The sequence below is a fragment of the Lissotriton vulgaris genome, chromosome 5 (genome assembly GCF_964263255.1).
Source record: "Lissotriton vulgaris chromosome 5, aLisVul1.2, whole genome shotgun sequence".
In the NCBI taxonomy this organism is placed as follows: Eukaryota; Metazoa; Chordata; class Amphibia; order Caudata; family Salamandridae; genus Lissotriton; species Lissotriton vulgaris.
Window position 1 is genome coordinate 60991776 of NC_141693.1, and position 219862 is coordinate 61211637.

At 49.4% G+C, this 219862-nt stretch overlaps 1 pseudogene across 1 annotated transcript; it reads right to left on the minus strand.

The window, feature by feature from the left end:
* Positions 1-48217: 48217 nt before the first annotated feature.
* On the minus strand, positions 48218-189290 carry LOC147710160 (E3 ubiquitin-protein ligase TRIM39-like; annotated as a pseudogene). The gene is made up of 6 exons (XR_015295851.1): positions 188877-189290; positions 149531-149626; positions 103787-104017; positions 99579-99601; positions 69728-69780; positions 48218-48727 (listed from the first exon to the last, which is right to left on the minus strand). The product of XR_015295851.1 is annotated as an E3 ubiquitin-protein ligase TRIM39-like (transcript).
* Positions 189291-219862: the final 30572 nt, after the last annotated feature.

Below are 219862 nucleotides of genomic sequence, written 5' to 3' on the forward strand. Positions count from 1 at the left end.
TCCATCATGTACAAACTTGTCATCCACCAACTCCCCCACCATTCATTCCTTCCCTCCATCTGTGCCCCATCCACATCCAAACCCCTTCAACCACTTGCAAACCCATCCACCATCCATCCCTCCACCCATCATCTCACCCATCCATCCCTCCATCCACCCCCTCACCCATCCATCCATCATCCATCCATCCCTTCACCCAATCCATCCCCTCACCAATCCATCCACTCTTCCACCCATCAATCCACCCACTCATCCATCCAACCACTCACCCCTTCACCCAAGCTATCCTACCACTCATCCACCCACTCCTCCATTCATCCATCCACTCTTCCACCCATCCATCCACTCCTTCACCCATCCATCCACTCACTCATCCATCCAACCACCCACCCTCTCACCCATCCAGCCATCCCCCCACCCACTCATCCATCCACCCAGTCACTCATCCGTCCACCCACTCAACCCCCCACTCATCCATCCACCCACCCATCCATCCCTCCCGCTCTCCACCCTCCCCCCACTCATGCATGCACTCTCTGACCCATCCATCTCCATGCTCCTCTCCTCACCCATCTATGCACACACCTGCCCATCCACTCTGCCAATCATTCATCCATGTCCTCACTCATCCATCCATCCATCCTCCCCCTCTCTCTCCATTCCCCCTCACCCAGCCACCCATCCCTCCATCCACCCTTCACCCATCCACCCACTCATCCATCCACTCATCCACTCATGAATCCATCCATTGACCTCTCACCCACCCCTTCACTCCTCCATCCATCCCACTGTCCATCCACCCTCCTCAATCACCCATCCATCCCCACATCCACCCCTTCACTCATACATCCATCCATTCATTCATTCACCCCTTCACCCATCAATACATCAATCCATCCATCCATCACCTCTCTCATCCATCCACCCACCGACTCGTCCACCATCCACCCCCCCCATCGATCCATCCACCATTTCACTGATCCATCCATCCCTCCACCCATCCATCTACCCTTCCAACCATACACACATCCATCCACTCCCATCCATCCCTCCACTCATGCATCCATCCTCTCTCCCATCATCCATCCACCCCCCACCCATACATCCACCATGTCACCCACACATCCACCATTCCACCCATCACTCCACCCATACATCCACCACTCAACCCATACATCTATTCACCCACATGGCAACATAACGGACGTCTGGTGGCCGGCTCCACCGGACATCCCTCACACATTTGATGATTCAAATTCGAATCTGCAGACCAACATCCCTGAACACAGACACTTCAGTGCCCCACACAAAGATCCTCATGAGTTGATGACCGCAGAGCCGAGCCCACCATCCCGATTCATGGCCCAAACCCGGATTGCAACCTCTCCATCCCTTCCCAAAATAACTGAAGGACTCCCGCCCCCACCCCCTCCCCCTCACTCCCACCCCCCTTGAAAGGCTGGGGCCCTGGGCCAGAGCCCACCCCGCCCGTGCCTCAAACCCTCTAGGGAAACCTTCTCTCCCTTCTGGGAAGAGCTAACTCTCCCAGGAGGGGGCCAATTCACGGAGTCGACAGCTTCAGCTGCAGTGGGAGGCAAGGGGTCTCCTCTGCTAAAGCTGAAAGCGTGTCTGTTTGTTTGCTTTCGTTTTTAGCATAGGAGACTCCTTGCCTGCACTGCAGCCGAAGCTGTTGACTCCATGAATTGGCCCCTCCTGGGAGAATCACCCAGACAAAAGAACGAGCACAAAGGGAAGATCGGAGTGGAGCACGCGCCCCCCCTGGGATGGTGCCGCACCCCCCCCCCCCCCCCCCCCCCCCCCCCAGGGGGGTGCGCCCCACAGTTTGAAGAACCCTGCTTTAAAGCTTAGGGAAAAGGTACCAAGATCCCATTTCAAGAAAGCAGGGATCGCTGATGCAAAACAAGACTTCAGAGAGATAAAGCCCAACAGAGAGACAGCGATCTGTTTAATATTGAATACACCTCGACATTCATTTCTGGGACAGGAAATAAAATTAACAAGAACACCTGGTTGTGGCATGGGTCTGTGTGCATGCACCTCCACGGAGAAGGCTCGCTCTCAGGAGCGTGCCTGAGCTGAGGCTCATGTTCTGCCACTTACCTGCACTTCTGGCACTCACGACTCACCCCTGTCACCTCCGCACGTCAGTGACTTACCCCGGGCTTTAAGTGCGCCGGATCTCACGGCGCTGAGGGGGCCTCGAAACGGGTCTCTATCGGGCTCTGTTGTGTGTCCTGGCACAGGCAGGCTGCAGTGACAGCAGGCACTTCGATGTGCACAAGCTCACACTGCTCACTTCTCACTAGTGGAGAAGTTACGGCATGACGTCATGCCAGGTGAGCCTTGTCGGGGAAAGGAAATCCTCCAAAGAGAGTCATTTTCTCTCTGGATTTCCCTTCTCTTTTTGAAATGAAGGAGCAGCATCATTGTGGTGGTGTCACCAGGGCTTTAAGTGGAAGTTTTTTCAATATGATAATATACAAGCCATAGTTGCTGTTCATTTATCTTATGCAAACTAACAACCATTGACAAAGCCAATAGTCCTAACTTGTTGTAGGTATGATGTTATTTGTTGTATCATATATCTAGATCCAATGTCAGAAACAGTAAAATACCAGTCGGGCAGCACACTATGCTAAGCACAGATTTTTAGTTTACGTGTGTTTAAGCCACGCCCTTAATTACATTGGCCATGCCTCTTTGAGAGACACCCCCAGTTTTTTCACCCCAATTAAAACCCTGGACTTACCTAGGTTAACCCCGCAGGCCAGGAGAGCGTAGGCGGATGTGGTCTGCTTGAGGAGCAGGTAGGACAGGCGGACATTGAAGATGTTGCTGAGACAGCGGCTGGGCCCATGGTGTAGTAGGTGACCCCCAGGTGCATGAGGCAGAGGTTGTTGGAGGTGATCACGTCGCTGAAGAGCAGCGAGAGGGGCGGGATGCTGCGCAGCACCTTGGGGTGCACCGAGATCACAGTGGGTGTCACTGTTCATCATTTTGCCATGCTTGTCACATCATCACTTGACCTCATTAGCCTCTCATAGCTGCTCCACATTGCTTGTTCACTTCTTGCTGTGGCCTGTTGTCCCTTGTCAGTACTTAATGCTTGTCATCGTTTCCCTGTGCTTGTCACTAGTCCCCACCTGCTCTCTCTTGTAGTCGCTCTTTACTGCATGTTGCTGCTTGTTATGTCTTGCCGGTGGTTGTCACCACTTGCTGGTGGCTGGCATCACTTGCCTTTCGTTGACACTTGTCATTACATGTCGATGAATGCCAGTTCTTTTCCCTTGCATTCCTCGGCCATGCTCTGAGAGTGTACCAAGCTGTGCCTGTGAGGAATGCAACTTGATCTGATGGTACGCTACCAACCAATCCAATGTCGTAAACACACTACCTTCTCCAATGGTGGATAACATTTCCCAGATGTTCAGTTGCTGTGCCACCCAAATTGCTGTATTAATAGATCCCTTAGGTCAATGCACTCTGGGATTGTTCCATCCGGCTTCTTGACCAGGACAATGGGACTCGCCCATTGGGCAAACTGAACCTGCTCTATTATGCCTAGTTTTTCCCACTATTAGTTATTTATGCAGTGATCTTATTGAGAATGGAACACTCCTTGGCTTACGCATCACCTGTATTACTTCATCTATCACAATAATATTGTGGCAAAAGCCCTTCAGTAAAATGTAACCTCTCTGCAAAAAACATCAGGAAATTAATGTTTGTAGCATATGTGGCCCTAGATACATGTGTTGTGCATACTTCTGCAATCTAGTGTTGGGCTCAGACATTTGCTACTTGTTTTGTTTTTTAAGTTAAGTTACGTGTTATGGTGAATTAGTTTGTAATGTGCATGTGCATCAGTCCTATTGTTTTCTTCTAGCTGGTGAGCATACTGATGGAGCTTCTCGGGTTACCTTCGGTGCGCAATCCACTTACCCTCAACCGTATTGTTTTCGATCGCATATCCTATTTGGCATATTGTGTCGGATACATTAAAATCCGCTGTTTCGATTGGGAAATTTGTGAAAGACCATCGGGCCTACCCGCGTGGGTCCACCTCACAGTCAATGGAACAGACTCCGTTTAAATTCTGCCCTCAGTGCCACACGAAGTTTCCACGCACCGACTCATATGAAGTGTGTAACTTGTGCTTATCTCCGGACCACAACTAACAAGACTGCGACACGTGTAAATATTTCCGCTCGAAGAAATTAGTCTGCGACCGTCAGGCTCGAAGTCGCGACATGCAGAGCCAAAACATTCGATCCATTCCCAACCTCTTCGGAGAAGATTCCGAGCAAGAGACCGGTGATGCATTAGGGGCCGAGTGATATCCTATATCCTTCATAGATTCCGGCTCCAATTTGGACAAAGAGATTCCACAAGGTCACCTTATCGTGAGTACCGATCCTCCCTTTCCCCAAAGTCCTAGTCCTATTCAGCCCAAGAAAAAGGCTCCGGTCCCACCTCTGCCTTTGGCCCATGGACGGCACCGACAAAATGTCCTTCCGGCTCGGCACCAGAACACACAATAAAGCCTACCGGCTCGGGATCGAGTCGGCCACACTCAGGCACTGAGCCAAAGCCTTCGAGTTTGAAACCAAAACCTGTCTCAGATCCAACTCCATCAATACCGAAACAGTCTTCAGATTCGAAATCTCCGGCACCAAAGACACCAGCACCGAACAAAGATGCTCCGCTACAACCACAGGAGCCCTGTTTCGATTTTCGCCTTCAAAACCAGACCCGAAACAAAAAGACTTTATATTAATCCTAAAACTAGACATATCTCAACCGAATTTCCACATAAACGGAAATCTGCTTATTGCATTCCAAGGAAACATGTTGGAACTAACCCTTCTCCTCCTCCTTCATCACCTCCTTCCCCACAACCTCAGCCTTTACTAATTTCGCCTGCTAATTTGCCACAACAACAAACACCTGATGATCAGGATGATGGGGATGGGTACAATGCTCCGTTACCTACAGACCCTTGGGAGGATTATGATGCTGACTCCCCCACAGATAATGATCCTGACCTTTACCCTACTAAGCCTTCCCCACCAGATGACAATGTAGGTTATATAGAGCTGTTAAGTAGAGCTGCTGAATACCATTGGGCACAATTACAAAGGAATCACACACTTCCTATGCTCAAAGGCATATTAAGACATGTGGACGACATATTTAAAGACCCTGTTCCTCCACGTATTCTCACCCCCAGAATAGATAAAAATTATAAACCTACACCATCAGATCCACTTTACATTAAAGGCCAGTTACCTTTAGATTCTCTAGTGGTTTCTAATACCCGTAAACGGGCCAATTCACAAACGTCAGGGTTTTCCCCTCCTCCAAACAAAGAGTCTAAACTCATAGCCGCTTCTGGCAAAAGAGTAGACTCCCAAGCTGCACATTTCTGGTGTATTGCTAACACTCAGGCCCTTTTAGTCAGGTACGATAGAGCTCATTGGGACGGAATGGAGCAATTACTCCAATTTCTGCCAAATGAGCATAAATCGAAAGCTCAAGACTTGATTCAAGAGGGGAAGCTCACCTCTAATTCTTCAATTTGGTGTGCTTTAGATGCCGTTGACACTGCAGCTAGTCTAGTCAATACCAGTGTTTTACTAAGAAGACGCCTGTTTAAGAGTTTCTGGATTTAAAAAACAAAGTCCAGGCTTCCAGTCTCAATATACTGTTCGACAAACACCATCTCTTTGGTTCTGTGGTAGACACATCCCTAGAGAAAATGAAAAGGGACACAGACATATCAAAGTCTATGGGAGCCCTACAGTCCTGTTCCAAATTGGTGCCTTTCGGCTCACCTTCTATTGTGGGGGTCCACGTATATCCATATACAAGCAACAATTAGTCCTCTATCTCAAAAGGCTTCTTTAGAGGAGGGTACAGAGGCAACAATGGCAAAGGTAGAGGTCCACAACACGCACCCCTCCCTCAAATAACAAACAGTGACTTGCCCATACTTCCCCCAGATCATTCAACACCTGTCGGGGGACGTCTTTCACAATTCCTCCCTGTCTGGCAATCAAAACCACAGACAAATGGATGCTAGGAATTATCCAATCTGGTTATTACCTGGAGCTTACCGCCCATCCTCCAAACATTCCCCCACGTTCACACAAAATGGCACCAGACCATCTACACCTCCTCAAACAAGAGGTTCAGTCTCTCCTTTTAAAAGGAGCTATACATCCCGTACCACTACAATATCAAGCGTTGGGCGTATACTCCCAGTACTTTCTAATATCCAAAAAGGACGGCTCTCTCAGACCCATTTTAAACCTCAGAGAAACTCATTACATACAATCAGATAATTTTCACATGGTGATACTTCAACAAGTGCTCCCACTTCTACAGCAAGGCAACTTTATGTCTACTCTAGACTTAAAGGATGCATATTTTCACATTCCAATACATCACGCTCATCGCAAATACCTCAGATTCGTGATAGCGGGCGCATTACCAGTTCAAAGTGCTTCCATTTGGAGTCACCACTGCTCCCAGGGTATTTGCCAAATGCCTGACAGTAGTCGCTGCTCACCTGCAAAGCCTTGGACGATTGGCTCATCAAAGCCAACACTTACCTCAAGTGTGTCCAACACACACACATAACACTACAGTTACTGCACCAACTGGGATTTACAGTCAATGTGTTAAAGTCTCATCTCCAACCTTCCAACACACAAACCAATCTAGGAGCCACTCTGGATACCCAAATGGCTCTGGCTTTTCCCAATGCAGCCAGAATGTGCAATATGCAGGCTATAATCGCTCAGTTCCAGCCCACTCTCTCACTACCAGCTCGAGTGCATATGCAACTGCTAGGAACGATGGCCTTGTGCATTATAATTGTCCCCCATGCAAGGCTTCACATGCGTCCCCTTCAGGAAAGCGAGTCAGTGGAGTCAGTCACAGGGTCATTTAACCGATCTAGTGTTGGTAAACGGCCGCACCCATCACTCTCTGCAGTGGTGGAACCCACAGAATGTATCAAAAGGGCGGCCCTTCATAGACCCTGTCCCACAGGGAGTTCTAACAGCAGACGCGTCGCTCACTGGTTGGGAGCTCATCTCCAGAATCACACAATTCAAGGCTTGTGGAGTCAACAGCAAAAGGCTCTCCACATAAATCATCTAGAGCTTCTAGAAGTGTTTCTAGCGCTCAAAGCTTTTCAGGTTCACCTTCTAGACAAAGCTGTCCTAGTCCACACCGACAACATGACAGCTATGTACTATATACAAAAACAGGGGCGGACACACTCTCTCCAAGTGACATGCCTGGCTCAAGCCATTTGGAAATGGGCCACACACCACAAAATGTATCTCCTGGCAGAACACCTTCCAGGAGTGAACAATCAGATTGCCGACCTTCTCAGCAGACAGTGGCAGCCAGGGTCGGCTGAAGGGCGGCACGATCGGTGCCACCGCACTGGGCGCCGACTTGGGATGGGGGCGTCGTTTTTACAAGTATATTATCATTTTAAAAGCATGCGTTCCTGGCCTCCTGCAACTTTCAGGCATCAATTAAAATGTCAAGATAACTCTGGTGATGAATTGTCTTCCTGGAAGAGACTGGAGGTTTGTCTAGTGGAAGTTTTGACTCATCCTAAGATAGCACAGTGGGTTAAAATGCCTGCTGCTAAGAACGTGTACTATGCAGATAACAAAGTGTATATAATGTAAATAGGTCAGTAGATTACTGCTTCTGAAGAGAGGCACTTTTTGTAACTTGTCTTTTATAAGTCGCAATCCTAATATAGAACAATGAGCTATTAACTGTCATCAAAGAGCTGTGTGTAAACTGCAAGCATTATGTTACAGCTATATGTATTTTTTGCCCAGTCTTTCATTATCCTAATCTTGCCAATCCACGAGTGGGAACGTTACCCTCAATTTCTCTTCCCGTACCTTCAAAATTGGAGGTTCCCTCAAATAGATATTTTTGCCACACACCAAAACGCAAAATGCCCAAGCTTCTCCTCCAGGTTTCCTCACCCACTCTCCAAAAGCACAATGCACTACGGATGAACTGGTCAGGGGTATTTGCCTATGCTTTTCCGCCTCTCCCACTCCTCCCACTGGTGGTTCGGAAACTCAGGCAAACATCCCTCGCACTAATCCTAATAGCTCCCAGATAGGATCGTCAACCTTGGTTCACAACCCTGCTGCAGCTGTCAATAGGTACACATCAAAAGCTGCATCTCACATTCAGTCTCCTCACACAGAGCCCTGGAGGAATCAGGCACCCAGATCCCAAAGAACTGAACCTAGCCATTGAGCTCCTGAAGTCATAGAGTTTGGTTATCTCAATCTTCCACCAGACTGTATGAACATTATTAAAGAGGCCAGAAGGCCTACTACAAGAGCTTGTTATGCAGCTAAATGGAAACGATTCGTTCTATATTGAAATAATAACAATATCAATCCTTTGGATGCTTCCATGCAACATATCATCTGTTATTCATTACACTTGCAGCGGTCTCAATTAGCTTACACATCCATTCGCTTACATCTCTCTGCGATAGCTACGTACCTACAAAATAGACAGCACTTGTCTTTGTTTAGAGTACCAGTTATCAAAGCATTTATGGAAGGACTCCAAAGGGTTATTCCATCAAGACTTCCACCTTCCCCAGTGTTGAATCTTAACATAGTCCTTACACGATTATTGGGTCCACCTTTTGAACCAATGCATAAATATGAACTACAATTTCTCTACTGGAAAATCTCTTCACTATGCAGAGAAGTGAGCTGCAGGCACTAACCATTGAAGAACCTTTTTTCCAGCTACGCAAGGACAAAATAGTCCTTTGTACCAACCCTAGATTTCTACCTAAAGTAGTTTCTGCCTTTCACATCAATCAATCGGTTGAATTACCTGTGTGCTTTCCTCCACTAGATTCAGTGGCAGAATGAGATCTACAGACTTTAGATGTTAGAAGAGCTTTATTATATTACATAGAAAGAACGAAACCGTTTCGTAAGACAAAACAACTTTTTGTTGCTTTTGCTCCACCTCACAAAGGCAATCCTATATTCAAATCAGAGATCGGATTTCAAATGACACAAGCGGCTACTTTCAAACCATGGTCCTAACTGGAAATCATAATCAGATACTAATGGAGCACAATGCATGGTACTTCATTACGGACATTGACAATAATCATAACAATTAAATCAGGAGTTATTTTGTTTTTGCTTCCTTTATTTATCTGTTTTTACCTTAGTCAATCTGATAAAACCTATAATCATCTGTTCTAACTGTAACGTATATTTAAACTTTTTAACAAATGTATTGGTACATGTGACCTAATTTTTAATGTACGATTTTGCAAAGATGTTAATTAATCATGCAATAAAGATTTACTACTACTATATCCAAATCAGGTATTGCTAGGGGGGACAAGCTGCACAGAGCCTTACCTGCCACGACGGAAAGCTGCTCCTGGGTGGGGAACGCTGTAAGTCTCGCTGCCGCTGCTCCATCCTCGCGGCTGGAGACTACAGCTCCCAGTGAGCTTTGCGAGCACTTCCTGCCTCGCGCACTCTTCGCGCCCGGAGGCGCTACAAAGACCGGACACTCCCTCCGCGTCGCGGGACGCGCGCGGGCGACGCCGGGCGGAGCCCGGGCAGAGGGCGGCCGTCTGTGGCCGTCCGGGGCCGACGAGGGACGGGGCGTGCCATCCCCCTTACGCCCAGGATCCAGGATACAAGAACAAAATGGGCACGAGAAAGTTACCCTCCCCTACTGCTGGTGGGACCCCAAAGGTGAAAGCACCCAGGAAATCTAACAGTATTCTCTCCTTTCTTACTACGGAGGTGAGGAAATTGACTACAGAAATTGCTAGAACTGAACGCAAACTGGGATTAGAACCATCGCTGATTAGCAAGGAGGGCACAACCCAACCGCAAATTGGTATTACAACTATCCCCCTCGAACCAAGGATTGTTATTGCCCCGCCAAAGGAGACAGTGATACCCCCCACCATTGCTACCGTTGAGACCATTGGGGTGACTCCTAACCTTTCTTGTGCTGCCGGAGTAAACACAGTTGCACGCTCAAAGCAAGCGAAAAGACAGTACAAGAAAAAGAACACGAATAAACCTAAGGGCACAGTGGGTTCACTGGAAAATGCAATTAGAGACATGGTGGAAAAAGCAATCACTGAAAAGATAGAGTCCACACTAACAAAAATCGCCTCAGACATCATTGACGTTTTACACCAGTGTGTTGATGGTATCTTAAGGAAATGTGAGCGCTTGAATGTGTGTTTAAAAACTGTTGAACCCGCTACGTTTGTCTTTAAAGGGAACACGCCGGTGGCACCAGGACCCTCATGCACTCAACTAACTAGTGGTTGTAAAAGACCTAGGGAAGAATCCCCAGTAGCTAAGAGTGCGGTAGCCACTTCTCCCAGTGGCCCAGCAATCACCCGGGCAGACGCTTCAAAATCAGCAGGAGGAAATAATATGTCTTCTAAATATGTGACTCCAGGACAACAGAAGTCATCTAACTTGCCTCAACCTGTACGTCAACCCATAATTAATCTGCCCCCCGAGGCTGCGCCTTTTGTAGCTATTCTGGTCAATGTTCCTCCACTTAAGCCAGGAGAGTATGAACAATCGCCCCAACTGCTAGCCAGGGCAAAGTCATGGTCAAACACGACTTGCTCGGGAGACAATGACATTCCAAGTGCGCTTCTCTCAGCCCGGCGGGTGGGTTGGATAGGGAGAACAACCAAATCAGTAGAGGGTGACTGTGTGATAATAAACTTCAATAATCCTGGGGAGGCTCGCAGATTATTATGGGATGCTTCGCCTCTGGAGGGATTAGATGCTGGACCCCGTGCTGTACCTTTGGGCTTCTTTTACCCTACCACTAAAACTCACTTAACTTTGAAAAAGGGTCATGCCCAAGGAAAGGGACACGATAGGACACCTACCCTGCCTATTCAACCTGCCTACACTCTACAGGAACCTGACTATAGCTGGACTATGAGTAATAGGCCGACTAACTTTAGCTCTGGTACATATACACCATCAACCTCAAACAGACCCATGCCTTTGCACAATAGATTCATGCCTCTGGTTTGGGCAGCTGAGCATAATTGACGCCCAGCTATTAACGATTCTTTGCTCACTCTACCCATAGCGGACAATCCCCTCCCAGGAAATCTTAGTAGAAGGCCTAAAATTATAAGTTGGAACATAGCCGGCCTTCGATCAAAAAGGGAGGACAGTGCATGGCTGAATCTCTTAAACCAATATGATATTATAGCCTTGCAAGAAACCTGGGACTGCAATAGCAATTTCTGGGTTCCTGGGTACACATCATATTTTGTCCCAGCTATTACATCCCCTATTGGTAGGGACAAAGGGGGCCTTATGATCCTGATTACTGTTCATCTGGCGGGAACCGCTAAACAAATAACCACCTGTGCCCCCTACTTTTTATGTTTAGAGATCAGTTTAGCTAACGGCCTCAAATTTATTCTTATTAATTTTTATAACTCCGTATTAGACGGAGACTCAACTGATCACCTTCGCTCCTTAGAGCTTTTTTTGATTAATCACACAGAACGTCAAACTACCTTTACACATACCATAGTCATGGGGGATTTTAATACTCATCTCTGTGGGCTCTCTTGCCATATTGAAGATACTGATTGCCCTACTTCAGCTCACTACCAACATTTTGAGCACAGCCCAAAAGGTTATGCCCTAGAAAATCTACTATCTAGTGTTGATCTTTATGAACCTGGGTTTAATGATACTAGCGATCGCGTCATGACATATAGCGCTAGAAACTCTGAATCCATAATAGATTATATTTTTGTTTCCCCTGGTTTATTAAGCATGGTTTTCTTTTATAACGCAGTTGTGGCTGCGTTTAGTGACCATAACCCAGTCATCCTTGAGCTGGCTAACTCCGTTGGTCTCAAGGAAGGAATTAATAAAACGATAGTGCCGGCTGTGCGGTCTACAGACCAAGGTAGAAGGGTGAAGTGGTCTAAAGTAGTTCCTGCAGACTTTTTTAATAATATAACATGTAAAGCCCGCAAAGAAATCGATATCTGTCAAGATAACTCAAAATAGGGGGAGGAAGTGATCACCGCTTTTGCTACCATGTGTGCTCTAATCTCTGAAGAACTAACTGTCAAATCCAGAAAGAACGCACAGCCACATAAGGGTTGGTTTGACAGAGCCTGCTCAAAAGCACACAGTTGCCTCCTGGTAGAACTGAAAAAATCACCAAGGGATAAGGGGGAAGTGGCCCGATTAAGAAAAGAATACAAAAATACTATCCGTGCACGCAAAGATACACTTAACAAGCATTTACAATGCAATAGGTCTCGCATTTGCGAGAGTTTATGCTATTGGCATTGTAAATGGCAATGCCTTTTATTTATTTGTTTAAAAAACCAACACATTAATAAAAGGCATTGTAATCTACAATGCCAATAACTCAAACTCTAGTAAATGCGACACCTGTAGCATTGCAAATGCTTGTTTAATTTGCTGGTAATTTTGGCGAGGCTTGACAAAGCAACAGAAACCCTGGCAGACAATTTGGTTTTGCACTGTAGCCACTATTAAAACCATGCTCAACCTTGTCTTGTCTTAAAATTTAGTTTTTTTCAGGAAATGTCATTGATTTCTAAGGATGTATGTTGGATCTTATGGTACTGGTTTGATAACTATCAAGTGTCCTGAAATCCATTGCCCCTAAATTTCGAAGACGGTGACAGTACCTCAAAGCATTGTAGGCCAAGAAGGACCAGGACAGCTAAACATGCTCCAGCACCCTATTCAGAAGCAGAGGGGGTGCTACTGCAGCTATCACAAGGACCCTTCACCTCATTTGGTTTTCAATGTGGTATAGAGGACAACTGCCCCGGTGCCCAGTTCACAATTGCAAACGTTGCTGCAGGACAGCAAGTACCCACTGAAAATGTGGGGGAAAATAAATGTACCTCACTGCCTTTGAGCACAGCGGTGGACTAACCCATAACACCACTGCCCTTGGAAAGGACCATGTCTACCCTACCCCCTCCTCCTTTTAGGAGCAGATAGCACTGAAGAGGCTACACAGTTATGGAAGTTGCTTGAATACATGGGTTTTCAACTCCGGAGAAGGTTGGATCCTGGTGATCTGGGCTTGGATTCGAGTCCTGAGTCTGCATATCATAACTATGCAGGCAGTGATCAAACATCTACATCTGCTACTCCAGGAACTCAGCATGAGCAATAACACAAATGCCATTAATAATTACGCGAGCTGTGAAGTGCCAATACCAAGTATTTTTTTCTGTACAACATACCTGCCTTCCTTTATTCTTTACCACCCACACGTCTACTTCTCCCTCAAATTCTAGCAAGCACCCCAACCTGCCTTCACTTTCCTCCCACTCTGCTCATTCTTAATATCCTTTCCCAAACTTTTGTCCTAGATTTCTGTTTTTCTGCCCCCTGTTCTTCATTTGAACTTGCACAAAGCTCACTGGTGGCTTCTTTGAAGATTACACCGTTTCAAGCGCTACAGGACATCCATAATGGTTTGGAGTTTACTGCGCTTTGAATCCTCTCATTCCAATCAATCTGCCTCGTTTCCCGGGCTTCTCTATTTCAATCACGCCCCTCCATTTTCTCCACATTAAGTTTGTCGAGTCCAGGCCTTCATTCCCGCAAGATGGTCTTAAGGGCACCCTGGGGGCGCTGGGCATAATTTGGGTTGGGGGTGATTGTCCCTCCTCAGATGACACTGCGCAGCGCGGCTCTAGGCGCTGCTTAGGTGAGGGCAGTTCTCTGGCTATTTTCTTTTCCTGACTACAATCACAAGCCGCCAGAGGGAGCTGTAATGTTTGTAATGTTGGTTTGGAGGGCCCTAGGCCCGCATGGCAGGAGAGCAGATATGATGGACACAGACACCAGATGAGGGTAGTAGGAATGGTCTCGAGCACGTGCGCTCGGCCCCATTTATTGGCAGCGTCATGTGACACCATGACGTCTGTGGTGGGTGGGTGTAAAGTATGTTACATCACACCTGAACACTAGAGCGTGTCCATGCTAAGACACTACATCTCTCCCCTTTTTACCCATTGCAAAGACCCACATTCGGCAATCACAGGTGGGGAAAATAACATGTCTCAGGATGCAGTACAGTGTTCAGCTTCCGCCGTGTCTTTCTATCCGCCGCTGCTTGGAATGACAGATGGAGTTAAATCTGTTACGGGGAACTTTAGTCCACAGTGGCACCGGTTAGTGGTGCTCGATGGAAACAGTCTGTTGACGACTGGGCAGTCCACTTGTCCTCGCAGTCTTTCTGTTGTTGACTTCCGTGGCAACGGGTGCGGTTAGAGTTCCTGTTGTTCGCCATGGAATGATGTTCCCGTACCAGTCTCGGCCTAGGATTCACTGTGGGGACGTGCTATGCACTGACTTCTCCTTCCACTCTTGATTGTGGCAACGGGCCACGTGGATATACTTCCTTCCCTTCTTGACTGTGGCAACGGGCCACGTGGATATACTTCTTTCCCTTCTTGACTGTGGCAACGGGCCACGTGGATATACTTCCTTCTCTTTCTAGCAGTGGCAGACGTGCCACTCTGGTCTCTCCTTTTCTTCCTTTCATTTCACGGTGGCAGACGTGCCATTCATATCTATCCTTTTCTTCCTTCCAGTTCTCGGTGGCAGACGTGCCACTCAGATCTCTCCTATTCTTCCTTTCTTTTCACAGTGGCAAGCGTGCCACTCAGCTCTCTCCTTTTCTTCCTTTCTTTTCACAGTGGCAAGCGTGCCACTCAGATCTCTCCTTTTCTTCCTTTCTTTTCACAGTGGCAAACGTGCCACTCAGATCTCTCCTTTTCTTCCTTTCTTTCACAGTGGCAAACGTGCCACTCAGATCTCTCCTTTTTCTTCCTTCCTGTTTCACGACATCACTTGGTCCGATCTTGCATCTTCCCTCCTGACCTGGCTCCTCCATGCAGGGCGCGCCCGCTGCATGTGTACTCCTGGTCTTGTCCCCATCAGGGACGCTTCCTCCTTCTTCCTCAGCAGCCAGAGTGGTGTTGCAAACCCTCTCCTCTTGATTCTTGTTGGTGACGTTCGTGGAATGATGTTCATAGACCTTGTCTATGTTGAACGTCCTGAACCGTATGGTGGTCCACTTCTGCCGCTGTCTGGCAGGTATCTTCGGTCGTCCTGTCGGACTTTGTGCTTTAACACTTTTCTTGAGTTTGGAGACCCGTTGCGGGTCCGTACTCGGTAGGCGATCATTCTGTGGATCGGCTTCTGGGATGCGCCACGTTTTGTGGTCGTCCGCGATAACTGTTCTGCACGGTGGCGCTACCTGCGCTCTTCTTTCTCCATGCGGTGGCTGTGCGTTGCCACGTGGCGCGTTATATGCGCACTTACTGTTCCGGGCTCTTGGACACCTGTTGCGTGTCGTTGAGTACTTGCTGCTTTGGCTGTCGTCGGGTACTTGCTGCTTTGGCTGACGTTGGTTACTTGCTGCTTTGGCTGACGTCGGGTACTTGTTGCTTTGACTGACGTCAGGTACTTGCTGCTTTGGACCGTTGGCGGGAGTAGTTGATGCTGCGGTGAACACCTGTGGCCACTAGGAGTCACTGCTCTCTCCGTCTTCTGATCGCGGCAGTCTTTTCCCTGGACGTTCCTCCAGTACTTTGCAGTCGTTTTCTCCAGACGTTAAGTCCGTGCTTGGATGCTTAGTGAGGCGTTTGTGCCTCTTCCCACGTCACACTGGAGGTGGCATCAGCCTACTCCTTGCTGGTGCGTGTGGTTGTTTCGTGCATGGTTGCACACTTATTTTCTGCGTGAGATTGGATTCTCCCTGTGGGCGTTACTCAGTCCGTTGCCCCTTGCTGCTGCTGATTTGCCTGGTATTGTGCGATGCTTGTTTCTTCCTTATTGATGCAGTGCACTTTTCCCTCCTTGGCCACCAGATGGCGGTAGACTTCGATTTGGCGGGCGCCTGCCTGGTGGCTCTTGTCTTCCTCGTTTTGTGTGCTCTATTGTTTGTCCCTCACTCTCAATGCACCGGGAGCTGGAGCTGCTGCTGGAATCTGCTTCAATTTACTTCTTCCCAGTGAATCTCTTTCCGCGTCTCTTTTGGGGGCAGAAATGTACCGGCGCATGCTCCCAGGCCTACCAGGTTCGTTCAGGAATCACATGCAACGGCACTGTTAATTCCTTTTGATGTTATGCAGTTTTGTTGCTGGGGGGCAAAAGTTCAGAGTCTTTCCGGGTGCACCGGTACTTTCCTTTGATCAGTGTTCCGGTGGGGCTCATTTAATCTTTGGCGGCGCTGACCGCTTACCGGCACTCCGCTCCTCGGCTGGGGAGCTCAGGCGGTGGGGGCGTGCACCTATTGCCGGCAGCCGCCCTGCCTGTCTCCTCGCTTCCCCAGGCAGACCTGTAGCTCTCCCCTGCTGTCCCCTCCCAGCCCGCGGCAGCCTCGGCAGTCCTTACGCGGGCGGAGGTTGATGCTTCCTTCAGGCGGGGGAGCGCGTCGCTCCGGTCACTCCTCCCTGGGCGGGGGGGGCGCTCGAGGCAGGCCGCGGTTGGGCTCCGCTGGCTCTGTCTATTTGAATGTACCTAGTTCTCTGGCCTTGCAGGCTCCACTTTCGCCGGTCTCTCGCCGCAGCAGCTTCAACTAGCACACGCTGCGCGGCGGAGACCTGCCATGCTTCTCGCAGGCCGCGGTTGGGCTCCGCTGGCTCTGCAGTGTCCTTCCTCGCTGGGGGTGCCGCCGGTGCTGCTGAGTCTTTCTCGCTGGGGCGCTACCGGCGGGCCGCGGGTGGACTCCGCTGGCCCGGACCACGTTGCAAGGGGGGTCGGGAGGCGGTTAGCTACTCCGCTCCCGCCCCCTCGTTGTTTATGTTAATTGCGGGTCCGGCCGCACTTTCCCTCACGCCGTCGCTTGTCTCTGGGCCCCGCCGCTTCCAGTCACACACGCGGCGGGGGCAGGGGATGACTCTGGCAGGCCGCGGGTGAGCTCCGCTGGTCCTGCTTATAGTTGGCCATTGGATTTAATGTCTATAGCGGGTGGGCTCCGCTTCGGGGCATAGTCTTCCGGGGGAGTCACCTCCCGCTCCCGGCTCACCTTCGGCCGACGGGCCAGATCTTGGGCTGCGTCTTGGCGGGTGACCTCCACCCGGCTGGTGCACCTCTCCGGTGGAGGTCTCTGCTTCGCGGCCTTCTCAGGTGGCACTGGGCGGTCCGCTCTTCCTGGTGGCACTGGATGGTGGCGGCCGACGCGGGTGTCTCCGGTCGGCTCGTCTTCCTAGGCTGGTGCGGTGGGCTTCGCAGTCGCTGCCGGCTGGGGAGCTCAGACGTGCCCACCGGCTTCTCGGCGATTGCGCCTTGCTGCAGGGGTTGCCCTTCAGGCGGGTATCTCACTTCCCCTTTTTCTCCTTGTTGTGCTGTGGGTAGTGGCACGCATGGGCTGCACTACCGACCTTGTCGCCATTGTAATGTTTGTAATGTTGGTTTGGCGGGCCCTAGGCCCGCATGGCAGGAGAGCAGATATGATGGACACAGACACCAGATGAGGGTAGTAGGAATGGTCTCGAGCACGTGCGCTCGGCCCAATTTATTGGCAGCGTCATGTGACACCATGACGTCTGTGGTGGGTGGGTGTAAAGTATGTTACATCACACCTGAACACTAGAGCGTGTCCATGCTAAGACACTACAGGAGCTCCGATGCGATTAGCCCAGCAGTCAATAGATTCATCTAAACCCACGAGTCACTAGATTAATCTCACCATAAGTGAGGTTAAAATGGCCGGCCCTCATATGACTGAGGAAGGTGCCCAGTGAGTCCCGAGAATTTCACTTCGACCTGCTGAAGGAAAAGAAAATCTATTAACACAATCACACAACTACTGTTGTAGCACTGAGTCCCGACAACTTCACTTCGACCTGCTGAAGGAAAAGAAAATCTATTAACACAATCACACAACTACTGTTGTACCTGTGAAAAATACAGAGAACTGCCTCCCAGTCAATCACTGGCCTCAAACTGTCATCGGAACAGCAGTCTGCAGAGAACTGCCCTCACCCAAGCAGCGCCTAGAGCCGCGCTGCGCAGTGTCATCTGTAAGGAGCTAGACTTCCAACCATACGAAAGAGACAGGGCAGGAGGGCGCGCAGCTGCCCTCAAAGAGAGCCCTGCCCCTTCAGGAGACTGAGGAGGGACAATCACCCCACACCCAAATTATGCCCAGCGCCCCCCAGGGTGCCCTTGAGACCATCTTGCAGGAACTGGAGATGTTGTATTCTGTGATTAAAGTCGTAAGAGATGTGGCGCTAGCCCTGCAGACTGTGTGCTCTGTTGGCAGGCATCTCTTTGAAATTTACAGATGGGGGCAGCAATGAGCTTCAGAGGGTCTGCTGGTCGGCAACACAGAACAGATCACACCCACCTTCTTGCCGCGACTGAGGCCCTACATTTCTGTGATTAAAGCCCTAGCAGGTGGGGTGCAAGCACTCTGGACCCTGTACAGAGTCACAGGCTCTGCTTGCTGGAAACGTTGTGAAATATACAGATCGTGGCCACAATAAACATCAGTGGTGTCTGCTGGCTGGCTATAAAGTGCGCCCCGTACAGCAGCACTGGCCTTTGACAAACTACTTTTTTGTGTCATAATTTTTAAGCACTTCAATGTTAACTTTCATCTCGGGGATGGGTCAAGGTGAATGAATTCCAGCGGATCACGTCTACTTATGAAAACCGAACAGAATGTAATTTTGACACTGAATTGTATTTTGCACCAGTCCTGAATATCTCAAAGAAAGTGTGCGCGACTTATTTAACTGTCTTTGAATAAACGCGAGATTCACTGCAAAATTGTCTTTTTTTTCCCACGAGACTAGAAATGTTGCCTTCAATTTTTACAGGTCGCATACTGCAATGTGGAGAAAGCAGCCGTTCCTGGGCTCATTTGCATACCCATAATGCCATGGTGTGCAACTGCTACTTTGGGCTGGGTTATTCTGTTTAATTGTGCTCCTGCTCGTGCAGTGATATGTTTGTAAGTTGGGGATGGAAAGCAGAGTCCACGGATAGTCGGCCTTTCTCTGCAAAGTCACCCTTGGTGTAAAATATTTCCACATGAGACCTTCATTTAGCGCGTCGTAGTGAAAACTTTTAGTTCGCCAGCATTGCATTATAGCGTCTAGAGTTTCCTCTCGCAGGTGTCCAGGGACAACACTGCGCGACTCGAGGCTGCCGCAGCATCTGAAGGGGGCTCCTTCAGAGCAACAGTGAAGGGCGCCGGCCGATAGAGGGAGCTCAGTCGCCTTCTACACTACAATCACAAGCCGCCAGAGGGAGCTCCGATGCGATTAGCCCAGCAGTCAATAGATTCATCTACACCCACCAGTCACTAGATTAATCTCACCATAAGTGAGGTTAAAATGGCCGGCCCTCATATGACTGAGGAAGGTGCCCAGTGAGTCCCGAGAACTTCACATCGAGTGTTTCCGAGCAAACAGTAAACCTTCATTTCAGTCCACCTCACGGTCAGTCTGTACAAGAAATAAAGATTATTTCAAAGTTACCTTGGCTGGGCTTGCTTGTGTGCTTCCCAGAGAGACAGGAGATTGGGAAACGTGCGTGCGGCCGGCGCCGATCGCTTTCCAGAGCATGCGCGTGACATCTCCTGTCTCCTGGGAAGCAGACCCGGCAACAATAGTATCGCGCCTGCCCGATAGCATATGGCTTTGCCATATGCATCGCAGGCACGAGACCTAAAAAGGACGCTTGGGCTGCACTAATGGAAAAGGCAACATTAAGAGACAGTGCTAGCTTCTGGGCCATAATAAATAATCCCCTTTTCTCCGGTGAGGTTAATGACAACTTGGAGGCCAATATTAGTGAGGAAGACTGGTTAGTACATTTTAAAATCATCTATGGGAGCGATCACGTATGTGAAACTCCCACTCTTCTTACAACTAACTTCCCCAAGTCGGCACTTTCCTTCTCCGTGGAAGAAGTCGAAAAGGCCATAATTAACACCAAAGGGAAAAAAGCCCCAGGAACGGATGGTGTCCCAGCTGATATGTACAAGGCCAACACCTCCTTTTGGGCCAATATCTTGACTAATGTTTTTAACGTCGCCATTAATCACAGTTTGCCTGCTTCCTGGTCACATGCAACCATTATACCTATTTTTAAGAAAGGCCAAAGGGGAGACCCGAGGTGTTACCGCCCCATCTCACTCATTGATTCTTCCTTTAAAATTCTGGGGAAAGTGATATTGGCACGAATCGATGAGTGGGCTGCAAACAACAATATTCTATCAAATGCCCAATATGGGTTCAGAAGGGGAAGAGGGACTGAGGATCAGTGCCTCAACCTACACCTGATCCTAGGAAAATATACAGTGACTTCTAGTGGATCAATCTACCTAGGGTTCATGGATTTGTCCACAGCCTTCGACCTGGTCAATAGGTCTAGGCTGTGGGAAATTCTTTTGGACCTGGGGATGGACCATTCCTTGGTACATTTTCTGGCTGAAGCGCACCGGGACCTGGAAGCCTCTATCAGGATGACACAGGGGGGAGCTTGCACCGCTGGTTTCAAGTCCACCAGAGGGGTGCGACAGGGGTGCATCCTCGCCCCAGTGTTATTTACACTATATATATAAACCATCTCGAATCCACACTGGATCTGGCGACATTAGACGTCCGCCGTTTTGGAGGGCTGGCCACCCCGGTCCTCCTTTATGCGGATGACGCCGTGCTTGTGGCACGTACTCCCCTTGGACTACAAAGATTATTGGCGGCCTTTGACGCCTTTATGACCTTCCTTGACCTAAAAATTAACACAGACAAGTCACACGTTATGTCAGTGGGCGGGAGAAAGAACAAAAACGTAAAGTCATTTTTTGTGCCAATACAACAATTTCCAGTGTAAAAACTTTTACCTATTTAGGGGTGGTTTACGACGAAAATGGCACCTGGGTACTCCAAATAACGGTAAAAGTTAATGCCATGAAAAGATCTGCAGCTGCTATCGCCGGTTTTGCAAAACGACTGGGCGGCAAACCTACGGAAGCAATGCTAGCTATTTATAGAGCTAAATCTATTGCAGTAGCAAGGTACGGGGCGTCCATTTGGGGCTACACCAACAACGCAGTAGCGATCCAGGTAGAAGAAAATAGATTTCTACGTATGCTCTTAGGTTTGCCACAATCCACGGCTACCTTCTCCGTTCATACGGAATTAGGCCAGGGGTACATAAGTGACATTATTAAACAGTCCCCAATTCTGATGTGGCTAAGAACGTGGTTGAACCCCAACTTAACCCTGAATCATACAATCTTAAGGGACTGCTTAAGTATGGACAATATGAAAAACATCCTGTGGCTAGCATACATTAAAAATAGCCTAAGCTCCTTGGGCCGCCCTGATCTATTCTGCAAACCGGAATGTATCGTTAGAGCTGACCTGGAATGGTTTAAAACGACTTTTATTAAATATAGAGAATTAGAGCGGGAGAGCAGCGAGCTTGTGAAACCCACAGTGAGGGAGCACTATATTTCCAAGACAACCATAGCCATTGAACCTTATTTAACGGTTGTGTCAATCCCGCTACACCGCTGGTTACTAACTAAATTAAGACTTAACCAGATTCATCTTCTGTTAAATGATTCTAAGGTGTGGGCTAAGCCTGAGGATTTACCCGTCTGTAATTGCGATAGTTATTCCTTGCAGCATACTTTACATTTTATGTTTTTTTGTAGTATTTATGCCTTGCCTAGGAAAAAATATATTATTCCGTTGCTTAAAAACAAGGGGTTTGTCCAAGCCAAACCAGCTCTCCTTTACCTAAAAAGGCTGGATTCCCCACTAATAATGTTTAGTGTTGCAAATTTTTTGGTGGCTGCTTTTCGCCTTAAAAAACGTACCGGGAACAGACAACATAACATCACTGGCGATAACCTATGAAATCATTGAAAAAACTGTCTTTACTTTTTAAAAATTTGTAAATATTTTAATTGTTCAATTTTAATAGTGACATCAATTCAATGTAATTGTATTCCCCTGATTGTGTATTTATGTCTGTGTGCTTTTTATGCTTTGTTATTAATCGAAATAAAGTTGTTTTGAACTTGAACTTGAACTATATCCAAATCAGGTATTGCTAGATGGGTTGTTAAATGTATTCAAATATGTTATGCGAAAGCAAAGAGAACTTTACCCATAGAGCAAATTCCACTCCACTCGCAAAATAAGGGCTACTATGGCTTTCTTAGGAAACATCCCTGTAGTTGACAGCTATAAAGCATAAAGCTGTAAAGCTGTAAAACATAGTCTACACCACAGACATTCACCAAGCACTATCGTGTAGATGTGTTAGTTAGACAGCAAGCTAATGTAGGCCAGGCAGTACTTAGAACACTCTTTCAGACAACTGCAACAGCTACAGGTTAGCCACTGCTTTGGGAGAATACTGCTGTGTAGTCTATGCAAAGCATATGATCTAAAGCTCGAACGGATAATGTTACTGAGTATCTGTGTAAGTGAAGTGGACAAGCAACGATATTTTGAACATTGGGTTAAGGAGGGTTCAAGAGTTTTCCAATGTAGTCACTGACCCACCTTTTCCAGTTAGCAGCATAACAGACGCACGTAGTGAGCCTGCATGCTTCCTTGAGGATATCCTTCCATTCTTGTGGGAGACTGAGATAACCAAACTCTAAGACCCCAGGAGCCAAATTGCTTTATTGACCTGCTTTGGGTCTGGGTGTCTGATTTTGCCCTGACCCAGCCAGTTGGGGAGCTTTTTGTGGGGTCAACAGACATCACGAAAAGGATTCGCACCCCGAGCTGTCTCACCCATGTGAGAGCCACCATGATGAAGGAAGTTTGCCAAACCTTCTTGACCACATGCATAAGGAGCATATGCAAATATCCCTGATCAGTTCCTCAATAGATCCAATTATCCAATGACTGAGGATGTGGAAACCTGCCGGTGAAGTTTTGACATTTTGCGTTAGCATAGTGGGAAAGAGGTCAAACTTGGGGCCCCAAACCTCACACATCCAAGACAAAATTATGGCAATTGGACTTGTGGGTAGAGTTTCTACTTGTGGATTTGTTGCTGCAACCTTCTAAGTAGGTATGCAAAGTCGTTATCCACTCCTAGGAGGTACTCCTCCAGCAGGTGTATCCAATAGTGAATTACCCAAAGCCAGATACCCGCAACTAGCCCACCAGGTACCTCCAGTATGCGTCACAGAGCTGCGTTGGTGCTTGGGTGGAGCTGGCTCTATGGCACTGATGAGGATGAGCCCCTGAACCACCCTTGAAATGTCTGGCTGATGTGTATTTTGTGGGGTAAGGTGCTGGGTGAGGTTGAGGTAAGCTCAAGGCACTACCCGCACTCTATGATGGAGAGAACCCACCGCACGGAGGTGATCTCTTCCCAGTAGGCTCATGCTTTTTCTACATCGTGGTGTGACAAACCAGGATTTCACTGGCTCCAGGACAGTCTTAATAATCAAATTTGATTGTATTTATATTTTCCAGTCCAAGCATCCACTGCGATGCAATTGTTAATACTAACATCTCTGGGTCACATGAACATATAGAGTAGTAATCCCAAACAACTTGTTCTTACGTCGGTATCCCATGGTACTCCCTCCACCTCCCCCATATTTTGTCAGTTGACGGAGGCATGTGTGTGGCCTGAGAGTTTGAGAAACTTCACCGCTACCACGGGACTCGTGATACTGTTCACAACCCGGCGGCCATTTCATAGTGGTATTGGAATGGGAAACTTAGTGTTTTGTATAAGGGCCAGTATACACGGCCGATCCTGATGTCAAGGTGCGGGGCATTGTACATCTGACTTCAGGCGAGAACCATGTCGACCCAGTCTTCAACTAGGATAGTCTTGCATTAGGATACTTAACTTCCCGACAAGTCGATTCCTTATCCAATTTTAATTGGAGCCAAGGGCCCTCTAGAATAAACTTGATCCTGGCACCCTTGACTTCATTTTAACCGCCTCCACATCTACAGTTACCTGGCCCCACACCCGCACTTCACCCATACGGCAGTTGGAAAAAAAAGATCTCCACCAAAGAGCCCCTCTATGAGGTGTTGCCCGTTGTGTATTGCACCGCCGACCCAACGAGGAGCATTGCCGATGATGAAGCATGACATCCGCAAGGGTGTGTGAGGCCATTACATCCAACAAAATGGATGCCCCTCGGTAGGCTCCCCCGATGTCCTACTGCATCTATAACCTGTGACTACCCAAATAGCACGCACCCAGGAACGGCCCGGTACCCCTTTGTTTTTGACATAGAAATATTATGCTACATTGCCGTCATATAATATATTATTTGTGTTTCTCGGGTGCTGTGCCAATTTTGTGCTTTTGTTAGTGGAGGTACTTGTACCGCCTAAATTGGGGTGCATGTGGGCCACACCTCCGACCAAATGCACCGAGGTTTGAAAGGAATTAGAGGCTGTCGCACTCAATAAGTGTCTGGTGCTCGATCTTAATGGTCTGACCCTCTTCTTTGTCTAAATATTCATTTCACTCTATACCACATGACCTCAGGGTCCGACTCGACCATTTCCTTTGCTCCCCTCCCATCATTTCTATGGTCTAGGACACCGAATACATTTGCAGGATCAGGTTCAGGGCTGTTTCCCTTGCGCTGCGTGCCTGGTCTTGGACCTGGAAAAGGCCTTCGATACACAGTCATGGCCATACCTATTTGAAGCGCTCCGTTGGATTGGAGTGGGACCCCGTTTACAAGCATACTCTAAACTCATATACACTAGACCAACATCCAGGATTAGGTTTGGGCTGCATGTATCACACTCATTTCCGGTGTTGAGAGGCACAAGGCAGGGCTGCCCACTGTCCCCGCTGCTCTTCACCCTGGCAATGGAACCGTTGGCGATCCGTCTTTGAAAAGAGGGCGAGCAATGCGGTATACCACTGGCAGGAACTATACATAGTATATCACTGTATGCGGATGCTCTGCTCCTCTATGTCCAGGATATTACATCAGACCTTACTCCGATCTTTGCCACCCTGACAGACTTTAAGACTGCAGCTGGTCTAAAGGTCAATTCGGTTAAATCTACAATATACCCATTGTCGGCTGACCTCCCTCCACAACAGGTGCATGCTGGAGGAATCGACTTTGTGTGGAGTATGCGAGCAACGCAATATTTAGGCGTGTGCCTGTATCACTCCCTGTGAGAAGTTGGCCCGATATGCAACGTTCGCTATTCTAGCGACCGCTATGTATCGTTCCAACGACCCTTATGGTGTTTGGTTGTAAGTCAACCTATAGACCAGCTATCCTAGTAGCGTGAATACGAGCAGTCTAAGGCTAAAGACTCGAGAGGGCGCGTTAAGCCAGCTGTTTACCACACATGTACCCCTTGAACACCCAGTGAAAGGACACCACACAAGTGTTATGAAAATAAGCAGGATATTTATTAAGATTCACAACAGCCCTGGACTCTTTATGAGGACAGGGTACTAAGCACAAACCAAATCTCTTAGGAAAATACTTCAAGTGCACAATTAAAACAAGTGTCCGAGGACACGGAAAGTTTAAGGTCTCGGGCGGACCCGATAAGGCAAGTCGGAAGCGAGGGACTCGGGACCCTAGAGTAAAGAGGCTATGCAGGCACCGAAATGCCGATTTACCTAGCCACGAGGGCTGCGGCTGCACAAGTCTTACAGGCGTCGGGGTCTTCGCTGACGAGCCAGGAGCCGGAAGAAAAGGATTTGCTGGCCGGCGACCAGTGATGAATAGTTCGTAGAGATCCAAGCCTGGATCAGAGATTGTTGAAACCTGAAAGCAGAGGGGACCAAGTTCGTACTACTAGCCAGTAGTCAGAGGGTACCAGGAGGGCACCGGTTGGCCGTCACCTCGACCAGGTGAGTGGGCGACGCTAGGCTCTGCAGTCTCACGGACCAGGAGGCGTTGTCGGCGACCACGGTGGAGGTGCGAGCTGTCCCACGAAGGATGATGCTGTCGGCGTCGCTGGGCCCAGGATGGGGCAACAAGCCTTGGCAGATCTCAGGGCCACGTGGTGGGCCTAAGATGGCGTCTTGAGTGGACCAGGAGGGTCCGGGGTGCTTCTCGCAAAGATGGAAGCAAGGGCCAGTCTGGAGCAACCAGACCAGCAGAGTGATTTGTCGGTCGTCGTCAAGGAAGGGCACAAGCCAGCAGCTAGTGACCAGACAACGTGCTGAGCAGCGAGCAGAAGGGCCCCACGCAGATCGTGGAGATGCTGGGGGGCTGCACTTCGGTGCTGGAGCGGCTCAGGGTCGGGGCTCCTCGGACCCCAGAGCACTCACCAGGGAATTGCTTCGAAGGTCGTGCTGGTTAAGAGCGTGCAGGTTCTGATGATGGCCGGTCCCTCGAGGTCTCGTCGCACCCACAGATCACAGCTGAGCTGATGACGTGGGTAGAGGTCAGAGGTGCCAGGGAAGCCGGTTCTCGTCGAGCTGGGCCGTCGGATTCCTGGAGGAAGGACTTACAGCAAACCGCAGAGTTCTTAGATGGTGCCCGCTGATGCAGGGTGACTACTCCTTAGTCACAAGGGAGAAATCTTGAGAAGAGTCTTGAGTGTCCTTTCGTAGAAAGTAGTTCTTGATTCAAAGATGATCTAATTTGGAAGGGTCCCCGCTCCGACCTTTATCCTAAAGAAAGGGGTGGGTACATGACTAGGTCCTGCCCTAAGGGTGGGACCAGGAAGGGGGGTAGTTACACCCCTCTCCCCTGCCGGACTTTCCCCAGGCCAGGGCTGGCGCCCCTGGAACTGGTTCTGACCGGCAGATGCGTAGTGAGCACCGGGGTGCCACTCCGCAGTCACCTTCGCAAAAGCCCTACCTACCCAGAATACACAAACCCTGTCTGGGACGGTGCGAACACCGCCCTTGACAGGAAACCCTTTGTCCAAGCGCTCCTCGCTGGAAGGACTCCCAGCAGCAGGAGGTCAGACTCGTGTCTGTGGTGGCAGCATCCATTTTGTGGAGCTGAGGCTTTAGTTAACTTTAACCGGGGTTCACAGTTACGTACATGTCGTGCCCCTCTAGAAGGGCGGAATGCTAACCTCGTCGCCAGAGTTGGTGAGAGGGCAGCATCCCGATTCGTATGACACCTTACTCGACATGTCTTGATAACGCGACACCGAAGTTACCGATGTGGTACGCGTTACCATGGAACAGCCATTGGATCTTGGTTCCGCAAGCTGCAACCGGGCTCGGCTCGGGCCAGAGCCTAGTTCACACGAGCCCATGCACTCTGCCTTCAGGATTGTCAAGGCCTGCCATAGGAGTGACTGATAGGAACTCGAGTGTCCATTGTATGGTTAGATATAGGGCTACTACATCTAAAGCAAAGTGTGATTACACGACTTCGCCCCAGCTGTCATGCAGCCAGTTGTGTCAAATTTAGGAGGCCAGCCAGGGGTGGCATAATACATGCTGCAGCTCCTGGCGGCCCTGGGTACACCTATGCCCTGAGTTACAGGGTCTGATAAGGTGGCCCAGTACCAATTGGTAAATGCACCTAGGGTACATGTCGTAATTTAGTAAGAGAACAGCCAGGCTGTGGGTCTGATTAGCAGGCCCACAGCCAGAGGAAGTCGTAAACCAGTGAAACAAAAGCAAAAAATCTGGGTGATCATAGGATTGCAGACCCTACTCTCCTACACTCCCCACAAGATATCTACAAGGGTAACCACCAGAAAGTACTAACAGGCATTCGTTCCTCTCTCAATTTCTGGTAATCCTTCCCCTTGGCCCCCATCGGGAAAGTAGCAGTGCCCAAAATCATCCTCGTCCCACGACTGCTCTACTACTTTGCTAATCTCCCGGTAGTCCCTTCCCGCTCCTTCTTCCGGGAACTAGATACTCTTCTAAGCACTCTAATATAGGGGGAGGGTCGTAGACGGGTAGCCTTGGCCAAACTGCAGCTGCCAGTGAACCAGGGCAGACTCGGAGCACCCTCATTTGAAGCATACTTCCCAGCAGCTCAATTACAGTGGATATCACAGTGGACGGCGGGACGTGCGTTAGGGGAGACCCACACAAGCACTGGGCCAATATATGCCTCTGTGATTCGATGCATGCTGCTACCAGGGGTCCAGCCCACGTCAACGTGTCCATTACAAGTGATAGTGGCGCTCACCTGCATGAAACTCGTATACCGGATGTCACGGACAATCCCCAGTCTATTTCCCACTTCTGCCGCTAGTGGGCCTTCCCAGAGGTCGCGATCACTACACAACATGAACCCTGCAAACATGGACAGAACATTCCCTCACGGAGGCAGGTTTACTGTTCGCAAGTGGACACCAGCTTTCATTTCCAGAACTGACAGTCGACACCGACCTTCCTAGAGGACAGTTTCTTAAGTATGGACGGCTGGTGGCAGACTGCCGCCGAACCTGGCACATGACCGATACCAAGCCAGCTACACACCCCGTCCTTCATGCTATCCTGCAGATGGGCCCCGGCTGTCACATAGTGACTTGGATATAAATAGGCTGTCTGCAAATCAGGTAAACCTGATTGTGCCCGACAGTACCCTACTGTGTGAAAATCAGCTGCCCCGGTTTAAATCAAGCCACGTTGTTTTTTCACATTTGTTGCACTGCTTGGCCACTTGAGGGAGCCAAAGCCCTACAAAACAAAGCTGAGAGTGCGTCACGGCCATCCCGGGTTGATGCAATGGGTTTTATGGTGGCCAATCAGTGCTGTAGCAGTGGCCCCACCTCCCAGCAGACAGGAGTCCAAAGCGGGCCTCTAAAATGTGGAGGCAACACATTCTCCTACCTTGTCCTTTTGACCAGTTCACTGATATTTCATCAAGGGATAATGCTGGCAAATTCACCTACATGTTTCTTCCTCATCGCAGGACTTCAGCAGGTGATTTCATCTAATAACACATTTAAATCAGATTCCTAAATCTTCATTAGAAGTCTTGCCCGTTGGTCACTGTTGTCTTTAAGGCCAGCACTGCTGTGAACCAACAGGGTTTGTCTTAACATGGCCAGTGGCCACAAAGGCTCACATTTCGATCAAACAGTGTGGATGGTAGTGGCACTTTTGGTAGCTATAATTTTTTTCCTTTATTTTCCTATTTTAACCAGGGCACAAGTCCTAAAAAAAGTGGGGAGACTAACCTAGCTAATCAGAATGCAAGTGGCATCAAAACGTGTGACATCACGGCGTGTGACATCAGGGCGTGTGACATCTTGGCGCGTGACATCACAGGGAGTGGCATCATAAGAAGTGATATCAGATCTTAAGACCTCACATGTATGTTTAGAAAGTCTATCATTTCGAGTACACAGGGAAACCCTCCTGATTTAGGCAGATGATACACACATGCTGCCTTTTGTCAGCGTAAACTTCCTCTACCCATAGTGCTTTACAAGAAAAATTAATTATTTCAATGCCTCCTCAGGGGTAGTAAGCACTATATAAGTTACATATATTTCGTGTAAATACAGGGAAAGACCAACGCATCTGCCATTCTTACAGTGCATGCGTATCTCTTACACAGGGACTGAACAAAGTGAAAAGCTGCCTCTCTTAAGTATGTGTGAAGTGCTAACAAGGTGTGAGCCTTTGATTCGCCTCCGCTTCATTGGCATCTAGGGTTAAGGCTCCTGACTGCTCCCAGCTAAGAGACTGAACAAAAGGAGGCTGATGACCCCTCAGATTAGCCCTTTGTTATGGCCCCAGCAGGAGTCCGAACTAAGGGGCTCAATATGATGGCGGGAGGATCGCCCGCCCAGCGGTGGCGATGCTCCCGCCATCATAATGTGATTCACTCAGCGCCAAATTAGGATGGTGGGGGGAATCACATTGGTTCCGCGGCAGACGTAAAGTCCATCCACCATGGTCCCGCCTGCCTTGAGTAACCCGGAACCAGGGCATCATTGCGGCGGTGCCGTGCAGGCACCGCCATAGTGATTAGGATGAGCCCTTCTGCCTGTCGTTTTGCAGCAGATATCCCGCCACAAAAAAGACAGGCGGAGACTGGCTTTGGGGGAATGTTGAGGGCCCTCTCTGTGGGGAGGGGGTGCACTGGGAGGTACCCATGCTACCCCCTACATTTACATGCAAAAGGTGGCAGGCACGCCGTGGTGCCTGCCACGTAGTGCATGGAAATGCACATCGTGGCATTTTCACATTGCGGACGGTGCTGCAGCCACAGCACCTTTCGCAATGTGAAAAGGCCAGGATGCCAGTGTGGCGGGCGCATCCTTATTGGGCTGGTGGGACCGCCGCACGTCTGGCAGGCGGTCCCATCACCGTTATGTTGGCGTGCGGAATGATGTCCGCCCGCCATCATAATGAGCCCCACAGAAAGCCCCCTCCCAGACTGCACGTTGTTGCGATCGAAAACAGACAACAACGTGCAGGCGCTGCTGAATGTATTCAGGTGTTTGCAAGTTACACCGTGATGAATTCAGCCCATTTTTCAGTGGGGCTCAACTTCTTGGCAGGGTGGACAGCGTCCACCCTGTGAAAAAAGTGGGTCAACGCCGTCCACCCACGTGTACCCCAGACTCGTGCTCTGATTTTAATACACATTAGTATGATAAGAGCAACTATTTTACTGTTTTAGTACTTGCTTAACTCCGTAGAACAGCAAGCAATAACTGAAATGTGCACAACCTTCTGCCCTGTGCAAAGGATCTACCACTATGCGGCACCACTTTTGAAGCGTTTAAAAATCAAATGAAAATAGAACAATAGAACATTTGTTAAAAACTGCAAATTATAATGCAGCAGATGCGAATTTATATGGCAAATGCCGTATATTAAATAGGTGAAAACCGGCGCAGCAGCAGGGTCACATATTTACAGGGTCCCTCACTATCCAGTCCTATTTCTGACATGGGCCTTTTTTTTGCATCATCTGAAAGGCACTAGTGGTCTCATTTGAGAAGTGCCCACAGGGGCGGCCCTTGCTCCACTCGCCCCCTTGCGTGAACAACCATGCGGCTCTTGCTGATGAAAATGCGTCAGCGCGTCCTAATCACAGGTCAGGGGCTGCAGAGGGTGAGGGGTCACTGGGAGGACAAGAGAGGGGCTGAATGGGTGCGAAAAATGCATCGATTGCAGCACGTTAAGAACATGAAAGCACTTTAAACAAAACCGCTCGAGCCAAGGGAGGGGCTGAATGGGTGGTAAAAATACATTGATTGCAGCACGTTAAGAACGGTTGAAAGCACTTTAAACAAAACCGCTCGAGCCAAGGGAGGGGCTGAATGGGTGCGAAAAATGCATCGATTGCAGCACGTTAAGAACATGAAAGCACTTTAAACAAAACCGCTCGAGCCAAGGGAGGGGCTGAATGGGTGCGAAAAATACATCGATTGCAGCACGTTAAGAACGGTTGAAAGCACTTTAAACAAAACCGCTCGAGCCAAGGGAGGGGCTGAATGGGTGCGAAAAATACATCGATTGCAGCACGTTAAGAAAACCACTCGAGCCGAGGTAAAGGGCGTTGCTGGACCTTCATGCAAATAGTTCTGTTTGCCCCTCTAAAGATGGGCGCCTCGGCCCAGCTCGCCCATGCCATGCCAAGAGCCAGTCCTGGGTCCAAATGTGAAGAATTGTACAGAGATGATTTCTGTGCCCATCTTTTCACTTTGTGCGCATTACAGGATGATTAGAAATAGCTTTCACTGATTGATGACTTTTGCACACGCTTTTCACACTAGGTCCTACCTCTAGGGAATTGTGATGACAGAAGAGTGCTCTGGGAGAGGCAAAAAGCCTGTTTTTGTGCTTGGTTCACCGTTATCACTGAAGGACTACTGAGGGGCGAAAACTGACCTGCTATGGTGTGCAGACGGTATTACAGCCATCAGTACCTCCAAACTGGGATCAGAGCTGCAGACTGGGTTCACTTTGTGACGGCACCGGAATAATACGCTTGATAAACGTGGTTTACAAAAAAGGAAATCCCAGGAATGGATCCATGTTTAGGGAATGAGGAGTGATCTGGATACCTTCAATGTGAAATATGTTTGTGGCAGTGATGCAGTTTCTGAATGGTACTGCTACATGTCTATTATTACAGCAAAGATGTCAAAGATGGCATGGGCATTCAGAATACACGCTACTGACAGAGGCCAATAATTGAATGGGCATGCAGGGCACTTTGCATTGTTACCTGGGGTAATCATTCAAACGTGAGCAAGGGTTGGATAGGCAAGGAACAATTAATTATTATTCATTCAGTGGAAGTGATTTCTCTGTTGAGAGGCCAAGGAATGTATCAGTCTTGCTTCCGTTTTATTCCTTCCACTTCGAATATTTTCCCATCGGCCACTAAATACCAAGAGAACGTGGAGCCTGAATCTTCCTTGAACAAGTTATGCATCAATCCCGCTCAGCCCAGCCCTCTATGATGATGTATTACTGTTAGAAACATGAAATATGGCAGTAGATAAAGGGCTCCTACTCCCATCGTGGCCGCTCATTGTCTCCCTGTACTTCTCAGAGGCCCAGAGATGTACCTTTGCTTTCGTAATACTATTGGTGTCAAATGTATTAATAGAAACCTGTTGTGAAATAATTCAATTTACAGTTTTCTAAAGGATGCTCAAATAGGTATTTGTCTTTAGCTTTTGGCAAGCGCTGTATTACCGGAAGGCATCATTGTCCTAAGAGGTAAAAAAAATGTGCTTCTCTTAAAAAGGTAAAGCAAGTCCTTTTGTGCTTCAGGAAAGTTCAGAAACTTGGTCTCACACCAGTGGGTGGTTCCCATCACCGAGAAGGCCCAGCCACCTAGCACGGCTAGCCTCACCTTTGAGATTTGAAGGATACAGGGATTTCATGACTTGAGAGCTTGAGGGTGCTGGTACCGGGTTACCCACAATCAGAGGGGAGCGTGCAAAAAACATTTAAGGTTTTATGTACCAAGAATAAGGGGTTTGAAAATCATTCATTGCTTAACAGGGAGCTAGTGGAGTGAAGATAAGGCAGGAGTCGCATGGTCCTGTCGGGCCGAACCGAACACCATTCTGGCCCCAGAGGTTTGGACCAGCTGCACAGAATGAAGGCAACAATCTTTAAGACAGAGATACCGAGCCCCTGCAGTGGCCCAGCTGCGAAGAGATAAAAGGGTTCATGATCTGAACTTAATGAAAGGAGAAGAGCAAAGAATTAAAAAAAGAGCTGGCTATTACTTTCATTTGTGTACTGGCTGTTAAAGCGTTGCCCTTCTCAAGTGCCAATGTTCAGAGGGCCTTTTCACACATAAAAGTTTACATGGGCCAAGCTCACGCTCCCTTGGTATGATGGAGGCATTGCGCTTCCGGATATCAAGCGTTATTATTGGGCCTCTCAGCTGAGTGCGATTAACCATGCAACGTACGCACCTGGTCCTAACCCGGCATTTGAGATGGACAAATACTTGCTACCGGGTGGGAATTACAACAGGGCGCTTTATTCTAAGGTGATCGGGAGGAAACTGTCTGGACCTACTAAAATTGCTGTGCGGGTTGGGCATGATGCGAATGTGGCTTTGGGATGGAGAGACAGATTGACTCGTGCAACCCCGTTATACGCATCTGAAAGATTGGGATGTCTATGGAAAACGAAAGGTTTCGAGAAATTAGACATGATTGGCATTAGCAGGGTGAGCGACCTTTGGGCCAAGGGAAACATTAAAACCTTTGAAGCATTGAAGACGGAGTATGAGCGGAGCGATAGGGAATTCTTCAGATACGCGCAGGTTCGCCATGCCTTGACGTCAGTTTTTGCTGCGGGCACTGATATTCCTGAGTCTTCTCCGCTCGAGGACCGTGTGCTGGACGGCCACGTGCCTGACAGCACGATCTCACTAATATATAAGAAGTTGATCAACAATCGGGCTGATCTACTCGTGCGTCTCAGGGAGGTTTGGACTAGTGACGGTTTGGAGCTGGACGACGAGGACTGGCAATCTGCGTTGTCCTCGCCCAAGGAGGTTGCTATACCTGCCCGTCTTCGGCTTGTCCAGCTCAAGATCCTCCATCGGGTATATGTCACTGGTCCGAGTTTGATTCGAATGGGTTATTCTCCTGATGGGTTATGTAAGCGTGGCTGCGGTATGATTGGAACCTTCCTCCATATAATATGGGAATGCCCGGAGGTGGTTGCATTTTGGAATCGTGTGCATGTAGTGATGGAAAGGGTCACCGGGGTGCCGTTATAGCCTGAAGCCAGGCGCTGCTTGCTGAATGTGTGGGAACCGAACGATTATAATGTTGCTCAGACCCAGTGGGCGACCCTTGGGAACATGATAGCTATGAGAGACATCGCACAGTTGTGGGGTTCCCAGCGGTCGCCCACGGTATCGGTATGGAAGGAAAATATGGATTGGTGCATGTTTAGAGAGAAGACAGTTTATTTGGCATGGGGTAGACCTAGAAAATGGAACAAAGTCCGGTCCCAGTGGAATGCCTATTGTGGGAATATATGTACTCCCCCTCTTGATTTCATCCCAGATGTTTCGCTGTCTCCCTGAGCGACATTCCATGTACTGTTTACCATATGTAATCATTTAACTGCTTCCCCACTGACCCCCCTACTCCTTGCTTCAAATGTATGCCTTATAACAATTTACTCAGGGTTTCATCCTATAAGGACACATGATTGTAACCATTATGACTATTGCCTTGTTTTATGTTTCTGTTTTCTTGTTTATCAATAAAAATAAAAAAATAAAAAGTTTACATGGGAAAGAAAGAGCGAGCACGCATGACCAAAGACTCACTGAAGAAGTATTGTATGGTGTACTACATTAAGTGTGATTTCTAAAACTGCACTTTGACCTCATATACACAGTACATTCATTGTCTATATACCATGCACTATCAGTGCAGAAAGCCAGGAATAATAAAAACAAAACATTCCATAAACACTGGAAAAACACTGTTTCGGTTATTTTTAATGGTGCGACAATTGGTAACCACCGATAACTACTGTTTTTTATGGTATTAAAATCACTGGAAACACTGAAAAAACCCCACCAGAATTTACCAAAAATAGAAACTGAAAACAGGAAAGCCTAGATATATAAGGCAATCTGAAAATGTAATGCAATAACACTCACCCCCCCCCCCCCCTCCCCCCTCTGGGTAAAATGGTGGACTGAGCTTCAGAGGCCACTCCATGACCAGGAATGGGAACAGGTTTTAGAGCATCCCAAAAGAGTATCCCGAAATAACAGATTCAAAAATATACAACACTTTATTTTACATCGGGCGTATCTGACGCCAGAAAATCTCCAGCTATATTTCCCGAACACACTATACTTATGCCCGAGATGCCAAGAACCTAGCGCAACCTTTCTCCACATGTTCTGGAGCTATCTGACACTAATCTTATCGGAACACAATACACACCACACTGCGCTCAGTGACAGGGCTCGTAGATGCTGTAACATGGGAAGCCAGTGCGTTAGGCATATTCAATCACCGTAAACTACACAAAGTAGAAAAGCGATTTGCGGCTCTGGCTATCCTGCTAGCCCTAACAGAGCGTCGCCATGCACTGGAGAACCACAGCGGGACCTCCTCTGGCTGCCTGGAGGGGAGCAGTTATAAAGTGGGGAGCATCAAAGGAAGATGCGTTACGATGTGAGGAAGTCCGAGGCATTCGGAAACGCCACATCTCTATGCAGTGGACAACAGTGTTACACACCTTCAAGCATACCGCGCCACACTCTTGAGTCCCCTCAGTTAACACCAAACTCCCCGCAAACCCCTTGGGAGGAATCTCATTCAGGGTGCGAGCGGGATGGCCATCTCATCACGCATAGCACGCAGGGCACGGATACAGGGCATATATGAGCACCAGGGCTAAAACCTTACCAATTCACACACTCTTGAGGCCTGTTTCATAGTAACAATAAACTAAAACTCTAAGCAATGCTCGTCTACATCTAGCACCGTACATTTCTTCATACACAGTGTAACCCCAGTTTTGTTCCACTCCCCAGTTGTGTTATACTCCCCATTGCAGAATTGAGTCTTACACTCATCAATGTCAAATACTGCTGTAATATTTACGGTGAAGCGACATCCTTTATCATAGACTAAAACAAGATCAACTTTTTGGAGCAATATGGAAGACTAGAACAATGTCCACAGCTGACATGATGTATCCAAATGCATGTACAAGCTTCTATGTAAATTTCAATTGGTAACGATGTTGTCCTATCACATGTATGCAATAAAAACCAAATATAAAGAATATAATAAAAAAAAGAGCGTCAGTTTGTGTCACCAATCCTGTGACACTTTATGATGGGCCCTCAGCATGGATCTTAGGAATTGTCTGGTCTGTCCGCTCCTTGTCTGGTGTGTTGTGCAGCTCCTCTGGGGACATATGATCATCAATTTCTGGTACCTTCATCTCAGGCATTGTTGGTGCAGCTCTGCATGTTGTTTCATTGATACATTCAGGGCATCCGGTCACAGTCTGTGGTCCAGTCCACTTAGAAGTAAGAGAAACATCTTTTATTTTTTCTCACCATGACCATGATTCCAGAGTTTCTTTTGCAGTTCTTCCTCTCCCCAGGCCTGAACCTTGGGGGTGGTATGGGGCATGCAGTTTCCACTCGGTTCCCAAACAGTCACATATCTTTTGCATAACTGCAGCCAAAAAGTCACCCCTCTATTGCTATTTATGCCCTAGTGGACCCCAAAACTTAGAGTGATGGCTATCATGAAGTGTACCACGATCGTGGCTGGTTCTCTTCCTTGTGGGAACTCCCCCACGTATTCTGGAAACACATCCACACACAACAGCAAAACTCAAAGTCATTCAATGGGAAGCAACATGTATCTGTGCCTTCACCCCACTCCCCCTTGTGCAATAATCAGTGGGTCTATGCTCAAGTCTTGTAAAGGAAGGGTACATACTGCCTGGGGCCACAGGCCTCTCATCCCGGTATACCCACAATCCCTCATCATTCTGTTCACATCCAGCATCAATCCACGCTCTCTGCTCTTCTGCTGTAGCAGACCATTGTGCTTCCTTCACATCAGCTAGCAACAATTGTCTCTCAATGAGCTGAATTTTTGGAATGTTTTTATTCATTAGAGGCACCATCTGTACTGTTTGTAGCATGCCCTCTCTTGCTGCAGTGTCAGCCCTGGCGCTACCTCTGGCTATCATGGTATTAACTCCTGAGTGGGCTTCACATTTTCATTACGGCTATCCTGTTGGGTAGTAGTATCACTTATAACAAGTGCTTTATTAAAGGGCCATTTTGAATGAAACGCCCGACTGCTGTTATGAAACCCCGATACTGCTACAGCTGGCCAAATTCATCGACAATTCCAAAGGCAATAACGCAAACGGCACCGGGAACCTCAAGAGGGAGCACAACACGAACAAGGTGTACCCGCCTTTGTGAAAGCAGAGCTTCACGTTTCAGAATATTTTCGACTCCTCCCGGTTACAGCTCATATTACTACTGAGCAAGATCCATCAATTACGCAGACAGCGTTTTCACGGATTCTTTGATTACCCAGAAACTAACTAACCGAAGCACCGCCCCAAAACGGGTATATCCAGCAAGAATTTCACATGTTTTCATGAGGCCCTGAAGATTCGCAGTGTGTTCCCTGCGATGAAACACGTGTTGGCATAACTAAAGGAACAATAAACAGACACTTCACACCAAGAACAGAACGTCTTTTTTGAACTTTTATACCTCGATTTGGATGATTGATTCTCTTAAAGTCACTCCGAAAGTGTGGATGTATACAAACCAATTATCTCTTTAAACACTAACATTACCAAGAATGTTCTAATTTTGTATAGTGCAGGGGCATTGTTGTTTGAGTGTACGTCTCATAGTCTGCCTTTTCTAATGCTGTCTGCTGTAGATCTGGTCTTGGTGAGGTGCAATTCTCTTCAATCTCAACACAGACATGCTTAGGGGTCTCATCAGAATAACCTATTGCAGGTAGCACTGTTGCCAAATTAACAGATGTGCATTTTTTAAAGATGATCTTAGCTTTAAAAAACAAGTTGACCTCATAACCTGTGTGCCTGCCAGCAGAAAAATGTTGTGTCGCTCCAGATGACAACCACAGTACCTAATATGGCACCTACACAATACAAGTATAGGCCGAAACAATAGTAGCCGTCTTCGCCCCCATCACAGCTGCCGACGCCCAGTCACTGCTAAAGGCAAAGTCACATTGTAGTATCCCACAGGTCTTTTAAGCTGTGCCGGCACACCACTTGCAATGTCATTTTGCTCTGACACAGAGATGGAAGGACAGTTTGTAGTCAGGCAGCCCCAATGCTGGTACAGTACATAATGTCTCTTTCAGTTTCTTGAACAGTTTGCAAGTTTGTTAGTCCATACAATGTTGTTGGGTGCATCTGTTAGCATACTCTGTCTTAAGATGGCATCATAGCATCTGCATTCAGGGATCCACTGGCGGCAGTAGTTCATCATCCCCATTGAAGGAAGTGACCCGCTCAGGGCCACCGGGGTCACCACAGACCACCTCTCAGCCTTCCATACCAAATGAAGAGTCGGAGAAACAATGGAGAATATACACCAATAACCATTTATTTGTATACGCTCAGAGCGGGGCTCCGTTTGCACAGTCTCGTAAGAATACTACAGAGTGAACTGAAGAACAGTAGAAAGCATAAAGATACATTATGTACACTGAATGGTTAGTTAAGAACATGCCCACAGTAGAATTTTCCAAGCAGATGTGGATGGACAGCTAAAAAAAAAGAAAGGTTTCTTCTCTCGTATCTTGCACAACACAGAACATATCAAGGCCGTTTCACCTCGGGCTGCGATCAAACTGCTAGACAGGTGGGAGAGGCCTTTATCTAGTGAGAAAGCTATGCACTGGCACTAACACTTCTTTGTTGCAGAAACGAAACTGAGAAAAGGGTATTTCTCGGAACTGGAAAAGATTAGTTTCATTATACATGGCATTACGTGAGCATCAACAAGCCTCATCTAACACCATGAAGGACATCAATCCTTTCTTGGTGGACGGGGGCTGCATGCCCTGAATCAATGTTAATCTGTCAGGTGACCTGCTGCTTGTACCATGGGAAATCACTTAACTCTGGCAAATAACCAGTTTTTAGGCAGCAGCTCTGGAATGCTGACCATGAGTCTTTTGTGTTCTCTCCCAGAGGTTGTTCAGGAGGGCTACAATATCTTTTTCACAGGCCGCAAGTGCTGGATATGTCACAACAGTGTACTGCAAGACAACGCTACCTCCTTCCAGGTATAGGTGGTCCAAGTCTCTCTTTAGTGCCTGGGTATTCACCTTGGGAATCTCAGTGAAGGAAGTGTACTGGGTATCTTTTAGGGTGAAGGCAAAGAGGTCCTCGCTTGTGGATGGACTTTAATGCTGAAAAAACACAGAGGAGAGAAAAATACTCAACCTCTAGTCTACGGGTATAGATCAGGGTTGTCCAATATCTGTCCAAGAGGGCTTGATCCATGCCAGATTTTTAGCATATCCACATTTAGATAACTGAGAGGATCTTATAAATCTGGCTTGGATCCGGCCCTCCAGGACCGACATTGGTGAACCCTGGCATATATGGTAATGTTGTATTGGTGTCGGGCACAACAGGCTCTAAGACATCCACAAGTTCTTAAGGTAACTCTGTTATGCAGACACATGTTTTCAACAATCCACTCTTATTTTTTAAGTATCACTTTATGGAAAGGGCATTTATTCATCAACCCAGCCTCCTTTTTGTGTTTTTCCCAAACCTCTCAGTTCGCTAGTTCTAGAACCTTGTTTGGGAGGGAGAGGGAATGTGAGAGACAGGAGGGAGAGGGACGATGAGAGATTGGAGGGAGAGGGACGCTGATAGATGGGAGGGAGAGTGATGATGAGAGATGAGAGGGACGAAGAGAGATGGGAGTGAGAGAGACGGTGAGAGGTGGGAGGGAGAGCGATGATGAGAGGGACGATGGGAGGGAGAGGGACTGTGAGGGTGGGAGAGGGAGAGGGACGGTGAGAGATGGGAGGCAAAGGGACGATGAGGGACGGGAGGGAGAGGGACTGTGAGGGTGGGAGAGGGAGAGGGACGGTGAGAGATGGGAGGTAGAGGGATGATGAGGGACGGGAGGGAGAGGGACTGTTGGAGATGAGTGGGGGAGGGACAGTATGAGAGATGGGAGGGAGAGGCAAGTTGTAAGAAAAAGTCGTTATTCCATTCAAAATAGCTGTGGTACAGGGTATATTGAAGTAATTCTAGAAGATTTTTAGCTCTTGCTTAATGTTATGGTTGATTAAAAATGATTCTATTGCTTTTATACCTCTGTTGTGTGGAATTGATGTGTAAAGGGCACATACACGTCGATGGTACAATGCCGTACACAATGCCGAACTATACATGAAAATACCTCAGGACCCAACAGGAGAGTTTGCTAAATCGTGTCAACAAAGGGATCCATTCATGAACCAACGGGAAAGTATATAGACGCTGTTGCTCTCTTTGTTTTGCGCGCTGTCTCTCTTTGTGTTCCTCTCGCTCTCTCTTTGTGTCGCTCTCTCTTTGTTTCGCTCTTGCTCTGGCACTCTCGCTCTCTCTTTGTGTCACTATCGCTCTCTCTTTGTGTTGCTCTCGCTTCTCTCTGTGTATCTCTCCTTGTCGCTCCAGCTCTTTGTGTTGCTTTCGCTCTCTCTTTGTGTTGCTCTCATTCTCTCTTTGTGTTGCTCTCTCTGTGTTGCTCTCCCTCTCTGTGTCGCTCTTGTTCTTTGTGTTGCTCTCGCTCTCTCTTTGTGTCGCTCTCGCGCTCTCTTTGTCGCTCTCGCTCTGTTGCTCTCGCTCTCTTTATTTTGCTCACGCTCTCTTTCTGTTGCTCTCTCTCTCTCTTTGTATTGTTCTCTCTTTGTGTTTCTCCCTCTCTCTGTTTGTGTTGCTCTCGCTCTCTCTTCCTATCCTCCTCCACATTTCCCTTTTGATAGACAGCCGCGTCTGCACAGTTGGCTCCCCTCCCACCTCCGGGTGAGCGCCTGCACTTCTTTATCCCCATTTAAAGTGCTGAAACCTTTATTTGACAGATATAGTGACCCTCTTTACAGTAAAGTAAACGTGCTCATGCAGGATGATTCCTTGTGTGTGCGCACCTGACACATGTCACAAAGATGCATTTTCATACTTCCCCTCAGTGTGAGGCGAGGGTACAAATCCTGTGAGTTTACATTTCCTCCTGAGGGCTGCGACCGTAGACAGACGGTTGAGGGGCTCTGTCTGGAGGTTTGGCATCAGCTGTGCAGATGTTTAAGGCTGCATTTATTTTACCTTCATCCTGGGAATCTGTACACAGTTTAATGATGTCACTGACATCATGGGATATGGATAATGGTGGCAAGACACATATTTGCCCCTCCTCCTTTAGTTGTGACTGATATGTTCATATGACCCATGCCTTAAAAAACAGATAGCCCTACTCCCTCGAATGTACCTCTCACAACGCCTGGACCGTCATCTCTCAACCCTCTTTATGTCCTCAGTCTGAAGTCCTAACCTCGTATGTACCTCTCACGACGCCTGGACCGTCGTCTCTCAATCCTCTTTATGTGCTCAGTTTGAAGTCCTAACCTCGTATGTACCTCTCACGACGCCTGGACCGTCATCTCTCAACCCTCTTTATGTCCTCAGTTTGAAGTCCTAACCTCGTATGTACCTCTCACGACGCCTGGACCGTCATCTCTCAACCCTCTTTATGTCCTCAGTTTGAAGTCCTAACCTCGTATGTACCTCTCACGACGCCTGGACCGTCATCTCTCAACCCTCTTTATGTCCTCAGTTTGAAGTCCTAACCTCGTACGTACCTCTCACGACGCCTGGACCGTCATCTCTCAACCCTCTTTATGTCCTCAGTTTGAAGTCCTAACCTCGTATGTACCTCTCACGACGCCTGGACCGTCATCTCTCAACCCTCTTTATGCCCTCAGTCTGAAGTCCTAACCTCGTATGTACCTCTCACGATGCCTGGACCGTCATCTCTCAATCCTCTTTATGTCCTCAGTCTGAAGACCTTGCTGCCTCAGATGCAGCATCAGTCTGTAAACAGCCCACTCCAAAGTCCTTCGCATTCAATCCCAAGTAAACCAATGATTTTCTCAATATTCCCAAAAGATTGGCCGCAGTCACTCTCTCACTGTCAGTAGGGTAAACAACCTCATCTCCCAAACACACCTGGGAACTGTAAAATGTGTCAAAAGTCCACCTGCCTCTGTGACAAGCCCAGTCTTCAACACACCCCATTTGCTGAGCCCTCTCTGATCTGTTTTGCAATACCTCAGCCATATTTTCAGAAACATATCTTCCACCCCCACCTCTTGTCTTTTTACACCTGGGCTATTCCTTGAGCCCACAATTCAGACACCATAAAAATATCCATAACAGGTAAAGGCTAAAAGATTTCAACTTCAAAATAGTTATAACAGCAAAACCCCAACACCCAGAGTAACCTCGTCAACAAGTGAAATGGAATCGATTCCCATAGAATGGATTTCCTTCCATTCACTTTTGACTAACCCGCTAGTACTCGCCTCATCAGTTCCCCAGCCGCCGGGTCATAACCCTAAAATAACTTCACATATAGTGACAAACCTCCCTGGTTCCCAGCAATGTTAAGAGCTGATACGCTCCTGTCAATCAAAGATAATCAAAAATGCATGATGTCCTCGTTACTCAGTTTCAGACTTTATCACCCCCTTTCTTTCCACCTCAACCATATTTAAACTCCCACCAAGCCTTTCAGTGGGATCATCTAGTAGTTACTGATACAGAATGTTTGGCAAGTTCCAGCGTGCTCATTGCCCCAGTGACCAGATGTCCTGTGACAACTTGGTTGTCCTCTCTTCCATTTCTAGGGCGAAACTTCGAAAACTCTTCCACTGCTAACAAGATGAAGTATCAGCAATGTCATTGCTCGTTCCAGGAATATGATTTGCTCTAAAAGCAATATTGAAATACAGACAACGCTACAACCATTCCACAAGAGCCGCGAAACCCTCAGGTCCTCGCCTTCTGTTAAACAACTCAACCCCTGATATGTTATCCACGTTGAACGTTACTCTTCTGTTCATCAGTTTCACACAACCAACCACCAAAGCAACCGCCAGTGAAAAAGTCATTGTTCTGCACACCGCCATCCATCCCAGATCAAGCCACAACCAAGGGACTCTCTGCAAAAAACATGCTTACTCTGTTTAAATTCTCAATAACATGCATGCATACATGCAGATATGACTGAGGAGAACCTACCATTCACCCTCTATGGTGCAGTAAATCCACCCCTGACATGGCAAAGCCCAACCTTGTGTAAAACATTCTGCCAGCTCTGACCACTCTGCATGCAAAATTGAGAAGCTCCAACAAACATTTAACCTTATGGAGCGCCAACTTCCGCTCTTTGCACACCTCTTCTACCAATAAAATAATCTCTCGCACTTTGTCTCCTGGCAATCTCGCCTGCATCTTCTTTGTGACAATTCTGGAAAAAATCAATATAGTACTCAGTCCCTCTGTCTTTCCGGTGCTAAGGGCACCCAAAGAGCAACCCTCCTGGATAAAACTATCATCATCCTCTCACTCTGCTGCAAGAGACTGGCCCTGGTGGCAGCATCTCTGCTTGTGCCCCTTGTTAAATTTTCATTACTGCAGTAGGGTGGGGGTGGGGTAGGGTTCCTACACCAGCCTCAGCTTTGCTGCTGTGTCCTTGGGGGGTGTGGGGTGTGGAGGGGACAGCTACTCTCATCTGGTGCATTTTAACTGGGCTGCCATGATCCTCAGGCCGGGGCACCTTGGCGGTAGATTACACACCTGTTCTTCCTTAGGGTCTAGCTGGGCAGGTCAGAAGAATGGTGTCCTCTTAATGCAGATCCCAAGGGCCCGGGTCACTTCAGTCCATCACAGGTGGTGGGAGCCGGACAACCCTCAGACGAGCAGCTCCTTCATCTGAGCAGACACTCGTCTTGTAGACTGACTGCTGGCAGTCTCTCTCTGTTTCCCACCACCCACCCTCTTTCTCTATCTCATTCTTTCTCCACTCTCTACCTCCTCCTCTTGTCTCTCTTACACTCCTCGATCTCTCGCTTTCTCTCTCCACTTCTTTCCTATCTCCCCCTTTCTTTCTCTCCACATCAGTGTATCTCACTCCCTTCTCTCTCTCTTTCTCCCTCTCCTTTCACTTTTACCACTTTCTCTCTACTCTCCTATTCCCCTCCAATGTCACCAATCTCTCGCTCCCTCTCTACCCATCACTTCCGCCACTTTCTCTCTCTCCCTCACCCTCACCTGAACTGGAGACATGCGTCTGGGCACCAACGGGGATAAATGCTCAAGGTAGGGCCAAGGTAGAGTCAGCCTGGCTGCCTCAGGAGCTGTGTGTGAGCGCGTTCACTATTGGAGTGGTGCCCCCTGACGAGTCCAGTGAGAAAACCCTCTAGTGAACTAGAATTAAGTCACAGTGTGAACTGAGACCTTGTACGAAGGGACCACCACAGACACTGGCACCATTACAGCTCCATAACTGGCACAGCCCATTCCAGAAGGAAAGGGGGGTTAACTACAGACCCAGAGAGAGCGGCGAGAGCCTGAGGACCAAGTCCTATTCAACCTTCTGTCCTATTGTAGAACTGTCCTACTGGATAACTGTCCTCATTCACAACTGTCCTACACAGGGCCGGACTGGGAACCAAAACCGGCCCTGGCAAAGTGCTCGGCCGCCCCCCCCCCCCCCCCGGGGGGGGTTGGAGCCGCCACCGAGCGCTTTGCTAGGGCCGGTTTTCTGCCGATTTTGTTGCAGGGCCGATCGCCCTGTAACAAAATCGGCCCCCAGTGGCTCAAAACCGGCCCCCACCCTTGCGGCGCACCAGGGGATTGCCCGGTGCCCGCTATGGCCAGTCCGGGCCTGGTCCTACAGCACCTTCGTTGCGCCAGCACGATACTGTTATATGCTTGGATTAGGCCCATGTTGCGAAGCTGCTCGTTTCCTACATTGTCCTATTTTTCACAAACATTTCTGCCTGACCTTCTGCACATATTTGCGTGCACGGCAATGTTGGACTAGTTTCTCTGAAACTGCTCTGTTTACATATCTAGTTTCAAACAACATTAACACGATGCCTCAAACATCATGTACAAGACCCTTCTACGCACTAAGTACCAATGTCGTTCTATCATCATCCACGGGGCAACAGGGCTATCTACATGATGGTCCCTATGGACCACCCCCCAACCTCCAGAGTATCACTAGGTGCATCAGTTTGACCCCTCTATTTTTTGTGTATGGTCCTGAGTTGTGTGTTGGTGATTAAAGCACCTTTCATTTTTCGAGTAAAAGCACTGGCTGCACAATCATTTAACTGTATTCTGCTTTAGAGAGTTCTTGGTTTCTAACCCGCACCTTCTCCTTGAGTAAGTCTCGGACAGCTCGACTTCACTCCTCTGAGAGTCCAGGGGTGAGGGGTTCACTTAGTGCTCAGTCTTGGACCCCACAGTAAGGTGAAGCCCCAGGAAACCAGTGGTAACAGGTCCACTTTGTTATAGTTTGAGTCCAGTTACCCCAGATTGACACAGAGCTCCTGAAAAAAGTCAGACAATTGCAAGCATCGGAAATTGATCTGTTTAGTATGTTTTTGTAAATGTTTTGGTGGTAATATTAATTTATCACCAGTAAAAATTATTTTTAATCTGATATTGTTAATATTTGTACTAAAGTAAACCAAAACTACAAGCCCAGAATTCATAAGGATCTTAAATGAATGTCTGGGGCTCGGAGGTCCATTTCTCAGTGACGTCAGCTGCAGCCATTGGTGGCAGCATGAAGGTTTATATAAATGATACAATACTGTGCAACCATTAGAAAGTCTGAGAAGCCCCTGCCAGGAGTCTAACCTGGGACGTCTGGATCATGGGTCTCGCAGATGTGCCTCAACCTACTGAGCTACCTTATAAAAGGACGTCATGACACTAATGCTGAAAGAGAACATACTCAGCCCACGTCTTACTCAAGAGACAAGAATTACATCCATTCTCCATGAAGCAAAGACGAGGATATTAAGAAGCAGAAACCCCTGAAGGGATGAAGAGGTGACAAGTGTTACACAATATTCCTGTCGTACAGGAAGCATTTAAAACTCAGCAAAATCATTCTGCTTTGCTTGACCTGGTGTCAAAATCTCACTCTAAGTGACCCCTCCAACCTCTGACATTTTGTATCAACAGCACTTTGCATTTTGGGACTTGTAGTTTGACGTTTTCTATTAAGATCCTCGTTATCTCAGTCCCAGCATGCACTGGCGTCGGCTTGAAAGGCAGATTTACTTCTCAGTGTCACACATCTAGCTGATATTCTTTAACTTTCATGATAAAAATAGATTCTATTTTTAATACAGGATGGCCTGTAAATACACAATAACGTCTGGAAGAAATGTTGCAGACAAGTTAATTCTACCGAATATGTTTGCAGGACCTGGAAATGTTTGTGGAGTCATGAAATCCCTGCAGGAGGCTATTGTGTTGTATTTGTGCTGCTGAAATGTAACATTATTGCACATTGTTCACAGAATCTGCATATCTTTGCACAATACACATTTCATAAATTACAATAGTGGCTTGTGCAGCAGGGCAGATGTTTCACAAGTAAACAACTTATACACGATGGTCTGTAAATGTGATGGAATATTTGCAGTTTAGGAACTGCAATATTTTAAAATAGTTCTGTATTGTGATATATCTTCACTGGCCTCGTCATGCTCACGTTACAAAAACACTGTCCTCAGAAAGAAGTTTTAAACCCTTGCAAAGAAATATCAGCTTAATTCACAGGTGATGGATCACAAAAGCATTAACATTTAAGGTAAAAAGGAGAGACAAATAGATACCCATTTAGTAGGTAATTTGTCCAAAGGGAAACTAGAACACCTGGTTTAATTGCGGCTTCACAGCGTAACCAAATTTTGTGATCCTAAACAAATATTTGACTTCACCGATGGTCCAATTTCTTCCCTATCACATATGAAAGCACCTCCAAAACCGTGAGTTTAGAATACCAGCGCTACAAAAACCTATTGCGTTTGAATTAATGGATCTAAAAGAATCTGGGCAGAGCCGGCTTTAGAATTAGAGGCGCCAGGTGTGACAATATTTATTTGCACCCCTCCGCCCATGACACCATTTCCAAATATTCCCTCACCCCCACCTTCCAACAGTGGCACGCATCTCTGTAGCGTCCCTCTCTCATACGCATGTCTTTTGTTTTATAGCGCTACTCATGCCAACTCTTGGGTGTCGGAGCACTTTACAACAAACACACATTAACAGAGGCAATGAATCTTATATGTGTAAATCAATCTATAGGAAATGTTACACAGACCAATGAGGATTAACGTTCTGTGTTCTGCATGTACACGCTCTTTGCAGCCGGCATATTAACCCTCTGCGCTACTTAATGATGAGTCGAAACTGTGACAAGACAAAACTTCGATCTCTCTCCAGCAGAAACATTAATCACCTGTGTTATCTTGACATTTTTATTGTTGCCTGAAACCTGCTGGACACACAAGGAAGCAGCAGGTGCTTTTAAAACCCAAAGTTATTTCTGAACACAGTGCCTCTCCCAGGTTAGCGCAGGTGCGGCTGCACCGGTCGCACTGTCCTAAAGCCGCCCTGAATCTGGGTTACATACAGGGTTCACGTGACAACTGTCTTGCGTCTGAGGTATTTAATAATATCCCTGTTATTGGGCGGGGCAGGACTGGTTTCTAGGGTCATGTTTAAAAACAATCACTTTCAATAAGTACTTCATAGCGCAGCGCTATAATGTGCATATTAATGTCAAAGCTCCACGTGTCAAAGAAATACACATTTTTGAAGTTTAAAGAGACTTTATCATATGTTACATGATGTCTGGTGCATAATTCACACAACAAACATTTCCTGCCCTTCTTTTAAAAAATGTACAAGGAAAAGAGATATGAAGCAGTCAGTTTCACGTGAGGCTTCTGGGTGTCATGGCAACATGTGGGAAGATTCTTTGGAATGTTGGTGTTTGAAGATTCTTTGAACTGTAGATGACAGTTGGGGGGGAGAGGGGGGGGGGGTCACTCTCACACCAGCCTCAGCTCCGCTCCACAGAGCCAGAAAAGCGGGAAGAGCCTCTGTGTGAAGGGGGCCTGCGGGAAGGAGTAGAGAAGCTCCATGGAGTCAGCATTGTACAGGGACAGCCGCCCCCCCTCGTAGTCCAGATACACCCCCAGCTTCAGGGGCTCCTCACGAGGGGACAGAGGGGTCTCTGGGGAGGTGAGAGCCTTGTAGTGACCCCCCCCACCCCGACACAGCCCAGACTCCCCCCTCAGGTGACCATGTGAACCCTCCCTTCCTGTCCACAGACTCTGCTGCGACCCCCACCTCCCACCCTCCCCCCTCCTGCAGCGGCTGCACCTCCCAGTAATGTCTGCCGGAGGTGAACCCCTCGCTCCCCAGCACACAGCACCAGGAGGTGAATCTCTTGGGGGTGTCTGGCAGGGACTGTGCTGTGTCCGTACGTCTCACTCGTCTCCCCCCCTCAGACAGGAGGAGCTCAGGATGAGCCGTGTCAGGATCCAGAGTCACCATCACTGCAGAGAAGAGATTCAGAATTAGAGATTTAATGACACAAAGAAAGGCTGTAATTACTGCTTCTGTTGTACATATGATTAATTTACACCACATCTGGAAGGAGCACGCGGCGCTAGAGAGCGCGGCACTAGACTGCTCACTACACTAAAGTGCGAGGTATGAGACTGCTCACTACACTAAAGCACGCAGAGCTAGACTGCTCACTACACTAAAGCATGCAGAGCTAAACTGATCACTACACTAAAGCGAGCGGCACTAGACCGCTGACTACACTAAAGTGTGCAGCACTAGACTGCTCACTACACTAAAGCACGTGGCACTAGACTGCTCACTACACTAAAGCGCGCAGCGCTAGACCGCTCACTACACTAAAGCACTCAGCGCTAGACCGCTCACTACACTAAAGCGATCAGCACTAGACTGCTCACTACAATAAAGCATGCAGCACTAGACTGCTCGGATGTATGACGTTAAAACGCGAACTTTTACAACGCATACCATTACAACGCGAATTTTACAACACAGGATCCTTTACAACGACTGCCTTTACAACGCATGTCATTACATCGCAGATGCTATTACAACGCATGCCATTACAACGTAAGTATAGGTAAGTATATCATTTTTTTAAAAATTGTAAGTAATATTAATTTAATTAATTTAATGTATTTATTTTATTAAATTTATTTAAGTAATTAATTAAAAGTAATATTAAAAAAAACGGAACCCTTAAAATACCCCTGTACCCCAAAACCCAAACCTAGCCCTGAAACCTAAAAATACCCCTGTACCCCAAAACCCAAACCTAGCCCTGAAACCTAAAAATACCCCTGTACCCCAAAACCCAAACCTATCTCTGAAACCTAAAAATACCCCTGTACCCCAAAACCCAAACATAGCCCTGAACCCTAAAAATACCCCTGTACCCCAAACCCAAACCTAGCCCTGAACCCTAAAAATACCCCTGTACCCCAAAACCCAAACCTAGCCCTGAAACCTAAAAATACCCCTGTACCCCAAAACCCAAACCTATCCCTGAAACCTAAAAATACCCCTGTACCCCAAAACCCAAACCTAGCCCTGAACCCTAAAAATACCCCTGTACCCCAAAACCCAAACCTATTCCTGAAACCTAAAAATACCCCTGTACCCCTAAACCCAAACCTAGCCCTGAACCCTAAAAATACCCCTGTACCCCAAAACCCAAACCTATCCCTGAAACCTAAAAATACCCATGTACCCCAAAACCCAAACCTAGCCCTGAAACCTAAAAATACCCCTGTACCCCAAAACCCAAACCTATCCCTGAACCCTAAAAATACCCCTGTACCCCAAAACCCAAACCTAGCCCTGAAACCTAAAAATACCCCTGTACCCCAAAACCCAAACCTATCCCTGAAACCTAAAAATACCCCGGTACCCCAAAACCCAAACCTAGCCCTGAACCCTAAAAATACCCCTGTACCCAAATTAAATTAAAGTTAAAAAAAAAGATAAACTAACCTATACTTACGTAGTAATGGCATGCGTTGTAATAGTATCTGCTATGTAATGTCATGCGTTGTAAAGGCAGTTGTTGTAAAGGATCCTGCGTTGTAATAGTTGCGTTGTAAAAGTAGTCCATGGTAACAGTTGCGTTGTAACTGTTGTTTACACTAAAGCGCGCAGCACTAGACCGCTCACTACACTAAAGCGCACATTCATCTAGAGCACACACTACACTGAACATCACACTGCACTACATAGACAAGGCATACTACTACACACCGCACCTCGCAGCACATACTACACCACACTACCACACAGTAACAGATACAAGAAGAGTACTGTACTAGTCAGTACTCTATATTACAAGGTATAGAGGAAGAGAGCTACTAGAAGGAATACAGTACTAGTCATAACCAATGTTCCCTCTAATTTTTTCCTCTGTGTGCGGTAGTGTAAGGTCTTTGTGCGCTGCAACTAAGGCAATGTGCGCCAGTAACCAGACCACGCGTGTGGGTATAGCGCCAAATATCACTCCAAACTTTTGCTTAAAAAAGCGAAAAGACGGTGCATTTCCTCCCATACAAATCCACGTGAACGGTGTTAAGGCCTGTTTGAAACAGTCCCACATAGCAATTTGAAAACTTGGCAGCTATGTTGCTGCATTTCTTTTCTTAATTGAGCTGGGCTGTGGGGTGATTGTGTGCATTTGTTCAAGTTTTCATGTTAATTTCAGTTAATGATGGGCGTTGCGATTAACATGAAAACTTTAACAAATGTACGATAAATACAATTATAATAAAGTTGTTCTTATAATTTTACTTTTCGCAGTTTCAGGGGTGGGTTAGGGTAGGGCCGCATCAAGCTTTCAACTAACGCATCACCAAATTAAAATGCATTAGTCACGTATTCCAGTGACCCCCCTGACAATACTGTAATTGAGGCATACTGCTAAGAAGGCAGAACCAGCACACTAAAATTGTCTAACATATATGAGCATGCAACTGCGCCTTCAAATTTGAAATTCTATGCGTCAGAGACAGAATATTCATGAATAGCACTGAGCAGGCAGGCCAGAAATTAACAGATCAATTAGCCGTGCCCCAATCAGCCTTCCTGCGAGTCTACTCTGGGGGTACCAGCAAACACGTGGGTGATCCATGGAGCGGGTCTTGCCTGCTGTTTTCCCACAATCACACTACCCTTTTGGTGACCAGAAGCACACACATGCTTCGAAGATTGGACACACCGGCAGGTGGCGGCTTGATTTTGCCTTCCTGCACTCTCCAACAGAGAAGTCACATTACCTGAACCTCTTGCGCAGGATGTTATAGTTTACAGCCTGCTGGACCCATTCCCTCCTAAGCCCCTGAATCTGCCTGGACAGAGATTGTTGACAAAACAGTCAACTTCTCAGCCCCTGACGTGCCCTTCGAACATGTGTACTTTCATGAACCGAAGGCACAGTATTGGTCTTGTCACTTGATCCCAAGACTTGATTGTCATCACAAGTGTTTAAGTGCGACCAGCAGAGGTAGGAGGCGTTTTTAAAAAACAGCTTATAAAACTTATTTTCAGACATTCTGTTTGTATGATCTGGGTTTAAAGCAATAGTCGCTTATATACTTCAAAACACTTTGCTTTGGAAATATTCTGCTTTGCCACACTTTTCCAATCATCGTTGTTTAACTAGACTCACCGTCAATAAACCTTGCTTTACCTCTAAAAAAACAAATGATTTTGGGAAAAAAAGTGGACTTTGGGAGATTCCGGTCATTACCCAACCCTTACCTCAGCTACCACCTTCTCCACAAGGATGGGCGCGCCGCAGTCTTACTGCTTTGTCACACGGTTGCTGCTGTTGAGAGCACATCAGTTCAGGGGTCAAGAAATAGGTTTCCAGGGAAAGGGAATGGGATTGGTAATTCTAAGTGTTCGTGATTCATGACCCCAAGAGTAAAAAGTAGAGCTTTCATTAGAATACTCTGCATGCTGCACAGAGAAGGGAATTAAACATCTTTCAGCAATAGAATGAACATGCAGCTCTGCTGGGGTTTTCTCCCCTTACTGGCAAACAAACTATGTTCATCCTATTCCTCTTCTTTTTTGTAGTGACTCTGTCCATTCATGTTGATTCACCTCATGAACTCTAGCTTAGCCATTCTAGTAGCAAGACGAGTATTAACCCTTAAAGTAGTCTACTTGCTGCCTATAAGCACCACACATGCAGTGGTCGAAGTGGGAGGGATTGGCAGGGCACGGCTGCCTCTACTTCTTTAATTTGAAAGGTTCCGTTCCCCGTTTTTTTATTTTAAACATGCGTCACAGGATGGCAGAAATAGCCAAGCACACAGATCCGGATCGGCATTCATGACAGTTCGGGGGGGGGGCGGGGCGGGGTGGGGCGGGTAGAGAAGGAAGAGGACTGTCTCTTCCTTGTTGCCCAGAGAAGACCAGGACAGTGTCCACTTCTGCTTTGCCACTGGGAAAAGCACTCACTGATTTCTGAATAAATTAATGTAAAAGTGTTAAGGTAACCATGTGATTCCTACTTACATTTCACATGCTTTACTTAAACTTGCATTACCTATGAGTCTTTGCTTTGTCCATGATTTTGTTATTTTTTTTCTTAGGCAGCACATTACTCTTGTCTAATGCGTAATTTATTTGTCTCACATGCAGAAGTTTATAGCGGGGCACAATTGGGTTGTAGCTGAAGGCAGCGCACATTTCTCTCAATGGGGCAGTATGGTGTTCAGTGGAGGAGATGATGTGGCACTATGGTCAGAGCTGGCGAATTTGGAACTGGGGAACCAGGTTCAGCCTTCATGACCAGTCCACTAGACCACTCTCCTGAGGAAGCACATTGCCTTGCTAGAACTTAGAAGCCCTGGTGTCTTAGCACCAGCATGTGGACCCTAACAGTGGCAAATGTGGGTTAACCTTAAAGGCCTGTCATCCACAATCCATACTGAAGTTCACCGCCAGTCTTGCAGGCATGCCTATGGAGCAGCACACACTAGCGCGACAGTCACCGAGGTCACAGGACCCTTGAGCAAGGTGGCTCTTGGGCTGTGTGTTCGCACCGGGAGCTGACTTCGGGTGGGGTGACATGCTTGCAAATATATTGTTTCTAAAAGCACTTGCTTCCTCCTTCCTGGCCTCCAGCAATTTTAGGCAACAATAAAAATGACATGATAACTCCGGTGATTAATGTACTAGAGAGAGATGGAGTTTTGTCAAGTGGAAGTTTTGACTCATTGAAAGGTAGCGCAGAGGGCTAATTTGCCTACTGCACAGAACATGTACCAACCAGATCACAAAGAGCACATAATGTAAATTAAAAAAACACAAGTGGTTTCAGCTGAAGCAGCGCATTTCCAGCCTGCAGTAAGAGAAACTCAATTAAGTATATAGTGCTTACAGACAAAATAACAGGTTCCATGTAACAACCAAAGTAAATGGGCCAGTATCCATGAAGGTTACAAATGAAGACAAAGCTGTACTAAGGAGGGACAAACAAGCCTATTAATGAATCTGAAGGCAGCATTTAGGAAAGACAATGACACAAGCCAATGAAAAATATGGGCGGAGAGTGGGACGCTGCTTCTCTGTCATACTCTACTACAGTAGTCTTGCATGCGCGCTGCCTCTAGGCTCGACCTAAGAAGGTATAATAGGCCTTAAAGTGCGCATTAAGGGCTAATGGTCATATAACAGAATGTAATGCACTCTATGGGTTGTTTTTATGATTGTACTTGACTGGTTTAAAAGTCAATAACAAGCATTGGACATGCAACCGGTCTCGCAATTGGCTGAGTTAAAGTTATTGGCGCTGTAAATGACAATGTGTTTTACCCATGTGTTATGGAGTGTATGTATGTATGTAGTGTGTAGTAGGATTATGTGGGTTGGATTGGAATTGATAGTTGTGAAATTGTGTGGCGTGCAATATTGGGGTGTAGAGTGGGCTTGTGTACTGGAATTATGTGGCTATTCATTGTGGGGTATTCAGTGTACTGAAATAATGTGGAGAGGGACTGTGTGTTACGGAGTGTATATATATATATATATATATATATGTATATATATATATATGGATTTTTTTTGTGTTGTGGAGTGGCATGTAGTGGAGTTTAATTATGTGGTGTGCTGCGGAATTTTGTGGCACGATGTGGAATTTTGTGGTGGGGATTTGATGTATGTGCTGTGTTGTGTGTTGTGTTGTTGAGTTAAATTATGTGATTTGGTGTTTTTGTCCAAGGGTAAATATATTGTTTTGCCAGTGATTAATACTTTTTTTTGGTTGTAAATTGTAGTTTGGTGAGCAGTCGTTCCATATAAGTTACTGACACTTTGTGCCAATAACCAAAGTAAATGAACATAAAATGCAGGATAGAGTTGGCGCAGGGAGATCTATAGTTTTGTCTTCAATCAAATGCTCTCTACCTCTTAGTATGTTGCCCACACAGGAGGCAATCAGAATACGTCCATCAGTCATTTCATTCCTATAGCTCATTTGCTGTGTCACCGGATACCAACAGCATCCATTGATGTGTGACAAGGCCCTTCTTATAGTCAGTGCCTTCCCACATACTAGTAGTAACTAAATAAATAGCTTTAGGTACAAAGTCCCGAATATACAAAGGCATGTAGATTTTAATGCCATAACCATTAAAATCTCAAGTTTATCTCTACTACAGCGGGCAAAAATGTCATTGGCGCTTTCACAGGGTATCATTAATAATCACTTGAAATAACTAGGGCCCCAGTACTGAGACACGTGAAATTGAGGCCTCTGTGGATGCTGGAGTTCACTTTAAAATTTCTGCATATACTTCTTGGGGAAAATGTGTCGCTATATAACAATTGATCATGTTAGAGTTACAGTACAGATGCAGAACAGCTGCTTGAAGATGTAGAGTGCGCTACCTTGGCAGCATTTTTTAATTTTTGAGAAATTAAATTACTGCTCCCGGGCTGCTAAATATATACCACTTTGCACTGACAGAGCTAACTCTGTCTGAACAGGACAGCACAAAAACACAGGAATAAATCTGTGCAAACAGCTTACAGGCACCTACAAATGCCGCGTTAGTAGGCTTGCTTCATTTCTTCTCTTATTAGAGCGCAGCTGCGGCCTTTCTTAACATTTTCATGTTAATGGCAGCGCCCTTCATGAGCTGCAATTAACATGAACACTTTAAAAAAGGCACACAATCACCCGGCAACTCAGCTCTGTTAAGAGAAGAAATGCAGCAAGTCTAGAAACACAGCTACAAGATCGTCCGGAGGGACCGCAACGCCAACCAGATGGGAGGAGGCATCGCCATCATCCACAGGAACACCATCCGTCTCACGACCAGCACCGACAACACCCTGACCAGCGCCGAACACCTGCATTTCCAGATCCACACCAACCCGAACACCACCCTCAGAGGCACCCTGATCTACCGACCACCTGGACCACGCACACAATTCAGCGAGGACATCGCCGACTTCATCAGCCCGCATGCCCTCCCCTCCGCTGACTACATCCTCCTGGGAGACCTCAACTTCCATCTGGAGAACAACAACGACCACAGCACCAGCACCCTGCTCGACAACCTCGCCAACCTGGGACTCAAGCAACTAGTGTCCACCCCCACCCACCTCGCCGGACACACACTCGACGCCGTCTTCTCATCCAGCACAGACATCGACTTCAGCCACGCCACAGAGCTTCAATGGACGGACCACAGCTGCGTCCACTTCACCTTCAAGAGAACGACGACCCACCAACACCAGCAACACACCGCCCGCAGAAGCTGGAACAAGATCACAGCAGACCAGCTCGCCACCTCCCTGAGCCAACACCCTCCTGCCAGCTCAGCGAACCCCAGCCAGGCCGCCGAGAACATCACGAAGTGGATCAGCGACTGCGCGGACGAACTCGCCCCGCTGAGGACCCCGCCTAGCAGACCCGGCAGCAAGAAGGCCCCATGGTTCACCGACGAACTCAAGAGCTCCAAGAAGAACTGCCGAGCCCTCGAGAAAGTCTGGAAAAGGGAACCGACACCAGACAACAGGACCTCCTACAAACTTGCCACCCGGAAACACCACCAGCTGATCCGCGCCGCCAAGAGAACAGCATACAAGGACCGGTTGGACAACAACGCACACAACAGCAAGGAACTCTTCAACATCGTGAAAGAGCTCTCCAACCCCAGCGCAGGAAACAACGACATCACCCCATCGCAAGACCTCTGCAACTCCCTCGCCTCATACTTCCACAACAAGATCACGGACATACACAGCAGTTTCAACAACCAACCAACGCACACCACGACCGACCAGCCACCCCCCCCCCACCACCACCCTCCACGCCTGGACCCCGATCAGCACCGAAGACACCATCCGCACGATGAACTCCATCCACTCCGGATCACCGACCGACCCCTGCCCTCACCACGTCTTCAACAAGGCCGACACTGTCATCGCACCCCACCTGCGAGAAATCATCAACACATCCTTCGACACCGCCATCTTCCCCGAAAGCTGGAAACACGCCGAACTCAGCGCTCTACTCAAGAAACCACCAGCGGACCCCACCGACCTCAAGAATTACCGCCCCATCTCGCTTCTCCCGTTTCCAGCCAAAGTCATCGAGAAGACCGTCAACAAGCAGATGGCCGCCTTCCTCGAGACGAACGGATCCCTCGACCCCTCACAGTCCGGCTTCCGAGCCAAACACAGCACCGAGACCGCCCTCATCGCCGGCACCGATGACATCCGAGCCCTGATGGACAAGGGAGAAACAGCGGCCCTCATCCTCCTAGACCTCTCCGCGGCATTCGACACGGTCTGCCACCGCACCCTAATACAGCGCCTCAGCAACATCGGAATCCAGGACAAGGCGCTGGAATGGATCATCTCCTTCCTCGACGGAAGAACACAGCGAGTCCGCCTACCACCGTACAAGTCAGAGGCCTCCGAAGTCATCTGCGGCGTCCCCCAAGGATCATCCCTGAGCCCAACCCTCTTCAACGTCTACATGAGCCCCCTCGCGGCCATCGTACGCAAACACCACCTCAGCATCATCTCCTACGCCGACGACACCCAGCTGATCCTCTCCCTGACCAACGACCCCGCCGCCGCCAGAGCCAACCTGCACGAAGGGATGAGAGAGGTAGCCGAGTGGATGACGACCAGCCGCCTGAAACTGAACTCGGACAAGACGGAGGTCCTCATCCTGGGCTCCTCACCCTCCGCCTGGGACGACTCCTGGTGGCCTCCCGCCCTGGGCACCGCACCCAAACCGACAGACCATGCACGAAACCTGGGCTTCATCCTGGACTCCTCCCTCTCCATGACCAGGCAAGTCAACAGCGTCTCCTCGGCGTGCTTCAACATCCTACGCATGCTACGAAAGATCTTCTGGTGGATCCCCACAGAGACCAGGAAGACCGTCACCCAGGCCCTCGTCACCAGCCGACTGGACTACGGCAACGCCCTCTACGCCGGGACCACCGCCAAGCTCCAGAAGAGACTCCAGCGGATCCAAAACGCCTCAGCCAGACTCATCCTCGACATCCCACGATCCAGCCACATCTCCGGACATCTGAGAGACCTTCACTGGCTCCCTATCAACAAGAGAATCACCTTCCGCCTCCTCACCCACGCACACAAAGCCCTACACGACCAAGGCCCGAGCTACCTCAACAGCCGAGTCAACTTCTACGCTCCCAAACGCCACCTCCGATCAGCCAACCACGCCCTCGCCGCCGTCCCCCGCATCCGAAGAGCGACTACAGGAGGAAGGTCCTTCTCCTACCTGGCCGCCAAGACCTGGAACTCCCTCCCGTCCGACCTGCGCCTGACCCAAGACCACCTCTCCTTCAGGAAGAAGCTGAAGACCTGGCTGTTCGAGCAGTAGCGGCACCCCCCCCCCCCCCCCAAGCGCCTTGAGACCCTACGGGTATGTAGCGCGCTTTACAAGTGTCACTGATTGATTGATTGATTGATTGAGCGTGTGCTTTTAGGTGATTCTAAAGCACACGCTGTGTTTGGTGTTGCATTTCTTTTGTTTTCTAGAGTGCGACTGTGGGGCTCATTGTTTGCTTTTTTTTAAAGCCTTCATGTTAATCGCAGCTCCCGATGGGCTCTGCCATTAACACGAATACTTAAACAAAAGAAAACAATGAGCCCCACAGTCGCACTCTAGTAAACAAAAAAATTTAGCAAGTGCTCCCTCCTTGGAAGGGAGCACTTGCTAAATTCCTCTTCCTCTGAAAAGTTTGAAATGCCCGTTTTTTGCACTGCAGTGACATCGCCAATGCTCTCGGGATGTGTGTGCGTGCCACTCATACAGCACTGCGCGCTCGGGGGCATTGATGTGCGCGTGCGCTCAGGCGCGCACGTTCGTGGGAACACTGTTCAGGACACTGTATTAGATGGTGCCGAGTGAGAGAGCCACTAGGAGGTATAGAGTACTAGTCAGTACACTGCATTAGATCGCACTTAGTAACAGTGGTACTAAAAGTGTACTGCACAAGGCAGTACACTGCACTTGATGGTACAGTGTGGCAAAGCTACTCCAAGGCATACAGTACTAGTCAGTACACTGCGTTCCCTGGCACAGAGTAACAGAGCTACTCCAGGATACCCAGTACTAATCAGTAAACTGCACTGGATGGTACTGAGTGATAGAGCTATTGGAAGGTACACTGTACTAGTCAGTACACTGCATTAGATGGCCAAGAAGGAAATACACACTCCAAGGTCTACAGTACTACCCATTACACTGCCTTCGATGGTAGTATATAATATATGGTACAGAGTGGGAGAGCTACTAGAAGGTATACAGTACTAGTCAGTACAGTACATTTGAGGGTAAAGAGTGTCAGATCTACTCGAAGGTGTACTGTACTAGTCAGTACACTGCATTAGATGGTATAGAGTGACAGAGCTACTGTAAGGTAAACTGTACTAGCCAGTACACCAGATTAGTTGGTACAGAGCAACAGAGCTACTCCAAGGTAGACAGTACTAGTTAGCACACTGCATTAGTTGTGACAGAGCTATTCCAAAACGTACTGTACTAGTCAGTAATATATAATATATGGTACAGAGCAACAGAGTAAACGGTACTAGTCAGTACACTGCATCGTATGATAGAGTAAGAGAGCTACTAGAAGGTGTACGGTGTTAGTCCATACACTGCATAAAAAGGTTAGAGTGACAGAGCGATTAGAAGGTAAACTGTTGTAGTCAGTACATTAAATTAGATGGCACAGAGTGACAGACCTACTCCATGGTGTACTGTACTAGTCAGTGCTATATAATATATGGTACAGAGTAGGAGAGCTACTAGAAGGTATACAGTACTAGTCAGTACAGTGCATTAGATGGCAAAGAGTCAGAGAGCTACTCCAAAGGTATGGTGCAGAGTAGTAGAGCTACTAGAAGGTATACAATACTAGTCAGTGCACTGTATTAGACGGTAATGAGTGACACGAGTGATACGAGGACGCACCGCAATCCCAGGAGCGGATCGGAGAGGCTCAGCTCCTTTGAGCCTTCGGCCGTTACTCCGGTCTGGGTGCATTGCTGGAGCTCAGAGCTTGTACCATCGTGCACTGGCACCCCCACGGCTCCGCTCCGAAGAGGAAGTTGCCTGTGTGGACCCAGCGGTCCCTTGGCAGAGAGGTCTCAGCAGAAGGGCTCCAGCAGCAAGACACTGGCGTGGGCGGCAGTGGCGGTAGTGTGGCCCTGCGTGGGACATTTACCACGCTCAGGCTCGCTCCGCTCAGCATCAGCCCCTTTGCAGCTGGGATATTCAGGATAATTCAAGAAGTGTGGCTGGTGAACCGGCGAGGACATGGGGGCAACAAGAAGTGAGTGACACTGGAAGCAACTAGAGCTGGGGATTATACTTAAGAACCCAGGAGGCAGGTGGTTGCAGGCAGTGGCATAACAAAGGGCCTACGCAGCCCCTGTGGTGCAAGGGGAACCTGGGCTGCAGGGGGTCCCTCAGCACAGTACTCAGGCCTGAGAGCTCCGGATTAAATGCGGAATGTGTCCCCTCCATGTAACTTTCAGGGCGGCACCCTCAACTTTCGTTACGCCACTGGTTGCCGGTAAGGCCAGTGCTGCAGTAATCTCCGAGAGGTGCGGGAACGGCTGGCACAAGACCGGTGCGGGTTGCTCCTTCGGATGTCCGCACCTGTAGGTGACCATCTAACATGCCAGTGCCACAGTGAAAAAAAAACCTCCTACTAGTAGCCTTGCTGGGGCAAAGACTTGTGTCTTACTTTGCGTGTTGAAGTAACCATCTTGTGGTTATGTAGGATGAGCAGTGTAATCTTTAAACCCCTGACAGCGCATAAAGAGGAAAACCCATGAAGGTACTCACCACATGACGGCTATTATATTTACTGCGTCAATTTAGATACTCAGTATAGCGTGGTTGATAGGCCCACTATGAGCTCAGGAAGAACAGGAGGGGCGCCAATAACTACTCGGCGTAGACAAAAGTGTTCCAATTGGTTGATATAAAAAAAAATGAAACTCACGCAAGCATAGGCTACAGCAAAACAAGAAGGGGGTGCCTTTTATGGTTTACTTTTGTGAAACCGAATAAAGTTTATTTGATTGATTGATTGATTGAACAAGCAGGGGATTTCCTTAAATTATAGCAGAGGTTCCACTACCAGCCAAATAATACAGGGGAAATGCAGACGAAATTTGTTTTTTTTAAAGAATCCAGTAACTGCTTTACTTACATATCACAACGAGGCAAGTGGATTACAAGCCTGCTACGTGCATTTTAACCTGGTTTTTCCGAAATAGCACCCAAAACTCTGAAGATATCTTTAAAATCTGTTACCTCCGCAGAAATTAAAACTAAAAAATCTGCCTTCTAGTGGGAGGACTGGGCAAAAAGGAGCTTCCGAGCCATGGAGAGAAGCCAAACTCAGGTGTTCAGCTCATTGAAGTCAGAATGACTTAGAGATTTTGCAGTCTGAGCTGGATAAAGTTCCTGAGGGACTGGTTCTTAATTCCAATGGGCCACTGGCGGCTAAATGTATAACAGAGCCAAACACTGTCCAGACAAAGAGCAACGTTAGGCAAGTGATCGTTGAGGTGCACCAACCATTTAATTCCAACGGGAACAGTTTTAAGCCTCAACTTTCAGGCTTGGATGGTAAGGATCCTGTCCAGGGAACAAAACAGTAAATTACCAATGGGAAGAAGACTCGATTGGATGAGACCTTTTACACCCCCACCCGCCAACTTCAATCATCCAATCAAGCCCTCGCCGCAATTCCACGCATCCAAAGATCCACCATGGGAGGAAGATCCTTCTCCTACTTAGCGGCCAAGATCTGGAATTCTCTGCCCACCCACCTCCGCCTTACACAGAACCACCTCTCCTTCACAAAACAACTAAAAACTTGGATATTTGATAAATAAAGCTCCCCCCCCTCCCTCAAGCGCCTTGAGACCCTCTGGGTGAGTAGTGCGCTATACAAATTTATACTTGACTTGACTTGACTCACAGGTGGAGCCACAGGCAAAGCCTGTGTTGATACAGGGAGAAGGAATACCTCTGGCTGCCCCCCCTTATCACTGTCTCCAGACATCTCCCTACAGGCTGAAGTACTGGACCGCCACTTCCCTTGTTGGGGAGGAAACGACAACAATACATGGGATATTTTGCTTAGTTCATTTCAAACTGTCATCGAAGCCTTACCGTACCAGTCTAGTAAGTCAGACATCTAGGTGGACTTATTCAATACAAAAGCTCTCTATATTCCAGAGGGCACAAGTTGACACACAATATGTTCCTGCTTGTGTCTGCAGTCCAGTTTTAGATAAACTGGCATCGCTCCCAAGATTTGTAGACTCTGTTTTGGACGACATTAAGCTGCAGTTAAAGACCACTCCAAGAACAGTGGACATTACCACAACAACCAATTCTGACAATTGTGCTTCAAAAAAGAAAGTTATTTGCCAAAAAAACAACACAATTAGGAAAGGTTACAGTGGAGCAGAGTGAAGTAATTTCGGAACAGCGGCGTCGTGGAGCCCAAAGGTCGTTAACTAGCAGGTGCCACAGGAGAACTGAAAGCAGTGGTTTCACTCTGCTTTGTCCACCTCACAAAACTAGTATAGATCTGGGAGAACCCGTAACCCATATTACCCATACTTTATTAAGGTGCGACCCACTTGAAGACCTCACACAACCGACTAAAAGACAGCGTCAGAGGCTTAGGAAAGCACATAGCAAAAAGTCACATTTTGGGAAAGAGTGGATCGCATGCTAGTCAGTCTGGTCAAGTCTACCCAATTTTAAAAAGAAGCATTGGAATAGCCAATAGGTCTCGCCTTTGGGACCTTATAAGTGTTTAGCGAGCGCTATTGCCATTTCTGTTAGCTTATATATAATTAGGATTATATTATGTATAATTGAACACCTGTATTAAAAAAGAAATGACAAAAAATGTTGCAACTCATGTCTACTATGAAGACGAACCTTGTGGGATGTTTCCGGGTTATGTGCACTTTTGTCAGTGCTGGGGCACCTTGAAATCAATCAGAGTACTTGTAGAGCGCGCTACTTACCCGTGAGGGTCTCAAGACGCTGAGGGGGAGGGGGGGCTCCTCCTGCTCGAAGAGCCAGGTCTTGAGGAGTCTTCTGAAGGCGAGTAGGTCTTGGGTCTGCCGTATGTGGGTAGGGAGGGTGTTCCAGGTCTTGGTGGCGAGGTAGGAGAAGAATCTGCCGCCGGAGGTCATTCGTTGGATGCGGGGGATAGCGGCGAGGGCGAGGCTGGCGGAACTGAGCTGGCGGGTGGGGGTGTAGAAGCTGAGTCTGCTGTTAAGGTAGGCTGGTCCGGCGTTGTGGAGTGCTTTGTGTGCGTGAAAGCAAATGGCAGTGATGATATACTCAAGCTTTAAGTCCCTTACATGTGAATAACAAAGAAGCTCCCATTAGGAGAATATACCATGCGCTATCGAGAAACAGAAAAGGGCCTTGTGTGACATCGTGTCACTGCCGTTATATTATTTATATGAAATACTGATAGAGATATCAAAATAAAAAAGATTGTTGTTTGGGCCTTTAAATTCACGATGGGTAAACCCGCATTACAAGCCGTGCTGTCACTGAATTAGTAAATGTCTTTAGGGATCCATCCCAAACTGAATTTGTTTTTGCATCGACCACAAAGGGGTTCATTTTTGCACAAATATTATGAGCAGTAACGATCGAATAAAAACAAAGCTGCTCTTGTTATGTAGCTGTATATTCATTCATTCATCTTACAGGGAAAATCCAATACAAGCATTGGAAATGCAATAGGTCTCGCGTTTGTTTGGGTTAGAGCTAGTGGCATTGTAAATGTGGGTTGGATTGTAATTTTTAGTTGCAGAATTATGTCGAGTGGATTAGTGTAGTGGAATAATGTGGGTTGGATTGTAATTTTTAGTTGCGGAATTGTATCGAGTGGATTTGTGTAGTGGAATTATGTGGCATGGTGTGCAGTGGAATTATGCAGATAGTAATTATGTGGTATTGCGTGTACTGGAACTATGTGGAGTGAGATTGTGTGTTATGAGTGTAATTATGTGGAATGGTATTTTGTGTTGAATGATGGGATATTTACTTTTATTTTAATATCTTTTCTTTCAAACACAAATACAGTGATGAACAGTAAAAACTGTACCTCAACAGAAAATGTTCCCTTCAGTGTTGTTAAACATGGGGCAGTAGTGTGAAAACACGATCAGTAGCAAGTCTTAGGCTGACTAGAAAATGCCCTGTTTATTCCCTTATTCAAGATCAGTGTTTAAGGCAGCTTGGAAAACAATCAAAACATTGTATTGCTGCAGTGAACGATAAAGCCTGAGCAAAAAAGCCTGTTTTGTACTCGTCAATTAAAGTCACTCATAACCAATATCCTGACTGATTAAAGATAATGCTTGATGTCTTTGAAACTCCACCAATACACATAATCAGACATTAAAATGGGCGAGAAGGTTGAACTACCAAAACATGTAGATGTCCCTGCAATGGTCACTCAATTAAACAGCAATATTCCCACTGTCAGCAAACATGATTTTAGTGAAATCATCAAAAATGTTGATAGTGATGTAATATCACCATTAAGATCATCTGTGACCATGCGCGAGGCCTTGAGCAGGGCTCTCTGGGCCCAGGGTCACCGCTCAGTAGATCTCTCTTCCAAGTGACCGACTCCAGGCGTTTCTTGTGCAAGAGATCCGGGTAACAAGTCTCCTGATGGGTGCTGTACATGATTCGGAAGGTTGCTCACTGATGTGTGGTAGGGATACACTCAAAACGACGAGCAGCCCCATGAATCGGCCAAGACAACGACTAGTAGCAGCCGATCAAACCACGCAGAGAACGATTACCAGCTTTTCCTGTGTAAATCTATGTCGTTTACATGGCTAGCCTAACTAGTACCACATGTATGTGTGAGTAGATCTTAATTAAATGATGGGAGTAGCACACCACCGTTGGGAAGAGTCCTGTATTTATTTAGACCCTACAGTTATCAGCAGGGTTTACTAGTCGTCAGAACTGATATCCGTCCTTTTCCTACCTGTTTCCTCTACTGCTCTCCTATCTCTCATTCTCCCTCCCTCCAGAAACCAATGGAACGCCAAGTGTTTGCATCTTGAGTGAAATCACCTATCCTTCCATGGAGCAGGAAGGCTGGAGTACACCTTCGTTTGACTAAGACACTTCCTGAAGAATGAAGAATTGTGGACATTGGCATGATCAGAGTTGCACACCCACACAAAGAGATGGGTTTGCAAGTCAATTTCCTGCATTATGTACTGCATGAACAAAGGAACCAAGTTCCTTGAAAGAGTACTCTGTGTTTTTTTGTCCTTTCACCATTTTCATGTTCTCAATTATCACAGCTGGAGACTGCCACATCACTGTTTCCCTGGACATGATGCTGAATTAGCATGGAGGACCATGAGCCGTGCCACTATTCAAAATGCCTTGGAGTCAGTAGTAGTCATAGGCGTCCCCTAATGTGATGTCATTAAGGTCAAAGGATGTGTGATGTCACTTCCGGTACACCTGCCATTTTGGTGTATTGATGTCAAGATTCTGCCCATAGCCGAATCTGTGAACAGCAACAGGTCAGTGTGAGCTTGCATAACTTGCAAAAGGTGCCAATGCCTGGTAGTCAAATCATTGCAATCAAACCTATTGATCAACAGAATGGACTGCCGGGATTCGAACCTGTATCCCTTCTGAACAAGTCTTTCATTATGATCCCTAAACCAACATTCGCAGGCACTCAGGGGTCACTTGTGTGTGGTAAAATGAATCAGTCTATCTTGGCAACTAATAAAGCTGTGGAAATTGCTGCAAAGTGACTTCCGCACTTAAGGGAGTACCACGTCATCTGTCCATTCAGAACAACCTTCCTGTCAAGAAGCTCCCGACTTTGATGCTAAAGTGTCCCAGAAACTGAGACAATAAACAAGCAGCTGTGCATCACCTAGAGTGACTCTTTGTCTTGAACTCGGTCTAGTACATGAACGTAATAACTGTTTAATACCTTGCGCCGTGACACAAGCAAATAGAAAGTCACATATATAAATATTGCCTGATGTCCACAGAACTACCGCTGCATATGCCAATCAGTCACAATTAGAGAATCCTAATCAAGTTAATGGACATCTCGTATTTTGGTTGGTGCGTCTGCGGGGTATGAGGAACGTGTATATTGTATTCAACTTGAAAATGCCTCCCTGACCAAGCCTGTTTGGCAGATCCGCTACGGCCACAGGAAAGGGGAAGGTACGCTAATGGCAGAAGGGATGAACAACATAAGAGGAGAAAAAAGCGGGGGGTGGTAATTAGACGAAGGGACACGTAGCACAAGAGGAGGGAGGAAAGATGCAGAGCGGCATGCACAAAAAGTGGGCGGGCGCACAGTAGTGGTTGTGAAAAGTGACTTTACAATAAACAGTTGCGCTTGTGAAAGGCGCTCATAAATAAATTCCAAATAGTCCCAAACTCTGCCAAAGTAGTACAACGCCATTGTATACTTGGTCAAGATGCTGTGGGACAGCACCGCTACTCTTCGGATGCTCACACACAACACAAGCAAGGGTGCAAATGTTTCACCTGGGAGTGCAGGCGGTGTATTCGGTTGCCCAGCAACCCGCCGTCAGAGGCTGGAGGTGATTGAGTATGCCGCCTCATGTTTCCAAGCCGCTCTCCGCTTGCTCACGCTGCCTGGTGGTAAATCTATACACACACTTTTCTCTGCTTATAGCGAAAGCAACTAGCAGAACAAGCCCGGGAGTTGTGCGTGTGTGCGCGCGCATTCTTCACTTTTCAAGCACTGCACTTTTGCTTGTGGCACGTCGCTGCTCGATCCCGCAAGGTCGATGCCACCACAAGCACGAGTGCAGCGCTTGAAAAGTGAAGACCGATGGTTAAAGGCCCTCCTAGGACAGCGCATGCGAGCTGCCGAGGCGAGACCTAAAAAATAGCCGCTAACAGGAACAGAATCAGTTAACACGTTGGGAGAAGAGCTGGACCGAATTCAGGCGGCAGATACTCACAGTGATCAAAAAGGACACCAGTCGAATAAATAGTGACATGATAAGCAAACCATAATTACAATTAGATCCAACCTTACTACTGGAAGTTTCCCCACTACTGGAAAATAAGAGTCAAAGCAGCAAAGTTAGAGCAGAAGCAAGAAGTAGGAGGAAAGAAAAGGCTCACAAGTGGTGAAGCTGCTTCTCAAAAATAAATCAGGCTTTGACAGCTGTCCTTCAGGTAGAAAAGGATGAGAAATCTTGGGGCAAATGTTCTGCAGCTGGGGTGCATCTCAGAGGTGCTAGAAAGTGATCTGTACTAGTCAGTACACTCTATTAGAAGTCACAGCCCTCATCCTCCTGGACCTCTCCGCGGCGTTCAACAAGGTCTGCCACCGCACCCTAGTGCAGCGCCTCAACAACATTGGCATCCAGGAGAAGGCACTGGAGTGGATCATCTCCTTCCTCGCCGGAAGAATACAGAGAGTCCGCCTCCCCCCGTTCAGATCCGAGGATACCGAAGTCATCTGCGGCGTACCACAAGGATCATCACTCAGCCCCACGCTGTTCAACATCTACATGAGCCCCCTCGCGGCCATCACACACCAACACAACCTCAACATCATCTCCTACGCCGACGACACCCAGCTGATCCTCTCCCTCACCAACGATCCCACCACCGCCAGAACCAACCTACACGAAGGGATGAAAGACGTAGCCGAGTGGATGATGAACAGCCGCCTGAAACTGAACTCAGATAAGACGCAAGTCCTCATCCTGGGATCCTCGCCCTCCGCCTGGGACGACTCCTGGTGGCCCCCTGCCGTGGGCAGCGCACCCAAACCCACAGACCACGCACGCAACCTGGGCTTCATCCTGGACCAGACAAGTCAACGCCGTCTCTGTGTCGTGCTTCGACATCCTACGCATGCTACGTAAGATCTTCCGGTGGATCCCCACCGAAAGCAGGAAGACGGTCACCCAGGCCCTTGTCACCAGCCGACTGGATTACGGCAACTCCCTCTACGCCGGAACCACAGCCACACTTCACAAAAAGCTCCAGCGCATTCAGAACGCCTCAGCACGCCTCCTCCTGGACATCCCCCGACACGGACACATCTCCGAACACCTGAGAAACCTGCACTGGCTCCCCGTCAGCAAGAGAATCACGTTCAGACTCCCCACCCATGCACACAAAGCTCTCCACAACCAAGGCCCAAGATACCTCAACGACCCCCGGACCTTCTACACTTCCACCCGCCAGCTACGATGGACCAGCCACGCCCTCGCCGCCGTCCCCCGCATCCGACGAGCCACAACGGGAGGAAGATCTTTCTCCTACCTGGCTGCCAAGACGTGGAACTCCCTCCCCATCCACCTCCGCCTGACCCAAGACCACCTCTCCTTCAGGAAGCAACTCAAGGCCTGGCTGTTCGAGCAGTAGCGGACCCCCCTCCCCCAAGCGCCTTAAGACCCTCCGGGTGAGGAGTTCGCTATGCAAATGTTTTGATTGATTGATTGACAGAGTGACAACGCTACTTCAAATACTTCAAAGGTATACAGTAGTAATCAGTACACCGCAATGGATGCTGCAGGGAAGGAAAGCTACTAGAAGGTATACAGTACTAGTCAGTACACTGCCTTAGATGGGACAGAGCGAGAGAGTTATTAGAAAGTATACAGTACTAGTCAGTACACTGCATTACATGGTACAGAGTTATTAGAAGGTATACAGTACTAGTCAGAACACTGCATTAGATGGTGAAGAGTGACAGAGCTACCCCAAAGGCATAGAGTAGAAGCTAGTAATCCGCATAAGATGGCAAACTACTCCAAGGTACACAGTACTACTCAGTACACTGCATTAGACGTTAAAGAGTGAGAGAGCCACTCCAAGGAGTACAGTACTAGTCAGTACACTGCATTAGATGGTACAGAAAACAGGATTTATCCAAGACATACTGTACTAGTTAGTACTCTATATTAGATGATACAGAGCAAGAGAGCTACTCGAAGGAATACAGTACTAGTCAGTACACTGCATTTGATGGTACAGAATGACAGATCGACTCCAAGGTATACAGTACCAGTCATATACTACACTTCATTGTAGGTGGATGCACTACACCAGTGTAGATATATGCGCTAGGTTAGTGTAGGTGCATGCGCTAGGCCAGCGTGGGTGCATGTGCTAGGTCAGTGTAGGTTCATACACTAAGTCACTATAGGTGCATACGTTAGATCAGAGTAGAAGTATGCGCTAGGTCAGTGTAGGTGCATGGGGTAGCTCAGGCTAAGTGCATGAACTACGACATTGTAGGTACATGAGCTAGGTCAGTGTAGATGCCTGTGTTAGGTCAGTGTAGGTGCATGCCCTAGGTCAGTATGTGCTGGGTCATTGTAGAAGCATGTGTTAGGTCACTGTTGGAGCTAGAACTCTGGAACACAGAATGTGTTATGCAGTACATGCCAAATTCTGAGGTGCAATTCCATGCCATCCCATATTATACTATGATCCCACCCCATATCACATCACACCATCCAATCATAACGTTCCATACCATACCGCCATAACATACCATTCCATAAAACTCCAATCCACACCATCCAATTGCATCTAATCCCTTCCTACCCCATACCATACCACCATAACATTCCATGCCATACCATTCCATAGCACACCACACAAATCCACACCACACCATCCCATCATACCATATTACACCATAATACCAACCCATAGCACACCACACCACACCATCCCATCCACTCGTAACGTTCCAAATCATACAATACCATACCATACACAATCTCATCCCTTCCTATCCCATACCATACGAACATAACATTCCATACCATACCACACAAAACCATACCATACCACATCATTTTCATGAACCATAACATACAGAGCTAATCGTCACAATGATATTTACCTTTATAACTCTTCACCACCATCTCTGGGCTCTGAATCTTCACATTATTACACCTGTAATAACACACACATCATCTTTGTATTAAAGAGCAATCACAGCTACAGGAACAAAGAAAGAACATCACATAAGATCTGTACTTGAAATAAGATTCAGTATTAAGAGCAGCGCCTGCGGACTAGAGCTCAGTGTGAGTTACTGTTCATACACAACAGTCAAAGCTCTAACGATATCCAAAAGTACCTTTAACATCTTATGACAGGATGTGGGTGTTCTAAGGCAGATAGCTCAGTGAGACCAGTGTGCTTCATGTGAGTCCACGGAGAGCCTCAGATTGGGTCGTCTATGAGCGGTGGTTAGCTCAGTGAGAGGGGGGGGGGCTGACTAACAGGTTACATCTGCTTCTGGTGGAGTCTTGTGTATATAAAGTACGCACAGCCGGAGATTGGCCCCAATAATGCACATGGCTGGAGGGGTTACACGTGCTCTGAAAACACCATAAATTCAGATGCCACATTAGTTAGGAGCATATAGCCAATCAGGTAATGAACAAGTGGTCCGTGACTGCTTTAGAGAAAAGTAATTTATAGCTTATCATGTGTGTGTTGCTTAATTAAGTCAAACACCGGTAAGACATACCAACAATGAACACAACAACATACCCTGCTATCTAAGATAGCATTTTTCAAAACGTACAGTCAATGTAAAACAAGAAAGCGTCAAAGAATTGTTTAAGTCCAGTATATTTAATTGTATATACTTGAAACTGATCAAAAGTTAATTTAGACAAAAGGAAGGTACAAAGGTTGCTCAAGGAACGGGAGAAGAATCCGTGTGCTCGTGATGGGTAGGACAAGGTGAATGGTCACTAATATTCAGAGTTTATACATTTTTAATGCTTAGGCAATGGACTGGTAAAGAGACCAATACAGAAAGGCCTGCCCCAAAAAGATTATTTATAAAAAATGTTTTTTGTAAATGCATAAATGCAACATGAAGCGAAGGGGATGGGATGAGATACAGGCTGTTGATGGGTGGAGTGCGTCGACGTTTCGACTCAACTTGTGCATAGAGGGTGACTTATACCTCTTCAGGACGAAAGGGCGGGCAACCTAGGGGTGTAAGATCAACTGTGCGTTAATTGGCGCCTATTACCCAATCCGGGAGAGAACTGAGTGACGGTACAGTACTTACCTAATCCTGGATCCACACAGGCATCTCAGTTAAACCACTGGAGGTTGAGTAGTTAATGGCTCAGTCAGGATTGGGTAATAGGTGCCAGTTAACCGACTGTTGATCTTTCGCCCCTAGGTTGCCCCCTGCCCCCCTTTCGTCCTGAAGAAGACTCACAGTGGAGGTATAAGTCACCCCCTATGCACAAGCTGAGTCGAAACGTCGACGCACCCCGCTTGATGTTGCATTTATGCATTTGCAAAAAACCTGTAAAAAATGTTCTAAATAATCTGTTTGGGACAGGCCTTTCTGTACTGGTCTCTTTACTAGTTCATTGCCTAAGCATTAAAAATGTATAAACTCTGAATATTAGTGACTATTCACTTTTCCCGACCCATCACTAGCACACCCATTCTTCTCCCGTCCCTTGATCAATCTTTGTACCTTCCTTTTGTATAAATTACCTTTTGATCTGTTTCAAGTATATGAAATTAAATATACTAGACAAACAATTCTTTTGCGCTTTTGTGTTTTACATTGACTGTACGTTTTGAAAAATGCTATCTTAGATAGCAGGGTATGTTGTTGTGTTCATTGTTGGTATGTCTTACCAGTGTTTGACTTAATTAAGCAACACACACATGATAAGCTATAAATTATTCTTCTCTAAAGCAGTCCCCGGCCACTTGTTCATTACCTCATTGTACCCAGATCTTCTGGCAATTATTGGATTACCCCATTTTGTAATGGGCATATAGCCAATCAGAACACAGCAATCGGGCGCTCCCCATGCGAGACATCTGGACACGTTACCCACTGGCCGCATTGTGTCCATGCAAGGTCGAGGCCCACCTGGATTATCCATTTAAAATAATTTATGACTCCAGAGGCAGCAACTTATATTCCTCAGCATACAAGGATCGCCAGAATAATTTTCCTGCTAATAATGAACTTTATATAAGAGTGCTACAGAGTGATTGAAATTTGACCCTGTGCCTGTAACTGTTCTTCCGGCCGCTATGTTTAATCGAACTAACTGTTCCTGTTTTGCCAAGTGCCTCTTGTCTCTTGTTTGACAAAGATCTTTCGTGTTCAAACAACACCATTATAGAGATGCTCTCCTTCAAAGGTGGGAAAATCTGCCCCTCAGTATCTACGGAGAGTGAAAATCATTAAGAGGCTGGTTCTTCCTAAGGTGATCTTCTTGTTTAACACTAAACCACTTCCTTTCCCCAAAACGCTTTTGCAGAAATTGCAAGGTCGGAAGCTGTATCCAGGGGAGCCGGGAGCTCATGAATGAAGCACAGGAGGAGACTGAAGCAAGGAAGGGACAGAAGCTTTATATGGGCATCCGAGGGAGCCAGGATCTCATGAAAGAAGCAAGGAGGAGACTGAAGCAAGGAAGGGACAGAAGCTTTATATGGGCATCCAGGGGAGCCGGGATCTCATGAAAACAGCTCTGGATGAGACTGTTATGCTTTCCAGTTCAAGAATTCCCGGCTCTTGGCTGGAGAGCTAGATAATTCTTACATGAGTCAATTGTATGAAGTTATGTTGAAGCATTTAGGCCTCAATATGTTTTTTGTTTAAGTTTGGGGTTCCAAAGTTTTTAGGCAAGTTAAGTTGAAGGTACTCTTAACAGCCCTGAGGGTGTGGGTCTTCTTTAGGAAAATTCTCGGGATAGACTACAAAGCAGAACCAGCACAATTTAGGGCTCTCCTTGAACCCCCGAGTAGCTTAAAGATAAACTTAGTTATCTTCCCCAGCATGGCAACTTTTCCACTTGGGGAGACTTCAGGGAGGGTGATGCCCTCATCACATAACAACAGATATCTGACATGTTTGGGGGGGAGGGCTTTCTAAATGTAATTACCTGCAGCTGTGTTTTTGTCGGTCATCCAAAAAAGTTGTCAGAGGTGAGCTGTTCAGTGCAGGATTTTCTCGAGTGGGTGAGAGCTAAGCAACAACCTAAGAAACAGCTTTTCCAGTGGTATTGGATATTTATTTTTACAGCAGATGAGAAAATGGGAGGACCATCCCTGCACTGGGAAAAGGATCTTCCAGAGCTGGCTACAGAGCAATTATGGTGAGTATCTTTAAATCTGTTATACACTCTGGTCAAACCAGCACCACTTAAAAAGATTCATTTGTTGACTCTCCATAGAGCTTATTGGTCATCAGCGAAGTTAGTTAAGAAAGACCATGTTGGAACCATCAAAACCTAAGAAGTGCGGTGACACAGAGGCGGACAGTATACGAATGGCATGTTTGTGGATTGCCGTTATTGGCCTTCTTCCGGGGGAATGTACCTCAGATGTTTCAAGAACTTATTGGCTGAAAAACATAAGGTACGGTAAGCTCCTGCCTTATCCTTTTTTAAATGGACTTGTGCCCTTACTGGCACGAGTTAAACTTGGATATTTATATATATATATAACCATGTATATTGTTTCTGATATTTTAGCAAGAAAGGAAATCTGTAAGAAATGGATTATGCCCGACCCGCCAAAGGTATCAGAAAGGCTAAGATCTGTAAGAGATGTCAGTGGACTGGACTTGGACTGCAAGTCGGCCTCAGTAGAGAAAAGATGGCGTCCCTTTGTGATATGGCAAAGTAAATCGTAACATCCTATGATTATACTTCTATCTTGCTGAGAAATGGGAAGTTCTCCTTCCTACAAAAGGGCAAAACTATAAGAAATATTCAGCATGCATGTACGCTGGAAACTCCGGGTGGAGGCGTCTTGGCTCACAGCTCACTTAGCTGGATGGGGATATGAGGACAAGAATATATAAACCATCCCTCTACTACCTTGGAAGGATTAGCACACACCTTCTGTTACTGCAAACTCCATCATCACTGATCTAGAACTTTAGAGTACAAACTCCTCTAAAAATATATCCTCAAGTTTACAAGAGGGCTCAGGGAGGTAAGTGCTCACTGCCAGCATCTGTCTGACCTGTAAGACATATCTGTGAAATCCAGCAAGGTAAACTCATCCTTTCATCCTTCTCAGGTTGTTACGCTGCACACAGTGGGTAATGGAAATATTGTTATCAGCAATGATGAATGCTTAAAAGCTCCAGTACTTTGGGAGATCTCTGCCCACATACCATCACTACAGAGGGAGACAGGCACATAATCCCTGCAAGTGTAATCACCATAATCTAAGCTCTAGAACCTTGGTGGGGTTAACACGCAATACCTACATCTTTAAACCCCTTCATCGCTGCTCTAGAACCTTGGATCAATAAACACACAATCCCGGCCCCTGCAAACCCCGTCTTCCCTGTTCAGAACGTTTAATGGTACCTCTGGAGAGAGAAGAATTCATGTCACTATATGCTGTAACCTCGAGGCACTCTTACTAATTAGGATTCTTCCTTTCATCTTTGGCTGAACTGGTCTGTGCCATCCATAGGATCTATCTGTGATTTATCCTATGGGGGATCCATAGGGTCGGAATGGGCATTCATTTTATTATTGATATATAATATTACCATCTTGACTCCTTCTTTGTGTACAGCTGTGTAGAACGAGATGTCTTAAATAAGAACCCATTGTGCACTGGAAGCCCCCACGTGCACGAGGATGTGCATCCAAAGCCCTTTATTCAATCCCAGTCTGGGGTCATTTACACCTACAATGCATCCATCAGATGACCTTTAATGGGTCAAATGTGGGATGCAATGAATTCTGCAGTCAAAGCCTCCCAGCTCCCACTGATTCTCCCTTAAAAACATATTGGCGTTGGTTTACACCCTTCCAGACACTGAGCAAAGGATGTAAGGGGGAAGGGCCTTCCTGATAGGATGGCTGGGGAGAAGCTGGACCCCACCCTAATTACACTTCTAAAGATTCACACAAGGAAACTGACATCAGGCCTGGCCTTGCCTTTGTCACCCTGGACAGTTTAAAGACAAGACCAGGGGATGGGGAAGAACTGACCAGAACCAGTGTTGGGGTTGGTTGGGGAACTTCCCCACAAAAAGCTGCCACCAGTATGAAATGAGGACCTTCAGAACATTCCATCAGAACACTCCTGGACATGTGGAAGATTCAGAAGAAGGACTGTCCTGCTGCTGGAAGGACTGCCCTGCTGCTGGAAGGACTGCCCTGCTGCTGGAAGGAATGCCCTGCTGCTGGAAAGGAATGCCCTGCTACTGGAAGGACTGCCCCGCTGCTGGAAGGACTGCCCTGCTTGTGGAAGGACTGCCCTGCTTGTGGAAGGACTGCCCTGCTGCTGGAAGGACTGCCCTGCTGCTGGAAGGACTGCCCTGCTGCTGGAAAGGAATGCCCTGCTGCTGGAAGGACTGCCCCGCTGCTGGAAGGACTGCCCCGCTGCTGGAAGGACTGCCCTGCTGCTGGAAGGACTGCCCTGCTGCTGGATGCACTGCCCTGCTGCTGCAAGGACTGCCCTGCTGCTGGGAGGACTGCCCCGCTGCTGGAAGGACTGCCCTGCTGCTGGGAGGACTTCCTCGCTCCTGGAAGGACAGCCCTGCTGCTGGAAAGACTGCCCTGCTGCTGCAAGGACTGCCCTGCTGCTGGAAGGACCGCCCAGCTGCTGGATGGACTGCCCTGCTGCTGGAAGGACTGCCCTGCTGCTGGGAGGACTGCCCTGCTGCTGGAAGGACTGCCCTACTGCTGGAAGGACCGCCCTACTGCTGGAAGGACTGCCTCGCTGCTGGAAGGACTGCCCCGCTGCTGCAAGGACTGCCCTGCTGCTGGAAAGACTGCCCTGCTGCTGCAAGGACTGCCCTGCTGCTGGAAGGACCGCCCAGCTGCTGGATGGACTGCCCTGCTGCTGCAAGGACTGCCCTGCTGCTGGAAGGACCGCCCAGCTGCTGGATGGACTGCCCTGCTGCTGGAAGGACTGCCCTGCTGCTGGAAGGACTGCCCTCCTGCTGGAAGGACTGCCTCGCTGCTGGAAGGACTTCCCTGCTGCTGGAAGGACTGCCCTCCTGCTGGAAGGACTGCCCTCCTGCTGGAAGGACTGCCCTCCTGCTGGAAGGACTGCCTCGCTGCTGGAAGGACTGCCCTGCTGCTTGAAGGACTGCCCTGCTGCTGCAAGGACTGCCCTGCTGCTGCAAGGACTGCCCCGCTGCTGGAAGGACTGCCCCGCTGCTGGAAGGACTGCCCTGCTGCTGGAAGGACTGCCCTGCTGCTGGAAGGACTGCCCTGCTGCTGGAAAGACTTCCCTGCTGCTGGAAGGACTGCCCTGCTGCTAGAAAGACTGCCCTGCTGCTGGAAGGACCGCCCAGCTGCTGGATGGACTGCCCTGCTGCTGGAAGGACTGCCCTGCTGCTGGAAGGACTGCCCTCCTGCTGGAAGGACTGCCCTCCTGCTGGAAGGACTGCCCTCCTGCTGGAAGGACTGCCTCGCTGCTGGAAGGACTGCCTCGCTGCTGGAAGGACTTCCCTGCTGCTGGAAGGAATGCCCCGCTGCTGGAAGGAATGCCCAGCTGCTGGAAGGACTGCCCAGCTGCTGGAAGGACTGCCCCGCTGCTGGAAGGACTGCCCTGCTGCTGGAAGGACTGCCCCGCTGCTGGAAGGACTGCTCTGCTGCTGGAAGGACTGCCCTGCTGCTGGAAGGACTGCCCTGCTGCTGGAAGGAATGCCCCGCTGCTGGAAGGACTGCCCCGCTGCTGGAAGGACTGCCCTGCTGCTGGAAGGACTGCTCTGCTGCTGGAAGGACTGCCCTGCTGCTGCAAGGACTGCCCTGCTGCTGGAAGGACTGCCCCGCTGCTGGAAGGACTGCCCTGCTGCTGGAGGGACTGCCCTGCTGCTGGAAGAACTGCCCTGCTGCTGGAACGACTGCCCTGCTGCTGGGAGGACTGCCCTGCTGCTGGAGGGACTGCCCTGCTGCTGGAAGGACTGCCCTGCTGCTGGAAGGACTGCCCCGCTGCTGCAAGGACTGCCGTGCTGCTGGAAGGACTGCTCTGCTGCTGGAAGGACTGCCGTGCTGCTGGAAGGACTGCTCTGCTGCTGGAAGGACTGCCGTGCTGCTGGAAGGACTGCCCTGCTGCTGGAAGGACTGCTCTGCTGCTGGAAGGACTGCTCTGCTGCTGGAAGGACTGCCCAGCTGCTGGAAGGACTGCCCCGCTGCTAGAAGGACTGCCCTGCTGCTGGAAGGACTGCCCTGCTGCTGAAAGGACTGCCCTGCTGCTGGAAGGACTGCCCCGCTGCTGGAAGGACTGCCCCACTGCTAGAAGGACTGCCCTGCTGCTGGAAGGACTGCCCTGCTGCTGGAAGGACTGCCCTGCTGCTGGAAGGGCTGCCCTGCTGCGGGAAGGACTGCCCGCTGCTGGAAGGACTACCCTGCTGCTGCAAGGACTGCCCTGCTGCTGCAAGGACTGCCCTGCTGCTGGAATGACTGCATTGCTGTCTGAAGAGAAAGGGTTGGACCTGCTTGCCTAGGTCACAGGCTACCCAGAGTGGCTCTAAGGGTTAGTCGACTGATCTCCTGTGTGAGAGACATTGACACCACAAGCTTCTAGAGACCTCCCTGCAATTGCCCTGCTGACCAGTACCAACTTGACCTGCCTGGACCTGCCCGAGCCTGCTGTTGGCCTGTAGGCATTATAGACTGTGCACTCTTGTGATACAACGCAGGGATCCTGATATCGTATAGCCTTACAGAGCGTTGACTCTTGTAATATGACGCCTAGCTGATGACATGATGTATCCTTACAAAGTATAGTGTCCTGTAATATGACACCTGGCTCCTGACATGGTGTAACCTTACAGAGTGTACACCCCTGTATTACGATGCATAGATGCTTACATGGTAAAGGCGTACACAGTGTAGACCCTTGTAATAGGATGCCTGGTTTCTGACAAGTTATAGGCTTACAGATTGTAGACTCCTGTACGACAATGTCTGGACCACAATATGGTATAGGCGTACGGAGTGTAGGCACCTGTAATACGATGCCGATTCCTGACATGGCACAGGCTGTAGACTCTTGTAATATGTCGCCTGGCTCCTGACATGGGATAGGTGTACAAAGTGCAGACCAGTAATACAATGCCTGGATTCTGACATTTTAGGTTTAAAGTATTTTATTGAAGCAGGGTAAGGAAGGAAACAACAAGGACATGAAAAAGAAAAACCACAGGTGCCCCACAGTCAATGCGTACAGTACATTAGATACATCAAAGCATTTCTGTCACCTCGGAGGGCACCATCCAGCATGGAAACACAGCTTGCGCGCTTGTGGTTGAAGACAAAAAACGGGGGAGGGGGGGAGGGGAAGAGGGAAGGGGGGGGGGAGGGGAAAAAAGGGGGAGGGGAAAGGGGGGGGAAAGGGCGGGGAAAACAACCCTGCTCCATATCCTACCCATACAACAAACCGCCCAACTCCTGCACCCCAACCCACCCCCTGTACCGTGCCAATGTTCATCTGCTCTCCCCTCATAGCGACCCTCCGGTGGACTCCGCTACTAGACGCCGTTTCCGACCAATCAAACAGGCGGATCCGGTGGCGGTGTCAGCCGTAACAGCCTGAGATACCTAGGGCAGGTGATCTCCCTGAACTCAGAACACAACAGGCTATGGAAAGGCGCCCACAGCTCCTCAAAAGCATCCGTATCCCCCAGTGCCACCAATGACATTTTTTCCATGCCCAGAACATGCCACAATCTATGCAGCCAGCCGACAACGGTGGGGAGCGTGGTGGAGCGCCAATGTATGAGAATGTTTTGCACCGCTGACCCCAGAGCTATCACAATCTGTCTACCCCTTCTAGACCTGAGGGGGTACATCAGCCCATTCGGCAATCCCAGTAGGACGTAGGCAGGGAACCGTGGCAGCTCTATCTCAAAACACTTGTCAACCTCGCCAAGGACCTCCGCCCAGTAAGAGGCCAAAAGGGGACAATCCCACAAAATATGTGTAAGCGTGCCAATTTGGCCACAGTCACGCCTGCACGTCCCAGGTATGGACCTATCCATCTCATGTAATTTCTCAGGAGTGCGATACCAATAGGTCGAAATTTTTGTGAAGGTCTCCGTGAGCCCCGTGTGATAGGCAGAGTGGCGTGAGCGGTAGGAGATGTGACCCCATTCTGTATGACTCAGCACACGTCCGAGCTCCCGTTCCCAGCGCTCCCGACCCGGGTTGTGAATGTGAAAGGGGGGGGGGCTGCAGCATCTTGTACAAGTCGGAGATAAGCTTAGTGTCCGACGTGCGAGTGACTAGCCAGCGCTCGTACCCCGTGATCTCCCGGTCCGCCTTTACGCGCACTTGGGGCTGTAGCGCCCAATGGCGCGCCTGCATATACCGCATGCGCTCCGTCTCAGGGAGGCCATAATCCCGCCGTAAGTCCTGGAAGGGGACGACACCCTCCGGTCCATACAGGTGATACAGAGCGCAACAGCGGGCCGCCCGCCAGCAGTCGTAAGCGCCAGGCTCCGTTCCCGGACCAAAGTCCGGATTGCCAATCAGCGTCGTGAAGGGAGTGGGGAAGGTAGTGAGGTCATGCCTGGTGGCCACTGAGTCCCATACTCGAAGTGGGACACGCGTCACAAAAGAGGCGTAGAGGTTAGGGGGTCGATGAGCCCGTCTCATGAATGGCACCTCCTGTAGCGTTCTGCCTGCTACCGCCTGATCCTGAAACAGCCAGTGTTTATCTGACTCCCACCGGCTCCACTCCACCAGATAGCGCAGTTGGGCGGCCTGGAAGTATTTCCGTAAATCTGGTATCCCTAACCCTCCAGATTCAGGCGCAAGCGTAGCTATGTTCCTTTTAATCCGTGGCCTACGGCCCTGCCACACAAAACATGCAATGGCCGACTGAGTCTCCGCGAGCCACCCTGTGGGGGGCTGTAGCGGAAGCGCCCTAAACAGGTAGAGTACCTGAGGTAGAAGGGTCATCTTCACTGCGGCCACCCTACCCAGCAGCGATAACGTGCCCTTATCCCACCGACCCAGTTCCTCTCTGATTTTCGTACTCAAAGCCGCATAATTGGCCGTAACCATCTCCGGGAGGGAGGGTGCCAACAGGATCCCCAGATACGGAATCCGGTCCCTAGACCAGCTGAGAGGGAAAAGCCTCTGCAGTTCCGCCCTGGTGGCACCGGTCAGCGAAATATCGAGGGCAGCAGACTTCCCGAGGTTCACCTTAAAGCCCGCCACCTCGGCGAAGAGGTCCAGTTCCGCGATACAAGCCGGCAGCGACTTCCGTGGGTCATCGAGCGTCAAAATTACGTCATCCGCATAGAGGCTGATCGCGTGGTGGAATCCTTCCATCTTGACCCCAATGATATCGGGGTTCTGACGAACCCTTTGAGCAAACGGCTCCATATAAAGAGCAAAGAGCAAAGGGGACAGTGGACATCCCTGCCGTGTACCCTGTTCTATAGGAAAAGGCCGGGAGCTGCCCCCATTTACTCGGACCTCCGCGGACGGAAACCGGTAGCAGTTGAAGATCAGGTGCCGGAACTTCTCACCTACCCCGAACTTGCCCAGGACCTTCTCTAGGTAGGGCCAGTGCACTCTGTCAAAGGCCTTCTCCGCGTCTATCGAGAGGAGCATTCGTTCACCGGGGATCCTGGAGGCCTTCTCAAGAATATGAGTCACCCTCTTCGTGTTGTCCACCGTCTGCCTGCCAGGCACAAAGCCGGCTTGATCGGAGTCGACCATGCCGGGGAGATGAAGTGCTAAACGTGCCGCCAGAATGCTAGTAAACACTTTCAGGTCCGTGTTCAGTAGCGAAATAGGACGGTAGGATCCACAGGCAGTCCGGTCGTTGCCCGGTTTCGGGATCACGGAGACCGTGGCCTGGAGAAATTCGGGGGGAATGGCGCCCGGCTCCGAGAAAGTGTTGAAGAGGCGGGTCAACAGAGGCGCCAGTTCCTGACAGAAGGTCTTATAAAAAAGAGGGATGAAGCCATCCGGGCCCGGGGCCTTGCCCGGCTTAAGCCGGGAAATCGCCGTGACCACCTCCTCGATACGGATCTCCCGCTCCAGATACTGGGCCTGTTCCGACGTCAACGACGGGAGTGGCACCGAGTCCAGATAGTCCTCCTCCGCCCGGGCGGAGGGGGCCTCGCCAGTGTAGAGGTCAGCGTAAAAACTACGGAAAACATCCGCAATTTGCCCAACATCCGTGACTGAACCTCCGGCAGGGGTGACCAGCTCCTTCACCCGGTGCTGTTGGTGCTGCACCCTAAGCTTGTTGGCCAAGAGCCGTCCACACCTGTCGCCACCCGTGTAGTACTTGTGCTTCAGACGGAGCATTGCGTACTCAGCTCGGTCCATATCAAGGGCAGACAAGAGTTTCCTGGCGGCTTTCAGTTGTCTCCAGACTCTGGGGGCTCCCGTTCTATGATGGACCTGCTCCAGCTCACGCACCTGCTGGGTCAGCTCATCCCTCTTGAGCTGGCGATCCTTGTTCTCCGCCGAGGAGATAGCGATAAATTCGCCCCGGAGCACAGCCTTCAGGGCGGCCCACTGCGTCGCGCGGGAGGTGTCATCATTATCGTTTATGCGCAGGAAGTCAGCAATGGCCGTGCGGATCTGTTGCACCTTCGCCCGTCTGTACAGCAATGTGTCCCGGAGTCGCCAGACCCCTCTCGGTCGAGCCGCCGGGGGTAAATTGAAGGTACCCTCCACCGGCGCGTGGTCAGAGAGAGAGAGGACCCCCATGTCGGCATTTGAGGCCATGGCGAGCATCGGGCCAGTCACAAGGAGATGGTCCAATCGCACGTAGGACTTGTGTGCGTGTGAGAAATAAGAGTACGCGCGGGTCGCAGGGTGAAGGCGGCGCCACATGTCATGCATGTCCAGCTCCTCAAGTCGGGTGCGAACCGAGCCCGAAAGCTCTCCCAACTGGTGGCGCCGTTGCACAGACCTGTCCAGAGCCGCGTCAAAGACCAGATTCAAATCTCCCCCTAACACCATGTGCCTATCAGAGGTGGACGCAACGTCTTCCAGTGCCCTGTGCAAAAACTGATCTTGACGGTCATTAGGGCCATAGATAGAGCCTACAGTCATTACCGTGCCCCCACCCGAATCCTATATGCTAAGAGCCTCCCTTTTTGCTCCGCCACCATTTGTAAAATCTCCCCCCTGAACCCCTTGGAGAACAGAAGTGCCACCCCTGCCGTTTTAGAAGCACTGGAGGAGAAAAGCTGCGTGGGGAACTTGGGGGTACGCAGTCTGGGACAATCTTTGGCCAACAAATGGGTCTCCTGCAGTAGGCAGATGTCAGCCTGAGAGTTCTCTAACAGAGACAGCACTGCCCGCCTTTTAACCGGGTTATTCAGCCCTTTCACATTCAAAGTAACCACTTTAAGAGCCATCAGGGAGAGGAACCCTTGACACGCACATGATGGTGGGCAAAGCCCAGCAGGCAAACATAGAGGCCACCTCACGAAACCTCAGCGCACAACCGACGCAAACATCCCTTCGGCACGGTACAGTCCCCAAACCCCAAAACCCCCCAACTAGGTGGACCCCCCCTTCCCCTGGAACTTCACACACCCAACCCCACACTGCTCCCAACTCCCCGTCTCCCTGCAAAACCCCTAAACTCAAAACACCCCCCTGCAATTCCCATTCCCATTCCCCGCTCCTCAAGTCATTCAAAGAAGTCATTGTCCCAGTCCGGTCCTTATCGGACAAGGCCGTGGAAAGTCAATCTAGTGGACGTCCAGCCACCACCACTTGCACTCGCCTTCCCTCCCCCCCCCCTCCCAGAACCCCCGCACCTGCGATAGTGAAAGGCTAGTGTAGACTCCCCCCGGAGTAAGTTCAGGCCGTCAAGGCCACCTCGCCGTTCGCTGTCGCTCTGGAGGCCTCCTGGATGGCGGCCGACATGTCCGCCCGAATCGTGGGCGAGTCAGGCCGCTCCGGTGGCGGGGAGCGCCTCTCCCTAGCCCGCTGCCATCCATCTCGGGTGCTTCGTCTACGTCGCGGCGCCGGGGTGTCTGCATCCGATGCCGTGATGCCCAATACTGCACAGACATCCTGGAGGGACCGGAGTTGATGCAAAGTTCCGTTCCAACGGAAGATCAGGCGGAAGGGGTGCCCCCAAGAGTACTGCGTTCCATGCTCCCGGAGAAAGTCCGTAGCGATTTTAAAAGATTTTCTCTTCTGCAGTGTGACCGTGGATAAGTCCTGATAGAGGGCCACCGGGTGGTCTCTGAAGCGGAAAGGCTGCTGCCGCCGCGCCTCGCGGAGGATCCGCTCCTTCAGGGGGAAGTCCGGTAGGAAAGCCAAAATGTCCGGGGGGGGGGCGCCGTAGCTCTGCGAGGGCGGCCCACTCGGTGCGCCCTGTCGATGCGGACCTGAAAATCCTCCGACTCCCCCAAAATTGCACGGAAGAGGGCCTCTAGGAAGGCGGTCACGTCTTCACCCTCCTCGCCGGACGGATCGCCCCGGACCCTGATGTTGTTTCGCCTGGACCGGTTTTCGAGGTCTTTGGCGTGGGCCTGCAGCTCAATCTGCTGCTCCCGCAGCCGCAGGACCTCCTGCTGCAGGTGGGTGATCTCCTCGTCCCTGGAATGACCAGCTTCCTCCACAGTGTTGACTCGCTCCCCCAGGGAGTCCACTTCTCTCCGTACCTCACGGACCTCCCCGGCCACCTCCTGCTTCAAAGTCTGAAAATCCTCCCGTAAGGAGCTGAACAGCGACTCCAGGAACGATCGTGTCACTGGTGGCTCTCCGCCTTCAGCGCCTCTAGCAGGGGCCGGGGAGGTCGGGGCGGCCTGGCTACCTCCGCTGCGTAGGGCACCGCGTCCCAACATGTCTTGCAAAGTCCGATCCCCCCTCCTTTGCCCTCTGGCATTCGACATCCTGGCGGTGCGGGAGCCACCGATGGCCGCAGCTCAGCGAGGAGGCCACTAGGGTCAGGGTAACTATTCGCCAGCCAGGAAGCACCGCCACACAGAGGCTACGAGCAAGGCCGGGTGGCCGGTCGGAGGTTCCCAAAATGGCCGCCCGCTACAGTCAATGGGCCAACGCCCAAGGAATGAGGCCTACCTCCGCCGCAAGTCCAGGGGCGATAAACACAGCCGGAGGGCAGGCTCGTGGGGCGAGAGCAGCCGGGGCCAGCTCGACTGGATGATGAAATGCTCCGGAGGCGCGACTCCGCTCCGCCACGACCAGGGTTGGGCCGGAGCGGCCGCGCGAGGCGAGCGTTCTCAAGCCCCCGACTTGCGTAGTAGTCGGAGGCCGGCTCCGCTTCCGTCGCCCTCCTCCGTTCGGCTCCGCTCCGCCGGCGAAGTCCTCCTCGGCACCCACTCGATCACCACAGTGCAGGCACTTCGGCAGGCCACTCACAGTCGGCCGGTCACACCGCCGAGGCCAAATGCTTGAAGATCCCGCGGCCTCCGGGCTGCGCACAAGCCGATCAGCGGGCTCCGCCCCAGGCTATCTCGATCGGAATCGCACCTCCAGCGGGGCACCCAAGGCTCGACGATCGCTCCACACCACCACGGGGGTCACCAGGCTCAGTCACCGCCCGATCCGGGGGGGGAATCAGCGGCTGCGAGCGGTGCAGGGTTTCAGGGGTCCAGGAGCTCTCGGCAAGTGCGACCTCTCCGCCCGCCATCTTGGCCACGCCCGATTCTGACATTTTAGAGGCTTACAGAGTGTAGACTCATGTGATAAGATGCCTTGCAACACAACACCTGGACCATGACAGGGTACAGGCTTATGGAGTGTAGAGTTTTTTTTTTATCACATCTTTTTATTGAATATAAGACGACGGGAAAATCCAATCAATATCATCAGGCTTTGTACTTCACACAAGTTGGAACTCAATGTTATCATAAGTCTACATCACTACATACATTTGTGACTACATTCCCGCCCATGGCCATTGCAGAGGACCTCATTCCTGAAGCAGAGCAGAAGTTCATTCCAGTGACCCCCAACTCTTTTCCCACTTACGTGGGAACCGCGACCCCCATAGCTCACCATCTCCACCACCATCGCCAGTCCATATCACGCCTCCAATCCTTGAGCTGTGGTGGTGATTCTGCTCCCCCAATCTTGCCATGTTCCTTTTGGGGACCATGAGGCCTAAAGTGACTCATATTTGCTCCATGCGGCCCAGATCCGTGGCCTCCCACACATTCAGGAGGCAGCACTTCGCCGAGGGAGACGAGCCCCCGCCTCTGACACTGTTTATAAAAGCCACCACTGAGGTCCAATAAGTCTGTATTGATGAACAGTGCCAGAGTATATGGTAAGAGGTGCCTTCTCCCCCACACCCCCGCACGCAAGCTGAATGAAATGCGTTACTTACCTGTAACAGCAGTTATCCAGTATTGGTGTCTTTCATAGATTCACATGCCTGAATCATTCCCCGTCGCCGAGACGGGAGCCTCCGGTACATAAAAAAGTAATGTCCTAAGGACATACATAGAGAATATAGGCCGAAGGGCCTCCCCTTTGGGGCCTTTCCACGTCCTTATGTAAAAAGGACCGAACTCTCATCGTTAGCCAATCAGCTCCGACCTCCCTCTAGAACCTTCCCGGGAGGAGCCTCCGTCCCTCAGATTTTCGTACGTCCCCAGCTAGGGTGTCGCAATGTAGACATAGAGGTACGTGAGTCCTTACCGGGGAGGCGGGAGGGTTGCATGTGAATCTATGAAAGACACCAATACTGGATAACTGCTGTTACAGGTAAGTAACGCATTTCTTATCCAGTATTTGGGTGTCTTTCATAGATTCACATGCCTGAATCAGAGTAGCCAGCAGTTATACATACATAGTGGTAAAGCACATTCTCACCTCCAGCAGATCTGCATAAAATTACAGACAACATGAGAGAAACATGGTAGTATACAGTCATGCATATAGCAGAAAAACCATGAAGAATGTGCATACCTGGATGGCGGGACGAGGTAAGGCTCACCTTATTGGAATAGATGGCGTAGCACCGCTTGTCCCACTGCAGCATCCTTCTGCAGTTCGATGTCCAGGCAGTAATGCCTGGAAAAGGTGTGCGGGGACTTCCAGGTCGCCGCTCGGCAAATGTCTAGGACCGTTACTCCAGCGAAGAGTGCCGCCGACGCGGACATCGCCCTGGTAGAGTGGGCAGCCACTCGGTCCGTTAAAGGCCGTCCGGCCTGATCATGGCAAAACACAATCGCTGATGAAATCCAGCGGGAGATGCTCTGTTTTGTTAGGGGCAAACCCATTCGCGGGTTGCTGTAGGCTACGAACAGTTGAGAAGACTTCCTGACATCTTTGGTTCTGTCCAAGTAGAATTTGAGACATCTTTTTAGGTCCAAGGAATGCAGCGCCCTTTCTGCCGCTGTGGAAGGGTTGGCAAAAAATGACTTGAGGACAATTGGTTCGTTCAGATGAAAGTCTGAAGGCACTTTGGGTATGAATTTAGGGTTGGGCCTGAGTACCACTCGGTCGTGCCTGAATTGGAGATACGGTTCCTGAATAGACAGCGCCTGAAGTTCGCTGACCCTTCTGGCCGACGTCAGGGCGAGCAGGAGTGCCGTTTTCCAGGAGAGATGTTTGAGAGTGGCCCGGTGTATGGGCTCGAAAGGGTGTTTCATGAGTTGGTTGAGCACCAAGTTCAACTGCCAGGTTGGAGGGACTTTCCGAGGCCTCGGAAAGGATCTGTAGAGCCCCTTCAGAAATTGCTTTATCAGTCGACTGGACCATAGGGAAGGTCCTGATGAGGTCCTGGTGAATCTAGAAATCGCAGCCAGATGAACCTTAATGGAGGCGTGAGCCAGCCCCGATTGAGCCAGGTGGAGGAGGTACGGTAGCAGCTGCACTGGGGTGACCCGTAGAGGGTGTAAGCCTTGTTCCGAACACCACAAGCAGAACCTCTTCCACTTCAGCGAGTAGGTCTTGTTCGTACTGCCCGCCCTCGCTTTGGCTAGTACGGCCCTGCAGTCCTGCGGGATCTCTAGGTCTCCGAACTCTCGGTGCTCAGGAGCCAGGCCGATAATTTGAGCGAGCGGAGGTTCGGGTGGTGTACCTGGCCTCCGGACATCGTTAAGAGGTTCGGGTGTTGTCGCAGGTGAATCGGGGGCCTGATGGAAAGGCGAAGCAGGTCCGAGAACCAGTGTTGTCTCGGCCAGTACGGAGCAATCAGGATCAGGGTGCACGGCTCCGTCTTCATCTTCCTGAGGAGCCTCGGTATCATCGGGAACGGAGGAAAAGCGTACGCAAACACGCTGAACCAGCCGATGGAAAAAGCATTTCCCAACGACCCCTGTTGGGGATGCCAGCTTGCGTAGCTTGGGCATTTGGCGTTCCCTGCCGTCGCGAAGAGATCGATCCTCGGGGTCCCCCATTGCGAGAAGATGTGGGCCACTGTGTCGCCGTTCAGCTCCCATTCGTGGGAGAGAGAGGTCTGCCTGCTGAGGGCGTCCGCGATGGTGTTGTCCTTCCCGGGAACGTACTCCGCCTTGAGGGAGAGCCCGTGTGCCACCAACCAGTTCCAGATTTTTTGCGATTCTCGTGAGAGAGAGAGAGATCGCGTTCCCCCTTGTTTGTTCAGGTAGTGCATCGTCGTGGTGTTGTCCGTTTTGACGAGCACCGGGGAAGTTCCGATACGTGGCAGGAATGCCTGCAGAGCCAGATACACCGCCCTCAGCTCCAAGAGGTTGATGTGTAGGTGTTTCTCTTGGGCTTCCCATTTGCCGCTGACTCGAAGGTCCAATAGAACAGCGCCCCAGCCTTCCAGGGAGGCATCTGTCGTGATGACCAGAGGTGCCGGCGGCAGGAGGAACTGCAAGCCGGCCGTCAGGTGTTTCCGGTTTCTCCACCACAGAAGGGCCTTTGTGATGGCCGGTGTGATCGTGATAATGTCCTCGAACGAGCCGGAACTCTGTTTCCATTGCCTCGCCAGAGCCTCCTGCAGGGGACGCATGCGGAGCCTGCAGTGTGGTATGAGGAGAATGCAGGAGGACATCATCCCTAGCAGGGAGGTGAATGTCCGGACTTTGATGCGAGACTTCTTGGCCACCGCCGCGGCCAGAGACAGTATTTTGTTGGTCCTGTCCTCCGAGGGGAAAGCCTTTGCGCAATCCGTGTCTAAGGTAGCCCCTAGGAAGGTGATCCTCGTTGATGGAGTAGTGCAGGATTTTTTGAGGTTGATCGTCAGACCCAGCTGTTGAAAAAGTGCGCTGCAGGCGTTGGAGGAAGCGGTCGGGCCCTCCGGAGAAGGCGCCTTCACCAGCCAGTCGTCCAGGTAGGGGAATACCTGGTGACCTCTTTGTCGCAGGAAGGCTGCCACCGGCGCCAAGCACTTCGTGAAGATACGTGGCGCGGATTTGAGGCCGAATGGCAAGACCTTGAACTGATAATGCCTGCCTGCTACTTCGAACCGCAGGTACCTCCTGTGCCTTGTGAGGATGGGGATATGGTAGTAGGCGTCCTGTAAGTCCAGGGAGACCATCGAGTCTCCCCTTTCCAGCGCTCCCAGGATCTCCTGGATCGTTACCATCCGGAAGGATTGACTCCGCAGGAAGGCGTTGAGCGCCCGGAGGTCCAAGATCGGTCTCCATTTGTCCCCTTTCTGTTGGACTAGGAAGAAGTGGGAATAAAATCCCGTCCCCTTCTGGGACGCAGGGACCCTTTCGATGGCTCCTTTGACCAACATGGCGGATACTTCCTTGAGAAGGAGGTGCAGGTGTTTGTGAGCACGCTTCAGCGGAGGAGTGTTGGGAGGGGTGTTGACAATTTCGAGGGAATGTCCAAATTGAATTATTTGTAGTACCCACCGATCCGTAGTAATTTTTCGCCAATTGGGGAGGAAGTGGGTCAGTTTTCCTCCAATTTGAAAGGATTGAGACGGTGGTGGGACTGGCTGGAGTAAATGGTCACTGGCGGCCGCCAGTGCCCTTCTTGGCGGATTTGCCTCTGAAGGACGACCTCCCATAGGACGACTGTCGGTTCTGTTGTTTGTGCTGGGGCTGGTTCCTGTTGCCGTAGGAGTAGGACGACCGATTTTGGTAGGAACCTCTGTAGGAGTACTGGCCTCTGGAGCGGCCCCCCCGAAAGGACTGGTTCCGGGACTGGAGGGAGCCCAGAGCCCTCGCCGTATCGGTATCTTTCTTAATGGCCTGGAGTGCTTCGTCTATCTTCTCCCCAAAGAGAATCTGACCATCGAAAGGCATGTCCAGCACCTTAGATTGGACCTCTTGTCGAAAGGACGTTGCTTTGAGCCAGCCTTGGCGGCGGAGCACGGCAGCCCCGGCCAACTGGCGGAATCCCGTCATGGCTGCGTCGATGGCGCAGTCGATGATCTCTGCAGCGGAGTTTTGTCCTTCCGCCAGGAGAGCTTTCACTTCGTCCTGGACCGTGGCTGGCAGGTCTTGCAGGTAGGGGGCAATGTCTTCCCATAGCTGGCGGTTGTAGCGCCCTAGCAGGGCGATGGAATTTGCCACTTTGATGGTCATGGCGGACGTGGTAGAGAACCGTTTGCCTATGGTGTCCAATTTCCTGCCTTCCTTGTCTGGGGGTGCAGACAGCGGCGAGGATGGGTTGCGGGATTGCTTTTGGGCCGCCTGAGTCACAACCGAGTCCGGTTTGGGGTGGCCGGTCAGGCAGGCTGGCGCGGTAATCGGGGCCTTATATTTTTTGTCTAGGCGCGGAACCACCGCCGGCACCGAGGCAGGCGTAAGCATCAACTTCTTGCCCTGTTCCCACAGGAAGTCTATAAGTGGAATAGACTTGGCCGACTTCTGGCTGTGCTCCTTGAAATCATAGAGGAAGCATTCTGTTTCCGTGGATTCCACCGCCATGTGAAACCTCTTAGCTGCCCTGTCCACCAGTTTGTGGAAACCCCCAACGTCCGTCGCTTCAGACTGGCGCGGTCGCGGGGATGCCGGGGTAGACGAATGGTGTGATGACGCAGCATCGGCCTCGTCGTCTCTGTGGTCCGAGTCGACGTCTTGCACTTCACCTTCCTCCAAGTCCGTCTCCTCCTCCTCGTCCTCAGAGGAGTCCTCTACCTGAGGCTGGGGCCGAGCACGAGGCTGGGGTTGGTTCCGAGGTCGGGCCTGGAGAGCGGAAGGGCGCGAGGCAGACGGTTGCGCCTGGGTGACCGGCACCTGGGTTCCGCTGTCGGCATCCGGGAACCGTTGTTTATAGTCCTGCACTAGGCAGCGCAAATCGTTGACCAGAGACACGGGCAAACAGATCATCGGGGTGTTTTCCGTGCGGACACTTACGGAACGTTCCTGATACATGACTTCCTCCTGGTCCTCGTGAACGTCCGATAGGGAGGTGGCCGGATCGGGCTGGTTTTCCTCCTCGGACTCCTCACTCTGCAGTGCTACCTGCTCCTGCTCGGGCGTCAACCCCTTCGTTGGGGGAACCGAGGAAGGTGGAATTGAGTGAATGGAGACTTCGACCAATCTGGATTCCCTCCAAGATGGCGCCGGGGTCCCTTCCGACGACGTGCGTGAAGATGGCGCGCCCGCCGTTTGGGTTGGCGACTTGAACGATTCCGACAGTGTCGATGGCACCAAATTCTGCGGGGATAAGTGAACCGCCGACTTACTGGTGGTAGAGCCTTCAACTTGAGATTTCTTGGGTGAAGGCGGACCTTTTGAACTTGACCTCGACTGTTTAGGTGACGATCCTTCGGTATGAGATTTCTTCGGCGAAGGCGGACCTTTTGAAGTAGACTTGGACCTCTTAGGCGACGATGACGCAGACAGTGGGGACACCGTCGATGGTCCTGTTTTCGTCTTGGACGAAGACTTCAGAGGAATGGTAGAGGAGACCGGTGCGCCTGAGGACGCAGTGGTGGTCGTTGTGGCCGTCGCGGAGGGCGATGAGGCCGTAGTGGTCGACACTGTGGTCGAGACCGAGGTGGTCCGCTTAGTAGATGGAGCGGGTTTCTTGAACCTCTGGTCGTCTCGAACAGACACGGAGGAGGTGGTGGAACGTGCCTCCGAAGGTTTCCTGTGCGCCTTCTTGGGAGGAGTGTCTGTCTCTCCAGGGGACTGCTCCCTGGGTCTCTTCTTGGAGACTTTGGAGGACACGGAGACACTACCCTCGGAAGATTCCAGAGTGTCTCGGTCCTTAAGCCTGTCGAGCCATTCGAGAAGGCGAGCCTCTCTTTCCTTTACAGTCTTCTTTGGGAAGGCTCTACACACCCTACACTTGTCAGAGACGTGGTCAGGGTACAGGCAATACAAGCACAGATCGTGCTTATCCTCCGCTTGAATCCGCTTCTTGCCGCAGGAGGAACAGGCCCTGAGAAGGGCTTTCTTTTGCGAGTCCGCCATGGATGAAGCCTTTTTATTGGATTCCGACATGGGAGACGGCAGTCGAAGATAGGATAATTATTCTTTTGAACAAAGGTACTTCCAGAGAAGTTTGAGACTTCGAAGCGAGAAAAACCTGAAGAGCTCAGGTTGGAGACTCCCTAGCACAACGTGCGGTAGAAAATCTGAGGGACGGAGGCTCCTCCCGGGAAGGTTCTAGAGGGAGGTCGGAGCTGATTGGCTAACGATGAGAGTTCGGTCCTTTTTACATAAGGACGTGGAAAGGCCCCAAAGGGGAGGCCCTTCGGCCTATATTCTCTATGTATGTCCTTAGGACATTACTTTTTTATGTACCGGAGGCTCCCGTCTCGGCGACGGGGAATGATTCAGGCATGTGAATCTATGAAAGACACCCAAATACTGGATAACAGGGCTCCTTCCCATTTTGACCAATGTATGTCAAAAGACATAGGCCCTGTGTGGTATCTTGAGTTGCACCAGACGAAATCGTGATCTGATCGCCATCTCTTTGGGAGAGGCTAGGGCTACCAGCCAGTCCTCATCCTCCATGTCTCCTATGTCAGTACCCAACGTTGCCGGAGCTGAAGCAATGTGCCGGATGCACTGTTAATAAGGTTTTTTATACGTTAAGGAGATCGCTTTGCATACCATGTAGTCATCTAATATTCTGTTTTCTAACAGGGATGCTTCAGGTAGGACCTCCCCATTAGGGACCGCTGCCATTAAAGTTACGTCCAGAAAGAACGGTCCAGAGATCCTGAATCTGGAAATGAATCCCTATGTAATGGAGGAATTTTGCTCAAAGCCCTGGACCTTTTCAGACTCAAAAGGACAAGTAGAGAAAGGGTTGTGAGCGTCAGCTGTTCTCTTTCTTTTAAAACGTTTTCTATGAAAAAATTATAATTAGTGAAATGGACTCAAATCATGTGACAAATAAAAAGAACTATTCTCACTCAAACCTACTCGTATTGTGTTACATCCAAATAAGGAATTAGCCTATTGATGGGTATATATACGTGGCTGCCATAAAGTGTGGTGGACATGAAGGTATCAGAAGGTTTCTGGATCGACGAGGTAATATTCATGCTGTAAATCAAGAAACGGAAAAACTGTTCCACCCGTCCATAGATCTCTCTCCCTGGAGAAACCTATCAGGTCCCATTTATCAAAGCCGGGTCTTCGGCCTAATGTGCCCAGTATTCCTGAGTCCCATAGCCGTGTTGTCTGGGTGATCCTACCCTCCCAGTCCAGTGTTTTAAGAGTTGTGTGCCACAGTTGGACCGGAAGAGCTGTGGGTCCCGTAAGGATCATATATCTTGGGGAGGTGTACAGTGATCGTGTGTATTCAAGTGGCCGTAACACATAACAGTCCATATGAAACGCCGTATTGGCTGCAGGCCGATGTACCCATTGGTTAACAGTGGTGAGCTGTGCTGCCTGGTAATATCTGTGGATGTCGGGCAACGTAATACCACCGTCATATGAGTCATGTGTCAGTTTTTTGAGGGCTATATGAGGGGCACCCCTTCCCACAACAAGGTCCTTAATTCAGTCTCTATAGTCCGGAAGTAGGTATCGGGGACTGAGAATGGTGCATTTTGCACAAGTAAAGAAACCACTGCAGTGCCATCATCTTGGACAAAGCAGCTCGTCCAAGAAGGGACAAGGGCAGGGCCCTCCAGTGGCAAACGTCTCTCCTGAGATTCTGTAGGGGACCCTGGAGATTATTGTCATAGAATGAGTCAGGATCGGTGGTGACATAGATACCAAATATCGGAAGCCATCAGAAACTACCCTTGCTGCACATCCCCTATCTTGTCATGAAGAGTACCCACAGAGAACAAATAGAGTCCATTTAGACCACTTAATGGTGTATCCCAAGTATCTACCGAAGGTTGTGAATATTTCCAGTATACGACTCAGGGAGACGCGGGAGCTGCTATATACAATAATATATTGTCAGCGTACAGAGAAATTATGTATTTCCACTCCTCCATCCAGCGTAGGCCACGTATCAAAGGGTCAGAGAATTCACAGGTCGTCAGTGGTTCTAGAACTAGGGCAAACAAGAGAGGCGAAAGAGGGCAACCCTGTTGTGGTCTCACACCTCAAGGGGAATTATCTAGAGGTTTTCGCATTAATGACTACCCAGGCCAGGGAATTGGTGTATAATAATCGTACCCAGGACAAGAACTTGGGGTCGAAGCTCATCCGTTCCAGCACAGCAAAAAGGTATAGCCATTCCACAGTGTTGAACGCCATACGAGCATTAAGGGACAAAATAGTTGCGTCTTCTTGTATAGAAAGGGCGAGCCCCAACATTCCGTGGAGACATCGCAGATTGAAGGTCGGGTTTCTACCTGGCGTGAAAAAGAACTGGTGTGGATGCACCAATTTGGTAATAATTTGTATTCATCTAAGGGCTAATAGTTTCACCAAAATTTTGATCTCAGCGTTGAGGAGGGAAATGGGTCTGCAGGAGGAGCAGTCCTCAGCGGTCCTACCCTCCTTATGAAGGACCACAATGGAAGCGAGCCTTTGGTCTCTGGAGAGCACCCCCTTTTCCCGACTCCCCAAGTACATTTAAAGTAATTGCGGTGCAATAAGAGTCATAGTAATCTTGTATAACTATATCGGGAGCACGTTCTGACACATTGTTTTGCCTGATGCGATATTGCGAATCGCTTGGGCAATTGTGTCCTCTGTAGGATCACTTTCCATGAAGGCTCTGTCTTCAGTAGGGAGTGTAGGAAGTCGTAAATACCAGAGAAAGTCGTGGGAATGTCACATATTCGTAGCCCCGACTGGGGAGTATAGGTGCTTGTAGTAATCTGAGAAGGCATTCGCAATATCTTGGGGATCTGTAAGAAACACCCTGGTGCCCTGAGAGATCCCGGTAACCCATCTAATCGCCTTTTGCCAGACGTAGGTCCCTTGCTCACTTTGTCACTGAATTCAAACTAGCCTGACTGATGAAGGGTGTTTCCCAGAAACCGGTCCCAGGATGCTTGATTCCGGTTCAGGGAAGACCTGGCTTGGCAATTCGGGCTGGACTTTTCCCATAAGGCACAGAGTCAAGACTGATTTGCATAAAGCTGGGTCTCAACTGAGGTTGCGAAGCGAGCTAAAAAATTATGATGGATTCAACCCAGATCTGTGACTGGGGGTGAGTGTCTGAAACGTTTTGGCACTCCATGCATCATCTCCTTGTGTTTGCTTTGTTCGCCCTAAGTTGGCAGGGAATGCCCAGACGTGGGTCCCTTGCTTACTTTGCCACTGAATTCAAGCTAGCCTGGCTGATGAAGGGTGTTACCCAGAAACAGGTTGAAGAATGCTTTTTTCCGGTTCTAGGAAGACCTGACTTGGCAATTTGGGTTGGACTGTTCCCATGCCATGAGGCACAGGGTCAAGACTGATTTGCATATAGCTGGGTCTGAACTGAGGTGGCGAAGTGAGCTAAAGAATGATGATGGATTCAACCCAGATCTGTGACTGGGGGTGAGTGTCTGAAAAGTTTTGGCGCTCCGTCCATCATCTCCTTGTGTTTGCTTTGTTCGCCCTAAGTTGGCAGGGTATGCCAAGACGTGGGTCCTTTGCTCACTTTGCCACTGAATTCAAGCTAGCATGTCTGATGAAGGTGTTATCCAGAAACCGGTCCCAGGATGCTTGTTTCTGGTTCAGGGAAGACCTGGCTTGGCAATTCGGGCTGGACTGTTCCCATGAGGCACAGGGTCAAGACTAATTTTCATATAGCTGGGTCTGAACCGCGGTGGCGAAGTGAGCTAAAGAATGATGATGGATTCAGCCCAGATCTGTGACTGGGGGTGAGTGTCTGAAATGTTTCAGCGCTCCGTCTATCATCTCCTTGTGTTTGCTCCATTTAGCAATGCCATATATATAGCCCAAATGGGGGAGCGGTCAGATATCCCCCAGCCAAATGGTGCATCTCTCGGAATCACGAGACGTGGTGGGCCAAAGTGAGTAGGAGGGAAATACGGGAGAGACGCCCATGAGCCCCGAGGGAAATGTACAATTCTGAGTGATGGGATTGTATGTTTGCCATACATCTACCAACCCCATTGCTGTAAAGAAGGCCATCAAATGTGTGTGGGAAGTGGTCACGTGGCGTGGGGGTTGACAGTCAAGTGAATCACGCATGGTCATATTAAAGTCACCCCCTAATAGGAGTTCACCCAGGTCCAGAAGAGTGCTGCTGTGTAAGGCCAGATGGTTATACACTGATAGGACATTTATCAGTTCCCCCTCCCATATCCCAGAGAGGGCTGTGCATCTTTATAGGGGGTTGTAGGGGATTGCTTCACTGTCAACTGCAATTATTTTTTAATAGAATGCCTACTGCTCTAGAGCTTATTGTCAAACCTGCATATATCACCAACGTGTGACCCCTGCCGTCTAGGGCTTTGCAAGTGTTACCCATCAGATGCATCTCCTGTAGGAGTACCACCATCAGGTGAATGCCGTTTAACATATTGTAGCACCCTAATTAAGAAGATTTCATACTCTGTCAAAGGAGATAAAAACTTGATGGATCAATGGATGAGTTTTATGCCTGGTTAAAGACCTGGCCAGTGTGTGCATGTTAACTGATGAGAGCTCAATCCATAATCAAACAAAGAAGATAAAGACATCCAAACCCACTACCATTAACAGGAGGCTTCAAAGTGGAACTCGCTCATGAGATCAAGCAGTCAGGGCAGAGGTGCACATTACCAAAGAGTACAGGAAGGCTGCCAGGCAGCCACAAGTCTTCAGCTGATCCACTTTGCCTCCACTGATGAGCTGGACAATCTTCTCCTGGAAAGCAACAGCCAGTTTAGTGGCATTGAGTGTTTGAAAGGAAAGACTGTGCATCTGCAGATCGATCAATCTATTGGCATCACTGAGTGGCGATTCATCTTCAGGCTAAAGTGGAAGAGGAGCTATGAAGGCTGGAAGAGGAGCTATGAAGACTGGAAGAGGCGGACATCATCGAGCGAGAATCAGGCATGCCAAAGACAACAACATATCACGCATATACTAATAAATGAGTCTCACCTGCTGATGCTCGACCCACTTTTTGATATATCACAACCTTCTCCACACACCTGGATCTGAGACTATATACAAGATTAAACTTCGGAATCTCCAGCGTCGCTGATGTTTTTGAGAACACCATCCCAGAAGTTCTAGATGGCTTGACTGGAATAATTAACATTTGTGATGACATCTTGGTGCAGGCACACAATGTGACAGTCATTATTGCCCCTGAAAAGTCCTACAGTGCCTTCAAGCGGCCTCAGGCTAAAGAAACACATCAGTTTCCTGGAACAGAGATTTTCAGTGTAAATGGTGACTCCGAATCCCAACAAAGTCAAAGACAAGAAATCTGTACTCACACTAACTTTCATGACAGGAGTAAGACGTTTCCTAGGCATGATGACATACCGTGGTAAGTTCACAAAGAACTTGACAGCCTTTACGGATCTAACCCAGGCACTTACAAAGACTGATGTCAAGCAATGGTCATAGAGGGTAGATAGTGATTTAACAGACCAAGGATGGGACACTGCTGATCTGCCGCTTCTCCAGGCCCCGGACTCCTGCCTCACGACTCTCCCTGCTCCATTCAGGAACCAGAGCCAGTGCCGCCATAAGCGTCAGGGAACTAAAGTTCCCAGCAGCCTCCAGGAGGTGGGCTTGGCCCATTTTCGCACCTCTGAAGCAGATTAATTCCTTCTGCGGCTCCTGCATCGTGGGAGCCGGGCGGGGTGGGCAGTGGCCGAGCAAAGCGTAGGCAAAGGGTGAGCCCGTCCATGCCCGTCAGAAACAGGAGGAGGCTGGGCCACCCCTCTTACACCCACAGTTTCAGTTACAGTGCTCTGTGGCCTTGTCCCCCCTGACACCGCGCCCGGCGCTCTCCCCTCAGCCCAACCTGCACCAGACTCCCAGTAGTTAATGTCCAGCTGCGCCCCTCTTGACCCTGGTAGCCTGGGTCGGCTGCACTTGACCTTGCAGTCTGGCTTCTTCCCCTTCCCTCTCTCCCTGCCTGCCCGACCGATCCCTTGCCCGCCGGCTCTGCTGGGACTTCCCTTCTGCTGCCTGCAGCCCTGCAGCTCCTTACATCTTGACTCCCGCGTCGCTCACCGTCGTGCCTGCTGTCTCCCCCCTATGGGCACCATTGGCACCCTCCTGCCAGTAACCCAGTCCTCTGGCATGCAGACCACAGCGCACCCACGCAGCAGACGCGCACCGTGGGTATGCTGTGCTTGGACCTCGCTCTGCACTAGGTCTACACCCACCACAGACCGCTTGAGCTTCACAGCAGACGAACTTAGAGCCCTGGTTCCCAGATGCCAGAATAACTGCTGTGCCCAGGCCTCACCCAGGACCACCGATAGCCCTTTCTCCTGCCGGAACTGCCGATTTACCTGCATCACAAGAGAAACAACTGACACCACGTTCAGCAGCCACAGCAAGTCACTCACAATCAACAGCAGGGCCGTGGCCAACCCCTTCAGAGACATCAACTGCCTGCTGAACAATGCACGCTCTCTTGGAACAGACGCCACAGAAATCTGGAAAACCATCACCACCCCAGACACCGTCTTCATCACAGAGACCTGGCTGAACCCCGCATCAGCACCCAGTATTGCCACAGCCATACCAGACAGATGCAAGATAACGCACCGAGACCGGACCAATAGAAATGGCAGCATCACAGCCATAATCCACAAAGAGACTCTCAAATGCACAACCACCACAGACAACACCACCCCCTTCATGGAGCACCTCAACTTCCAACTCCAAACGAACAGCAAAACCACAATCGGAGACACCCTCGCCTACAGACCTCCGGGACTCGGCCCTCCCTTCTGCAACCCCATCTTTGACTTCATCGCTTCTTTCACCATTGAGGTGATACTATCTTCCTGGGAGATCTCAACTTTCTCCTTGAAAATACTGATGACACCAACACGGCTGACATCCTAGAAAGTATGGCCAACCTCAAACTCGAGCAATTAGTCACCGACACCACTCCCATCGCAGGAGACACGCTTGACCCTATCTTTACACCCACACTGAACAGCTCACCTGGACCGACCACCACTGCGTCCACTTCATCTCAGAGCCCCTCAAAACCCCCACCTCCACTGCCAGCGAAACATGTTGTAGCCGGTCCAAATCATTAGAACAAAGCTGGATCAACACCCTCAACTTTCACCTACCTACCTCCACAAGGACACAGAACAAGCAGTGGACAACTTCACTAAATGGATCACAGCAAGCGCCCTGAGGAATCCTACCAACCCCAACAAACAAACACAACACCCCCAGGAGCTGAACTAGTACACATGTTATGGAGCTGCCCCCGAATAGGAGTGTACTGGAATACGATAACCAGGATATTACACACATGCACAGGTCAAGCACTACCTTTTGTATACCTCCTGTATCAATTCAGGAGGACGCCTGCTACCAATGTAGTGCCTAGGTTCGTAGACTTGGGGATAATAGTAGCTAAAAGGCTCCTAACTAGATGGTGGAAAGTGGTGGACCCACCACATGTACGGGCATGGCGTCACTCATTGTTCGCATGGGCCAAGTCCGAAAGCATCTCCATCAAGCATGAAGAAACGTTAGAACTGCGTCGAGAACCCATAGCAGCATGTTGGGACAACCTCTTAAATGAGCTGCAACAGATAGAGGGCAGTGACCCTGAGGATTCGCCTGGTTGCGACGTGGGCAAATAGATGTAGCGAACCATACACTAACCATACACGCTAACGGGCGTACCATGATATTCCAAGGGTGTTCGCAGACCACTTATGAATGTGAATAAGCGTGGACACTACGCAAAGGGGACATTGAGTAACACAGCAGCAAGGAAACATTACGCAAACATGCCCGAAGATGGAGAGTTTGGAGGGAATTTACTAAAGAATAAGGCCTGAATATGGCTTTAATTACATTTCAACGCTGTTTGGAAGCAGAGAAGGGATGTTTTGAAGACTGGTATCGTAGTTCATAAACTTTGAATTCGTTTTTCCACAACTCCTAATTGAAGAAACCGGAGAGGAAGTTTCCAGAATGTGCATTAGTTTTCTGTGTGTACAGGGAACTCTTCTGAGGACTTCATGTAGGTTTTATAGACACAAATAGGTTTTGTGAGGACAGCAGCTCATTTCTCTAGCAATTATTTCAAGATTCAAAGGAGTTTTCTGATGACTTACAGGGATTTAGGAAGATTTAAGAGCATTTCCTGATGATACAAGGGAGTTTTCAGAGGAATCAAAGGTATTTTCTGAGTACTTAAGAGTTTTGTTGAGGATACAAAGTGGTTTTACGAGTATCTGAAAGTTTCCTAGCACTTTGTGTGAGCTTAGTAGTGGCATTTACACACTGCAGCAGTGAGACCTGCACCTTACACACTGAGAGGAGAATAATAAACCAGCCTTACCTGCTTAGGGTGCTTCTGACATCCTGCAAAACAGAAAAACAAAGTGAAATCAGTTTCCAGAGAAGATGTTAAAGTTATGATAGTATTTGTAGGAGTGAAACACTTCAATCGATCTATGATTAGAAAACGTTGGCTGCGGTCACATGACCAAGCACATTCTGTGGCATCGCATGACCCAGCACAGAGTGTGACATTCTGAATGTCGACAAATGACACAGCAGAAACTGATGTTCTGAATGGTAATGACACAGCGCGGTGTCATTCTGAATGGAGTCACAAAACACAGCACATTCTGATATTCTGAATGGAGTCACTTGACACATTGTATGATGTTCTCAACAGGGTCACATGCAGGGGCCTCATTTAGGACTTGCCAGGGGTTGCAGCTGCGACTCCTGAATTGCCCCTTGTGACCCGTCACTGCTTGTGCGACCCTGACTTCAGAGGTAGTAAATTCAGTGCCAAGAGGTCAGAGGCAGCTTGCCCTTATGAGAGTTGTGCTCCACCTTCGTTTTCTGCCACTTTTCTTTATTACATTAACAGTGAATAATCTGCCAGAAGTCCTTGTTGTAGATCCTGGTGTGCCATGTTTTATTATACTAATAGTATTACAGGTAACAGGCATTGCAGGAAGAAGTATTAACAGCAGGGATACTAGAAGAGTGTTCTTCAGCAGAGTAAGGTACGAATAGAAGCATTACTAAAAAAGGGCCATGAAGGAGTAGTTAAGTGCTAAAGGGGTAGAACAGTGCCCTGCAGGAGGAGGTACAATGAAGGGGTACTAGAAGAGTGCCCTGCAAGAGGAGGTACAAGAAGAAGGGGTACAAGAAGAGTGCCCCGCAGGAGGAGGTACAAGAAGAAGGGGTACCAGAAGAGTGCCCTGCAGGATAAGGTACAAGAAAGGGGTACTAGAAGAATCCCCTGCAGTAGGAGGTACAAGAAGATGGGGTAGTAGAAGAGTGCCCTGAAGGATGAGGTACAAGGAAGGGGTACCAGAAGAGTGCCCTGCAGGATGAGGTACAAGGAAGGGGTACCAGAAGAGTGCCCTGCAGGATGAGGTACAAGGAAGGGGTACCTGAAGAGTGCCGTGCAGGGGAAGGAGGTACGGGCAGAAGGAGTACTAGAGGAGTCTGTGTAAGTGGCAGCCATCTAGGAAATGAGATCACAGCTGCCCAGGAAGGACAAAGAAATGTGACCGCCTCTTGGCAGTTATGGACTTTTAAAGGATCTGCTTGTGTGAAGCGCCCGCCAATTACTGGATTAATTCATCCCAGCATTGGGTGAGCTGTTGGATTGAAGGGGCTGAGATGAAAGACCCTCTATAAATATTTAAGGAAGAACCAGACAAGAGTTAAGGATTTGGACTATTGGACTCTTTATGACAAGTTGTCTATCACTTGCATGCGGCGTGGCTATATTACAAGTTCATCTCAGTATAAGGAGTTAAACTTATTGTTTAGAGGGTGACGCCAGGATCACAGCTGGTGAATGGAGGCTCTCTGTCACCCTCCAAGGAGGCTCTCGGTCACCCTCAGAGGGATGCTCTACATTACCCTCAGAGGGATACTCCCTGTTGCCCTCAGAGGGATGCTCTCTGTCACACTAAGAGGGCTGCTCTCTGTCTCCCTCAGAGGGACGCTCTCTGTCACCCTGGGAGGGATGCTCTCAGCCACCCTGAGAGAGATGCTCTCTGTCACACTTGGAGGGATGCTCTCTGTCCCCCTCAGAGGGTGCTCTCTGTCACCCTGAGAGAGATGCTCTCTGTCACACTTGGAGGTATGCTCTCTGTCACACTTGGAGGGATGCTCTCTGTCACGCTTGGAGGGTTGCTCTCGGTCACCCTCGGAGGGGTGCTCCCTGTCACCCTCACATGGATGCTCTCTGTCACACTAAGACTAATTCTCCCTGTCGCTCTTGGAGGGATGCTCTCTGTCACCCTTGGAGGGATTCTCTCTGTCACCCTTGGAGGGATGCTCTCTGTCACCCTTGGATGGATGATCTCTGTCACCCTTGGAGGGATATTCCCTGTCGCCCTGAGAGGGATGCTCTCTGTCACACTAAGATGGTTTCTCTCTGTCACCCTCGGAGGCATGCTCTCTGTCACCCTCACAGGGATGCTCTCTGTCACCCTCACAGGGATGCTCTCTGTCACACTAAGAGGGATGCTCACTGTCACACTAAGAGGGATGCTCTCTGAGACCCTCAGAGGGTTGCTCTCCGTCACCCTCAGAGGGAGGCTCTCCGTCACCCTCAGAGGGAGGCTCTCTGTCACCCTCAGAGGGATTCTCACTGAGACCCTCTGAGGGAGGCTCTCTGTCACCCTCTGAGGGATGCTCTCTGTCACCCTCTGAGGGATGCTCTCCGTCACCCTCAGAGGGTTGCTATCCGTCACCCTCAGAGGGAGGCTCTCCATCACCCTCAGAGGGAGGCTCTCCGTCACCCTCAGAGGGAGGCTCTCTGTCACCCCCAGAGGGAGGCTCTCTGTCACCCTCTGAGGGAGGCTCTCTGTCACCCTCTGAGGGATGCTCTCTGTCACCCTCTGAGGGATGCTCTCTGTGACCATTGGGGGAATGCTCTCTGAGACCCTCAGAGGGATGCTCTCTGTCACCCTCTGAGGGATGCTCTCTGTGACCATTGGGGGAATGCTCTCTGAGACCCTCAGAGGGATGCTCTCTGTCACCCTCAGAGGGATGCTCTCTGAGACACTCAGAGGGATGCTCTCTGAGACCCTCAGAATGATGCTCTCCGAGACCCTCAGAGGGAGGCTCGCCATCACATTCAGAGGGAGGCTCGCCGTCACCCTCCGAGGGATGCTCGCCGTCACCCTCTGAGGGATGCTCGCCGTCACCCGCCGAAGTTTGCTCGCCGTCACCCGCCGAGGGTTGCTCGCTGTCACCCGCCGAGGGTTGCTCGCCGTCACCCGCCGAGGGTTGCTCTCTGTCACCCTCCGAGGGAGGCTCTCTGTCACCCTGCGAGGGAGGCTCTCTGTCGCCCTCCGAGGGATGCTCCCTGTCCCTCTGAGGTAGGCTCGGAGGTTCACCGTCACCCTCCGAGGGAGGCTCTCCGTCACCCGCCGAGGGTTGCTCGCCGTCACCCTCCGAGGGAGGCTCTCTGTCACCCTCCGAGGGAGGCTCTCTGTCACCCTCCGAGGGAGGCTCTCTGTCACCCTCCGAGGGAGGCTCTCTGTCGCCCTGCGAGGGAGGCTCTCTGTCGCCCTGCGAGGGATGCTCCCTGTCGCCCTCCGAGGGATGTTTTGGATGTTCTCTGTCACCATCATCTAGTGCCCTTTAAATGGAGCTACTTCTCAGGAAGCTTCTTGGCTTTAAACTAATCAACTTATTTGAGCAGAGCATCACTGTTAAATTGACAGCGTATGACCACAATAAGGATGTTTACACCTCTAATCCCACCCTAAGCCATATTGTTGAGGAATTTGGTTGCAGTTTACAGTTTTAAAGTAATCCAGTTGTAAATAAAATTTCTATTGCTGCAGGGCAGCAATTTGCCGACATTCATTTTGCACACTGTAATATAATCAGGGGTTACCCTTAATGTAAAATGGTTACTATTCTTCAAACTAAAGAGTTCTCTGTGGCAATCTCTATCTTTATCTGGGATGACAAAAACACAGTGAGCTTTCCATTACCGATTTCAAATTCCTGGTTAAATAGCTGACAAGAGGTTTGGTGCACGTGAACCTAAGTGGCCACCTGCATCAGGAGACAAGTAAACACATCAGAACAGAAATGTTTTCAAACTTCTTAGAAAAGAAGGAATTTGGTTTCTTTCCAGTTCTCTCGGGTGTTGTCACTCATTAAGCTTTCCATTTCTATCTAACTTTTAACACATTTTGCTCCTTGGTCTTCATATATTATTTACTGTCACTGGAATTGCTTGGTGTGTTGCATTCTCCCTAATAGATAAAATACATAAATCATTTGTATATAGATGGGTTATTAACTTGTATATCACACCGTAAACGGTCCCTGTACATTTCACAGTTTGTATATTGAGTTGGACTCACAGCATCAAGTGGGACAATGTAAATTATCCATCTCTGTATATTGTGTGCGGCTCGCAGAGTGCACGGGGTCACTGTGCATTGACCCAGCCAGGAGATCATACGTGCTCCGCTCATACATTTAATAATGCACACAAATTACAATTATTTCACTTCCTTCTGTTTTATTTCCCAAACAGTATCTCACCTTCAAGAGTTCCCACGCTGGCGCCTCAGACTTCTTTTCTATCTCCGTTATTAGAGCCTTGAGAGAGGTGATTTGATTGGACAGTTTGGTGATATTTGCATTTTCAATCATGGTCATTTTCTTCTCCATCTCCTCCAGTCTTCTGTGCAGTGTTTGCTCATTTTCTTTCAGAAGCTGCCGTAGCTTTTCAAACTCAGATTCAATTTTATTCTTCTCAGTTCTTAGCTTGTTCTGTCAGAAGCAAAGAAAAGCTGTTTAGATATTAAAAAGCTTTCTACAAGCCGTCCTTAGAGTCGGAGTCCAGGAGGAGGGTGGAAAGGTTGATAGATCCTTAAAAAAAATCAGACCACTAATGTGCTTTTCCTAATTTCTGAACTGCAATCTCTTACTACCTTCCCTTTTACCGTCTTCCATCCTTCTCACACTCCTGCCCTCCCCTTCCCTCAGACACCTCATGAACTGTAGAGAAGTCAGAATTTGTGAAGTTGTATAGAAGGTCGATCCATGGAGAGGGTGCAAGGAAGGAAACCCACCGCAGGCAGAGACAGTCAAAGACCGAGAGACGGGCTGAGGGGAGACACAGGTTGAAGTCACATGATGATGTAAAAGAAGGGGGGCCAGGAAGTTCCCGCCCTTGGGATGGAAGACACAAGATTTGGGGAGTGCAGGCTGCCCCTGTCCTGCAGCGCAATGGATGTGTTTGCCCAGAAGGAGACACTGAGGGGTGTCCTACAATGGCGCTCATTCAAAGTGATGGGTAATCACTGGTGTCGGAATGTCACGTTAAAAACAAAGTATGTGCATTCTGTCACAAAATGCAGAATTACCAGATAAATCAATGTTTATGAAGGTAATTCAGCGATTTCTGTAAAAGATGAGTGAGGAGATTGGATAAACATCCTTTCCTATCCTAAGATAAGTGGCTGTGAGTTATCATGTGAGGTATGTCACACTGTGGCTTAGAGCAGGAGCCTGTGTGTTATCAGGTGAGGTACAAAATGAACAATTGATGGACAAAATGCAGAACAATGTCATACATTGTAAATGTAAATGTAAATGTATTTGAGCTTATATAGCGCACAGCTACCCACAAAGGGTTTCCCGGCGCTTGCTTAGGGAACCCGTCCTGGTATTCCCCTGTGAGATAATCCCAGCAGGGTATCCACAAGGTGAAAGCCAGGCATCCCACCGCGAGGGGCCGTTGTGGAGATTAAGCAAGCTATTGCCCAGAGTCGCAGAGTGTGAACCCGTGAGTTGAGAAGGCACCGGAGCGAGAATTATCGAGTCCGTGGAATTTTTTGAGCCCAAGACCCGCCGAGGCGGGGAATTGAACCCTGGTCCAGGGCCGATCTCAGCTTCCGGGTCTGCCACCTCTAACCCCTGAGCCACACTTCTCCACTACAGAGATCTGGGCCTAAATCTATAGTTTTTTTGCTCACCATGCCATTCCAGTTTGGACCCAGCCAAATGCAAATCAGTCTTGACCCTGCACCCAATGGGAACAGTCCAGCCCGAACTGCCAGTCCAGGTCCTCCCTGGACTGGAAACAAGCATCCTAGGACCGGTTTTGGGCTTTCAGCCCTCATCAGCCAGGACCTGCCTTAGCAGTTCGGGCTGGACTGTTCCCATAACAAACAGGGTCAAGACTGATTTGCATATGGCTGGGTCCAAACTGGGATGGTGTGGTGAGCGAAAGAATGACGGATTAAACCCAGATACTTCTGATTGGGGGTGAATGTTTGCATTGTCCAGCATTCCGTCCATCAACTGTTTCTTTTGCGTAGGTCGTCCTAAGTGGGAAGGGTATGCCCAGACATGGGTCCCGTGCTCACTACACCACTGGATTCAAGCTAGCCTGGCAGATGAAGGGTGATGCCCTGAAATTGGTCCCAGGATGTTTGTTTCCGGTCCAGGGATGACCTGGCTTAGCAGTTCGGGCTGGACTGTTCCCATAAGGGACAGGGTCAAGACTGATTTGCATATGGCTGAATACAAACTGGGGTGGTGTGGTGAGTGAAAGAATGATGGATTAAACCCAGACCCTTGTGACTGGGGGTGAATGTTTGCATTGTCCAGCATTCTGTCCATCAATTGTTTCTTTTTTTATCAGGTGAGGTACATCACACTGAGGCTTAGAGCAGGAGCCTGTGGAATATCAGGTGCGGTATGTCACACCGTGGCTTAAAGCAGGAGCCTGTGTGTTATCAGGTGAGGTATGTCACACTGTGGCTTAGAGCCGGAGCCTGTGAATTATCAGGTGAGGTATGTCATACTGTACCTTAGAGCAGGAGCCTGTGCGTTATCAGGTGAGGTATGCCACTCTGCGGCTTAGAGCTGTAGACTGTGAATTATCAGGTGAGTTATGTCACACTGTGGCTTAGAGCCGGAGCCTGTGAATTATCAGGTGAGTTATGTCACACTGTGGCTTAGAGCCGGAGCCTGTGAATTATCAGGTGAGGTATGTCACACTGTACCTTAGAGCAGGAGCCTGTGTGTTATCAGGTGAGGTATGCCACACTGCGGCTTAGAGCCGGAGCCTGTGAATTATCAGGTGAGGTATGTCATACTGTACCTTAGAGCAGGAGCCTGTGCGTTATCAGGTGAGGCACTTCTCGTCCCAGTGAATAAGAGGGTTTCAGCAGTGGAGAGCGGTGTGTTTCTCTTGCGTCACCAAAAATGACTGGTGTCAGACATTTTGTGGAGTTGGGTATGTCTCCACTACTGGTAGGGGGTTGTGCTACGGTATGTGTCACTAGTGTACAGGTAGATGGTTGTGCTCCTGTGATGTGACACCAGTCCTGGTAATGTTGTGCTCTTGTATTGTGTCACTGGTCCTGGCAGAAGGTTGCACTTCTTAGCTCTCTCCTTGGTAGAGGGTTGTGTCCTTGTATCACCAGTGCTAATAAGGAATGCGTTCCTGAGTTCTGCGAAACTGTAATGTTATTGCTCCCTGAAGCCCAGAACAGTACCTGTTTGGTGACCTGTAAAGGCCAAGCATGCCCTCATAACAGAGATGACACTACTTCCCATGTCCCGAGTTAACAACCTAAAGTGGTGGTGGCAGCGTATTAAATTTATTGGCTCATTAGTTATGACCAGACCTCTTTCATGTGTCCGTTGAGAGTGCAGTCTACTGAACTGCTTTGGTGTGAGCCCCAGACCCTTGCACTAACCTTCCGTGTGCATGTCCAGTGCATGTAGGTACGGTGGATGTGCTGCACATGGGTTGTAATAGGAATCTCCAGGCCCAACTCATGAGGTCGCACACTGTGGCGCACACACTGCAGACTTAACCTAAACCTCATGTCGCTAAGTACGCATACACACCTGATCATGATCAGACCTGCGCACGAGATAGATAATCATCAAATATGAATGGTAAAAAACAGATTGTTGTTTTTGTTAATGTTAACAATGCTCATGATGATATATTTGCACAATTATTATGATCTTGAGTTCCTGTTGGGTCATTGACATCGAAACACAATTCTATAGTATGTGTAATGCTGTTATTATATCCTTGTACCCCATCAATGTTCTATATAAACCTGTTTGAAAGATATTATGTACACTCACTATTGTCAAGGATCTATGTACAAACCTCTGAAAAATCAATAAATGATATTTTAAAAAAAATGTGCACTAGTTATCCAGGGACATTCCAGTCAGCTATGACCTATCCCTGTGAGAGGTCTAATGAAGGCATAAAAAATGACACACCAACCTATTGACGATTAGTAAGACTGTTGCAGGAAATCCTTGCAGTGAGGATTAAGCAGACAGAGAATGCCCAAGGTCAGTGGCTGATACTGGGCTGTGCCCAAGTAATTTCTAGAATTAGAAATGCATATTTCCTGAAGAAGGGAATGTACATGTCCTGAAACGTGTTAGGATTAGAGGGCATTGGGTTTAGATGAACTATTTGTGGGCTAAAACTCATCAATGTTGGAGTTTCCATGCTCGCTTTATCACTTAGACTAGCAGCCCGTCCCGACGTTGTCCGGGTATGAATTGCTGCCGGCCAGTAGTATATTGTTTTGTAGGATTTCGTTTTGATAGCATTTCTTATCTGTGACAGGCCTGTGAAACGCTCCGATTCACAGTGCACTGCTGATGATGCACTTAAGAGTGCGCGTTCAGTAGTGTGTGAACTCGAGTTTCCCTACTTTATTTTTCCTTGCAATATTATATATTCGAACATTGGAATGTTGGGAGCTCCATTGAAACAATGGAGTGCTCTGGGCTTATAATGGCTGGTATAAGCCTGGAGCTCCAACATTCCAATCTTTCTATGTTCACAGCTCTGGATGTGAACAAAGGCTTCAGGGAGCCTGAGGGGATTCCAATCCTGTCAGGCTCCCAAAAGGCTCTGTTATTTTTTGTTAGAGCATTCTACCCTCTAGTGGTAGAATGTTCTAATAGCCTTATAGCCCTTCGTAGCTGGGCTATACCGCTATTAAAGTCCCTCTCCCTTGTTAACGCTGGAGAGGGCTTCTAATAGCCGGTATAGCCCTCTATGGCGGGTTATAAGGCTATAGCGCGAGCTCGACCACATGGCATGAGCACAATTTACATTACAGAAGAACACATTCATTTGTGGTAGGCACGGGTAGACAAAGCGATTTGTCTGGAATCACAGGATGTTGAGCTGATGCCGAGATTCGAACGTAGCTCCCCAGCTCTAAAGTTCGCAATTCTAGAACTTTTGGCGGGAGGTGTATGTCGGTGCTGGCCATCAATGAGAGAGACCTGTGCATTTTTCAAATCGGTGCTGAAAAAATATGAGTATGTTGCTGGAGATGTGGGCCGCCGTGCCACCAATGTACTTACCGGGGGAAGGTAAAAACCCATTATTCCGCAACTTTCTTTCCGCATACTTTCATTACGAAAGTACCATAACTCCGCAATGCCATTATAACGCATGGCATTACATTTTATATGCTTTACCACGCATATATTTACAACGAAATTCGTTGTAAATGCATGAATGGTAAAAGCATATTTTTTTTTAAAGTTTGGATAAGGTAAGTACGGGTATAGAGGTATATGTTTTGGGATACTGAGGTATAGGTTTTGGGGTGTTTGGGTATTTTAAGGGTTCAGATATAGTTTTGGGTTATGGTGTACAGGGGTAGTTTTAGTGTATAGGGATAGGTATGGGTTTTGGGGTACAGGGGTATTTTTAGGGTTCAGGGCTAGGTTTGGGTTTTGGGGTATAGGGGTATTTTAGGGTTCAGGGGTAGGTTTGGGTTTTGGGGTACAGGGGTATTTTTAGGGTTAAGGGCTAGGTTTGGGTTTTGGGGTACAGGGGTATTTTTTGGGTTCAGGGGTAGGTTTGGGTTTTAAGGTGCAGGAGTATTTATAGGGTTCAGGGCTAGGTTTGGGTTTTGGGGTACAGGGTATATTTATAGGGTTAAGATGGGTTAGTGTTTAAGGGTGTTGGGGTATTTTAAGGAGTAAGGGTGGGTTATGATTATGGGGTGCAGGGGTATTTAAAGGGAGCAGGGTGGACACCCGGAGCTGGAATGTACAGAACCTGGGAAAGAAAAACAATGAAATATTGGGCACAACTCTCGCTTTTTTTTCCGTAATCCCGCGCCCCGCACATGCCCACGCCCCCAGCACATGCTCACAGAGCACGATATGAGACATGGCATGAAGGGCGGAACGTACCACATGTCCCCAGCGTTTGTCACGCCCCCAGCACACGCCCACAGCACAATGCAGACACGCCCACAAGGGACTACTTTGCTGGCACGGTTCTTTTACCTTTTAAATGTATATGGTGGGCGTCTGCATAGCCTATGTCCTTCTGCTGCAACTGCCCTTTCCAACGCTGTATTGGGTGTTGTGATTGGTGCTGTGGTTCCTGAGATTACCCGCCTAAAAGGTTTGGGCTCTCTCTTTATTATATTAGTATAGATTAACTCTGTTGGAATATCTGTGGTTTGATGATGTGGCTGCTTGTTGCCGTTGCCGAGCCTGGCTGGATCATTTGTGGTAAAAGTCGAATACTATTTAGAAATAAACTCAATTATGGAAACCGGAGTCCTTATTACCAGGACAAGATTCAGGGATGTAATAAATGATAAGATTGCCTATTCTACATGGTTCCCCAGTGTGGTGGCACCACTACAGACAACAGGTAATAATGCCAACTTAGAAGCGCTGTCGTTCACTTACAAAGAAAATATCTTTAAAGAATAAGCAGAGAGGATTCTTCCTGTCTACGCAGGTTTAACAGAACTGAAAAGAAGACAGAAAGCGGTAAGATGAGGAGCTCTTCTTTATTCGTCCTGGTGTTTAGGTCTCCTGGCAGCAACTGCTGACATGTCAAAGGTATACATTCGACGCCAGAACATGGAATCCAAAGAGATGTCCCGTGCGGGCTGGCACGTGGGACATTAACTAAAGATAACATCTTTACACATCCCCCTTCCTACATTGCAAACAAAGAGATTCAACATTCCCTAAAGAACATTCAAAATTACCTAAAACATTCCCTTCCCCCCACCAATAATTAAAATAATAACAAAAACAAACCAAAAACAAAACCCCAAAGCGGAATGTACAAATTAGATGACAATTCAAGATACAATAAAATCACGATACTGGGGGGGCGTGGCCAAGATGGCGGGGTGAGCGGACGCTTCCTCCCGTAGCTCCTCCGGCCCAGCTCAGCTCGAGCCCCGATTCCTGCGCTTCTCTCCCCCCGCGGCTGCACTGCGGGCGAGAGAACTGTGCCGGAGCTCTTGGGGCACATTTTGATACCACTTTGACTCCTGTTGCCCCGGGGGAAGTCCCCGAAAAGCTTGTTCAACGATCGATCCGAGGAGTGGAGCCTGGATCGCCCCGAGGAGAAGAGCCTGGAGGCGGAGCGTGTTGCGGCGCTGTCCGCCCGCCTCGGCTGGGCCGAGTGCTGAAAGCTGGTGATCCCGAGGGAGCGGACTCGACGGACTCCGCGGAGTGCGGAGGCTTCCTGGCCGGCGCCCTTGTGGCCAGAGTCATCGCTGGACGACAGACCCCAGACCTGCGTTGGCGATCTACCCCCTTGCCATGGTTGCTGGTGTGTGACGCCATGCAGACCCCGAGCCTGGAGGCGAGGGACGGTGGAGTTTGAGCGGCGACCGAGCTGGGTGTACTGGCCGGTGCAACTGGGGGACACTGGTTTCGCACTTTCCCGACCCATTGCTGTTTGAGGGTCGCCCGCAGACTTGCTGGCCTGGGCTGCCCTCCCAGGTTCCGCCCTCCCGCCATCTTGTCGTTGAGGAGCTGGTGCTGGCGACCCTCGCCCGCGCCCTTGTCATACGGGCGCCTCGGATCATCCTGGCGCCTACGCCTCAGCCGTCCTCCCTGGAAGCACGCGGCTGAAGGCCTCCGACCTGGACCCTGATTATCGCCCTGACTGGCTCGATGGTCGTCTCGCCCCGGCCCGTGCCGCCATTTTGTCGCCTGTGACGCATCACCCTTGTCTTCAGCGAGGTCTTCACATCTGGTGCCCAAGAGCGGCTGGGCGCATCTACAGCGGCCAGCTCTAGGCTTCACCCACAGCGGAGGCCAAGATGACTGGGAGAGGAGGCGCGAAACGGGGAGATCGCACTCTGCCGGACATGCTCGGCAGGGCCCAGCAACTGCGAGACAGGGCGCAGCCGTCCCCGGGGTCCTCCCGGGCCTCAGCGGACGCCACCGGAGGCGAACCACCAGTCACGAGGTCCTTCATGGAGGACTTATTCAGCTCCCTCAAGGAGGAATTCCAGACTCTCAAGACCGAGGTGGCCGGAGAGGTCCGTGAAGTGCGTAGAGAAATCGAGGGCCTAGGCGAGCGGGTTGACACAGTGGAAACGGCGGCCCAGGGTCGCGATGAAGAGATAGTTCATCTCCAGCAGGACGTTCTCCGCCTACGGGAGCAGTGTGTCGAGCTCCAGGCCCACTCTGAGGACCTCGAGAACAGGTCCAGGCGGAATAATATCCGGGTGCGGGGCGTCCCATCTGCGGATGAGGGTGCGGACCTAGTGGCCTATCTGCAGGACCTGTTCCGGGACATCTTGGGAGAAGGAGCGGACTTCCCGATCCGCATCGACAGAGCACACAGAGTGGGCCGCCAACGCCAGTCATCGGCACTCCCACCTGATATCCTGGCATTCCTGCCGGATTTCCCCCTAAAGGAGCGCATTATGACGGAGGCCCGCAGGAAGCAACCACTGTCTTTCCGGGAACGACCCGTGGCGCTCTATCAAGATCTGTCCGCCATCACGCTACAGAAGCGCAGGTCTTTCCGCATCGCTACGGACTTTCTGCGAGAGCATGAGACGGCCTACTCTTGGGGTCACCCCTTCCGTCTTATCTTTCGATGGAATGGGGTGCTACACCAGCTGCGCTCCTTACAGGATGTCTGTGGGGTGCTGGGACTCACAGCTACAGAGGAAGAAGGGGCGACGCCCGCATGGAGGCGCCCCGAGCGACGGGGCCGACGGAGATCGAGGAGGCGCCAATCGTCGGCGACGGCGAGTCGCCCTGACTCCCCTACCATCAGGGCGGATATGGCGGAGGCCCTGAGGACTGCGGCCAGGAACTTGCCTGAATCTAACGACATGGCCCAGGCGGCCTAACTCCACTCCGGGGGGAGAGACTCTTAGCCTCTACGATGCTGGGTTGGGGCTGGGGGTTGGGGGGGAGAGGTTGGAGGTGAGTGGCTGGACGTCCACTTGACTGTTTTCTACGGACTCGCCCACTTGGGCTAGACTGAGACAATGGGGTGTTTTTTCTTGTTTTTGGTTTTGGCTGGTTGCCATGGGTTGGTTTTGGGGGGGTTCAGGAGCTGGTTTGGTGTTGGGGGGGTCCCGTCCAATATTGTCCGAACACATGCGAAGCCGACTCTGGCCTTCCCTGCGCCCCTGCCCCGCGCTCCCCTTCCACTGATCCCTCGCTTGCTGCATAGCGCTTTGATTCCCTGGGAGCGATGCCGTCCCTGAAAGTAGTGACCCTTAATGTTAAGGGTCTGAATAACCCTGTGAAGCGTAGGGCGATCCTTTCCCTGCTAGAGGGGTCGCAGGCGGACATCTGTCTCCTGCAGGAAACCCATTTACTCTCTAAAGATTGCCATAGGTTGCGCTCTGCCAAGTTCCCCACGCAACTCTTTTCCTCGGCTGCGACTAAGACTGCGGGTGTAGCCATTCTTCTAGCCAGCTCCTTTAGGGGTGAGGTGTTGTATAAACATGCCGAGCAGAAGGGGAGGCTCCTAGTGTATCGCATGAGGCTGGGGGGTATTGCCTTCACGGTTGGCTCCGTGTACAGCCCAAATGACCACCAGGATCGCTTCCTGGAATCTGTGTTGGTGGACGTTACTGCCTCGCCCGATCGTCATGTTATCTTGGGGGGAGACCTGAATATGGTCTTCGACTCCACCTTGGATAGGTCTGCCCAGCGCTTTCCGCAGACGGGGGAGCTTTCTGGTGCGGTACAGGACCAGATTGCAGAGATGGATCTGCATGACCTCTGGCGCACCATGCACCCCACCGATAGGGACTACTCATATTTCTCCCACGCACATCGCACGTATTCGTGGTTGGACTACCTCTTGGTGAGCGGACCGCTTCGCTCGGCCACCACGGCGGCAGACATCGGAGTCTTGTCCCTGTCCGACCATGCGCCGGTTTCCGGAGTATTTGCTTGGCCGGCGGCCCCCCCCTCCAGAGGGTTGTGGCGGCTTCGGGACACGCTTCTCCATAAGAAATCGGTGGTGAAGCGAGTGGAGGAGGTCATTCAGGAGTACCTGACCCACAATAACAACTCCGACACGTCCCTAACAACGCAGTGGGCGGCTTTGAAAGCGGTCGTCAGAGGGGAGTTTATCTCCATTTCCTCGGCGGAGAACAGGGAGCGGCAACGTAAGAGGGAGGAACTGACGGCGCAGGTCAGGGAACTTGAACAGGTTCACCGCCGGACGGGGGCTCCTCGATTTTGGAGGCAGCTGAAGGCGGCGCGGAAACTCCTCTCTGCGCTGGACCTGGACCGGGCAGAATATGCGGCGTTGCGCCTGAGGCATGCCTTTTACACCGGCGGAGACAGATGCGGTAAGCTCCTGGCCCACCGGCTCAGGGCTGCGCAGCAACGCAACGTAGTAAAGGAGCTAGTGGGCACAGATGGGGTCCCGGTTTCCGGTGACGCGGAGGTGGCGGATTCCTTCCGTGCCTTTTACGAGGCGCTGTACGCTGCAGAGCCCTCCCCACCGGGAGAGGCTGAGGCCTATTTGGAATCAGTAACCCTCCCAGCCCTGGATCCCGCCCAGGCGGACCACCTGGAGAGGGACATTCATGTGGAGGAAGTTATCTCCGCTATTGCACGGTTAAAGCACGGCAAGGCCCCGGGCCCGGATGGCTATACGGCCTTGTTTTACAAGACCTTCTGTCCCACTGTCGCGCCTATCCTGGCTCGCTTATTCAATTCCTTCTCTGAACTGGGGGCCATCCCACCGGACCTTCTCTCGGCGACTGTGTCGGTTATTCCGAAACCGGGGAAGGACCGGACTCTGTGCGGCTCGTATCGGCCCATCTCGCTTCTAAATGTGGACCTCAAGCTTTACACGGGGATCTTGGCGGCCAGACTGGGACTGCACCTACCGGGTCTGGTGGAGGCGGACCAGGCTGGTTTTGTACCCGGTAGGCAGACGGTCGACAACACCAAGAGGGTGACGCACGTGCTAGAAAAGGCCTCACGCGTCCCAGGGGAGCGGATGCTGCTGTCGGTCGACGCGGAGAAGGCCTTTGATAGGGTTCATTGGCCATACATCGAGCTGGTTCTCGGGAAACTGGGGATCGGCGAGAAGTTCCGCACCATGGTCTTTAATTGTTATAGGAGGCCGTCAGCATCGGTGCGTGTCAACGGACACAGCTCCCGCAGCTTTGCCATTGAGCGCGGCACGAGACAGGGCTGCCCCCTTTCGCCGCTCCTGTTTGCCCTCTATATGGAGCCGTTTGCCCAGAGGATTCGCGATAACCCGGACGCTATTGGGGTGAAGATGGGTCAGTACACGCATACTGTCAGCTTATATGCGGACGATGTCCTGCTGACCCTGGATGACCCCAAGCGGTCGCTCCCTGCCTGCGTCCAGCAACTGAACGCCTTTGCCCGTGTGGCGGGCTTCAAAATGAATATGTCTAAATCGGCTGCCCTGGATGTGTCACTCTCTGTCGACACCAGGCGGGACCTCCAGCGTCTTTTCCCTCTGCAATGGTCCTCCTCCACGGTGCCTTACCTGGGGATTTTGCTTGCACCTTCCCTGCCTGCAATGGTCGCAGCTAACTATTCCTCCCTGGGCAAAAAGATCAAGGAGGAACTCGGCCGATGGAACAAGGGCCTGCTCTCGTGGCTGGGCCGTATCGCAGCGGTGAAGATGACGATACTGCCTCAGATCCTGTATCTTTTTCGCGCTCTACCTCTCCAGCCCCCTGTAGGTTGGATACGGCAGGCGCAGGCTGACATCTCCCGCTTTGTGTGGCAGGGCCGTAAGCCTTGGATGAAACAGGTTCTCTCCATGCTTGCCCCGGAGGCGGGGGGTCTCGGTGTTCCGGACCTCCGGAAGTACTTTCAGGCGGCGCAACTCCGATACTTGGTGGAGTGGAGCCGGTGGGAATCGGACAAGCACTGGCTCTTTCAGGACCAAGCAGTTGCGGGCCGTACCCTCCAGGAAGTCCCGTTCCTGCGGCGCACTCATCGCCCGCCTAATCTCTACGCCTCCTTTGTCACCCGGGCTCCGCTGCGAGTGTGGGATGCGGTGTGTGAGCTTCGCGAGCTAACCACTTTTCCGTCACCGTTCACTCCCATTGCTGGCAATCCAGACTTCACTCCGGGTCTGGAACCGGGAGCCTTTTCCCACTGGGTGAGCGCGGGTTGTAGGGCGCTTTTTCAGATCTACGGGCCGGAGGGTGTGCTCCCTTTCCAGCAGCTCCGACAGGAGTTTGGCCTGACGGAGGGGGACAGACTGCGTTATATGCAAGTCCGCCACTGGGCTCTTCAACCCCCAGTGCGCGACGTCGCTGCCCGTTCGATCACGCCCTATGAGCGGTGGCTGGTAACCCGGACCTCGGACGCCAAGCTTATCACCGACTTATATAAGTTTCTCCAACCCCGCCGTTTCATTACCATAACCCAGGGAGGGAGCGCTGGCACAGGGAATTGGGCAGGACCTTGAGCCATAAGGAGTGGGACAGGATCGCGTATCGGGCGAGGCACTCTGCGTACCACACTGGGCTGACGGAGACCTTTACCAAGGTGTCCACCTACTGGTATTACACCCCGGAGAGGCTCTACGAAATGCACAAAATCAGCGATAAGGGTTGCTGGCGCGGCTGCGGACAGGAAGGTACCCTCACGCACATTCTCTGGGAGTGCCTGGTGCTGTCGGCCTATTGGAAGGAGGTCCTGGACGAGGTGGATAGGCATTTTGAGATTGAACTTCCGCGCTTCCCTGCGTATGTCTTACTGGGCCTCCCTAATGACTTGATGTACCCGCTGAAGTCCCGCAGGGGTAGACAGATTGCGATTGCGCTAGGCTCAGCGGTTCAAAACATCCTTGTACTCTGGCGCACCCCCACTGCCCCCTCTATCACTGGCTGGCTACACAGGCTCTGGCAGGTACTGGGTATGGAGAAGATGTCGCTAACAGTGGCTGGGAATGTAGACCAGTTTGAAGAGCTCTGGCACCCCTTTTTAGCACTTCTGTCCACTGAATTTCGCGAGCTCACATGTCCACGGTACCTGCGACTCCTTAGGCTGACGCCGCCGGCGGCCCCAGCGGAATGAGAGAGGTGGGATCGGGGGTTTGGGGATGGGGGTGGGGGGCGGGGTTACATGCTTCTAATGCTGACTTTCGGACGGGGATGTTGGGGTATTGTTTTCTTCCTTTTTTCTCCTTTGCATTTCTTTCTTCTATTTTTTCGGGGATGGGGGGTTGGAGGGATGGTGTGTTTTTCACTGTGTTGCGGGACGCTACTCCAGCTCGGCCTTGATCGGGGAGTGGGGGACTACTGGAGGGTCATTCGCACTGCCTTATTGCCTTATGACTTATGCCTTGTTCCCCTCCGGGGCTGCCTGCCTCCCTACTTTCCTTCTGAATCGACGCAACGTTTCGCTTTTTGTACTGTATGTTCACTTGACCTCCTATTCCCTTCCCCATGTTTTTTTTTGTGCTTTAATAAAATGCTTTAAACCTAAAATCACGATACTTAGTAGGCACAGATTTAATTCTTGACGACCTCCGCTGAAAGTCAGAGCTGCAACCAGTGGAATCTGTAGAAGTAATTGAATTCCTGATACTAGAGGAATCAAAGGAATCCAAACCAAATTTGTTCCTCACAAACTCAACCTTAGATTTGGGTACAATTGAAATACAAGACTTATTCCAAATGTTACCATTGTCAAGCACTACAACCTGATCTTTCACCTCCTTGACCTGTACAGGAGGGGAGAATTTAGCTTGCCCTTTGCCTTATAAGCACAGGTTTTTTATTTCTAACCCAATCCCTCTGACATACTGGAGATGTTCTAATGCTTTTCTGTGCATATTTTGCCTGAGCAGCACTCCTAATATCTGCTACCCTCCCAATCTTGGTAACATCAATGTCTTTTCTCAACATCCAATCTTTATAGAGCTTGGAACCAGCTACTCTTCCTCTGAGCAAGGTGAAAGGTGAAATACCCGTGTTGTCATGAGGAGTGACCCTCATAGCCCACAACATGTCAGAAATCACATGTCTCCAATGAAGGCCATTTATAGCAGCCAGTTGTAATTGATCTTTAATAACACGATTCAGGCGTTCAACCAAACCATTGCTACATGGATGATATAAGGAAGTGAGCACATGTTTAATCCCATGCCTTTTAAAATAACTCTCCCTCTCACCAGAAACTAATTGAGTACCATTGTCAGATACCAACTCTTCTGGGAAACCCTCCCGCAGGAAAACTTCAGTAAAAAAATTGATAATAGTAGAAGAATTGATACCTTCCCCAAACTTAACTTCAGGCCATTTCGACATGTAGTCAATCAAGACTAATGCATATTTAGGGGTATTGCCCAAATCATTAAACGGACCAGCCACATCAAATGCTAACTTGTTCCAAGGTATTTCCTTTACAGAAATGGGATTAATAGCAGAGGGATAAGTAACTTGAGTTTTGTCGCCAAGAACACATGCCCCACAATCCCGAACACAGTGCTCGATGGCCCGATCAACACCAGGCCACCAAAAATCTTCACGTAATCTGCGTTTCATGGCTCGAATACCAAAATGCCCCACATGAGCCAAGTCAAGAACAAATTTGCAAAGTGAAGTTGGCACAACTAGAAGACTAGCTCTGCGTAAAATTCCATCAACCAAGGACAGTTCATCACAAATTCTTCTAAACGGAACTAACTCAGGAGATAACAATTTGTCATTCGGCCATCCCGGAGTCAAAAAATCTATTACTTTACACAAATTCACATCCTCAGAAATAGCACGCTTCCAATCAGTTTCTGATAAGGCAGCACCAGTGTCAGATACAGAACTGACAGCACACACCATCTCAAATTGATCAGGTTCCTCCTCGTGATCGGTGTGAGCAAAAGGTAACCTTGATAAACAGTCAGCTAGATTGTTTTTTATACCAGGTACATATTCAAAGTGATATTTAAATTCAGCAAGTCTGTACTGCCATTTGGCAATGCGGGGTGTAGCCCTACCACCACCATTGGTTGTGAAAAGGTCCACTAATGGCTTATGGTCAGTTTTAAGAGTAACATGATTGCCCCACAAAAAGTTTCTAAAATGTTGTACACCCCACCATAAAGCCAACGCCTCTTTCTCGATTGTGGAATAAGTACCCTCAGCACCTCTCAGGGTTCTGGAGGCAAAAGCAATTACTTCTTCTCTATTGTCAGCTCTCATTTGCATAAGGACAGCTCCCAGTCCAACATTACTGGCATCTGTAACCACAATGCACTGATCATTCAAATCAAACAATTTGAGAGGGCCTGCCTGCACAATCACAGTTTTCAACAGGTTAAAATCATTTGCGCACTGTTCAGACCAGTCATACCTAGCATTTTTCTTTAAGAGATTGCGTAAACAAAAGGTCTTGTCAGCAAAATTTGGGACAAATTTCACATAGTATTCAACTAGTCCTAGAAACGAACGTAGTTGATCTTTATTTTGCGGTTCAGGTGCATTACAGATAGCATCTAAAAGTTTAATTTTAGGTTCTACACCTTTGGCTGAAATATGGTGACCTAGATAATCCACACCATCTCTGAAAAACATGCATTTGTCCTTCCTTAAAGTCAACCCATACAACTTTACAATATCTAAAACTTTCCTCACTTTATCGTTGTGTTCTTGCATGGTCTTACCATGTATGAGAATATCATCCTGAAAGAAGACGACCCCTGCAGAGTCCTTGAAGAGATTACCCATAAGGCGTTGGAACACTGCAGAAGCTGACGCCAAACCGAATAGCATCCTGAGATAACGGAACGCCCCTTCGGGAGTCACGAATGAAGTGATATGTCTGGAATCCTTGCTTAATTCAATCTGATGGTAAGCAGAGAATATGTCCAGAGTGGTAAAATATTTGGCACCTTCCAGGGTAGACAACATCTCATTAATGTTAGGAAGTGGTTGGCGATCTATCCAAATACATGAATTTAAATCGCGTAAATCAACACACATCCTAAGAGATTTATCAGCCTTCTGTGCCAAAACAATGGGGCTTAACCACTCTGACCCTTCAATTGGTTCGATGACACCCAAGGAACACAACCTTTCTAATTCACTTATCAACTCACAACGCATACTCAAAGGTACTTTGCGAACTTTGTGTGTAATAGGTTTTGCTCCTTCTTTTAAAACTATGCGATGTTGGAAACCCTTAAGCTTACCAAGATTATCACTAAACACCTCCGGATAAGCACAAACCCACTCATTTTCACTCAATGTGGTCACAACATGCACTGACTCAGGTTGTGCAAGTGAAGCGTAATATTGTTTGGCTTCATTCCTAGACAAAACCATGTCGGGATGATTGGGGTCAAGGATGATATTTAGCTCACCTTGTTCATGCCATCCCAACAAATTAGCACCATCTTTGACAACGTAAATTACACATGACGTGCACTCGCCCTTAAATTCTAGCTTGTTTTTAAACTTTCCCAAGACTTCAACCCTTTTCCCACCATATGCAAACATCTTAATTGATGATGACGCCAAAAAGATCTCACCCAAACATTCAAAATCCCTAACATTGATCAAGGTAAATGGGGAACCAGAATCCGCAAGGAATTTGACCGATTTGTCGTTCAAGTTTATAACACAAGTAGGGGATTTCCTCCTCTGAGATTCATTAAGAGATGCAATCTCTACAATACCTTCCGCTTCCATGAGGGAAGCCGATAACATTAATAATTCATAGCAATTATCATCATCATCACCATCGGTATTCTCACACTCTATATTCTTCACACTTTGTGACGGTGCCCTTTGGGAAAAAGCAATTTTACACATGCGTGCAAGATGACCCTTCCTTCCACATTTAAAACAAGACTGATTAATAGCAAAGCAAAACTTGAAATTTCCCAGATGCGACCTGCTACCACAGCGATGACATGACAAGGCTTGAGCATCATTCCTGGATTTGTTAACAAACGCTCCCGGTAAATTAGTGTTGGTAGTTCTGGAAGATACCGGAACAGTAGCTTTATTAGTTTTTGGAGGAACCTTGGACGTTGCTAAATTAACCTCAGATGACGCAGGTGTAGGAGTGGTAGGTGTACTTAGTTCCCTCATGCAAAACTGGGAATGTTCAACAGATTTGGCAAGAGTCAACGCAGTCTCCAAATCAGGGTCATCTGAGCACAAAAGTTTCTCACGCACTTTCTTGTCACATGTGCGTTCAATTAATTGGTCTTGAATAATTTCATCCCTAAACTCCCTATGGTTGCAATTCACAGCCAAGATCCTTAAGGCAGCAACAAAATCGTCGATCAACTCTCCAGGCATCTGTGCATGTTGGAAAAATGTGTGACGTTCCAGAACAATATTGCGCTTTGGATTGAACCTTTTATACAAAGTTTTTATGAGAGAAGCATATTCGTCAATCACCAATGAGTCACCCTCTTCACGAGAACCATTGGATACTCTCGCTTCCTCTAGGGGTAGAGTCTCTAGAATAGATCTGCCTTCAGCTCCTAAATTATAAACAAGCAACGCTCTCTTTGTTTTAAGAGGGGAAGGTATCACCATCAATAGCATCAATGTAGGCTTCAAAAGTTGCTTTCCACTGTTTCCAAATCATAGGAGGCGGACCAGGAGACTGTAAAAAGGGAGGTGGAGTGGCCACTTTCTCCATTTGCATGGGTGAGTTGCTGCCCCAGCCAACAAAGTGAAGATTAAACAAAAATGCAAGGTTTAAATCACGAGTCTGCTGTAATACAAGAAAATATAGGTCTCAGTTCTGAAAATTGTCACAAAGACCACACAATGCGTGTAAAATTAGAACAACAACACACACATGATGAATGCGGCAGAAAACAATAAAGTAATGCGCTTCAGAAGGAGTTTAGAATGGCACCATGGTAACCGTCAGAATGAGAGTTGAAACGCAAGCTGGAACGCACACTGACGTGACGTTGACACACGCTGATGCAGCTTAAAACTGGGAAGCGGTGTGAGCTGGCGCGTGCAAGATCGCTCGGAAAGACGTGCAGAAACCACCAAACAGCAAAAATCGAACAAAATGAAATAATCCACAGAGAGGCACTCACGGGGAGCAGATACAGAAAAGCAAACACGAAGACAGGAGGACTCGCGTGTAAAGCAGGCAGTCAGGAAACGCGATCAACCAATATCGCAGTTGCCTCATCGAGAAAGAAGCTTCCAGACGTCCAGCAACACTTGGGACAACCAGCAGCACCAGGCGGGTCCTCGTCGCCAATGAATCAAAAGATGAGGTTCGTCCTGGTGCATAGGTCTCCCGGCAGCAACTGCCGACATGTCAAAGGTATACATTCTACGTCAGAACATGGAATCCAAAGAGATGTCCCGTGCGGGCTGGCATGCGGGACATTAACTAAAGATAACATCTTTACACAAACCCTAACTCAATAGGAGTCAAATCAAATCAAATAAACTTTATTTGTTTTTTTATAATAAAAATCATAAAAGAAGCATGTTAAAAACTTACAGAAGGTAGTTTAAAAAACACACACACAGTAATTACATCTTTACATACCACTTGAATCTTACAGTCTCCTCTTCAGTTAATTCTTTGACTTTTATGACAAGAGTTCTATACATTATTCAACCTCATGGTGGGTTTCCCATATTATACTTTTCCTTTTTTTCAATATGGACTTCAGCAATCCGGTCGTAACACCCACACAATAAACATTTTCCAGCACTTGTAAATATAGAAAGGCGGGACCGCATTGCCTCCAGCCCCCTCTTCAACAATGGCAAAATCCATCTACATCTTTCTAGTCTATAAAATTTACAAAATAAAATCACATGGATTGTCGACTGGAAAGACATCTCATCGCGAGGACACCGACAAAGGTCTCTGGTCCAATCGTTTAATGTAGGGAAGCTGACTAATCGATAGAAACTATCAAATCTGAGTCTTGTAAGAACATACCCGTCATATCCTCCTATACACCAGTCCAAATATGGTTGAATAGTGGGTGATATAAGAATTAACAGGTGTGGGATAACAGTACTTTTCTTCATTTCTGAAACCGCTCTTAGGGACTCTAAGTGAGACTGACAAAAAACTTTAAAATCTTTCCTAGAAATCGTACTCAATGTTTAGGGGTTACTATAGAAATCAGGTTTACCCACGTCTATTAAAAATCTTCTGATATAATTCAGCCAAGTGGAATAGACTCATGGCGTCTCCAATAATATCTCTGTTTAACTCTGTACTATCAGACGTCCAAACTCTATGCCATAGTAACAGAGGCTGCATCTTGATCAAATCAGAGATATAAGGAATCCCCAGCTCATTGTGGCAATTATAAATGGAAGAGCTATGCGGTACTGCTAATATAAACCTTAAAAAAGTATTTTCCTCTTTTTGTATTATGGCTACATCCTGGTATCCCCAGACTCCTGCCCCGTACATAGCTATACTCAAGCATTTAGCTTCGTAAATTTTAAGAAGTATCCCCGGGGGCCTTTTACCCAATTTATTAGAAATATTCATCAATGCCCCGTATTGCCTTTTGACGAGAAGAGTTCTGCTCTTAACCGCCGGGTTCCATGAACCAGAATGATCAGGTAGGACACCCAAATAGGAGAATGTGTTAGTTGCATCTATCCTATCATTCCCTAGGGGAAGACTTTTACATTTATATTAGGAGTCATCTAGAACTGACCCAACAGACTTACCAATAGTTTGTCAATTTGAAGGTGGCAACCATTTGAGAATTTTTCTTGCATCATTATTATCTGTACTCCTACCACTAGGTGAAAGATATATGATTTAAAGAAGGTCCTGCAGAAGGTGGTGAACATCAGACATATTCCACCGAAACGCACGTCGACCTTACTGACCACAAGGGTCGGCTCTAAGCCCGACCCTATTTAACATTTATGTGGCCCCCCTAGCGAGATTGGTAAAAGCCCAGGGTATGGAAGTAACGTCATACGCAGACGACACTCAGATTATGGTGTCACTAGCCCAACCGGTCAGTACCTCCGCCTCCAGCTTCAGGAGTTGCATGCAAACAGTCTCTGACTGGATGATAGTCAACTCCCTGAAGCTGAATGGCGATAAAACTGAGGTGCTGATCTTTGGAAAGGACCAGGATGTGTGGTCAAGTGATTGGTGGCCGCAATCCCTGGGAACCTGCCCGGTCCCCTCCCATTCAGCTAGGAACCTTGGGGTTATGTTCGACACCTCGCTGGCAATGACCCTTCAGGTTAATAGAACAGTGGCTACGTGCTGGGGAATTCTTAAAATTCTCCGCCGAATAGTACATTATCTCTTCCCGCAAGCCAGGAAACAGACAGTGGTTGCACTTGTTGGTTCAAGATTGGACTACTGCAACTCACTGTATGCAGGGATTAACAAGGGACTAATACAGCGACTACAAACTGTTCAAAATGCGGCTGCAAGATTTGTCCTGGACACTCCTCGATCCTCCTCGGCAACACTAGCCAGAAAGAATTTACACTGGCTTCCTATAGAGCATCGTATTTCTTTCAAAATCATTTGTCTGGTTGTTGGACAGGCCACGTGAAAGGCTTGCTCCCTCCCCGCACGACCAGGCCCGAGCCTGGCTCTTCAGGTGTTACACGCAACAACCACCCGTTTCCCGTCTCATATGGGACCCCTGCCCCTGGACATCTCCCCATCATGGGCCCGATTCCCTACCGGCCCTCTCGCCCGGCCTGGGCGCCATCTTGGACACAGCACCACGAGGCCGCATGGCCTCCGATCGACCCCAACCCTGGGCCTGGCCAGGCCCCGACATTCCGGCACCACCATCCACCCAGGAGGTGAGCGGACTACTTGGCAGGTCAATGGGAGAAAGAGGTGTCAATGGCTCTCCCCCGCCAGGTGCCGATCGCCCCAGCTCCCCCGGGCGCTGGCTCCACCCCCCTGCTGGGTGTCTGGACTCCCTCATCCTGGACCTCCCGACCTCCAAGTGCGAGGGTCCGGACATCAAAGGGCGCCAGACCTATAACTGGGGCAGCTCCAGAGCAGGAAGGCAGTTGTATCCTGGAGTCGAGAGACGCAGTGAAGAACTCATCCTTGACGGACTACTGGCGCTGCCGTATGCCTTCCTTGCGAACTATCGACCTGCCTGCTGGCGCTGCCGCAACCTTCTGAAACCTTCCTCGTCGTCGGGACCTGCTGGCGTGGCCGCGGACCGTTTGTAACCACCTCCTTCATCGGGACCTGCTGGCTCCGCCGCGGACCGTCGCTACCTTCAACCATCCCGGGACCTGCTGGCTCCGCCGCGGCCCAACCATCTAGATCGCCGAGCTCGAGGATTGTGAGCTATTTCATCTACCAGATTGGTAACGAGACTGTCCCGCTACCCTTTCCCCAACCAAGAGACTAGAATAGAGGGGACCCCTGAGTCCAGACCTCCTTGTACCATTTCACCGTACTTGAAGTTTTGCTTATAAAGAACGTTGAACCTTATCCTTGTGTGGTGTACATCTGTGGGGGGGGAGTTACTTGTCTGTACGATCGCTGGAGACGGCTCTCCCCGGAGACCTCTCCCCTTGTCCTCGGCCGACCCTCCAGGTCCCGTCTAACATTGGTGGCCAGCGGCGCGATCCGAATCGACGCGTAATCGTACAGAGAGTAGCTCACCCCACAACCAAACCACAATGTCAACTAAAGAAAGCGGATCCACCGAGAAATTCCAGATGGAGAAATTGGAAGAGTACAGCCATCGTGAGTTGAAACAATTCTGCATTGAACTAGGTATCGCTACCACCGGTCTGAGTACTAAAGACGATTTCAAGCACGCCATTGAGTCATGGGCAGAAACCGGGGCCGTCAGACCCCCGGACCAAAATGTCACAGCAGCAGAGAAAAACACCACGGCTCCCGAGGAGCAAAGAACGGGTCTCTCGCAAGATGAGATCCAAGAACGAGAAAGAAACCGACTACATGAGCTAGAAATGGCCCGGCTCAAAATGGATGGCGAACTCAAATTAGCCGAACAAAAACTGAACCTGGAACACCTGCGGCTCCGAGAAGAACGGGAAGAGAAACAGAGACAAAGAGAGCTCGAAGAGAAGAGACTGGCGTATGAACACGAGCGCAAACTAGCTGAGATAGACTTACGCAAGCAGAACAAAGAATTAGGGGTGCCCGAGCAACCACGCACCCCGGGGGCAACAGAAAAGAAGGTACACATCCCCAAGGATGTCGTTCGAGAATATTTCCGAGATGACGACATACAGCAGTGGTTCAAGGCCTATGAGATCGCTATGACCTCCCACCGGATCGATCGCAGCGACTGGGGAGCCGGTCTATGGGGGAGGTTCGTCAATGAGGGCCGCGATGCCCTGCTACAGCTTCCCGACCATCTGATGACCTCCTATGACCACATGAAAGCTACCCTCCTCACCCGCTATGGGCTCACACCCGAAATGTACCGCCAGAGGTTCCGAGACTGCACCCGGATCCCGGGTACAACTTGGGTGGAATATGTGAACTATTTCAGCCGAGCCTTCGAGGGTTGGATCAAGGGAAGCAACGTAACGACCTACGAGCAACTCTTCAATCTCATGGTATGGGAGCATCTGTCAAACAACTGCTTCGTCGAGCTCAGGCAGCACCTCCTCGACAGTAAATTGACTGATCCGCGGCAGCTCGCCGCCGAGGCTGACCGGTGGGAAATTACCCGAGTGGGCCGAAATGGGTCCCATGAACAGAACAGGAACAACTACGGTCAGCACCGTCCCCGAGGAGGAGGAGGGGGCCAGGGCCGAGGAAGAGACAACGCCCCGGCTGCTCCCGCTACCAGCACCCCGCCCCCGGCCAACCGGGGCAACACCCCGGCGCGGCCGGGATACAGAGCCAATGTCACCTGTCACCGATGCCAGCGAGTCGGCCACTACGCAAACGACCCGAATTGTCCACAGAGCCAGACTCCAAGACCCCGCCAGATGGCTGCCGCCGCCCTGGGGAAGAACAAATCTCCGAAGAACACGAGGAATGTGAGCAAGAACACCAAGAATGGGAACCCGCCGCCATGGTTCTAGCGTGCCTAGGGGGAAGAGACATGGTCCCGCGGGTCCCCCTACCCGCCAACACCCGGAAGTACAGTCAGTGGGTGAACATTAATGGACGCCGGGCCGAAGCCCTACGTGACACCGGGGCCAGTGTAACGGCCGTCCGCTGTCACCTGGTGACCCCAGAACAGATCCTGCCGAACGTTCTCTGCCCTGTCCGTTCAGCCGACAATTCGGAGAGTCTATGTCGGATGGCCTGCGTCCCCTTCGAGTGGGGAGGAGTCTCCGGCATGTTGAAGGTGACGGTACGAGATGATGCCCCCGTAGACTGTCTCCTGGGAAATGATCTTGAGAGTTCCCCGTGGGCCGCCGTAGAGAGGAGAGAGCACCTGGGGATGTTGGGCATCCCGGACTGGGCGTGCGTAACCACCCGGTCCATGGCTGCCCGTGCCACCCCCCGACCCGAAGAACATGAATGGCCGGCACCTCCTCCCCCGGTCGCTCCAGTAGAAGACACCGACCGTGCCGTCCCCCCAGAGCAAACTCCCGAGGGGCTCGTTCAGCCTCAGGACCTTCCCGGCCTGGCTCAGTGGCGTCAGGAGGGGGGGCCCACCCAGGAACAGTTTCGCCACAAGCAGAAGACCTGTCCCTCCCTCGAGGGACTCCGCCAACAAGCCCTCGCCCAGAGTGCAGGGGATACCTCCGGAACCCATTGGGTCTTTTGGGACAATGACCTGTTGTACAGCGAACAGAGAATCGCAGAGTTAGGGGCCAGTCGAGTGCTAGTGGTGCCCCTATGCTTTAGAGACTTCTTGCTAAACCTGGCCCACGATGTCCCCCTGGCTGGCCACCTGGGTCAGGACAAAACCTACAGTCGCCTGGTGACTCACTTTTTCTGGCCCAAGATGAGGAACAACGTACTCCAGCACTGCCGGTCTTGCCCCACGTGCCAGGCCAGCGGGAAGAGCGGCCGCAAGCTTAAAGCACCTCTGCAACCTTTCCCGGTGGTCACCACCCCGTTCGAGAGGGTGGGGATAGACATTGTGGGGCCCCTGGACCCCCGTACAGCCCAAGGACATTGGTTCATCCTGGTACTGGTGGACCACGCCACTCGCTACTCCGAGGCGGTTCCCCTGCGAACTGTGACAGCCCCGGTAGTCGGCCGGGCCTTGATGGGGATCTTCTCCCGGGTGGGCTTCCCCCGAGAAGTCGTCAGCGACCGGGGCACAAACTTTATTTCAAAATACATGAAGTCCCTCTGGCAACAGTGTGGGGTCACCTACAGATTCACGACCCCCTATCACCCCCAAGGAAACGGACTGGTTGAGCGGTTCAACCGCACGCTCAAAGGAATGATTGGGGGGTTGGAAGAGCCCCTCCGTCGCCAGTGGGATGTGCTACTACCGTGCCTCCTCTTTGCCTACCGAGAAGTCCCCCAGAAGTCCCTCGGCTTCAGCCCGTTCGAACTCTTGTATGGACACCCGGTGCGTGGGCCACTCAGCCTAGTCAAAGAAGGCTGGGAAATGCCCCCTCTAAAGAACCCTCCAGATGTTTTCAAGTACCTCCTAACCCTCCGCAACCAGACCAGACGGTTCAGGGAAATGGCAAAAGCAAACTTGGAGGCCAGTCAGGAAGACATGAAACGGTGGTACGATCAAAATGCCTCCTCCATCGAATTTGAACCTGGCCAACAAGTGTGGGTAATGTCTCCCACCGAACCATGCGCCCTGCAAGACAAATGGACAGGGCCCTTCAAGGTAGTCGAGCGCAAGAGCCCTGTCACCTATCTCATCGATATGGAATCTTCACGGAACCCTCTCCGGGTCCTCCACGCCAATAGACTGAAACCCCACTTTGTGCGCTCGGAGCTCAGCCTCCTGATGGCAACAGACAGCGGAGCCGAGGAGGACTCCGAACCACTTCCTGACCTCCTACGGACTCAGGAGAAGGACGGCTCCGTGGACGGGGTCCGACTCTCGGAGGCCCTCACCCCGGAACAGCGCCAAGGCTGCCGAGACCTCCTGCTGCAGTTCGCTACCCTGTTCTCCCTCACCCCAGGGGTCACCCCCTGGTGCTTACATGACGTGGACACCGGAGAGAGTCCCCCTGTCCGCCATCGGGCCTACCGCGTACCAGATCGGGTACGGGCCTGCATCCAAGAGGAGGTGGCCAAGATGCTCACGCTCGGGGTCATCGAGCCCTCCGACAGCCCCTGGGCCAGCCCGGTGGTACTGGTCCCCAAAGCGGCCGCCCCCGGCACCTCGCCTGAACTCCGGTTCTGCGTCGACTACCGGGGCTTGAATGCGGTCACCAGAACAGACGCACACCCCATTCCCCGAGCAGATGAACTAATCGACCGCATGGGAGCTGCCCGCTACCTCAGCATCTTCGACCTGACAGCGGGCTACTGGCAGATCGGTCTCACACCCCGGGCCCAAGAACGATCTGCCTTCTCCACCCCTGATGGCCACTACCACTTCAAGGTCATGCCATTCGGCTTGAAGAATGCCCCAGCAACCTTTCAGCGGCTAGTAAACCAGGTCCTGGCGGGACTCGAAGAATTCAGCGCCGCCTACCTGGACGATATCGCTGTGTACAGCAGCCACTGGTCCGACCACCTCCACCACCTCCGAGAGGTGCTACAGGCCCTCCAACGAGCTGGCCTCACGATCAAGGCCAGCAAATGCCAAATTGGCCAGGGGTGCGTGACCTATCTCGGGCACCAGGTGGGAAGCGGTCTGGTGGCCCCTCTGCAACTCAGGATCGCTGCCATCCAGGCTTGGCAGCCCCCCATCACCCAGACCGAGGTCCGCGCCTTCTTGGGACTCACAGGCTACTACCGGCGGTTCGTGAGGGACTATGGTAGCATTGTGGGGCCCCTCACGGAACTCACATCCAAAAACCAACCAACGAAAGTCAACTGGACCCCCGACTGTCAAGCGGCCTTCGAGAAGCTGAAGGCCGCCATGTGCTCCGCCCCTGTGCTCCAGGCCCCCGACTACAGTCATGAATTTATCGTCCAAACGGACGCCTCCGACCATGGCATTGGGGCAGTCCTTTCCCAGCTGAACCCCGAAGGACTTGACCAGCCAGTGGCTTTCATCAGCAGACGGCTCCTGGCCCGAGAGCAACGCTGGAGCACCATCGAGAGGGAGGCCTTTGCCGTGGTGTGGGCCCTCAAAAAGCTCCGGCCTTATCTCTTCGGTACCCACTTCCGGGTACAGACCGATCATCGGCCCCTGCAGTGGCTAATGCAGATGCGGGGGGAAAACCCGAAACTCTTGCGTTGGTCCATCTCCCTGCAGGGGATGGACTTCACTGTGGAACATCGACCAGGGCAAGACCACGCCAACGCAGATGGCCTGTCACGCTTTTTCCGCCTCGACGAAGAGAGTCCCCAAGAGGATGGGTGACTCTCCCCGCCTTCAGCTGGGGGGGACGCATGTTGGACAGGCCACGTGAAAGGCTTGCTCCCTCCCCGCACGACCAGGCCCGAGCCTGGCTCTTCAGGTGTTACACGCAACAACCACCCGTTTCCCGTCTCATATGGGACCCCTGCCCCTGGACATCTCCCCATCATGGGCCTGATTCCCTACCGGCCCTCTCGCCCGGCCTGGGCGCCATCTTGGACACAGCACCACGAGGCCGCATGGCCTCCGATCGACCCCAACCCTGGGCCTGGCCAGGCCCCGACATTCCGGCACCACCATCCACCCAGGAGGTGAGCGGACTACTTGGCAGGTCAATGGGAGAAAGAGGTGTCGATGGCTCTCCCCCGCCAGGTGCCGATCGCCCCAGCTCCCCCGGGCGCTGGCTCCACCCCCCTGCTGGGTGTCTGGACTCCCTCATCCTGGACCTCCCGACCTCCAAGTGCGAGGGTCCGGACATCAAAGGGCGCCAGACCTATAACTGGGGCAGCTCCAGAGCAGGAAGGCAGTTGTATCCTGGAGTCGAGAGACGCAGTGAAGAACTCATCCTTGACGGACTACTGGCGCTGCCGTAGCCCTTCCTTGCGAACTATCGACCTGCCTGCTGGCGCTGCCGCAACCTTCTGAAACCTTCCTCGTCGTCGGGACCTGCTGGCGTGGCCGCGGACCGTTTGTAACCACCTCCTTCATCGGGACCTGCTGGCTCCGCCGCGGACCGTCGCTACCTTCAACCATCCCGGGACCTGCTGGCTCCGCCGCGGCCCGACCATCTAGATCGCCGAGCTCGAGGATTGTGAGCTATTTCATCTACCAGATTGGTAACGAGACTGTCCCGCTACCCTTTCCCCAACCAAGAGACTAGAATAGAGGGGACCCCTGAGTCCAGACCTCCTTGTACCATTTCACCGTACTTGAAGTTTTGCTTATAAAGAACGTTGAACCTTATCCTTGTGTGGTGTACATCTGTGGGGGGGAAGTTACTTGTCTGTACGATCGCTGGAGACGGCTCTCCCCGGAGACCTCTCCCCTTGTCCTCGGCCGACCCTCCAGGTCCCGTCTAACACTGGTACACAGCGCTCTTAAAACTGAAACATCAGTTGGGCTGGGTGCACTTTTATCCAGCTATGTCCCCAGCAGATGTCTGCGCTCACGGCAACAAAATCTGCTGGCTATCCCTAGGACCAAGAAGACCAGATGGGGAGGTAGAGCCTTTTCTACAGTCGCCCCCGTCTTTGGAATGCACTCCCTCTGGAACTTAAGTCTCTATCTTCACTTTCCCTCTTCAAAAAGGCCCTGAAAACATGGTGTTTTAAGAAAGCCTACCAGTAATCAGCTCCTGGGACAGATATTCTATCAATATTGAGCTAGGCGCCTTGATGCCCTTTGGGGCTTAGTTTGCGCGTTATACATTTTCTTTCATTTCATTTCATTCATTTCATTTCATTACTGTATGCACCCAACCCACAACACGGTCATGGAGATTCACACTATCTATATCCCCTTCTGACCAGGATGTGTATGTGCTTTTGGGGTTGTTTGATAGTTTGATTGGTGTAATTGAGTGCAGGTGTGATGGAGTGTGAATGGGATTCTGTTTACGTGATTAGTGTATGATATTATTATAGGGGTCCAGTGAAGAGCACTAGATTGAATCTATACCTCTATTATAGAGAGAGAACTGGAAACCTTTGCGGCGGGTAAACTCAAGAACTACAGCACCAATCGCAACACCCAATACACCATTGGAAAGGGTAGTTTAAGCAGATGGACATAGGCTATACATCTGGCCACCATATACATCACAAAGGTCAAAGAGCATAGGGTGTAAAGTAGTCCCTTGTGGGTGTTGTCGTGGGCGTGTTAAATTCCAGTGGGCGTGTCGTGGGCATGATCGTGGGGCACGGGGGCGTGGCGTGTGGCGTCTCATCAACCTCATAGTTAGCCACCTTAACTCCAGTGGGCGTGTCGTGGGCGTGGTTGTGAGGCGTCTCGTCGCTTGACCGCAGCGAGGTGTTCGTTATGGATGTCGGCGTATCGTGGCCGTCAATCATATATGGCCTTGTAAATGGGCGCGTACTACAAACAAAATATGACCCTTCAGGTTAATAGAACAGTGGCTACGTGCTGGGGAATTCTTAAAATTCTCCGCCGAATAGTACATTATCTCTTCCCGCAAGCCAGGAAACAGACAGTGGTTGCACTTGTTGGTTCAAGATTGGACTACTGCAACTCACTGTATGCAGGGATTAACAAGGGACTAATACAGCGACTACAAACTGTTCAAAATGCGGCTGCAAGATTTGTCCTGGACACTCCTCGATCCTCCTCGGCAACACTAGCCAGAAAGAATTTACACTGGCTTCCTATAGAGCATCGTATTTCTTTCAAAATCATTTGTCTGGTTGTTGGACAGGCCACGTGAAAGGCTTGCTCCCTCCCCGCACGACCAGGCCCGAGCCTGGCTCTTCAGGTGTTACACGCAACAACCACCCGTTTCCCGTCTCATATGGGACCCCTGCCCCTGGACATCTCCCCATCATGGGCCCGATTCCCTACCGGCCCTCTCGCCCGGCCTGGGCGCCATCTTGGACACAGCACCACGAGGCCGCATGGCCTCCGATCGACCCCAACCCTGGGCCTGGCCAGGCCCCGACATTCCGGCACCACCATCCACCCAGGAGGTGAGCGGACTACTTGGCAGGTCAATGGGAGAAAGAGGTGTCAATGGCTCTCCCCCGCCAGGTGCCGATCGCCCCAGCTCCCCCGGGCGCTGGCTCCACCCCCCTGCTGGGTGTCTGGACTCCCTCATCCTGGACCTCCCGACCTCCAAGTGCGAGGGTCCAGACATCAAAGGGCGCCAGACCTATAACTGGGGCAGCTCCAGAGCAGGAAGGCAGTTGTATCCTGGAGTCGAGAGACGCAGTGAAGAACTCATCCTTGACGGACTACTGGCGCTGCCGTATGCCTTCCTTGCGAACTATCGACCTGCCTGCTGGCGCTGCCGCAACCTTCTGAAACCTTCCTCGTCGTCGGGACCTGCTGGCGTGGCCGCGGACCGTTTGTAACCACCTCCTTCATCGGGACCTGCTGGCTCCGCCGCGGACCGTCGCTACCTTCAACCATCCCGGGACCTGCTGGCTTCGCCGCGGCCCGACCATCTAGATCGCCGAGCTCGAGGATTGTGAGCTATTTCATCTACCAGATTGGTAACGAGACTGTCCCGCTACCCTTTCCCCAACCAAGAGACTAGAATAGAGGGGACCCCTGAGTCCAGACCTCCTTGTACCATTTCACCGTACTAGAAGTTTTGCTTATAAAGAACGTTGAACCTTATCCTTGTGTGGTGTACATCTGTGGGGGGGAAGTTACTTGTCTGTACGATCGCTGGAGACGGCTCTCCCCGGAGACCTCTCCCCTTGTCCTCGGCCGACCCTCCAGGTCCCGTCTAACATTGGTGGCCAGCGGCGCGATCCGAATCGACGCGTAATCGTACAGAGAGTAGCTCACCCCACAACCAAACCACAATGTCAACTAAAGAAAGCGGATCCACCGAGAAATTCCAGATGGAGAAATTGGAAGAGTACAGCCATCGTGAGTTGAAACAATTCTGCATTGAACTAGGTATCGCTACCACCGGTCTGAGTACTAAAGACGATTTCAAGCACGCCATTGAGTCATGGGCAGAAACCGGGGCCGTCAGACCCCCGGACCAAAATGTCACAGCAGCAGAGAAAAACACCACGGCTCCCGAGGAGCAAAGAACGGGTCTCTCGCAAGATGAGATCCAAGAACGAGAAAGAAACCGACTACATGAGCTAGAAATGGCCCGGCTCAAAATGGATGGCGAACTCAAATTAGCCGAACAAAAACTGAACCTGGAACACCTGCGGCTCCGAGAAGAACGGGAAGAGAAACAGAGACAAAGAGAGCTCGAAGAGAAGAGACTGGCGTATGAACACGAGCGCAAACTAGCTGAGATAGACTTACGCAAGCAGAACAAAGAATTAGGGGTGCCCGAGCAACCACGCACCCCGGGGGCAACAGAAAAGAAGGTACACATCCCCAAGGATGTCGTTCGAGAATATTTCCGAGATGACGACATACAGCAGTGGTTCAAGGCCTATGAGATCGCTATGACCTCCCACCGGATCGATCGCAGCGACTGGGGAGCCGGTCTATGGGGGAGGTTCGTCAATGAGGGCCGCGATGCCCTGCTACAGCTTCCCGACCATCTGATGACCTCCTATGACCACATGAAAGCTACCCTCCTCACCCGCTATGGGCTCACACCCGAAATGTACCGCCAGAGGTTCCGAGACTGCACCCGGATCCCGGGTACAACTTGGGTGGAATATGTGAACTATTTCAGCCGAGCCTTCGAGGGTTGGATCAAGGGAAGCAACGTAACGACCTACGAGCAACTCTTCAATCTCATGGTATGGGAGCATCTGTCAAACAACTGCTTCGTCGAGCTCAGGCAGCACCTCCTCGACAGTAAATTGACTGATCCGCGGCAGCTCGCCGCCGAGGCTGACCGGTGGGAAATTACCCAAGTGGGCCGAAATGGGTCCCATGAACAGAACAGGAACAACTACGGTCAGCACCGTCCCCGAGGAGGAGGAGGGGGCAGGGCCGAGGAAGAGACAACGCCCCGGCTGCTCCCGCTACCAGCACCCCGCCCCCGGCCAACCGGGGCAACACCCCGGCGCGGCCGGGATACAGAGCCAATGTCACCTGTCACCGATGCCAGCGAGTCGGCCACTACGCAAACGACCCGAATTGTCCACAGAGCCAGACTCCAAGACCCCGCCAGATGGCTGCCGCCGCCCTGGGGAAGAACAAATCTCCGAAGAACACGAGGAATGTGAGCAAGAACACCAAGAATGGGAACCCGCCGCCATGGTTCTAGCGTGCCTAGGGGGAAGAGACATGGTCCCGCGGGTCCCCCTACCCGCCAACACCCGGAAGTACAGTCAGTGGGTGAACATTAATGGACGCCGGGCCGAAGCCCTACGTGACACCGGGGCCAGTGTAACGGCCGTCCGCTGTCACCTGGTGACCCCAGAACAGATCCTGCCGAACGTTCTCTGCCCTGTCCGTTCAGCCGACAATTCGGAGAGTCTATGTCGGATGGCCTGCGTCCCCTTCGAGTGGGGAGGAGTCTCCGGCATGTTGAAGGTGACGGTACGAGATGATGTCCCCGTAGACTGTCTCCTGGGAAATGATCTTGAGAGTTCCCCGTGGGCCGCCGTAGAGAGGAGAGAGCACCTGGGGATGTTGGGCATCCCGGACTGGGCGTGCGTAACCACCCGGTCCATGGCTGCCCGTGCCACCCCCCGACCCGAAGAACATGAATGGCCGGCACCTCCTCCCCCGGTCGCTCCAGTAGAAGACACCGACCGTGCCGTCCCCCCAGAGCAAACTCCCGAGGGGCTCGTTCAGCCTCAGGACCTTCCCGGCCTGGCTCAGTGGCGTCAGGAGGGGGGGCCCACCCAGGAACAGTTTCGCCACGAGCAGAAGACCTGTCCCTCCCTCGAGGGACTCCGCCAACAAGCCCTCGCCCAGAGTGCAGGGGATACCTCCGGAACCCATTGGGTCTTTTGGGACAATGACCTGTTGTACAGCGAACAGAGAATCGCAGAGTTAGGGGCCAGTCGAGTGCTAGTGGTGCCCCTATGCTTTAGAGACTTCTTGCTAAACCTGGCCCACGATGTCCCCCTGGCTGGCCACCTGGGTCAGGACAAAACCTACAGTCGCCTGGTGACTCACTTTTTCTGGCCCAAGATGAGGAACAACGTACTCCAGCACTGCCGGTCTTGCCCCACGTGCCAGGCCAGCGGGAAGAGCGGCCGCAAGCTTAAAGCACCTCTGCAACCTTTCCCGGTGGTCACCACCCCGTTCGAGAGGGTGGGGATAGACATTGTGGGGCCCCTGGACCCCCGTACAGCCCAAGGACATTGGTTCATCCTGGTACTGGTGGACCACGCCACTCGCTACTCCGAGGCGGTTCCCCTGCGAACTGTGACAGCCCCGGTAGTCGGCCGGGCCTTGATGGGGATCTTCTCCCGGGTGGGCTTCCCCCGAGAAGTCGTCAGCGACCGGGGCACAAACTTTATTTCAAAATACATGAAGTCCCTCTGGCAACAGTGTGGGGTCACCTACAGATTCACGACCCCCTATCACCCCCAAGGAAACGGACTGGTTGAGCGGTTCAACCGCACGCTCAAAGGAATGATTGGGGGGTTGGAAGAGCCCCTCCGTCGCCAGTGGGATGTGCTACTACCGTGCCTCCTCTTTGCCTACCGAGAAGTCCCCCAGAAGTCCCTCGGCTTCAGCCCGTTCGAACTCTTGTATGGACACCCGGTGCGTGGGCCGCTCAGCCTAGTCAAAGAAGGCTGGGAAATGCCCCCTCTAAAGAACCCTCCAGATGTTTTCAAGTACCTCCTAACCCTCCGCAACCAGACCAGACGGTTCAGGGAAATGGCAAAAGCAAACTTGGAGGCCAGTCAGGAAGACATGAAACGGTGGTACGATCAAAATGCCTCCTCCATCGAATTTGAACCTGGCCAACAAGTGTGGGTAATGTCTCCCACCGAACCATGCGCCCTGCAAGACAAATGGACAGGGCCCTTCAAGGTAGTCGAGCGCAAGAGCCCTGTCACCTATCTCATCGATATGAAATCTTCACGGAACCCTCTCCGGGTCCTCCACGCCAATAGACTGAAACCCCACTTTGTGCGCTCGGAGCTCAGCCTCCTGATGGCAACAGACAGCGGAGCCGAGGAGGACTCCGAACCACTTCCTGACCTCCTACGGACTCAGGAGAAGGACGGCTCCGTGGACGGGGTCCGACTCTCGGAGGCCCTCACCCCGGAACAGCGCCAAGGCTGCCGAGACCTCCTGCTGCAGTTCGCTACCCTGTTCTCCCTCACCCCAGGGGTCACCCCCTGGTGCTTACATGACGTGGACACCGGAGAGAGTCCCCCTGTCCGCCATCGGGCCTACAGCGTACCAGATCGGGTACGGGCCTGCATCCAAGAGGAGGTGGCCAAGATGCTCACGCTCGGGGTCATCGAGCCCTCCGACAGCCCCTGGGCCAGCCCGGTGGTACTGGTCCCCAAAGCGGCCGCCCCCGGCACCTCGCCTGAACTCCGGTTCTGCGTCGACTACCGGGGCTTGAATGCGGTCACCAGAACAGACGCACACCCCATTCCCCGAGCAGATGAACTAATCGACCGCATGGGAGCTGCCCGCTACCTCAGCATCTTCGACCTGACAGCGGGCTACTGGCAGATCGGTCTCACACCCCGGGCCCAAGAACGATCTGCCTTCTCCACCCCTGATGGCCACTACCACTTCAAGGTCATGCCATTCGGCTTGAAGAATGCCCCAGCAACCTTTCAGCGGCTAGTAAACCAGGTCCTGGCGGGACTCGAAGAATTCAGCGCCGCCTACCTGGACGATATCGCTGTGTACAGCAGCCACTGGTCCGACCACCTCCACCACCTCCGAGAGGTGCTACAGGCCCTCCAACGAGCTGGCCTCACGATCAAGGCCAGCAAATGCCAAATTGGCCAGGGGTCCGTGACCTATCTCGGGCACCAGGTGGGAAGCGGTCTGGTGGCCCCTCTGCAACTCAGGATCGCTGCCATCCAGGCTTGGCAGCCCCCCATCACCCAGACCGAGGTCCGCGCCTTCTTGGGACTCACAGGCTACTACCGGCGGTTCGTGAGGGACTATGGTAGCATTGTGGGGCCCCTCACGGAACTCACATCCAAAAACCAACCAACGAAAGTCAACTGGACCCCCGACTGTCAAGCGGCCTTCGAGAAGCTGAAGGCCGCCATGTGCTCCGCCCCTGTGCTCCAGGCCCCCGACTACAGTCAGGAATTTATCGTCCAAACGGACGCCTCCGACCATGGCATTGGGGCAGTCCTTTCCCAGCTGAACCCCGAAGGACTTGACCAGCCAGTGGCTTTCATCAGCAGACGGCTCCTGGCCCGAGAGCAACGCTGGAGCACCATCGAGAGGGAGGCCTTTGCCGTGGTGTGGGCCCTCAAAAAGCTCCGGCCTTATCTCTTCGGTACCCACTTCCGGGTACAGACCGATCATCGGCCCCTGCAGTGGCTAATGCAGATGCGGGGGGAAAACCCGAAACTCTTGCGTTGGTCCATCTCCCTGCAGGGGATGGACTTCACTGTGGAACATCGACCAGGGCAAGACCACGCCAACGCAGATGGCCTGTCACGCTTTTTCCGCCTCGACGAAGAGAGTCCCCAAGAGGATGGGTGACTCTCCCCGCCTTCAGCTGGGGGGGACGCATGTTGGACAGGCCACGTGAAAGGCTTGCTCCCTCCCCGCACGACCAGGCCCGAGCCTGGCTCTTCAGGTGTTACACGCAACAACCACCCGTTTCCCGTCTCATATGGGACCCCTGCCCCTGGACATCTCCCCATCATGGGCCTGATTCCCTACCGGCCCTCTCGCCCGGCCTGGGCGCCATCTTGGACACAGCACCACGAGGCCGCATGGCCTCCGATCGACCCCAACCCTGGGCCTGGCCAGGCCCCGACATTCCGGCACCACCATCCACCCAGGAGGTGAGCGGACTACTTGGCAGGTCAATGGGAGAAAGAGGTGTCGATGGCTCTCCCCCGCCAGGTGCCGATCGCCCCAGCTCCCCCGGGCGCTGGCTCCACCCCCCTGCTGGGTGTCTGGACTCCCTCATCCTGGACCTCCCGACCTCCAAGTGCGAGGGTCCGGGCATCAAAGGGCGCCAGACCTATAACTGGGGCAGCTCCAGAGCAGGAAGGCAGTTGTATCCTGGAGTCGAGAGACGCAGTGAAGAACTCATCCTTGACGGACTACTGGCGCTGCCGTAGCCCTTCCTTGCGAACTATCGACCTGCCTGCTGGCGCTGCCGCAACCTTCTGAAACCTTCCTCGTCGTCGGGACCTGCTGGCGTGGCCGCGGACCGTTTGTAACCACCTCCTTCATCGGGACCTGCTGGCTCCGCCGCGGACCGTCGCTACCTTCAACCATCCCGGGACCTGCTGGCTCCGCCGCGGCCCGACCATCTAGATCGCCGAGCTCGAGGATTGTGAGCTATTTCATCTACCAGATTGGTAACGAGACTGTCCCGCTACCCTTTCCCCAACCAAGAGACTAGAATAGAGGGGACCCCTGAGTCCAGACCTCCTTGTACCATTTCACCGTACTTGAAGTTTTGCTTATAAAGAACGTTGAACCTTATCCTTGTGTGGTGTACATCTGTGGGGGGGAAGTTACTTGTCTGTACGATCGCTGGAGACGGCTCTCCCCGGAGACCTCTCCCCTTGTCCTCGGCCGACCCTCCAGGTCCCGTCTAACACTGGTACACAGCGCTCTTAAAACTGAAACATCAGTTGGGCTGGGTGCACTTTTATCCAGCTATGTCCCCAGCAGATGTCTGCGCTCACGGCAACAAAATCTGCTGGCTATCCCTAGGACCAAGAAGACCAGATGGGGAGGTAGAGCCTTTTCTACAGTCGCCCCCCGTCTTTGGAATGCACTCCCTCTGGAACTTAAGTCTCTATCTTCACTTTCCCTCTTCAAAAAGGCCCTGAAAACATGGTGTTTTAAGAAAGCCTACCAGTAATCAGCTCCTGGGACAGATATTCTATCAATATTGAGCTAGGCGCCTTGATGCCCTTTGGGGCTTAGTTTGCGCGTTATACATTTTCTTTCATTTCATTTCATTCATTTCATTTCATTACTGTATGCACCCAACCCACAACACGGTCATGGAGATTCACACTATCTATATCCCCTTCTGACCAGGATGTGTATGTGCTTTTGGGGTTGTTTGATAGTTTGATTGGTGTAATTGAGTACAGGTGTGATGGAGTGTGAATGTGATTCTGTTTACGTGATTAGTGTATGATATTATTATAGGGGTCCAGTGAAGAGCACTAGATTGAATCTATACTACTATTATAGAGAGAGAACTGGAAACCTTTGAGGCGGGTAAACTCAAGAACTACAGCACCAATCACAACACCTAATACACCATTGGAAAGGGTAGTTTAAGCAGATGGACATAGGCTATACATCTGGCCACATATACATTACAAAGGTCAAAGAGCATAGGGTGTAAATTAGTCCCTTGTGGGTGTTGTCGTGGGCGTGTTAAATTCCAGTGGGCGTGTCGTGGGCATGATCGTGGGGCACGGGGGCGTGGCGTGTGGCGTCTCATCAACCTCATAGTTAGCCACCTTAACTCCAGTGGGCGTGTCGTGGGCGTGGTTGTGAGGCGTCTCGTCGCTTGACCGCAGCGAGGTGTTCGTTATGGATGTCGGCGTATCGTGGCCGTCAATCATATATGGCCTTGTAAATGGGCGCGTACTACAAACAAAATATGGCCGTATGCTATAGTAAATGCCCGCAGCGACGCGTTATGGTGTAGTAAATAGTCACGTCAATGTGGGCGTATCGTGGGCGTGGTTGTGGGGCGTGGCCTCGCTTGACCGCAGCGAGGCGTTGTGGATGTTGGCCGTGTAAATGGGCCTGTACTACAAACAAAAGCGCCGCAGCTTCATGTCCAGCTTTAAAAATATGGCCGTATTCTATAGTAAATGCCCGCAGCGACGCGTTATGGTGTAGTAAATGGCCACGTCAATGTGGGCGTATCGTGGGCGTGGTTGTGGGGCGTGGCCTCGCTTGACCGCAGCGAGGCGTTGTGGATGTTGGCCGTATAAATGGGCCTGTACTATAAACAAAAGCGCCGCAGCTTCATGTCCAGCTTTAAAAATATGGCCGTATTCTATAGTAAATGCCCGCAGCGACGCGTTATGGTGTAGTAAATGGCCACGTCAATGTGGCTGTATCTTGGCCGTGCAAATCCACAATATTAATTTGCATACAAAGGGGCGCGGCTACCGACAGCAAGCACGCGCCAACATACCTTTGTCATGATTGGACGCGTCAACGTTGTCAGAGGGAAGGAAGTAAACCAAAAAAAACAAGCATTTACAATGCAATGGTTTTGCCTTTGTTAAAGTTTGAGCTATTGGCATTGCTCTTGACAATATTTTTATTTATGTTTTTTAACATAAATAAATGGCATTGTCATTTACAATGCCACTAGCTTTATCTCTCGCAAATGACACACACAAACACCCACAGAGAGCCCCCCCAACACACACTCAGAGGCCACCCCACACGCACACCCACACAGAGCCCCCCACACACACACACCCACACAGAGCCCCCCCCACACACACACAGAGCCTCCCTACACACTGCGAGCCCCCCCACACACTGCGAGCCCCCCCACACACTGCGAGCCCCCCCCACACACTGCGAGTCCCCCCCACACACTGCGAGTCCCCCCCACACACTGCGAGTCCCCCCCACACACTGCGAGCCCCCCCCACACACTGCAAGCCCCCCACACACTGCAAGCCCCCCCACACACTGCAAGCCCCCCACACACTGCAAGCCCCCAACACACTGCAATCCCCCACACACACTCCGAGCCCCCCCACACACTGCGAGCCCCCCAACACACTGCAAGCCCCCACACACACTGCAAGCCCCCACACACACTGCAATCCCCCACACACACTGCAAGCCCGAGCCGAAGCGTAGTTACAGGCAAATAGAAGGGGGTCACGTAAATGAAAAGGACGAGAGTTCGTAATGATACGTGTATTAAGCACACAAACGCACTGGAGAATGAATAAAGGCAGTTACGCAGGTGACACTGGAGAGTGGTAGGAGAAGGTAATATAGTGTCATATAGTGACATGTAAGAAGCTCAAGTAGTGCATGGTCTAAAAACAGTATCTGGGAGAGACCTTGGTCGAGTCTACATAGAAAGAGGATATTAATATCGTGTGTCAATAACACAAGAAGAACCCCACAAAGGTATACAAGTCACAGAGGAGGGCGGGGGGGAGGGGAGGGGGTGGGGGGAGGAAATCATGGAAGAACCGCTAGTCGGAAGGAATGTAAAAATGCACATTTCACCTGTTGCGCTCTGTGGATGTCCAGGTGCTCTTCGGAAGACTAAAGAAAAGAAAACAAGCATTTACAATGCAATGGTTTTGCCTTTGACAAAGTTAGAGCTATTGGCATTGTCAATGACAAATTTTGTATTTATGTGTTGGTTTTGAAAACAGATAAATTAATGGCATTGTCATTTACAATGCCAATAGCGTAATCTCACGCAAATGGACGATGGTTACAAAAAATTTTGAAAAGTGCTCTATAGAATCAGGAGGAGTTAGGGAAGGATAATGAATAGAGATAGAGCCAAGAAGGAAAAACAAATTAGGGTGAAAGAGTGGTGCATTGGAGAGAGTTAACAGTGTGTTGAAGGGAGAGTGAGTGACGGGATGAGAGTATGAGCAGAAGAGAGAGAGGCAGTGAGAGAAGGAGAGTGTGGTGAAAGAGAAGAGCGAGTGATGGAGCCACAGGGAGTGGGAGGAGCGAATAGGAAGTTGTTCATGAAGGTGAGGACTGAGCAAGTGACGGGGTTGTCTGGACACGAAAGGCTGGCACAGGGCGGACAGACGCATGGAGACACATGTACTAGGGGGCAGAGGTGGGAGACAGGAGCATGTGACACTGGTCCCGGGTGCAGGGTTGGGACTAGCGTGTAGAGAGGATGGACAGCGTGTTATTGCACGAACAACAACAGACGGCAAAAATCTAAGTAAAGGTCTGCTTTTAACGTGAAAAGGCGCAACAGTGAAGGGATCTGGCCAGAACGCATGGCATGTCCAGCATTACGTGGGGGAGGGTCAGCCGCCAACAATGTCTTAACTTCAAGCCGGGAAAATCCGAAAGGGGAGGGGCGTCCAATTTAGCTAAGCTTTTGGGCAACCCTGTCCACACCATGGCACATATGACTCGGTCTTTTCATGGAGGTAACTTGCGCTGAAAGAAAAAAACATCAAATACAATATTTTTATATTCACCTCCCAAATAAACGTTGTAAGAACTAAGTGCCTGGCGCTGCCGCTCACAACGATCGTGCTATGCACACTTTAAAAGGTCGAGACAAGCAATGGCGGGAGCGTGGCTAGAAGTGGAACTTAATGGCCAGTTCGATCCGGCCCTTCATGGTACACCGAAGGTCAGGGAATAGCACATTCCGGAGCTAGTTAGATGTTGCACGCTAAGTATAGTACAACTCCCTGCCACCAAACTACATACACACCACAACGTGCCTTCCTTCCTGCAGGCGCCAAGCTCAAATCAGTATAACAAATCAGCGTTGGATTTTTTTTTTGCAGTATTATCTATGTACTTGTGTTTGGTGCCCTTTTGTAACATGCACACACCACTTTGCCCTTGTAACACACGGTTTGCTACCTCTCACATGTTTTTACCTTTGATACTTGCACAAGTGCCACCTTTGCCTAAGTAACGTTTGTTCTTGTGCCTGAGTGTCTAGCACATATTGCAGTATTATACCTCCAATTATACCTTGTTTTCTCTTGTAACCTGCACACTTGTCACTTTGTCCTCCTGTACATTTTTTACTACTTCTTGTATTTTTTTGGTTGCTCACAATTTTTACTACCTCATGTATTTTGTTTGCTCACAATTGTCACTTTTACCTTTTGTAACTGAACGGCTGATTTTGTAATCTGTTCTTGTGTAATGTTCTCATCATGTATTATTTCTGTTCCTATTGTGAAGCGCTCTGACGCCTTCGGGTAAAGTCTGCGCTATATAAAAATGCATAAATAAATAAAATAAAATAAATACACCACCACTATCACGCGTTCATCCGATATCATAAGCAAAGTGATGCCTGCCCCGCAAAGGGCGGCTGCGCTGCCCAGGGTGCTGCTTACTAGACCAGGAGGAGGAGGAAGAGATCAACCTGGTAATAACTCCTGCCATCTATGATCCAGGGTGGATGTATTCACTCCTAGCTCTGGGGCACCTAAGAGCTTTATGGACAGCTCCAGACTTTGCAGTTATGCCACATGTAGATGTTTTGCTGGACTTCTTGTGGCACCGATCTGGAGGCCACTTAGGGAATAACTTGTGCACAGGCAGGCGGTGATATCCGACAGTGCCTTCTCAGTATCCACCACCAGAGACCCTTTGAAAGGCAGGTGCTTGGGGTATGCATTCATGCAGCCATCTTTGAATCAGGGCCAGGTCAGCTATGTAAAATCTCACAGTCTGGGCTCAGTTATTTTCGCCTGAGCTGCACGCTCATTCTGCCAGTCAGCAAGCATGCAAACACGGCTCCTGTAAACCTGAATTCCAGAAATACGGACACGAACAAGGCATACGAATGAAATTTACGGGCAAGTGTATGGAAAGCTGGGTGCAAAAGCTACCACTGCATGAAACTGAAACTTAATCATAAACTACTCTGCATCACCCCACAAGTGACCACTTCCGTTGACCACTCTCTGCAAACAGAAGCATGGCACTGAGAAACACAGGTTGTGCAACACATTGCTGCACCAAAGTCCTGCATCCAACAACTGAAAGCAATTATTTTCACTCTTATCTTGGACACACACACACACGTTTGTCGCAGGATACACACATGACAGACAGGCACCCAGCAGCCAGTGCTTAATTTGAGCTGGAGGTTCCGGTGCTCGGCACTACCACTTAAATCTCCACACCGTCACTTTTCACAGTCTGCCACATAGTGGCGCTGATTGCGTAACAGTTGATTAACTTATACCTGCCGCCCAAGTCATTGTTATAGCTTTGGGGGGCCTGAAATAGTCTGAATTGTCAGACTTGAAGCAGTGTGATGGTGAGCGGTTGTGCTGATTCTGCGATGGGCAGTGCTGGCAGGGGTCGGTGCAAGCTGTGGTGGTCTCCGAACGAGGACCCCGGCACTTATTGTTTTACAACTTAAGCAGTACCAGCGGCAGCAGACAGACGAAGCCCACAGTATCGACTGGAGAAGGGAAACATACAGCCGACACCTCCACCACAGTACATAACGGATCAGGGGTACAGCGGGGGTCCCCGCAGCCCTGCGGGGTGTGGGTGGGGCGATGGTTTCTTGTTTTGGAAGGGGGGGGCATCATTCTCTAAGCCTGGCAGACCTCATGCAGTGGCATGGAAAAAGAAAATTTCAACGCCCAAAAAAGCCATGCTGCCTTCCCAAGCGGCAGGAAACAGGAAAGCACCGCCCTTTATGTGCTCGGACTGGCAGGTATAGGGCCCGCTAAAGGTACCCCATGGCACTGTGTCCATGGCAGAGGCGTAATGCAGGCCCCTGCGGTGTGGGGGTGGGGTGAAAATAAACCCGCCACTCTCCCTCCAGTGAACCAGGACCACAGACCCGCAGACGGCGCCCAGATGACGAAGGCGCTATGCAGCCAGACACTTGGTAGTAGGCGCTGTACAGAAGCAGTCCTTTACCAGAAGATTGTACACAGAAATATCAAATTACATACATATTTATGTCCTAGATAACGTGTACAAAAACATCGTGCCATTCAGCGTAGATTTTCTATTTTCAATTAAAAATTTAGGACACAATATTGATCCCGTAAAAGAGTCTGGAGCGCACCTAAACCCGGCCATTTACAACGCCGAGAAATGAAAGTGAGCCGTGAAGTCCTGTATAAGAATCAAAGTATTGTCGTGTAGAAGCCGGTGGGGGCACAAGAGCGAACCCCAAGCAGCCCCCTCCGCTGTGCCCGGCCCGCACTACACCCGCACACTCCGAAAGCGACGAAGGGTGGCTGGGAACGGCGCGGCGCTACATGAACACACCTCGTGCCGTGACAGAATGTGTTCAGCTGTGGTGCCGGCAGGTGTGTGGAGTGACGGCTCCCTGCTGCGGGGGTTGGGGTACGTGGGGGGGGGGGGGTGCAACCTGTGCAAACAAGCACCACACGGCTAGTGACTGGAGAAACGAAGCATTCTGCATCTAATGTGCCACGGACATAGGAGGGCACTGCACTCAGAAGCCTGGGAGAGCCGATAGCAGGAAGACGGGCCGGTCCGTCAATCCCGGCCCAGATTCGGGGGCGTTCTCGAGAACAGGCTTTCGGCTGACGTAGCCAAAAGCGAAAAATTCTCGGAAACGCCCCCGAATCTGGTCTGGGATTGACGGACAGAGCCGTCTCTCAATGGCTAACCTCCATTTATGGAGCTAGCCAATGGGAGCAGGGGGCGAGTCCCTGTTCCCATCTGTAAAACATAAGGTTTTTCTAGCGCATGCGCACTTCGTGCACATTTGCTAGGCAAAACCTAAAAAGTACGGGGTGATTATCAGAGGACGAGAGTGCGAGCGGCGTGATGACTGACAGTGGCAGGGGGTCTTACCGTGGTGGCGACTACTGGATACAAAGTCGGCCATGTGGTAAAAAGTACAGTAAACGACCAGGGCACCCCGTGCCAAAGGTGGGAGTACTGTACTGGACGGGTGCGTCCAGAAGTATTCGAGGCGACCTGGGAATGGAAAATAAGAATGAGGTCAGAGAGAGATAATAAGGGGCTCCTGCGGTCAGCATCGGGTGGACGGGATGGCTCTCACCTGAGTCAGAAGGTCAGAAGACGCATCCGGTCCGCGCGTCCATGTAGCGAGTTCCGGGTAATGGACGTGTCCCGGCGCCCCTCCCTTCTCTGCGGCCGCACTCACCGGTACTTGGACGCTGCAGCTCTTCCTCCCCCGGTCCCGCTTCTTGGGGCCGGGTGCTCTCACGGGCGGCGGCGGGGCTCCTCTTCCACCATGGTGCCCTGCCGGTGGGTGCAGCTGCTTCTCCTTGTCCGCACTGGGGGGGCGGGACTTCGCTGCAGCTCTTCCTCACCCGGACCTGCTTCTTGGGGCAGGGTGCTCTCACGGGCAGCGGCGGGGCTCCTCTTCCACCATGGAGCCCTCCCGGTGGGTGCAGCTGCTTCTCCTTGTCCGCGCTGGGGGGGGCGGGACTTCCGGGTCGCCCCCTCAGCTTCCGGGTCATCGCGGGCAGCGCGGCGGCCCGTCTCAGCTACTGCAGGCGGGGAGTGAATTTACAGAGGGGTGGGCTCCCTCGAGGTGAAAATAAACAATAGCGGCAAGGTCCCTGGGCGCCTGCCAGGGGACAATATAATTACAAAAAAGCGAGGTGAGCACTCGCTAGGGCAGAAAAGCACTATGAAGCGCTCGGGGTGTTTTTCACGAAACTCCCCGGCCCCGAGCAGGAAGGCGGGTGCCGGCTCAATGCCGGAACAGATTCGGGGGCGTTCCCGAGGGCTTTTGGCTGACATAGCGTGACGTCGCGAAAAGCGAAAAAATTCTCGGGAACACCCCCGAATCTGGTCCGGGATTGACGGACAGAGCCGTCTCCCAATGGCTAGCCTCCATTTATGGAGCTAGCAATAGGAGAGTGGGGCGGGTCCCTGTTCCACACTCTAACTCATAAGGTTTTTTAGCGCATGCGCACTTCGTGCGCATCGCTAGGCAAAACCTAAAAACAGGCGGCTTCCGGGGACATTGACGAGCCGCATTGACGTTACACTTTAACTTGCTTTGGGCACTTACCGAAATACTCTAAACGACTCCATGCCACGGCTACACAAAGCCAGGCAGACTAGGGGGAAAATACACTCAAACAAGCACTCGCAAACACACATTTAGGCAGGACAAATATTCAGAATCTTCACGCACGCACATTTGCACCGGTAAAACATTCCAAATCTGCACGCAAAGACAACGAAGGAAGTAAAGATAATGCACATTCACGCCACACTAATATGTGAAAGCATCAAGCACGCACAAGGAAAGGACTAGAAAACGCGCAGGCACTCAAACCACTAAATAAACGATCACGCACACCCAAACAAACAACTACATAGACGGACAACAAGCACAACGAAGAACATAAATAGAACGACAACGCACAGGCACTGGAAACACCCCTATCAAATGCAAATTCATTCAAAATAATCATTAACACTCACCAGGACACAAAACAAAAAAGTTCAATATAGAAAAAAAACACAGGCACTCAAACCACCACTTAAAAAAAGTAAGTTGATGACAGCAAATTACTTACAATCAAAACCAACATACAACCAAGGAAATTAAAATAATAACAACGCGCTGTACTGAAAACAGCACTCAAAAACGCACAGTCATGCCAAGACATCATTAAAAGTAGCACTCTCTAGGACCGGCAATGTACTAAATCAATTTATTCTACGGCCACATTCCAATGAAACCAAAAATGTTGTATACCGTGAAATCTTAAAATAAATTATCCTTTAACATTACAAATATTACACACATACATTTTCTACCCCGGACAACGTCGGGACGGGCTGCTAGTGTGTATATAAAGATATGAAATTGTTGGTCTATGTACAAAATGTATAAAAAAGTAAAACTTGTGACAAAAAGATTTTTATGAATATGTATGTCTTTTTAGATTACATTTTCCCTGTTTTGATACTATCAATGTAAATGAATACAAATACCACCTAAAATGAATAAATACAATTTTTTAATAAGATGATGATGTATCCATGATGTTTCACAAAATGTAGTTATAATACATTAAGATTGATACTACAAGGTAAAGAAATAGAGGTCTAGAGGGAGGTAGAATATGTATTGTGTTCGACGATGTGTATATACAATACCGTAGCATTATTACATTGCTAAAACCTTTGTTTAGGAAGGGCCTTAAACTATGCTTGCTCAGTTTGATGGATGGATAGATAACTTCAAATCCATACATACACACATCCACAGAGGTCCACACTCATACAGACACACACATTGATTTGCAGACTCACACACAAACCTTGTACAAACTCACAGATGGATTTCTTCAGTCCATGCATGCACAGACTTCTAGAGACACACATCCATACATATATACTCACACACAAATGCATATAAAATCTCACGGAAGTATGACTCCAGACTTATGCATACACGTCCCAAACTCACAGATGCACACATGTATTTGCACACTCACAAATGCCACCAGACCTTGTGATATACAAGCCCACAGGCAGGCATCCACTTATGTAGGTAAAAACTTACAGCCAATAAATCCAGACTAATGCATACGCAACCCTCAAACATGCATGCATAAAGATAAGGACATGTATTTGTATACTCTGTGGCTCAAAATTTATATATGAATATGGAGACACACACAAGCAGTAGTCCATGCCGAAAAAACAGACCCATATAGGGACGAGCAGACATGCATGTACTCCCAAAGACTATCCATACATGAAGACATACTTAGACACGTACACCTAAGCGTGAACATGCACACACACACATACGCACACACACTCGCTGGTACGTACTCACAGCCAGATAATGCCACCCCTCTACACACATACTCTAACACGCACCATGTGAGTATGCAAGTTCTACCTTAAGGTCAAAAGAGTAATCCCTGATTTTATGTTTTTTAGGACGCGCCCTTGTCCGATTTCAGCCCCAATATCCAGGTGCAGTAACTCCAGTCAGTATATTTATCTGGTGGGGACCATGACCAGTCTGTAGTGTGACTCATCCGCCTCTGTGTGTCTTGAACTAAAAAGGCCACACAAAGACATGGCACAGACATATACAGAGACACATCCTCACTGCAGCCACTCACCCTCATGGCTTTATATTGTTCCTCCTCCTTGACTTTAGACTCCAGAAAATATCCCTCCTGTTTCTTCAGGACAAGCAGCCACTCTTGAAGTTTCACCTGTAGGGATGAGAGTGCAAGAAATCAGTGTAGATCTGTAGAGTGTGGTCTTAATTACAAAAGAAGTCACTACAGTGCCTGCCACACGTGCCCAGACTGTACGTACCAGTCATACATGAGTATTGCTAGTACCAGCCACACATATCGGGATTGTGAGCACCAGACCCAAGTATCACAGACAATGACACAGACAATGGTGTTCCATTGTGGGTCCGGTTATTGCCAAGAAGGACCTAGCAGCAGAATCCCTGGTCCATGGAAACAAGCTTCATCACTGGCACTTACTGCTGCTTGACATTGTGCACACTTTATGCCTAAAGCATGGAAACAGATGGACTTGACACTAAAGAAGAAACAATGTCCTAGAGACATTAGCAAACATTCCAAAACAACACACAACCAAGTGGAAATATCTAAGCAAACACGTCTTATAAGTGCAATAACCGTGTATGGAGCCCTGACACAGACACACTCTAACTAGTCGACAACACCCTCCGCCTCAACAACAAGAACGACCCCTGACCCCCTGGACCTCTCTGCAGCCTTCGACACAGGCGACCAGCTGGCCCTCATCAACACACAAAAAACATGATGGATTTCGAAGACACTGTCTTGAAATGGTTCACATCCAACCTCACCAGCTGACACCAGTTCTTACAAATAGGTTCCACAAGATTACAGAAATGCCCTGTCTACAGCAGAGTACTTCAGGGCTCCATCCTTTCTCTCATCATCTTTAACCTCTCGATGGGATCTCTCGGATCCATCCTTACAGACAGCAGCAGCAAGATCCATCAATATAGAGATTATTCCCAACTCTACCTAAAGTATCCTCACCCAATGACATCCTCATACTCTGCCCTGATCTCATTGGTTGTCAACTAATGTATTAAAGTTAAACCCCATGAAGATTGAATTCTTCCTTTATGCCACCAGCTCAGAACAGCTACAGACTTAAACCTGGGTCTCCAACGGTAAACCTATCGGTCTTTACGCCCCCCCCCCCCCCCCCCCTCGACACAGACCTCTCATTCACGCAGATCCTGTTGGCCCCTCCCGAAATATATTATTGGGATATGCATAAGGTACAGGCGTTACCGACCCAAGTAATGCTTCATTTCAATTGCAAACCCAGGATGTTTTCAACAAACCAATCACGAGTAGCCTTCGTAATCTCATACTTAGCAGGGGACGCTGCACAGTGGGCAGTCCCTATAGTCAGATGAGACGACCACCTCCTCCATGATTGGGACACTTTCAAGGAGGAGTTCGAAAAGACATTTGACCGCAGGGCAGAAACTTTTTCTGCAGGTAAGGAGTTGCTTGAATTGAAGCAAGGTAGCAAGGATCTGTTGGTATGCCTCAACTCCTTCCGACGATTGGTGGCATATGCTATCAAGGGCTTCGGGATGACCTGAAAGATGTTCTAGCGCAAGTGGATCCTCAACGAAAAAGCTGCCCCGGGTTGATAAAACTAACATTGCGCCAAGATCATCGCTTGAAGGAACGTAAAGGTGACCCCAGAAGAAGGGAACGAGTACCTCAGCGCTTTGACCAGCCAAAGACCTCCGAGCATGGATTGACTCCTTCTGAACCCATGGAGATAGGGGCAATCTGGGCTTCTCTCACACCCAATGAACGGGAATACCGGCGGAAACAGGGACTATGTTTATACTGCGGGAAGAAAGGGCATTACCTCCGCGAGTGCCCTGTTAAGCCTAGAAACAGTCGTCCCAAGTTTGGCAAATGGGCGCAGTGGCAGCGGACAAGTCGTCGGAAACTGATTTACTTGAGAAGTATGGAAGGGGAATCCTTGAGCATTAGTGAAATCCTTTCAGTGAAGAACAATTCCTGTGATAGTTCAGAACACTTCTTCATCAACAAGGAGTTTGTTGTGGGTCAAGAAAAAAAACATATCCAAGTCATGGTGGATTCATGGGCCACAGGCTGCTTTTAGGACTAAAAGGAAGCCCTCAGACTGGGAGTAGAACTGATTGAAAAGAGAACCCCTGAGGGTGTGTTTGCGGTGGATGGCAAACTCTTAGAATCCGGTCCCATTCGGTTTAATATGAGGGAGCACGAGGTATGGTATAAGGACGACCACTGTGAGTTAATTACATTTGACATCATTCAAACTCCCAAATATTGGGTGATTTTAGGGTTACCTTGGCTCCAGAAGCAACCGTTGATTGGTCTACCTTGACATTAAAGATGGATGGGGGCGTGTCCAAGATGGCAGCAGAGTAGGACGTGCCTACCCACCACTCCTGTCCGTTACCCGGGCCTCACCTGCACAGCTTCAACAAGCACGACTCTTCTGGCAGATTTGGACACTGACCGGACCAGAGACGAGTCCTCGCATCTCCGCTGTGCCTTTCGTGCAGCGCGCCTGCTTGAATCCCGTCTCCAGAACCTAGGACATGCTGCGCTGAAAGGGCCCGGCGGCCATCCTGCTGCGGAGGTGATCGGAAGCGGTAGAGTCCGGCACTGTGGCTTGAGGACGTTCTCGCTGCAGTCTGCGGGTGTCCCCCGCTGTACACTGGCCGCAAGTGGGAGGATTGAAGAGAGCAGGCGCCGGTACCCGGGGCCTGGAGCACATGTAGCGTACCTCCTTCACCAAGACAAGATGGCGGCGTGGATATAAACCCGCGGGAGGAGTTGTGTCATCCCCTCTAAGGTGAGACGCCACTTAGCGCGATTTGACGGCTGAGTGCGCCAGAACTGTAGGCCATGCCCCTCCGTGCGCTCCCTAGCACCCCAGAGCCCATCACTATCGGGGCCCCTCACAGATGCACTGGGACCGGCGAACTTCCACAGGAGGTGCATTGTGCCAAGCTTTGGACTGGTGGCGGTGCCTCCGGTTATTGTGCCCTGCCGGATGGTGCCTTGCTCCCAAACGCCCCCAGAGAGGAATGTGGAGTGCGGCATATACCCACTGCCCCTGCTGAGGTTATTCATACTGCTGTGCAATAGACTGCCAGGCGCACTTAAGAGTATTGGGCCCTTCCTCTCTGCGCCGTCGGGCTCTACATACTTCGCCACTAAAAGTCACCACTACTACGCTAGAGCGGACGGATTCGATCAGGAGGGCACAATACTTCCCTCCTACCAGACCATTGCACGAAGACAGACAAGGCCTTCCCCCCATGCTCCCTGGGAGGAGAGTGTTGATGACGGTGAAGAGCTAGACACCAAGGGACCAGTCTGGACACTGTATATGCCGCACGCTGACAGGCTGCCTAGCACTGCAACACCTTAGAGATAAGGATAAGGGGGGCCCCTACACCAGCAAGTGTCACATGGGGAGTGGGGCCCTAGAGGTGACGGCGATGTGCGATTCGAGCCCTCTTACACTTGTAGGTCTGAGGTCCTCTCATTTTCACAGTTCTAGGAGGTGGGCCGCAGCTGGGGAGCACGTCCAGGGATTGGTGGCCCTGACATTGGGTATTCCTTCACTATCCCTGGGCACCATCACGGGGGAGAGCCTTCGCTATCCACTAGACATTGCCAGTGAGCACCGACCGAGAGGTGTCCCCAGTTGCGTGACACACCTCACACGACGCTTCCATCAGAAACGGACATTTTGCACAGCTTTCTTTAGCGCGGCTCAAGGGTCGGGGAGACACTTTTGCAGACAGGGCCTGGAGGCCTGTTACACGGATCTCAAAGACATTGATTCTGTGGGGGCACGAATGGCCGACTTGGAGAATCAGACAGCGGCCAGAGATGAAGAGGTGTCCCAGCTCCAACAGGAGGTACTCAGGCTGCGCAATCAACTTCTGGATCTTCAATCTCATGTGGAGGACCTGGAGAACCTCTCTCGTCGAAATAATATTCGGATCTGGGCGGTACCTCAGGGGACAGAAGGGTAAGACATTGAGGCCTTCATCATGGACTTGTTCTGTCACATCCTGGAAGGTCCCCCAGGGTAGGAGAACCGACTGGATCGGACACATTGAGTGGGTCTCAAGAGATCTCTGATGACCCCTCCTCCCGATATCCTGACGTGTGTCCACGACTTCAAGCTTAAGGAGCGCATTCTCCATGAGGCACGGTCCAACTGTCCCATTGAATTTCGCTCCTGTAGGCCTCTTCACTTCCAAGACTTAGCAGGCTCCACTCTACAGAAACGACGTAACTACCCCCCATCACCGCATTTCTCCGATCCAAAGACATCGCTTACTCTTGGGGGCATCCATTTAGGCTAATTTTCAAATGGGAGGGCAGACTCCGCCAAATATGTTCTCTGGATGAAGCAACATCTCTTCTGCAACTGCCGGAGTCTGACCACGCCGGGCCGGTGAAACCTACAGCGTCTGCCCGACGGGGGGACAACGGCCGATGACAGAGAGTCGGCGGCTCGCCGTCTGGCTCTCGTCTGGATCCAGACGTGATTGCCAAAAAACTCTCCGCAGTCCTTCAGACCCTGTCAGAGGACTCCAACAACGCAGATTGACCTATAAAATTTTGAGGTGCGGATTTCTGTCACTTTGTAGGGTCACACCGGCTATTATGGCCGGGTTCCGGGCGGGTGGGGGCGGCGGGGGCTCCTGCTATCCATCCCACGTCTCACCACAGGTTAAATGCCTGGGACATTTGTGAACTATTCATTGGAATGTTTCTTCCTTTACGTTTGTGGTTTTTCATTTAGGTTGTCTCCTCCTCCGATGTATATCAAGGGTGGTATTATACTATTGCACCTCATTTTCCATTCCTATAATCAATCAATCAATCAATCAATCATAGCATTTGTAAAGCGCACTACATATCCGTGAGGGTTTCAAGGCGCTGGGAGGGGGGGGGGGGTCGGGGGGGGAGCTACTACTGTTCGAAGAGCCAGGTCTTGAGGAGTCTCCTGAAGGTTAGAAGGTCTTTGGTTTGTCGGAGGCGAACGGGGAGGGTGTTCCAGGTCTTGGCGGCGAGGTGGGAGAATGATCTGCTGCAGGTGGTCACTCTTCGGATGCGGGGGACGATGGTGAGGGCGTGGTCTGCAGAGCGGAGCTGGCTGGGGGGGGCATGGAGGCCGAGTCGTCTGTTGAGGTACGCTGGTCCGGTGTTGTGGAGTGCTTTGTGTGCGTGGGTGAGGAGCTTGAAAGTTATCCTCTTGTTGATGGGGAGCCAGTGCAAGTCTTTCAGATGGGGTGTGATGTGGCTGTAGCAAGGGATGTTGAGGATAAGACATGCAGAGGCGTTCTGGATGGGTTGGAGTCGTGTCAGAAGTTTGACCAGGGCTCCTGCGTAGAGTGCGTTGCCGTAGTCCAGTCTACTGCTGACAAGGGCTTGGGTGACCGTCCTTTTAGTTTTGGTGGGGATCCACTTGAAGTTCCTGTGAAGCATGTGGAGGGTGTTGAAGCAGGAGAAGGAGACGGCTTGTCATGGAGAGTGTGGGGTCGAGGATGACCCCTAAGTTTCTTGCATGGTTGGTGGGTGAGGGGGGGTGTTCCTAGTGCCGTTGGCCACCAGGAGTCGTCCCAGGCCGAGGGGGTGGAGCGCTGTCTTGTCTGAGTTCAGCTTCAGTCGGCTGTCCCTCATCCAGTCGGTGACAGCCTTCATTCCTTCCTGTAGGTTGGTTTTGGCAGTGTGGGGGTCCTTGGTGAGCAAGAGGTTCAGCTGGCTGTCATCGGCATAGTAGATGATGTTTAGGTCGTGCTGTCGGGCGACGTGGCCAAGTGGTGCATTGTGGACATTGAACAATGTTGGGCTGAGAGATGAACCTTGGGGTACGCCGCAGATGATCTCAGTGGTTTTGCAGCGGAAGGGGGGGGGGGTGGATGGTCTGGGTTCTGCGGGAGAGGAAGGAGGTGGTCCAGTCCAGGGCCTTTCCTTGGATTCCGGCATCTTGGAAGCGTGCTCTTAGTGTGCGGTGGCAGACTGTGTCGAAAACGGCTGACAGGTCCAGGAGGGTAAGGGCAGCGGTTTCGCCATTGTCGATCATGATCCTGATGTTGTTGGTGGCGCCGATGAGGGCAGTTTCGGTGCTGTGGTTGCTGCGGAACCCGGACTGGGATGGGTCCAGGATGTTGTTCTCTTCGAGTTAGCTGGTTAGTTGTTTGTTGACGGCCTTTTCGATGACCTTCGCAGGGAACGGGAGCTGGGAGATGGGTTGGAAATTCTTGAGGTCCTTGGGGGCCGCCTTGGATTTCTTTAGTAGGGTGTTTATCTCTGTGTGCTTCCAGCTCCTTGGGAAGGTCGCTGTCTCGAAGGAGATGTTGATGGTTTTGCGGAGGTGGGGCGTGATGGTGCGGCTGGCTTTGTTGAAGATGTGGTGTGGGCAGGGTTCTTCCGGGGATCCGGAGTGGACGGTGTTCATGATCTTGGTCCTTGATGTTGGTCCAGGCGAGCAGGCGATTGGTGCGGGTGGTGGTCGTAGATGTTGGATGTTGCCAAGGTGATGACGTTGTCAAAGCTGTTGTGGATGTCTACGATCTTGCGTTGGAAGACGGTGGCCAGCGATTTGCACAGGTCTTGTGATGGTGGGATGTCGTTGCTGTTGGAGCTGGGGTTGGAGAGTTCCTTCACGATGCTGAAGAGCTCTTTGCTGTTCTGTACATTGCTGTCTAGGTGGTCTCTGAAGGCGGTCCTATGGGCGGATCTGATGAGTTGGTGGTGTTGGCGGGTGGCGTTCCTGTGGGCTGTGTAGCTTTCCGGTGTTTCTTTGCGGGTCCAGTTTTTTCTAGTTTACGGCAGGCTCGCTTGGAGGCCTGGAGGTCTTTGGTGAACCAGCTGGCTCTCTTGCTGGTGTGGGTGTTGGTGGGCTTCTTGAGCGGGGCAAGGGTATTGGGGCAGTCGTTGATCCATTGTCTGAGGCTGTGGGCTGCGGTGTCGGGGTCGGTCGGGTCTGCGGGAGGGCTCTGGGTGAGGGCGGCAGTTAACTGTTCCTCGGTGATCTTGCCCCAGCTGCGGCGAGGAATCTGCTGGGTGCGGTGGTGTATGGAGGGTTTCCGGAATTTGAAGTGGATGCAGCGGTGGTCGGTCCAGTGGAGTTCGGCAGTGCGGTCGAAGAAGACACGGGTGCTCGCAGAGAAGATGGGGTCAAGCGTGTGGCCAGTGGAGTGTGTTGGTGCTGTGATGAGTTGTCCGAGTCCAAGGTTGCCGCGGTTGTCGATCAGGGTGGAGGAGTTGGTGTCGAAGTTGTTCTCGAGGTGGAAGTTCAGGTCCCCGAGAAGGATGTAGTCCGTAGAGGCGAGGGCGTGTGTGCTGACGAGGTTGGTGATGGAGTCGCTGAACTGCGGTTGGGGTCTGGAGGGTCTGTAGATGAGGGTTCCGTTGAGGGTGGTGTTGGGGGTCGGTGTGGATCTGGAAGTGCAGGTGTTTGGCGGTGCTGAGGGTGTCGTTGGTGTTGGTCGAGACTCAGAGTGTTCCTGTGGACAATGGCGATTCCTCCTCCTGTCCCGTTGGTGCGGTCCTTGCGGGTGATCTTGTAGCAGCCTTCCAGGATGGCTATGGCGATGTCAGGTGCCGAGGAGGGGGTCAGCCAGGTCTCCGTCAGGAAGGCGGCGTCCGGGGTGTTGGTGTCGAGTAGGTCCCAGAGTTCGACGGCGTGTTTGCGGGTAGAGCGGGTGCTGAGCAGGATGCATCTGAGGAAGTTGGGTTCTTCTGTGGGTGGGTTGGCGGGCCGTATGCTGGTGAAGTTGCAGGGACAGTGTTGTTGGCTATAGCAAATCCACGTCCTAATTCTTATGACTCCTGACCTCCAAGTTGTGTCCCTCAATGTGAAGGGGCTAAACAACCCCACCAAACGCCGAGCCCTTCTGTCCTATTTGGAGGATTCAAATGCCCATATATGCCTTCTCCAGGAGACGCACCTGCCCCCTGCTGATACCCATCGACTGAGATCAAAGGCATTTCCTCACCAGATGTTCTCGTCAGCCACTTCCAAAACCGCTGGGGTTGCTATATTGGTGTCTTCCAGGTTCCAGGGGCAGGTTGGTAAAAAGTGGGCGGAAATTAAGGGAGGTTCTTGGCTTATACCCTCACCTTAGATATACACACGTTCTCTGTAGCCTCGGTATACGTCCCCAACAGTGGGCAAGAGGGTTTCATTAAGACAGTAATTCAGGAACTCCCGGGCCTACCAGACAAAACAGTCCTGCTAGGAAGGGACTTATAGTGATGGATGGTGACTTGGATCGTTCTGGGCATAGGTGGGGTCAAACGGGGACTTTGTCCAACGCAGGGAAGCGATTACTGGTGGAAGCTGGACTGACCGACATATGGAGACTTCGACACCCCAACACTAGGGCCTATACTTTCTACTCCCACCCCCATAAAACATACAACAGAATGGACTATCTCTTTACCTCTGACCTCCTAACGCGGCAGGTCCGAGAGGTGGAGATTCTTCCATGTCCCCTGTCTGACCACTCCGCACTGCGGCTCTCGCTGACCATGCCCCAGCAGTGCCCTACTCACCGTTTTTGGCGTCTTTGTGAAACTATGCTTCAACGCCCTTCCATGGTGCAACAGATTGAAGCATGGCCGACTATTTATCCTCTAATGAAAACCCAGACAGATCTTTGACGACCCTATGGGAGGCGATGAACGCCGTGATTCGAGGGGTCTTCATCAGCATAGCGGCCGCCGACAATAGAGAAAGGCGGGAAAACGAGACCGCTTGATGAGCGAGGTCACGGAGTTGGAGCGTATCCACCAGCGGACTGGTGCTCCTAGAGTCTGGAAACTCGGCCCGGCACTTGGTGCGTGTTTTTAACTCTGTCGGGTCGTCCCCCACCTCTTTCTTCCCGTCTTCTATGTTAGAGGCCTTAATAACCCTGATTCCTAAACCAGGGAAGGATACCCATCTATACAGCTCCTACCGCCCCATATCTCTACTCAATGTGGACCTAAACATCTTTACCGGTATTTTTGCGGCCAGACTCTCTCGTCACCTCCCCGGTCTGATTGATCTGGACCAATCAGGCTTTGTTCCCAGGCGACAGTGTTCCAATAATACCAAACGACTCTTCCACCTAATGGACCGTTCTGAGCTTTTTCCGGCGGAACACATGAGCCTCTCGGTCGATGCTGAAAAAGCGTTTGATAGGGTCCACTAGCCGTACCTCCGTGCGACACTCGTCCACTTTGGCGTCACAGACCGCTTTATCGATTGGATCTTTCAGAGTTATGTCAACCCTACAGCTACGTTATGGGGGAACAGTGTGGCATCAGCGGCCTTCCCTATTCATAGGGGAACCAGGCAGGGGTGCCCACCGTCACCACTCCTTTTCACTCTATATGGAGCCTCTATCTCAAAGAGTCCGTGATGATCCGGCCATTAAAGGAGCGCCCTTCGGGAAGTCGGAGCACAAGCTCTGCTTATAAGCCGATGATGTGGTGGCAACCCTGGAACATCCTCGGGAGTCCCTGCCGGCATTTTTAGATGAATTGGGTCAGTTTGCGATTACCTCAGGCTTCCAGATTAACATGCATAAGTCGCAAGCCCTGAACTTATCGCTAGAGCCGAGACGTTAGAATTTCTCCAGCGTACTTTTCAGATTCAATGGGTTCATGACGCAATTACCTACCAGGGTCTTCGGGTGGCTTACACCATCTAGGCAGTTGAATTACACAATACTATTGAAACAAGTTTGAGATTACCTCCGCAAATGGAGACCACATTCCCTCTTGTAGCTAGGCCAGATTGCGGCAGTGCAGATGGTGCTGCTTCCCCAGATTCTTTACCTATTTCACACTCTTCCGCTAATGCCCCCCTCTGGTGTGCTACGTGCCTTGCAAGGAGATATAGAGCACTTTATCTGGCGGGATCAGAGGGCTCGGATGCATCGTGATCTTACATATAGAGACCCGATAGATGGAGGGCTGGGTGTTTCCAATCTTTTGGCGTACTGGCGGGTGGCTCAGCTGAGGGCCCTGGTGGAGTGGTCACGCCCTGTATCTGAGAAACACTGGCTATTTATGGATAGGTCCCTGGTAGCCCAACCGCTATGGGGGGCGTTCCATTCCTCTCCCGCAATGGGCGGCCTTGCAATTTGTACCTCTCAGAAGTAACAAGACCCATAATGTTAGCCTGGGATAGAACTGCGATCGCCAGGGGACTCACATCTTTCCTATCTTATATTATGCCCATCGGACAGAACCCAGATTTTTCACCTGGCCTCGACTATGGGGAATTTCACCACTGGACTATAGAAGGTACTTTCGTCGAGTTCCGCACTGACCACGGTGTTCCGGGAACGGAGAGTTTCCAATATCTACAGATTCGACACTGGGTGCTACATGGGGAGGTGCGGGAGGGTGCGGGGAGACTGCTCATACAGTTTGAGAAATAGTTAATTACAAGACACATCGATGCACGCTTAACGTCCGACCTGTATAAATTCACTCGAACCATCCCCGACACCGGGAAATCCCCCGGTCAACTGCGTTGGGAAAGCGAGCTGGGTAGAGGCCTCTCGCCGAAAGAATGGAAGGATATTTTCTACCGAGACCGACGCATGGCCCGCAATGTTTCATCTATTGAAACAGCCACTAAGCTGGCCACCTATTGGTATTTAACCCCAGTAAGGCTCCATAGCGGTAACCCTTCACGTAGTCCACTATGCTGGCGAGCCTGCGTTTCCCCAGGCACTCTCACACACTTACTTTGGGACTGCCCTATTCCGGGAACAAACTGGCAACAGATCCTAGATGAGGTCGACCCCCACTTCGAAACCCAGGTCCCGAGATTCCCAGATTAACCTCCTTGGCTTTCCCAATGCCATAATTTTCCCGCTTACTTCTAGGAGAGGCAAACAAATAGAGCTCACCCTAGGCGCGGCAGTCCAGAATGTTCTAACACATTGGGGTTCCACAACAGTCCCTTCTAGCGATGAAAAAGATCTCTCTCTAGTTAACCACCTCCGGAGCTTCCTTTCACAATTTGTGGGCACCCCTTCTTGTGCTCTTGACATCCTAATTTATGGAGCTCACCTGTCCCAAATATCTCAGAATGTTAAGACTGACGGATCAGCCACCAACATCTGTCTCTGTTACGCCCACTACTTACTAGCCTACGGGGATTGCTCCATAGACCCTTCTTTTCTATCAGGTCATCCTTTTAATTTTTCTTTTGAGGAGGAGGAGGGAGGAGGGGGATCTGGTTTCCATTCTGTTGTTGTTCCTGCCTGCCATATACAATAGTGACTTGCCAGGTTGCAACCCGATGATTGTGGAGCACCATGTCTCTTTCGTTCTTCTTGTGGATAAAACCAATAAAAGATTTTTTTTTTTTTAAAGATGGATTCCAGGTTCTGCACCACTCACTGCATATATCCCCCTACTGTTCCATCCAAGGCTTTATCGTTGCGTCACCACATCGCCACAGCCACAGAGAAAGAAGTGGAACTGCCCGGCTGCTATCAGAAGTATGCTAATGTGTTTTGTGACAGCATGGCTGAAGAATTACCTCCACACAGGATGTACCAGATTGATCTTATACCGAGTGCAGTGGTTCCTTGCAGCAGGATGTACACAATGACTGAACCCGAGAACCTACATCTCAGGCAGTACATAGAGAAATACCTTTCTTTGGGATTTATTCGTCACTCCAGGTCACCTGCAGCTTCCCCTCTTTTTTTTTATACCTAAGGCCAATTGGGAGCTCCGAACATGCATGGACTTCAGAACGCTGAACGCTATCACAGTGAAGAACCAGTACCCTCTCCCCCTTGTATCGGTTTGGCTGGACCAAGTGAAGTGGGCTGAGATATACAGGAAGATCGACCTCTGAGGAGCCTACCATCTGGTTTGGATGCGAGAGGGGGACGAGGGGAAGACCGCCTTCAAGACTTGTTACGGGCTTTGTGGGTATCTCTTTATGCCTTTTGGCCTTTGTAATTCCCCAGGTGCCTTCTAGTTTTTCCTGAACAATGTTCTCCAGGAGTATCTGGACCGATTCGTGGTATATAGATGACATTCTTGTCTTTTCCACAGACATTGAAGAGCATAAGGAAAACATGAGGATTGGATTACAGACCTTGCAAAGGAATCACCTTTTCTGCAAGATCAGTAAATGCGGATTTCATGTCACCACCGTGGAGTTCTTGGGGGTCATGCTCACTCCTACAGGCCAAATCATGACTGAGAGGAAGCTGACAGTCATTACTGAGTGGCCCAGCCCAAAGGACGTATGTGACAGACAAAGCTTTTTGGACTTAGCCAATTTTTATAGGAGTTTTATCCATAATTTTTCTGCCCTAGTGGCCCCAGTCACACAATTGTTAAGGAAGAATGTTTCCTTCGAGTGGGATGAAGAAGCTCAAACGACCTTTGAAGCACTTAAGGCAGCCTTTTCCTCCGCTTCGATCTTGGCCACGCTGATCCAGAACTACCATTCATTGTAGATGCTGACGCTTTCCTGTGTCTGTTTTCTGACACAGACCCTGCCTGGGTTTGTGACCTGCACTCTTCCTGTGCCTGTGTCTGTTTTCTGTCACAGACCCTGCCTGGGGTTGGGGTCTGGACTATTCCTTTGTCTGTTTTCTGTCACAGACCCTGCCTGGGGTTGGGGCCTGCATTCTTCCTGTGTCTGTATTCTGTCACAGACCCTGCCTGGGGTTGTGGCCTGCACTCTTCCTGTGCCTGTTTTCTGTCACATACCGTGCCTAGGGTTGGGGCCTGCACTCTTCCTGTGTCTGTTTTATGCCACAGATCCTGCCTGGGGTTGGGGCCAGCACTCTTTCTGTGTCTGTTTTTTGTCACAGACCCTGCCTGGGGTTGGGGCCTGCACTCTTCCTTTGTCTGTTTTATGTCACAGATCCTGCCTGGGGTTGGGGCCAGCACTCTTCCTGTGTCTGTTTTATGTCACAGATCCTGCCTGGGGTTGGGGCCAGCACTCTTCCTGTGTCTGTGTTTTGTCACAGACCCTGCCTGGGGTTGGGGCCTGCACTCTTCCTGTGTCTGTTTTCTGTCACAGACCCTGCCTGGGGTTGGGGCCTGCACTCTTCCTGTGTCTGTTTCCTGTCATATACCGTTCATAGGGTTGGGGCCTGCACTCTTCCTGTGTCTGTTTTATGTCGCAGATCCTGCCTGGGGTTGGGGCCAGCACTCTTCCTGTGTCTGTTTTTTGTCACAGACCCTGCGTGGGGATGGGGCCTGCACTCTTCCTGTGTCTGTTTTCTGTCACAGACTGTGATCATTTCTTTGGTTGTCTGTTCTTTCACAGACCCTACATTTGGCCGGCACCTGTATTGGACAAGGTCCAGATATGGTTAATCAGATGCGGGGATCTGGATGTAACATATTTAAGAACAATTTGGATATGTGTGGCCAGAATTTCCAATCTGGATGTCTGCTATTGGTATGGGCAGTACTTACAGCCAGTATATAGAGCGCAAACCGAGGGGCTGGCCCTGAAAAGATGCAATTGTTGGCGGAAGGTCTAGGGTGGGCTGTCGGATCAGGGATAGTGTTGAATGAATGAATGAATGAATGAATGAATGAATTGTGGCATCCTGGTCATGCAGCCTGTTGCCAGGTTGCCACATGCATTGGAATGCTCTGTACAGATTCTGTAGTTGTGATGTTTAGAGTATCTAGGCAGTTGATCTTGGACCTGACTACTGGTGACTGCTTATCCTGTGGATGGGATCCTTTACTATAATAAATACTTATTCAACCCATAATCTACCTTTGGACTTCTTTACATTGGCGACGAGGGTGGGATTTCTGAAGAATTGAAGAAAGGATCTCAACAAGGATATAAAGATTTCTCCTTAACCTCATTTTGAAACTTTAAAAAGGTACTTTTTTTTTTTTAACCTATATTATCTCCAATTTCCTGGACACACTTTCATAGAAAAAGCTGCCTTGTGCTGTTTGTATACTTTGAGAAACTTCTGGCTTCTTTTCACAAATTTTGACAGTGTTTGAGTGTTGTCTGGCAGTCTCCACAGCGCTGATTGAAGACTTTTATCTTGGAAGGAAGCGCTGTTTTCCCTGCTTTGCTGTGATTGTTTGAAGCGCTTCTGTCATCACACCTGACATTGTAGATAATATTTCTCTGCAAGCACATTGTGAGCGCAGCGCATTTTCTAGCGCACTTCAACCTGCCAGCGTCAACACATCTGATATTGTAAATGGTGTTTCTCTGCCAGCACATTGTGAGCGCAGCGCATTTTCTAGCGCACTTTAATCTGCCAGCGTCAACCTGTCTTTAAATAAACAGCCTCAGCCCAGCATCGGCAGCATCGGCAGCCGCCCGGCAGCTGCATCTTTTAAAGCACTCACCGCATTTTCTTCTCGAGCGCAGCGTTCGCTCGCTCCGCCGCAGCAAGAAGGAACGTCATTAATAACACGTTCGTCAACAAGGAGCGTCATGACGTGGTTGCCATAACAACACGGCAGCTTCACGTTCACCAACAAGGAGCGACGTGGTTGCCATAACAACACAGCAGCTTCGTCTTCCAAGATACGGATTCATCGTAAACAATCTTTCCTTATTTTAAGAAACAGCAGATTCGTCATTTTTGTGATCTAGCTCGTTTTCAAGCGTTTCAACTGTTGTTCCTTCAGGAGAATTTGCAGGTATTGAACTGGATATTTTATTAGACACTGAGACTGTGATCAATTTTTTTTTTTTTTTAAAGAAAAAAGAGGAAAAGGAAGTGAGACATTTCTTTTTGTTTGTTTATAACTCTCAAATATATTCTTAATCCTACATTTTATTTTCAGGTTTAAAATTGCTATAGCAATTCATTGTTTTTGCTCTAAGAAAACATTTCTTTATGTCAGTTTAATCTGCTTACATTCCTTTTCTTGTATATTCTCTGTACCATTGTTTCTGTACCATAATGCAGAATGTCACGGCTCCACCCTTCTTTTTACAAAATCCAGGAGATCCTCCAATAAGGTGGAAAAAGTCGTGTAAGGTATTTGAAAGATATGCAAAGGTTTGTGGGGCCAACTTAAGTGCAGAAAGGAAAACAGCTTTGTTATTACACTGTTTAGGGACAGAGGGCCAGGAAGTATTCGATCACCTCCCAGAGATACAAGATAGAAATCTCAATGAATATGAAATTTGCATAGCTATGCTAGACAAACATTACCTTCCGAAAGTTTCTACTATCTTAGAGAGGTATCATTTTGGTCGCAGATTACAACTTGAGGAGGAAAGCATAGAGAATTACATAACTGCGCTAAGGAAATTAGCATCATCTTGCAAGTTTGCTGCCTCTACTGATGAAAGAATAAGAGATCAGTTCATGCTGGGTTGTAGCATTGAACGTGTTAGAGAGGAATTATGGCAAAAGGATGAACCTGATTTAGATGATGTGATTACCATAGCAAAAAGGATAGAGCATTCTATTAAATGTGTAGAAGTCATAAAGAAAAATGGTGAAAACAAGAACAGTAGTACTGTTAATCTTGTCAAGACTCCGAATACAACTAGAGAAAATGCTGGCCAGAGAAGTACTACGAGAGATTTAATCACTAGCAAAACTCTCAATGCTAAACCAGATAAGAAATTTGATTTCATGCAAGTAAAATGTTTTAGATGTGGCAAAATGGGACATTTTGCAAATGATAGACAATGCCCTGGATGGAAAGCTACCTGTGGCAAGTGCAAAAGAAAGGGACATTTTACTATTGTTTGCAAAGGGAGGGAGTACAAAGGCAAAGTTAATGAGATTTATTATGATTTTGATGATACAAATGATTATGATGATAATGTTGATTGTGGCCAAGTTTTGGTTCAAGTAGTTTTCGGTCCACAACCAAAGAATTGTCCCATTGATGAGATTTTGGTCGATGGTCATCCTGTTAAAGTATTGTTTGATTCAGGTGCCAAAATCACCATTGTTGCAAAAGAATTTTATCTCAAATATTTACAAGGTAAAATTAAGATGTTTCGCCCAGATATAAAACCACTTGCATATGGTAGAAAACCTATAGAAATTTTAGGATACTTCCTGGGAAACATCAATTATAAAGAAAGACTTGCCAACTCAAAAATTTATATTTCACAAAAGGGAGACAACATTTTGAGTTGGTTTGTTCAAAAAGATTTAGGAGTAATGTTAGATCCAAATTCCTCTCCTCCCATCATCTTAAAGGATTTTCCCTTTATTAACACTGATTCAATCAACATAAACCAGAATTGTGATGAGTCCTTTTCAGATGACTTAAAAAAGAATTTTCCGACTGTCTTTACTGAAAAGTTGGGTTGCTTGAAGAACTATGATCATCACATTAAGTTGAAGAAAGATGCTATACCTGTTTGTTGCAAAGTACGTAGTGTTCCCATTACTGTTAGGGATCAAGTTAAAATGGAGTTAGAGAAATTGGTTAAGGAGGGCATCATAGAAGAAGTTGAAGCTACCCAATGGGTCGCTCCCATTGTAGCCGCCAAGAAATCGGATGGCTCTCTTCGTTTATGCATAGACCTTAGGGAGTTGAACAAAAATGTAGTGGTAGATCACTACCCTTTGCCTAAAATTGCAGACATGTTAATGTTATTAAAAGGAGCAAAGGTCTTTAGCACGGTGGATTTGAGATCCGCCTACCACCAGATAAGACTCGATGAAGACTCCAAAGATCTAACTGCATTTGTAACACCATTTGGTACTTTTCGCTTTGTGAGGCTTCCATTTGGGTTAGTATCAGCTGCCTCCGTTTTTCAAAGAGCTTTGGAGGGTGTTTTGAAGGGTTTGGAAGGTGTGAGAGTGTATCAGGATGATATCCTGATCTTTGGAAGTTGTGATAAGGAGCACGATCTGAGACTGATTGGTGTTTTGCAACGTTTGTGTGAAGCTGGTCTAACAGTAAAATTGGAAAAGTGCAAATTCAAGAAAGACTCCATAGATTATCTGGGGCACACAATTTCAGAGGGTGGTATTTCACCGAAAGCTGGTCTGATTAATACTATGATGAAGATGTCTTCCCCTAAAAACAAAGAGGAATTGATTAGCTTTCTAGGTATGGCGGAGTACTATAATAAGTTTATATGTGGTTTTGCTTCACTGTGTGTTAGCATGAGATCGTTATTTAAAAAAGGATCTGACTTTGTATGGAGTGATGAATGTGAAAAAGAATTCATTGCGCTTAAAGGAAAATTGAACAATGCCCCAAAGTTGAATAGTTTTGACCCCGAGAGGAAATCCGTTCTAATAACAGATGCAAGTCTAAAAGGATTAGGGGCTGTCTTAACACAGAAGATTGAAGGGAGCGAGGTAGTCATTTTGTTTTTGTCAAGAAGTTTAAGGGGTCCAGAGCTAAGATATTCTGTGGTAGAGCGTGAAGCGCTAGCGGTCTTTTGGGCCGTAAAGAAATTGAAAAACTTTTTGTGGGGAAGTACTTTTGAGGTGAGGACTGATCACAAACCGTTATGTGAAATCTTAAAAACTAAAGGGATAGATGCTGTTTCCAGTAGAATCACAAGATGGGTTGTAGGTTTACAGGATTATAACTTTGAGGTTAAATATCTACCAGGTGTTGAAAATAAAGTAGCTGATGCCTTATCTCGTCTTGTCTCTCAGGAAGATTTGGATCTGGAGGATGATTTGGAAGGTGAAGATGAAATGGTTTGTTCAGTTGGTGAGGGTGTCATTGATAAGTGCAAATGGTTGGAGGCTTTACAGGAAGATTTGGCTCTTGTGGAAATTTTGAAATTGATCAAGGTTGGATGGAAGGTTAAGCCAAAAGATGGTGACATATTGGAAAAATTTTGGCATGTTAAGGATCAATTATCTGAACATGACGGTTTACTTGTAAGAGGTACTAGGTTGGTCCCTCCGGCTTCTATTAGGAGTGAACTGATTTCACTGGCTCATAGTGGGCATATGGGCATTTCAAAGACAAAGGAGAATCTAAGGATGTCGTACTGGTGGCCCAGCATGGATTTGGAAATCGAGAGAAAAGTTAGGGATTGCATGGAGTGTGCTTTGAGTGAGAAGGTAGCGAAACCCAAAACCCAGCCCATGATTATTAGAACACTTCCAAACAACCCTTGGGAAGAAGTTGGGTTGGACATCCTTGGGCCTATATACTCTGCAGGGTCTGAATGGTATGTTCTAGTTTTAGTAGATTTCTTTTCTAGGTGGCCAGAAATTGCCATCACTCGTGGCATAGAATCCAAGCATGTGATACTCTTTTTGGAGAAACTTTTTGCTAGGGAGGGTATTCCCAGCATAATTTTGACGGACAATGGAAGTCAACTTGTCTCTAGGGAGATGGAGTTATTCTTGTCTAAACATGGTGTTAAACATAAAAAATCTTCTCTGTACCACCCAGAGACGAACGGCACCGTGGAGAGATTTAACCGTGTGCTCAAGGAGACAATTAGAATGTCTAAATCTGCAGGTTCAGATTGGAAATCAGATGTTTTTGAAAAGGTTAAGCTTTACAGGTTATCACCACATGCCACTACGGGAAAAACACCCTTTGAGCTTTTCAGATGTAGGTGTCCCAACACCTTGGTTACCCCGCCTTGGGTTAATGATTTACATCTGAAAGGCTCAACTGATAATGAGGAGTGGAAAGCAGCTCAGGAGAGAAAACTACAAGATAGGAAAAGGATTCATGATTTGAGAAATTCTGTGAAACACACGGTGGTGCATGTGGGTGATTGGGTTCTCATAAAAAATCCTTGTAAAAAGAACAAGATGCTATCTGCTTCATTTTTGAAGCCTATTCAAGTCATCAAGGTTTTAGGCAATGCTGTCAAAACAACTGATCATCACATTTGGAACTTGAACAGGGTTGTAGTGATCAGGAAAGACTTTGTTGACGATTCCAAATCTCCTGTGTCAAGTTCTTCACCTACAGGTATATCATCTCATCACCCCGTGGTTGGTCCTCTCATCACAAGGAAACCTTCAACAGCTGCTTCATCTCATCGGGCTGTGGTTGGTCTTGTCATCGCGAGGAAATCTTCAAGAGTTACACGCATACCTACTCGTTTTAATGACTTTGTAAGATAATATTTTCTGTTTATTCTTATCTGTTATAAGGAGGGAGATGTGTGGCATCTTGAGCATGCAGCCTGTTGCCAGGTTGCCACATGCATTGGAATGCTCTGTACAGATTCTGTAGTTGTGATGTTTAGAGTATCTGGGCAGTTGATCTTGGACCTGACTACTGGTGACTGCTTATCCTGTGGATGGGATCCTTTACTATAATAAATACTTATTCAACCCATAATCTACCTTTGGACTTCTTTACATGAATGAAATTATTTATAGAGCGCACGATGGCCAAAACGGCTTCCTGGCGCTGGGAGCTCTAAAGAACCGAACAGACAGGGCCAGGAGGTTTAGCAGGGGTAGGCCAGGGCAAACAGAAAACTTTTCAGCGCTTTACGGAAGTGTGAAAAGATAGGGATCGAACGCATAGAAAGAGGAAGGGAGTTCCAGAACCGGGGAGCAAGAACAGAAAAACGGGTTCCACCAGTGCGAGATTTGTGAAAGCGGGGAACAGTGAGGAGGGCAGAAGATGATGAACGGAGAGTGCGGGCAGGGGTGTGAAGGGAAATCAAAGAATTGATGAAAGCCGGTGCAGAGTGATCAAGGGCCCGATAAACAAGGCACCCTAGTTTAAACAGTGATCTCTGCAAAATGGGCAACCAGTGAAGGGATTTGAGGACGGGAGTGATATGATGGGTTTTGGGCAGGTGAAAGATAAGGCGGGCGGCCTGATTCTGGATAGCTTGTAAGCGGCGGGTTTCATAGGCAGGAATGCCAACGAACAAGCTATTGCCATAATCAAGGCGGGAAGTGATAAGAGCAGAGATAATGATTTTAAGGGAGTCAAGAGAGAAGAAACGAGAAATTTTCCGGATCATTCGAAGGGAAAGAAAACAGGAGGACACCTTAAAGAGATGGGTCTTCAGCATTTTCCTAAATTGGGGAGAGTTGGAGCTGATGCCACGTCGTAAGTGATGCTGTGCCAGATCCTGGAAGCATAAACGAAGAAGGCTTGGCTCCTGGGTTTTTCTTCTTACAATTTTTTGTCTCAAGTCTGGTGATATCCACGCTCCTGGTCAGATGTCGTTCCTTGAACGTGTATAGTTTGTTTGCCAGGTAAGCTGGGGTCTTGTTGTTGAGTGCTTTATTTGAAGCGCCTGGTCATGAAGATGACCTGGGCTGGAAGCAACAGCTAGTATAGGTCTTTTATTTTTATTTTACACCCATGTGAGAATTTACACACAGCAATATTTAGTAAGCAAGAGCAGCATAGCTGTACATAGTAAATAAAGTGCTATGTGACAATAAATACACACCTTATATTTTAAGACAGACTTGACCAGTGAGTTTCTTCTAAACATTCCATTGAAATAAAAATAAAAATAAAACATTAGGGTTCATGCAGCATTATTAAGCTGGACGAAGCTGCAGAATTGTACATAATAGATAAAGTGCTGAATGTCAATAAATTACACAGAATATCCTGATCCAAATTCAACCAGTAACTTCCATCTGAATACATCATTAAATAAATAATTTAGATTTCATATATAGTGCGGTAACGTGCTATGTGGCTATAAATACATATTTAAATACATATTTAACAACCTTTAACAGGTTGAACCAATGGAAGACCTGTCATCCCTTATAAAGAGCTGGGCCTGTAAAATGTCATCTAGGTCGAGTAATATATAACCTTAGTCCATCCGCAGCTAATGCTACTGGTTCTAGCTCAACTCAGAGCCCTAAGACCCAGTTTGTGACTGGTGACCACATCTCTCGACCAGTCTTTCCTTCTTATGGCCTTTAAGTTTGTATAAGCTGACCTCTATATTATTAATAGAAATGAATCTATTCAGCCACAATACAAACGTTGGGGGGTCAGGTTTGAGCCAATCAGAGGCGATACATAAATCGTGCTACCGCAGTGGCAACGAAAATCAGGTACATTTCTTCCTGACCTCTGATATTAGATCATGCGCTATCTACCAGTCCTAAAAGCATCGTTACCGAAGTGAAGCTAATAGAATTTTTGGTAATAGGATTTAAAAAAGCCTCTATTCCTTTAATAAAAGGTAGTAGCTGAGGACATGAGTAAAACATAAGAACAATCTCTGCTTGATCAGCTCCGCATTGTTTGCATTTTCCATAAAATTCAGGTCCCCATTTAGAGTGTAGTACAAATTAAAAGCAGTCTTTAAAAACTGGCTCTTTAAATTTGCTGTTAATAGATTCTTTTTGCACATTTCTAAAGACTCCTTAAGACATGTTGTTGGTCTATCCAGCCTTGTACTCCACGTAGAAACTTGAGCCTCTAAATCATCTCTTTGTATCTCAACCAATAGATCATATATGGCCCCTATACTGTAGCCACGTCTGGCTGCCTCAATGATAGGGATCTTCTCTATTTCATTTAATTCATTTTTCGTTTTTAATAGAAAATCCCTAATCGGTAGGAATTTGAAAAAAAAACCTCTTGAGCTAGTCAAATATCTCCTGCAGATGATCATAGCAGATTGTCATTAAATAGATCTCCTATTGAATCAATACCCTTCTGTTTCCACCTTTCCATCACAGAGTCTTGAAAAATAGTAGGCAGTAGGGTGGCTTCAGAGACCAGAGTGTCAAAGTTTATTTTAGGGATCACCAGTTGTCGCTTAAGCTGAGGCCAAATTTTGTCGGGGGCTCTTAATAGCTTAAATCTAGTTTTATTGTAATTACGTGGCTCCAATGTTTTCATAAAGCATCCTTTTGCTTCAATTCCAAGCTCCATCTTATATATAATTGGATATTCTATGACACCACTCCCCCTTGTTTCTACAGTTAATAAAATCCCCTTCTATTGAATCAACATGCCCAATAATAAGAGGTAAAATTGGGAAATTACCACCCACCTCGTAATCTTGGCATGGTCATATATTTAAGAGCCCTCCTAGGCTTTTATACCCCCACAGGAAACTCACACATAGAGTCTAGTTTCCGCAACCAGAGTTTACAAAGCTCCATTGCCATTGTCCTGAAAAGTACAATATTTTAGGTCAAGATTGATATGCCCTGGTCTTTTTTACTTTCTTAGCCGTGCCCTCTAATCCCATGCCTGTACCATCTGGTTGTGATGTTTGATTTTCATCCAGGCTGCCCCCGTCACTTAACATACTGTCCAATTATTTCTCCCTCGTGTGTTGTCTGGTTGGGTCTATTTCCTCTTCTTCAGAGAGACTAGAGTGATCTGACAGCGAAAGAATCTATCGCCAGATGCTGCATCAGCCTGTTTCGCCGTTGTCAAGCGCTGCTCTCTCCTCTGTTCTTTGTTAGCTGATCCTTCATTTTCATTTGCCTGTTGCATAGCCTTTATGTCACGGTCACCAGGTTATCCTCAAGATCGGGTTGAAGCTTAAAGGGGTCCACCTCTCGACAGCCCCAAGTCCAGATAGAAGAAATGCTCTCGGACTAGTGGGATGGTCAAGCGAGGGAAGGAAAGGGTAGGCACAACGGGGGAGGGGGACCAGTAAAGGAAACAATGATGGCCTTAAACCGGGCGAGATGTGAGGATGAACACATGGTATCAGCACTTTCCTATCCTTCGCATGAAATGTGCTTATCCCCACCAGACTATGTCAGTTCAGTCCTGGACACCCCCAACTGATCTCACCTACAATTTAAAGGATAACACAGAAGCCAATATTAACTGCATGTAAGAATCAGAATTGCGTTCCTGGATCGTCCATTAGTAATTCCAAAAGGTCATTAAAAGTTCTCATCCATTACCCAGGATTAAGGGAAGACAATCTCCAGAATAGGGATTCTCTCAGCGCATAATAGTGTTTTTGGAGAACAGTGTTAAACTTCAGCCAATAAAAGCAATACTAGAAAGCAAAATGTAGCACTCCCGCGCTCCCCCTTTTGTCTCAAAGAGAGAGTAGCAATAGTTCCAGAACACTGGTCACAGGCAAATGGCAACACATTTCCTCCCGCATGAGACCGTAAGAAGTAACGCGTCTCGTCAACGGGAGGAACAAGGAAACGTGCTCTGGGAGCTTCCATAGCACAATAACAAATGAAACAAAAAGGAATAAAGCCGGTACGAGTTCACACCCTTACCCGACCGTACTTTCTGGTACTTCGGGAATCACAGTATAATTGGCGTCTTCGTAACGGCGCCATCTCCTGATATCCTGACTTCTAACAGCGTGCTATGTCAGCACGTGCCTTGACAGCGCAGGCGGATGACAGGAATTGTAGTTTCTTGTCCCGTTGCATCTCCGCGTCCACTGGCAGTGCGCTCACCCTCTGTGCGCCCTGACTGTACATCATTCCTTCGGAGAGCACTGACAGGCGCAGGGCTCATCCGGGAATCTCCTATGAAGAGCCACCAGCCGGGGAGCTTGTACAGAGGAAGGCAGTTCCCAGGAGTCCTCCTCAGAACCATATCAGAACCATATCCTTTCCAAGACACCAAGTACCATAGTTTGTTCTGGTTGACCTTAGAATTCACCACACCCTTGACCCAAAGAGAGATGTCTCTGCGGAGAGAGGGCCACCAGATTCGTCGTAGGGTGTTTTCAATGGTCTTCAGACCACCACAATGTCCAGCACACAGGAGAATATGGCACCAGTGAAAGGCTCGCTGTCTACCTTCCTTGGTGGGTAATAGGACTTGCTTTCCTTTCATGGTAATGCCTTGATGCATTCTCCATTCGGGATGATGTCTGAACCAGTCTCTCCAAGTGGCAGTCTGTACTCTTCTCTTTACCTTGTGTAGGAATTCGTTAGTATGGGTTACACAAATTACTTGGTTACGTGTGATGATTGCTTGTACGGGGTTCGTTGTACCTTCCAATTGAGTAGTTTGTCTGCTCAAAGCATCTGCTTTCTTGTTGTCTCTGCTGGGCCTAAAGGTGATGACACAGTGATATTCAGAAAAGAACATCATCCACCTTAGCTGACGAGGAGTAAGCTGCCTGGTGGATTTCATGAACTGCAGATTGTGGTGATCTGTGTAAACAGTTACTTGGTTTTTCGCTCCTTTAATCCAGTGCCTCCATTCCAAAAAGGTAAAGAGAAGAGTACAGACTGCCACTTGGAGAGACTGGTTCGGACATCATCCCGAATGGAGAATTCATCAAGGCATTCCCATGAAAGGAAAGCAAGTCCTATTACCCACCAAGGAAGGTAGACAGCAAGCCTTTCACTGGTGCCATATTCTCCTGTGTGCTGGACATTGTGGTGGTCTGAAGACCATTGAAAACACCCTACGACGATTCTGGTGGCCCTCTCTCCGCAGAGACATCTCTCTTTGGGTCAAGGGTGTGGTGAATTCTAAGGTCAACCAGAACAAACTATGGTACTTGGTGTCTTGGAAAGGATATGGTTCTGAGGAGGACTCCTGGGAACTGCCTTCCTCTGTACATGCTCCCCGGCTGGTGACTCTTCATAGGAGATTCCCGGATGAGCCCTGCGCCTGTCAGTGCTCTCCGAAGGGATGATGTACAGTCAGGGCGCACAGAGGGTGAGCGCACTGCCAGTGGACGCGGAGATGCAACGGGACAAGAAACTACAATTCCCGTCATCGGCCTGCGCTGTCAACGCACGTGCTGACATAGCACGCTGTTAGAAGTCAGGATATCAGGAGATGGCGCCGTTACGAAGACGCCAATTTTACTGTGATTCCCGAAGTACCAGAAAGTACGGTCGGGTAAGGGTGTGAACTCGTACCGGCTTTATTCCTTTTTGTTTCATTTGTTATTCTGTTATGAAAGCTCCCGGAGCACGTTTCCTTGTTCCTCCCGTTGGCGAGACGCGTTACTTCTTACGGTCTCATGCGGGAGGAAATGTGTTGCCATTTGCCTGAGACAAGTGTTCTGGAACTATTGCCACTCTCTCTTTGAGACAAAAGGGGGAGCGCGGGAGTGCTACATTTTGCTTTCTAGTATTGCTTTTATTGGCTGAAGTTTAACACTGTTCTCCAAAAACACCATTATGCGCTGAGGGAATCCCTATTCTGGAGATTGTCTTCTCTTAAACCTGGGTAATGGATGAGAACTTTTAATGACCTTTTGGAATTACTAATGGACTATCCAGGAACGCAATTCTGATTCTTACATGCAGTTAATATTGGCTTCTGTGTTATCCTTTAAATTGTAGGTGAGATCAGTTGGGGGTGTCCAGGACTGAACTGACATAGTCTGGTGGGGACAAGCACATTTCATACGAAGGATAGGAAAGTGCTGATACCATGTGTTCATCCTCACATCTCGCCCGGTTTAAGGCCATCATTGTTTCCTTTACTGGTCCCCCTCCCCCGTTGTGCCTACCCTTTCCTTCCCTCGCTTGACCATCCCACTAGTCCGAGAGCATTTCTTCTATCTGGACTTGGGGCTGTCGAGAGGTGGACCTCTTTAAGCTTCAACCCGATCCGGAGGATAACATGGTGACCGTAACATAACGGCTATGCAACAGGCAAATGAAAATGAAGGATCAGCTAACAAAGAACAGAGGAGAGAGCAGCGCTCGACAACGGCGGAACAGGCTGATGCAGACTCTGGCGATAGATTATTTTTGCTGTCAGATCACTCTAGTCTATCTGGGGAAGAGGAAATAGACCCAACCAGACACCGCACGAGGGAGAAATCATTGGACAGTATGTTAAGTGACGGGGCAGCCTGTATGTAAATCAAACATCACAACCAGATGGTACAGGCATGGGATTAGGCGGCCCGGCTAAGAAAGTAAAAAAGACCAGGGCATATCAATCTTGACCTAAAATATTGTACTTTTCAGGACAATGCCAGTGGAGCTTTGTAAACTCTGGTTGCGGAAACTTGACTATGTGTGTGAGTTTCCTGTGGGGGTATAAAAGCCTAGGAGGGCTCTTAAATATATGACCATGCCAAGATTACGAGGTGGGTGGTAATTTCCCAGTTTTACCTCTTATTAATGGGCATGTTGATTCAATATAAGGGGGTTTTATTAACTGGAGAAACAAGGGGGAGTGGAGTCATAGAATATCCAATTATATATAAGATGGAGCTTGGAATTGAAGCAAAAGGATGCTTTATGAAAACATTGGAGCCACGTAATTACAATAAAACTAGATTTAAGCTATTAAGAGCCCCCGACAAAATTTGGCCTCAGCTTAAGCGACAACTGGTGATTCCTAAAATAAACTTTGACACTCTGGTCTCTGAAGCCACCCTACTGCCTACTATTTTTCAAGACTCTGTGATGGAAAGGTGGAAACAGAAGGGTATTGATTCAATAGGAGATCTATTTAATGACAATCTGCTATGATCATCTGCAGGAGATGTTTGACTAGCTCAAGAGGTTTTTTTTTTTAATTCCTACCGATTAGGGATTTTCTATTAAAAACGAAAAATGGATTAAATGCAATAGAGAAGATCCCTATCATTGAGGCAGCCAGACTTAGCTACAGTATAGGGGCCATATATGATCTATTGGTTGCGATACAAAGAGATGATTTAGATGCTCAAGTTTCTACGTGGAGTACAAGGCTGGTTAGACCAACAACATGTCTTAAGGAGTCTTTAGAAATGTGCAAAAAGAATCTATTAACAGCAAATTTAAAGAGCCAGTTTTTAAAGACTGCTTTTAATTTGTACTACACTCTAAATGGGGACATTAATTTTAAGGAAAATACAAACAATGCGGAGCTGATCAAGCAGAGATTGTGCATGTTTTACTCATGTCCTCAGCTACTACCTTTTATTAAAGGAATAGAGGGTTTTTTAAATCCTATTACCAAAAATTCTATTAGCTTCACTTCGGTAACGATGCTTTTAGGACTGGTAGATAGCGCATGATCTAATATCAGAGGTCAGGAAGAAATGTACCTGATTTTCGTTGCCACTGGGGTAGCACGATTATGTATCGCCTCGGATTGGCTCAAACCTGACCCCCCAACGTTTGTATTGTGGCTGAATAGATTCAGGTCTATTAATAATATAGAGGTCAGCTTATACAAACTTAAAAGCCATAAGAAGGAAAGACTGGTCGAGAGATGTGGTCACCAGTCACAAACTGGGTCTTAGGGCTCTGAGTTGAGCTAGAACCAGTAGCATTAGCTGCGGATGGACTAAGGTTATATATTACTCGACCTAGATGACATTTTACAGGCCCAGCTCTTTATAGGGGATGACATGTCTTCCATTGGTTCAACCTGTTAAAGGTTATGAAATATGTATTTATAGCCACATAGCACGTTACCGCACTATATATAAAATCTAAATTATTTATTTAATGATGTATTCAGATGGAAGTTATTAGTTGAATTTGGATCAGGATATTCTGTGTAATTTATTGACATTCAGCACTTTATCTATTATGTACAATTCTGCAGCTTCGTCCAGCTTAATATTGCTGCATGAAACCTAATGTTTTATTTTTATTTTTATTTCAATGGAATGTTTAGAAGAAACTCACTGATCAAGTCTGTCTTAAAATATAAGGTGTGTATTTATTGTCACATAGCACTTTATTTACTATGTACAGCTATGCGGCTCTTGCTTACTAAATATTGCTGTATGTAAATTCTCACATGGGTGTAAAATAAAAATAAAAGACCTATACTAGCTGTTGCTTCCAGCCCAGGTCATCTTCATGACCAGGCGCTTCAAATAAAGCACTCAACAACAAGACCCCAGCTTACCTGGCAAACAAACTATACACGTTCAAGGAACGACATCTGACCAGGAGCGTGGATATCACCAGACTTGAGACAAAAAATTGTAAGAAGAAAAACCCAGGAGCCAAGCCTGCTCCGTTCATGCTCCCAGGATCCGGCACAGCATCACTTTCGACGTGGCATCAGCTCCAACTCTCCCCAATTTAGGAAAATGCTGAAGACCCATCTCTTTAAGGAACACTATCCCTGATCCGACAGCCCACCCTAGACCTTCCCCCAAAAATTGCATCTTCCCAGGGGCCAGCCCCTCGGTTTGCGCTCTATATCCAGGCTGTAAGTACTGCCCATATAAATTCAGACTGTCAGTACCAGTAACAGACATCCAGATTGGAAATTCTGGCCACACATATCCAAGTTGTTCTTAAATATGTTACAACCAGATCCCCGCATCTGATTAACCATATCTGGACCTTGTCCAATACAGGTGCCGGCCAAATGTAGGGTCTGTGAAAGAACAGACAACCAAAGAAATGATCACAGTCTGTGACAGAAAACAGACACAGGAAGAGTGCAGGCCCCATCCCCACGCAGGGTCTGTGAAAAAAAACAGACACAGGAAGAGTGCAGGCCCCAACCCTAGGCACGGTATATGACAGAAAACAGACACAGGAAGAGTGCAGGCCCCAACCCCAGGCAGGGTCTGGGACAGAAAATAGACACAGGAAGACTACAGGCCCCAACCCCAGGCAGGGTCTGTGACAAAACACAGACACAGGAAGAGTGCTGGCCCCACCCCCAGGCAGGATCTGTGACATAAAACAGACACAGGAAGAGTGCTGGCCCCAACCCCAGGCAGGATCTGTGACATAAAACAGACAAAGGAAGAGTGCAGGCCCCAACCCCAGGCAGGGTCTGCGACAAAAAACAGACACAGGAAGAGTGCTGGCCCCAACCCCAGGCAGGATCTGTGACATAAAACAGACACAGGAAGAGTGCAGGCCCCAACCCTAGGCACGGTATGTGACAGAAAACAGACACAGGAAGAGTGCAGGCCACAACCCCAGGCAGGGTCTGTGACAGAATACAGACACAGGAAGAATGCAGACCCCAGCCCCAGGCAGGGTCTGTGACAGAAAACAGACACAGGAAGAATGCAGACCCCCAACCCCAGGCAGGGTCTGTGACAGAAACAGACACAGGAAGAGTGCAAGTAACAACCCAGGCAGGGCCTGTGACAGAATACAGACATAGGAAGAATGCAGGCCCCAACCCCAGGCAGGGTCTGTGACAGAAAACAGACACCGGAATAGTCCAGACCCCAGGCAGGGTCTGTGACAGAAAACAGACACAGGCACAGGAATAGTGCAGACCCCAACCCCAGGAAGGGTCTGTGACAGAATACAGACACAGGAAGAGTGCAGGCCCCAACCCCAGGCAGGGTCTGTGACAGAATACAGACAAAGGAAGAATGCAGGCCCCAACCCCAGGCAGGGTCTGTGACAGAAAACAGACACAGGAAGAGTGCAGGTCACAAACCCAGACAGGGTCTGTGACAGAATACAGACACAGGAAGAGTGCAGACCCCAACCCCAGGCAGGGTCTGTGACAGAAAACAAACACAGGCAGAATGCAGGCCCCGGCCAGGGTCTGTGACAGAACAGGCAGTTGCCTGCAGACAGAGTCTGCAACAGAGCCAGTTCCAGCCCTTTACAAGGTCTGAAGCAGGAATCGACACCAGCCTTACAGGGTCTGCAACAGAAAAGAGGCAACAGACTCATAAAAGGGTCTGAGAAAATAAACCTGCTAGAACGAGAGAGCAGACACCAGCCCTTAACCGGGTCTGCAACAGAGAACAGGCACCAACCTCATACAGGGCCGCAGCTGGGAACAGGCAGGATTAGCGAGAGAGCAGGCAACATTCTGATGCAGAGTCTGCAACAAGGAACAGGCAGCCAGGAGAGCAGGACCGAACCCAAGCATGGAGCATGGCAGGATGGCAGATTGAGAGCGTGAACAGTAGGGTGAAAGGTTTTGGCGCAGTGTCCATGTGACAAACTGCTTCCGTTTTACTATCCTGGCCAGGGATATCTTCTTGTGCAAGAGACCAGCACCGGAGGTCCCCTGACGAGGGCTTTACATCTGGAGCGCAGCTCTCCATCAGAGTGCGAGCTTGAGATCCACCCAGAGAGGTCCTGCTTTTACCCGAGTGGATCCCCCGCACATGACCAGCCCATGACGCTACTAACGGCTTGTGGCAGACGAGTATAGAAGTGGGGTGGATGTCGCCTCAAACTCAGATCGGAGAGTGACTGACACTACCTTCTGTGTAGTATGTCTTCTCTGGGCTCCATCTGAGTGCAGCATACATGTTGTGACACAGATGTGTATAGCATTGTATTACCATGAGCAGGGCCTCACGGTGCTGTCAGGCTCAGGTGCCTTCAGGCCCAGGTCCATAGGATGCAGTGCCTGTGGACATGTGAGGCGAGGTTCCCATGTGTGGTGATGGGGGCCACAGTGGATCATCTCGTTCCTCGGCGGAAGAACCCAGAGAGTCCGCCTCCCCCCGTTCCGATCGGCGCCCACCTAAGTCATCTGCGGCGTCCCGCAACGATCCTCCCTCAGCCCCACCCTCTTCAACGTCTACATGAGCCCTCTCGCAGACATCGCTCGCCAACACAACCTCAACATCATCTCCTACGCTGACCACACCCAGCTGATCCTCTCCCTCACTAACGACCCCGCCACCGCCACCGCCAAAGCCAACCTCCAGGAAGGAATGAACGACGTCGCAGAATGGATGAAGATCAGCCGTCTGAAACTGAACTCCGACAAGACGGAAGTCCTCATCCTCGGACCATCTCCCTCTGCCTGGGACGACTCCTGGTGGCCCCCTGCCCTGGGCATCACACACAAACCAACAGACCACGCCCGCAACCTAGGCTTCATCCTGGACTCCTCCCTCACGATGACCAAGCAAGTGAACACCGTCTCGTCATCCTGCTTCAACACCCTGCGCTTGCTCCGTAAGATCTTCCAATGGATCCCCACCGAAACCAGGAAGACGGTCACCGAGGCCCTCGTCACCAGCCGTCTGGACTACGGGAACACCCTCTATGCCGGAACCACAGCCAAACTCCAGAAAAGACTCCAGCGCATTCAGAACGCCTCAGCACGACTCATCCTGGACATCCCTCCTGCAACCACATCTCTGCCCACCTGAAGAACTGCACTGGCTCCCCGTCAACAAGAGGATCACGTTCAGACTCCTCACCCACGCACACAAGGCTCTCCACAACACGGGCCCGAAGTACCTCAACAGCCACCTCACATTCTACACACCCACCCGCCAGCTCCGATCCGCCAGCCTCGCCCTCGCCTCCGTCCCACGCTTTTGGAAGTCCACCGTCGGAGGAAGATCCTTCTCCTACCTGGCAGCCAAGACATGGAACTCCCTCCCCACTCACCTACGGCTGACCCTGGACCATCTCTCCTTCAGGAAACAACTCAAGACCTGGCTGTTCGAGCAGTAGCACCCCCCTCCCTCCAAAGGTCTGGGGCTAACTATGAATCTGGCTGGACAGTTGGATTGGAGAGAACTATCCGAGGACAGGATATAAACTGTCCCCTTCTAACTTTATGGAGCTCTGCACAGCACTGAAGAGAACGCTGAAGACAAGAGGCGGGAATGATGCCCGTCTCCCTGCTACAAGAGGCGCTACACCCCAGGACCAAGGAAGGTCCTCTACTGAAGGGAACGCTGAAGACCAGAGGTGGGAATGATGGCTGTCTCCTTTCTACAGGAGGCGCTAGACCCCAGGACCAAGGAAGGACCTCTACTGAAGAGAACGCTGAAGACCGGAGATGGGAATGAAGGCTGTCTCCCTTCTACAGGAGGCGCTAGAACCCCAGGACCGAGGAAGGACCTCTACTGAAGAGAACGCTGAAGACCAGAGATGGGAATGATGGCCGCCTCCCTTCTACAGGAGGCGCTGGACCTCCAGGACCGAGGAAGGACCTCTACTGAAGAGAACGCTGAAGATCAGAGACGGGAATGATGGCCATCTCCCTTCTACAGGAGGCGCTGGACCCCCAGGACCAAGGAAGAAACTCTACTGAAGAGAACGCTGAAGACCGGAGACGGGAATGATGGCCGCCTCCCTTCTAGAGGAGGCGGTGAACCCCAGGACCGAGGGAGGACCTCTACTGAAGAGAACGCTGAAGACCGGAGATGGGAATGAAGGCTGTCTCCCTTCTACAGGAGGCGCTAGAACCCCAGGACCGAGGAAGGACCTCTACTGAAGAGAACGCTGAAGACCAGAGATGGGAATGATGGCCGCCTCCCTTCTACAGGAGGCGCTGGACCTCCAGGACCGAGGAAGGACCTCTACTGAAGAGAACGCTGAAGATCAGAGACGGGAATGATGGCCATCTCCCTTCTACAGGAGGCGCTGGACCCCCAGGACCAAGGAAGAAACTCTACTGAAGAGAACGCTGAAGACCGGAGACGGGAATGATGGCCGCCTCCCTTCTAGAGGAGGCGGTGAACCCCAGGACCGAGGGAGGACCTCTACTGAAGAGAACGCTGAAGACCAGAGACCGGAATGACGGCCGTCTCCCTTCTACAGGAGGCGCTCAACCCAAGGACCGAAGAAGAACCTCTACTGAAGAGAACGCTGAAGACCTGAGGCGGGAATGATGGTGGTCTCCCTTCTACAGGAGGTGCTAGACCCCCAGGACCGAGGAAGGACCTCTACTGAAGAGAACGCGGAAGACCAGAGACGGGAATGATGGCCGCCCACCTTCTACAGGAGGCGGTGGACCCCAGGACCGATGAAGGACCTCTACTGAAGAGAACGCTGAAGACCGGAGACGGGAATGATGGCAGTCTCCCTTCTACAGGAGCCACTAGACCCCCAGGACAGAGGAAGGACCTCTACTGAAGAGAACGTTGAAGAACAGAGGCGGGAATGATGGCGGTCTCCCTTCTACAGGAGACGCTAGAACCCCAAGACCAAGGAAGGACCTCTACTGAAGAGAACGCTGGAGACCAGAGACGGGAATGATGGCGGTCTCCCTTCTACAGGAGGTGCTAGACCCCCAGGACCGAGGAAGGACCTCTACTGAAGAGAACGCTCAAGACCAGAGACAGGAATGATGGCCGCCCACCTTCTACAGGAGGCGAAGAACCCCAGGACCGAGAAAGGACCTCTACTGAAGAGAACGCTGCAGACCAGAGACGGGAATGATGGCCGTCTCCCTTCTACAGGAGGCGCTGGACCCCCAGGACCGAGGAAGGAACTCTACTGAAGAGAACGCTGAAGAACAGAGACGGGAATGATGGCCGCCTCCCTTCTACAGGAGGCGTTGGACCCCCCAGGACCCAGGAAGGACCTCTACTGAAGAGAACGCTGAAGACCAGAGACAGGAATGATGGCCGTCTCCCTTCTACAGGAGGCGCTAGACCCCAGGACTGAGGAAGGACCTCTCTTGCCGCTGAATGGAGGGGTTTGTCCTCATCACCCCGAGCCCAGTCCACAGCTCTGCACCTTGAGGTGAGGAGGTCGACACTCCAAGTTTCCTCAGACCGGGAGCCTGTGATCGCAGCCCCCCCGACGGCCATTCATCCTGTGAGGGGTCCCCAAAGCCAGCGAGCTTCAAGCAGCCAAAGCTACAGGAGATCTTCACTCTGTGTTCAATGACGATGCAAGTCTAGCGCCTGGACCCTGCACCTCTCTTTGTGTCTGGTGAACCCTGCACTGTTCGGGAGTCATCTGCACAGATGCCCTTGAGACCCTGTGTGCGTCACCATGCATTGCTGCAGCTCTTCTGCTGTGTCTCTGCTCCTGTGAGCTCGTGTGCTACACCCTGCATTGTCGTGTCAAGTCTTCTGACACCGACAACTCACACTGCAGTGTTACACGGAATGAGTATAATGCAAGATCCTAAAACACCCACACACATCCCTTCTGATCCTCTGCAGCCGCCTCTGTGGCTCACAGTATACAGCCCATGATCCCAGCGCTCTGACAGACACACTGTGTGCTCTTTTGCAGGTTCTTTTAAAGCCCTCATGGGGTGGATTCACTTTCACTTACCTGTCCCTAAACACCACAAACATACCTTGTATTTTTCAGCAGCCTTCTTGAAGAACACTTAACACTCCCAAAATATACATTGTATCCTCTTAAAGACTTAACAAGTTTATTCAACTGTGAATCGTGATCGTCCACAGACTGCCTTGTGCTCCTCTGCAGAATGTCTTATTACTTACCGGTAATCTTCATTACCCCGATTAGGGTCCTCCCCGTCCCAGTCCTAACAACGTGAGGCAGTCCTGCCTCCACCCAGCCAATCACAACGCTAGTATTTCTATACTACATAAGCCCCGCCCACCTACCGCCATGCCTGTTATCAACAAGACTCCGACACAAACACAGCGGGAGGGTGGGAGGGAAGAGGACTGGGACGGGGAGGACCCTAATCGGGGTAATGAAGATTACCGGTAAGTAATAAGACATTACCCCCTCATGGGTCCTCCCCGTCCCAGTCCTAACAACGTGAGGAACTCACAAGCAGAGAACCAATAAAGAAAACACGCAGGACACCAGGGATCCATGCAGAGTACAAAACTTTAATCAATAAAAGACTAATGAACAACAGCGTTCAAGACGCCAACAGAAAAACTGTCAGCAGAGGCATGTAAAACATCAAGCCGATAATGTCGCACAAATGTGTGATGAGACTGCCAGGTGGCCGCCCTACAAATCTCCTGGATAGAGACCCCCGCCGCCTCAGCCCAGGAAGCAGACACAGAACGCGTCGACCGACCCTGTACGTGAGACGGAGGAGGCAAATCCAAAGACTTGTAAGATTGACAGACCGCCAAACGGACCCACCGACTGATCGTGGAAGTGGAAACCTTCTTCCCTTTAGCCACACCCCCACAGGAGACAAACAGGGCAGGAGAACTCCGGAACCCTAGGGAACGTTGGACGTAAATCTGGAGAGCCCTGCGAACATCCAAAGAAGGGGGAACAAGGGAATCCCCATCAGCAGGCAAATCAGGAAGAATCACCTCCTGCTGCAAATGAAAACTCGAAGAGACCTTAGGCAGAAAAGCCGGATCAAGCCGCAAAACGACCCGATCCGGGAGGAACTGCAAATAGGGAAACGAAACAAGCAAGGCACCCAACTCACCCAACCTGCGAGCAGAGGTAATGGCCAACAGGAAAGCCACCTTAGCGGACAGCCACAACAAATCCGCCTCCATCAAAGGCTCAAAAGGGGGCAACTGCAGACCACGCAATACAGTAGGCAAATCCCAAGAAGGAATGAGAACAGGAGAAACCGGCCGACGAAGCCGAAAGCTCCGAAGAAGCCGACTAACCAAAGGAGCAACACCTTCCAAGGAGTCCCCAGGACCCCGACAAGCACGAACCGCCGCCCATTGAGCAGACAACGTGGAAGGGGAAAGGCCTTTCAAAAAACCATCCCGGAGAAACTCCAACACAGAAGTAGGAACCCCCAGTACAGGATCCACCCCATGAGAAGAACACCAAGAAACAAAAGAACCCCAATGGCGGCCATAGCACTTAAGGGTCGAAGGGCGGCGAGACAACTGGATGTCACGAGCCACCACCGATGAACAACCCAAAGACTCCAAAGTCAACCGCTCAAGAGCCAAGCCGTCAGCTGCAAACGACGAAGACAAGGCAGAGACAGGAGTGGAAACTGAAGAGGAGATGGGCACAAAGGAAGCCGGACAAACTGACCCTTCGCCAGCTTCAGCAGGAGAGGAAACCAAATGCGGCGAGGCCAGAAAGGAGCAATCAAGAGGACCAAAACATTCTCCCTCCGAATCTTCTGCAGCACCCTCGGGAGGAGGGGAATGGGAGGGAATGCATACAGAAGGCCCGAAGGCCAGGGAATCGAAAGAGCATCCACCGCCCAAGCCTGAGGACACAGCACCTCCGAACAAAACCGGGGCAGGAGAGAGTTGTGAGGGGACGCAAAAAGATCGATCCAAGGAGTCCCGAACCGAAGGCAAAGGGACAGGAATAGAGGAAGAGAGAGATGGTACAGAACAGAAGATGGAAGGTCGCGGCTCAAAGCGTCCGCATGAAAATTCAACCGTCCCGGAATGTACACCGCCCTCAAGGCCAACAGATGAGATTCCGCCCAAGCACAAATCATGGAGGCCAACAAGTTCAGAGACGCGCACCTGGTCCCCCCCTGACGGTTCAAGTAACAACGAGCCACCTGGTTGTCGGTACGAACCAAAAGATTCGCCCCCAGGAGAGGAACCTGAAAGAACTGCACCGCCTCCCAGACAGCCGCCAACTCCCGCCAGTTCGAGGAACGGGTGCTGTCTCCCTGAGACCACTGACCCTTGGCTTCCAAGGACCCCAAAGTGGCCCCCCAACCCCAGAGACTGGCATCCGTCGTCAACAAAAGGGGAGGAGGAAGACAAAACCGCACCCCCTTCTCCAGGTTGGGCGTGCAAAGCCACCAGTCCAAGTCCTGAATCAGAGCAGGAGAGAGAGGAATCAGAGTCTCGTAATCCGCCCGGGAGGGGTCCCACCGAGCCAACAGATGAGTCACCAAGGGCTTGAGATGGAGGCGAGCCCAAGGAACCACAGCAGTGGTCGCAGCCATCAACCCCTGGACCCGCAACCAAACACGAGCCGGGGCAGAGGGACGACTCAACAGATCCCGCAGCAGAGCCTGTAAGGAAAAGATCCGAACAGGAGGGAGAAACACCGCCCCCAGAGAGGTGTCGAACAGACCCCCGATGAACTGAAGTCTCTGAACAGGAACCAGATGAGACTTGGCCAAATTCACCTTGAACCCCAGCTCCCGGAACAGGGACAACGTAGCCTCCACTGCCAGAAGAGCCTGAGGGAAAGAGGAAGCAGAGACCAAACAATCATCAATATAGGGAAACACGGAGAAACCCTGATGTTGCAAAACCCCCACAGCAGGAGCCAATACCTTGGTAAAAGTCCTGGGAGCAGTGGAGAGGCCGAACGGCAGAACCTGAAACTGGAAATGCATCCCCTGGACCACAAACCGCAGGAACCGCTGACTGGCAGGATGGACCGGAACGTGAAAATAGGCGTCCTCCAAGTCCAGGGAAGCCAAAAAATCTCCCTCCTGGATGAGGGGAATGATGGACTGCAACGTGACCATCCGAAAATGATCCAGCCTCACCAACTTGTTCAGGGAACGGAGATTCAATATGGGGCGGAAGGAACCATCGGGCTTTGGAACCAGAAACAGACGGGAATAAAACCCCAGGCCCACTTCTTCCACTGGAACCGGCACCACCGCCCCCTTCTGGAACAACAAGTGGACGCCGGACAACATGGCAGACCTTCGCACTGGGTCTCTTGACAACGGGGTAACCAGAAGACAATCCAGAGGGGGAGGGCCCCGGAAGGGAATCCGGTAACCCCACCTGATGATATCCAAGACCCACTGATCGGAGATCAGAGCCGACCAACGGTCCAGAAACAAATGGAGACGAGCCCCCACAGCGGCATAGTCACTTTTGTCCAGCACCAGAGGGAGGCTGCGGCAGCTGCTGCTGCTGTTGCTGCTGAGGCCGGGATTTATAATGGAACGCGGCCCCCCGACCACGGGCCCGACCACGAAAGGGCTGAGAGGACAACACCCCCTGAAACCACTGCTTCTGGAAAAAAGACCTCTTCTTAGGAGCAGGCTGAAAAGGCTTCAACAACTTCTTCTCCTCCGCAGAGCGCTGCACCATCGAATTCAAGGCATCCCCAAAGAGACGAGGACCCTCAAAAGGCAGTTTATGGACCAAAGACTTCTGAGCAGCATCAAGACGCCATGGCTTTGTCCACAGAGACCTCCTCCCAGCCACCGCCGCCCCAGCAGCCGAGGAGAAAGCCCACAAGGAATCAAAAGTGACGTCTGACAGGAATTGCGCCAAAACCTCCATTTGAGCCAACACAGGAGTAGGGTCCCCATGATCCTGAAGACAGTCAAACAGCCTCTCGAAATCCTTGAGCAGGACCTGTGACGCATAGGCCGCATAAGTGCTAGCACGCACCCCAAAGTGAGAAGCGGCGTAAGAACGCTTGAGAGCAGACTCCACCTTACGCTCCACCGGATCAGACAGGGAAGCCTCCTCCGAAGACAAAGAGGAAGAGGAGGAAGCCATAGAAGACAAAAGAGAATTAACCTTCGGAATCGCAGGAAACTGGGAATCAAAGTCCGCCAGGCGATATCGCTTCCCCAGGAATCGCGGAATACCCTGCTTATCCACCTCCAGCCACTCTTTCGTGATAATATCCTTCAGGACATCATGGAAGGGGAGGTCATCCACCACAGAGGAACTATACTGTGCGTAAAACCCCTCTTCAGACAGGGATTTAGGGTCAAACCCAAGCACCTCACGAATATGCACCAGCATGTCCGAAAAAACCTTGCCCTGGATGTACTTTCCCTTAGGGGAATTGTCCAGCTCTTCCTCATCATCCTTAGCCCGCTTAGCCGCAGGCTCCAGCAGCGCAGATTGGACCGCAGAATCAATTAAGTCTCGCAAATCAGCCCTAGAAATCTGCAAGACGTCGTCCTCCTGCAGATCCTGAATATTATGCTGCTTAGAAACAGCCTTAGCTGGCACAGGAGAAGAAGACCCCTCACTCATGGTGAAAAAACCCAGAAGAAACCAAACAGGAAATCACCACAACACAGGAAGTGCCCAGCAACCTCCAATAAATACTGCCCCCAATCAACCAATCACGCAAAGGTGTGTTAAAGAAAGAAATAAAAAGAGGGCAGCCCTGACGTCTCCACCCACAGCCACAGGTCAAAAAGAGAATGGCCGCGGGGGCCAGACGCTGTGATAGTGCAGCAGCGCTGGAACGACCCGAGGCCAGGACACCATCAAAACTCCCCGCCCCAGTCCAGCACATGAGCGGGGAGCGCACCTGACCCCAGAACAGGAGCCCGGCCGACCAGAAAACCGGAGCGGCCGAGCTGTGCATTACAAGAAGAAAACAACAATTAAAATGCAAACACAGACGAAAAACTCACGGAACCGCCACCAAAGGAAACTGGATCCAGGGACCGGAACCGGGAGCACCAGCGTTCCGACAGCCGTCGGAGCAGAAAAAAAACAGGCATGGCGGTAGGTGGGCGGGGCTTATGTAGTATAGAAATACTAGCGTTGTGATTGGCTGGGTGGAGGCAGGACTGCCTCACGTTGTTAGGACTGGGACGGGGAGGACCCATGAGGGGGTAATGTACACACTGTCTTCACTTGTAAATCGTGAACACCCACATACACTCCTTGCACAGACCTCTCTTTGGGCCCCGCGGGTGCATTATGATCCATAAACATCCACCGACACACCCTGTTCTCTTCTGCAGCCTCCTCAATGGCATACACAGGGAGGGAGACCAGATGACTCCATGCCACCGGGACTCAACTTTTTCATTTCTCGGATTTTGATTGAACATATCAGTGCATTCTGGGATTTGTAGTTGTGATTCACTTTACTGGACCCTATTGCTTGAACACACCAGGTCAAAATATGTAAAAAGCAAAATCCAGAAATGTAAAAGTGTTGTCCCAGTGACATGGCGCCTTCTGGAAAAACACAGCGTGTGCTCTCCGGCTGCCCCTTGGTGCGGCTCGCCAAGCGACTCAGTGATCCCTGAATGCCCACAGACGTACCTTGTGCTCCTCTGCAGCCTCCTCTATAGGACTTGCTGAGTGAGTTTTATGCTCCTTGGACTCCCGGCAGACCCAGCATATCATCCTCTGATCCTCTGCACAGAACAGCCTCAGCTTTTCATCATGTTTCTCGCACAGATTCTCCTCCGGGGGCTTCACGGGGGGCAGATGAAGCTGTTTTAACATTTCCACCATGTTCCCCACTAGTCTGTTGGGTCGGAGGTTTTTCCTAGAAGATATTTCCCTGCACTGTGGACAGGGGAAGTTTCCATCTCCTCCCTCCCAGCTCTGGGTGATGCAGGAGCGGCAGAAGTGGTGGCCACAATCGATCATCACCGGATCAGTGAAATAGTCCAAACAGATGGAACAAGTGGCCTCTTCCTGGAGGTTCCCGAGCTGAGCTGCTGCCGCCATGATACAGAAATGCAGGAAGTGAAGGTAAGTTTCAGTTTCTCTCTGTGTGCAGTGGGTGTGTCTGTGCGTCTGCCCCTCTCTGGGTGCAGTGGGTGTGTCTGTGCGTCTGCCTCTCTCTTTGTGAAGTGGGTGTGTCTGTGCGTCTGCCCCTCTCTGTGTGCAGTGGGTGTGTCTGTGCGTCTGCCCCTCTCTGTGTGCAGTGGGTGTGTCTGTGCGTCTGCCCCACTCTGTGTGCAGTGGGTGTGTCTGTGCGTCTGTCCCTCTCTGTGTGCAGTGGGTGTGTCTGTGCTTCTGTCCCTCTCTGGCTGCGCCGGGACTTCCGGGTTCATGTTGCAGTCACAGACCAGAGAACTGACTCCTCTGCTGTCTCTGCTCTGACTAGAGGGTTCCCTCCTTTCTCAGCAAAAATACAAGTAATTTGGTTTTCTTCTCAGGTTCTGAAAGTGCCAGGAGCGGCCACTTAAATATGGATTTGTATAAAATCCTCCAAGTTATTTTTAACTTGTCAATTCTGCGTTCTCATTTCCACCGCCAATATCTCTAACTTTCACCAATGCAGGACCCATTGCATTGCAAATGCTTGTTTATCTGTTTGAGGTAGGCACAGTTGTATGTGGCACATGTGGCATATCCATATTTATGGGCACAATTCAACTTGTGCAAAATCCCTTAATTCCATTGGATTTGATAAAAAAACATTTGTGCAAAAACAATTCTATATTTCATTCGAAAAATTATTTGTAAACATTTTACTGGTTATAACTACACATATTAGTTTACTTTGAACACCATAGAATGCCCCTTCTATTTACTATTTACACTGCTCATATTAGTTACTTTTGTACTAATAAAGGAGCTGTTCATTGAAGGCCAGGGGTCTAAACCTAAGAGTGACTACAATAAAAAGCTGAGTTTGCTTTCTCGTGGTAGACCTGCTGAAAAAATGAATAAAACAGAAAAGACACTTTTACTCTCCTCATCTTGCATAGTTAGTGGTCACTATTAACTATTTCCAAATCAAATGGAAACATATCAAATATAAACACTTTGCAGATATTAGGCGTGCACCTTTAATTGTTTGTATGTGTTTATTTAGCAGACGTCCTGGTGCTGTAAGTGCATTGTTAACTCATTCCTTTACTCCTGGTCTCTCCTCAGCTGTTCGTGGTTTACTGCCGGTTATGACGTTTCAGGCAGATGCTGAAAGAAGAGAGAGGGCCTTCCCCAGGGTTCTGTGAATAGTGTGAGGATGGAAAGTCCTTCAGGGTCAGTGTAAGGCATGAGAATGAAATGTCTCCACAGCATGTCTGCAGCTTGCACCCCTCCTGTGTGTGATTAGAACAATTCACTGTCTACCATGTAACAGGGCTCCCCTGAGAATCTGTAATTATTTACCATACTATGCAGTAACCACAGACGTGGACGTTATGTCGCCGAGAGTACATACAGATCCCACTGTTCTTATGCCGTTTTAAACTTTGTCCAAACAGGCTGCACCAAGAAGAGCCAATCCCCGTGTGTACATTTACTGACACCTATATGAATAATTTATTTATGTAAAAATATGCATGCAGGTTTTTATCCATACATTTCAGTCATTCATTAAAAATATCATAATGTGAGTTTTTTTTTGTATTTTTAGGTCTTGTGTTAGCCAAAACCTTTTGATGTTACTAAAATATGCATAATATATTACATATAGGGGCTTTCAGCCACCCCTTTTCATCCATTGGTCTGTTGTTGTGTCACTCATATTTTGCCTCCACCCACTGCAGCATGTAGTGTGGGGCAGAGGCTCCGCCCACTAAAGCCACTCGTTAACTTCACTTTGAGAGACTGCATTCTGCTCACTCTCACGGAGCACGTCCACACAAGCTGGCTCCCTTCGATGCCAGTGTTTTCGTTTTTGTTTATAATTAGTTTGTAGCTGCCTTTGTGGTTAGAGCTGGATGTGATAGCAGGACGCTTCTAGCGCACATCCCATCTTTATCAGATCCCATCTCTGTTGTAAACCTCTTTTGGAGCGTTTTGATTTTTTGGCTTCTGCTATTTCACAGCACACAAGATTGTGTCAATTTGAAACGATTCTGTATTCATTTAGCCTCTTTTGACTTCATTTATTTTTCTTCTTTCCTGTTTTTTCTCCTTCTATTCCTGTCTTCTTTCATTCTGTGTCTTTCTCTCTTTCCTTCTATCTTTTTATCTTTTCTTCTAGTCATTTCTTTCTTTCCGTCTCCCTCTTTCTCTCTCTTTCATCCATCTGAGGTCGATAAAATGAGTACCATTGAGTTGGGTAACAATAATTATCTGTTAATCAGCTCCAAGATACGTCCGGGTGAAAGTGCGCTTTACAAATACACGTTATGTTATGTTATGTTTCTTTTTCTTTCTTTCACCTTTTTCTTTCCATTTTTCAGTCTTTTTTACTCTCATTCTTTCTTTCTCTTTCCTTCGATCTTTCTTTCTTTCTTTCTTTCTTTCTCTTTCCTTCGTTCTTTCTTTCTCTTGCCTTTTATCTTTGCCTTCTTTCATCTCTTCTTTCATTGCTTCTATCTCTCTTTCTTTATCTCGCCTTCTCTCTATCTTTATCTTTCCTTCTCTTTCTCTTTCTCTCTTTCTTTCCTTCTCTCCTTCTTTCTTTCCTTCTTTCTTTCCTTCTCTCCTTCTCTCTTTCTTTCCTTCTCTTTCTCTTTCTCTTTCTAGTAATTCTATCTTTCTTTCTTCTCACCTTCCTTCTCTTTCTTTCTTTCTCTTTCCTTCGTTCTTTCTTTCTCTTGCCTTTTATCTTTGCCTTCTTTCATCTCTTCTTTTATTGCTTCCATCTCTCTTTCTTTATCTCTCCTTCTCTCTTTCTTTATCTTTCCTTCTCTTTCTCTTTATCTTTCTTGTAATTCTTTCTTTCTTTCTTTCTTTCTTCTCACCTTCCTTCTTTCCTTCTCTTTCTTCCATTCTCTCTTTCCTTCTCTCTTTCTTTCCTTCTCTCCTTCTTTCTTTCCTTTTTTCTTGCCTTCTGCCAGAACCCCTTTCAGAGGGCCATTGGGCCCGTAGGGGGTACTGTGCTCAACCGTGGAGGTTGAGGCCTTCTACTTCTCGTGTCCCGGGGCCGTATCTACTATGGGTCCTGAGCAACTGGGCCAGGGACCCCTTCTGCGCTTGACTCCCAGGGGTAGCTGTGGTTGAGTCCTCTCGGCTCCCTTGGGGGGATGTAGATACAGATCAGTGAACACGACTCATAATTCAAGGTGCAAACAGTATGAGCAATAAATCAATCTCCAGTCCAATACTCACTTTTATAGAAACATTAAGTATTTTATTTCTAACGCTACACATACAAAGGTATATGACAATCGGAAGCAATGACTAAAGCCCACTTGAGGTCCTGGCTCGAGTAGTTGTCAGGCAGATCCCTGTCCCACCCGCATTCTTGTCAACTGTTTGGGGTTATTCCCCATTTACTCATGCCTGCATCCAGGTAATGCAAGCTATTAGGTTGCACTCAACAGTTTTACCTTTGATTCTTGAGGAATTAGTCAAAAGTGTCCATGGTGCCGCAGGACCATTAGCAGCAAGTCCCCCGGGGCCACAAGGGCCCAGTTCCAGTCTTACCCGCTCTGGCGTTATGGCAATGCTCAATGGTGCAGCGAGTGTCCTCTCCTGTGGAGCTCAAGAGTCCGCATCATGTATGACGAAAACGCTCTGCTTGCGGTGTACGTAGCAGCACCTAGCAACGCAGTCTCTCTCTGTCACGCAGCGCTGCCAGTTCTTTCCAGTGATCGGATCTGCTCCCGCTTGGCAGACACTGCACTTCCTCCTAGCGGGGAGAGGGGGCTGGGGTGGTCCTCTGGCTCCTAACCGGGGCTTCTATGAGGGTATGAAGTCCTCAGCAGTGGCTTGATGATCCTCTGGGAATCCGTCAGGTTAGATCAATGTGTGTCGGCTAGACCCACTGGTCACAGCAGTATTGATTAGGTCGAGACAATGACTCGAACCCTTGGCCAGAATGATACCGACAGCACTGCGTTACTCACTATCTGGGCGCATACTCTCCTTATGAAAGTGAAAGTGAATTTTCTTTATTGTTTAGTTAATTAAAACCAGAACAATGTTCCAAAACAAAAATGCATTGTACCGTTAAAGCAAACGGACATATAGACATGTTAAAACTTATAATTTCCTCCTTTTCTTTAAACATTCTATTTGAAAGGTTAAAGTTGATATGAACGGGTGATACACCACCTTTTTTGTTCAATACATTAAAACTAATTGGTCATTTCTATTTACCTTATTATTGTTGTTAAAAGGCACACAGTGACCTCTGAGCGACTATGTGACCAATTTCATTGTGTCATTACTTTCTTATAACAGATTAAGATTTTTATTAAGTGGCAAATGAGTTGCGGATCATTTGAGTCAAGGCATTTTAATATGGCAGTTCTACAGGGGCGCATGCCTCTTTCATTGAACTGTCTCCTCAATAGATGACGGCGATGAGAAAGGAAGGCTGGGCAAATGCATATTAGATGTATAGAATCCGGTGTTGGTGACCCACAGAGAATGCATGCTTTTGAACCCTGATACTTCCAGCGGGGCTGGTCTGCGTTGGAGGCAACTTTCCCATATGTAACTCTAAAAACTTGTTTTTTAAGTAAGGGGGAAAGGGAAGACCCAGATATGCCGCTGGCACAGGTTTTGTATAGGAATGCAATACCATCCAAGGGTGGACTCGTCGACTTAACATTGCTTTATCTTCTAGTAGCAAGTGCATATCTACCGCATTTTACATGATAAGCTGAAATGAGGCTAGAGGTAATTTCTGGTGTTTGATTGCTTTGCATTATATAATCATTTTGTTCAGAAGTTATTATGTTGTGTTTTTTTGTCTTTCCAAATTTGTTTTTTATATTTTTTCTTTAATTGACATACTTACTTCCATGTAGTGGAGGATGGCCTATGTTGGCGTGTCAACCTAACTGCCCTTCTTAATTGTTTCCTTAGAGTTCGGGCAGTTTGACTCTTCTTATGAGATCGTACTCACTACGGCGGCCCCTCCTAGCGTAAGGAGTCACCGATTTCAGCAGTCACAAGTCTGGCACTCCTGGCCCAAAATCAGTTCAACTGTGACACCCATGGGCAAACGTTGTGACCACGGAGGGGTGACCTGGTGCATAGTGCTTCTGATACGGCTCAGAATAATGCACCCTCTCTTGGCATACTGACGTTGCAGAGGCGATACTGCACATGGGCCATGGCTCGATTGGTGCACAGCCTCACACCTCGCTCAGGGAATGCACGTGCACGCTCCCCACTGGACTTCGCTCCCTCCAACGCTCTCCTCATCCTGACACAGCACACTGGTCTTGGCAAGCAGGCAGACGATGGTGCTCCAGGGGAGGTGATCTCCCCTCACCCAGCATGGAGACCAGCAGGCCATGGCCTCTAGTCCTGGTCAGAAGTCTTGCAGAGCTTCCCCTCTCGCACAGCCCGCTGCTTGGCTGAAGACCAGTTTTTGGTGACTCGAACCTCCCCTTCTTATAGTTCTTTTTCAGACACCAAATGGGATTTAGAGTCTGAGTCTTTGTAGTTTTATGTTGGGGTTCTGCTTCTTTTAAAGTGCACACCTCTCTTTTTTTCTTTCCTCTTGACACATGTCTCTCACAGCAGGCAAGACTTTGAAGTGGATTGTCTCACAACACCACTCATGGGAGTGACCAGAGATCACACCTGGATGTCACCCACAGTGATATGTGCATCGAAAGGTTAATTCCAGACCCCAGCCCTCCTCTTTATGACTCCCTTTTCAGCCCCAACTCTCTTCCTGGGATGTGTCCGGGCCCCTCCGTCTCATCTCTCACTGGATCAAAGCGCATCTTTTGAAGTGTAAAGGGAGTCGCTTCCTTTCCCTTCCAGTGTGTGTCTCTCCCACCTCACAGGAATGCAGCAATAAACACATCTGTCTGGGGGGATTCCTCTCCTCGTGTCTTCTCCAGGCAGGCCTGCGCTTCCAAAATGGAACCCAAGGTCCTCCATATAATGTACCACTTCAGGCACACTTACGTAGTGTACATTCACAGCACACTTGCTGCCCAGCATTAGTACCTCCATGCATTGTACCACTACACATACACATACATTCAGTGCACACATTCAGTCTGCGAGCACCTGTTCAATATTGCAGCTTTTCTATATATATATATTGCAGGGCTTGTTTTAACATGGCCACTGGCCACAAAGGCTCACAATTTGATCAAACAGTGTGGATGATGTTCGGACTTTCAGTAGCAATCATTTTTTCTTTATTTTCGTATTTTAACACATATTAGTATGATACCAGCAAAGATTTTACCGTTTTAGTAATTGCTTAACTCCGTAAAACAGCAACCAGTGACTGAAAAGTGCACAACCAAGTGCCCTGTGCAAAGGATCTACCACTACCGGGCACCACTTTTGAAGAGTTTTAAAAAAAGTAAAATGAAAATAAAAAGATGGAAAATGTGTTAAAAATGGCAAATTATAATGCAGCAGATGCGAATTTATCTGACAAATGCCGTTTGCTAATTAGGTGAAAACCGGCGCAGCAGCGGGGTCACATATTTACAGGGTCCCCCACACTCAAGTCCGATTACTGACATGGGGATTTTATTTGCATCATCTGAAAGGCACTAAGGGCCTCATTTAAGAAGTGCACACAGGGGCGGCCCTTGCTCCAATCGCCCCCATTGGCGGGAGGAAACATGCTGCCCTTGCTGATGAAAATGCGGCAGCACGTCCTAATCACCGGTCAGCTGCGGCAGAGGGTGAGGGGTTACTGGGAATAGTGCCAACATCTGCCCATACCCCAGCCCGCTCACAACAATTTCCCCAATAACCGACACCACACAATGTTTTGATGGAGAAAGTTGTTGCAGCTTTATTTGCATAAATATTATGGCAACATATTGGGTTATCTTACGGGCGATCCAGGGTCAGGCCGCCCTACGCAATATGCCCACCTGATGAGCCATAAACCCCCTGTGGTGTTAACCGTGGGGGTGTTGTCAATATTGGGGGAAGGGCTATCCCCACCCCCGGCGGACCTCTAGTCCACCCCTTACTCACGCCCCTCCCCCTCGGGGGCGGAGCGTTGTAGGCAACCCCCGGTTGCTCAGGCCCACAACCGCCCAAAGGACTAACGGGGCACCGTCGCTCCTCCAGGATCCCACCGAGGATCTCCCTGGGGATAATTGGCTCTCGCACCCTTACTGTGCTCCTGTAGAGGTTACCCTTCTGTACCTTCCATCGTTGGATCGCCCGGTAACTCCGCCATGGCTCTGGATGTGGTCCCCGCAGCCCAAAGCCCCCCCACCTTCTATAGTTCTTTTATTTACCCCCTGCCGATACCAACACTTACGCTAAATCCAGCAGCAAGAGGTCCAACCCCACTTCGGATAGGTGTATGCCATCTTCTTCAAAGCACCCTGTGCATTTTGCATGTAGCAACCCATGCCTGACAAAACCAAATCCTCTTTGCCCCGTGAATCTGCGCATTGCGCTGTTCACACGCCTGCACGAGGTCTCCATGGCATCCCCTGAACGTGTGCCCCGCCAAAACAGCCTTAGCGTAATTTCAGACCAACATATCTCACAGGCCCCGAGCATGCTGCTCAATTCGCACAATTTGCGAATCATCATGTGCAACAGGTCCCTGCGCCCTAGGTTAAGCAAATCTTCACCACCTAAGTGTATTACTAAAGAATCGGAAGGTGAAACCCCCCCCCCCCCCCCCCCGCCCAGTCTCTGAAGGATCTTTTTCTTCAAGCTATTCCAATGCATGTCGGTTGTTCATAACCAAATTATCCTGTTGCTGTGAACCCGTGCTTCCATTTTCCGCATCAGCCCACTGAGATACCCTCAGGATTCCCGAATCTCCCGTCACCCGGACCGTTTTACCTGGTAAATACAGATGCAGGAACAAAAATTCCCCTATCAGTTCTGCCGCTCCACAGGACTGTGAACTGTATCAGTAATGTCCCTGAGCCTCTCAACATTACTGCAAACTATGCTTAGGAGATGTCCCTATTAGTGCTCCATCCCCTCAATTTCAGCACTGTCAAGGCCAATCGCACCCTCCTGGGAATGGCTCACTCGCACCCCCTGCACCCAGAAAGGCCTAATTTATGCGTAACCCATAACCTTGCATTTATTCCCGACAGTGTATTAGGGTTCTGTTGAAACATAGTTTGCTTGACTGCCGAGTGCACATTGCTCCGTCCCGGATATGATTATTCTCTACTCCGTTTCCGGCTGTCAAGCTGCTGACCTAGCCCGCCCCAACCCTGGGCGAACTAAAAGAGGCTATACTGCTATTCATATAAGCAGCTGCTGTTGCTAATGATGATCCCATACAGAACTGGTAAACTAGATGCTGTGCTATATCATTTCCACCTGGTGCAGCTCCCCTTGGCCCAACACATCAACTTTACAAACCCAGGAGCAAGTCTGAGCGGACTACCCCGGGTCCATGCTGCACATGCCTTAATCATAGGAGCTCTACCCAACGCAGCATACGTCCCAACAGAAATGACACATTTGTATCCCACAGCAGTGTTTCAAACAAAGCGAACCAGGCCTCCTTACGGCTAAAAGGATGCCCTGGACCGAAGGCAATTGTCCCTCATGATCCTGGCGGGCCCTCTCCCCTGCTGTGTGCAAACCCTATGGTGTGACACAAGTACTGACCTTCAGAAAAGTTCTGGAGAAGACCCCTGGGCACGCCCCTAATGAAAATCATACTAGTCTTCTGCCCATCTACCCTTGTGGTTACCCCCCCTGTCACCTATGAGCTGTAGCCAGTAGTTACATAAGGTACTTGAGCACAACTGGGGCTGATGTGTAAAGATGTCATGGTAATTGCACAACCGCTACACTTAACACTGCTTCTACTCTCCCCTACAAGAAGTCAGAACCGGGTTGTCACCTTGCCCCCCAAGAGCACTTAACCAGGAACAGCATTCAGGCTCCGCGCCCGGAGCACCCCTGGCCATTCCTGCTTCCGTTCCCACCTGTCCTTCTCAGAGTGGTGCCTGTGCACTTGATCCGATTGTCCAGCTCCGAGCCCAGGCAAGCCAGCCTGCTAGGAGTGGTTTGACCATTATAGAACGAAGCCCATGCGTTTGTGAAAGAAATAACAAATCCATGAAAACAGCCCCTAACCCGCATTGACGGGTAAGCCTATTGCTCCCTCGATTGCCAGGATCAGAGCCCCTTACTTGCGCATCAGCTGCTGAACAAAAGAACACATTCCCTTATTGCACACGGGATGCATGATATGCCCAGAAACACCAGTTGTTTAAAAGGAAACCCATTTCATTTTGTCACAGGGAATGCATGATTTGCCCACACTCTGCCACTGCTTACAGAGAGAACACCCCAATTATTGCCCAGTAAAACAACAAATTGCCCAGACTCAACAGTTGTTTTACAAGAGAGAACATCCAATTATTGCACAGGGGCTACCAACTATGCACAAACCCACCAGTTAACTACCAATGTATTACTTCCATGGGGTGTAACCTGCGCGTCCCACAACAGGGACAGTAATGACATCTGGGGAGAACCTGGATATCCCAGACCCTAGCACGCTGCCACCAGTCTGCTATGACCCTTCTACCTGTAGATAGTTCAGGTGGCCCCCCCTTGTGAGTAGGGTGGTTCTCCAGTGCCGTTCCTGCATTTGAGACATAAAACATCAAGCCAGCTGGCCAGGGAGGGGCTGAATGGTTGTGAAAAATACATCGATGGCAGCACGTTAAGAACGGTTGAAAGCACTTTAAACAAAACCGCTCAAGACAACGGTTGAAAGCACTTTAAACAAAACCATTCAAGCTAAGGAGGGGCTGAGTGGGTGCTAAAAATACATCGATGGCAGCATGTTAAGAACAAATGAAAGCACTTTAAACAAAGCCGCTCGAGCCAAGGGAGGGGCTGAAAGTGTGCTAAAAATACATCGACTGTAGTACGTTAAGAGTGGTCGAAAGCACTTTAAACAAAACCGCTCAAGCCACGGTAAAGGGCGGCATCAGCACTTCCACCAGGAAAGACTCCTAGCCCAGACAACGCTATGGCCCACAGGCCTTGTCGCAGCGCCACAAAAATAACAATTGGGCCAGCTGGGAACAGAGACATAAAAGATTTTATGTGCCTCACGGCACCCACACCAATTGACCTTAGTGGGGCTTCGGGTCCTCTACCCACTCCATGCTCGGGAAAACCCCCTAGATCCAGCGACACGTTAATAGAGGTTGGAAAGAAATTAAGCTCCACACTACCTTGGCGGTCAGTCATTCCACTTTCACCTAAAATAATCACCCTCCAAGGGGGCAGACCATCTGAAACACCGACATCAAACATGGATTCAATAAGGCCTACTCACATTAGTTCAACCAGCACGGCCCCTCAACAGCTGGAGGATTCTAAACTACACCTTCCAACAAATGGAACGATTGGGGCCTACGAAGCCAACGGGGCCCATGAAGCCAATGGAGCTAAAACACCTATAATCAGTGATACATCACAAACCCAGCCCATGAATCCGTCACATTCCTGCGACCCGGAACAAGACAAAAACGCGCAGCTTTTAAGCCCCGGGAGTGGAGGAGCGGACAAGGACGAGAAGCCACCATTAATTGCAAACCATTTAACATTGATTAACGAGGCCCTCACCTCAATGGCAAATGCGGCAATAATACATGCAGACAAAATTGATGCTCAAATTACCATTCTACAAGCAGTTGCGGGGCTGATCTCTGGGATAGATTCCAAACTGGACCACCTGAACTCACTAATACACAGAGCACAGGCTAACACAACCTTAATGGCCCCATACTGCTTAATTTAGAAAAATTACCAGATATAATGAACACGCTAATTGACGACCTTAAGAACGAAGTCAGTAGGCATCAGAACAACTCACCTGCACAGCAAAACACCAACGTGCCCTGTAACATAAAAGACCCACAAATCAGTGACACAGATTCTCCCCAAGATGAGAAGAGTTCGGGCACTGAGGCTCCAGCGATGGTCGATGAGACCGGAACAAAACCGAGCTCCATCCGTGATAATATTCTCGAACACCATCACTCTCCAAAGCCCGTAAGCCCAGAAACTCATCATCTTTCTAGAAAAAACAAGAAAAAACAAAAAAAAGTTTAACAAGCAGAAAAAAACAAATCTCTTACCAACGGATCGATCCGGCAATGGTTGCTGCCGAAAACCAGATGACCACCGCTCATATCGACATCCAATACGCGACATGTCATCTAAGCACCACTAAAACGACAGGAAAAAATCCGGCATACCCAGAAGTCTCACATGCAACCAACCCTGACATTAACCTGAGCATAGCGGACCACCTGGCACCCCGCCAGCTACCCTCGCCGACCACGAATGAACAAAAACATGCACTGGATCCACAAGGGCAACAAGTTGGGGAGGAACCCAGGTCCCACTAAGAGACCACGAAGTCCATCTAAAAAGCCCTCAGCTTTGCGAACAATTGAACATAAGAACGAGTGGAATGACCCAAGACATCCAAAAAACAATCATTCCGCTCACAATGTCAGCACATGCCCATAGGGTACCTCAAGGCAACTTCGAGCCTAACCTGGAGCCTACTGGGAATCGGGACTCGAACCTCAGGCCATCCAGACCACCTCCGGAGACGACAGCACAGCAGACAACAGCCTTATTAAATCAGGGACGAGTTTGCCCAGTCACCACGTCACAGGCAACTTCGATCCTCTCGCAGGCCAGTGACCCGAAGGATGTACATTCCGTTCACAATCCGACCCTTATAAACCATCAGGATCGAAAAATACTGCTGTATCCTGAATACGTCTCACAGGGCAAGTGGGACATTCTTAACCGCAGCAATCTTTTAAAACTCTGTGTAAATATCCCTGGGCTAGAAAGGATAAAAACAACGGACATCGAGAGCGTTTCCTTTCTCACTCCAGACTTCAATGAGCTAAATGAGACCACAGAGCTAACCTTTACTAGCCCATCCATGGCAGAGGCCCTGATGAGAAACTATACGCTACTGGAAAGCTGGGGCATAAAAATAAAGATTCAGCCTGTACCAAAATATCCATCGTTTTAAAAAATCCACTACCCGAAGAATTGCCCAGACATCCAGGAACAGACCACTGGGAGGAACTCAGGCGGGAACGCTCCGCTCAACTGAGCACTACATGTGGTGTCCATCTTCCAGGGGACCAAAGGCGGCACGAGCATAGGTCTCACTAATGAAACCCCTATTAAAATAACAACATACTTGGGTCAGGGCAAACGCTTCTGCTCAATCAGGGGAAAAGCCAGCAAAGACTGGTCCTGGCTGCCGCAAGCTTTAAATCCCAGCTCCTAACATCCATCTTCCCAAAAACAAGGACAGCAACCAGCATCGGTCGACAAATGGCTCAGAAAATCACACAAATCGAACACCGACCACCAGCAGATTGAACATCATGACTTGGAACGTTGCAGGCATTATAAAGCTCGTTCAAAATCAAGCCGCAGTGGCATTCTTGGAAGAGGCGGAAATAATTTGTACCCAAGAAACTTGGGCAACAAAATCTATATCAATAAGAGGGTACACAGAATACAGCAAACCAGCCATCAAGAATAACATATTTGGAAGACCCTCAGGTGGGATATCCATCTATATTAAGCACTCGCTGAACCTAGAATTCAAGGGAATAAAAAGCCTACCAAACATGTTCTTGGCGGGCATTTTGAAAGGCCCCCACTCAACCAATGGGCCATTTTCAATATTGCTAATTAACGTTTACCACAATCTTCACGGACCGGGGGTTAAGGATAATTTGATCCTGTTAACAAGTCAGCTAGAAGCTCTGCTACTACAACATCCTTTATTGGACTGTATTATCCTTGGCGACCTCAATATACACAACATAGGGGTCATGACCACACAAAGCCACCACCCTGGGGCCAGCAACGCATTGAACGCTTTAATAAAAACCTACAATCTGGCAACAGCCCACTCTGTCCTTTTAAAGAACAACCCTGGGGCCTTTGTTGCCCCCACTTACAACAATCAAACAACGATTGATTACATCATATTAAGTGAAAAATTACAACTTTCGATGTCAAATTACACAGTGCATCCACGAAATGAAAGCGATCACGCTGCCCTAACACTTACACTGAACCTCACAGTAGAAACTCGTCACAGGATACACTGCATCGGGGCTCCAAATGGTGAAGAACTGTACAAACTACCTAGAAGAATCAAATGGGGGCCGGTACCGATCATTAAGTTCAACGAATGGATAAATACATGGGCAGACTGGCCATCGAGCACCCATAACACGGGCGCAATAAAAGAATGGGACAGACTCGCCTGGAACTTAGCGTCTTTGCTTTGAGGAGACACAGCAAGCACAAACCGATGGCATCCACCATATACACTTGGATTTATTCCGGCAATCAAAGAAAGCGCCAGACAATTAAATGCTAAACGCAAAGCATATTGGAAAAACGGCACAGCATCGGACAAAACGCTACTAAAAGAAGCAGCAAAAAGCCATTCAAAGAAAATGTGGGCCGCGAAACGTGAGTATTCCGAGGGACAATGGCTGAAAATCTTTGACTTGCTGAGACCCTGTAAATCCTAAGAGTTTTGGAGCTATTTAAACACCTTAACCCAAGGAAAAAATCACAGAGAGAACTTCCTCGACGCACATACCTGCGTCGCTCATGTTTAAACCTTATACAAAGATGATCGAAGCAGACCTTACTTAAACAAAGCCCTCGTAGGGAGTGAAGAAATAGACATTACTGCCCACACAACGGCCGCTCCAGAAAAACCTTTAGTCTCTAAGATTCTAACAAAAATCAGACAAAACTGGGCACCGGGCCACAACGGCCTTCCTGGCTCCCTGTTTAAGGCAAACATAGAATTCTGGTCTGAGAATCTGACCCAACTGTACACAGAATGCTGGTTCCTGGGGACGTTCCAGACTCCTGGAGAGGTTCGCTTCTGCACCCAATATACAAGAAAGGCCGAATTCCGACCCGACCAACTATCACATGATCGCCCTGTTGGATATCGAGGGCAAGGCCTACGCGAGTACCATTCTGGCGGAACTAGCAACCTGGGCGAGCACAGAAGGACTCCTGCCCCTCTTCCAAACAGGGTTCAGACCCGGGGCATCAACCGTGGATAACAAAAAAGCCCTCTCATACCTAGTCCATCAAGTACTGTTGCGAAAAAGCCTCCCTCTCTTCGCTTGCTTCATTGACTACTCTGCAGCGTTTGACGGGGTAGACCGCGCAATTCTTTGGAAGAAGCTGGCACTTTGGAACATCAACCCAGCCCTGTTGAAAGAAATTCAATCTCTGTACCAAAGAACGTGGGTCAGAATGAAACTTTCAAGTGACTCTGCTTCAGAGAAAATTGAAACGGACCGCGGCCTAAAGCAAGGGTGCATCCTAGCACCGCTGCTGTTTAATCTATACACAGCAGATATGGGCTTAGCCCTGATCGGAGCCGCTCTAGCTACACCAAGGATAGGGGGCACAAAAATACACTTCATGCAATATGCCGACGACTTGGTACTTTTGGATCACACCAAAATAGGCCTACAAAAGGCACTGTGGGCCCTGGCAATCTATAATGATAAAAACAGGTTGGTGGGCAATCCGTCTAAATCTAAAATTGTAATCGTTGGGCATTATTATAAAAAAAAAACTAGCAAAATGGCGTCTCGGCCGGTTGACTCTGGTATGTACGCAGCAATATAACTACTTGGGCGTCTGGTTCCACGAATCGGGGCGCCCTGGAGTTTATTTAAGGAAAATTCAAAGCAAAGGGAAAGCCATCATCTACGCCCTCTAAACTAATGCCAGCCCTTAACTGCGCCCAACAAGCGTTTCCTGGAAAACTAATCAAGGACCTGGAAAAAATCCATTGTAGCGCATATAAGAGATTATTCCACCTACCCACGTGCACCAGAAATACTCTTGTGCGACTAGAATTTTCTTTGAATCAACAAAAGCAGGAAGAGATGGCTGCCCTGAGTAAATACTTTTACCTCACCACAGCGGCACAAGAGAAAACAATGAAGGCAGTTCTAAAAAACATCTTTCTGGAACCAGGGAACCCTTGGTCAGCGACCCTTGCCGCGGCCACTGATCTCCTTAATTTAGCCATAGAGAACTGGGACCCTGAGTTAATTAACTACTCTGGCATCAAAAGCACAATCAAAAAACAAGTCCGTATTTGCTCTCGTGCCTCGGACTTGGAATCGCTGGCAAAAAGAGGCCTCCACGAGTCCCAAAGTCTCCCACATACAGTGTATAACTCCAAATACCACCTTACGCAGGCTGTGGGCCGCACAGCTTTACATAGGATCTTAGCATACAGATTACATCCCCTGCCACTCAAAGAATTATACACCACGGAGCCGACAGGAACAGCGATCAAGGAATGTCGGCTCTGCTAATACAAACGCGGGCCTTTGGCTCACCTCCTATTTTGCTGCCCGGCCCTGCGTGCAGCTCGCAGCCTCTATCTTAGGCCCATCATTCTACAACTGGGGACGCGCACTTCAAAGGAGGCAGTCCATCTACTCTACACACTGAACACAGTAAAACAGATGGCCAAGTTTGGTAAATTCATCCAACAGACTCGCATGAAGCTGATGCCACCTTGGGCTAAAAGACCAGAGACTTAGAGAACGCACGTTGGGCTGTAAGGCTACGGACATTACTCCTCTCAGCCCCCAAGCATTCTGATCTTAATCTTACAGACTTTCTTTTAATATGACGATCTTTTTAACTTTTGTATTTTGTTTTTAATGTAATGGTTTTGAGTAACCAAGCAATAAAATTCATTCATTCGGTAAAGGGCGTTGCTGGACTTTATGCAAATAGTTCTGTTTGCCCCTCTAAAGATGGGCGCCTCGGCCCAGCTCGCCCATGCCACGCCAAGAGCCAGCCCTGGGTCCAAATGGGAAGAATTGTACAGAGATTATTTCTGTGCCCATCTTTTCACTTTATGCGCATTACAGGATGAATAGAAATAGCTTTCACTGATTGATGACTTCTGCACACTCTTTTCACACTAGGTCCTACCTCTAGGGAATTGTGATGACAGAAGAGTGCTCTGGGAGAGGCAAAAAGCCTGTTTTTGTGCTTGGTTCACCGTTATCACTGAAGGACTACTGAGGGGCGAAAAGTGACCTGCTATGGTGTGCAGACGGTATTACAACCATCAGTACCACCAAACTGGATCAGAGCTGCAGACTGGGTTCACTTTGTGACGGCACCGGAATAATACGCTTGATAAACGTGGTTTACAAAAAAGGAAATCCCAGGAATGGATCCATGTTTAGGGAATGAGGAGTGATCTGGATACCTTCAATGTGAAATATGTTTGTGGCAGTGATGCAGTTTCTGAATGGTACTGCTACATGACTATTATTACAGCAAAGATGTCAAAGTTGGCATGGGCATTCAGAATACACGCTACTGACAGAGGTCAATAATGGAATGGGCATGCAGGGCACTTTGCATTATTATCTGGGGTAATCATTCAACCGTGAGCACGGGTTGGATAGGCAAGGACCAATTAATTATTATTCATGCAGTGGAAGTGATTTCTCTGTTGAGAGACCAAGGAATGTATCAGTCTTGCTTCCGCACTATTCCTTCCACTTCGAATATTTTCCTCTTAATCCATTAAAGAATAAGAGACCGTGAAGCCTGAATCTTCCATGAACAAGTTTTGCATCAGTCCCGGTCAGCCCAGCCCTCTATGATGTCTTACTGTTAGAAACTTGAAATATGGCAGTAGATAAAGGGATCCTACTCCCATCGTGGCAGCTCATTGTCTCCCTGTACTTCTCAGAGGCCCAGAGATTTACCTTTACTTTCGTAATACTATTGGTGTCAAATGTATTAATCGAAACCTGTTGTGAAATAATTCAATTTACAGTTTTCTAAAGGATGCTCAAATAGGTATTTGTCTTTAGCTTTTGGCAAGCGCTGTATTACCGGAAGGCATCATTGTCCTTAGAGGTAAAAAATGTGTTTCTCTTAAAAAGATAAAGCAAGTCCTTTTGTGCTTCAGGAAAGTTCCGAAACTTGGTCTCACACCAGTGGATGGTTGCCATCACCGAGAAGGCCCAGCCACCTAGCACGGCTAGCCTCACCTTTGAGATTTGAAGGATACAGGGATTTCATGACTTGAGAGCTTGAGGGTGCTGGTACCTGGTTACCCACAATCTGAGGGAAGCATGAAAATAAACATTTAAGGTTTTATGTACCAAGAATAAGGGGTTTGAAAATCATTCATTGCTTAGCAGGGAGCTAGTGGAGTGAAGATAAGGCAGGAGTCGCATGGTCCTGTCTGGCCGAACCAGACACCATTCTGGCCCCAGAGGCTTGGACCAGCTGCACAGAATGAAGGCAACAATCTTTAAGACAGAGATACCAAGCCCCTGCAGTGGCCCAGCTGGGAAGAGATAAAAGGGTTCATGATCTGAACTTTATGGAAGGAGAAGAGCAAAGAATTAAAAAAAAGAGCTGGCTATTACTTTCATTTGAGTACTGGCTGTTAAGGCGTTGCCCTTCTCAAGTGCCAATGTTCAGAGGGCCTTTTCACAGATAAAGGTTTACATGGGAAGGAAAGAGCGAGCACGCATGACCAAAGACTCACTGAAGAAGTATTGTATGGTGTACTACATTAAGTGTGATTTCTAAAACTGCATTTTGACCTCATATACACAGTACATTCATTGTCTATATACCATGCACTATCAGTGCAGAAAGCCAGGAATAATAAAAACAAAACATTCCATAAACACTGAAAAAACACTGTTTCGGTTATTTTTAATGGTGCGACAATTGGTAACCACAGATAACCACTGTTTTTTATGGTATTAAAATCACTGGAAACACTGAAAAAACCCCACCAGAATTTACCAAAAATAGAAACTGAAAACAGGAAAGCCTAGATATATAAGGCAATCTGAAAATGTAATGCAATAACACTCACCCCCCCCCCCCCCCCCCCCTCTGGGTAAAATGGGAGACTGAGCTTCAGAGGCCACTCCATGACATGGAACGGGAACAGGTTTTAGAGCATCCCAAAAGAGTATCCCGAAATTACAGATTCAAAAATATACAATACTTTATTTTACACCGGGTGTATCTGGTGCCAGAAAATCTCCAGCTATATTACCCGAACACACTATACTTATGCCCGAGATGCCAAGACCCTAGCGCAACCTTTCTCCACATGTTCTGGAGCTATCTGACACTAATCTTATCGGAACACAATACACACCACACTGCGCTCAGTGACAGGGCTCGTGGATGCTGTAACATGGGAAGCCAGTGCATTAGGCATATTCAAGCACCGTAAACTACACAAAGTAGAAACACGATTTGCGGCTCTGGCTATCCTGCTAGCCCTAACAGAGCGTCGCCATGCACTGGAGAACTGGAGCGGGACCTCCTCTGGCTGCCAGGAGGGGAGCAGTTATAAAGTGGGGAGCATCGAAGGAAGATGCGTTACGATGTGAGGATGTCCGAGGCATTCGGAAACGCCACATCTCCATGCAGTGGACAACACTGTTACACACCTTCAAGCATATCGCATCACACTCTTGAGTCCCTTCAGTTAACACCTAACTCCCCGCAAACCCCTTGGGAGGAATCTCATTCAGGGTGCGAGCAGGATGGCCATCTCATCACGCATAGCACGATACAGGGCATATATGAGCACCAAGGCTAAAACTTTACCAATGCACACACTCTTGAGGCCTGTTTCATAGTAACATTAAACTAAAACTCTAAGCAATGCCCGTCTACATCTAGAACCATACATTTCTTCATACACAGTGTAACCCCAGTTTTGTTCCACTCCCCCGTTTTGTTATACTCCCCATTGCAGAAATGAGTCTTACACTCATCAATGTCAAATACTGCTGTAATATTTACAGTGAAGCGACATCCTTTATCATAGACCAAAACAAGATCAACTTTTTGGAGCGATATGGAAGACTAGAACAATGTCCACAGCTGACATGATGTATCCCAATGCATGTACAAGCGTCTATGTAAATTTCAATTGGTAACGATGTTGTCCTATCACATGTATGCAAATATAAAGAATATAATAAAAAAAAGAGCGTCAGTTTGTGTCACCATGCCTGTGACACTTTATGATGGGCCCTCAGCATGGATCTTAGGAATTGTCTGGTCTGTCCGCTCCTTGTCTGGTGTGTTGTGCAGCTCCTCTGGTGACATATGATCATCAATTTCTGGTACCTTCGTCTCAGGCGTTGTTGATGCAGCTCTGCATGTTGTTTCGTTGATACATTCAGGTCATCCGGTCACAGTCTGTGGTCCAGTCCACTTAGAAGTAAGAGAAACATCTTTTATTTTTTCTCACCATGACCATGATTCCACAGTTTCTTTTGCAGTTCTTCCTCTCCCCAGGCCTGAACCTTGGGGGTGGTATGGGGCATGCAGTTTCCACTCTATTCCCAAACAGTCACACATCTTTTGCATAACTGCAGCCAAAAAGTCACCCCTCTATTGCTATTTATGCCCTAGTGGTCCCCAAACCTCGGAGTGATGGCTTTCATGAAGTGTTGCACGGTCGTGGCTGGTTCTCTTCCTTGTGGGAACTCCCCCACGTATTCTGGAAACGCATCCACTCAACAGCAAAACTCAAAGTCATTCACTGGGAAGCAAAATGTATCTGTGCCTTCACCCCACTCCCCCTTGGGCAATAATCAGTGGGTCTATGCTCAAGTCTTGTAAAGGAAGGGTACATACTGCCTGGGGCTAAAGGCCTCTCATCCAGGTATACCCACAATCCCTCATCTTTCTGTTCACATCCAGCATCAATCCACGCTCTCTGCTCTTCTGCTGTAGCAGACCATTGTGCTTCCTTCACATCAGCTAGCAACAATTGTCTCTCAATGAGCTGAATTTTTGGAATGTTTTTATTCATTAAAGGCACCATCTGTACTGTTTGTAACATGCCCTCTCTTGCTGCAGTGTCAGCCATGGCGCTACCTCTGGCTATCATGGTATTAACTCCTGTGTGGGCTTCACATTTTCATTACTGCTATCCTGTTGGGTAGTAGTATTGCTTATAACAAGTGCTTTATTAAAGGGCCATTTTGAATGAAACGCCCGACTGCTGTTATGAAACCCCGATACTGCTACAGCTGGTCAAATTCATCGACAATTCCAAAGGCATAACGTGGGTCAGTGTCCATGTTAACAGTTTCCCCTCAGCTAGGATGCAGGCTCTTGTTACCGCATAAAGCTCACCTTACTGGGCAGATGTGCCCGATGGCAGAGCTGCACTTTCAACTATGGTGTCAACTGTTGTAATAAACACTAATTACGGAGCAGGGGTTGCTATCAGTCTGCTGGAGAAACCATCAGTGTACGTCTCATCGTCTGCCTTTTCTAATGCTGTCTGCTGTAAATCTGGTCTTAGTGTGATGCAGTTTTCTACAATCTCAACACAGACATGATTAGGGGTCTCATCAGAATAACCTATTGCAGGTAGCACTGTTGCCAAATTAACAGATGTGTAACTTTTAAAGATGATCTTAGCTTTAAAAAATTAAGTTGACCTCATAACCTGTGTGCCTGCCAGCAGAAAAATGTGTTGCTCCAGATGACAATCACGGTACCTAATATGGCACCTACACAATACAAGTATAGGCCGACACAATAGTAGCCGTCTTCGCCCCCATCACAGCTGCCGACGCCCAGTCACTGCTGAAGACAAAAGTCACATAGTAGTATCACGCAGGTCTTTAAGAGCTGTGCCAGCACACCACTTGCAATGCCATTTTGCTCTGACACAGAGATAGGACAGTTTGTAGTCCGGCAGCCCCAACGCTGGTGCAGTACACAATGTCTCTTTCAGTTTCTTGAACAGTTTGCAAGTTCATTAGTCCATACAATGTTGTTGGATGCATCTTTTAGCATACTCTGTCTCAAGATGGCATCATAGCATCTGCATTCAGGATCCACTGGCGGCAGTAGTTCATGATCCCCATTGAAGGAAGTGACCTGCTTAGGGCCACCGTGGTCACCACAGACCACCTCTCAGCCTTCCATACCAAATGAAGAGTCGGCGAAGCAGTGGAGAATATCCACCAATAACCATTTATTTGTATACGCTCAGAGCGGGGCTTCGTCTGCACTGTCTCGTAAGAATACTACAGAGTGAATTGAAGAACAGTAATCATAAAGATACATTATGTACACTGCATGGTTAGTTAAGAACACGCCCACAGTGGAATTTTCCAAGCAGATGTGGATGGACAGCGAAAAACAAAAAAAAAGGTTTCTTCTCTCGTATCTTGCACAACACAGAACATATCAAGGCCGTTTCACCTCGGGCTGCGATCAAACTGCCAGACAGGTGGGAGAGGCCTTTATCTAGTGAGAAAGCTATGCACTGACACTAACAGTTCTTTGATGCAGAAACGAAACTGAGCAAAGGGTATTTCTCGGAACTGGAAAAGATTAGTTTCATTATACATGGCATTACGTGAGCATCAACAAGCCTCATCTAACACCATGAAGGACATCAATCCTTTCTTGGTGGACGGGGGCTGCATGCCCTGAATCAATGTTATTCTGTCAGGTGACCTGCTGCTTGCACCATGGGAAATCGCATAACTCTGGGAAATCACCTGTTTTTAGGCAGCAGCTCTGGAATGCTGACCATGAGTCTTTTGTGTTCTCTCCCCCAGAGGTTGTTCAGGAGGGCTACAATATCTTTTTCACAGGCTGCAAGTGCTGGAGATGTCACAACAGTGGACTGCAAGACAACGCTACCTCCTTCCAGGTATAGGTGGTCCAAGTCTCTCTTTAGTGCCTGGGTATTCACCTTGGGAATCTCAGTGAAGGAAGTGTACTGGGTATCTTTTAGGGTGAAGGCAAAGAGGTCCTCACTTGTGGATGGACTTTAATGCTGAAAAAACACAGAGGAGAGAAAAATAATGGCTAAGACATGAAATTTTGAAGATTCGTGTGGGACTAAATCCATGGAAGATTGAAAGAAAAATAAGAGGGGTCCTGATCCATCCGGATGGAATTTGTAAATGTGGTCTAGGTGTAAGAAATGATATTTTACATATATTGTGTGATTGTACGTGTATTTTAGCAATTCGGAAAAAAAATTTACGTCCAATTTTTTTAAAATATGAGGTGTCCTCACGCGCTAATGCTATTGACCTCCTCACAGAAATGTCATCTTTGGATACTACAATTGCGTTGGGGACATTTCTGAAAGCAACACGAGAATATGTAACGGAGGCAACAAAGGAGAATGGGAGAGTTTGAAAATTATAGAGTATCCCAATTTTATGTGTATGGTTCTCATAAGTGTTGTAATTGTATAAAATGAATTGTGGTTTTAAATGTCTTATCACGATATGCGATCCATTGTTCTATGTATGATTTATAGACTATGGTCTAAATAAACTTTGTGTGTCATCGAGAAAAATACTCAACCTCTAGTCTACGGGTATAGATCAGGGTTGTCCAATATCTGTCCAAGAGGGCTTGATCCATGCCAGATTTTTAGCATAACCACATTTAGATAACTGAGAGGATCTTATAAATCTGGCTTGGATCCGGCCCTCCTGGACCGACATTGGTGAACCCTGGCATATATGGCAATGTTGTATTGGTGTCGGGCGCAACAGGCTCTAAGACATCCACAAGTTCTTAAGGTAACTCTGTTATGCAGACACATGTTTTCAACAATCCACTCTCATTTTTTAAGTATCACTTTATGGAAAGGGCATTTATTCAACGATCCTGCCTCCTTTTTGTGTTTTTCCCAAACCTCTCAGTTTGCTAGTTCTAGAACCTTGTTTGGGAGGGAGAGGGAATGTGAGAGACAGGAGGGAGAGGGACGATGAGAGATTGGAGGGGGAGGGACGCTGATAGATGGGAGGGAGAGGGATGATGAGAGATGAGAGGGAGAGGGAGGATAAGAGGGACGAGGGACGAAGTGAGATGGAAGGGAGAGGGACGAAGAGAGATGGGAGTGAGAGAGACGGTGAGAGATGGGAATGAGAGGGACGATGAGAGATGGGAGGGAGAGAGACGGTGAGAGATGCGAGGGAGAGGGACAATGAGAGATGAGAGGGACAATGAAAGATGAGAGGGAGAGGGATGATGAGAGGGACGAAGTGAGATGGAAGGGAGAGGGAAGAAGAGAGATGGGAGGGAGAGGGACGGTGAGAGATGGGAGGGAGAGGGACTGTGAGAGAGGGAGAGGGACGGTGAGAGATGGGAGGCAGAGGGACGATGAGGGACGGGAGGGAGAGGGACTGTTGGAGATGGGCGGGAGAGGGACATTATGAGAGATGGGAGGGAGAGGCAAGTTGTAAGAAAAAGTTGTTTTTCCATTCAAAATAGCTGTGGTACAGGGTATATTGAAGTAATTCTAGAAGATTTTTAGCTCTTGCTTAATGTTATGGTTGATTAAAAATGATTCTGTTGCTTTTATACCTCTGTTGTGTGGAATTGATGTGTAAAGGGCACATACACGTCGATGGTACAATGCCGTACACAATGCCGAACTATACATGAAAATACCTCAGGACCCAACAGGAGAGTTTGCTAAATCGTGTCAACAAAGGGATCCATTCATGAACCAACGGGAAAGTATATAGACGCTGTTGCTCTCTTTGTTTTGCGCGCGGTCTCTCTTTGCGTTCCTCTTGCTCTCTCTTTGTGTCGCTCTCTCTTTGTGTCGCTCTTGCTCTGGCACTCTCGCTCTCTCTTTGTGTCACTCTCGCTCTCTCTTTGTGTTGCTCTTGCTCTCTTTGTGTCACTCTCGCTCTCTCTTTGTGTATCTCTCCTTGTCGCTCCAGCTCTTTGTGTTGCTCTCGCTCTCTCTTTGTGTTGCTCTCATTCTCTCTTTGTGTTGCTCTCTCTGTGTTGCTCTCTCTCTCTGTGTCGCTCTTCTTTGTGTCGCTCTCGCTCTCTCTTTGTGTCGCTCTCGCTGTTGCTCTCGCTCTCTCTGTTGCTCTCGCTCTCTATATTTTGCTCTCGCTCTCTCTTTCTGTTGCTCTCTCTCTCTCTTTGTATTGTTCTTTCTTTGTGTTTCTCCCTCTCTCTCTTTGTGTTGCTCTCGCTCTCTCTTCCTTTCCTCCTCCACATTTCCCTTTTGATAGACAGCCGCGTCTGCACAGTTGGCTCCCCCCCCCACCTCCGGGTGAGCGCCTGCACTTCTTTATCCCCATTTAAAGTGCTGAAACCTTTATTTGACAGATATAGTGACCCTCTTTACAGTAAAAGTAAACGTGCTCATGCAGGATGATTCCTTGTGTGTGTGCACCGGACACATGTCACAAAGATGCATTTTCATACTTCCCCTCAGTGTGAGGCGAGGGTACAAATCCTGTGAGTTTACATTTCCTCCTGAGGGCTGGGACCGTAGACAGACGGTTGAGGGGCTCTGTCTGGAGGTTTGGCATTAACTGTGCAGATGTTTAAGGCTGCATTTATTGAACCTTCATCCTGGGAATCTGTACACAGTTTAATGATGTCACTGACATCATGGGATGTGGATAATGGTGGCAAGGCACATTTTTGCCCCTCCTCCTTCAGTTGTGACTGATATGTTCATATGACCCATGCCTTAAAAAACAGATAGCCCTACTCCCTCGTATGTACCTCTCACAACGCCTGGACCGTCATCTCTCAACCCTCTTTATGTCCTCAGTCTGAAGTCCTAACCTCGTATGTACCTCTCACGACGCCTGGATCGTCATCTCTCAACCCTCTTTATGTCCTCAGTCTGAAGTCCTAACCTCGTATGTACCTCTCACGACGCCTGGGCCATCATCTCTTACTCCTCTTCATGTCCTCAGTCTGAAGACCTGACCTTGCTGCCTCAGATGCAGCATCAGTCTGTAAACAGCCCACTCCAAAGTCCTTCGCGTTCAATCCCAAGTAAACCAATGATTTTCTCAATATTCCCAAAAGATTGGCCGCAGTCACTCTCTCACTGTCAGTAGGGTAAACAACCTCATCTCCTAAACACACCTGGGAACTGTAAAATGTGTCAAAAGTCCACCTGCCTCTGTGACAAGCCCAGTCTTCAACACACCCCATCTCCTGAGCCCTCTCTGATCTGTTCTGGAACGCCTCAGCCATATTTTCAGAAACATATCTTCCACCCCTACCTCTTGTCTTTTTACACCTGGGCTATTCCTTGAGCCCACAATTCAGACACCATAAAAATATCCATAACAGGTAAAGGCGAAAAGATTTCAACTTCAAAATTGTTATAACAGCAAAACCCCAACACCCAGAGTAACCTCGTCAACAAGTGAAATGGAATCGTTTCCCATAGAATGGATTTCCTTCCATTCACGTTTGACCAACCCGCTAGTACTCATCTCAACAGTTCCCCAGCCGCCGGGTCATATCCCTAAAATAACTTCACATATAATGACAAACCTCCCTGGTTCCCAGCAATGTTAAGAGCTGATACGCTCCTGTCAATCAAAGATAATCAAAAATGCATGATGTCCTCGTTACTCAGTTCCAGACTTTATCACCCCCTTTCTTCCTACCTCAACCATATTTAAACTCCCACCAAGCCTTTCAGTGGGATCATCTAGAAGTTACTGATACCGTATGTTTGGCAAGTTCCAGCGTGCTCATTGCCCCAGTGACCAGATGTCCTGTGACAACTTGGTTGTCCTCTCTTCCGTTTCTAGGGCGAAACTTCGAAAACTCTTCCACCGCGAACAAAATGAAGTATCAGCAATGTCATTGCTCGTTCCAGGAATATGATTTGCTCTAAAAGCAATATTGAAATACAGACAACGCTACAACCCTTCCACAAGAGCCGCAAAACGCTCAAGTCCTTGCCTTCTGTTAAACAACTCAACCCCTGATATGTTATCCACGTTGAACGTTACTCTTCTGTTCATCAGTTTCACACAACACACCACCAAAGCAACCGCCAGTGAAAAAGTCATTGTTCTGCCCCACCATCCATCCCAGAACAAGCCACAATCAAGGGCCTCGCTGCAAAAAACATGCTTACTCTGTTTAAATTCTCAAAACATGCTAGCATACATGCAGATATGACTGAGGAGCAACTGCCATTCACCCTCTATGGTGCAGTAAATCCACCCCTGACATGGCAAAGCCCAACCTTGTGTAAAACATTCTGCCAGCCCTGACCACTCTGCATGCAAAATTGAGAGGCACCAACAAACATTTAACCTTATGGAGCGCCAACTTCCGCTCTTTGCACACCTCTTCTACCAATAAAACAATCTCTCGCACTTTGTCTCCTGGCAATCTCGCCTGCATCTTCTTTGTGACAATTCTGGAAAAAATCAATATAGTACTCAGTCCCTCTGTCTTTCTGGGGCTAAGGGCACCCCAAAAACCTCTGCCAAGTACTGAAAAATGCCCAATACTTCTTGGTGATTAAATGAACCTCCTTCTCAACAAACAAGAAATCACCCATGAAAATTAGCCGATGACCAGTTCTTGTTGACAAACCACATTATAAGAAGGTGCTGAAAAATTCAAAAAGAGGACAAGAATTTGCACAACCCCTGGGCAAAACTCAGTCTACATATATTGTCCCTTCAAATGACATCCCCAGCAAAGAAATCTCCACTGGATGAACTGGCATTATGTGAAATGCCGACTTAAGGTAACATTTTACCTGTTCTGCCCAAAACTAATAGTATCAACTGATGCATCACACTGCTCTGTTGCATCTTCCTGAGTCTTGCATTCATTCACTTATGCCCCCTCCGGCCACGATAAATGGTGAATTAAACAATATTCCCATAGGGTTTTCTTTCTAACTACCCCCAAAAGGGCCACCATCAAATCTGGCAATGACCACTCAAACCTGGACCTGCAATCCTTTCTTCCTCCACATCTTTCCTTGGTTTCTCCTTCATCACTGACTGAAGCTGACCAGGACTGTTGTCGCGGGCCTTGATATCTCAATGTAAGACCACCACTGAAACCCCCTTTGAGTCTGACGGCCACTTCCCTCTCTGGATAACATGCCAGTCAAGCCATCATGTAAGGCTCAGACTGCTGCCCCCGGCCCGGGACCACTCCTACTGTTCCCCCACAGTCAATAGTCCTAAACATTGTGTAAGCGGGTGTCTCCACACACAGCCACAACATTCATACCAACAGCGGCAAAACTGTCAGAAGCACATTCCACTATTAAATGCGTAACATGCCACTTTTGGGACCCCTGGCTGTGCTCTTCCATAGCTTATCACCACCCACAGACGGGACAAGGCAGCAAGGGCTGGTATTGAATCGGCATACCACTTGATGTAGGTGCCGCTGGCATCGGTCGTGGTAAAGACGTGGAACACCCATCGGCAGCTTTTGTGCTGGAGTGATCACGTGTTTAGGTGCATTACTTCCTGTCAGGATTCCAATACACTGGAAGAGCGGCCAGGGCTGGTTTTACAGAGGTCTCTGCAAGGTGGAATTGAGGGGATTGGCAGATTTATGTGCAGATCCCTAGTTCATAAGGGCAAGAGTGTTACGGGTCAGTTGTGAAGGAAGTTGAGAGATGTGTGTACCTAATAATTTTAAAATGATAAGATGCTAGGACAGGAATGCCCCCGATAGTCACTGATGGTTTTTTGACTCACTGTCAGCCTCTCGTGCATGGACATGACACATAGATCGTTAAGGTCCGAGTGGGGAGGGGGGCACCCAAAGTTCAACCCTCCTGGAGAAAACTATCACCATCCTCTCACTCTGCTGCAAGAGACTGGCCCTGGTGGCAGCATCTCTGCTTGTGTCCCTTGTTAAATTTTCATTACTGCAGTAGGGTGGGGGTGGGGTAGAGTTCCTACACCAGCCTCAGCTTTGCTGCTGTGTCCTTGGGGGGTGTGGGGTATGGGGGTGGGGGTGTGGAGGGGACAGCTACTCTTATCTGGTGCATTTTAACTGGGCTGCCATGATCCTCCGGCCGGGGCACCTGTTCTTCCATAGGGTCTAGCTGGGCGGGTCAGAAGCATGGTGTCCTCTTAATGCAGATCCCAAGGGCCCAGGTCACTTCAGTCCATCACAGGTGGTGGGAGCCGGACAATCCTCAGACGTGCAGCACCTTCATCTGAGCAGACACTCCTCCTGTAGACTGACTGCTGGCAGTCTCTCTCTTTCTCTCTCTGTTTCCCACCACCCACCCTCTTTCTCTATCCCATTCTTTCTCCACTCTCTACCTCCTCCTCCTGTCTCTCTTACACTTCTCGATCTCTCGCTTTCTCTCTCCACTTCCTTCCTATCTCCCCCTTTCTTTCTCTCCACATTAGTGTATCTCCCTCCCTTCTCTCTCTTTCTCCCTCTCCTTTCACTTCTACCACTTTCTCTCTTCTCTCCTATTCCCCTCCAATGTCACCACTCTCTCGCTCCCTCTCTACCCATCACTTCTGCCACTCTCTCTCTCTCTCGCCCCTCACCTGGACAGGAGACATGCGTCTGGGCACCAACGGGGATAAGTGCTCAAGGTAGGGCCAAGGCAGAGTCAGCCTGGCTGCCCCAGGAGCTGTGTGTGAGCCTGTGCACTATTGGAGTGGCGCCCCCTGACGAGTCCAGTGAGAACGCCCTCTAGAGAACGAGAATTAACTTGAATTAGCTGAAAGCGCCCACCACAGACATTGGCACCATTACAGTCCAAAACTGGCACAGCCCATTCCAGAAGGAAAGTGGGGTTAACTACAGACCCAGAGAGAGCGGTGAGAGCCTGAGGACCAAGTCCTATTCAACCTTCTGTCATATTGTATAACTGTCCTACTGCATAACTGTCCTCATTCACAACTGTCCTACAGCACCTTCAATGCGACAGCACAATACTGTTATATGCCTGGATGAGGCCCATGTAGCGAAGCTGCCCGTTTCTTACATTGTCCTTTTTTTCACAAACATTTCTGCCTGACCTTCTGCACATATTTGCGTGCACGGCAATGTGCACTCGTTTCTCTGAAACTGCTTTGTTTACACATCTAGCTTCACACAACATTAACACAATGCCTCGAACTTCATGTACAAGGCCCTCCTACGCACTAAGTACATATGTTGTTCTATCTTCATCCACTGGGGGACAGGACTGTCTACATGAGGGTCCCTATGGACCACCCCCCAACCTCCAGATATCACTAGGTGCATCTGTCTGACCCCTCTATTTTTTGTGTACAGTCTGGAGTTGTGTGTTGGTGATTAAAGCACCTTTCATTTTTCAAGTAAAAGCTCTGGCTGGACAATCATTTAACTGTATTATGCTTTAGAGAGTTCTTGGTTTCTAACCTCGCACCTTCTCCTTGAGTAAGCCTCGGACAGCTCGACTTCACTACTCTGAGAGTCAAGGGGTGAGGGGTTCACTTGGAGCTCAGTGTACCCCTCTGTAAGGTGAAGCCCCCAGACACCAGTGGTAACAGGTTCTCTTTGTTATAGTTTGAGTCCAGTTACCCCAGATTGACACAGAGCTCCTGGAAAAAGTTTGACAATTGCGAATATCGGAAATTGACCTGTTTAGCATGTTTTTGTAAATGTTTTGCTGGTAATAATAATTTACCCCACTGTAAGGTGAAGCCCCCAGACACCAGTGGTAACAGGTTCTCTTTGTTATAGTTTGAGTCCAGTTACCCCAGATTGACACAGAGCTCCTGGAAAAAGTTTGACAATTGCGAATATCGGAAATTGACCTGTTTAGCATGTTTTTGTAAATGTTTTGCTGGTAATAATAATTTATCACCAGTAAAAATTATTTTTAATCTGATAATGTTAATATTTGTACTGAAGTAAACCAAAACTACAACCCCAGAATTCATAAGGATCTTAAATGAATGTCTAGGGCTTGGAGGACCATTTCTCAGTGACGTCAGCTGCAGCCATTGGTAACAGCAGGAAGGTTTATATAAATAGAATACCAGCGCTACAAAAAACGATTGCGTTTGAATTAATGGATCTAAAAGAATCTGGCCAGAGCCGGCTTTAGAATTAGAGGCCTCAGGTGCGACAATATTTATTTGTGCCCCTCCGCCCATGACACCATTTCCAAATATTCCCTCACCCCCACCTTCCAACAGTGGTACCCATCTCTGTACAGTCCCTCTCTCATACGCATGTCTTTTGTTTTATAGCGCTACTCATGCCAACTCGTAGGTGTCGGAGTAGTTTACAACAAACACACATTAACAGAGGCAATGAATCTTATATGTGTAAATCACTCTATAGGAAATGTTACACAAACCAATGAGGATTAACGTTCTGTGTTTTGCATGTACACGTTCTTTGCAGCCGGCATATTAACCCTCTGCGCTACTTAAGGATGAGTTGAAACTGTGACAAGACAAAACTTCGATCTCTCTCCAGCAGAAACATTATTCACCTGTGTCATCTTGACATTTTTATTGTTGCCTGAAACCTGCTGGACACACAAGAAAGCAGCAGGTGCTTTTAAAACCCAAAGTTATTTCTGCACACATCACCGCTCCCAGATTAGC